Raw genomic sequence first — 288,358 nt, forward strand, 5'->3', positions numbered from 1 at the left:
CTGGGGGCAACTACAGGGGGCAACTACAGGGGGCAACTACAGGGGGCAACTACAGGGGGCTCACTACTGGGGGCAACTACAGGGGGCTCACTACTGAGGGCAACTACAGGGGGCTCACTACTGAGGGCAACTACAGGGGGCTCACTACTGAGGGCAACTACTGGGCACAACTACAGGGGGCACTACTAAAATGGGCACAACTACAGGGGGCACTACTACATGGGGCACTGCATATGAGCACAATTAGAGGGGGCCCTGCATAAGGGGCACTATTACAGGGGGCATTGCATAAGGGGCACTATTACAGGGGGTATTGCATAAGGGGCACTAGTATAGGGGGCATTGCATATGGGGCACAACTACAGGGGGCACTACTTTAATGGTCACAACTACAGGGGGTCCTGCATAATGGGCACTACAGGGGACATTGCATAAGGGGCACTATTACAGGGGGCACTGTATAAGGGGCACTAACTTGATACACACAGTTTACAGGTTATAAACTATGTTCCGAATAATCTGGTTCTACACAAACTAAAAACTGTGCAACCTGTCTTGATCTGAGGTGATAGACTGGCAGGAGCAGAGAGGAGGGTTGGTGAAGAAGATCTGTCAGGGTGGGATGTAATGTGTATTTGGCATTAATGTGTGCACAATATTAAGGGCAGTACTGTGTGGCATAATGTGTAAGGGGCATTACTGTGTGGCATAATGTGTTGTATGTGACATTACTGTGTGGCATAATGTGTTGTATGTGGCATTACAGTGTGGCATAATGTGAAATGGGGCATTACAGCATGGCATAAATTTGTTATACGGGCTTTACTGTATATGTCATTATGTGTTATATGTGGCATTATTGTGTGGCATGTGTAAGGGGCATTGCTGAGTGGCATAATGTGTTGTAAGGGGCATTCCGGTGTGGCATAATGTGTTGTAAGGGGCATTCCGGTGTGGCACACTGTGTTATAAGTGGCATTACTTAGCGTGTCATAATGTGTAAGACACGTTGCTGTATCATGTAACCACACACCTTAAACGTCGTCTTTGGGTGTGTTTGATCTTTGGACGGGGGGGGGGGGGCACCTGAAACTTTTTTGGCATGGGGGAGCAAAATTTATAGTTACGCCTCTGCCGGCAAGGATCTGAAGACAGGCATCGATATGCCGACAGGGGGGAGGGTTAGGTTTTGGGCTCCCGGGGAAGGGGGGGGAATTTAGGGTTAGGCACCCCCCTGGAAGGTTAGGGTTAGGCTAGGGGAAGGGAGGGGATAGTGTTAGGCACCCCCCCCAGGGGACTTAGGTTTAGGCGGCGGGGAAGGGGGGGTTAGGTTTAGGCACTTAGAGGGGGGATATGGGTTAGGCACTGGGGGGAAGGTTAGGCTTGGCCATTCACATCAGTCCCTGTCCCAGTGGAGCTTACAATCTATATTCCCTACCACATGCTCACACACACACACACACACACACACTAGGGTTAATTTTGTAGGGAGCCAATTAACCTACCAGTATATTTTTGGAGTGTGGGAGGGAACTGGAGCACCCGGAGGAAACCCACGCATAGCACAGGGAGAATATACAAACTCCGCACAGGTAGGGCCTTGATGGGAATCGAACCCATGACCTCAGCGCTGCGAGGCAGTAATGCTAACCACTACACAGTCTGTGCTCTCTATCCCATCTCTCTCTCTCCATCGTGCAGCAATGAAAGGGTCCTTGTACTGTAGTTATTATGACTACTGCAATACACAAATTTCACATTCCTTCTGCATGTTTCTTGTTTTCATGCATACAGTATATGATATCATGGTAATACCTCTGTACACATCCTGCTTTGCGTCCCATACCTTCAGTTTCCAATAAAATGTATTCCCAGGATAATCGGTGTCCTGTCACGGCGCCATAACTGTGTGACTTGTGCGCAGATTGATAGGGATGTGTGATAGCTGTGTCTCCAGCTTACGTTACCTGCTTCCTGATTACAGCGCTTGTCACAGTGACACGGAACAGAGGGACTCACAGTTTACATCAGGATGCAGGGGTCACAGTACACATCGCGGATCCTTCTCAGAGCTTCTCAGGACATGTGCGATTTGTACCGAACGTTAAGGATTTCGGGGATCAGTAGTGAAACAGTTATACGGCTATTAGTGTCCGGCCTGACACCCGAGTCTGTGATCTCGGAGAGTGATTGTGGGAGCAGACTCATTATTCAGGCTCTAGTCAGGTCGCTGCTGATACCTTACACAGCGGTGATGGATTTAGGCTACAAGGCTGTACTTTATCTCTTCCTTGTCCCAGCACAACTTCCCAAGCTGGTCATTAATAAAGATTTGTCTCCTGTTTCTCAGACTTTCATTTCAGTTTTTCCATGAAGAAATATAAATACATTTTCTGTTTTGTCCCAAGTCGTGACGGCAACACGTATAGAAGGAGCGTGTGTCACCATGATGAGGGAACAGGAGGTGCCAGGGTGTTTCCAGGGCAGTTATTTAGGCGAACCAGGGGTATGCAATCGGGAAGCCGACTGCCTAAATACCGGCAGCCGGCTTCCCGACTGTCATATCCCGGCAAGGGTGAAATGCCGGGCGTCTAGATGTAGACGCCCGCATTTCCCCGACGCCGGGAGATCGGCGCCCGGCATCCCGATCGTAGTGATGCCGGGCGCCGTGGGCGGACAGCCGCGGGGGGGGAGGGTTAGGTTTAGGGCTCCCGGGGGGGACTTAGGGGTTAGGCACCCCCCCCGGAGGGTTAGGGTTAGGCTAGGGGGAGGGAGGGTTAGGGTTAGGTACCCCCGGGGGGACTTAGGGTTAGGCACCCCCCCGGGGGACATAGGTTTAGGCAGCGGGGAAGGGGGTGGTTAGGGTTAGGCACTTAGAGGGGGTGGTTAGGGTTAGGCACTTGGGGGGGAAGTTAGGGTTAGGCACCCCTAAGGAGGGTTAAGGTTAGGGAGGTTAGGTTAGTAGATACTCACCTATCCACGCTCGGGATTTCCAGAGCTGTCGGGCTTCCGCTGCTTCGAACTCTGCTCATGTCGGGCTGCAGCTGACGGGAATCGAACTGCCGGCCATGCGGCCGGCTGTATTTCATACCCATTCCGGACCAGGCAGTTGCCCTGGGGCAGCTCTGGTCAAGGGCAGAACAGAAATTATTTTGGTTCATTTCACTTGATCTTGACAAGATTGTGCCAGTGTAAAAAACAAAACAAAAAAAACATTGGAATAATTTCTGGATTAGTACCAGGTGGTCGCCCTACAGCTTTGGTGAGATTACGGGCCCCAGCGTTACTTGCAGTTGCATTCAACTTGTAGTTCTAAATAACCTAAATGGGTAGAACAAGTGTAGGCGACCTGTGGCACTCCAGGTGCTGAGGAACTACAGCTCCCAACTTAGTCACAACAGAATTTAGAAGGAAATAAATCCTTCGCCAAGGCAGCGCTGCTTAATCAATATTTCATGTAATCACAAGATAAATTAAAGACACACATAAATAAATAATATAAAACATTGACACGTCAATATTCTTTGAGGATCCACAATATCAAAAATTAAAAAATTAAGCATTTTAATCCCTTTGGGAAAATGTTAAAAAAAAGACCGTCTCTATAAAAAGACTACAGTCTGTCATGCATTAGTGCTATAGAGCATAGGGCCTGATTCAGAGACGGACGCTCTAAAAGAGCGCTCGCTCTGAATCAGGGCTTTTTTTTTTTTTCTTGGTGCGGCCTCCTGGCCGTTCGCATAGCTGTGGGTGACCACCCACAGCTATTGCGAGCGGCCAGGATGATGGTCGCGATGGTCAAGACTATCGCGACCAACGGGCTTGCGACGAGACCCTTGTGGTCTCGTGGTCGCAAGCCCCAGAGAGCTTCTGGCTCTAATAGAGCCAGAAGCTCTCCCACTGACATCACTGGTGATGTCAGTGGGGCCGCCCACAAACAGCAGGCGTTCCCTAGCGAACGCATCCGTTTGTGAAGCCACCCCCCCACCACGCCTACAAAAGGGGGCAAGCTGTCGATCAACATCGACAGCCACCCCTTTTGTAGTGAGCCACGGAGCGAGTGCTTTTTGCTCTCGCTCCGGGGCTCGCTCACACCATCGACCCGCTTGCGAGTGCTATGCGCTTGCGAGCGGATCTGAATCAGGCCCCGAGTCCATAAATCCAGCTTCTGTTAGTACTATACATTCAAAGATGACCGGCAATTGTTAGTTATTTATAGTGTTAGTACTATACAGCATAGTCTGGTAACAGAAGAACCGATTAAATCCAGAGAGAGTTGTAATCAGCGAAAAAATTGTAAAAAAAAAAAAAGTCTGTTAGTAGTGATAAGGGGCCTATCAATTAGCAGATCTTCTTCAAAAGATGAAAGACAAAAGATTATCCCTTGAAAATTCCTGGGGCTGCTGTGACAGATGTCTGTCATGTACATGACAGATTTTTGCAAAGGACGAATGATATTGGATGACATCATTCAGGGAGTGGATTTTTTTTTTTTTAATGTTTCTATTCATTTTCATAAAAAATATCGTTCGTCATTTACCGCGACAGATATTTCTAATATCTGTCAGCGATAAGCGATAATTGACCAATATGTTGGAGAGACAAAAGACAAAACTTGTCGGCCATGGGAGTGCGCATTTTCATCGTTCAGAGCCTATCCATTAGCAGATAAATTGAACGACTGAACGATAAATCGTTCATCGTTCAAATTTATCTGCTAATGGATAGGCTCCTTTAGTTAGAGGACTTCCTCCAATAGGCTTGATGCACAATTGTATCATATAACATGCTCATTTAATAAAGCATCCCCGTTCAGATCCGCTTTGCATTTATAATCAGCAGCTATTTGTTGTTTAAAAGGTGCCTATAAGAAACATGTTCCTATATGTGGTGGACTTGCATCTAGGTACCGGCACCTTGTTCAGAGTTTTCAGCGTGCAGTCAGATAACCACGATAATCAGCGTGTCTATTCAGAAGCGGGGAGCGCAGGATTACGCGTTTCTCCGCCTCTAGTTTCAGTCAGCGGCTTCCTCAGATCGCTTACCCTGCCGCATTGTTGCTGTTAAGGCATGCTAAAAATGTGTCAGGGCATGCTGGGATGTGTAGTTCCTCAGTAGCTGGAGTACCACAGTTTGTCTACCCTTCGGGAAGTGGCACCCCTGCCATGAGAGAAAGTGCCCACAGATAATTTTTTTTGCCAAATAAAATAGTCACACTTGGGCACCCGTGGGTACATTTATTAGGCAGAAATGTTTGGGGAGAGTTTGTAGTCACTGCACATTGCCAGCGTTTTGCCCTCCCAATTGCTAGATTTATTATCCAATGGTTCGGAGGTTTAAACCTGAAATCACCAGCAATGGGTCATGGGCTGAACCCCTCCAGACTGCCAGGGGGTTAAAGTAAAAACTGCCATTTTTAAATACCGTTCAAACCTTTATTAACAACATGGCAAATTCTCCCTCACTGGCACTATATGCTGTAAGTGGGCCTGCTGCTTACTGTTAGTACATAGGGGCCGCAGGAGTAAGTGGTTGTAGAGAGATTAGTGATTGTGATTTGTCTTGTGTCTGTGTTTTGTCTAGTTCATTGTTTTTGCCTGTGCACAATTCATTCTTCATTGTTGCTTTACTTGTTGTCTGTGTTATTTGAGTGTGTCACAAACCAGGACTTAGGGGCAGGGGCGTATCTACCCAATGGCCAGGATGGCACTCGCCAGGGGCACCGACCAAAGGGGGGGGGGCGCCACCTGGCATTGCCACCAGTAGCCAAGGGGTGGACAAGTCCCTCGGACCTAAAAGTGTAGGGCAGACCGCAGTGAGAGCGGCCTGCCCTACACCGTTTACCCTACACCAGCGGCGGCTGTGTGTTTGTACTAGCAGCCAGCTAATGAGAGTCAGACAGATTCTCATTTGCTGCTGCGTCGTCCGCGGAGGGAGCCGGCTGGAGGTCACTAATGAGCTCCGTCTTCCGGCTCCCTCTGCAGCATGTGATGGGAGAGACGCCATGACGTATGATGTCTCTCCCATGCAGGAGAAGAGCGGGCGGGACTCAGAGCAGACAGCGGCAGTCGTGTCAGCGGGGATCAGGTAAGTTTTTTTTCTTTTCTTTGCATGTGTGTGTGTGTAGGGGGGGGCACTGAAATAGGGGGTGCCCACTACAGGGGGCTCTGTATAGGGGTGGCCACTACCCTACCCTCCAACATGACCCATTCCATTAGGTACAAAATGCTCTGCTCTGGGACTTCCCATCTAATTTATGATTGCTGTCACCTGTGTTGAACTAGGAAATTGATAAAACAGGTGTCTGCAATCATACATTAAGAGGGAAGACCAGGAGCAGAGCATTTTGTACCTAATGGAATGGGTCATGTTGGAGAGTCTGCACTACTGGGGGCACTCTATAGGGGAGGCCACTACTGGGGGCACTGAAATAAGGGGTGGCTGCTTCTGGGGGCACCTGCTACTGGGGGCTCTGTATATGGGTGGCCACTACTGGGGACAATTTAGGGGGGTGGTCACTACTGGGGGCACTCTATAGGGGTGGCCACTACTGGGGGCACTCTATAGGGATAGGGTTGGCCGCTACTGGGGCACTTTATGGGTGGGGGGTGCCTGCTACTGGGGGCTCTGTATATGGGTGGCCACTACTGGGGACAATTTAGGGGGGTGGCCTCTACTGGGGGTAATTTAGGGGGGTGGACACTACTTGTGGCACTGTATAGGGGGGACTACTACTGGGGGCACTGTATAGGGGGGGCTACTAATGGGGGCAATGCAGCATAGGGGGATTGCTACTGGGGGGTTACTACTGGGGGCATTATATAGGTGTGGCCACTACTGGGGGTAATTTAGGGGGGTGGACACTACTTGTGGCACTGTATAGGGGGGACTACTACTGGGGGCACTGTATAGGGGGGGCTACTAATGGGGGCAATGCAGCATAGGGGGATTGCTACTGGGGGGTTACTACTGGGGGCACTGCATAGGGGGGGGCGCCAGTCCATTACATTGCCAGGGGCGCTTGGATCCCTAAATACACCCCTAGTTACTAAGCAGTGCTAGGAGACAGAGTGAAAAGTGATAAGAAAGTGATAAGGTGCCAGCCAATCAGCTCCCAACTGCCATCTCACAGGCTGTGTTTGAAAAATGACAGTTGGGAGCTGATTGGCTGGCACCTTATCACTTTCTTATCACTTTTCACTCTGTCTCCTAGCACTGCTTAGTAACTAGACCCCTTAGTCATTCATAGGCAGACCTGCGGTGCATTAGTGACCACTCTGTCCCAGAGCGCTGTCACTGCACTCCCAAGGGACATGGGCGCAGCCATATTGGATGTGATCAGCTGAGCGCCAGTATCCAATCACTGCCTGTCTGCTGCGCTCACATGACTGACCCCACCTATCCTCTGCAAGAGCGCCCCATTTAAAGCTGCACCTGCCTCTAGCACTCCATGGGAACAATACTCCTCTATGTGCACACTCACAACCGTGTATCCCCAGGCTACGATCTGCTGCCTGAACCTGCGCCCCTGCCAGCTGGACCCCTGCAAGCTGCTGCCTCTGAGCCTGTCTCAGTTACTCTGCAGCATTGCCATGTTACTGGTGTCCGATGTCCACGCCTCCAGCCTGTGTTTAGGTTTCTCCTGTCTCACCTCCGGTCCCAGTCTGATACAAGCTGCATCTAGGTTCAAACCTCCGGTTCAGCTGGCTAAGCATTGCCTGTGTCTCTCATTCCGGATCCAGTCCGGCCCAGCTAGTTTGTTACATCCTTGTCCCAGCCTGTGCTGTAGTCTGAAGTATCCTGTTTATCCTAAAGACTATTATAGTGCTTCAAGTGCCAAGTCCTCAGTCTGCTGTTATCCTGACTTCAAGCCAGTCATCTGCTTACAACTTGCCTGTTTATTGTGGACTGGCCTTGTTTGTACTTCACACTGCATTACTGGTCAATGAGACTGTCAGCATCGCAGCTCCTAATCTGTCTCTGGGGCTCCATGCTCTCCATGCCATCGATATCACCATCGATGGTGGTGGTTGCGCTCAGGGTTCTCTCTCATTGGGCTCTATTTATTAACATTATTTTTACTAAAATAAAGTGAAAAAGGGTGTTTTGTGTTTTCACAACCTTTTCACATTATTTTAGTATCACCTATAGTTATTACAGGGCAATTTTAGTAGAATTCATAAATTTCTACCCCAACCCCTAAGTATCACTTATTTTTAGTAATCAGATCGCATTTCCCATAATTGTAATGAGAAATGTGATCCGACCAGAGTTACTAAAAATAAAATGTGAAAAAAATACCTAGGGAGGCCCTGTGATAATAACGCCACCTGGAGGTGGCGTTATCCAGGGTCTCCCCTGGTTACCGGGCTCCTACTCTGCTCTAACGGGGAGAGTAGAGCCGGGAGTCGGTCCCAGTAATCAGCTATGTGGTCTAAACAGACCGCAAGCTGATTACTGTAAAAAAAAAAAAGAAAAAAATTGTCAAATTTTTTTTTTTACTTACCTGACTCCAGGGACTGGTGATCGGGCCTCCGGTGATGTTCTCTCCTCCGGTCAGCTGGTCTACCATGTTGCACTGCGGCCCGGGCATCAGGTGATCGGGTCCCAGTGCAGTATGGGATATCAAACAAAAATGGCAGCTGCTCAATCAATCTAGCAGTACTAATCAGGTGCATGAAAGGGAGGGGTCAGACTAAGTAGAAAAAGGAGGGGGATTTAACCCCCTATTGTACCTCAGCACACTGAATAATACCTGCAACAATATATGAAGACTATATGGTCATAGAAATTCAGAGATATTAGTTGCATGCATTTGCAAATACATGGGAGGCTGCGGGGCCACGTCACGGCTTCTCTGTTATCAGCAGTCCCTAACACTAAGGGGTTCACGTCCGGGGCGCAGAGCACCCCAAAAAACGTCCAGCCCAGGACCCCCCCAGGGCATCACACGAAAATGGAAAAAGAGTGACAGTGCAGTGTAAAGTATAGCTGTGTGTGAGTAATCATTAAGTGTGGAATGAGAGGTTAAAATATATGTGAAAAAATACATGAATAATAAACAAACATAAAAGGTGATGTGAAAAGCAACTATGTGTATTAAGTGGTGATGCCCTGAGGAGGCCCAGCCAGACCAATCCCAGGGGCCCTACGCCCAAACGCTCACCCCAAATGTAAAATATACCAATTATAAGGCCTCATGATAAAGGCACATATATAATTTTGTCAAATGTAAGGCCTCCTCAGGGCATCACCACTTAATACACATAGTTGCTTTTCACATCACCTTTTATGTTTGTTTATTATTCATGTATTTTTTCACATATATTTTAACCTCTCATTCCACACTTAATGATTACTCACACACAGCTATACTTTACACTGCACTGTCACTCTTTTTCCATTTTCGTGTGATGCCCTGGGGGGGTCCTGGGCTGGACGTTTTTTGGGGTGCTCTGCGCCCCGGACGTGAACCCCTTAGTGTTAGGGACTGCTGATAACAGAGAAGCCGTGACGTGGCCCAGCAGCCTCCCATGTATTTGCAAATGCATGCAACTAATATCTCTGAATTTCTATGACCATATAGTCTTCATATATTGTTGCAGGTATTATTCAGTGTGCTGAGGTACAATAGGGGGTTAAATCCCCCTCCTTTTTCTACTTAGTCTGACCCCTCCCTTTCATGCACCTGATTAGTACTGCTAGATTGATTGAGCAGCTGCCATTTTTGTTTGTTTGTTATGAGTTGCATGAAGGAGCCAGCATTAGTAGGGCATGCTGGTTCTAGTAGTGCTAGTTGGAGTTCCCAGGGGTGACTCCCAGGTAAGCTGGCTCTCAATTTGGATGCATTTATGTATGTGCCTTTATCATGAGGCCTTACATTTGACAAAATTATATATGTGCCTTTATCATGAGGCCTTATAATTGGTATATTTTACATTTGGGGTGAGCGTTTGGGCGTAGGGCCCCTGGGATTGGTCTGGCTGGGCCTCCTCAGGGCATCACCACTTAATACACATAGTTGCTTTTCACATCACCTTTTATGTTTGTTTATTATTCATGTATTTTTTCACATATATTTTAACCTCTCATTCCACACTTAATGATTACTCACACACAGCTATACTTTACACTGCACTGTCACTCTTTTTCCATTTTCGTGTGATGCCCTGGGGGGGTCCTGGGCTGGACGTTTTTTGGGGTGCTCTGCGCCCCGGACGTGAACCCCTTAGTGTTAGGGACTGCTGATAACAGAGAAGCCGTGACGTGGCCCAGCAGCCTCCCATGTATTTGCAAATGCATGCAACTAATATCTCTGAATTTCTATGACCATATAGTCTTCATATATTGTTGCAGGTATTATTCAGTGTGCTGAGGTACAATAGGGGGTTAAATCCCCCTCCTTTTTCTACTCAGTATGGGATATCACCTGACCGGACGCATGGAGGACATCACCGGAGGACCGGATCATGCAGAAAGTGCTATTAAGGGAGGGGGGGGGGGGGTCGCGGGGGTCCGCGATTGTGGGGGGCGAGGTAGGGTCTCGTCTACCGCAAGCCCCAGGTAGCTTCCTGCTCTAACAGAGCAGGAAGCTTCCTACTGACATCACTGGTGATGTCAGTAGGGCCGCCTACAAACGGCAGGCGTTGCTTCAAGTTTGTCCGGCCACCCCCCTCCCCACCCCGCCTACAAAACGGGGCGAGCTGCCGATCAACATCGACAGCCGCCCCATTTGTAGCGAGCCCCGGAGCGAGTGAATTTGTCACTCGCTCCGGGGCTTGCACACGCGCACTGCGAGCGCTGCACGTGCGCAGGCCCTCACCATCGACCCGCTTGCAAGTGGGTCTGAATGAGGTTCAATGTACTAAGCGTCGGAAGGAGATAAAGTACCAACCAATCAGCTCCTGTCACTTTACAGGCTGGGTTTGAAAAATGACAGTTGGTTGGAACTTTTTCTCTCTCCACTTTCTCTTGCTCCAAACCTTAGTACATAGGAGCTGATTCAGGGCCGCTCGCAAGCGGCCCGATGTTTGCGCACTGCGCATGCACCGGGTCCGGTGTGCGCAAGCCCCGCTGAGCAACTGAAGTTCAGTCGCTACGGGGCTCGCAACAAGATGGGGCGGCTGTCGATGTTGATTGACAGCTTGCCCCGTTTTGTGGGTGGGTAGGGGGGGTGGCTGCACAAACGCAGGCGTTCCCTTAGGAACGTCTGGCGTTTGTTGGGCGGTCCAACTGACATCACTAGTGATGTCAGTAGTGGACTTCCTACTCTATTAGAGCAGGAAGTCCACTCTGCCTTACGGCAGCTAGACCTTACCCCAGGGTCTCTGCGCAAGGCCGATGGTCGCGATCATCGCAACGGTCTCCAGCCCGTTCGCACAAGCTGTGGTTGGTCACCCACAGCTTTGTGAGCGTCCGGAGACCAACATAAAAAAAAACACTCCCACGTTCAGAGCGAGCGGCCGCCAGCAGCGAGCGGCTCTGAATGAGCTCCATAGACCCTTATATTTGTAGGGGGCACATCTACATTCTCAAATAAGATGAAAGAACAATTTCAAGTGGAAATGAACCTCAGTATCAGCACTGGTTTCTCATGTAATACATTACGTGACTAGTCTTTACATAACGCGTTTTACAGGGTCATTGTTTATCTCAGGGCTGAGGACAAAGTCAGCAAAACTTTACTTTTATTTAATCTGTTTTTAGCCATCTAAATGATATGCAGTTGGTTACATTAACCAAGATCCTATTACCATCCAGACCATACATATAGGACAATTAAAGGATTATGGCACGCTAATAAACTGCGAGTCTGTATAACAAATCACTTATAGCCTTACTAGGTTTATATTGCAGGACAAGGAGGCATTGAAAAATGAAGAGGAAATTCCGCTAGATGTGCTATTAAAGACTACCAGCCCATTACACAGAGCGTCATGAGAACGTCACCTGTGAAGTCATATAGAAAGCAGAAACACAGGAGTTAATATAAGAGTAGTTTTATGCTGTATAAATAGAAGTGTAAAAATAGAATACTGCTTATGCAGACCGAGAAGCGTCTCCTGAAGAAACGCCATTTTGGCGTACAACCAGCGGAGACCACTTCACCCTACTAACTGCTAAGTAATATTGCTGAACCAGTCCAGACTTTCAGTACACACAGTTATCTATTATTATCTCACTAAGGTGCATTTTATTATCGGATCCGCAACCTGATAATTATAATTATCTTATCACCATTAATCACAGCAAGAATTAAATTCCCCCAAATCTACCCCTATTGTAATCTGCCCCTGTCTGCACTATGGCTCTGGGCCTGGTTAGTTGCCCCATCTACCCCTATTGTAATCTGCCACTACCTGCACTATGGCTCTGGTCCTGGTTAGTTGCCCCATCTACCCCTATTGTAATCTGCCCCTGTCTGCACTATGGCTCTGGGCCTGGTTAGTTGCCCCATCTACCCCTATTGTAATCTGCCTCTGTCAGCACTATGGCTCTGGGCCTGGTTAGTTGCCCCATTTGCCCCTATTGTAATCTGCTACTGTTTGCTCTATGGCTCTGGGCCTGGTTAGTTGCCCCATCTACCCCTATTGTGATCTGCCCGTTTGCTCTATGGCTCTGGGCCTGGTTAGTTGCCCCATCTACCCCTATTGTAATCTGCCCCTGTCAGCACTATGGCTCTGGGCCTGGTTAGTTGCCCCATCTACCCCTATTGTGATCTGCCCCTGTATGCTCTATGGCTCTGGGCCTGGTTAGTTGCCCCATCTACCCCTATTGTAATCTGCCCCTGTCTGCACTATGGCTCTGGGCCTGGTTAGTTGCCCCATCTACCCCTATTGTGATCTGCCCCAGTCTGCATTATGGCTCTGGGCCTGGTTAGTTGCCCCATCTACCCCTATTGTAATCTGCCCCTGTCTGCACTATGGCTCTGGGCCTGGTTAGTTGCCCCATCTACCCCTATTGTAATCTGCCCCTGTCAGCACTATGGCTCTGGGCCTGGTTAGTTGCCCCATCTACCCCTATTGTAATCTGCCCCTGTCTGCACTATGGCTCTGGGCCTGGCTAGTTACCCCATCTACCCCTATTGTAATCTGCCCGTCTGCACTATGGCTCTGGGCCTAGTTAGTTGCCCCATCTACCCCTATTGTAATCTGCCCCTGTCTGCACTATGGCTCTGGGCCTAGTTAGTTGCCCCATCTACCCCTATTGTAATCTGCCCCTGTCTGCACTATGGCTCCTCATCAGAACTGCCTGCGATAGACAACACAACGACCAGCCACCAAGTCCTAATTTCCTGCTCTCACGCAACAACCGGGTGGCTCACGAAAATGGGGTGACGCTCCCGACCGCCGGAAAAGTGAGCAAGTATCCCAGAATCTGCCATCACCCGCCCCTCGCTGTCTACTTACTGGGTGAAGTAGGCAGTCCAGGCCAGCATATAACGCGGTCAGCGGCGGCTCCTACCCTCTTAGAGGAGGGGGGCTGCCGCCACCGAGAATACTCACCCTGCTGGGGACTCACCGCGGGCGTGGCTACTGGCCGAGTCCCGGCGCCTGCAAATAACGATGCGACAGGCGCCGAGACTGGTGCATGAGCTCTAGCCCTGGGGAGCCACGCATGCGCATTTTCACCGGCTTCCAAAGGACTGCATCATCTGCAGCCCCTAGGAGCTGGGTAGGGCTGGCTGATAGACAGAGTAGCGGTTACCTCCTGGAAGCCGCTCTCTGCAGGGGGAGGAGACACCTCCCGAGACACCTCCCCCTGAGACCGCCTGTTGTATACCTGACTGGCAGATGGCGCCTCCAATAGGAAGCCACTGTCAGTCACAGTGTAGAGAGTGCAGTTACGGACTGGACCGACTACACTGAGGTGGCGGATTTTACTGGGGAGCTGCAGCCTCGCATCCACTAGGCAAAATCCGCCACTGGACGCGATTCTTGCTGCATCTCATCATTGTAGCCACGTCCCTTGCTGTACAATACTGGTAATCTATGCATGGTATTGCAAGTGGCATGGCCACGATGATGCGACCGTGCCACCCCCAGACTGCCTGCTGTCGCACCACACCCTTGTACCACCCCCCCATGCAGCCCCACGCCCCCTGTACCACCCCACCCCCCCCCCTATGCAGCCCCACGCCCCTGTACCGCCCCTTGGAAGATTCTAATTTTGGTCTTTCTAACTACATTTACGGAACAAAATAACCCTATAATGATATAATACAGTTTTTCTTTAATACAGAATGTGAGTAACAGCAGAATATATAATATCGCACAGAGACATTGCCCTTCTCTGCTTCAAAGGTTCAAGTGCTCATTTTACCAGCCGGCTGCAGAGATTCCTCTTCCCAGGGAAAGTTGTTCCATGCCGGAATCAGACCATCACCACAAAGAGGTCATAGGAAGTAAAGTAACATATTTCTTCTCTGACCAAAGTATTTCAGTTCTATCTGGTCCCCGTCTAGCTGTGGGAGACGCCGCTGTGCAAACTGTTCTTATTCTCTAGGACAGAACCGATGTGGTTCCTCGTTCTGGATCGTATCACTGATTCTTGTGTCACTGGGGCAGGTGTGAGCCCTCCATACAGCAGATTAACTGGTAACGCTAATCTAGAAGTATGATGACCATCTAATACTATACTGTACAATGACTTTAAAGGGTTTTAATTTAGTTACTTAAGGGGGAGATGTATCAATGCTTGGAGAGAAAGTAGTAAACTCTTTTCATTTTTCAAACACAACCTGTAACATGACAGGAGCTGATTGGTTGGTACTATGGGGGTCTATTTACTAAACCTTGGATGGAGATAAAGTGAACGGAGATAAACTACCATCCAATCAGCTCCTGTCATTGGCAGTTAGGAGCTGATTGGTTGGAACTTTATGTCCGTTCGCTTTATCTCCTTCCAAGGCTTAGTAAATAGACCCCTCTCTCTCTCTCCACTTTATCTCTCTCCAAGCTTTGATAAATCTCCCCTTTCTTTATAGTGACCATCTGCAGACTGCAGACTGTCGTACGGTGCTTCCTCTCGTTTCTGGACTCATTAATAGTTTGGTGCAAATCTAGATTAAGGGGTCTATTTACTAAGCAGTGTTAGGAGACAGAGTGAAAGTGATAAGGTGTCAGCCAATCAGCTCCCAACTGCCATCTCACAGGCTGTGTTTGAAAAATGACAGTTGGGAGCTGATTGGCTGGCACCTTATCACTTTTCACTCTGTCTCCTAACACTGCTTAGTAACTAGACCCCTAAAGGTGATAGCATTCCCTCTAAGCTGGTTTAGTGGGGCACAGCGCCCTGCCAGATTTCAAAAGGGCAGAATGCGCCCTGGCCCTTATGGCGGCGCCCTGTCAGCACTCCGCTAAATCAACCTACAGAGTGCCGACCCCACCGGCGAGGCTGCAGTGTCCCACGGGGAGGGGAATTGCGGTGCAGTGCTCACCGCCGGTGAATATGTGCCGCGCACATGCGCATGGCATCTATTCCCAGTAAGGTAAGAGCTTGGGGGCAGCCCAGCATGTCCAAGCACGCCCCCCAAGAGTGATGAAAAGGGGGAGCGCGTCTTAAGGACACGCCTCCTTGTCAGGCACACGTGCACAAAAGTGCCTTTTCTACGGTGCCCAAACCCGTCTTATCAGAACGACTTAGTCGGTGGGTGTGACGAAGTCGTTTTGACTAAAACATGTTTTGGACGTGTGGCACAGTGACATCATCGCGTCACGGAGAGACCAGGACTAACAGCCTGCCAGGGAGACGGAAAAGCCGAACGCCACCTGCTAGGAGACGCAGGTTCGGGCAGCCAGGTGACAGCAAACAGGCGACCTCAACATGCTGATGTTTTAATAATTTGATGTAAGTTTTTACAAACTTTTTACATTTTGCTTTAATATACCTCACTACATAGCGCTTCCCTCTTCTATCTTTGCATATATATATATATATATATATATATATATATATATATATATTCTATACTGAATGTTTCAGAACTTTCTAACTAAGACCTATGGACCAAATGACATTTTTTACTTAGAACAAACACTCCTTTGTTTTTGTTCTGTACTACGATGTCCGGTTTGATATATGATAGAGGATAAAAAAAAATTAAAATAAAAAAAACCCCATCTTGGCCACCATGCTACGATAACAAAACGCGGATTTGTAAAATGTAACCCTGCCAGCTGCACTCCGTCATCTGCAAGCGAGGAGGGAACATATAAGACATTTCATCCTGAGGCCAAAAGGCATCTCGTTTTCTAAGTATCCTCCAGCAGTCTGTAAAAAGAAACATTTATTGGCAAAGCCGGGTTTGTTGAAAGTCTATCATAAGTTGTCTCTTCCATGTACTCCCAGCCCCGCATACGATTTCCTGGCTTATTCCACAATCTCCATCTATGGTCACAGAAAATGAGCCAGGAACGGAGAGAAAAGATGATCTCTTCACACTGGGGCGATTACCGAGGATCTTCTTTGTTGTCTTGACTTGTCAGAGCTGAGAAGCGCGCACCACCGTAGGCGGACCCTCATTCTGGCCGTGGCTACGTATTTACATTGCCCAATTGGAAGCACAAAGGGACATCAAAGTAACCTACAGCACTGGGTGGGGTCTGGGTGGATCAAAACGTGGCAGGACAATGGGCTTTGAAGTCCCTGCTAAAATCTCTTTGTGAAAAGTTGATGCATAGGGAATATTGTTGCATTCGGGTGAGTTCCCTACTTCATGTGGTGGACTATAGAGGGGGCTCACGTCTGGGTAACCCAGCCTATAGTGATCCCCCCATCCATTGTCCATACAAGCATGTGCAGCGTACAACTTGGCTCTGCAATGGCGGCATGCCGGAATGCTGCGCACACAGCAGGTACTGTACATGGCTACTGTACACTCTTCGGAGACACCTCGATGTAATGGTGCCCTCATTTGTGGGTAGGCTGAAAAGTCCAACTTCCCAACACTTTAGTATATTCTTCTTTCATTGTATTAGGGTTTTACATTTTTTTTTGTTCTTTTTAAATACTGCTTGGTTCAGCCTATTACTTATTATTAAATGATTAATGAGAGTTGGGGGACCCCAAGAACGTCTCTGAAGGATATCTGACTGACCTCCAACAATTCAGAGTTGGTGCAAAAAATTGGATTCCGTCTGCAGAATGGGAAAAGAAGACGCTCTCCTAGGCATGGCAGGGATTGCACTAAAGTTACTCCCTTATTATTATTGTGCTACTGCTACAACACCTGGAGCCAACATGTTCTAAGATATGACTGTACGTTTTTAGGTCTTTGTTGATAAGGCCTTACCTGGGTCTCTAGTCCATCACCTCCACCTAAAAGTGCTTCTGGTCTATGAGGCAGCAGTAACATCGTTAGATACAACAGGTAAAAGAGCTTTTACATTGTATGTATCGAAGTAGAATTTGTAATCAATGAAAAAAGATGGCTTTCATTGGTTTATTTCTAGAGATAATGGGAATTGGTAAAATAAGACAACGAACAGCAACTAAAACTAATATGAGATCTCTCTTATCTTTTTGTTTTCTACAATTGGGATGAGTTATAACATACCAGTTGCAATACATGCCTTCCACTGTAAAATACACCCATTATTGAATTAAGTTGTCCTCCAATCTCATTTTAATATTTGTTTAATACATTTGGATAAACTGAATTTGGTGTATGTATTTATCTATCCCAGTTACAAAGTCTCCCAGCTGTGTACTAATTACTCAATACAAGTCTACATTTCGAGTCTGGATTTTAATTTATCGCTAAAGAAACCACATGCAGAAGTGGCGAAACGCGTTAAGTTTTACGATCTGACATTGTACATGAGAATTGTGTGGCAGCGAGTGGACTTAACATCACTTCCCCCCTGAGGACCGAAGACCTGAGAACCATAATCAGGAGAATATCATGACTTTGTAATCGATTGCTATTTGCTGATCCAGAGCTATTTACTAAATGGACAATGTTTCTTTTCTCACACTACCATTTAATTGAAGTATTCTCTCTGGTTACTGTAGAGTACTATACAATTAATGGGACTGATTTACAAGACTCAATGAATTGGAATTGTATATGAATGTACTATTAATTCGCCATATCTATTTATTCATATATGCACTGGTTCCCATTTTAGCCATAGTATATCAGGAGCACTGCTATTATTCACTGTTCTGAGGGCCCCATTTAAGAAGGTACCTAAATATCCTGTGCATATTTCATTTAGTATTGCAGTGATACTAATGAATGTCACTGGTGTTCAGCATTACTCACCTATCCAGCCACAATCCCCCTCCTCAGCGGCGCCTCTTCTTCTGTTGCTGTAAGTGATGGGTTTCTGTGTCATGCGCATGACACGTTCACATGGCGGGGACCTCGTAGTGCCTGGGAAACTTTGCGGCTGCCAGGTCCCCCTTCTTTGGCAATGGGGACCGCATCAGTCTCACATCGGGGGAGATGTACTAAGCTCTGAAAAGTAATAAACTGGAGAGTGATAACGACCAGCCACTCAGCTCCCAACTGTCATGTTATAGGCTGTGTTTGAAAAATGACAGTTGGGAGCTGATTGGCTGGTGGTTTATCACTTTCCAGTTTATCACTTTTCAGAGCTTAGTACATCTGGCCCATCTAAAGATGGCGAGATCGATGCAGTGACAAGCAGCGGTAATGGTAGACATAACTCCTATAGTGAGTGCTACAGGGGTTATGTATTGTTGATAAATGGGGCTCTAAGGCCTCTATTTAATAACGATATTAAACGCCAGCGCAATTTTTCCTTTAACATCAATCATTGTGATACAAATGAAAAATGTACTGGTATTTACCAATACTCAGCCCTCCGGCGAGGTCCCGCTAAGTCCTCGTCCTTGGCAAAGTCCTCTGCTGGGCTGGTGGCAGCCTAACACTGCCAGTGACAGGGCTCCGGTGTTATCCGCATGTGCGATTGTCCGTCTGCGCATGTGCATGACGCGGGGATCCGGCAGTACCTAGAAGGCTTTGCTGAAGCCGGAAAGGCACCGCTGGGTCTCCATTGTCGGCAATGGGGTCCGCATCGCTCTCCCCATCTAAAAGATGGCGAGAACGATGCTTGACAAACAGCGGTAATCTAAGATTAGCGCTGTTTGTTAAATCCAGAAAGGTGACATAACCCCTTTAGTGAGCTTTAAAAGGGTTATGCTTCATTGATAAATAGGGGCCATAATGTTTTATTACAAATGTGATGGGATTATGGGCCTGATTCGGGGCCGCTCGTTCGCTCTGAGCGATGTTCGCACAACTGCGCATGCGTATGCACAAACCAGTCATTGCGGTCGGAAATCGTGCGCTCGTAAAACAGCGAGGGGCTGCTAATTTGAGTGACAGAATGTACCGTTTGTGGGTGGTAACAGGGGAAGGTGCTTGAAAATGGGGGAGTGGAGATCAGAACGCAAGCGTGTGCATAATTAGTAAAGGAGCGTCATCGACTACGTCACTTGGTTGTCTTTTAGCCTGAACTGCTCGCAGTGATTGCGGGAAGTAATTCTTACCACAAGCGCTGCGAGCAGTTCAGATGCATTTCGATGTTCCCGATTAATCTAATAAATAACGGAGATGACATGTGATGCGAAGGGCAAAGGGGCGTCTCTACAAAATAGCGAGCGCATTTTTCGGACGTTCGCTCAGACATAGAGGCGTCAACACACCGCAAAGAGCGAGCGCTCAATTTAAATATCCGGCCCCTTTTTAAGAACAAGCGTCCGCAAATAGCGTCCGGCTCTGAATCAGGCCCTATGTTTCCAGTGTTTTATATATAGCTGTGGGCAATTTAATTGCTGTTAGAATAGGAAAGTGTCCGTCTAGTGCAGTCAAAATCCTTTTCCTGCTGAGACACAAACCAGGTCGGGGGAAAAGTCGCTGCTACATTTCTTGGAGCTCAGCACCTGTTTTGCTAAGGTGGGCACAAAAAGCACAAGTAGCTTGGGCACATGGAGACTGATGTATAGCTGAAGGGAATGTGGCCGTAATTGCTCCCGCATTGTGTAAACTGAAATAAATATATGCGCCCACAATCGCGCCATTATAAAGCACACTTTCCCGCTACACGCACCTCCGAGCCAGCTGCTATCTCCCGGAGGAGGCATCCAGAAAGTTGACAACTATGGTGTGCGAGGCCCTGGAATATTGCCGCAGCTGCTGTTGTTACTCCAGCATTGCAGTCTCCCATGCCCCCAGCATACCAGGACATTTGCAGGCACTCTCCAAGCAGGGCCGGATTAAAGGCCACATGGGCCTGGGGCTGAAAATGATCAGGGCCCTATTGTGAGAAGCGGGGGAATTGCATCATTATCATTTTACCACACATCATTTATAGCTGACCATGTGGTCCACTGGGCAGCTGGTCATCATCATGCTGACGTGATGATGGGCCTATTTTTATGTGGGGACCTGGAGCTGAAGCTCCATTTGCCCCATTGTTAATCGGGCCCTATCTCCAAGGCAGGTGTGGTATAAGAGACGGAATCGGTATGAAATACCGCCGGCGATTCGATTCCCGGCAGCGCCTGGCCGACAGATGAGCAGAGCCCGGCAGCGGAAGCCCGACAGCACTGGAAATCCCGATCGTCCCTAAGGTAAATATATACTAACCTAACCCCCTAACCCTCCTTAGGGGTGCCTAACCCTAACCTCCCCCCCAAGTGCCTAAGCCTAATCCCCCCTCTAAGTGCCTAACCCTAACCCCCCCCCTTCCCTGCAGCCTAAACCTAAGTCCCCCGGGGTGGTGCCTAACCCTAAGTCCCCCCCCGGGGGTGCCTAATCCTCCCTCCCCCTAGCCTAACCCTCCCGGGGAGGTGCCTAACCCTAAGTCCCCCCGGGAGCCCTAAACCTAACCCTCCCCACCGCGGCTGTCCGCTCGCGGCACCCGGCATCCCTTCGATCGGGATGCCGGACGCCTGTCTCCCGGTGTCGGGGAAATGTCAGGCATCTACATCTAGACTCCAGGCATTTCACCCTCGTCGGGATATGACAGTCGGGAAGCCGGCTGCTGGTATTAAGGCACCCGGTTTCCTGATTGTATGCCAGATAGACAGTAATTAGTTAGACAATGTCTACATAGACACCAGATGTTAGACAGTCAATAGTTAGACAGGGAAAAAAGTTAGACACAAACAAAAGTCAGACACACTAAAGTTAGATATGTAAACAGTTCGACAGGTACAAAAGGTCGACAGGGTCAAAAGTTCGACATGAAAATGGTCAACAATTTTTTTAATATTTTTTTTTAGCCCTAATCCTCACCCTAACCCTCCCCTTGGTGCCTAACCTTGGGGGTAAGTGCCTAACCCTAACCATCTGGGTAAGTGCCTAACCCTAAAAAACAAACAAAAAATGTGTCGACCATTTTTGTGTCGATCTTTTTCATGTGGAACTTTTGACCCTGTCGATCTTTTGTACCTGTCGAACTTTTTACATGTCTAACTTTAGTGTGTCTGACTTTTGTTTGTGTCGAACTTTTATCCCTGTCTAACTATTAACTGTCTAACATCTGGTGTCTATCTAGACATGGTCTAACTAATTACTGTCTGTCTATAGTCCAGATCCCTTCCAAGGCGGGGCCCAGTCCTGCTGCTCTCCCCCCTCACCATGCTGAACTGCCCTCCACCATTCCTGCCTCTTCCACCTCTCTGCTCCAGCACTTCCCCAATACAGAAGGGGGAGCCTCCTTTTCCTTTCCCCAGAACACTGCACGTTGGGGAATGTAGTCTCTGCCTTCTGGGCCCAGAATGCGACTCTATACCAGAAAGCATTAGAGGTTACACTAAGTGCATTCGGGTGAATGAAGGCCTATGGCAGCTCATCAGTTGCTTCTGCACTTTGCGCTGGACATTATGGGCGTGACTCAGAGGTGGACGCCGTGGTAACGATGGATGCAAGCGACCAATGTTTTCAGTCTCCACACGCACCCGAGTCGCACTGTGCTTGCCCCCTGATGGTTACCACACAGAGCCGCAGATCAAAATTACACGCAGAGTGTGGGCGTTCCTGGGCGGTAACAGAGGCGTGGCTAGCCAGGTGCGGCTGTGTCGCGGTCAGCGACTGCATCTAAAGTAGCAGCTGCACTGACCCCGGCAGCCATGTCTTAAGGGATAAATTGCACCTCACTGGGCTGGTGCAATCTCCAGTGGTGTGACTGACGGTGCGTCTTAATACGCACAGCGACGAATTAGTGGGCGTCTCATTAGCATAAAGGCGCAGTCTTGGCTGTAACAGCATCCACCCCGGCATCGGGCCCTTTTGTGTTCTGTAAATCATCCGGTGTGATCGGCATCATGATGGCAGACTGTCAGTGCAGAGCGGCATCTTCATCCCAATGTGAATACAATTCAATTTGTGGAATTTATTATGGTAATCGACAGCAAATTGCAACCACCAAGTACATATACAGATTTTTTTTCCTGTCCCTAGATATCTTTCCCCGTGTTCTCTGGCGACTCAGTTGTAGGACAGTTCTTACTTGATCTAGAGATAAAACAGGTTTCCGACAACACTGTGAATTTCCAGGGAATATTTTATCCCAGAAGATGACAGAAGTGACAGCTATAAACACAGCCGGCTTCCGCCGCTGTAGTGAGATGGAGCAGGGCCGTCCCGCTGAGAGACATGGCCACACGATTTAATGTCACTCTCCTTTGTGTTTTTTAAAGTGATACCATGGTGCAATTATTCTATAATATTGTTCAACACGAAGATTTGTATGGGGATTAATGTTGTGGTATAGACTATAAGAGTCTGGCGTCCTCTCACCAGACGGCCATATCATAATAGAATTATACGATCACCCCTTGGATGTCATATACTAACGCCTATTGAAATCAGCTGCTCCCGAAAATCCTCCTATCCCAGGTGGATCTGAGGTTTCAGTCCCAGGGTAACTGCCGGCTGAAACGGGAGCAGGAAAGCCATGGACAAGATACCGCCATTGATATCGCTGCCTGTGCATGGAGGGAAAGACTATTTCACAAGTGTTGCTCCTACAAGCTAGGGTGCAAATGAAACGCCTCCAGAAAGTGTTGAATAATCCACCTTTGGTGGGTGGGATTCATTCAATAAAAGGATTTATAAGTAGGGATCACACATTATTATAAATATTTGAATTAATTACAACTGTATATGATAAAAATCTTATTTGGGGAGTGTATTTTAAAGGTAAAATGAGTGCGCCAATCCCTAATCAGTGACTGATTTGTATTGATCAGATGCCAATCGGGATCTGGAAGAAGACATGGGGGCCTACTGTATTTATTGCTGCTTGGATGAAGGTGGTGAAAATTAGCCTTCTTAACGGCTGCATATTGCGGTGATCTGGAACGCTTTTCGGGGCCACTTACCATTGTCGACACCAAGAGACAGTCACCGATCAGACCATGCAAAGGATATAACAAAGTTATTAATAAAATTTTACTTCCAGATAAAATGGGGTTAGTAGCACAGAGTCTACTGCAGGGGCGTATTAAGATAGGAGGGGGCTCGTGTGGCGTCTCCGTCCAGGGCCCCATCCTCTCTACGTGGTGGCCGGCACTGGCAGCACACTGGGCCTGATTCAGAGCGGGCGCTCGTTCAGAGCGTCCGGCTCTGAATCAGGCCCAGTGAACGAGCGCCCGCTCTGAATCAGGGCGTGTTTTTTTTTGGTGCGTCCTCCTGGACGCTCGCATAGCTGTGGGTTACCACCCACAGCTTATGCGAGCGTCCATGATGATGGTCGTGATGGTCAAGACCATCGCGACCATCGGGCTTGCGACGAAACCCTGTGGTAGGGTCTCAGTGACCGCAAGCCCTGGAGTGATTTTGGCAGCCTCCGTTGTGCGCATGCGCATTTGGGTACCATCGACCTGCTTGCGAGCATCCTGCGCTCGCGAGCGGGTCTGAATGAGACCCACTGAGCACAGCAGTAGACTCTGGGCACAAGTCTGTGCCAGAGTCTACTGCGCATGTGCAGGTTATCGGCGCGGCAGCCATTTTCCCAGTAATTTCCCTACTGCGCATGCGCAAAACACAGTGAAAAGTCTACTGAAAATATATATATATATATATATATATAGCATCCAGAAAAAACGGCACTCAGGAGACAACAATGATGGCAAAAAATCGTGTATTCACATCTAACGTTTTCAGGGTCTCAACCCCGTCATCAGGACAATACACACATACAAACACAAAACACTTACCACACCAATATATACCCCACACGGAGCCATCAGCTGTTCTCCTGCCACTTCGGACGCTGGAGCCTCCCACCGGACCCGACTACTGACGCACTTCCGGAGCCAGCTTCAGCCGTCACTGGGGAAACCACACGCTTGCGTTCCACCAGCCGGCCATCTGCATTCCACCAGCCGGCCATCTGCATTCCAGATCAAATGCAAACAGTCTCCCGGGACCGGGGTTCACCATAGCCAGACCTGACGGCAGAACAGCTAATGGCAAAAGAATACAAAATAACATCCCAGTGAATACACAAACATATAAAAACATATACATATATAAACATCAAATATCTAACACATTATTATCAAAGTTACTGTATTCCATCTGAAAACTCTAAACAGACATAACACAAACTAGATAGAATATAGAGTAGAGACACAGAGGTATAATAGGACTTGTACATATCCCATCTAATTGTTAAATTACAAGATGACTAAAGGAGGCTGATCCAGTTAATCTTATCGTTGAGTCCACCAGGTTTGGTGGTACCCAAACGAGTAATCCATCTGGATTCTTTAAATAGTAAAGACTTAGCCCGATCCCCCCCACGCAAAGATAGCGGGACATGATCGATAATAAAATATTTAAGCGAATCCAATGGATGACCCACTTCACCAAAGTGTTTGGCCACCGGTTGTTCCACGCATTTACCGTTCAACAATAAGCGAATAGCTGAACGATGTGCAGACATACGTTCCCTGAATTTCCTTGTAGTCTGACCTACATAGTACAATCCGCACGGACATACAATAACATATACCACGTAGGCTGTCAGGCAAGTAAGCACAAATCTAATGTCAAATGAAATATTTTTATGTGGGCGTTTAAACGACCTGCAAGGTATTAAAAATTTGCAGGTCGTACACCCACTGCATTTGTAACATCCCGGTTGTTTAAAACTGACATTAAGTAAAGGTCTTTTGCTGAAATCAGAAATATCCGAGTGGACTAATCTGTCTCTCAGATTACGGCCCCTTTGAAAAGCTGCCAGAGGTCTCTTATTACTGAACATTGGTAAATCTTTGTCAGTACTGACAATAGGCCACAGCGCCTTAGTAGCCCTCCTGATAATGGGGCTAGCCACAGAAAATTCCCTGGTCCAAGGAATGATATTCCTCGAGTCCCATTTTATTGGACTCAACAGTGCGCCTCTCTGCATCTTAAGGACCTCTCTTTTCTGCTCATTGAGCAAATCAATATTGTACCCTCTTGATACAAATTTATCGATCAATAAATCTAACTCATGTTCAACCCCAGCAACATCACTGGTGATGCGGGCGACCCGCATCATTTGTGAACGTGGCAACCCTTTCTTGAGGGCCGGAGGATGATGACTAGATGCCATCAAAAACGTGTTCCTATCGGTCATCTTACGGTATAATGCTGTTTGAATCTTACCATCCACCACAGATATATTAACATCTAAAAAATTAGCACTGTAGGTACTTTAAGAGAATGTAAATTTAATGGGTGAATCTAACTGGTTGATGTTTTGCATAAGTGATTCAAAGCGTTGTTCACCTCCTGCCCAGATAAGGAACATGTCATCTATATATCTGGTGTACATCAATATGTACTGGCTGATCTCAGAATCATGGAAAAACATGCGTGCTTCTTGGTCAAACATATACACATTTGCGTACGAGGGGGCCACGGACGAACCCATGGCACACCCTCGCAGCTGAAGAAAGAAAGACCCATCAAATAAAAAATAATTGCGACGCAATGTTAATTCCAGAAGATTCAAGAACAGCTGATGGTCAAACACTGAAGTTGGTAGATTATCTGTGAGAAATTTTTGCATAGCCTCCATGCCCCCCTCGTGGGGTATACAAGTATACAAGCTGCATACATCTAAGCAGCACAATAATGCCCCCTCTGGTAATCTGTCGATGTCAATTAATTTTTTAAGAAACATCGTAGTGTCCTTCAGAAAAGTTGGCTTTTGGTATAAAAGTGGTTGCAGGATACAGTCCAAGAACTGGGACACTGGCTGTAGCATGGACCCTCGGGCAGAAATAATTGGCCTGCCTGGAGGGCAGACAGGGTCCTTATGTAATTTTGGCAAAGTATATAAAACGGGAACTTTCGGATATTGGACATCCAGAGCCTTATATACTTTAGATTTAATTAAATTGTTCTATTTAGCTATTAATAAAACTCCTGACAGCTCCTTCTGGAATTTCATAGTCGGATCCCCTTGTAATTTGGAGTAAACTGCCACATCCGCTAAATGACCACAAATCTCCTTTCTATAATCGTCAATTCCCTGAATGACGATTGCCCCGCCCTTATCGGCTGGCCTGATAATAATATCCTTGTAGGATTCAAGATCTTTCAATGCCCAGAATTCCATTTTAGAGAGATTGGGTTGTATTTTACAAGGGGTAGATACATATCTACTGACGGAGTTGTCCAGTAATCTACTAAAAGTTTTTAACGATGCATTGGATGGTATCGGATCAAAATTAGACCTAGCGGCTTTTCTCAGGAAAATATCCTGAACAGACACAGTATCTGATACATCAGTGTCACGATAATGTTCCTTCAATCTAAGTTTTCTGGAAAATTTGTGTAAATTAAATTTCCAGGTAAACTCATCATGCCTATTGGTAGGTATAAAACTCAGGCCTTTATTTAACACCCTATATTCTTCTGATGTAAGGATACGGTCTGATAGATTGGAAATAGCTATTTCTTCCTGCTGGTCACTTTTCTTCCTCCTCTTCCCTTGCCCCCCCCCGACGGGTGGGAGACCGTCTATGGGCAATTCTACAAGGAAATTCAGGGAACGTATGTCTGCACATCGTTCAGCTATTCGCTTATTGTTGAACGGTCAATGCGTGGATCAACCGGTGGCCAAACACTTTGGTGAAGTGGGTCATCCATTGGATTTGCTTAAATATTTTATTATCGATCATGTCCCGCTATCTTTGCGTGGGGGGGATCGGGCTAAGTCTTTACTATTTAAAGAATCCAGATGGATTACTCGTTTGGGTACCACCAAACCTGGTGGACTCAATGATAAGATTAACTAGAACAGCCTCCTTTAGTCATCTTGTAATTTAACAATTAGATGGGATATGTACAAGTCCTATTATACCTCTGTGTCTCTACCCTATATTCTATCTAGTTTGTGTTATGTCTGTTTAGAGTTTTCAGATGGAATACAGTAACTTTGATAATAATGTGTTAGATATTTGATGTTTATATATGTATATGTTTTTATATGTTTGTGTATTCACTGGGATATTATTTTGTATTTTTTTGCCATTAGCTGTTCTGCCGTCAGGTCTGGCTATGGTGAACCCCGGTCCCGGGAGACTGTTTGCATTTGATCTGGAATGCAGATGGCCGGCTGGTGGAACGCAAGCGTGTGGTTTCCCCAGTGATGGCTGAAGCTGGCTCCGGAAGTGCGTCAGTAGTCGGGTCCGGTGGGAGGCTCCAGCGTCCGAAGCGGCAGGAGAACAGCTGATGGCTCCGTGTGGGGTATATATTGGTGTGGTAAGTGTTTTGTGTTTGTATGTGTGTATTGTCCTGATGACGGGGCTGAGACCCTGAAAACGTTAGATGTGAATACACGATTTTTTGCCATCACTGTTGTCTCCTGAGTGCCGTTTTTTCTGGATGCTGGATGAATACGATTTATGTGCACCGGAGCAAGTTGTTCTGCTTTTATTAGAGTGCCGGCAGTATATGTATATGTATATATATATATATATATACATATATATAATATACAGCTGTTTAGTTGTAGGAGCAAGTGGCTGCACCAGTCCGTGTACAGGCATGGGTGAGATGTTCATTTAAAGCCCCCAGAATGCTCTGTGACATCCTCTACAGGTCATTCTTAAGAGTTGGAACAACCTTCCCCCGTTTTCCACCCTCTTTGGGAATACTGTACATTTCTTTATACAGTGCTCAATGATCAAAGTCAGGGAGGGAATTCCAAGGTCTCCTTTCATCTGGGGGAAAAAAAAAAAATTATATTTCAGAAATAATTTTTCTTTTTCACGGTGATTAAACAGATAACCACAAATAACTTCCTTCATTCGCTGGAAGACAAATGTTTTTGTCTTTCACATGTCAGAAAATACACCAACAGCCAAATAAAATATCCTGGAGTTTATTGATTCATTACAAAAAATAGCAACATGACAACACTGGCAGTCATGCTGAAACATTTGGACACAATGGCAGACCAGGGAATATCCTATTCCTAAACAGTTCATGATTTTCTCCTAAAACTAACCCAATGTTCCTCCCCGTAAGGCAGGAGAACCACGAGTCCCATATCTGCAGATGAGTAACATTTCATCTGGTGTCAGCGGTCTTTGAGGTATGTGCAATGCAGCGTATAAAGTGACAAGAGGCAAAATGGACAATACAGCCATTGTCCTTACACACTGGAGACAGCCATTATGTAGACCTCGCCAGTGCTGATGAGAATGCAGAGAGGGCCGTTGTGGGGTTAAGAAGCACCCCTATGCTTTTATCATTTTCTGGGTGGCTCAGGGAAGTATTTGGGGGGCCACAGTGGGGGATCGGGTGTGGGGGGCGTTATTGACCAAGGCAATTGGCCCCTGTAACACACACTTGGTCCTTCAAGTGGCCACAACCTCCCTCTCCTCTCTGGGGCTCAGTTCTTAGCTGGCTCCACCCCTGAGGGACTAGAGGGAGTTAACAGCTGCAGGAAGAATAAAGGCGGAGCCAGATGAGAGCTCTGCCCCCAGGGGGGAGACAAGGTGGAAGTACAAGATGTGTGTGTTTCCGGGAGGGGATAGTGGTGATTGTCCTGGATCTTGATCACTCTTTTTGCACCCCACAGATCACTGGGCTTGATGCTGAGGAGGCTGGGCTGTTATGGGACGTAATACAAGTGATAAAACCATGCAGAATGCCGTAGAAAGCATGTGGCTTGTCCTGAACTGCATGCTATTTACCATATTTGCCTAGTTAGTTACGTACATTGAGGGACGACTGAGCCTCACTTCTCACTTACAGTAATCCAGAATGGATTGAGAGGGGCATTCTGATTAATATGGGTTTGTCCACCAAAATGGCTGCCTTTATCGTGCTCAAACAATGCGAAGAAGACAGGAAAGTAGAGAGACAGGTAAATAATGAAAAATCAAACACCTGTAACAAAGGGCTGATAGGAGATCGCTACAGCAGTCTGCAATTTAAAATTATTTCACACTTCAATTGCCCTTAAAAGGGGAAACAAGATATTTTCCCACAAATAATAGGTCAGTGCCATCTTTACGTTACTGGCTGTGCGGCGTTCATTAGCGTCCTCACTCACCACACTGTTGCCCTTGTATTTAACATGGATAAATGTCTATGCGCACGGTATCATTATTTGTCTGGTCAGCGCTGCTTTTAACTAGGAATGGCCTTCGACAATTCATGATCATCGATGGTTTATGGACAATGTTGAATGTTTTTCCCATCGAAGGGGGAGAACAAGATGGTTTCCCTCCATCGATGGAAAAGCATAACCGAATAGTTTTTTTCTTTTACATGGTGTCGGGACAAGGAGCATAGCTCCGCCTACGGCACCCGTGAAGCCATGCCCCCTGGATCTGATTTTTCCCATGAGCCAGTCAGTCATAGAACAGGGATGACCATCGGTTGGTGAAACCCCACGCTTTGTCACTTTATCTGGGCATTAAACTTTTTGGAAATATAAATGTTTCTACGTTACAATAAGTTTCTGCTTCCATTTTCTTGTGTTACTAACAGCTGACATCAGTGTTCCCCAGTATGCTCTGCTCATATCGGGGAAATGTAGGAGTGAGTCGTGTAGTGTGCCGCTTCAGGGCGTTCCTACTCCGTTCCAACGGCAGATCTCCGTCGTCGCCGGCAAATCGCCCTGAATTGAATTGACCTCTTTATGTTCTCTTTATCCAGTTCACGTTACAGTGATTGGGGAAACTGTAGGAAGGAATGTGTATGGGAGGGTATTCAGTGCCGGGTAGTGTGTGCTAGGTAGGTAATGTGTACCGGGTAGTGTGTGCCAGGTAGGTATTGTGTACTGGGTAGTGTGTGCCAGGTAGGTAATGTGTACTGGGTAGTGTGTGCTGGGTAGGTAATGTGTACCGGGTAATGTGTGCCAGGTAGGTAATGTGTACTGGGTAGTGTGTACCAGGTAGGTATTGTGTACTGGGTATTGTGTGCCAGGTAGGTATTGTGTACTGGGTAGTGTGTGCCAGGTAGGTATTGTGTACTGGGTATTGTGTGCCAGGTAGGTATTGTGGACTGGGTATTGTATGCCAGGTAGGTATTGTGGACTGGGTAGTGTGTGCCAGGTAGGTATTGTGTACTGGGTAGTGTGTGCCAGGTAGGTATTGTGGACTGGGTATTGTATGCAAGGTAGGTATTGTGTACTGGGTATTGTGTGCCAGGTAGGTATTGTGTACTGGGTAGTGTGTGCCAGGTAGGTATTGTGTACTGGGTAGTGTGTGCCAGGTAGGTATTGTGTACTGGGTAGTGTGTGCCAGATAGGTATTGTGTACTGGGTAGTGTGTGCCAGGTAGGTATTGTGTACTGGGTATTGTGTGCCAGGTAGGTATTGTGTACTGGGTATTGTGTGCCAGGTAGGTATTGTGTACTGGGTATTGTGTGCCAGGTAGGTATTGTGTACTGGGTAGTGTGTGCCAGGTAGGTATTGTGTACTGGGTAGTGTGTGCCAGGTAGGTATTGTGTACTGGGTATTGTGTGCCAGGTAGGTATTGTGTACTGGGTATTGTGTGCCAGGTAGGTAATGTGTACTGGGTATTGTGTGCCAGGTAGGTAATGTGTACTGGGTATTGTGTGCCAGGTAGGTAATGTGTACTGGGTAGTGTGTGCCAGGTAGGTATTGTGTACTGGGTATTGTGTGCCAGGTAGGTAATGTGTACTGGGTAGTGTGTGCCAGGTAGGTATTGTGTACTGGGTAGTGTGTGCCAGGTAGGTATTGTGTACTGGGTAGTGTGTGCCAGGTAGGTATTGTGTACTGGGTATTGTGTGCCAGGTAGGTATTGTGTACTGGGTATTGTGTGCCAGGTAGGTATTGTGTACTGGGTAGTGTGTGCCAGGTAGGTATTGTGTACTGGGTATTGTGTGCCAGGTAGGTAATGTGTACTGGGTATTGTGTGCTGGGTGAAATGGATCTTGCTGGAAGGTTAGGGCGAGATGTCTATGAAACTTGGGGCACAAGAAACGTGGTGTTGCCCATAGCAAACACAATTGTTTCTAACCAGCAGTTTAGAAAATTGAGCAAACATCTGATAGGTACAGTAGCTACGAGTGTCTCTGCAATATTCGGAGTCTTCCAGTCACTGCATAGCGGGGGTAATGCCATCCATTGCGTAGTTTTGTGTTAAGCGTTTGGTGGCGCGGTGGCTTGTTGCACTTCTCCGTGATATGGGGAACATCCCTCTCATGACCTCATCCCGTCTGTCTGTACTTTCTGAGACAGGTATCGCATCACCACCGAGTGCCAGTCTATAATCTCATCCACGTGTACGGGGTTAGGAAATCGGTGGTCTCTGTGTATCCCGACTGTGTAAAAAATAAGAAGAGAATATAACGAAATATGGAACTCCATAATGTTTCCACACCCCATATACTGCCAAGCCACACCCCATCTACTGCCAAGCCACATCCCATATACTGCCAAGCCACATCCCATACACTGTCAAGCCACACCCCATACACTGCCAAACCACATCCCATACACTTCCAAGCCACACCCCATCTACTGCCAAGCCACACCCCATCTACTGCCAAGCTACATCCCATATACTGCCAAGCCACATCCCATACACTGCCAAGCCACATCCCATACACTGTCAAGCCACACCCCATACACTGCCAAACCACATCCCATACACTTCCAAGCCACACCCCATACACTGCCAAACCACATCCCATACACTTCCAAGCCACACCCCATCTACTGCCAAGCCACACCCCATATACTGCCAAGCCACATCCCATATACTGTCAAGCCACACCCCATATACTGCCAAGCCATATCCTATATACTGCCAAGCCACACCCCATATACTGTCAAACCACACCCCATACCCCACATACACTCCTAAACCACACCAGTTTTCAGTGGCAGTAGGTGTTTTTTTTCCTTTTGCTAAACATGCCCTTAAGTTGCTTAACAGTTCCCCTGACCGCAGGTTGCGGTTGCAGAGCACTGACTAGGATCAACTAGTGTCACAACCCTAGAGATCAGACCCTGACAAGTGGTAGGGGTACTGGCGCCAACTCTGGTGCCACGTGAATGTGTGGCCGATGGGATGAACGCGTTTCACCAAGCACAAGCCTCCGGTTAAGTGTTATGGGGTTGCCTGTGTTAAGATTTTATTCTGCGTGATAAAGCCTTAGCCTAGTGTTCATTCTAGCACCCTGCACCTGTCACGACCCGTGCGGTTCCTGTTTCCTGCCTGGGGTGTCGCTCTCTGCTCTGGTGTTTCTAGCACACTCAACTGATGCAACAAACTGCTGATATACAGACCAGACTGTGCTAGAAGCACCAGAGCAGTGTGACACCCCAGGCAGGAGAGAGGAACTGCACGTGCTGTCACAGGTGCAGGGTGCTAGAATGAAGACTACTTAGCCGACAGTCGGCTTATTAGATTCAATTAAACACAAACTTCTGTCACTGCCTCCTTCATAAATCAAATATAAATCCTATTTCTTGCTGCAGTCCAAATGGAAATATCAGCTCAGTAATGCGAATAGGCAGCCACGACTTCACATAATATGGCAGCCACACCGATAAATTAAGTAGTGTTGGTGGGAGGGGGTCAGGATGTAATCAGCCAATTAGAAGCTGGTAGTTACAAATGTGTCAATCGTGCCAAATAGCCCTGTGTGGCACCCATGAAAATGCGGCTAAGCCGCGCCATGTGTCTCATCGCTCAGTATTAAACTGGATTTGTGAGTTGCGATAAAAACAAGAGATATGGTAAGAACTTACCTTTGTTATCTCTGTTTCTACGAAGCCCATAGGGTCCAAAGGGTTGACCTTGGGGTATAGCTGGATCTGGATCCACGGGCACCACGCAGTTAAAGCTTTAGCTGCTCCCAGGATGCTCTTGGGTCCATCCTCCTCTATACCCCGCCCCAGAGCCACAGGCACCTCAGTTGGTAAGAAGCCCAGGCCGGAGGAGACTAAACAGAGAGAAGGAAGACTGGAACACACAAGAAACCATACTCACAGAAAAGGGAGACGGAAAACCGGTGACCAGCAACACAGCACTTTTGAAGCCAGGTGCGTCAGGGCGGGCGCCCTGTGGACCCTATGGACTTCGTAGAAACAGAGATAACAAAGGTAAGTTCTTACCATAGCTCTTGTTTTCTACTTCAGGGACCATAGGGGGTCCACAGGGTGACCTTGGGGATGTCACAAAGCAGTTCAACTAAGGGCGGGGACGCTCCTGTGCAGAAAGGAGAATCCTGCGCCCAAAGGATGCATCCTGAGAGGCAAAGGTGTCAAACGCATAAAACCTCAAAAACGTCTGAATGGAAGACCAAGTGGCTGCCTTGCACAGCTGAACAGCGGAGGCACCACGTCTAGCAGCCCAAGAAGGACCCACAGACCGAGTGGAATGAGCCCTAACAGAGGCTGGAACAGGTAAACCTTCCTGTACATAAGCCTCCCTAATAACAGAACAAAGCCAATGGGCTAAGGTTGGTTTGTTGGCAGGCCAACCCCTCTTATGAAAACCAAAGAGGACAAACAAAGAATCGGACCTTCTAACAGAAGCAGTCTGATCAACATAAATTCTGAGAGCACGGACATCGTCCAACGAAGCCTCGCCAGCTGTAAGATCTGGGGACTGAAAAGCTGGCACCACCAGTTCCTGATTAATGTGGAACTTAGACACAACTTTAGGCAAAAACTCAGGATGAGTGCGAAGCACTGCTCTGTCCTGGTGAAAAATTAAGAAGGGTGGACTACAGGAAAGTGCCCCCAACTCGGATACCCTCCTGGCCGAAGAAATTGCCAGGAGAAACACAGTTTTCAGTGTTAACCACTTGAGGTCAACCGACTCAAGAGGTTCAAAAGGAGGTCCCTGCAGGACCAGAAGAACCACCGCCAAGTCCCACGGAGCCACTGGAGGCACAAAGGGAGGCTGGATTCTAAGAACACCCTGGAAAAAGGTGTGAACGTCAGGCAGTGTAGCGATTCTACGTTGGAATCACACAGACAGAGCCGATACATGAACCTTCAGGGAAGCAAGACGTAAGCCCAGGTCAAGACCTGACTGCAGAAATGCCAAAATCCTAGAAAACCTGAACACCTGAGGATCAAAGTTTCTGGACTCACACCACTGAAAGTAAGTGTGCCACACTCTGTGGTAAATCCGTGCAGAGGCAGGTTTTATGCGCCCTCAGCATGGTACGATGACAGAGCTTGAAAAGCCCTGGGACCTTAAGACGGCTGTCTCAAGAGCCACGCCGTCAAAGACAGCCGACCCAGATCTGGGTAAAGGCAAGGCCCCTGAGACAGGAGGTCCTGATGCTGAGGCAGAAGGAACGGGGCATCTACGGACAAGCTCCTGAGATCAGAGTACCAAGGACGTCTGGGCCACAATGGAGCCACCAGCAGAAACGTGCCCCTGTCCTGTTTGATTTTTCTTAGTACCCGAGGTAGCAGGGAGATCGGAGGGAACAGGTATGCTAGGTGAAATGTCCATTTCACTGACAGCGCGTCCACCAGGCTTGCGCCTGCGTCCCTTGTCCTTGAGCCATACACAGGTAACTTGTAATTGTGACGGGAGGCCATCAGGTCCAACTCCGGCAGTCCCCATCTGTTCACGAGAAGTTGAAACACCTCTGGGTGAAGCGACCATTCCCCGGGATGCACGTCGTGACGGCTGAGGAAGTCTGCCTCCCAATTGAGGACTACCGGGATGAAGGCTGCCGAGATTGCTGGAAGGTGGCACTCCACCCAAGCCAGGATCTGAGACACCTCCGACATCGCAGCTCGACTGCGAGTTCCCCCCTGGTGATTGATGTACGTCACCATGGTGGCGTTGTCGGATTACACCTGAACTGTCCTTCCGTGAAGAGCGGTGCCTGATGAGAGCAGAGCCCTGAACACGGCCCGCAGTTCCAGCACGTTTATGGGAAGAACTGCTTCCTCCGCAGACCAACGGCCCTGAAGAGACAACGAGCGGGTCACTACCCCCCAACCCCGGAGACTGGCATCTGTTGTGAGCAGAACCCAGTCCGGGATCCAAAAGGGGCGACCCTCGATGAGATGAGCAGGCTGAAGCCACCAAACTAGAGACTGGTGCACTTCCGGGGACAAGACCAGTATCTGGGATCGGATCCGGTGAGGTAACCCGTTCCATTCCGATAGAATCTGCCCCTGCATGGGCCTGGAATGTAACTGGGCAAATTCCACCATGTCGAATGCCGACACCGTGGACCCTAGGACTCTCATGGCCAAGTGTAGCGACACCCCGGCACTGCTCAGGCAACTGTGTATCCGCAGTTGTAGGGAGGACACCTTTTCCGGAGTCAGGAAAATCCTTTGCTGACGAGAATCCAGAAGGGCTCCCAAATTAACCATCCGTTGTGATGGGATCAGAATTGACTTCTTCCAATTTATCAACCACCCGTGTGCCTGAAGACAAGCAATGGTCAGGTGGAGATGTCGAAGAAGTACCTCTGGGGAGCTCGCCAGCAGAAGAAGTTCGTCCAGATACGGGAGCAGCCGTATACCCTGGCCCCGAAGGTGGGCGGCCATAACTGCCATCACCTTGGTGAACACCCTCGGAGCCGTGGAAAGGCCAAAAGGCAATGCCCAAAACTGGTAGTGATGTTGCAGGATAGCAAACCTCATATACCGCTGGTGTGCCGGTGCTATGGGCACATGAAGATAGGCGTCCTGGATATCCAGGGAGACCATGTAATCCCCGGGTTCCATCGCCAGAATGATGGAACGGAACGTTTCCATCCTGAACTTGGGAACTCAGATATTTGTTCAGAGACTTCAAATTCAGGATAGGGAGATGAGAACCATTGGGCTTCTGTACCAGAAACAGAGATCAGAATAGTACCCCGTCCCGCATTGAAACTGCGGAACGGGAACAATGACCCCTGCTTGTAGCAAGGATTGTATAGCCACCTGAATCTGGGAAGCTTTGGTCTTGTCCAGAGAAGGACTCGTGCAAAAAAACTGGTGGGGCGGCCTGACCCGAAAAGACAGGGCGTACCCCTGAGAGACTACTTCTCGAACCCAGGCATCTGTGGTGGTATTGTGCCAACACTGGGCGAAGTGGAGAAGTCGGCCTTACACTCTGAGGTCCCCCAGAGGGAGGTCCGTCCCATCAGGCAGCAGGTTTATCCTCCAGCTTGGAAGAAGGGCGCCAAGCACTCCAGGCTTGCTTCTTGGGTTTAGAGGCGGTCTTAGCCGCCAACTGCCTCGGGAACGACTGACCTTTTGCCTTACCCTGAACCCGAAATGAACGAAAGGCCGAGCTCCGGACCTTGGCAGGCGTTGCTGCTGAAGGGAGGAAAGCTGACTTGGATTTAGCAAGGGTATTCACTATTTTGTCCAAGTCCGGACCAAATAGCAATTCTCCATTGAAAGGTAAGGCCTCCAGGCCTTTCTTTGAATCGGAGTCCGCTCTCCAGGACCTCAGCCATAAGGATCGGCGGGCAGACACTGCTGCAGCCGATACTCGAGAGGTCAGCAGACTAGCATCCAAAGAGGCTTCTCCAATGTAGGAAGCAGCGTCTCTCATCTGTCCTAACAATGCCCTCTCTGGACATCCGAAGCAACGTCCGGAAAGGTATCCTCTAATGCGTTGGCCCAACCCTCAATGGCCTTGGCCACCCAGGAGATGGCCATGGACGGTCGGACCACTGCCCATGAGAGGGAGTAAATTGACTTTAAGCAAGTCTCAACTTTTCTGTCCGTGGGATCCTTCATCGAGGATATAGACGGTAATGGCAAAGTAGTGCTCCTTATTAAACGGGTGACATGGGAATCCACCGCCGGTGGAGTTTCCCATTTTTTACAATGTGCCTCAGGAAAAGGGTAATTAGAAGCCAACCGCTTCTGTGGTAGGAATCTCTTACTGGGCGCCTGCCAAGCCACCGCCATATGATCCGTCAACTGATCAGGCAGGGGAAACACTGCAGAAGCCACCTTAGTTTTTTTTAAACTAGGATACTTCGACTTAGGAGCTGGTGCCTCATCCTCTATTAGGAGAATGGCTCGCACCGCCCTAACCAGTGCTCGCACATTAATGGACGACTTGGTATCCGCCTCCTGGACCGATGTGTCCGAGTCGGTGTCATCATGAACCTCCCCATCATCTGAGGACCCCTCGGAGTCCGATAAATGCGCCGCCTGCGCCATTAGTGTGTGTTTTGACACCCTAGAAGGCATGTCATTCTGCAACATTGACTGAAAAGCCGAAGACGTGGCCGCCAAATTTTGTACTGAGTTGGAGAGCACATCCACCCAGGGCCTGAAAGGGCACCACAGACTGCTGCATCACAGGGGAAGCCTGTACATACATAGGTAACCCCGCATAAGGACCAACAGACTGAGACCCGGGGGGCTCCGCAATAATTGCGGGACACCCAGGGAATGGGGGACGGTCGGCTGGGGCAACGCCCTAGTAGGGACAGCAGTCGGGACCGACAGACGGTCCGCAATAGACACCAGCACCTGAGAAAACATCGCCCATGGTGGTTCCTGCGTCATAGGAAGTATTGAACCACCTGGCACCATCTACACAGGCCATCCTGTGACAAATCCTCCCCTATCCACTCCTGCAGAACAGCGTCCGCAGGAGACCAACACCGGAGCCACGGAGTGCTCTATCTCCTCATCCGACATGACAAAATATATTATATAAATAAATATATCTGGCAACAGAGCCGAATCAAGCGCACTCACCAGTGTGCTGAACAACAGCCCACAATATGGTACTGTGTAGCACACAACTGTATGTGACGGACCTCACAAATAGGTGATTTATATAGGTGAGGTCTGTAGAACAGCCCCTCCCCCACACACCTGCAGGGCTTCGGAGAAGGAAAGGGATAGATATAGGCTAACAGTAAGTAGAAATAAGCACAGACAGGCAGCACTAGCAAAAGTCACATACCATGCAGAGAAGATATACTCACTGCACCTTTCCACTACAAATCAACCTCCCAGATTCAGTGTCTGGGATTCAGTATCTGGGAGGGCTATAGCGCTGTGTACACTGTCCTTGATCGGGGGAGAGGAACACAGGGGGACCGGTCCGCGTGCTCCCTGAGCAGGGGCTGGCTGGCAACTTTTAGCCTGGGGGGCAAATGCATGCAGGCGGCCCTGGCAGAGGGGTAGCGTGTAGCCAGGGTGCCCGAAGAACATGCGTGCTACGGCGCCCCCCCCTCAAGTGTTCCAGGGAGGAGGCGGGTCCATATGGGATTAATGTAAAGTAAAAATAAAGATTAGGAACAGCCCCGTCGTGGTGCCCATATGCAGTGCCCCCCTGTGCCCCAGGAGAGGTTCCCCTTATGCAGGCCTCCAGTAGTGCCCCCAGTAGTGATCCCCCCTATGCAGTGCCCCCAGTAGTGGTCCCCCCTGTGCAGTGCCCCTTGTGCCCCCAGTAGTAAGCCCCTTATATAGTGCCCCCATTAGTGGTACCCCCTATGCAGTGCTCCTTATATAGTGCCCTCAGTACCAGTCCACACCCCTGCAGTGCCCCAATAGTGGTAACCCTTATGCAGTGCCCCTAAATAGTGGCCCCAGTTGTAGTCTCCCCCCTATGCAGTACTCCCAGTATTGCCCTTTTTATAGAGCCCCCAGCAGTGGTCCCTCGATGCAGTGCCCCCAGTGGTAGTCCCCTCCCCCTTATGTAGTGCCCCTAGTAGTAGTCCCCTCCCCCCTATGCAGTGCCCCTAGTAGTTGTCCCCTCCCCTTGTAGTGCCCCTAGTAGTAGTAGTCCCCCCTTGTAATAGTAATCCCCCCCTTGTAGTGCCCCCAGTAGTAGTCCCCCCAATTATAATTCCCAGTAGTGGTCCCCCCTTGTAGTGCCCCCAGTAGTGATCTCCCCCTTGTAGTACCCCCAGTAGTGGTCTCCCTCCTGTAGTGCCCCCAGTAGTAGTTCCTCCCTCTTGTAGTGCCCCCAGTCCAGTAGTGGTTCCCCCTTTGTAGTGCCACCAGTAGTCCCTCCCCTTGTAGTGTCCCCAGTAGTAGTAGTCCCCCCTTGTAGTGCCCCCAGTAGTAGTAGTCCCCCCCTTGTATTGCCCCCATTAGTAGTAGTCCCCCCCTTGCAGTGGCTCCAGTAGTGGTTCCCCCCTTGTGGTGCCCCCAGTAGTGGTCTCCCCCTTGTAGTGCCAGCCCCCCCCCCCCCAGTAGACACACGTAGTAAAAAAAAAAAACACTTACCTGAATCCCCGCTCCCGCCGTCGCCATCCGCTCCTCCGTCTGTCCTTCCCGGGCATTATGGGAGACACGTCATATGATGTCATGACGCCTCTCCCATTGCCCACTGCGGGAGCCGGAAGATGGAGCGGCTCCTGCATTGGGCGCAGCAGCAGCTAATGAGAGTCTGACAGACTCTCATTGGCTGTTGCTTACAACAAACACACAGCTGTCGGAGCCGGCGGCTGTGTGTTTGTCACTTGTGTAGCGCTGACCGAACTCCGTCCGGTCAGCGCTACACATGCGGTGCAGTCTGTGTCACAGTGACACAGACTAAAAATATGGGTATATGAGCGCTGGTATGGATTAGAATTGGTGGACCGCACAAATAAAAATATATGAATGTAATGAATAATCAGTAATCAATAACAAAACAAAACAAACAAAAAAAAAATATATATAAAAAAAAAATAAAAAAAAATAATTAATAAAAAACAAAGATGAAAATAGAAAGAAAAACAGCAAAGGAGAGAAAAGGCATAAACAGTATTATGGGATTAATGTTTATAGTCTTTATAGACTAGTTGGGGGTGTGCCAGTTCTGCATGTACCCCACGAGGGGTCCGCTGTGCTATTGCCACCTAACTCACCCTAACTAGCTCGGCGTTGACTGCTGACTTCAGCTGCAGATTCCCATCTGAGCCGCAATCACATGTCCCGCCGGGCTGGCGCCGCTTGATGACAGAGGGCGTCGGGGGATGTTCAGTGGGCTTGTAGCAGCAGCGGCAGTTGTTCTTTTCCTGGGCACTCCTTCCAATCTCCAACGCGTTTCGGACCTTCCACGGGTCCTTTGTCAAGGATGAAGGGGGTGGGCCTTAGTATGGCTTTATTTATAGTGTGACTAATTAGTAAAAAGAGTTAAAACCCGGATATCTGGTCCCGGAATTTGCAGGAGGGTTGGAGGCAAGCACATGTTCTTTTTTCTGTGCCTGACTCCATTTTGGTTTATGCCAGAATGGTGTAGATTGAGAAAAGTTAAAGAAAGATAAGCAATGATATGAAACTAACAAAATAAGAATAAATATAGATAAATAAAGATAATAACATTTAAAATAATAAATAATAAATAAAAATAAAATTAAAATAAAGTGAAATAAAATTAAAAATAATAATAATAATTGCTAGTGAATAATGAATCTAAAAATTATTATTTTGATTTTAAAATACTTATAAAAATGCTTTTAATTCTATATCAATGTTCAGTCCATACGGTTCCAATGTGTGGAGGTTATAGATCCATTCTGTTTCTTTTTTCTTTAATGTTTTGATCAGATCCTCACCTCGCCAGTTTTGTGTTACTCTTTCAATACCCATAAACTTCAATCCTCTTGGGTCCTTATTGTGGTTATTTAAAAAATGGGCTGATACACTGTGAGTAGTGAGGCCTTTCTTGATGTTGTATATATGTTCTGATATTCGTACTTTTATTTTTATTTTTGTTTGGCCGATATATTGAATGCCACATGGGCACTCTAATAGGTATATCGCTCCTTCGGTCTCACATGAGATGGAATCCTTAACTGGATACTTTCGTCCTGTTTGGTTTGAATTGCATTCTGTTTTCTTGTTGGTGTCCTTAATCTGGTTCTTACAGCCAGTGCAACTTTTGCAAAAATGGAAGCCCTTTGAAGCTTTATTTATTTTCTCTTTGTTGTTCTGGGTCCCGTAGAAGCTTTTCGTTAGTTGTTGTTTGAGGTTTGACGCCTTCCTGTATATAATACGTGGTTGTGCTGGCAGTATCTTCTTCACTTCCTCATCTAGCCTCAATATATTCCAGTGTTTCATAAGGAGGTTTTCGATCTGTTTGTAATTGCTATTGAACTGTGTTATGAATGAGACTGGTCTTTCTTCTTCTTGTTTTGTGTTCTTGTATTGAATGAGTGTGCCTCTGTCTAAATTGCCATTTTTTTCAATTTCTTCTGATAGTCTTTTTTCTTTATAACCCTTCTTGATGAAATTTGACTTCATTTCTGTTGCCTGTACCCTAAAGGTGTCATCTTTGGTACAGTTCCTTCTTAGGCGGCGAAATTGGCCCCCTGGTATGTTGTTTTTCCATTTTGAATGATGGTTACTTTGAATAGGCAGAATGCTATTGCCACTGACATCTTTAACATGATTTCTGGTCATTATTCCACCGTCTTCTATAAATATTTCCAAATCTAGAAAAATAATCATTTGTTTGCTATAATTAGATGAGAATTCTAAATTTAGGTTGTTCTGATTCAGAGATTCCAAAATGGAGTCAGGCACAGAAAAAAGAACATGTGCTTGCCTCCAACCCTCCTGCAAATTCCGGGACCGGATATCCGGGTTTTAACTCTTTTTACTAATTAGTCACACTATAAATATAGCCATACTAAGGCCCACCCCCTTCATCCTTGACAAAGGACCCGTGGAAGGTCCGAAACGCGTTGGAGATTGGAAGGAGTGCCCAGGAAAAGAACAACTGCCGCTGCCGCTACAAGCCCACTGAACATCCCCCGACGCCCTCTGTCATCAAGCGGCGCCAGCCCGGCGGGACATGTGATCGTGGCTCAGATGGGAATCTGCAGCTGAAGTCAGCAGTCAACGCCGAGCTAGTTAGGGTGAGTTAGGTGGCAATAGCACAGCGGACCCCTCGTGGGGTACATGCAGAACTGGCACACCCCCAACTAGTCTATAAATACTATAAACATTAATCCCATAATACTGTTTATGCCTTTTCTCTCCTTTGCTGTTTTTCTTTCTATTTTCATCTTTGTTTTTTATTAATTATTATTTTTTTTAATTTTTTTTTTATATATTTTTTTTTTTTTGTTTGTTTTGTTTTATTATTGATTACTGATTATTCATTACATTCATATATTTTTATTTGTGCGGTCCACCAATTCTAATCCATACCAGCGCTCATATACCCATATTTTTAATCTGACCACTATTTATTGAGCTGCGGAAATACAAGCGCAACACACCATTTTTATTTTTTACTTCTAACTACTAGAACCTAAGTGGAGTTTGCTGCTATGCCTTATATAACACGACACAATCATAGAAGAGATAACATTGCAGAAATCTTCTCAACCACCAGAGCACCTGTAGAACCAACCAATAAAGAGGAAGGTTTTTGTAACCAATTCCTTAGACTGCAAAAAAAATATTATGTACAAGAAATAAGACAATGGTGGGAAATTACAACATTATCCAAATATTTGGAACAAGGGCTTATTCCAAAAGGCCTAAGAATGCAGAAAAATCCAACATTCGTACCCATCACAATAGACTTTTTCAAAAAATGGAACGATATATTGGATACATGTTCCAGGGAATTGATCAAACTAATCATTAAGGATAGAGAAAGCTCAATGAAAAATATAAATGAGAATATTGAACAAATTGAGAAGAAATTTGAGCCATTACAGACAATGCAAGATTATCAGAACTTGATGGACCTAACAAAGAGCAAAATGGAGAAACTAGAGGACGATATTATTTCACAAAAGAAAAAGAAATTCATAAGAGATTATGAAGAGAAAGATTTGTATTCAAAAACTACCAATGAAAAAAGGAACCACACATCAAATATAGAAACCATAAAACAAAGACAGGGATACCAGCAATATAGGAAAATTCAAAATCTACCTAGAGAGAAAAAACCTCTCCTGCAAGGATACCCACAGACAACTAGACAAAGAGAGTACAAACCCTATGATCAAAGAAACTTTTCATATCAGACGCAACAACCACGTCAACAACATAATCCATACAAATTGATCAGACAATCATACCAACAAGGAAAAGATTCAGCCAATGAATTAGAGCAAAAAAGTTTCAGAACACTCCTTGAAGATATTGAAGAGCAACAAAATGTGCCTAAAAAGAAGTTACAGAAGAGAAATTATGAAGAAGAATCAGACAGTGACGACAACTTAGGAGACTATTTTTTAGAGAACCTTTGGGGACCAGGGAGACCCCCAGATCCAATACGGTCAATGAACAAAAAAAGAAAGAACAGTCCATCATCCGGAAAAGGGGAACGAGAGGAGGAAAAAGAAAGAAGAAACAGGTAATACCAACTACAGATGAGGAAGAAGATAAAGGACTTATTTTCAATCTCAGTAAGAAAGAACTGACAACAGCTCAAAGAAACCTCCTAAAGAAAGGACTAAAATTTGCCCCCCATTCAGGTGTCAACAAATTCAACTTATACATAGACACACAAAAATTCATTAGAAAGGTATGCTTGAAGAAATATTTTGCAAAAGATCCAGTAACAAGAGTATGCATGCCACCATCGAAAGAATATATACACACCAACTTTAGAGCGGCATCAACCTTTTACCCAACACATGTCAAAGGACCACATATCACAACATTTCAACGACTAATAGAAGAAGAAATCAGACAACTCCCCGAAAAAAAGAATAATTTATATAACTTCACAAGAGAAGAAAAAGCAAGTATAAAAGAACTAAGAGAAGATAAAACCATCATAATAAAACCGGCGGATAAAGGGGGAGGAGTTGTAATAATGGATGTAGAGGAATACAGTAAGGAAGCAGAAAATCTCCTTTCCAACGCCACTACTTATCAAAATTGAATAAAGATCCTACACAAGATTTTAAAAAGATTTTGCAAGAACAACTAAATGAAGGAATAGAACTGGGTATAATTTCTAAAAAAGAATATGAATTTATTCATACAGAACATCCACGCATTCCCACATTTTACCACCTCCCCAAAATACATAAACGATTGACCAATCCACCTGGAAGACCGATAGCCTCGGGGATTGGTTCCCTCACAGCAAACCTCTCCAAATATGTAGACTTCTTCTTACAACCCCTTGTATCTAAACAACAAAGTTACCTTAAAGACACGATGCAGGTATTACAAATTTTAGATACCTTTGTCTGGAAAGAGACTTACCTCTTATGTTCAAGTGATATAAAGTCATTATATACAGTCATCAATCACGAAAAAGGATGTGACGCAACTAGACATTACCTATCACCTCAATCAACAATTCCAAATGAACAGATAAACTTCATAATGGATTCAATAGATTTCATCCTTAGGAAAAATTATTTTTGGCACAATGGCGACTTTTTTCTACAAACAAGAGGAACTGCAATGGGCACATCCTTTGCCCCTTGCTACGCAAACTTGTTTGTAGCATGGTGGGAGGATACTCATATCTGGCAGAATAACCCGTATATTGGAAACATCAAATTGTGGCGCAGGTATATTGACGATTTGCTATTTATCTGGGATGGAACAGAAGATGACCTGAAGCAATTTCTTATTTCTCTGAATCAGAACAACCTAAATTTAGAATTCTCATCTAATTATAGCAAACAAATGATTATTTTTCTAGATTTGGAAATATTTATAGAAGACGGTGGAATAATGACCAGAAATCATGTTTAAGATGTCAGTGGCAATAGCATTCTGCCTATTCAAAGTAACCATCATTCAAAATGGAAAAACAACATACCAGGGGGCCAATTTCGCCGCCTAAGAAGGAACTGTACCAAAGATGACACCTTTAGGGTACAGGCAACAGAAATGAAGTCAAATTTCATCAAGAAGGGTTATAAAGAAAAAAGACTATCAGAAGAAATTGAAAAAATTGGCAATTTAGACAGAGGCACACTCATTCAATACAAGAACACAAAACAAGAAGAAGAAAGACCAGTCTCATTCATAACACAGTTCAATAGCAATTACAAACAGATCGAAAACATCCTTATGAAACACTGGAATATATTGAGGCTAGATGAGGAAGTGAAGAAGATACTGCCAGCACAACCACGTATTATATACAGGAAGGCGTCAAACCTCAAACAACAACTAACGAAAAGCTTCTACGGGACCCAGAACAACAAAGAGAAAATAAATAAAGCTTCAAAGGGCTTCCATTTTTGCAAAAGTTGCACTGGCTGTAAGAACCAGATTAAGGACACCAACAAGGAAACAGAATTCAATTCAAACCAAACAGGACGAAAGTATCCAGTTAAGGATTCCATCTCATGTGAGACCGAAGGAGCGATATACCTATTAGAGTGCCCATGTGGCATTCAATATATCGGCCAAACAAAAATAAAAATAAAAGTACGAATATCAGAACATATATACAACATCAAGAAAGGCCTCACTACTCACAGTGTATCAGCCCATTTTTTAAATAACCACAATAAGGACCCAAGAGGATTGAAGTTTATGGGTATCGAAAGAGTAACACAAAACTGGCGAGGTGAGGATCTGATCAAAACATTAAAGAAAAAAGAAACAGAATGGATCTATAACCTCCACACATTGGAACCGTATGGACTGAACATTGATATAGAATTAAAAGCATTTTTATAAGTATTTTAAAATCAAAATAATAATTTTTAGATTCATTATTCACTAGCAATTATTATTATTATTTTTAATTTTATTTCACTTTATTTTAATTTTATTTTTATTTATTATTTATTATTTTAAATGTTATTATCTTTATTTATCTATATTTATTCTTATTTTGTTAGTTTCATATCATTGCTTATCTTTCTTTAACTTTTCTCAATCTACACCATTCTGGCATAAACCAAAATGGAGTCAGGCACAGAAAAAAGAACATGTGCTTGCCTCCAACCCTCCTGCAAATTCCGGGACCGGATATCCGGGTTTTAACTCTTTTTACTAATTAGTCACACTATAAATAAAGCCATACTAAGGCCCACCCCCTTCATCCTTGACAAAGGACCCGTGGAAGGTCCGAAATGCGTTGGAGATTGGAAGGAGTGCCCAGGAAAAGAACAACTGCCGCTGCCGCTACAAGCCCACTGAACATCCCCCGACGCCCTCTGTCATCAAGCGGCGCCAGCCCGGCGGGACATGTGATCGCGGCTCAGATGGGAATCTGCAGCTGAAGTCAGCAGTCAACGCCGAGCTAGTTAGGGTGAGTTAGGTGGCAATAGCACAGCGGACCCCTCGTGGGGTACATGCAGAACTGGCACACCCCCAACTAGTCTATAAAGACTATAAACATTAATCCCATAATACTGTTTATGCCTTTTCTCTCCTTTGCTGTTTTTCTTTCTATTTTCATCTTTGTTTTTTATTAATTATTATTTTTTTTTTATATATTTTTTTTTGTTTGTTTGTTTTGTTTTATTATTGATTACTGATTATTCATTACATTCATATATTTTTATTTGTGCGGTCCACCAATTCTAATCCATACCAGCGCTCATATACCCATATTTTTAATCTGACCACTATTTATTGAGCTGCGGAAATACTAGCGCAACACACCATTTTTATTTTTTACTTCTAACAGTGACACAGACTGCCCGTGGCCCGCATGACGCTGCGGCCCGGGGGGCACATGGCACCCTGCCCCCCGGCCCAGCCCGCCACTGTCCCTGAGAGATCTGCCCCCAGAGACCTCAGAGGAGGAGTGGCCGAGTAACTGCAGCGACGCCAGACTACGTGCTGAAAGGCGCGCTGAGCTGAGGGGAGGAGCCGCTAAACAGGGAAGGCTTCCTCCCCTGGTTAGCCATTAACCCCCGGGTTTCCGGCATCCCGCTTGCCGCTAAATAACCCTGGTGGTCTAGAGGACTGACGGGGTATTCCTCCAATGGAGGGGGAGCCCGCCGTCACCGCTAGCAGCCCCCGGTCTGTCCCCTAGAACCGGGGGCAAACGACTGCATTTAGAGTAAGACTCGCGAGCCGACGCTAATCGGCGACACGCGACTCCGGCAGCAGTCCAGGGAAGTCCCCAGAGTCCGGCTAGTACAGACGCTGGCATCCCGCCGCGATCCCCAGTGCGATACTGGTGTCGCGGCGCCAGCGGGAAGTAAGAGCGACAGCATGGGCGTCTGTACAGACAGCCCTTCACTGCCACACTGAAGAGCCCCTGTTAAAAATAAAAAAACTAACAGGCTCTTTTTTTTTTGTTTTAATTAAAAAGCTTTGGGGGCTGCTCCTGCAGACCCCCTGCGCAGGGTGACCCGACTCCGGCCAAGCACCAACTCAAACTGAGGTGCCTGTGGCTCGGGGGCGGGGTATAGAGGAGGATGGACCCAAAAGCATCCTCGGAGCAGCTAAAGCTTTAACTGCGTGGTGCCCGTGGATCCAGATCCAGCTATACCCCAAGGTCAACCCTGTGGACCCCCTATGGACCCTGAAGTAGAAAGCACAAAGTACGTGCACCCTGTACACCACTGATGGATTTGTGAGATACAGTAACGCGGCAAGAGCGGGAACCGATATGACTGAGCCGCGCCAATCATCCTGCCATGCAACATTGGGCCTGCTTCAGAGATGGATGCAAAGCCAATATTTAATCTGAAATGAGATATCCATGGCTTGGTGTCTAAACGCTAGGTGAATGAGAGCACATAAGTATAAGAGCCACCAAAATCTGCATACAGACGTTCCTAGAGCTGTACATGAGCCTCATCGTGCCTATTCCAAATGTACTGCCTGTGACGCAAAGCGCAGTGCGTCATCTCCTATAGTATTATCGGCACAGTGTGAGATGTGTATCTTACTAGTGTACATTGTCTCTAAACACATGCGTCTATTCCTAAACATAATTTATGGCTATGAAGGAGTCTCTGTCGGAGCTTCCAGGGGGTTTCTGGAGAATTTCCCATATTTGTACAGTATACCGGTTTACGTATCCGTGTAATGAAACACTAAAGGTCAGAGTAACCTGGCAGGCAGACGGCAGCTATTCATCGCCTGTTGCGCAGTGATGGCCGTCTATGAGACATATTGTCACAGCGGTCAGACGCTGCTGCACATACAGGGCGTCTTATCAATGCTCCTTTCTTCTGGATTAAACTGTTGTTTTCTGTTATGTGAGGAGCAAGAAAAAAAATGTCATTATTAGATATACAAATTACTGCGTCCGCTGTGCGAAAATACGCTAATGTCACAGGAGGCGCCTGAAGGCAGAAACAGCACGCTGTCAGCATTCGCATCCGAATCGCCATCAGCCAGTCATCGGCCATCTGGGGAAGCCTAATGACCGCCGGAACTCATCTGCTGGGGGCCAGGAAAGCTGCGTCGTGGTAGGGTCTCGTTGCCGCAAGCCCTAGAGTGCTTTCGGCTCTACCAGAGCCGAAAGCACTCCCACTGACATCACTAGTGATATCAGTGGGGCAGGCCCCAGACGGTAGGCATTCCCATGGGAACGCCTCCGTCTGGCCAGCCACGCCCCCGGCCCGCCCACCAAAGGGGGCGTGCTGTCACTCACCATCGACAGCACGCCCCCTTTGGTACGAGACCCGGAGCGATGGCTTGCCCGTCGTGCACATGCGCACTGGGCCGACATCGACCAGCTTGCGAGCGGGTCTGAATCAGGCCCTAAGACCTTGGAAACCTCCCAGATTGCTGGAATGGTGGACTACAGGCAAGTTATCTCTGTTTAATTGGTTTTTATTTCTGATCAGAATCTTATTCTGGGGTAATTGATGTAATATTGCAAATTGTATCCAACATTTATTTATCACTGAACCTTGGCATCGCTTATGAGACAATTTACTATATTCTAATGTAGAATAGTGAGTTCAATCCCACAAGGAACGCTTGTCACAGCCAATGTCGGAGCCGTCACTCCAACCAATGAATATACCAATGTGACCAAGCAGGGCCGTAACTAGGGTAGTGTGACCAGTGCCATGGCACAGGGCACCGCAGGGCATTGGGCCTGTCAATTTTCCTGTTTACTATTATCACTCTCACTTGTAGCTTCCTCTTCTTTTTTGCCCAGCATCTCCTGGCCTCCCCCATCTCTTCCCTGGCCCTTCCCCATGAGGTCAGGGCCCTTTTTCAGGTGCAGTCGCACACGCAGGGGGGGTTTCCAAGTACCTGGAAACCCCCCTGGCTCAGTGGCTGGCTTGGCCATGGGCAGGGTGCCTTGTGCAATCTGTGGAATCTGCTGAAAATGCCCTCCAAAAATGGCCACCGCCTAGGAGGAGACAGACGCTAGAGGTGCTGTTGCTACTTGACCTCTAGTGTCTGTCAGGGAACACAGCTCTGTGTTACCCGGAAGTGCCTGGAACGCTGAAGCCGCCGGAAGAAGATGCAGAAAGCTGCATCTTCTCCTGTATAACCCCTGGCAACAAGCATGAGACCCCTAACAATAAGGATGAGACCCATGGCAACGAGCATGAGACCCCTGGCAACGAGCATGTAAACCCATAGCATAAAACCCCTGGCAATGAGCATAAAGCCCCTGACAATGAGCACAAAACCCCTAGCAACGAGTGTGAAACCCCTGATAACGAGCGTGAAACCCCTGATAAAGAGCGTGAAACCCCTGATAAAGAGCGTGAAACCCCTGATAACGAGCGTGAAACCCCTGATAACGAGCGTGAAACCCCTGATAACGAGCGTGAAACCCCTGATAACGAGCATGAAACCCCTGATAAAGAGCGTGAAACCCCTGATAAAGAGCGTGAAACCCCTGATAAAGAGCGTGAAACCCCTGGCAACGAGCGTGAAACCCCTGGCAACGAGCGTGAAACCCCTGGCAACGAGCGTGAAACCCCTGGCAACGAGCGTGAAACCCCTGGCAACGAGCGTGAAACCCCTGACAACGAGCGTGAAACCCCTGGCAACGAGCGTGAAACCCCTGGCAACGAGCGTGAAACCCCTGGCAATGAGCGTGAAACCCCTGGCAACGAGCGTGAAACCCCTGACAACGAGCATGAGACCCCCGGCAAAAAGCATGTAAACCCATAGCATAAAACCCCTGGCAATGAGCAGAAAGCCCCTGACAATGAGCATAAAACCCCTGGCAACGAGCGCGAAACCCCTGGCAATGAGCGCGAAACCCCTGGCAAAGAGCGCGAAACCCCTGGCAAAGAGCGCGAAACCCCTGGCAAAGAGCGCGAAACCCCTGGCAAAGAGCATGAAACCCCTGGCAAAGAGCGTGAAACCCCTGGCAACGAGCGTGAAACCCCTGACAACGAGCATGAGACCCCCGGCAAAAAGCATGTAAACCCATAGCATAAAACCCCTGGCAATGAGCATAAAGCCCCTGACAATGAGCACAAAACCCCTAGCAACGAGCGCGAAACCCCTGGCAAAGAGCGTGAAACCCCTGGCAACGAGCGTGAAACCCCTGACAACGACGAGCGTGAAACCCCTGGCAACGAGCGTGAAACCCCTGACAACGAGCGTGAAACCCCTGACAACGAGCATGAGACCCCCGGCAAAAAGCATGTAAACCCATAGCATAAAACCCTTGGCAACGAGCATGAGAACCCTGGCAACGAGCATGAGACAGTTGGCAACGAGCATGAGACCCCTGGCAACGAGCATGAGACCCCTGGCAATGAGCATGAGACCCCTGGCAATGAGCATGAGACCCCTGGCAACGAGCATGAGACCCCTGGCAACGAGCATGAGACCCCTGGAAACTAACAGGTAATTGAAAAGTAATTTGAAGCCTTACTATGGGGCATAAAATGGTGTTAGGGGCATAACTGTATGTGGCATAATGTGTGGACATTACAGTGTGTAGCATAATGTGTACTGGGCATTACTATAAGGAGGAAAAATTATAATGTAAACTGTCTATGGGGGATGGAGGCGCATTTTTTAACTGTCCGCACTGGGAGCCAAATTGCCTAGAAACGGGCCTGCATTAGTATTAGCAAAATGCCATGGGGGGGATGGCGCCAAAAACTGGCAGGTGGCGAGCAAAATGTTAAGTGCACAGTTTCTCCATCTAAACATGACCTCTGTAGCTGCGGCTCTGAATCTGAGAGCAAAGCAGCTTTCACTGATGACCCCACCACACGCCCATAACATGCCCACAAAACACTCTTTTTGCGTTCACTTCAGGTCACCGCCCAGGAATGCCCATCACTCCACCGCTCCATTTGCAATACCATCTGATCCGATCGCAGCAGCATCATTGTGTGTACACTCAGGATAACACATTTGCCGTACTGGCTTTCTGAGGTTCTCGCACATGTGCAGCTGCGACAAATCACATTGTGCAAGTTTTATGCCCAGATGCCTTGTTATTTATATTATTTATTGTTATTTATATTATTTATTGTTATTTATATTATTTATTGTTATTTATATTAAAACACTTGAAGTACACAATAAAGTGTACATTGCAGGCTTATTCTGGTTACACTTTTTGGCTCTGTAACCAATTATTTGGAAACCCCCCTTTCAAAATTCTGCGTTTGCCACTGAGGAGCACTATCTTCTGTACCTATTTAAAAAAATGGAAAGGGGGGGATGGGCGCTCCCTCTGGCACACGGCACCAAGGCTCAGTCTGTTCCCTATCTGCCCCCCTTAGTTTAAATCCCCTCTCCGGGAATCTAGAAGCAACACAGGTGTGCATCCAGGAGCCGTATGTTGGTTAGGGAAGAGTTCCATCCCCTGGCTCTATACAAAGTTACAAGAGAGAAAGAGTGAGTTACCTTCTGGTGAGACCTGCATGGTTCTCTTGGCAGTGGGTCTAATCCACCCGAATGATGTATGGGCGAGTAGGTCAATAGAGCGGGTGTCGGAGAAGCCATCTACATCCTCTTCGGTCATTAGAGTTCTGGCGCTGGATGAGCACATTTTTCCTGCAACAAATCGAAAACATTTATTAAATACAGTAAAATAAGAACCATGGTATGGGAAGGAGTTTGGCTAAGTATTGGCATTCCCTGAGCCACCCGTAATTATCACTGAGGCAATGAGACACTGGTATCACTGAGGCAATGAGACACTGGTATCACTGAGGCAATGAGACACTGGTATCACTGAGGCAATGAGACACTGGTATCACTGAGGCAATGAGACACTGGTATCACTGAGGCAATGAGACACTGGTATCACTGAGGCAATGAGACACCGGTATCACTGAGGCAATGAGACACTGGTATCACTGAGGCAATGAGACGCTGGTATCACTGAGGCAATGAGACACCGATATCACTGAGGCAATGAGACACCGATATCACTGAGGCAATGAGACACCGGTATCACTGAGGCAATGAGACACTGGTATCACTGAGGCAATGAGACACTGATATCACAGAGGCAATGAGACACTGGTATCACTGAGGCAATGAGACACCGGTATCACTGAGGCAATGAGACACCGGTATCACTGAGGCAATGAGACACTGGTATCACTGAGGCAATGAGACACTGGTATCACTGAGGCAATGAGACACTGGTATCACTGAGGCAATGAGACGCTGGTATCACTGAGGCAATGAGACACCGATATCACTGAGGCAATGAGACACCGATATCACTGAGGCAATGAGACACCGGTATCACTGAGGCAATGAGACGCTGGTATCACTGAGGCAATGAGACGCTGGTATCACTGAGGCAATGAGACGCTGGTATCACTGAGGCAATGAGACTCCGATATCACTGAGGCAATGAGACACCGGTATCACTGAGGCAATGAGACACTAGTATCACTGAGGCAATGAGACGCTGGTATCACAGAGGTAATGAGACGCTGGTATCACAGAGGCAATGAGACGCTGGTATCACAGAGGCAATGAGACGCTGATATCACAGAGGCAATGAGACACTGGTATCACTGAGGCAATGAGACACTGGTATCACTGAGGCAATGAGACACTGGTATCACTGAGGCAATGAGACACTGGTATCACTGAGGCAATGAGACACTGGTATCACTGAGGCAATGAGACGCTAGTATCACTGAGGCAATGAGACGCTAGTATCACTGAGGCAATGAGACGCTAGTATCACTGAGGCAATGAGACGCTAGTATCACTGAGGCAATGAGACCCTAGTATCACTGAGGCAATGAGACCCTAGTATCACTGAGGCAATGAGACGCTGGTATCACTGAGGCAATGAGACACTGGTATCACTGAGGCAATGAGACGCTGGTATCACTGAGGCAATGAGACGCTGGTATCACTGAGGCAATGAGGCGCTAGTTTCACTGAGGCAATGAGACGCTGGTATCACTGAGGCAATGAGACGCTGGTATCACTGAGGCAATGAGACACTGATATCACTGAGGCAATGAGACACTGGTATCACTGAGGCAATGAGACGCTGGTATCACTGAGGCAATGAGACGCTGGTATCACTGAGGCAATGAGACGCAGGTATCACTGAGGCAATGAGACACCGGTATCACAGAGGCAATGAGACACCGGTATCACAGAGGCAATGAGACACCGGTATCACTGAGGCAATGAGACACCGGTATCACTGAGGCAATGAGACACTGGTATCACTGAGGCAATGAGACGCTGGTATCACTGAGGCAATGAGACGCTGGTATCACTGAGGCAATGAGACACCGATATCACTGAGGCAATGAGACACTGGTATCACTGAGGCAATGAGACGCTAGTAAACAGAGGATATGGTTTAATTGTGTATAAATAATGGATGCATTTTGAAAATTAAACAAATAAAAGTATCTTAAGAAGGAAAACACAGCAGTTAAGCTGCGTACACACGTAACGATTTTAGTAACCAACGATTTTCATTAACGATTTTCACCCAAAATAAATGAACTATTTTTGAAACGATTTAACGATAATCACGTTCAACGACGTTAAATCGTTCAAAAAATCGTTACGTGTGTACGCTCCTTAAGACTATGTATCAGATAGACAGCTAGCTGTGGGGGAGATGTCTCAGATAGACAGCTAGCTGTGGGGGAGATGTATCAAGCAGTGAAAAGCATGAAGAAGTGGACCAGTGGAGAAGTTGCCCATAGCAACCAATCAGCTCCTACCTATTATTTTATATACTGTACTTGATAAATGCTACTTCAAAGTTGACTGGTTGTTGTGGGTAACTTCTCCACATTTTTCACTGCTTGATACATCTACCTCACTGTATTCCTTTGAGCCTAGCATTGCACTGTGTAAATTCGTCACTGCAGAGGATTCTCAGGTGACTTGCAATGGACTTTAGTACTTGATCAGAAAGAGTGTTTCTACATAACATTTGTACTCTACACAGTGCCGGATTAAGGGGGGGGGGCGACAGGGGTGGTCATCCCTGGACCCCCACACAGGGTCACTGCCGTGCTCCGCTGTTACTGGAATTCTGACGAACCTAATAACTACAGCATTCTGAGGTTTGGGATCTAAAGAAAACCTGATGGGAATTTGAGACAGAACTAGAAAGTAAGTTTCTGTCTGATAGAAAAGTATCCATTTTTCTGCAATATATTGTATCCAGTTTGCCAATATAAAAGAAACCTTTTGAGGCAAGCAGAATAGGAATAGAATGTAAGTGTTGATACAACGGGGGATTTCCCCCCTTACCCTAGCCTGACCCTAACCCTCCCGAGGGGGGTGCCTAACCCTAAGTCCCCCCGGGAGCCCACCGCCCGGCTTACCTTCGTTCGGTATGCCAGGCGTCGGGCTCCCAGCGTAGGGATAATGATAGGCGTCGGGATTTCTACACTTATCATTAGTCCCCTGTCGGGATTGCACAGTCGGGAAGCCGGCGGTCGGCATTTTGACCGTCGGCTTCCTGACTGCATCCCGCTTAACCATGGATATCTCTAAACCCTGAACTGTTGGGGAGCCTTGAGGACCGCGTTTGGTAACCTCTGCAATACGGTATTACTGAAAGATCCTCTTGACATGGACAAAACACAATATGGCTATGACTATCAGCTTTGAAATATGGATCACATCAAGTCCAGAACATACCTTTATGCTTGCAGAGGAGTTTGATGTAGTAAAAAAGGTTTGTGAACAGGTTAAAGGGGGAAGGGGTTCCTGGCTTCCTGGTCATATCTCTGATCAACGTGGCTCTCCCAAATTTCCACTCAGTGTCTGACTGCGCCTGTATCCTTTGGTACGTGTCACTCATCATCGCAATCAGCAGGTTGATCAGGACAATTAAGGTGACGACAAGGTAAACCCCAAACACAAAGCGGATGATTATGAAGGTGAACTGTGGCGTTCTACTTAGCGACGGGAGACAATCGGGTTCCACCAGACCAAACAAGGAGAAGAACAGGAGGACCGTGATGTCAATAGGATCCTGAATATTGGACCCACTTCTATGCGCTCCGGTTCCATTATGTGTCTGATTTGCTGCGGGTTCCGGATACACAGGCTGATAGACAGCCGACAGCTGCATGGTGAAGGCAGCGTGAAACAAAGCGAGGATGACCGCAAACCTGGTCAGGTCCTTGATCAGATCTCTGATGATGATGGCCCATGGCCCAAAGAGGTGGTGGAAGGTGAGGAACTCCAAGAACTGGATGAACGAGAGTGTCATGGCGACGCCAAGGAAGATGTTCCTGGCAAAGAGGCAGTGCAGGCGATCTACTTCCGTAAACAAAAACGCCAGCAAGTGGCAGAAAAAGGCAATGCCGGAGAACCCCAAAGTGAATACACGTACCCAGGCGAGACCGGCTCGTTCCCCCTGGTGCGTGAGCTCCGAAACTAAGGTACCCAATAGCCAAGCCAGCAACAGCCACTCGTTCCAGGAAGGGATCATGCATCCTTCGTAAATCGGGCTCAGCGGAGGGTAAACAATGGTCAGGACGAAGAGCACGAGCAGGAATATGTGCGATGCCAAGTAACTCATAAACTTCATGATAGGGATCCTGTTGAACCTGTGCTTGAGAGGTAGAGAAAACACGAGCCACACCGGTGGGCACGCCAAAAAGGTAAAAAAGAGCAGCACCAGCTTCCAGGCGCTCCAGTCCAGGTTCCCGTTCCACACCTCAGTCAAGTATTTCTGGACAGCAGGGTGTGCCACCACATCTTTCTGTTCACACTCAATTAAACAGTCCAGAACTGTGGTCCCCCGGTGATCGACAGCCCGGAGGATGTACCCCGCATTTTTACTTCCAGATGCTATCGTCAGGAGTTCCGTGGCCATCGTCTCGCTGTACTTGGCGGCATTTAGCAGTTCGACCGCCCGCTCCTTCTCTTTTAAGGCAGTGACGTTGAATGCTCTAGACAGCTTCACCGCGGTGTCCAGGGGGCTGTTAGAGTTCAGGACATATTCCTCTATGATTCTGTTGTTGTTCAGCTTCCCACACACCATGAGATCGAAAACAAACTGGAAAATAAACAGTATAAAATAAAATAAACAGTATAAAAGTAAACCCAACACATTTCACTTCTGTACAGCTTGTGTCTATATGTAGTAACATGCATCTCCCTCTTGCGATCCCTTATGCTTAGAGACAAGGTTCAGGGGTACAATAAAGTAGGGACATGCCCATTTGAGATGTCTTATTTTGAGTTACACAGATCATGAAACGCGTTAGCTACGAGATATAAAAAATTTTTCACGTACATAAACCAGGTGAAAGTGTTTTAGAGTTGACGATGAGGACAGAGGCTTGTTTGCTATGGAATCTTTGGTAACCTAGATTTAAGGCTGTCCGTAGCTTAGGACAAATACGCAACTCAAAATGGAGGCATGAAACACAACTGCGCAGCTCTTTGCAAACTGAACATTTTTACCTTCAGATAAATCAGGCGCTAAAGTTAATTGTACAGATTTTTTTTGCAGCATCAAAATATTCAGCAACAATTTCTTATTGAATTTAGGGCCTGATTCAGAGCCACTCGCAATTAGCGCTCGCTCGTTCAGTAAAAGGGGGTGGCTATTCAAATGAACCGTACGCTCCTTGCGGTCTGTTGACGCCTCCATGTCTGAACGAGCGAGCAAAACATACGCTCGTTTATTTGTTAAAAACGCCCCCTGGCCGCTCGCATCATACGTCATGTCCGCTATTTATTAGATTAATCGAGTACATCGAACAGCGTATGAACTGCTCGCTATTCTTGGGGTTGGTTTTTCCTACCGCTATATTGCGAGCAGTTCTGACTATAAAACAACCAAGTGACGTGGTCAGTGATGCTGCTGTATTAATTATGCACACCCATAAAACGCCCGTATTGACCTTTAAGCACGCCTGCGTTCTGATCTCCACTCCCCGTTTTCAAGCACCTTCCCCTGTTACCACCCACATACGCCTCATTCTGTCACTCAAAATAACAGGCACTCGCTATTTAGCGAACAAACGATTTTCGGCCGCACTGACTGGTTCGCGCATGCGTACTGAAAACCGTACGCATGCGCAGATGGGCGAACATCGCTCGGAACGAGCGTACTGCCGCTAACGAGCGGCTCTGAATCAGGCCCTTAGTCATTTTAAATTGCAAAATAATCGTATCTGCGCCCTACTTATAGGTCCTTAGAGTTACCCGCAGAAAATGAATCTGCTCCGAGCTGTGCAATGCGCACGGCGGCTACAGTAAATATGGCTATTTAAAGTATTAACTCTTTAGAACCTGCCAATTTATTGTTTAGGTACCTGTGGGTCATACTTTAAACAAGAGGGAGAAGGGACATCGAGAAGATGCAAAATGCAGCTCATGGGAAGTACAGGAGGAGACACGACTGTCAGCACCTCAGAGATGTGAAAAATAGCTGTGTGCCCTCCTGACGCAGCTCCCCCATAAATGGGCTCCCCCCACTCTATTTATCGCGTTCAATTAATCTTGTGCCGCAAAACAAAATATTACTTTTTGCATAGAATTAGAGAATGCCTCGGATTTTCCCGACTCCTCCCTTTGGAGAGCGCAAATCTTTACATCCACCATTTGGCCCTCAAATTCAAGAATATTCAAAAAATGCATAAACACGTTCCTTTGCTCAAAAGTATATGCATGGTGCAAAAACATCAGTGTTTGCATTGAGCTTTTGTCATTTTGAAAATGAGACTTACAGAATGATAAATCGTATATACAGCTATATTATTCCTCTTTATGGAGAATACCTTATTGAGCGTTATATTTAAAAACAAATCTATTCATGTAGATCTCTGCAGGTATGCCCACCTTATAATAGAGTTTTATGTCCCTCATAGAGTACCACAGACACTCCAACATGATCCCTTCCACCCGGTACAAAATGCTCTGCTTCTGGACTTCCCTCTTAATTGATGATTGCAGTCACCTGTGTTGAAACACCTGTCTCATCTATTACCTAGCTCAACACAGGTGTCCGCAATCATTAATTAGGTTGGAAGTCCAGGAGCAGAGCATTATATACCGGGTGGAACGGGTCATGTTGGAGGGTAGGGTACCATAGAGTGCTAATGACAACATCAAAGGGGGTACAGTATTTCAGCGCATACAACAACTGTCCAATCAGCTTTATTTTCGGTAAATGTCTAATGCTTCCTGCCAGCTTTGGGGGGCATATCTCCTGGTGGGGAGTGGACCCTCTACATTTTTATAGGATGGGATACCCCCACTGTGCTGCTGGTTGGGAATAGCCCCCACTGTTAAATGTTGGTATGGGTAGAAAACATTCACTAAGATATTTGTTATTTTGAGATCTCGGTAATAACATCCTGTGAGGTTCCAGATTTCTTGTGTACCAAAATGGCAGCAATCTAATTACCTTCCGGTCATCGGTGAGTTTGAGGGTGTTGTGGCTTTTCCTCAGTAAAAAGCTCACCACTTCCTGATGGTTGTCCCCAGCGGCGTACTGGATTGCAGTCTTTCCATCGTTACACTCCAGGGTGGGGTTGGCACCGCATTCAACAAGGAAGCGGACGGCGTCTAGGAATCCGGACTTGGCCGCAAAGTGCAGAGGACACCAGCCATTCTGTGCGTGAGACAGACAGACATCCAGTCACGTCAACCACAGGTTCCCCCGGCCGGAATTATTTATAAAGTACCAACCGCAAACCATCCTGCATTTAATGTGCGCCTGTGATGAGGGCACCGGGCAGGAATGTGAGGGGAAAACCATGTAAGGAACAAAGAAACGTCATGTGTCTTCTTACAGCCAACCTGAGCAATTTATGCTGAAAAGCACATGTACAATTGGATCACAGGGGTGCAGCCTTAATTTACACAAGGGCAAAGATGTGGGAAATAAATGGCCGAGCCCTTGGCTTTCTGTGGACCATGCAAAAAGGTAGGGACCACAAGAGGACCTACCACCCCTTTCCTGATAACTGTCTGCCTGCTTCTATCAAACTCTAATCCGCCTACAATCATTCCTGAGTCTCCGCAGCGCATTCGCCAGACGTAGCCCACCCTTCCTATCTGTGAGTACATCATGGTTTCTGGGGCACTGAAAGAGAAGCACCTTGTCAGTAACATTGATTTCCGCGCCTTGTCCGATGAGGGTTCTCATCATCTCGTTGTGACCATTGGCAGCTGCCAGGTGGAGGCACGTCCGGCCTCTGCTGTCTTTCACGTGCAGCTGGGATGTGGATTTGCTGAGAAGGAGGCCGACCACAGCGGTGTGACCGTTCTTGGCCGCAAGGTGTATGGGGGTAGAGCCCTGTGGATACATAAGTGGATATATGGACACGGTGTGTGAGAAAACTATAAAACGGGAGTACAGAAAATAAGGTTAAAATAAATACATAAAAGACTTTTACTATCCTGCAGCATAAAAGGCTCTTAAGATGGTACAGAAATCTCACCGACACCAAGTAAAGGACGACAAACGCCTTTAAATTTGCAGTGACGCCAGTTATCACTTCCCTTTATGTGAACGCCTCAATCTGAATTCAGCATTCACTTCGTTTGGCCGGCGGTTCAAATTCCCGACAGCGGAAGCCCGGCAGTGAAGATCCCGACAGGTAAGTATTTTTTCTATTTACTAACCTAACCTCCCCCTATAACCCTAACCCTCCCTCAGGGGTGCCTGACCCTAACCTCCCCCCCCCCCCAAGTGCCCAACCATAACCCCCCTATAAGTGCCTAAATCTAACCCCCCCTTCCCCGCAGCCTAACCCTAAGGGGTCTATTTACTAAGCAATGTTAGGAGAAGTGAAAAGTGAAGAGTGAAAAGTGATAAGGTGCCAGCCAATCAGCTCCCAACTGCCATCTCACAGGCTGTGTTTGAAAAATGACAGTTGGGAGCTGATTGGCTGGTACCTTATCACTTTCTTATCACTTTTCACTCTGTCTCCTAACACTGCCTAGTAACTAGACCCCACAGACTGTAAGCTCCACTGAGGCAGGGATATGAATGTCTGAAATACTCTGTACAGCTATGCAGAACTGGTGCGCGCTAGATAAATAACTGGTAATAAATGTCTGTTGTAGATGTTGGCTAAATAAATGTGCAAGAAGCAGAAATGTATAAAGTCTGTGAAATAGTCATTATAATAATATAATGATTGACTTGTACTGTACCCCTCCGGGAAGATTGGGCTCAGCTTTCTTTGCCAGCAGAAGTCTCACGATCACTTTTCACTCTTCACTTTTCCTAACACTGCTTAGTAAATAGACCCCTGTGTCTCCCGGGGGTGCCTAACCCTAACCTCCTCCCGGGGGTGCTTCACACTAACCTCCCGGGGGGGTGCCTAACCCTAAATTCCCCCCGGGAGCCCCTAACCTAACACTCCCGCTGGTGTCGGGCTTCCGGGGTAGGTCTAATGAGAGGCGTCAGGATTTCTACGCCTGTCATTAGACACTTGCCGGGATTAGACTGTCGGCATCCCAACTGCAAACCTCATGCAGTGATTACCTTCCTTTAATATCTAAAACATTTAAAAAGAAAAAATTCAAACTAAAGCTGGGTCCACACTTGTCCAATCCACGGCAGATCAGACTGATCGTACAATCCTACTGCAGACCTGCTCGCAGATTCTACATCCAATCCTCGCTACTCACTTGTCCAATTTTTCAGCAGACCTCCAATCTGTGTCTGCCGAAAAAATACATTTGGTTGTGCAGGAAAAGGGATTAATTAAGAATTTAATTAATTATAAATAATGGTGAAGCTCTTGGAGCTGGCACTGGTTCTAAAAATATGAGGAACAAAACAAGTAGGGGTCTCCGTAGTTTCAGAACTAGCACCGGGCTCCACTAACAGCCAGGGGACATACTTGACGGGGTCCCCCGGCTAAAGCATTCATAAGAATAATAATATGAACCAAGCAGTGAGAATACTAATATAAACCAAGCATTGGGAACAATAACATGAACCAAGCAGTGGGTATGATCAAGCAGTGGGAATAATAATATAAACCAAGCAGTGAGAATACTAATGGAAACCAAGCATTGCGAATAATATCATGAACCAAGCAGTGGGTATAACAACATTAACCAAGCAGTGGGAATAATAATATAAACCAAGCAGTGGGAATAATAACATAAACCAAGCAGTGGGAATATCAACATAAACCACGTGTGGGAATAATAACTTCAACAAAGTAGTGGGAATAACAACATTAACCAAGCAGTGGGAATAACAACATTAACCAAGCAGTGGGAATAACAACATTAACCAAGCAGTGGGAATAACAACATTAACCAAGCAGTGGGAATAACAACATTAACCAAGCAGTGGGAATAACAACATTAACCAAGCAGTGGGAATAACAACATTAACCAAGCAGTGGGAATAATAACATTAACCAAGCAGTGGGAATAATAACATTAACCAAGCAGTGGGAATAATAACATAAACCAAGCAGTGGGAATAATAACATAAACCAAGCAATGGGATTAATAACATAAACCAAGCAGTGGGAATATCAACATAAACCACGTGTGGGAATAATAACTTCAACAAAGTAGTGGGAATAACAACATAAACCAAGCAGTGGGAATAACAACATTAACCAAGCAGTGGGAATAATAACATAAACCAAGGAGTGGGAATAATAATATAAACAAAGCAGTGGGAATAATAACATTAACCAAGCAGTGGGAATAATAACATAAACCAAGCAGTGGGAATAATAACATTAACCAAGCAGTGGGAATAACAACATAAACTAAGCAATGGGATTAATAACATAAACCAAGCAGTGGGAATAATAACATAAACCAAGCAGTGGGAATAATAACATAAACCAAGCAGTGGGAATAATAATATAAACCAAGCAGTGGGAATAATAACATAAACCAAGCAGTGGGAATAATAACATTAACCAAGCAGTGGGAATAATAACATAAACCAAGCAGTGGGAATAATAACATTAACCAAGCAGTGGGAATAATAACATAAACCAAGCAGTGGGAATAATAACATTAACCAAGCAGTGGGAATAATAACATTAACCAAGCAGTGGGAATAATAACATAAACCAAGCAGTGGGAATAATAACATTAACCAAGCAGTGGGAATAATAACATTAACCAAGCAGTGGGAATAACAACATAAACCAAGCAGTGGGAATAACAACATTAACCAAGCAGTGGGAATAATAACATAAACCAAGGAGTGGGAATAATAATATAAACAAAGCAGTGGGAATATCAACATTAACCAAGCAGTGGGAATAATAACATAAACCAAAGATTGGGAATAATAATATAAACAAAGCAGTGAAAATAACACTGTTTAGCCGAGTATCCACTTGCCGATTAAAAAGAGCGATTGAACACATCGTAATCGTTCAACCGCTCATTAATCGTGCATGAAAATGTTGAAAACGTGCGCTCCCGCTGGTCGTTTTCGACATCAATCATTGCTTGAACATGCCGGTCAATCTGCCGATAACGGCAGATTGGGCATGTTCGGGGATGAGGGAGGGTGCCTGCACTGAACGACATATCATTCAGTGTAGGCACTACAGGGGATGAGGAACGACTGTACGATTACGATGTTGTAATCTTACCGTCGTTACCTCATCACCTAATGGATACGCACCTCAACTTAAACCAATCAGTGGGAATAGTAACATAAACCAAGCAGTGGGAATAATAACAAACCATTAGTAACATAAACCAAGCAGTGGGAATAGTAACATAAACCAAGCAGTGGGAATAGCAACAAACTATTAGTAACATAAACCAAGCTGTGGGAATAGTAACAAACTATTAGTAACATAAACCAAGCAGTGGGAATAGTCACATAAACCAAGCAGTGTGAAAAGTAACATAAACCAAGCAGTGGGAATAATAACAAACCATTAGTAACATAAACCAAGCAGTGGGAATAATAACAAACCAAATACCGGGAATAATAACATAAACCAAGCAGTGGGAATAAAACCATAACCATTAGTAACATAAACCAAGCAGTGGGAATAGTAACATAAACCAAGTACTGGGAATAATAACATAAACCAAGCGGTGGGAATAATAACATAAACCAAGCAGTGGAATAAAACCATAACCATTAGTAACATAAACCAAGCAGTGGGAATAAAACCATAACCATTACTAACATAAACCAAGCAGTGGGAATAGTAACATAAACCAAGCAGTGGGAATAAAACCATAGCCATTAGTAACATAAACCAAGCAGTGGGAATAGTAACATAAACTAAGCAGTGAGATTAAAAACATAAACCAAGCAGTGGGAATAATAACATTAAGGCCTTTACCTGGCGACTGGTCGCAGCATCTGCCTGAACTCCGGGGTAGTTTAACAAGAGTCGTACAAGACTTTCGTGGCCGGACTGAGAAGCCAGATGCAATGGCGTGTAACCAGACTACAAGAGAGGGAAATAAAACAAGGATGCTCTATTTTGGAGGTGACATGGTAAAGAAATATTATAAAACAGAAAATAAAGAAATAAAAAATTTTTATAAAATAACTTGATTTATGTATAGAAAGCTCCTGTACACAAACATAAAGAAAGCCCCCCAAAGTGTCCCAATGTGGTGATGCAACAGCTTCAATCAGCTTTAAAATTCCCTCACAGCCTCTGGCGCTAATACTACGCATTCCATAGGGATGCAAGCAAAATACAAGCGCGGTTTTCCTCTCGCACTAACCCACACTTAACACAGAATTTAGTGGCAGAAAATAACCTATAGGTGCATCTAGTTTGTACTTTTTAGCATGTTTTTTTTGTATATTCTTGTATTAGATATAGTGGTTTCAATTGTTTGTTAGATTTAGTTGAGTAGTAACGTTTTTCAAAATCCCCTAATACAACAGCATTTCCAAATGAACATGGTGACCTGTATTTTGCAGACTAATGCTGCCCATCCACTAGGCGATTAAATTGAGAGATTGAACGATAACGATATCGTTATTGTTCATTAATCGTTTGGAAATCGTTCACTAAAATGTCTAAAACGACCAGTGATGCGCGCTCCCGTTGGTCGTTTTAGACATCTATCATCGGGCAAACACGCTGGACAACCTGACGATAACGTCAGGTTGAGCATGTTTGCAGATGATTGATGAGCCAGCACTGAACGACTGCTCAAAGACTGACAAACGACTGCACGATTACAATGTCGTAATCGTGCAGTCATTTGCCTGTCTTCTAGTGGATGGGCAGCTTCAGTGCCTGATTCTGTGAGGATCGTAATTGCAAAGCTGCACTCAGGCTATAGAAATTATGTATGCAAGCAGGCTATAGATATATGATGTATGCACTCAAGCTATATATATATATATATATATATATATATATATATATATAATGTATGCACTCAGGCTACAGATATATGAGGTATGCACTCAGGCTACAGATATATGATGTATGCACTCAGGCTACAGATATATGATGTATGCACGCAGGCTACAGATATATGATGTATGCACGCAGGCTACAGATATATGATGTATGCACGCAGGCTACAGATATATGATGTAGGCACGCAGGCTACAGATATATGATGTAGGCACGCAGGCTATAGATATATGATGTAGGCACGCTGGCTACAGATATATGATGTAGGCACGTAGGCTATAGATATATGATGTAGGCACGCAGGCTACAGATATATGATGTAGGCACGCAGGCTACAGATATATGATGTATGCACTCAGGCTACAGATATATGATGTATGCACTCAGGCTACAGATATATGATGTATGCACTCAGGCTACAGATATATGATGTATGCACGCAGGCTATAGATATATGATGTATGCACTCAGGCTACAGATATATGATGTATGCACGCAGGCTATAGATATATGATGTATGCACGCAGGCTACAGATATATGATGTAGGCACTCAGACTACAGATATATGATGTAGGCACGCAGGCTATAGATATATGATGTATGCACGCAGGCTACAGATATATGATGTAGGCACGCAGGCTATAGATATATGATGTATGCACGCAGGCTACAGATATATGATGTATGCCCGCAGGCTACAGATATATGATGTATGCCCGCAGGCTACAGATATATGATGTATGCACGCAGGCTATAGATATATGATGCATGCACGCAGGCTATAGATATATGATGTATGCACTCAGGCTATAGATATATGATGTAGGCACGCAGGCTATATATATATATATATATATATATATATATATATATATATATATATATATATATATATAGATATATGATGTATGCACTCAGGCTATAGATATATGATGTATGCACTCAGACTATAGATATATGATGTATGCAAAATGGGGGGATTTTTATTGAATCCGCACAGGAATATAGAAAATAGTAAGTATATTATTTATTCCCAGCCCATTATAAATATATTCATTGTCTAATTAAAGACACCCTAATTAATCTCCTTGTGGCTGGTGGTGCACCATGGGAAAAAGTCAATATACATATATATTGTGTGTAGAATCATACAAGAGTGATTCCAAAGCAAAGAATTTCCCTTAGAGGTGCACTCATTTTTGACAAAAAATTGTCTGAAACATAACTTTTAATAAATACATAAGATAATACATTCTATGGATTACATAATACAAACAAAGAACATACATTAATACAACACACAAATATGTACCCGCAGTCAGTTTAGAGACAATTATCCTGTTGCGGTATTTTAATATGTTAATATTAAACTCCTTCCGGTCAGAGCTACATGCGCGGTGCAGGCAGTTGTGTCACAGAGAAACACACTGCTGGCGGCCCGCATGGCGCTGCGGCACGGGGGGCACATGGCACCCTACCCCCGGCCAGCCCGCCTCTGATCACAGTGCACGTGCGTGAACTAGGCATTGCCATAGGTGGCTACGCAGGCCCATCACAGAGTGACTGACAGGAAGTGCCGTTTGTGAGTGGTGACGGGGGGGTGGTCAGGGAAACACAGGCATGCCGGTGCGTTTGAGCGCCGCTGCGGTGCCCTACGTAGCCTGAGGCATGATAGCGTGCGCTGAAGTTAGCAATTCCTGCATAAGGTCAGAGCTTGTACAAGTGTGCGTGAGGCTGCGATGGTACCGATGGTTTCTCAGTCTTGCTAAACATTACGGATGTGTGTAAGGTAAGTGGGCGTCCTTGTGTAGTGCTGCGACTGCATAGCGATGGCAATGGATTAGCATACTATTGCAGTGGAACTGCGTGCGTAATCGCAATTGCATTCGTAGTTGCATTTCGTAGTGAATCAGGCCCTGTGTCCAGAGCAGCGACACTATTGCGGCACATGCGTACTGCGGCTCCGTTAAAAAAAACTTGGGACAGCTGCGACTGGTTTAGGTGTCACGGGGGTTTTGTTAGGGTTAGGCTAGGGGAGGAGGAGGTTAGGGTTAGGTACCCTGGTGGTGGGTTAGGTTTAGGCACCAAGGGGGGGAGGGTTAGGCTTAGGCACTAATGGGGAGGGTTAGGGTTAGGATAGGGTGGGGGGAGAGTTAGGGTTAGGATGTACTAACGGAGAGTTAGGGGGAGAAGGGGGAGGGTAGGCATACTTACCCGACCCTTGTAGGGATCCTGAGCATCGGGATGTCGCTGTCGGTTTATTGACAGCAGGCATCCCGACTGCCGGGATTACATACCCATTCCACTGTAGACATATAGGGGGATGATTCAATTGTTTTTGCCGGAGGCTGGTAGTGCCAGGTACCCAACGGAGCAATTTACGTGTTGCTGCATTAGGGTGGGAATAGCTGCTGGCACCGGAAAGTCTGCTCGCCCCCTCCTGAGGAGACGAGCAACTGCTGCAACTGGGCGTCTCACTGGGGATAGAATCAACATTGGCATTTGCCTAAAGATTCAGAAGAGGCAGCGACTAGATCTGAATCAGGCCCGTAGCCTATAATTTCCCATAACATTGCCATTTATACATTACTAGCTGATGTAGCCGGTTTCAGCCGCGTAGACCTTGGATATTTGCGGTTTCCATCTCACCATTTCAGTAACACATTAATCCTTCACCTCTATAGTAATGCATCACTGCTATAGTAAGACATTCCCCTCCCTCACCTCTGTAGTAACACATTGTCCTGCCTCATCTCTGTAGTAACACATTTCCCTCCCTCACCCATGTTGTAACACATTCAACATTCCCCTCCCTCATCTGTGTAAAAATTCAATCACTCCCTCACACCAGTAGTAACACCTTACCCTCACTCACACCTGTAGTAATTATTCACCAGCCTCACCTCTGGAGTTACACATTCCCCTCCCTCACCTTTGTAGTAACACATTATGCCCGCTCACCCCTGTAGTAACACATTCCCCTCCCTCATCTCTGTAACACATTACTCCCGCTCAGCCCTTTAGCAACATATTCCCCTCCCTCACCCCTGTAGTAACACATTCCCCTCCCTTGCCCATGATGTAACACATTCCCTTCCTTCACCCTGTAGTAACACATTTCACATTCACCTCCCTCACCTGTGTAGTAACATGTTAACCTCCCTCACCTGTGTAGTAACACATTTTCCTCTCTCACCTCTGTAGTAACACATTCCCTTCCATCACTATACAAATAGGGGAGCCACACCCACTGCCAGTGATGTTTGGCAGCACTTGGGGTGACAGTTGGTGTTTGAATATTCAAATGTGCTGCAGCCACGATGAGACCGTCAGTCAGGACACTGCACAGGGGGAGGAAACATTTAAACTCTTTTCACCCCCTTAGGAGTTGAATTTCAAAATATCCCTTCTCAGTGGGCACCTACGTCATGGAAGGAATATACTCCCCAATTTTCATGTTTCTAGGTCTAGGGGTTTGGGCTGGGCATTGAGAGTCAGTCAGTGAGTCCGGATATTTGATATTACATATATAAATGAACGTATGAAATATTCAGTGATGCTGAACCAGATGAACAGTTTACTTCTTCCTTTAGATTGAATTGTCCAGTTCCTCCTGGTCTTACCTCTCTGTCATGTTCTTTCACATGTAACAGGTCAGTGCTGGATTTTGGAAGTTCGCTGTGCACTGTGACCGGGAGCTTCGTTAAAATGTCCCTGACAACATCCAGTTGGCCAAACTGCGCTGCGACGTGAAGAGCGGTGAAACCGGTCTGGGAACAGAAGTAACATTCCAGTGACGCACTATAGCGCTCTAATTACATTAACCATCACTCGCTTCCCACTAACATCCATTGCTGAGGATAGCAGCATCATATAACAAAAAAAAAGTGGTACAAAAATTAACCAATATTGCCAAATAAACCAGATATTGGAATAGCATTGTGTTTATAAAAAAAGACAACATAAAACATATAAAGGAGAGAAACCAGTAAAGGTGCATACACACGATTTTTTTGAACGATTATCGATAAACGATATTGATTATCGTTCATCGTTGAAAAAATCGTTCACTTTCTAAGTTAAAACGATGAACGATTATCGTTCATGCGCGTTCACGTTTGTAATTTGTAGTTCAGTCAGACAGACCAACCCAATGATTTTCATTAAGGGAATACGCAAAAATCGTTTGTAGTTCCAAAAAAATCGTTCATTACACTTTAAAAGATCTGACATAATCTGACAGAAAATCGTTCATAAAATCGTTGGTAACAAAATTGTTGCTAAAGAGTCCTGTGTCCAATGGTGATCACATTACATGTGTTTTACTAGCAATTTGCTGCTGTAACCTGCTCTTACTAGCATAGTAATCCGATAGTGTCAGGTATGTGTTATTTTCTCGGTCACTTGTAATGGAGAAGCCTACAGCAAGCTCCAATGCTAGTAAAAAGGCCAATAACAAACACATGCCAAACACTAATACCAAGCGAGTGGGCACTTGGCCTAATATGCCCACCCGGCAATCAATATTTAAAGAAACAGACCTTTTGCCTATTTTACTGTAAGCTGCAGCATAGTTCTTTAAAGTTGCAATTTTGAAAGAAAAAAAATTGCAACGTGATATCATGATGTTCCCAGGGCAGGACATCGTGATATCACGGGGTTAGGGGGTGGGGACGGCAAGGGTGGCATAGAGCCCTGTTACGGCACTGATTGAATGTGTGGTTTGAAGGAGGGGGTTACAGTATAACTCCAAGACAGTGGACTTGTGGGATAGAAGAGATGGTGAGGATAGTGAAATCGAGGGAGGAGAGAGGACTCGGGAGAGTGGGAAGATGATCAGCTCAGTCTATGACATGTTACATTTATGAAAGCTCTGGGTCATCCAGGAGGAAATAGCAGAGAGACAGTTGGAGATACGAGTGAGGAGAGAGGGGGAGCGGTCAGGGGAGGAGAGGTAAATCTGAGTATCATCAGCATAGAGATGATGTTGGAGGTCAAAAGATCTGATGAGCTCACCCAGGGAGGAGGTTCAAGAGAACCATGAACACAACTTTTGGGGACATCATCTGGTAGTGGAAGTGAGGGAGAGATTGAGCCATGGAAGGATACAGAGAAAGAGCAGTCAGAGAGGGACAAGGACAGCCAGGAGAGGGTCGTGTCATGTAGACCAAATGAGTGAAGAATTTTGAGGGGAATAGGGTGGTCCATGGTTCCAAAATAAGTGGACACGTCAAAGTGAAATAGCAGAGGGTATGGGCTCTTGGCAGCAAACAGGTCATTACTGGATTTAGTGAGGGCAGTTTCAGTAGAGTCGAGAGGACGAAAACCAGACTGAAATGGGTCAAGCAGTGAGTGGGAGGAAAGGAAGGTGATAAGGCAGCTGTAAAAATACATTTGAGGATCTTGGAGGAAAAGCGTGGCAAGAGAGATGGGGCATTACTTAGAGAGAGTGTTAGGGACAAGGGTGGATTATTTAAAAATGGGAGAGACAAGAGCATGCTTGAATGCAGAGGGAACAGTGTCTTATGTGAGAAAGGTTGAAGAGATGGGCAAGGAGGGAGGTGGATGCATGGAAGGACTGTGTAAGGGCCATGACCTAATCTCCAGAAACTGGGGAGAAGGAAGTCACAGTTGGCAGGAAGGCGGATAATATGGAGAGAGGCTGGAGGGGAGGTGACTGTATGGGAAGGGAGAGGCTGGGGTAAGGAGGGACTGGTGGGATGTGATGTCCTGACAGATGGATTGAATTTTGGATGTGAAGTGGGTAGCAAAGTTAGTGGTGGCAAGTGTGGAGGGAAGGCAAAGAAAGGTGGGCAGAGGAGGGAGTTGGAAGTAGCAAGAAGATAAGTGTTTTGAAACACTGTATGGAGAAGGACAGGGAGAAGTCTGCTTTTGGTGAATTAGGAACGCCAGGGTTGAGGCACAGATCTGTGAAGGTGCATAGTGACAGCTGGAGCAACAGCGTCCAGAGCAGAAATATGGCTATTATTGGTAAAGAACCTTCTGGAGATCTTACCTTGGTGCTAGTAATATGAAATGATATGCTACCCTTTAATGCGTCCAGAACGTTGCTATGCCCATTCTTAGCCGCCAGATGGATGGCGGACATCCCTTCCTGTAATACACAGAGGGGAGAAAGAAGCTACTGCGGGATATTGATAACATGGGACAGTATGACAAGTTCAAACTGAGGGCTCGATTCAGACCCGCTCGCTAGATGTGTATGCAAATTCGGCTAAGTGACAGCAAGGCAGGTGATTGTACGGCAAGCCATAAGCACGTCCACTATGTCTTGGTGTGCGATCGCCCTGTGTATGCAGACGCCCACCAGCCTGTCTCAAGACCCCCACTTGCGCACGTCATCTCCAGGAAATGTATGCAACCATCAGTACATCGGGTACGCATCGCTTGTGGTTGACTATACCCTACCGCAAGCACTACGAGCACTTCAGTGTGAAATACAACCAGGTGACGTGTACTATGACGCTGCCTGCTAATTATGCACGCCTCTGAAACGGCGTTAAGATGCTCAGGCACGCCTGCGTTCACACCTCCACTCCCCCGTTGTTAATGGCCAGCCCTTGTCACCACCCACAAATGGCTTCTCCTATCACTCACTCTGCTGGGCTGTCTATGCGCAGCGGGCAAACGCTTCCCGATCTCTTGCACTGGTTCGTCGTACGCATGCGCACAATGCGGAAATCGGCCAGCTACGAGCGTATGCCTCCTAGCGAGCGGGTCAAAATCAGGTCCTGAAACTTTTCAGTTATGAGATTCTATTTGGTAAAATGTACTGAAAATATTTAGCTGACTAAATTGAACTTAGTTACTGATAACTCTGGCAAATATGGCGGTAAGTACAGGTAGAAACTGTTGTTGAGATTGTAATTGCGTTAGTAAGGTAATTAGGGATGGGTAAGGGGGGCACTAGATAGAAGGGTAAGGATTGGTAAGGGTAACATTAGATAGAAGGGTAAGTAAGGACTGGTAAGGGGAGAATGAGAGTGTAGGGTGGTAAGTAAGCATTCGTAATGGAGGCATTGGGTAGTAGGGTAATTAGGGATGGGTAAGGGGGGCATTAGATAGAAGGGTAAGTAAGGACTGGTAAGGGGAGAATGAGAGTGTAGGGTGGTAAGTAAGCATTGGTAATGGAGGCATTGGGTTGTAGGGTAATTAGGGATGGGTAAGAGGGGCATTAGATAGAAGGGTAAGTAAGGACTGGTAAGAGGAGAATTAGAGTGTAGGGGGTAAGTAAGCATTGGTAATGGAGGCATTGGGTAGTAGGGTATTTATGGATGGGTAAGAGGGGCATTAGATAGAAGGGTAAGTAAGGACTGGTAAGGGGAGAATGAGAGTGTAGGGGGTAAGTAAGCATTGGTAATGGAGGCATTGGGTAGAATGGTAATTAAGGATGGGTAAGGGGGGCATTAGATAGAAGGGTAAGTAAGGAGAGAAAGAGTAGGGTAAGTGAGCATTGGTAGTGGAGGCATTGGGTAGTAGGGTAATTAGGGATGGGTAAGGGTAACATTAGATAGAAGGGTAAGTAAGGATTGGCAAGGGTAGCATTAGAAAGAAGTGTAAGTAAGGACTGGTAAGGGGAGAATGAGAGAGTAGGGTAAGTAAGCATTGTTAATGGAGGCATTGGGTAGTAGGGTAATTAGGGAAGGGTAAGGGGGCATTAGATAGAGGGGTAAGTAATTAGTTAGCATATGAGTCATCACTATAAACAAATCACTAACCCCTCTCACGCCAGCACCGTTCCTTACTAGTGCACTATATAAAATCACTAACCCCTCTCACACAAGCACCATTCCTTACTAGTGCACTATATACAAATCACTAACCCCTCTCACATCAGCACCATTCCTTACTAGTGCACTATATACAAATCACTAACCCCTCTCACATCAGCACCGTTCCTTACTACTGCACTATATACAAATCACTAACCCCTCTCACGCCAGCACGGTTCCTTACTAGTGCACTATATACAAATCACTAACCCCTCTCACGCCAGCACCGTTCCTTACTAGTGCACTATATACAAATCACTAACCCCTCTTATATCAGCACCATTCCTTACTAGTGCACTATATACAAATCACTAAGCCCTCTCATGCCAGCACCGTTCCTTACTAGTGCACTATATACAAATCACTAACCCCTCTCACATCAGCACCGTTCCTTACTAGTGCACTATACAAATTACTAATCCCTCTCACGCCAGCACCGTTCCTTACTAGTGCACTATATACAGATCACTAACCCCTCTCATGCCAGCACCGTTCCTTACTAGTGCACTATATACAAATCACTAACCCCTCTTATATCAGCACCATTCCTTACTAGTGCACTATATACAAATCACTAAGCCCTCTCATGCCAGCACCGTTCCTTACTAGTGCACTATATACAAATCACTAACCCCTCTCACGCCAGCACCGTTCCTTACTAGTGCTCTATATACAAATCACTAACCCCTCTCACATCAGCACCGTTCCTTACTAGTGCACTATATACAAATCACTAACCCCTCTCACGCAGCACCGTTCCTTATTAGTGCACTATATACAAATCACTAACCCCTCTCATGCCAGCATCGTTCCTTACTAGTGCACTATATACAAATCACTAACCCCTCTCACATCAGCACCGTTCCCTTACTAGTGCACTATATACAAATCACTAACCCCTCTCATGCCAGCTTCGTTCCTTACTAGTGCACTATACAAAGCACTAACCCCTCTCACATCAGCACCATTCCTTACTAGTCCACTATATACAAATCACTAACCCCTCTCATGCCAGCACCAATCCTTACTAGTGCACTATATACAAATCACTAACCCCTCTCACATCAGCACCGTTCCTTACTAGTGCACTATACAAATTACTAATCCCTCTCACGCCAGCACCGTTCCTTACTAGTGCACTATATACAAATCACTAACCCCTCTCATGCCAGCACCATTCCTTACTAGTGCACTATATACAAATCACTAAGCCCTCTCACATCAGCACCGTTCCTCACTAGTGCACTATATACAAATCACTAACCTCTCTCACAACAGCACCGTTCCTAACTAGTGCACTATATACAAATCACTAACCTCTCTCACGCCAGCACCGTTCCTTACCAGTGCACTATATACAAATCACTAACCCCTCTCACATCAGCACCGTTCCATACTAGTGCACTATATAAAATCACTAACCCCTCTCACACAAGCACCATTCCTTACTAGTGCACTATATACAAATCACTAACCCCTCTCACATCAGCACCGGTTCCTTACTAGTGCACTATATACAAATCACTAGACCCTCTCACTCCAGCACCATTCCTTACTAGTGCACTATATACAAATCACTAACCCCTCTCACATCAGCACCGTTCCTCACTAGTGGACTATATACAAATCACTAACCCCTCTCACGCCAGCACCGTTCCTTACTAGTGCACTATATACAGATCCCTAACCCCTCTTATGCCAGCACCGTTCCTTACTAGTGCACTATATACAAATCACTAACCCCTCTCACATCAGCACCGTTCCTTACTAGTGCACTATACAAATTACTAATCCCTCTCACGCCAGCACCGTTCCTTACTAGTGCACTATATACAAATCACTAACCCCTCTCATGCCAGCACCATTCCTTACTAGTGCACTATATACAAATCACTAAGCCCTCTCACATCAGCACCGTTCCTCACTAGTGCACTATATACAAATCACTAACCTCTCTCACAACAGCACCGTTCCTAACTAGTGCACTATATACAAATCACTAACCTCTCTCACGCCAGCACCGTTCCTTACCAGTGCACTATATACAAATCACTAACCCCTCTCACATCAGCACCGTTCCATACTAGTGCACTATATAAAATCACTAACCCCTCTCACACAAGCACCATTCCTTACTAGTGCACTATATACAAATCACTAACCCCTCTCACATCAGCACCGGTTCCTTACTAGTGCACTATATACAAATCACTAGACCCTTTCACTCCAGCACCATTCCTTACTAGTGCACTATATACAAATCACTAACCCCTCTCACATCAGCACCGTTCCTCACTAGTGCACTATATACAGATCCCTAACCCCTCTTATGCCAGCACCGTTCCTTACTAGTGCACTATATACAAATCACTAAGCCCTCTCACATCAGCACTGTTCCTCACTAGTGCACTATACACAAATCACTAACCTCTCTAACAACAGCACCGTTCCTAACTAGTGCACTATATACAAATCACTAACCTCTCTCACAACAGCACCGTTCCTAACTAGTGCACTATATACAAATCACTAACCTCTCTCACAACAGCACCGTTCCTTACTAGTGAACTATATACAAATCACTAACCCCTCTCACAACAGCACCGTTCCTTACTAGTGCACTATATACAAATCACTAACCCCTCTCATGCCAGCACCATTCCTTACTAGTGGACTATATACAAATCACTAACCCCTCTCACGCCAGCACCGTTCCTTACTAGTGCACTATATACAGATCACTAACCCCTCTTATGCCAGCACCGTTCCTTACTAGTGCACTATATACAAATCACTAACCCCTCTCACATCAGCACCGTTCCATACTAGTGCACTATATAAAATTACTAACCCCTCTCACACAAGCACCATTCCTTACTAGTGCACTATATACAAATCACTAACCCCTCTCACATCAGCACCGGTTCCTTACTAGTGCACTATATACAAATCACTAGACCCTCTCACTCCAGCACTGTTCCTTACTAGTGCACTATATACAAATCACTAACCCCTCTCACATCAGCACCGTTCCTCACTAGTGGACTATATACAAATCACTAACCTCTCTCACAACAGCACTGTTCCTAACTAGTGAACTATATACAAATCACTAACCTCTCTCACAACAGCACCGTTCCTAACTAGTGCACTGTATACAAATCACTAACCTCTCTCACAACCGCACCGTTCCTTACTAGTGAACTATATACAAATCACTAACCTCTCTCACAACAGCACTGTTCCTTACTAGTGCACTATATACAAATCACTAACGCCTCTCACATCAGCACCGTTCCTTACTAGTGCACTATATACAAATCACTAACCTCTCTCACAACAGCACCGTTCCTTACTAGTGCACTATATACAAATCACTAACCCCTCTCACGCCAGCACCATTCCTTACTAGTGCACTATATACAAATCACTAACCCCTCTCACGCCAGCACCGTTCCTTACTAGTGCACTATATACAAATCACTAACCCCTCTCACACAGCACCGTTAAAAAATACATTATGTTAGAACACCACAACTTTGAACTTACCCCGTCCTCATCAGAGGCGGATGCACCAGTTTCCAACAAAACCTTTACCACCTCTGCGTGTCCCCCTGCCGCGGCCAGGTGCAGGGGGGTGGAATCCGTTGTCTGAAATGGAAAGTATCACCAATAAAATATTTTGCTCTATGCTACTATTTTCAGTGTTTGGGTAATAGCGCAATAATGCCTTTTTTTCTTAATTTGCGCCTGATATAACAAATGACTAATAATATTCCTGTTTCAAGACTTTACAAAAATATGTGTAACTAAGAGGCATATTTATAAATCACATTTTGTGGGAACATATGTTTTCGGAGACACCTGTAAAATGTAAGCATCCCCTGGATGTATGTAGGTGATAGCAAACAGGGCCAGGCTTCGGAATGCGCTAACGCCATCTTAGGATGGCGTTATCCATGGTAGCCTATAGGCTACATATTGCATATTTTACGGTATTGCATTCGCCATAGGCAGCTGAAGGTCCCGCAGCACAGTAGCAGAAAGCAGCAACTTTATATAAACAAAATAAATACTACCCGCATGAATGTAGATAAGCTAGAAAATATATTAATATATGGATTTTTTTTTTGCCACACTTCATCTTGGCAGCCCCATGAGACCAGTTGTGGGCACCCGCTGAGATTTTGTTACCAGTGGGTGCCTGTCGCTGCACAGAGGGACTTATAGAAGAAGTACCAGCAGCACACAGGGATCCAGCTGACAGCCCAGATGGTCCTCACCTTGCTGCGGGCTGTGGTCACCCCGCTGCTGTTAGACTTGAGAAGCTCTTTGATCACAGCAACACTGCCCTTAGAGGCTGCAATATGGGCACAGGTCAAGCCATCCATGTTGGCGGACGTCACCAGCTCCGGTCGGTGTTTCAAGAACAACTTTACGACTTCAGAGTGGTTGTTTTTGGCAGCGACATGGAGAGGCGTTTGTCCTTCCTACGGTTAGCGAACAACATTTAACATTATACATAAGCATTATACTGTACATTTAGCATTATACAAGAGTTGTCTTCTTCGTACTAACCACGTATGTATGTCTAATGCAGCTAATGTATAGGCGTCTGATCCTACAGAAATACAACTATTAGTTCGGAGACGGCAACAAGTTGATTCTCATGTCACGTGGTTAGAATCAGTGGGCTGCAGACCTAAATTGGTAATTAGCCCACAAACATACTTTCGAGGAGTAGCATTAGTCAGGTGACAAATACATTGGGGCTAATGCAGGCGCCAGTCTGCATGATTGCCGGTACACATTTTGCCTGGGTGAAGAATATGCACCTGGATAAACCATGCGGCACTGCTATGGGAGTAAATACAGATGCCTGGGTGCAGAATATGCACCTGGATAAACCATGTGCCAGTGCTATGGGGGTAAATACAGATGCCTGGGTGCAGAATATGCACCTGGATAAACCATGCGGCACTGCTATGGGAGTAAATACAGATGCCTGGGTGCAGAATATGCACCTGGATAAACCATGCGGCAATGCTATGGGGGTAAATACAGATGCCTGGGTGCAGAACATGCACCTGGATAAACCATGCGGCAATGCTATGGGGTAAATACAGATGCCTGGGTGCAGAATATGTACCTGGATAATTTATGCAGCACTGCTATGGGGGTAAATACAGATGCCTGGGTGCAGAATATGTACCTGGATAATTTATGTGGCACTGCTATGGGGGTAAATACAGATGCCTGGCTGCAGAATATGCACCTGGATAATTTATGCGGCACTGCTATGGGGGTAAATACAGATGCCTGGGTACAAAATATGCACCTGGATAAACCATGCGGCAATGCTATGAGGTAAATACAGATGCCTGGCTGCAGAATATGTACCTGGATAATTTATGCGGCACTGCTATGGGGGTAAATACAGATGCCTGGCTGCAGAATATGCACCTGGATAATTTATGCGGCACTGCTATGGGGGTAAATACAGATGCCTGGGTACAAAATATGCACCTGGATAAACCATGCGGCAATGCTATGAGGTAAATACAGATGCCTGGCTGCAGAATATGCACCTGGATAAACCCATGCACCAGTGCTATGGGAGTAAATACAGATGCCTGGGTGCAGAATATGCACCTGGATAAACCATGCGGCACTGCTATGGGGGTAACTACAGATGACTGGGTGCAGAATATTCACCTGGAAAAACTATGCAGCACTGCTATGGGAGTAAATACAGATGCCTGGCTGCAGAATATGCACCTGGATAAACCCATGCACCAGTGCTATGGGAGTAAATACAGATGCCTGGCTGCAGAATATGCACCTGGATAAACCCATGCATCAGTGCTATGGGGGTAACTACAGATGCCTGGGTACAAAATATGCACCTGGATAAACCATGCGGCACTGCTATGGGAGTAAATACAGATGCCTGGGTGCAGAATATGCACCTGGATAAACCCATGCACCAGTGCTATGGGGGTAACTACAGATGACTGGGTGCAGAATATGCACCTGGATAAACCATGCGGCACTGCTATGGGGGTAAATACAGATGCCTGGGTACAAAATATGCACCTGGATAAACCATGCGGCAATGCTATGAGGTAAATACAGATGCCTGGCTGCAGAATATGCACCTGGATAAACCATGCACCACTGCTATGGGGGTAACTACAGATGCCTGGGTGCAGAATATTCACCTGGATAAACCATGCGGCACTGCTATGGGGGTAAATATAGATGTAATTTCCTGGTCACCATAAACTATTATAAAGCTCTACAACCCTCATGTATTACACCTCAGCAACCAGAAGTGAGTAACCTGCACACAACCCCCAACCCCCCCTCCCCCCCGCAATGACCTTCTATTGCTAAATTGTTCCCTACTATCAAATTTGACTCTGCCATATAGGACTTACACTCTTTTAAACTGAATCTCACCGCGCCCAGTTTCTCCCTGATTCTTCTACTGTGAGATCTCATGGCTGGATCCGGGCAGGCCTTACATTCCCTGCGGATTTTACCAGTCATGGTCAATGGCTATACCTAGCTGAGCTTCAACGGAACTCTTCTTCCCGGACACTCAATCCTATTTCCTGCGTTCCTTGCCTACATCTTCCATCCTTCGAGACCTTACCCCTTTTGCGAGCGCTACACATTGACCAAAGGCTTAACCCGTGGGTGCAGAACATTGTTTCTTTTCACCTGCTCCATTTACTTCTATATAATTTTCTCCTTTATTCCTGATCTGTAGTCAGAGGTTACTTACAGTACATAACCCTATCTCGTGGTCTCCCTTTCCCCTCCAACCCCCCTCTCTTACCTCCATTCCAGTTCACTTTATGTTTACTGTTAATCATTTATTTCTCTCTTAGAAAAACTGAAAATGAAAACACCGGTCATCTATTTATGTTCATTCTATATTATTGCAAATTTTTTGGTAATTGTTTACTTCAGTATTCGACCTGGTTACACTGTGGAATTCTCTTTATATTTTCTGTGTCTCTCTTTTCTCTTAGCCACAATGGGATGGGTACGGGATTCAGGTGTCGGGATAATGGCGACAGCATTCTAACTCCGTAATCCCCGCGGTCGGGATAATGACCGCATCCCGCCGCAATACTATTGATCTTAAGAATTATAAAAAAAGAAAACATTTTTCCCCAGTAATATCTGAATAGCGAAGTACAATACAGGTTGTGTCTCCCATATCCAAATATTCCGAAATACGGAATATTCCGAAATACGGAATATTTTTAGCATGACTGAGATATTGAAAACTTAGATTTTTGATGGTTCAATGCACACACACTTTGTTTAAGGCACAAAATTATTAAAACTAAAGTATAAAATGACCTATAGGCTGTGTGTATTAGGTGTATATGACACATAAATGAATTTCATGTATGTACACACACTTTGTTTGAGGCACAAAATTATTGAAAATATTGTATAAAATGACCTTCAGGCTGTGTGTATAAGGTGTATATAAATCATAAATGCATTCTGTGTTCAGATTTGGGCCCTATACCTAAGACATTTCAATATGGTATGCTATTATTCCAAAATACGGAATATTCCGATATCCAAAATACCTCTGGTCCCAAGCATTTTGGATATGGGAGACTCAACCTGTATATAGTGCAGGGCTTTCTATATAGCGCTCTAATATACACATGATTTATGAACCTTGATGCATCACGTAATATTTAAGTTGCGTTGCAATGCAGCACGCAGTTCGCTGTATATTTTGACCCTGCTGCACATCTGTAATTATGTCATTATTTGTTGTGGGAATCATAAGATTTGTGCAATTTTATATCTAGCGTATTGTTACGCCGGAACCTGAAATAAGTTATTGTCATCTACATGAACTTGCACCAAACCTATGGGATAAGCAAAAACACGCCTCCAAAAATACGCCTCTCAAAGGCAAAATCCAACGTATCTCAAAGGGATGATGTTAATTTGCGACTGTACTTTATGTGGGGGGGGGGGGGGGTTGCAAATTTCAGAGCATTGTGTTTTTGAAAATTGATATTTTTATATCCTTAAAGGAGACCTTCACCATCAGACCACTTTATGTAATACAGGAGTTTTGTTTTGCTGTCACTGAAGAGCTCTAAGAGGTCTGTGTACTAAGCCTTGGAGAGAGATAAAGTGGTTGTAGATAAAGTACCAACCAATTAGCTCCTAATTGTCATTTTTAAAAAACAGCCTGTAGAGTGACAGTTAGAAGCTGATTGGTTTATACTTTATGACCGTCCACTTTAGTGCTTTGTACATAGACCCCTAAATGTACAGAGCTGTGCAAGTCTGTCATACACAAGAGTAACTAAAAATATTTTTTTAGAGCTGTGCTAGTCTGTGTCATACCCAAGGGCAAATAAAAATAAATGTTTAGTGCGGTCCTAGTCTGTGTCATACTCAAGGGCAACTAAAAATAAATGCACAGAGTTGTGCAAGTCTGTGTCATACCCAAGGGCAACTATAAATACATTTTTAGATCTGTGCTAGTCTGTGTCATACCCAAGGGCAACTAAAAATTAATGTTTAGATCTGTGCTAGTCTGTGTCATACCCAAGGGCAACTATAAATACATTTCTAGATCTGTGCTAGTCTGTGTCATATCCAAGGGCAACTAAAAATTAATGTTTAGAGCTATGCTAGTCTGTGTCATACCTAAGGGAAACTAAAAATAAACAGTTTTGCAGATGTTAAGGCGGCACAGAGAAGGAAGTAACAGCATTGTATTTATATGTTGTAGACAGACACGGTAATAAACTAAGGAGCCTTAAATGAAGTACTGTATTGTTACACATATATATATATATATATATATATATTACCGCAACAAGTAAACGCTGAGCGTAAAGAGCAGGAAGCCGCTTGGGGACTATAAATGAAGCTAGACTGCCTGATATCCAAGTCTTCTCAATGGCTCCGCACTTGGATCATTAACACTGAGGAAATTCAGCATTCCATGCTAACATCAAGGTCGCAGCTTTGGTGTCACCAGCGGTGCAGGATAATCGCTGACAGGAAAGGGAGCAATGTCCTGCGGCCGTCTGATCTCCTGCAGAGTCAGCCGTCCAGGAAGGGATACTTAGTGTGACAGACAGACGGCTCTTTCATGTCTGAGGTGACACGTGTGGCAGAGACGCCTTCTCTGATGTCACCCAACAAACATTATGCAGCTGAAATGCGTCACAGCGCAGAACAATCACACACACAGCAAGTATCATCAGTGAGCACGGTAAACACTTGGGATTCTCCTGGTCCTCAAAGAGGAATTTAGATAGCGACAGTCACATCTTAGTTTATTCTGCTGCGTTACCGAACTGCAATGTATCTCCACGTGGCGATAACAGACAAGAAGCATGTAACAGACGCCGTACTCTTTCAATAAAGCTTATTTTTATAAGATTTTTAAATATTTTTAGATTTTTTTAAATCTATTTTTAAACCTTTGTTAATATCTTCTAGAAAATTTAACCACAGGTTTGTGACCGTCGGGATTCTGACCCAACCCCCGCAAACAGTCCAAGCTTCCAATCCTGCAATTAACTTTCCCTCGCCCTGATAATGAAGAAGAAATCCTTTAAAAACACAATGTTATTGGCAGGGGCTTCTTTAGAGAGGAGGAGGCCCGTGCGCATCCCCGTCACGGGCCCCCTCCTCTCACTCTGGTGTCCGGCAGCCGACTGACGCAGCTGGCAGGACACCGCAGAATCAATAGACTCTGGGCACTAGAGTGTGCCCAGGGTCTATTGCGCATGCGCAGATCGCCAGGGAAACGGCGCAGCCGCCATTTACCCCAGTGATTCTCGCACAGAGCATGCGCAAAACGCCGGAAAAATGGCAGCGGCGGACATTTTTTTTACCATTCTAACAGCGCTGGGAGACCCGACGTAGGACTTCGGAGAGGTATGACAAAGTATGGGTGCAGGGTGTGCGGTGCGGGCCCCCCCTGGACCTGGGAGCCCGTGTGCACCGCACACCCTGCACCCGTTATAGTAAAACCCCTGGTTATTGGGTTTTCTTCTTGTGTGAGGGGGTATGCAATCACTAGGTCACCGTTTATTGTGTTGGCATTCATAATATTGACAGCAGGAGGTCGACATTGATGTCGATATCATGTGGACACTTTAAAAATGTTGACATTTTCATAATGTGGACATTTTAATAAGGATTAGGTGAGCATTAGGGTTACGGTTAGTGTTAGAATTACGGTGAGCATTAGGGTTACGTTTAGCGTTAGAATTAGCGTTAGAATAACGGTGAGCATTAGGGTTACAGTTAGTGTTAGAATTACGGTGAGCATTAGAGTTACGGTTAGTGTTAGAATTACGGTGAGCATTAGGGTTACGGTTAGTGTTAGTATTACGGTGAGCATTAGAGTTACGCTTAGTATTACGGTGAGCATTAGGGTTACGCTTAGCGTTAGAATTAGCGTTAGAATAACGGTGAGCATTAGGGTTATGGTTAGTGTTAGAATTACGGTGAGCATTAGGGTTACGGTTAGCGTTAGAATTACGGTGAGCATTAGGGTTACGGTTAGTGTTAGAATTACGGTGAGCATTAGAGTTACGGTTAGTGTTAGAATTACGGTGAGCATTAGAGTTACGGTTAGTGTTAGAATTATGGTGAGCATTAGAGTTACGGTTAGTGTTAGAATAACGGTGAGCATTAGGGTTACGGTTAGTGTTAGAATTACAGTGAGCATTAGAGTTACGGTTAGCGTTAGAATTACGGTGAGCATTAGGGTTACACTTAGCGTTAGAATTACGGTGAGCATTAGGGTTACGGTTAGTATTACAGTGAGCATTAGGGTTATGCTTAGCGTTAGAATTACGCTGAGCATTAGAGTTACGGTTAGTATTACGGTGAGCATTAGAGTTATGCTTAGCGTTAGAATATCGGTGAGCAATGGGGTTACGGTTAGTGTTAGAATTACGGTGAGCATTAGAGTTACGGTTAGTGGTAGGGTTAGTATAAGGGTTACCATTAGGGTTAGGTACAGAATGATTAAAAAAAACAATAAAAAAAAAACCAGTATGTTGACATTTGTTCAATGTCGACATAGCATCAGTGTCGACATGTTGAATGCTGACACGGTCACTTGTTGACATCATGAACATGTCGACATTTTTATATTGACATAATGAATGTACATACTGTATATACCGAATACTTGGGAGCAAAAGAAAACAATTGGCTGCAATATGGGGGAATAATAGGTTTTCATTTGCTGTGATGTTCCGTCCCTTTGTGTCCGCTGGCCCCTCTGACCAGCAGTATAATTCTTCCCTTTAGTTATTCAAGTTCCAGACCACTAGCATTGTAAATTCACACACAGAGAAGGGGAGGGGGTACAGAGTATACTCTGCCTACTCCCTCGGGATGTCCAAGAGAAGGACAGGTGTCCTGCACTCCAAGGAGTGTAGAGCAGACTCCAAGATACCATCCACTTCCCCTGATAACGTCATTTGCATCCAGGTCCCGGCCCTGCAGCTCAACTGTATAAATTGCACCACTGAGCAGTGGGTGGCCGGTCCTCAATGTGCAATTTGCAGCACCACACGTTGGGAGACCCTTTCCAAACTCACCTGCTGGATGGGAAAAGTGAAAGGTCGGTAAACATGGCGCAGAGAACAAGGTCCTGGACCTACCTGATGACCTGGGCCAGCCAAATAGGCACAACCCTGCCCCCAACAATGTGCTGTCATCCCCCTGTTTGTACAGGGCCCAAAATTTCTCATGGTGGCCATGTTCACACAGCCCATGAAATGCCGACTGGCTCATGAGCTGTGACACTACTGCATGTAGCACATCAATCTAGATGCTGAGCAAACTGTAACTCAATAATAACGAGATTCAAAGCCCTACGTAAAAATCAAACAGCTACACTTCTTCTTACAGGCAACCAGAGTCATTTATGACTAAACAAACACATCTACTTTTTACAGAGGATTTCACCTTTAAAGCTGGGTACACACTTACCGATGTGTATACCCAGCAATGCCACGCCCGACCGAACGATATATAGGGTGATTGGTACACACTGCCTGTTGCGTTGACCATCCGCTCGATATGTCGGGCATCGGCTCCATCCATACAGGCATCGGGACCGGACGTTCCATCGGCCCTACATGCAAGCAGATGGAATGACCCCGATGGACGAACCGCGGGGGCGCGCAAAGTGGGTACACACTGGCCGATGTGGACGATATGTCAGCCCAGCTTTAGATGGCTAATTCACCTTGGGTGCTTTTTGGATATTTGGGGGATCATCCTGATGTCCCCAATGTAGACAGGAAATTGCTTTTACTCCTGGGCACAGTGGGCTGGAAGGCTATATTGCAACAATGGATTCATGACTCTGCGCCTACTATAACTATGGTGACTTCTAGACTACTTTTCCTGATCACCATGGACTGGCTGGAGGCTGCTTTAAATAAAGAATCATTAACACCTGCTTTGTTTCAATGCTGGGGTAAACACATTCAGACATTGCCTCTGTCAACCAAACTGGCGGTTCAGCGCTACTTCCAACACACATCATGGTATTCCTGCCAATTATTACATACTCAGAATCCTATTCCCCTCTAATTTTCTCTCGCTAATGCCTCCTCTCTCTTTTCTGTATGCAGATCTTATTTCACTATCCTTTACCTCGCTTCCCCCTCTTATTCTTCTTCTCCATGGATGTATCGACAACTTGTGGATTCCGGGTAGGCACTGATTGTGATTGTTCTTGCTTTATTCTTATTGATTGTTTAAGTCTGTGTCTTCTTTTTCCTGTTTGTATTGTTTAATTTTTCTATGCTATTTTGGAGTACTTGCTATCTTGTTAATCTATAGGTGGAGGTAAGTGTGTACTAACCTATTCCAATGCTATGCCTCTTGTTTGTCCACATTGTACTCTACTGAGCTTCAATAAAAATATTTTGGAAAAAGAAAGACAAAGTAATATAAGTTTGAAGGATGGTAAGCCAAACTGATTAAAGTTATCTTAAGGAGAATATTGCCTTTAAGTGTTACATAACTGTCCATGTACCTCCCACTTGCTGAAACACACTGTGAAACGTGCATTAACATAATGTAATTTATGTGAGCATGTATTTGTGTTATCCACTACAGCCTCTCCAGCAGATCTTACAATATCAGTAGCATTGACATCAGCCTTCAGGTTCAATAGACTGTTACAGACGTCCAGCTGTCCGCTCAGGGCTGCAAGGTGCAGGGGGGTGCGCTTGGTCTGCAGCAGCAAGGGGAGAGACAATTGTAGGAATTATGCAGCAGTATTAGTACTGAGCACTATACACATGAGCTAGTTCATTACAAAAGTTTCACTCACTCCGGCAAACTACACGCTCCTAGCAGAAAGGCATTTTCTATATCACCTTTATAATCCACGTTATTTCTCTAAGACCCCACCTGTCGATCTTATTTATGTGCTAAAAATCCCAAAATACAACAGCCGTGGGCCTAACGCCAGGTGGTGGCTGATGTATAAGGGGTTTAAGCAGATTCAGTCATCTCAAAATATATGTCAAAGTTTAGGACAAGGGGGTGTAAAAATAATAAGAGTTATGGTAGACTTACCTTTGTTAACTCGTTTTCTTTGAGGTCCATAGGGTCCACAGGAACTACCTTGGGGTATGTGATTGGAGTGATCCAGGCACCACACAGTCAAAAAGCTTTCAGCTCCCAGGATGCTCTGGTCCTCCTCCCTATATGCCCTGCCCCCAGCCACAGGCAATTTGTAAACAAGCCCAAAGGCAGGAGAAGGAAAGTTGAGAAGGAAGTACAATTTACACTAGAAACACTCGCACAAAGACGAGGAAATCAGTGACAAGAAGGAGCAGATCCCAACTGAGGCCAGGTGCGTCAGGGTGGGTGCCCTGTGGACCCTATGGACCTCGAAGAAAGAGTTACCAAAGGTAAGTCTACCATAACTCTTATTTTCTTCAGGTTCCATAGGGTCCACAGGAATTACCTTGGGGATGTCCTAAAGCAGTTCCCTTAAGGGTGGGGATGCTCCTGAGCAGAGAGGAGAATCCGCCGCCCAAAGGAAGCTTCCTGGTAGGCATAAGTATCAAATGCATAAAATTTGATGAAAGTGTGGACAGAAGACCAAGTGGCTGCCTTGCACAATTGTTCAGCAGAGGCACAGCGTAGAAACACCCACGATGGTCCCACAGTGCTGTCACCGTTTTTGGAACAGGGAGATCATCCTGCGTGTAAGCCTGAGAGATAGTCACGCGCAGCCATCGAGCCAGAGTTTGTTTATTAGCTGGTCAGCCTCGTTTGTGAAAACCATACAACACAAAAAGAGCGTCTGATTTTCTAAAAGTTTGTACGATCCACATAGATACGGAGAGCATGAACCACATCCAGGGAAGCTTCACTTACAAAAAGGTCTGAAGACTGGAAGGCTGGAAGTACAATCTCTTCATTCACATGAAAACAGGATACTAACTTAGGAAGGTAACCAGTATGGAGGACAGCTCTATCCTGGTGAAAAATCAAAAAGGGGGAGCGACAAGAGAGCGCTGACAAATCAGAGACTTTGCGGGCAGAGAAGAAAAAGTGTCTTCGCTGTCAACCACTTCAATCTATTGAGTCCAGAGGTTCAAATGGGGGAGCCTGTAGCCCCTTTAAAACTGAAGACAAATCCCATGGTGCCACCGGTGGGTGTCTGAACTCGGAGAACACCCTGAAAACATTTTTTTTTTAACATCCGGCAGAGAAGTGATCTTTCGCTGGAACCAAACTGACAGCACAGAAACCTGTACTCTCAGGGTGGCCAGGCAGAGACAGAGGTCTACAGCCTGGAGAAGAGCAAGTTCCAAGGAAATCCTATAAACCTTAGGGTCATACTTTCTGTGGGAACACCATTGAACAAAGGAGTGCCAAACTCTGTAATAGATGCGGGCTTTCATGCCCTAAGCATCGTCTGAATCACAGAGCTAGAGAAACCTTTGGCTCTTAAGAAGGAAGACTCAAGAGCCACGGCGTCAAAGTCAGACGAGGTAGGTCCGGATGCAAGCAGGGACCTTGTGCTAACAGATCTGGACATAGAGGAAGAGGAAACTGAGGGTCTATCGATAGATTTCGTATGTTGGTGAACCAATGGTGTCTGGGCCAAGCACGAGCTACCAGTACTACTGTGTCGCCTTCCTGCTTGAATTTCCTTAAGACCCTTGGAGGAGGGAAATTGGAGGAAAGAGGTACGCAAGCTTGAAGCGCTTCCACGAAGGCGGCTGAGGGATCTCTGGTTCTGGACCCGTACCTGGGGACCTTGTGGTTGTGACGTGAGGCCATGAGGTCCAAGTCTGGTAGGCCCCATTTGTTCATCAGGAGTTGAAAGACTCCCAGGTGGAGAGCCCACTCTCTGGCGTGTATGTCCCAATGACTTAGGAAGTCCGCTTCCCAGTTGATGACTCCAGGGACGAATATTGCCAAGATAGCCGGAAGATGACGTTCTGCCCAGATCAGAATGTTTGCCACTTCCCTCATGGCTGCCTGACTTTGCGTGCCTCCTTGATGATTGAGATAGGCTACTGTGTTCACGTTGTCAGACTTAATCTGAACCGGCCTGCCTTGGAGGAGGTCCTATGCCAGGATGTTTATGGGCAGGTGACTTTCCTGATTTGTCCATCTTCCCTGAAAGGTATGATGACCTGTCACCACCACCCATCTGAGAAGACTGGTGTCCATGGTGAGGAGCACCTAATTTGGATTCCAAAACAGGCGACCGTTGTCCAGATGAGACTTTTGGAGCCACCACGAGGGAGAGAGCCGGACCTCTGGAGTGAGAAGGATCCTCTGGGACCGTATTAGATTATACTGCCCGTTCCACTGGGAGAGAATCAATAGTTGCAGAGGCTGTAGTGGCACTGAGCATACTCCACCATGTCAAAGGTGGATACCATTGAACCCAGGACCTGCATTGCTGATAGAATGGATACCCTTTGATTTGCGCACTCGCAATAATAGGGCTGAAATCTTGTCCCCTGGAAGAAACACCCTTTGTGCCTGAGAATCCAGAAATCCCGCAGATGTAACATCCACTGTATTGGAGAAAGTGAGGGCTTCTTCCAATTGATGATCGAGCCATGCATTTGTAGTGGTCAGTTGGAGATGGTGTTGTAAAACAGCTGGAGACTATGCAAATATCTGGAGGTCATCCAAGTATGGCAGTATTCTGACTCCCTGACGCCTGAGTTGGGCAGTCATAACCGCTATTATTCTGGTGAAGACCCAAGGGGCCATTGATAGACCAAAGGGCAATGCCTGGAATTGGTAATGTTGGTGCAGGATAGCAAACCACAGAAATTGTTGGTGGGATGGCGTAATAGGCACATGCAGATACACATCCTGAATGTCCAGGGAAGCCATGAAAACCCCAGATTCCATTGCCAGAATAATTGACTGAAGAGTCTCCATACGGAATTTGGGTACACGGATAAACTTGTTGACAGCTTTCAGATTCAGAATAGGGCGATGAGACCCATTTGATTTCTGAACCAAAAACAGATTGGCATTATAGCCCTTTCCTCGTTGAACCACAGGAACCGGGATTATCACCCCTTCCCACAACAGGGAGGTGATGGGCTCCTAGACAGAATCTGATGGGGGAGTCTTACAAAAAACTTAAGGGGAGGATGCCTCTGGAAGGTGAGGGCATTCCCCTGAGAGACCACTTCTCAGACCCAGGCGTCTGTTGTTGTTTGATGCCAGGAGTCCACAAAATGAAGAAGTCGGCCTCCCAACCTGGGATCTCCCAAGACGAGGCCCACCCCATAAGGCGGAGGGTTTGTCATCCAGCATGGAAGCTGGACATCTGAGCAGCCAAGACCTATGGACCCTGAAGAAGAAAAGCTATGTTTTCATAAGTCGGTTGGTTAATTAGACCAGACCGCAGTCCCCCATGAACAAAATGGGGACTGCGGTTTGCACCTTTAATTTGCCTAATGCAGACAATTTATCTGATATACAGTATCTTGTGTTCAAGTTTTGTTAGATAAGTTAGTTAATTATTTTGGGGAAATTAGTTTAATAAATAAGACCCTTATACTGAGTTTACGCCCAACAGGTATATTGTTAGCTTTGTTGGTTGGATTACGGAGCGTGCTATTTACCAGTGACATGGCGTCAATGCTGGCATGGTGGATCTCCACAAGCAATTTAACAAGATGGTTGAAGCCATTGTGGGCGCACAGGTGAAGCGGCGTGAGACCGAGCTTGGTTTTGGTGTTTACGAAGGCTTTGTGTCTCAGAAGGATATCGGCCATCTTGTGGTGGCCATTCTCACAGGCGAGGTGTAAAGCCGCTTTGCCATGCTAAGGAGAAAACAAGAGGATTTATCACAAATGTTTATTACCAATTGTCATTTCTATAATTGTTCAGTAAAAGCTATGGACAGATATAATTGTATAGTATCCTAAAATACCACGTGGATAAGGAATAATTGTAGCTGACCAGGGGAGGTGAGGTGCCTGAAGCTATATATATATATAAAATAAGCTCTCTCTCTTATGCAAGGACAGAGTTTTAGACCAGGACTCGGTTTTTGTCTAGGTTTGAACTTTGTCAGGGCCACACGCTGTCACGCAATCTCTAAGAATGGGGACACTCATAAATTACACAGGTTCCGGGGCTGGCTCAAGTGGAAATTGAGGAGCCAAGATCTTAAAAGGCCCCTCCTAGAGGTAAACCCCCCCCCCCATACATTTGCCCCCACGCAGAGCCCATTCAGGTTATGCCACACAGTAGTATCCCTTATACACATTATGCCATGCACTAGTAGTGTCCTTTATACATTATGCCACACAGTAATGACCCTTACACATTATACCATGCAGTAATGCCCATTTCAGATTATACCACCTAGAAGTAGAGCCCCATATAATAAATTCTTCCACACAATAGCAGTACCCCTTACACATTATGCCACCCAGTAATGCCCCTTACACATTATATCACACAGTAATGCCCCTTATAACATTATGCCACACAGTAATGCCCCATACATATTCTCCCCCCCCCAGCAACTAACCTCCACATCTCCTTCCATCAGCCTCTCGCCTTCCCTTGTGTGCCATCAGCAGCCAGCTGGTGTGGATTTGGGGCCGAGCCGCCAGCTAATTACAGCTGGCAACACCAGCAGGCAGTGGCAGACATAGACAGACAATCAGGAGCCACCACAGCTGATTGGCTGCCGTTCCGTGAGCTCTGATTGCCTCGCGACCGGCGTCACTGTCTCCCCATGTCTGTCTGTTGGTGCGCCAGCTGTAATCAGCTGGCAGGCTAGCACCAAATCAACAACGCTGCCTCCCGGGTCCCCCTCAGTGGCCATGACTGGACCAGCCCACCTTGTGTGTGTGACTGGGTGCGGCGGGCCACAGAGGCAGCTCGGGCACCATAGCGACCACACCCCTTGTACCCAAGGTAGTTGGTTACACCACTGTTTGCATGCATGCTAGCAAACAGTGGGGTCCTTTTCAGGATGAATGGAATAGGGTTATAGGCGAGGACAATGTATACAAATAAAGGCTGCAAGTGTACTTCAGGGTCCAGTCATTAACCCGGGCAATGCCGGGTATCCCAGGTAGTATATTAAATAGGCACAAGAGGCACCTGCCTGGGCTGGGACTTTTGTACTTATTATTTTATCTGTCCCTTAATGATATAATTTGTATATAATGTTAAATAGGCATACCAGTGTAGTGGTGGGGATGTAATGGAGACTGTATGGTAAGCGGTATTAGGGGATGGGTGTGCTGGTGGGAAACGAGTTTCCAGGATAACAAGGAGCAGCGGTTGTACATCGGTTATTGCGGTTACCGCGCTAACTGGACACATTGATGTAAGGGTCAGTGACTGTGAGAAGAATGTGAGTGAATACAGCAGGATGCACATACTGGGAATCACTGGGTTACAGGAAGGGTCTCTGATGGGATGTACAGATCGGGGGCTGGCACATTAGCGGCAGTACGTGCATTTGTCACCTGTCCAATAGAAAGTTACAATTTTAAATATTTATTATTATTAGGAAATAATATTTTTTTCAAACAATTGTCCGATTTATCAATATTAATGAACTGGGCAATAACACTTGTCTTGTACTGTTTACTGATTACTACTCTTAGCTTCTGTGTTTGCTACTAATAGATTGAACAGTGCTTACTTATCAGTTATCAGGTACATGGAATGCTGCTCCCAAGCCCAGTTATTATTCTGTAGGGATTGTAAGTATATGTTTAATGAAGATGATTATAATTAAAACTGCATATAGTTCTTCTTCAGTGGTCACCTTGGGACTTGTGGTGCCCTCAAATCAACAAAGTAGCTCAGACCATCTACATGTAAAGGCCTTTGCCGTAAATCACCATTAGCAAAGTGCCCCACCTCCTCATTATTATTACTGCCTTGCGGGCAGGGCCAATTAACAATGGGACGGATGGGACCAGGGGCGCCGAGAGGGGGGGGGGGGAGCGGGTACAGTTTACCCTGGCCCGGGCTTCCAGAGGGGCCCAGTGCCGCCCCCCCTTCCTCCCTCCCTCGCAGCAGCCCAGCACACAGCGTGCGCTGGGATGCAGTGGGAGATTGCCCGCGCCACAGCAATCTCCTATGCCTGAGGGGGGGAGCGATCACACTGATCGCGCCCCCCCCCTGACTTTGCGCCGGGCTGAGGGGCTCACAGCACCCCCGCCCCGGCGCGAAGCGGCGCTGCAAAAGTATGTTTCCCCCCCCCAAGGTGGCCCGGCCACGCCTCTCTCGATTAGGCCACACCCCCTTCTTTACCGGGGTCCGTCGGCACTTTCTACGCCCCTGGATGAGACTACAGCAGCTTCAGGCCTCCACAGAAAAATAGGCCCATCATTATGACAGCATGATAATGACCAACTGCCAATTGGTCACACGGTTTGCCATAAATCATAAGTATTAAAATTATATTTCAAGGTTCCTCACAAAATAATGCAAGGGGGTGTACATGCCCACATTGCACTGGCCACACCCACACAGCACTGACCACACCTACAGGGCACTGGCTGCACCCACAAAGCACTGGTCACACTTACAGGTTACTGGCCACACCCACACAGCACTGGTTACACTCACAGGGTACTCGCCACACCCACACAGCACTGGTCACACTCACAGGGCACTGGCCACACTCACAAGGCACTGGCCACACCCACAAGGCACTGGCCACACCCACAGCAAACTAGTCACACTTACAGGGCACTGGCCACACCCACACGGCACTGGCCACACCCACACGGCACTGCCCACACTCACAGGGTACTGGCCACACCCACACGACACTGGCCACACCCACACGACACTGGCCACACCCACACGACACTGGCCACACGGCACTGGCCACACTCACACGGCACTGGCCACACTCACAGGGTACTGGCCACACCCACACAGCACTGGTCACACTCACAAGGTACTGGCCACACCCACACGGCACTGGTCACACCCACACTACACTAGTCACACCTACTCTGTTTCTCACAATAGGCCCTCTAACATTTTCAGCCCATGTGGCCCATAACCCGGCCCTACTTGTGGGACAATCACTTTGACAAAAAAATAAAAAAATATTTCCCAAATGGAACCACCATAACTGACTGTAGCAATGCGCGCTTGGTCATCTCTTTTATTCTATCATAATATAATGATGGTTTGGTGGTCACTTACCTCATCGAACACATCCACCCTGACGTGATGCTGTAACAGGAGTTTCACAATCCCGGTGTGGCCTTTATCCGCTGCCACGAGCAATGGTGACCATCCGTTCTAGGACCAGGAATGAACAAGCAGATGTTACCCTATAACATAACTAGGCTTCTATTTACTTTGGTGAAACAATATTGCTGCATCCCACAAAAATGCTCCACCCAATACAGCCCAGTAATAGGACCAATACTGTACCAGAGGAGTGCATGTGCTATTTGTCATTAATAGGGAAAGTGGGTGTATATCTATATACAGGGCGTAACTTGTGCTGTAATGCAGTTACCCCATGTTATGGGCTCACTTTGTGCATGGATTTATGGGGGGTAATTTACACTTACTGTGCAGATCAGTCAGCCCTGTGTCTAATATAATGTAATACTCTGTGATATCGCACATCACGTTGATTTCTGTGTTTGTACAGCAGTTTGTTAGTGCTGGTGTCATGGCTGCCGCTACCAACAGGAAAACCTAGATGGCCACCTATGGCTCCTAAACACAGTGTCTGCAATATCCCTGCTGCGCCCTTTACCAACATGGAGGGCTAGGAGCCTTGTTGAGTGCAGGGCTGTGACATCATACACCTGCGTTGTGACATCATACACCTGCTTTCCAAGAGGACAAGATGATGCCCAGCAGTTGTACAGTCACCTTTGCTTGCTTGTTCATAGACTGCTGCATCTGGTTGGGTCCTATATGTTCAATCATCTCCAGTAAGACGTCTTCATTCCCCATCCTGGCGCAGTAATGCAGCGGAGACTCGCCGGCCTTCCGTGTCATAGCATAGAATAGAGATAAAGTTTATGTCACATTATCTATCAATCTATCAGGTTGGGTATGGGATACAGGCGGCCAGAATACCGACAGCGGCATTCCGACAGTCAGAATCCCACTGCCCAAATGTAAATAGCCTAACGCTAATCCCTAACTCTCCCCCTAACCCCAAGTCACCTTTCCCGCAGCCTAACCCTAGCCTCCCCCACCCCACAGCCTAACCCTAACCCCTAACTCTCCCCCTAACCCCAAACCATCTTTCCCGCAGCCTAACCCTAAGCTCCCCCACCCCACAGCCTAACCCTAAGCTCCCCCACCCCACAGCCTAACCCTAATCCCTAACTCTCCCCCTAACCCCAACCCACCTTTCCCGCAGCCTAACCCTAACCTCCCCCACCCCACAGCCTAATCCTAACTCTCCCCCTAACCCCAACCCATCTTTCCCGCAGCCTAACCCTAACCTCCCCCACCCCACAGCCTAACCCCCCCCACCCCACAGCCTAACCCTAATCCCTAACTCTCCCCCTAATCCCAACCCACCTTTCCCGCAGCCTAACCCTAAGCTCCCCCACCCCACAGCCTAACCCGAATCCCTAACTCTCCCCCTAACCCCAACCCACCTTTCCCGCAGCCTAACCCTAACCTCCCCCACCGAACAGCCTAACCCTAACTCTCCCCCTAACCTCAACCCACCTTTCCCGCAGCCTAACCCTAACCTCCCCCACCCCACACCCTTACTCTCCCCCTAACCCCAACCCACCTTTCCCGCAGCCTAACCTCACCCACCCCACAGCCTAACCCTAACCTCCCCCACCCCACAGCCTAACCCTCACCGGTCGGGTTTCTAGCGTCGGGATTCTGACTGCTGTCAGTAGCATCCCGACAGTCAGAATCTCGATGCCCAAACGTAAATAGTCCAACACTAACCCCTAACCCTCCCCCAAACCAACCTTCCCTCCGCCTAACTCTACCCCCTCCGCCTAACCCTATCACCCCCTGTAGATTAACCCTTAAACCTAACCCTCCGCCTAATCCTAATAACTACCACCGAGATGCTGGCGGTCGAGATTCTAGCTCCGGGATTCCGACTGCTGTTGGGGTTCCGGCGCCAGTATTCTGAGCACCAGCATCCCAACCGCCAAGATGTCAACTACATCTCTATCTATCTATCTCATATTTATCCATCTATCTCTCATCTATCTATCTATCTCTCATCTATCTATCTATCTCTCATCTATCTATCTCATATCTATCTATTTATCCCATATCTATCCATCTATCTATCTATCTTTCTCATATCTATCCATCTATCTATCTCATACAGTAGCTATCTATTTATCTCATATTTATCCATCTATCTCATAACTATCTATCTCTCATCTATCTATCTATATATCTATCTATCTATCTGGACTTCATGCTTGGTTTGTGCTCTGACATGCACTGTCAAGTGTGGGACCTTCTATAGACAGGTCTATGCCTTTCAAATTCATGTCCAATCAACTGATTTTACCACAAGTGGACTCCAATTAAACTGTAGGAACATCTCAAGGATGATCAGTGGAAACAGGATGCACCTGAGCTCAATTTTGAGCTTCATGGCAAAGGCTGTGGATACTTATGTACTTGTGATTTCTTAGTTTTGTTTTTTTTTTATTTCAATTAAATTAGCAAAAATCTAAAAAAAAAAAACTTTTTACACGTTGTCATTATGGGGTATTGTGTGTAGAATTTTGAGGATAAAAATCAATTTATTCCATTTTGGAATAAGGCTGTAACAAAATGTGGAAAAAGTGAAGCCTTGTGAATTACTTTCCGGATGCACTGTATCTATCTCATATCTATCTTTCTCTCATATCTATCTATCTATCTCATACCTATCTATGCATCTGTTTATCTGTCTCATATGTATCTCTGTCTATCTCATATCTATCTCTCATATCTATCTATCTAGCTAATCTCATATCTATCTATCTATCCATCCCATATCTATCTATCTAATATCCATCTATTTAATATCTATATTTCTATCTATCTCATATCTATCTATCTATCCATCCCATATCTATCTAATATCCATTTAATATCTATATTTCTATCTATCTCATATCTATCTAATCTACAGTATCTAATCTATCTCATATCTATCTCTCTCATATCTATCTATCCATCTCATATCTATCCATCTATCTCATATCCATCTATCTCATATCTATCTATCTCATATCTATCCATCTCATATCTATCCATCTCATATCTATCCATCTCATATCTATCCATCTCATATCTATCTAATCCATATCTATCCATCTCATATCTATCCATCTCATATCTATCCATCTCATATCTATCTAATCCATCTCATATCTATCCATCTCATATCTATCTAATCTATCTCATATCTATCTATCTCATATCTATCTATCTCATATCTATCTATCTCATATCTAATCTATCTCATATCTATCTCATATCTATCTCATATCTATCCATCTCATATCTATCTATCTCATATCTATCCATCTCATATCTATCCATCTCATATCTATCTAATCCATATCTATCCATCTCATATCTATCCATCTCATATCTATCCATCTCATATCTATCTAATCCATCTCATATCTATCCATCTCATATCTATCTAATCTATCTCATATCTATCTATCTCATATCTATCTATCTCATATCTATCTATCTCATATCTAATCTATCTCATATCTATCTCATATCTATCTCATATCTATCCATCTCATATCTATCTAATCCATATCTATCCATCTCATATCTATCCATCTCATATCTATCTAATCCATCTCATATCTATCCATCTCATATCTATCTAATCTATCTCATATCTATCTATCTCATATCTATCTATCTCATATCTATCTATCTCATATCTAATCTATCTCATATCTATCTCATATCTATCTCATATCTATCCATCTCATATCTATCCATCTCATATCTATCCATCTCATATCTATCCATCTCATATCTATCTAATCCATATCTATCCATCTCATATCTATCCATCTCATATCTATCCATCTCATATCTATCTAATCCATCTCATATCTATCCATCTCATATCTATCTAATCTATCTCATATCTATCTATCTCATATCTATCTATCTCATATCTATCTATCTCATATCTAATCTATCTCATATCTATCTCATATCTATCTCATATCTATCCATCTCATATCTATCTATCTCATATCTATCCATCTCATATCTAATATATATCTATCGATCTCATATCTATCCATCTCATATCTATCTATCTAATATATATCTATCTATCTCATATCTATCCATCTCATATCTATCTAATCTATCTCATATCTATCCATCTCATATCTATCCATCTCATATCTATCCATCTCATATCTATCCATCTCATATCTATCCATCTCATATCTATCCAATCCATCTCATATCTATCCATCTCATATCTATCCATCTCATATCTATCCATCTCATATCTATCCATCTCATATCTATCCATCTCATATCTATCCATCTCATATCTATCTAATCCATCTCATATCTATCCATCTCATCTCATATCTATCTATCTCATATCTATCTATCTCATATCTAATCTATCTCATATCTATCTCATATCTATCTATCTCATATCTATCCATCTCATATCTAATATATATCTATCTATCTCATATCTATCCATCTCATATCTATCTATCTATCTAATATATATCTATCTATCTCATATCTATCCATCTCATATCTATCCATCTCATATCTATCTAATCTATCTCATATCTATCCATCTCATATCTATCTATCTCATATCTATCCATCTCATATCTATCTATCTCATATCTATCTATCTCATATCTATCCATCTCATATCTATCCATCTCATATCTATCCATCTCATATCTATCCATCTCATATCTATCCATCTCATATCTATCCATCTCATATCTATCCATCTCATATCTATCCATCTCATATCTATCTAATCTATCTCATATCTATCCATCTCATATCTATCTATCTCATATCTATCTATCTCATATCTATCTAATCTATCTCATATCTATCCATCTCATATCTAATATATATCTATCTATCTCATATCTATCCATCTCATATCTATCTATCTATCTAATATATATATCTATCTATCTCATATCTATCCATCTCATATCTATCTAATCTATCTCATATCTATCCATCTCATATCTATCCATCTCATATCTATCCATCTCATATCTATCCATCTCATATCTATCCATCTCATATCTATCTAATACATCTCATATCTATCCATCTCATATCTATCTAATCTATCTCATATCTATCTATCTCATATCTATCTATCTCATATCTAATCTATCTCATATCTATCTATCTCATATCTATCCATCTCATATCTAATATATATCTATCTATCTCATATCTATCCATCTCATATCTATCTATCTATCTAATATATATCTATCTATCTCATATCTATCCATCTCATATCTATCCATCTCATATCTATCTAATCTATCTCATATCTATCCATCTCATATCTATCCATCTCATATCTATCCATCTCATATCTATCTATCTCATATCTATCTAATCTATCTCATATCTATCCATCTCATATCTATCTATCTCATATCTATCCATCTCATATCTATCCATCTCATATCTATCCATCTCATATCTATCTATCTCATATCTATCTATCTCATATCTATCTAATCTATCTCATATCTATCTATCTCATATATATCTATCTCATATATAACTATCTATCTATCAAATCTATCTATTCTATCTATATACCTTTCTCTTTCGTCTGGGCTGGGGGACATTGGACCATGGGGCTGTAGGTGGGAAGGTGTGGAGTTGGCACTAACCTGAAATCTATAACCCCCCCCCCTCCCCCCTCTGCAACCCCTGGCTTCAGTGTAGGTTTAGTGCCTGTGGAAGGAGGGACGTTTCTTCTAGTGCTGCTGGACAGCCCTGGTTTTTAGGATAGATTTCTTTTTATTTGTAATATGTTTTACTTTTATTTTTTACTTATAGGTGCTGTGCGCTGCTGATAGCGCACAGCGGTAGGGTAGTGCAGCGGCCAGCGGTTGCTTGGCGTGGGGGGGGTAGCGCTGAGCTCTTCCCACCTGGTGAACACTCCGGTCTCTGTGAGACCACCTAGGCCCGGGAATTGCGTGCTGCTGTACCTGATAGAGGTACAGGCAGTCAGCGTGGTCCAGGGTGGCCGGCGCCATCTTGCCGGGCTTCCTGGTCGGCAGCTCCTGTGGGGAGAGCGCCAACTACAGGCCACCCGCGATAAGCGTGGGTTAAACCAAGTGTTTTCCCCACTGAGGGGAGTTACACTTGAAGGAAGGAGCAGTGTGGCTTGCCTCAGTACAGCGGGGGGAGGAGCCATGGTCTGCTGGTTCCCCCTGCTCTCCAGTGGCACAATACAGGCTCCCAGGAAGTCTGCTGACAGCTTTTTATGGAACACAAGCTTGAACAGCATGGGGGGAGGACAGAACAAGCTCCTTTCCCTCTGCAGCATGCAGCTAAGTAGTTTCAGTATCACTGTAATCTGTTTTTTGTGCCTGTTGGGAGTGTTGTATATTCATTGCTGCTTGTTATATTTTTTGTGTGATTTATTTTCTTTTCTGGGCTGACTGCCACGGCAAAGGGGGGTGCTCTAATGGCAGACAAAAAGTCCACTAAGGGCCAGAACTCCACTAAGGCTATATATTTTTACATGTGCCCAGTGTCAGGCCAAATTGCCGTGTGGACAGCTGGATGCAGGGGCTTTGTGTATAGACTGTCAGCTGGGGCCCACAAGTGCGCAACCAGCTGGGGGATCCGCACCGGTTAGGGAGGATCCGGTATGGGCTCAGGCTATGGGCCGTCCACTCCCTGAGTTGGTGACGTTGCTCCGTCGAAGAGAGGAATTAGCTCAAGCAGCGCCAGTGTTGCCCTCACCGCCCACAGTGGCAGGGGGTGGTTACCAGGGGCCTGATCCTCCTTGGGTCCGTACAATGGAGCGCTCGGCGTTAGGGGTCGAGAAAGTATCAGCCTTTATGGAACACTTTTTTGAGGAGTCTAAACTACGCTCTACTCCTAAGCGTCTTCCTCCCTCCAGTGTCTTGGTTGAGTCAGATCCCGAAGGGGGAGAAAGAAGAGGAAGAGGGGGAACTCCAAGAGGAGGTTCTGCCCGACGAGGAAGGTTCAGAGTCCACATCAGGTCAGGACGTGGAGGACCTAATTATGGCAGTACGACAGTCTTTGGACTGTCTGGACCTTGACGACGCAGCTGGGGCGGAAGGGCCATGTAAGCGAAGGTGCAAGAAGGTAATTTGTTTCCCAGCATCCCTAGATCTCTCGGATCTGGTAGAGGAAGCCTGGAAGACCCCTCATAAGAAGTATGCTACTCCCCGTAGGTTTGCAGCACTTAGCAACCTGCTCCTGTGGACAGGGACAAAGTGGGAGCTGCCTCCAATAATGGATTTGGCTGTGGCTCGTTTAGCGAAGCACATGGCTCTACCGGTCCAAGGGGCGGCCTCCTTTAAGGATCCGCTGGACAAAAATTGGAGGGATGCCTTAGGAGTATTTTTATGGGCGCCGGAGTGGTTATGCGCCCATTGTTGGCATCTGCATGGGTCTCCCGAGCCATGGAGAAGTGGGCTGACAAATTAGTGGCAGGTCTTGCCGGTGACTCAGCCAGAGAGGACTTACTGGTACTGGCAGAACAGATTCGTGTGGCAGCAGACTATGGACCTTATTCAGAGCCGGTCGCACAGAGCGTGCGGTCGGTCTGAATGAGGGGAGGACGTCTTGAATTTTCAAGACGTCCTCCTTTGCGGTGGTAAGGCTGTGGGTTAACACCCACAGCCTTACGACCGCCTAAGGTGATGGTCGCGATGGTCAAGACCATCGCGACCATCGGGGCTTACGACGAGACCCTAGGATAGGGTCTCCCTTGTCGTAAGCCCCGGAGAGCTTCTGGCTCTGTCTGAGCCGGAAGCTCTCCACTGACATCACTAGTGATGTCAGTGGGGCCACCCCCAAATGGCAGGCGTTCCCATGGGAACGCCCCCGTTTGGGCTGCCACCCCCCCGGCCCGCCTTCCAAACGGGGCGAGCTGTCAATCAACATCGACAGCTCGCCCCCTTTGGATCGAGACCCGCTACGACCGGTGCGGTCGTGCACATGCTCTGTGGGGGGCCATCGACCCGGTCCGAGCGCATCGGCGCTAACGACCGGGTCTGAATGACCCCCTATGTGTATGAGGCCGCACAAGATGGGGGGCAGGTTTCCTCTGGTCTCAGCCACGGCGTTTGCGGCACATTGAGCGCTCTGGCTCCGCACCTGGGAGGCGGACGCAGAATTTAAACGAGCATTAGAGTCTCTTCCCTTTTGTGGAGGTATCCTGTTCGGCTCCGAGCTTGATACTATCATATTGCAGGTGACAGGTGAAAAGAGCACTTTCCTGCCGGTGGTGCCCCAGAAGCAAAAGGGCTCACGTTTTTGGGTCTTTCATTCTTCCTTTCGAGGAGGGGGCCAATCAGGGGTCAGACGGCCCGGGGACGTTCTTTTCCCAGTAGGGGTTCTACCCCCCATGGTAGATTCTCCGGCACATTCAGGCGCCCGAGTGTTAGGGCATCTGAGAATCCGAGTTCCTGACAGGATCTCAGCCCATCCAGTCTCGGGGAAGGTAGGGGGCCGCCTCCTTCTTTTCCGAGACGAGTGGGTAACTTCTGGAGTAGATGCCTGGATCAGGGGCATTGTCTCCCGAGGTTATGTGATCAACCTAAGAGGGCCACCACCACAACGGTTCTTTGCTACAGCGTTACCCAGGGAGCCGGGGAAAAGACTGGCTTTGAACTAGGCTATCAGTTCCCTCAGTCCAGAAGGGATTACAGCTCCTGTTCCACAGTCTCAACTAGAACAGGGGTTTTACGCCAACCTGTTCCTAGCTCAGAAACCCAACAGCACTTATTGGCCGATTAAGAATCTGCGAGCCTTGAATGCCAACCTGTTCGTGGATCGGTTCAGTATGGAGTCGCTCCGGTCAGTAATTCAGGGTATGTTAGCAAACGAGTTTCTGGCGTCTATTGACATCAGAGACGCATATCTCCACATACCGATTTGGGCGGGGCATCAGTCTCTACTCAGGTTCACGGCAGGAAGAGCTCATTACCAGTTCCAGGCTCTGCCTTTCGGTTTGGCTTTACAAAGATCATCGTTCCTATGGCAAGCCTACTGCATTCCGATGGAATAATGGTGGTACCTTACTTGGACGATTTGCTAATAAAGGCGGATTCCACCGCCCAGCTTCAACTCCACCTAGATCACACGGTGCAGGTGTTACAGCATCATGGGTGGATACTGAATCTCGACAAGAGTCACCTCAAGCCGTGCCAACGTCTGATGTTTTTGGGGGTGATCTTCGATACAACACTGCAGAGTGTTTTTTGCCCGAGTCCAAAGCCCGGGCCCTCCAGCACTTGGTCTGGAGGGTGCTATCTGTTCCTCATCCATCCATCTGGCTGGGCATGAAGTTACTAGGTACGATGGTCTCTACCTTCGAGACCAACCAGTACTGCCGCTTCCATTCACGGATTCTCCAGTGGGAGATTCTCCGGATTTTACGGGCCGCTCGGGCGACCTTTCTTCCCAGTTGTTGGTTCTGTCAGACAGCACTCGCCAGTCACTTCGCTGGTGGCTAATTACCGATCACCTTCTTCAGGGTCGGTCCCCGGTTACTCCCAACTGGATCATTGTCACCACAGACGCAAGTCTCAGTGGTTGGGGAGTGATGACGGAGAACCTTTGTCTCCAGGGGACCTGGTCGTTATCGGAGATAGGGTTTACAATAAATATGCTGGAGCTCCGAGCCATTTATCTGGCCCTGTGTGGGGCCCAGGAACCTCCTGGCCGGACGGCCAGTGAGGATTCAATCAGACAATGCCACGGCGGTGGCATATGTAAACCAATAAGGCGGAACCAAAAGTGCACTTGCCATGGCAGAGGCAAGTCTCATTCTCTCTTGGGCAGAGACACTTGTCCCGGCAATTTCAGCGGTCTTCATACCGGGGGTAGAGAATTGGGAGGCAGACTACCTCAGCAGGACCACGTTCCTGCCAGGGGAATGGTCTCTCCACCCGGAGGTTTTCCAGCAGAGATGGGGGCTGCCGGTGGTGGACCTGATGGCGTCTTGCCACAATTGCAAGGTCCCTCGATTTTGTACGAGGTCCAGAGATCCTTGGGCACTCGCAGTGGATGCCATGACAGTTCCCTAGAACTTCTGTCTGGCCTACATTTTTCCTCCAATTCCCATGTTACCAAGAGTACTCCGTCGAGTCAGGGAGCAGCAGGTTTCAGTCATCCTAGTGGCTCCAAATTGGCTGCGCCGGTTGTGGTTCGCCACGGTCAACAGGCTGGCCGCAGGTCCGGGTTGGAGTCTTCCTCTGCAACCAGATCTTTTTCTACAGGGGCCATTCTGTCACGAGGGCCTTCAGTCATCAGGACCATGCTCAGGGCACGGAAGCAGGTTTCCGCGCAGAACTACCACAGGCTTTGGAAAACCTATATCATGTGGTGTGAGCAGCGCGGAGTGCATACGGCTCAGCTCCGGCTGCCAAGGTTTTTAGAATTTCTGGAGGGCGGATTGGAAGCTGGCCTACGGCTTCAATCTTTGAAGGTACAGATTTCGGCTATCTCCATTTACTTTCAGCAACGTCTGGCTCTCCTCCCAGAGGTACGGACTTTTTTCAGGGGGTCTTGCGAATACAGCCTCCGTTTCAACAGCCAGTAGCGCCATGGGATTTGCCCCTGGTTCTGTCGGCTCTTAAAACAGGCTCCATTTGAGCCTTTGGAATTCATGGACCTTCGGTTTGTCACGTGGAAAGTGGTTTTTCTTATGGCCATTGCCTCGGCTCAGCGGGTTTCTGAGTTGGGGGCCTTGTCCTGCAAACCAGCTTTTCTTGTTTTCCATGACGATAGGGCTGTTCTCAGGACGGTTCCTTCGTTTCAACCAAAAGTGGTTTCATTGTTCCACTTAAACCAAGAGATTGTGTTTCCTGTTTTCTCATATTCAGAGTCCTCAGGGGGTCAGGACGATCTATTACTGTTGGATGTCGTCCGGGCCCTGCGAATTTACTTAGACAGAACTTCGGATTTACGTAGGTCAGACTCTCTATTTGTCCTCTACAACGCCCGCAAACGGGGCTGGCCAGCCACAAAGCAGACCATTTAAAAATGGCTCCGCTCAGTGATCTCAAGGGCTTACTCAGAGGCAGGGCACCCAGCACCAGCTAGGGTGTTGGCTCATTCCACTAGGACCGTTGCGGCCTCCTGGATGGAGTATCACGGAGCCTCGGCTGAACAGGTTTGTCGCGCGGCTACCTGGTCCTCTGTCCACACACTTGTGTGGTTCTACAGGTTTCATGTTCTTGCCTCCAGTCAGGCAACCTGAGCGTTCCCTCCCATGGGTGCGGCTTTTGAACATCCCATGGTCCAGTGTCCCCCAGCCCAGACGAAAGAGAAAATAGGATTTTTGGGTACTTACCATTGAATCCTTTTCTCTGAGTCAGACTGGGGGACACTGCGTTCCCTCCCTCATGCTCAGCTGTACTGAGTATGAGTTATGATTTGGGTCTTATTTGACCGTTAATTTAAGTTCTAGTTTTCAGTGTGACAGTGTCACTGAGTATTGCTCCTACTTACCAGGCACTTTTGAAGTTGTACTGAAGTCAGGGGTTGCAGAGGGTGGGGGAGTTATAGATTTCAGGTTAGTGCCAACTCCACACCTTCCCACCTACAACCCCATGGTCCAGTGTCCCCCAGCCTGACTCAGAGAAAAGGATTCAACGGTAAGTACCCAAAAATCCTAACCTACCTATCTCATCTATCTCTCTTATCTCATATCTATCTATCTATCTCTCATCTATCTCTCATATCTATCTCTCATCTATCTCATATCTATCTCATATCTATCTCATATCTATCTATCTATCTCATATCTATCTATCTCATATCTATCTATCTCATGTCTATCTCTCATATCCAGCCAAATATTTATCCTAATAATAACACAAATGCTTTAAAACTTCCTCTTTGAGTTACACACTGTTGTTGTATTTTATTTTTAGCAACTTGTACAAGTAGTTCCCGATGTTCTATATAAACCTTAGGTGTGAAGGCTGGGAGAATAAGATAAGCCAGCCGGAGGAATGGGCTGGACGTAGTCATTAGAAATATGAATGTTATCCCAGATTAGAATAAATATTTCCAGGGGACCGGTAGCCAGTGATATTTAATGACTGATAATGTTCCCTGGAAGGATTTAAACATTTGTTTTGTTGAAATTAAATCTCCTGACACTCAGGACCTCATTCAGAGCCGCTCGCAAAATGCGAGCGCTCGCTCTGAATGAGGGCGGCCGCATCTAAAAAATGATCCGGCCTCCTGGCCGCTCACTAGGCTGTGGGTTACCACCCACAGCCTTAACGAGCGTCCAGGATGATGGTCGCGATGGTCAAGACCATCGCGACCATCGGGGCTTGTGACGAGACCCTTGTGGTAGGGTCTTGTCTGCCGCAAGCCCCAGAGAGATTTCGGCTCTAATAGAGCCGGAAGCTCTCCCACTGACATCACTGGTGATGTCAGTGGGGCCGCCCACAAACGGCAAGCGTTCGCTTGGGAACGACTCAGTTTGTGAAACTACCCCCCCCCCCCCCGCCACAGCTACAAAACGGGGCGAGCTGTCGAACAACATCTCTCTCGCTCCGGGGCTTGCGCACGCGCAGTGCGGCCGCTGCGGTTGCGCGCAGCCAAACATCGACCCGCTTGCGGGCGGGTCTGAATGAGACCATCAGTACATTCATTACTTTTATTCTAGTCAATATTTTGTTTATAATCGCAAACATGTATTGGGTTTGTCCCCAAACTAAACATACGTCTTAAGTAAATAGTACAAATTATATATAGATTTTTTACTTGGACCAACATGCTAGTCTTCAGCAATTCCTGCAGCCTGCACATACAAAGTCTAATCAAATGGAAACAACCATCAGATGAGCCATCACATACAAGTCTGCGAGGGTGGTAACCATCGCAACCACAGCATCGAATGGAGAAGGTAAATCCATCAAACCGAGAACATTGATGGTTGCCAACCATCGTTTTCTGATGCCCATCGCTGCCACACACCCAGACTGCCAAGGACCGGGGGGGGGGGGCGGCCGTTAGCAGCGCGGGCAGCACATCCTCATCCTGCTCTCTCTAAGCACTTACAGTTTATTTCTTTACACAATTGGTATAAACAGTGTGTGTCAGACGCAGGCCGTCCCTCGGGAGTTTCAGCTTATATGTGTTAGTAACGTCCTTGGTTAAGGAAGGGGGGGGCAGTTGTTGGAGCCAAGTCCTGAGCCGCGTTTACAACATGGAGTTTCAGTATAAACAGCGAGAAGTGCGAGACGGGGGTCTATGTACTGAGATGTTCCCTGTCTGCGGGACGTGGGCCCAGGGGGCCCGATGCTGGATGTGTAGACACAAATCTTCTAATTAGTCAACAAGTGGTCTAAACGCTGTAAACCTGCCAAGTAAATATTTCCATAATACTTAACATTGATTTAAATGCCGAACTCTTTGTGCTACCAGCCGCCTCCACTGTGATGAGGCCTCAGCCTTCTCTATTACTCATATATTTACTTAGGGATATTGTTCTATTTAAAACTTTAAAGATTTTATTGTTAAGTTAAATATAATAGTGTTATATTATTATTATCGTCAGATTTTCCCGTCACAGTTCAGCACGGATCCTTTGTATGTCAACTGAAACCCACAAACTTCCAATAGTCTAGTAAAGTAATTTAAATGAGGTGTTACTTGGGGGCCCGCACAGAGACTGCACCCCTCTCTCGCTGGCACATGTCCCGAGTAGACTCTGGAACTGTGCCGTAATCTTCTCATCGTGCGCCAATCTCTAGAAACAAGGTATTTTACCTTCTCCCGGCAGCAGCAGTGGTGTTCCAGTCATTAATCTACCCCCTATACCTAGCCCTAATCCCAGTGGTGTATCTATAATGGGTGCAAGGTGTGCGGTGCACATCGACCCTCACGCCGCACACCTGCACTCATTCCTTCTATACTCACTTCTACCTAGTCCTGCGTCGGCACAAATCTATAATGGAGCGGCGGCCATTTTCCTGGTGTGTTGCACCTGTGCAGGTAAAAAAATAAAAATTGCTGGGAGAAAATGGCCGCCGTGCTATTTTCCCTGAGACTTGCACAGTAGATTCTGGCACAGCGCCAGAGACTACTAGTGCTCACTAATGCGCTGCCGGCTAGAGAGGTTGGGGGCCTGGGCAGAGACTTCACACGTGACCCTTCCTCTCTTAAGACACACCTGCCTAATCACTACCCCTAACCCTCTCCTTAGTGCCTAAACCTAACCTCCCCCTTCCCCGCAGCCTACCTCTAACCTCCCACCACAGCCTAACATGGTGCCAGCCGACATGTTGAACCATGTCCACATTGTTGTGTCTACATTACTGTCGACCATCTGACCTTATGCCCAAATTATATGATCCAATTTCCAAGTAGCTAGCACTTTATTAGACAGGCACTTTACTAGATGAGAAAAGGAGCGTCATGGTAAAACTAAAGGTGCCTACACACTTGGCGATGTGCTCACAATCCGACATCGTGTACGATTTCCTTTGAACTCTCCCCCGGCAGCTCCCCGACAGTCCTGCACACGATTTGGTGTAAAAAGTGTCCAATGTGACAAACGATCTATAGTGCATCCTACTTTTTCCAGTGCATCGTGTCCCAGATTGGCAAATCTGCCCTACAGCACAGATTTTGGCATATTTTACACGATTTGTCGTCACAATGCGCCGGAATTAGGCAAATCATGTAAAGTATCACTAAGTGTGTAGGCACCTTTACCTTTGTTAACTCTCTCTCTTTGAAGTCCATAGGGTCCACAGGGAGACAATGGGGTGTAGGTTGGACCTTGGAGGACCATACACCAACAACAAAGCTTTTCAATCCCAGGATGCTCCGGTACTTCCCCCTATACCCCGCCCACAGCCTGAGGGCAACTCAGTTTTGTTAACAAGCCCAAGGCAGGAGCAGGATAAGAGAGAAGGAAGACTGGTTCTGTACACTGAAGAATCGCACTCTCACACAGAGAAGGAAACAAGTGACCAAGAGAAGAAACCCATAGAAGCTAGGGTGCCCTGTGGACCCTATGGACTTCGAAGAATGAGTTAAAAAAAGGTAAGTTTTACATAACTTTCCTTTTCTTCTTCAGGGTCCATAGGGCTCCACACTGAGACATTGGGGATATCCCAAAGCAGTTGTTCAAGAGTGGGAATGCTCCTGAGCTGATAGGAGAACCCTACGCCCGAAGGAAGCATCCTGAGAGGCAAATTTATCTAAGGCATAAAACCTAAGAAAGGTGTGAACAGACGACTAGGTAGCCGCCCCGAATAGCTGTTCAGCTGAGGCGCCATGCCGGGCTGCCCACGAGGGACCCACAGAGCGATTGAGAGAATGAGCAGATACTGTAGCCGGCACAGGAAGGCCAGTCTGAGTGTAAGCCTATAGTATAGTCATGCGAAGCCATCTGGCCAGAGTCTGTCTGTTAGCTGGCCAGCCCTTCTTGTGGAACCCATATAGGATGAAGAGGGAGTCTGATTTCCCGATGGAAGTAGTAAGGTCCACGTAGATCTTTAGAGCACGAACCACATCCAAAGAGGCCTCACCTGCCGAGAAGTCTGGTAATTGAAAGGCCGGAACCTTGCAGGAAGGTGTGAACAACTGGTAGAGGAGCCAGTCTGTGCTGGAACCAGATGGTAACTTTGCCTCGACTGGGGTCCAGCGGCCCTGGAAGGAGTGCTGGCCGGTCACTGTGTCCCACCCTCAGAGGCTTGCGTCCGTGGTGAGGAGAGCCCAAACTGGGATCCAAAAGGGGATCATAATGGGGGAGGTGGAATCAGGGAGATTGCTAGACTCTTCAGGGAGACAGGTAGATTGCTACTCTTTCAGGGAGTCTCCCTGACAATGAGGGAGAATGTCTGTAGCCATCAGACTAGGGACAGGCGAACCTCCGGGGGAAGGCCCATCGTCTGGGATCGAAGTAGATGGGGTATGCCGTTCCACCTGGAGAGGATCAAGTGTTGTAGGGGCCTGGAGTGAAACTGAGTGAACTCCACCATGTCGAAGGTGGACACCATTGACCCCAATGTCTGCATTGCAGTGTGAATTGACACTCGGTGATTGTGGAGCAGTCTGCGCACTCAGTGTTGCATTAAGGAGATCTTGTCTGTTGTTAGAAAGATTCTCTGAACCTGACAGTACAAGAGGGCTCCTAAATGTACCATTCTTTGAGAAGGTGTCAGGGAATGCGTTTGTAGGAAGGCAATTGTTACCTGCAGATGGCAGTGAAGAATCTCCGGGGAGCTGGCCAACAGCAAGAGGTCATCTAAGTACGGGAGTAGACTGATCTCCTGACGACGAAGGGAGGCCGCCATAACTGCCATGATTTTGGCCTGAACTTGGTAATGCTGTTGTAGGATAGCAAACCGGAGATATTGTTGATAAGGCGCTATAGGTACATGTAGGTAAGCATCCTGAATGTCCAGAGACACTATAAAATGCCCAGGCTGCATAGTCAGGATAATAGAGCAGAGTGTTTCCATACAAAACCTGGGCACCCTGATGAACTTGTTCAGAGATTTGAGGTTGAGGATAAGCTGATGAGACCCGTTGGGCTTCTGAACCAGGAAAAGGGTAGGATAATAGCCCTTGCCTCGTTGTGAGGAGGGGACTTGAATTATTACTGCTGAATTCAGTAATGACCGAATGGCTTTTTGGAGCCTTAGGAAGGATAGAGCATATCCGTGGGAGACCACTTCTCTTACCCAGGCGTCTGATGTGGTCTGACGCCAAAACTGGGTGAATTGAAGAAGTCGGCATCCCACCATGGGAGCCCTGAGGGAGAGACCCACCCTGTCAGGGTGTAGGCTTGTCCTCAGACTTGGCAGGTGGACGTCTAGTAGCCCAGGCTTGTTTGGCTCTAGGCTTGGAGGCCTTGGCTGATGCCAGCTACCGTGGAAAGGACTGACCCTTAACTTTTCCTTGAGGGCAAACGGACCGAAAGGATGACGTCCGAGGCTTTGTATTATATGTAGAGAGCAGGAATGCAGTCTTGGAAGCTGCCAAAGTAGTCACATTTTATCTAATTCTGGACCAAATAGGATATTTCCAGAATAAGGAAGGGACTTCAGAGCCCTTTTTGAACCGGAGTCTGCCTTCCAGGAACGGAGTCAAACAATACAGCGAGCCCGACGTAGCAGATATCCTGGAGGCCAGGATAGCCGTATCCATAGCTGCTTCTCCCATGTAAGAGGCTGCATCTCTAATGTAGGATAGTTGTTCCCTCGAAGCATCAGGGGGAAATGTCTCTTCTAGGTCCTCTGCCCAACTCTCAGTGGCTTTTGCCACCCAGGCCGTAGCCCTAGAAGGACGAGTAAAAGCTCCTGTAAGAGAGTACAGTATATGGATTTGTGACAAGTTTCTCTATGCCTATCAGTAGTCTCCCTCAAGGAGGTTGCAGTATGGATGAGTAAGGTGGTATTCTTAATCAGATGTGTTACATGAGAATCCAGTGCTGGGGGAGCTTCCCATTTAGTACAATCAGTAGCTGGAAGAGAGTAAAAGGCACTTAAACTTTTTGGAATTTGAAACCTTTTACCTGGCATATTCCATGCTTCACTCATGTGATCAGATAGCTGGTCAGAGTGAGGGAACACTGGTAAAACTACCTTTTGTTTTTTTAAAAAGTGCGTGTTTTGTCTTAGGAGCGGGTTCTTCCTCTTCTATTTGAAAAATAGTATTTACAGCTCTCACAAGAGCAGGTATATTTAATTTAGAGGGTGGCTCCTTGTCTCTTGAGATGGAGTCAGAGTGAGAGAGGTCTGCGTCTTCTGCCTCCCCAGATGATATATCAGAATCAGATAACTGGGTGGACTGGGAAGATAACACAGCACGTTTAGTAGGCTGAGTAGGTAAAGGCTTTTCTTTTTGCAGTATTTGCTGAAAAACTGTAGAGGTATTAGCCAAACTCTGTACTGAGGTAGAGAGTACATCTACCCATGGGGGAGGCAAAGGATTTGCAGGGAGTACCTGCCGTGGCCATCCCATAGGGGGAGCTAACACGGGGACTGCTAAATGGTCCACAATCGTTGTCAGTACCTGAGAAAAGGCAGCTCAGGGTGAGTCCTGAGGAGGAGACACCGAGGCTGAGGGGCCTGAGTCTGTGCAACAATTTGTACAAAGACCATCCTGAATGAGGTCCTCTGGGGCTAAGCCTGCTGAGCAAGACTTACAAGACACCAGAGTAGGAGCAGCAGCATCAGGCCGCTTGTTATTCTTTCCTCTGCCAGACATAGCCACAAGATAATAAAACATACAGTATGATACAGTGCAGTGAACACCCTGCATTATGTGTAATATGGCACAGTGTAGTGTGCAACCGCGCTATATAGTATGCGACTGCCCTCACAAATATATAGGAGATGTGAGGTACAATGAACCCCCTATACCTTAGTATGTCAGGTAAATTAGCATAAAGGGAAGGTATAAGCTGACTGTATAGAAAGTAGAGATCAGCACTATCACAAGCCACATACAAATGCAATTGGCGCTACAATCAACTACACATACCGCAGTGGCTGGTAAGATATAGCGCTGTATAACCTGGTCCGTGGGAGAGTTATACAGGGAGACTGGACCCAGTGTTCCCGGAGACCTGTAAAGCAGAAATGGCTGCCGAGCGTTTCTCAGGGGACGGAGGGTGAGGGAGGAACAGCTCATGGAACGGCCGGACTGCAATGGAATGGCGTCCTGAGCTGGGGGAGGGGCTGCAGGGCGAGTGCCTTCTCCCCGTGCTGACGTTAACCACCGGGTCCCCTGGCCTCTAAATATGCCTCTGCGCCAGTATATTAATGCCCCGGTGGTCTAGTGGAGTCGTGGGTGCAGCAGTGTCCACATTAGCGCCTCCGGTCTGTCTCCGGAGACCGGAGGCTAGACTGCAAAAAAGACGTGAGTCCCAGCAAGCGTGAATCCGCCTTACCTGTCCCCTGGATTCCGGGCTGCAGTCTGGGGTCCGGGAAGCTTGCTAGCTAGTCCCCCACAAGAGCCCCGCTGGGAGTACCTAGCCGGGGCTTGGTGTCACGGCGCCGCGGAGGGGTGATGGAGCGCAGACGTCCAAGGAACAGTCTTTTGCTGCTGCTCAGTTTTAACACACTAGAAATAAAAAATAAATCATAAAAATAAGCCTGGGCTGGTTGATTCAGCCCCACTGTTAAACATGGTGACCCAACTCTTGCCAGACACCAACAAAACTTTCCCTCAGTCTGTGGGCGGGGTATAGGGGGAAGGACCGGATCATCCTGGGATTGAAAAGCTTTGCTGTTAGTGTCCAGTCCTCCAAGGTCCCACCTACATCCCATTGTCTCCCAGTGGAGCCCTATGGACCCTGAAGAAGAAATCAGTGGTGCAAAAACTTTTTTCTATTTCCCCTTACCCGCCGCTCCAGGCGTAAGTAACCGCAAGTGTACAAGTAAGTTGTACTTAATGCGTCTATATAGCTCTATGCGGGGAAAGCGGACAGATTGCGTCCTCATGCTGCTCTGCAATCTCACGGCACAGTCAGACTCCTTGTGGCTTTCTGTTTTAGGGAAGTACTATTTGTTACATGGCCGGACAGGCAAGACAGATAGATCCTGATAGCACTTACCCTGGCTAATTATATATCATTTAGAGCAGTGATTCCCAACCTCGGTCCTCAAGGCATGCTAACAGTCCTGGTTTTAGTGATATCCAGGCTTGAGCACACATGGTTAAATCAAAATAACTGAGGTACTAATTATGTCACCTGTGCTCCAGTATGGCTATCCTCAAAATCTGGACTGTAAAGCTGGCCACACACTAGACCAACTTTCATCCAACTAGTTGATTGGTTGAAATGAAAATCTGGTAACGTATGGGAGTAACTGATGATCAGCAATTTGCTCCTAAATGCCAGAAAACAGATGAAAATGGTCGTCAGACAAGTTTGCTAAATGTGTGATCGAAACAATTTGTTCAAAAAACAGTTTTTAGTCCATTTTCCGGCATTTGGGAGCTAATTGCTGATTGTCATTTGCTTTCATCCCATACCAGATTCTCATTCCAATCAACTACTTGGATGTCAGTTGGTCTAGTGCACAGGTTCTCAAACTCAGGGCCTGATTCAGAGCCGGACGCTCTGACCAGAGCGCTCGCTCTGAATCAGGGCCCTCCTACCTAAAAATGGAGCGGCCTCTTGGACGCTCGCATAGCTGTGGGTTACCACCCACAGCTTATGCGAGCATCCATGATGATGGTCGCGATGGTCAAGACCATCGCGACCATCGGGCTTGCAACGAGACCCTGCAGTAGGGTCTCGCTGACGCAAGCCCAGGAGTGCTTTTGGCTCTATCAGAGCCAAAAGCACTCCCACTGACATCACTAGTGATGTCAGTGGGGCCGGCTCCAGACGGTAGGCGTTCCCATGGGAACGCCTCCGTCTGGGCAGCAACGCCCCCGGCACGCCCACCAAAGGGAGCGTGCTGTCAATCACCATCGACAGCACGCCCCCTTTGGTGCGAGACCCATAGCGACAGCTTGGCTGTCGCTATGAGGGTCTTGCACATGCGCACGACGGAGCTCCCTCCGTCGTGCGCATGCGCATTAGGGCACCATCGACTCGCTTGCGAGCATCCTGCGCTCGCGGGCGGGTCTGAATTAGGCCCTCAGTCCTCAGGACCCCAAACGGTGCATGTTTTCCATGTCTCCACACTAAATCAAGTGAAATAATTAGCTCCACCTGTGGACCTTTTAAAATGTGTCAGTGAGTAATGATTACACCTGCGCACCTGCTGGGTGACCTGCAAAACATGACCTGTGTGGGGTCCTGAGGACCGAGTTTGAGAACCACTGGTCTAGTGTGTGGCCAGCTTTAGTGTGCCTTGAAGACCGTGGTTGGGAACCCCTGATTTAGAGGCTTATTTATCAAGCCAAGATCATGTGGAAATTATTTGAGCACTTTTTAGTTCTGTATAGATGCTATTTACTATAATGTAAGATGAATCAGATATATCTCCAGCATTCAGCAGGGTAAAACAAATGATCACAGTCCCCATTATTCTCACTGGTCTGGGTCACACTAAAGGTGCATACACACGTAACGATTTTTTGAACGATTTAACTATAACGACGTCGTTATCGTTCAATCATTGAAAAAATCGTTCAGTTCCTGAGTTATAACGATGAACGATTATCGTTTATGCGCGTTCCCATTTGTAGTTCGTAGTTCATTCTAACTGACCAGCTGAACGATTTTCATTAAGGGAAGTTACAAAAATCGTTTGTAGTTCAAAAAATCGTTCATTACACTTTAAAAATCTGACAGAAAATCGTTCATAAAATCGTTGGTAACAAAATCGTTGTGTGTGTATGCAGCTTAACAAGTTACAGAACGCATCACGTTATTGGCGCTGGGGCCATTAACTAACCGTGGCGCTAATTCAGGGGTGGTTCAGGGAAGCAGCTGCACAATACTGTACAACCAATATTCCCATGAAACATTTCCAGCAAAATAACTTTGGTAAATATGCCCCCTAGTGACTACAGCCAAGTAAGACACGAGGGTAACGAGAATAAGGCAGCAATCATTTGGTTGGTAGAGATATAGGGGGTCATTCAGACCCACTCGCAAGCGGCAGTACGCTCGCAAGTGGGTCGATGTTCCCCACTGCGCATACGCACAACGGAGGGTGCTCTGTTGTGCGCATGCGCGAGACCCGGATTGCGACAGCCAAGCTGTCGCTCCGGGTCTCGCACCAAAGGGGGCGTGCTGTCGATGGTGACTGACAGCATGCCCCCTTTGGTGGGCGTTCCGGGGGCGTGCCTGCCAGACGGAGGCGTTCCTATGGGAACGCCTACCGTCTGAAGCCGGCCCCACTGACATCACTAGTGATAGTCTGATAGAGCCAAAATCACTCCTGGCCTTGTGGTTGTGAACCCGACCACAGGGTTTCACTCGCAAGTCCGATGGTCGCGATGGTCAAGACCATCGCGACCATCTTTTTGGACGCTCGTATATGCTGTGGGTGGTGACCCACAGCTATACGAGCGTCCAGGAGGACGCTCCATTTTAATGGAGGAGGGTCCTGATTCAGAGCGAGCGCTCTGGACAGAGCGTCCGGCTCTGAATCAGGCCCATAGATTTAAGAATTGATTGATTCAGTTACACTCCTATGTTTTTTATGTCCTTTTGCAATTATTCCGGCGTCTTCATTCATGGAGAACGAGTTCATTTCCATAGATACAAAAACAATAATGACCCGGGTGTTTTAATAAATATAATATTAACAGAAAAAAATTCAAAATAGAATCTATTCTACTGGTTCCAGCGACGTCTTCTGCTGTCAGCTGTCTAGATTTTGAATAGATTGGACTCCAGGACTCGTTTGTCCCGTTTTCCTGTCCTCTTCCCAACCTGCAGTTTCTCCCCCTAAACAGTTTACATCCCTGTACTTACAGTATGGGGACTGTGCAATGAATGATGAATGGGTCTGACACTTACATTATACAAAAGTAGGTGAAAATGTTTTATTTCACCTGCTTTTGTATAAATGAAGTGACGATGAATAGGCCCCTTTATATTTTTCTTCAGCATGCTCTGCGGGGTCTGATTTAGAGATGTACTCTATTGCCACCGCTGCTGTGAAACCCGTGCGCAAACTCTGAGAAAATATGTAAGTGTCGCAGCTGCCGGGATAAGTATTAAGTTGCCCGGTGGCGTCTTTGCAGGTCGCAGATCCTCTGATCGCTCAACTGCGAAAACATCGGCATAGGGTTCAACTGCGAATCATATGCCTCTGATGAAATCGTGGGAGGAGCTACAGGGAAACGCTTCAGGCACTGCCGCTTTGTGTACGAACATCAATGGAGTGATCACACTTATTGTCTCAGCCGCTTGGGTCCCTGTACATCGGCTACATCACCTGCCCCATTTGACCTAACATTGGATTGCAACACTGTCAGCCACGTCCGGAGCAGACACTGTGAGCCGCTACCCAACTCCACTGGGTATACTGTCGGCGCTGTTCCACAGAGACGCAACCACAGCAGCTGACTTGCAGCGTCCAGGATTGGAGTCTTTCAGCTTCTCTCACACCCTCAGGATTCACGCTACATGGTGAGGGCTCTCAAATAGCAATTATTCCTTACCATTCTCAGCTCCTATGGGACATTGTTGTGGCAAAACATCATTCTGTCATCCACCAGCAAAATTATCAATTGGGATTGCATCCTCTTAATAGCTAAGCTTTATAGGAGACCTTCCTAACAGTGGGCCTGATTCAGACTTGGTCGCGAGCGCTCCGGGTCGAAGTTTGCCCACTGGGCATGCGCACAATGGAGCCGGCTCCGTTGTGCGCATGCGCGAGACCCGGCTCGCGACTGGTGCTCCGGGTCTCGCGCCAAAGGGGGCAAGCTGTCGATAATGATTGACAGCTCGCCCCGTTTGGTAGGCGGGCACGGAGGGTGGCTGGCCAAACGGAGGTGTTCCCGAAGGAATGCTTGCCGTTTATGGGCGGCCCCACTGACATCACCAGTGATGTCAGTCGGAGAGCTTCCGGCTCTATTAGAGCCAGAAGCTCTCTGGGGCTTGCTGCCACGAGACCCTACCACAAGGGTCTCGTCGCAAGCCCGATGGTCGCGATGGTCTTGACCATGGCGACCGTCAACCTGGCCGCTCGCAATAGCTGTGGGTGGTCACCCACAGCTATGCGAGCGGCCAGGAGGCCGAACAAAAAATAAAAAAAAACGCCCTGATTCAGAGCGAGCGTCAGTCTCTGAATCAGGCCCAGGGGGCACAGTTACTGGACTCCAGCTTTTCAGGGCTGATTTCCCACTCTGGCTTCATAATTACAAAAGTCATTTGTTTTATTCATTGCGGCTTGCACTTAATCTCTATATACATAATTCAGAACTTGTGATGTAAAACTCTTGATTTTTCATTTTTTTTTTATATGTGCTATTATTATTGAGCTATATTACATTATTCAATAGATAACATTTGCATTGTTACAAATGTGTATGGTTCAGCGCTGTGTCCGATTCCATATTTCTGTTTAGTGTCCTTGGGATACAGTTAGGAGGACTGACAAGCTCCTTTACAGCTGCAATACTTTTAATTAATTTTTTACAGCGCCATTATCGAGGATTTCCATTTTGTTAACCAATGGGGAGGAGGTGGAGTCAATATGACACAATACCATTAGATTTGTATCATTTTGGCTCCGCCCCCTTGGAACTGACCCGTGAATCTTGGCATTTTGCCGCTAAGGGGAGGGGCCTAATTACATTGTGTCTGATACCCATCTGTTACCTGCAGCTACTGCAAGGTAAGAGAGACAGATTATGTGTGACATGTGTGTGTAAGGTATGTGTGACGTGTGTGTAAGGTATGTGTGACGTGTGTGTGTAAGGTATGTGTGACATGTGTGTGTAAGGTATGTGTGACATGTGTGTGTAAGGTATGTGTAAGGTATGTGTGATGTGTGTAAGATGTGTGACATGTGTGTAAGGTATGTGTAAGTTATGTGTTACATGTGTGTGTAAGATGTGTGTGACATATGTGTGTAAGGTATGTGTGACATATGTGTGTAAGGTATGTGTGACGTGTGTGTAAGGTATGTGTGACGTGTGTGTAAGGTATGTGTGACGTGTGTGTAAGGTATGTGTGACATATGTGTGTAAGATATGTGTAAGGTATGTGTGACGTGTGTGTAAGGTATGTGTGACATGTGTGTGTAAGGTATGTGTGACATATGTGTGTAAGGTATGTGTGACATATGTGTGTAAGGCATGTGTGACATATGTGTGTAAGGTATGTGTGACATATGTGTATTATGTATGTATGTATGTATGTATGTATGTATGTATGTATGGGGTTGGGTAAGGGATGTCGGCCATCAGGATCCCAGCGGTCAGAATCCTGATGCCGGCATTCCGACAGGGTTAGGATACCGACCTTTGTCGGTCAGTATACTAACCCTCCCCCTCTCCCTACCCCTCTACCCCCTTATGCCTTAACCTAACCTCCCCCCCTTAGTGCCTAACGCTCCCCCAGTACTTAACATCGGGATGCTGGCCCCCAGATTCTGACAGGTGTTGGGATTCCGGTGCCGACATTCTAAGTGCCAACATCCCGACCGTCAGGATTTTGACCGAATCCCGTATGTTTGTGAGTGTAAAAATCCTGCGTTTGCCCCTGGTCGTGCAGAATGGGCGCAGGACAGAGGCACCAGAGCCATATTTCTTGCATACGGGATCGCAGCACAGGATGTGACACGGTCGCGATGCACCTGCTGTGTGAGCCGCCACTCCCCGTTACCTCCCCAAACGCTCCCTGAAGCAAATAAATAGTCGATGTGAGCGACTATGGTAATGCACCTTGTTGCACGCGCAGAGCGACTCAGACGCAGGCATAGATTGATGATTATCGATAAACTGCGAAAACATCGGAATAGGGTACAACTGTGAATCAGGTACCAGGGCCCAGTAACTGTGCAGGACTTCTGGGGAAAATGTAAAGCGGTTTGGAGGAGGTGGGAGAGGAACATGGAGTAGTCACCTGTCTCTGACAGAGGGTGTGAGGCACAGTATGAGTCGCCTGTCTCTGACAGAGGGTGTGAGGCACAGTATGAGTCGCCTGTCTCTGACAGAGGGTGTGAGGCACAGTATGAGTCACCTGTCTCTGACAGAGGGTGTGAGACACAGTATGAGTCACCTGTCTCTGCCAGAGGAGTGAGGCACAGTATGAGTCACCTGTCTCTGACAGAGGGTGTGAGGCACAGTATGAGTCACCTGTCTCTGACAGAGGCGTGAGGCACAGTATGAGACACCTGTCTCTGACAGAGGCGTGAGGCACAATATGAGACACCTGTCTCTGACAGAGGAGTGAGGCACAGTATGAGTCACCTGTCTCTGACAGAGGAGTGAGGCACAGTATGAGTCACCTGTCTCTGACAGAGGGTGTGAGGCACAGTATGAGTCACCTGTCTCTGACAGAGGAGTGAGGCACAGTATGAGTCACCTGTCTCTGACAGAGGGTGTGAGGCACAGTATGAGTCACCTGTCTCTGACAGAGGGTGTGAGGCACAGTATGAGTCACCTGTCTCTGACAGAGGCGTGAGGCACAGTATGAGTCACCTGTCTCTGACAGAGGCGTGAGGCACAGTATGAGACACCTGTCTCTGACAGAGGAGTGAGGCACAGTATGAGTCACCTGTTTCTGACAGAGGCATGAGGCACAGTATGAGTCACCTGTTTCTGACAGAGGCATGAGGCACAGTATGAGTCAGCTGTCTCTGACAGAGGCATGAGGCACAGTATGAGTCACCTGTCTCTGACAGAGGCGTGAGGCACAGTATGAGACACCTGTCTCTGACAGAGGAGTGAGGCACAGTATGAGTCACCTGTCTCTGACAGAGGCGTGAGGCACAGTATGAGACACCTGTCTCTGACAGAGGCGTGAGGCACAGTATGAGACACCTGTCTCTGACAGAGGAGTGAGGCACAGTATGAGTCACCTGTCTCTGACAGAGGAGTGAGGCACAGTATGAGTCACCTGTCTCTGACAGAGGGTGTGAGGCACAGTATGAGTCACCTGTCTCTGACAGAGGAGTGAGGCACAGTATGAGTCACCTGTCTCTGACAGAGGGTGTGAGGCACAGTATGAGTCACCTGTCTCTGACAGAGGGTGTGAGGCACAGTATGAGTCACCTGTCTCTGACAGAGGCGTGAGGCACAGTATGAGTCACCTGTCTCTGACAGAGGCGTGAGGCACAGTATGAGACACCTGTCTCTGACAGAGGAGTGAGGCACAGTATGAGTCACCTGTTTCTGACAGAGGCATGAGGCACAGTATGAGTCACCTGTTTCTGACAGAGGCATGAGGCACAGTATGAGTCAGCTGTCTCTGACAGAGGCATGAGGCACAGTATGAGTCACCTGTCTCTGACAGAGGCGTGAGGCACAGTATGAGACACCTGTCTCTGACAGAGGAGTGAGGCACAGTATGAGTCACCTGTCTCTGACAGAGGCATGAGGCACAGTATGAGTCAGCTGTCTCTGACAGAGGCATGAGGCACAGTATGAGTCACCTGTCTCTGACAGAGGCATGAGGCACAGTATGAGTCACCTGTCTCTGACAGAGGCGTGAGGCACAGTATGAGACACCTGTCTCTGACAGAGGAGTGAGGCACAGTATGAGTCACCTGTCTCTGACAGAGGCATGAGGCACAGTATGAGTCAGCTGTCTCTGACAGAGGAGTGAGGCACAGTATGAGTCAACTGTCTCTGACAGAGGCGTGAGGCACTTTGAGCATTGCTTGTGATGATGCGTTTCCCCAGCGTTACCTGTGTGGTGCTGCAGGCGATATCCGCATCGTGCTCCATAAGCAGCCTGATGATTCTCACATCCTCCCCCTCATAGTGGATCATGTCTCTGGTAATGGCGGCAGAGAGGTGCAGAGGGGTCTCTCCTTCCTAAAACAAAGGCAGAACAGTTCATGTTTCCGGCTTACTGCGAAGCAATTGCTGCTGATTTACGGCCTGATTCACTACGGATCGCTATTCTGCTTATATGTGCGCAACGCAGTTGCTAATATCAGCGGCGATATGTAAATGTCTGCATTCATCGCGGCCTGACATAAGGACGCTCACTTCCCCTGACTCTCATCCGTATACTAGGGCAACATAGAGAAACAATCGGTAACATCGAGTAACATCGGACAGTTAATGAAGCCCAGAGCTGGTATCGCAGTGACTAATTTATGCACGCCCTTGTAATGCCATTGAAATGCACTGGCACGCCTGCGTTTGCCCAACACCCAAACCCCCCCCCTGTTGCCACCCATAAATGGCACTTCCTGTCAATCACTCTGCCATGGGTCTGCCTCTCCTCTGCGATCGCTGTCCCGATCACAGTGGCTAGTTTGCAACGCATGCGCCGTACGCAACATTCGACAGATTGCGTGCGTATAAGCAACTGCGTTCCTTGCTGAATCAGGCCCTTAGACTCACATTATACATGATGAGATATTACCAAGGAAATAAAACATTTGCTACTTTTATCCCTGTTTTATTTTTTGGCAAATGGGAGGAAAGAAAGTAATAATTGCCGGAACAGAGGAGGCTGGAGAACGGCGGTTTCTCAGATATTAAAAGCTTAATATAAATGCAGTTTGATCGCAGACTCCTCTGTTGTTCTGTAGGGTGCGTTGGACTTTTTCAGATCACCTTATTATATTATTTTTTTCCCCCCTTCTGTGGTTTTCAGCCACGACTGTATAGCATCTGGTTGGAGCTGTTACTTTCCTCATTGCTCTGTGATGTGACATAAAGCAGCTATTGTGTCCAATGCAGAGATCACTGGAGAGCAACGGGGATAACTCACTCTGCCTGATTATATGAAGACATGGATGAAAAGCACAAAGGGAAGCCTGATAAAGATTTGCTGTCTACGTCTAACAAGCTGGCTGGAGGCCGCCATTGCTCAGCTGCCTGATTTTATTCATCGATTGCGGCAAAAAGAGAGTTTTCCATAGCTGGGAAAGTACACGTATCGCTGCTTTGTCATACGTACAGTATACCCCTAATTGCTGACTGTAATGTTTATATTAGTATGTCCAGAAAACATATAACAACATACCTGGTTGGGCTGGTTTACATAAGATATAGCGTCAGCCTCGCTCATTTCATTCGCCAAATAGTTGAGTATAAGTTCTACGATGGGCAGATAGCAGTGGCGGACGGCGGTGTGGAGCGCATTCTCTCTCGTCTGGGGAGATAAAGGCACGATATAAATTACACTTCCACTAGTAGATCAGTAACGCAGGGGTTGATGTATCAAGAGTGGAGACGTTGCCCATAGCAACCAGCTACTACCTATCAGAACAAATGCTTGATAAATGCTTCATCAAAGATAATTGGTTGCTATGGGCAACATCTTCAACTGGTCTACTTATCCACTCTTTTCCCTGCTTGATAATATCAACCCCAAAGTCACAGATTATACTGAATTACAGATCCCAGCATGCATTGCTAGACTTCGGCAGGGCATGCTGGGTCGTACAGTTCACGACAAGTGGAGAGCCAAGGATTGCCCGATTCTGTTATATTATATACTAGCTGATGTACCCGGCGTTGCCGGGTTAAAAGTGTAGGTTAAGTTTTATTATGGGATGTCGTCCAAATCCATCCAGTGGAAGGCCCAGAACCGTCTCCCTGGGTCAAAGTTCTGAGTGGCGTACTCCGCCATAAAATTAGACCGGGACCCCAACCACTCTATTATGCACCCCAGCCACCCCTCTGTGAAGTTTTTATCCAAATCCATCCAGGGGAAGGCACAGAACAAGCTCCCCGGGTCAAAGTTCTGCCCAGCGTACACCAAAGGGAGGTCCGACCGGATCTTCATCCCCCTAGTATGTCTTCTGGATTCCAATGTTACCACTCTATGAAGTTTTCGTCCAAATTATGTGATGTGGTCCAAATCCATCCAATAGAAGGCTTAGAACAGACCCCCTGGAGCAAAGTTCTGGATGCACTCCACCGCGAGGTCCGACCAGGACCCAAACCACTCCATTAGGCATTCCAGACCAATTGCCACTCCTCTGTGAAGTTTTCATCCAATACCATCCAGTGGAAGGCTCAGAACAGGCTCCCCGGTTCAAAGTCCTGGCCAGTGTCCCCGGGTCAAAGTTCTGCCCAGTGTACACCAACGGGATGTTTGACCGAGAATACAACCCCCTAGTGTGTCTTCTGGGACCCAATGTTACCACTCTGTGAAATTTTTGTCCAAATCCATGGGGGGGGGAGGCTCAGAACAGGCTCCCTGGGCCAAGTTCTGCCCAGCGTACACCAACGGGAGGTCCTACCGGTACCCTAACTCCCCTAAAACCTGTCCAGGATCCAATTGGACCACCTCGCGTTGGTTTCATCCCGATCGATGCAGGGATGTCCAAATGCATAACCGGACAGAAAGACAAACAAAATTAATTTTATATATCAAGTTATTAAGTTTTATTATGTGATGTTGTGCAAATCCATCCAGTGGAAGACCCAGAACAACCTCCCTGGGTGAAAGTTCTGCCCGGCGCACTCCATCGTGATGTCTGACCGGGACCCCAACCACTGCATTAGGCATCCCAAACCAAATGCCACCCCTCTGTGAAGTCTTCATCCAAATCCATCCAGTGGAAGGCCCAGAGCAGGCTCCCCGGGTCAAAGTTCTACGCAGCGTACACCAATGGGAGGTCCGACCGTAACCTTAACCCCCTAGTATGTCTTCTGGGATCCAATGTTACCACTCTGTGACATTTACAGCCAAATCCATCCAGTGGAAGGCTTAGTACAGGCTCCCCTGGTCAAAGTTCTGCTCAGCGTACACCAAAGGGAGGTCCGACCGGGACCCTAACCCCCCTAAAACCTGTCCAGGAGCCAACTGAACCACCTTGTGTTGGTTTCATCCCAATCGGTGCAGGGGTGTCTGAATGCATAACCGGACAGATAAACAGACCAATGAATTTTATATATAAGATGACAAATAAAGACGTCATATTAGAGTTAAAGATAATCACATCAGGAAGCACATAACTGGTTTCCAGTAACAGAGGCCATTCACTTATCTCTCTGAGTAATACTGAATATTACAGTTATAATGATAAAAATAGACCATTGACTGTTGCCAAGTCTCGTAATAACATTTCCATCATAATAAAACACTGCGCAAATGCCATAAAATAACTTGTGGGATCCCATAGAGAAAAATGAGCACACTTATATTAGGATTCCATAGGAGAGGCCTCTTATATTAGGTTTCCATAGGAGAGGCCTCTTATATTAGGATCCCATAGGAGAGGCCTCTTATATTAGGATTCCATAGGAGAGGCCTCTTATATTAGGATTCCATAGGAGAGGCACCTTATATTAGGTTTCCATAGGACAGGCTTCTTATATTAGGATTCCATAGGAGATGCCTCTTATATTAGGTTTCCATAGGCTTCTTATATTAGGTATCCATAGGAGATGCCTCTTATATTAGGTTTCCATAGGAGAGGCCTCTTATATTAGGTTTCCATAGGAGAGGCCTCTTATATTAGGTATCCATAGGAGAGGCCTCTTATATTAGGTATCCATAGGAGAGGCCTCTTATATTAGGATTCCATAGGAGAGGCACCTTATATTAGGTTTCCATAGGACAGGCTTCTTATATTAGGATTCCATAGGAGATGCCACTTATATTAGGTTTCCATAGGAGAGGCACCTTATATTAGGTTTCCACAGGAGAGGCCTCTTATATTAGGATTCCAGAGGAGAGGCCTCTTATATTAGGATTCCACAGGAGAGGCCTCTTATATTAGGTATCCATAGGAGAGGCACCTTATATTAGGTTTCCACAGGAGAGGCCTCTTATATTAGGATTCCACAGGAGAGGCCTCTTATATTAGGATTCCACAGGAGAGGCCTCTTATATTAGGTATCCATAGGAGAGGCCTCTTATATTAGGTTTCCATAGGAGAGGCCTCTTATATTAGGATTCCATAGGAGAAGCCTCTTATATTAGGATTCCATAGGAGAAGCCTCTTATATTAGGATTCCATAGGAGAGGCCTCTTATATTAAGTTTCCACAGGAGAGGCCTCTTATATTAGAGTATCCATAGGAGAGGCCTCTTATATTAGAGTATCCATAGGAGAGGCCTCTTATATTAGGATTCCATAGGAGAGGCCTCTTATATTAGGATCCCATAGGAGAGGCCTCTTATATTAGGATTCCATAGGAGAGGCCTCTTATATTAGGATTCCATAGGAGAGGCACCTTATATTAGGTTTCCATAGGACAGGCTTCTTATATTAGGATTCCATAGGAGAGGCCTCTTATATTAGGTTTCCATAGGAGAGGCCTCTTATATTAGGATCCCATAGGAGAGGCCTCTTATATTAGGATTCCATAGGAGAGGCCTCTTATATTAGGATTCCATAGGAGAGGCACCTTATATTAGGTTTCCATAGGACAGGCTTCTTATATTAGGATTCCATAGGAGATGCCTCTTATATTAGGTTTCCATAGGAGAGGCTTCTTATATTAGGTATCCATAGGAGATGCCTCTTATATTAGGTTTCCATAGGAGAGGCCTCTTATATTAGGTTTCCATAGGAGAGGCCTCTTATATTAGGTATCCATAGGAGAGGCCTCTTATATTAGGTATCCATAGGAGAGGCCTCTTATATTAGGATTCCATAGGAGAGGCACCTTATATTAGGTTTCCATAGGACAGGCTTCTTATATTAGGATTCCATAGGAGATGCCACTTATATTAGGTTTCCATAGGAGAGGCACCTTATATTAGGTTTCCACAGGAGAGGCCTCTTATATTAGGATTCCAGAGGAGAGGCCTCTTATATTAGGATTCCACAGGAGAGGCCTCTTATATTAGGTATCCATAGGAGAGGCACCTTATATTAGGTTTCCACAGGAGAGGCCTCTTATATTAGGATTCCACAGGAGAGGCCTCTTATATTAGGATTCCACAGGAGAGGCCTCTTATATTAGGTATCCATAGGAGAGGCCTCTTATATTAGGTTTCCATAGGAGAGGCCTCTTATATTAGGATTCCATAGGAGAAGCCTCTTATATTAGGATTCCATAGGAGAAGCCTCTTATATTAGGATTCCATAGGAGAGGCCTCTTATATTAAGTTTCCACAGGAGAGGCCTCTTATATTAGAGTATCCATAGGAGAGGCCTCTTATATTAGAGTATCCATAGGAGAGGCCTCTTATATTAGGATTCCATAGGAGAGGCCTCTTATATTAGGATTCCATAGGAGAGGCCTCTTATATTAGGTATCCATAGGAGAGGCACCTTATATTAGGTTTCCATAGGAGAGGCCTCTTATATTAGGATTCCACAGGAGAGGCCTCTTATATTAGGTTTCCATTATAGGAGAGGCCTCTTATATTAGGTTTCCATAGGAGAGGCTTCTTATATTAGGTTTCCATAGGAGAGACCTCTTATATTAGGTTTCCATAGGAGAGACCTCTTATATAAGGTTTCCATAGGAGAGGCCTCTTATATAAGGTTTCCATAGGAGAGGCCTCTTATATAAGGTTTCCATAGGAGAGGCCTCTTATATTAGGTTTCCATAGGAGAGACCTCTCATATTAGGTTTCCATAGGAGAGACCTCTCATATTAGGTTTCCATAGGAGAGACCTCTCATATTAGGGTTCCATAGGAGAGGTCTCTTATTCACATACAGCATATTAAAAAAATTTGGAGGAGAGGTGTAGTTCGGTTCGCCAGAAATCCGAATTTCGTGAATCCGGATAGATCCGAGCCGCAGTTCTCATCTCCTGAGGAGATCCGGATAAATTCGGGGTCACGGCTCTGATCTTCCCGCGATTCGGAATTTGGATTTTAAATCTAAATTTTGGGTTTTGAATTGCAAAAATGACATGATTTCAGCAGTTATTAAAAACTTTTTATAAACTTTCTTTAAAAAAGTGATTTGTTAGAGAGAGAATTATTACCCTGTCATATGGGCAACAACTGTTTTATGGGGAAGATTCAGGGCCTGATTCAGAGCCGGACGCTCTGACAGAGCGCTCACTCTGAATCAGGGCCGGCCTTCTGGTTTTTTCGAACGGCCTCCTGGCCGCTCGCATAGCAATAGCGAGCGGCCATGATGATGGTCGCGATGGTCAAGACCATCGTGCTTGCGATGAGACCCTTGTGGTAGGGTCTCGTGCCGCAAGCCCCAGAGAGCTTTCGGCTCTAACAGAGCCCAAAGCTCTCCCACTGACATCACTTGTGATGTCAGTGGGGCCGGCCCCAGACGGTAGGCGTTCCCACGCCTCCGTCTGGGCAGCCACGCCCCTGGCCCGCCCACCAAAGGGGGCGTGCTGTCACTCAACATCAACAGCACGCCCCCTTTGGTACGAGACCCGGAGCGACAGTTTGCCCGTCGCTATCGGGTCTCGCGCATGCGCATGACGTGGCAGGCTCCATCGTGCGCATGCTCACTTGGCCACCATCGACCCGCTTGCGAGCGCATAGCGCTCGCGAGCGGGTCTGAATCAGGCCCTCAGTTCATCACAAAGGCGTCTCACAATCGGCAACATGGCTAACCCTCTCCTTGTGGAAGGCTGTGCTGGGATCAAGTGTTTGATCCCAGCATCAGCAGAGCTGCAGGGGCAGGCAGAGAGGATGTGTCCTCCGCGGGACACATCCGTTGCCGACGCTGGGACATTGATGTCCCCCAGCATCGGTGCAGACGCCGTGGACACCTGGTGAAGGGACCGCATGGTCCCTTTCACCAGTGCCGGCGGTACAGTGGCGTCAGCGGAGCTTGGCGACCGGCAGCCAAGAAGCGGCTGGTAGCCAGCGCTGGGACATAGTACCTGTTCCCAGCGCCGGTCAAGCATCGGGCGCGGCGCTCTGTACTTGGCTCCGGGTGCGTGCTTACTGTAGCACGCCGCCCGGCAGCCTGGTTACGGCGGCGGGTGTTTGGCTCTGGCCGCAAGCCAAACCCGGCTCGCGGGCCAGCAGCAAATAGGAGGATGACGCAATGAGCCAATCGCGGCTCGCTGCATCAGAGCTCCGCCCACTCGCGCCGTCTTGTATTAGACGGCACTGAGCGGGAAAAGAGAGTTCGGCGGCGGAGAGAAGACCTCCCGAAGAGCAGAAGATCGTTGCGTCAACAGGGGCCAGAAGACGCTGCTGTCAAGAAAGAAGACAGGCGGCACCGGCTGGAAGAAGAGAGGAAGAGGCGGTGCCGCTGGCCAGGACGGGCCAGTGGCCGAAGAATGCGGCTGAGGACCGGAGAGCACTGCGGGGGAGGGAAGTAAAAGAGCTCCACGAAGTTCCCCCCGCAGCCTCTTCCAACGGAGCAGGTAGGCCCTCCATGAGACCTACCATATACCCCCTCCCTAGACCACCAGGGCTGTCGGGCACTAGGCCCGTGGGGTATTGTCGGGCACTAGGCCGTGAGCAAATAGGCGGGCACAAGGCCCGGGGCTCAGTAGCGGGCATTAGGCCCAATAAGAGGATTTCCCCTTGATTAGGTGTAAGTGGTCTGGGTACTAGGCCCAGGCCACTATTTAATAAAGTAGGCGGGCACCAGGCCCGTGGCCATAAACCAGGCCTAGGCCTGTGCCCATACAGGAGGGCACTAGGCCTTACATAGTAAGCCCCATCATTAGGCAGGCCCATAGGCCTGAGCCACGTTTTGGAAAGGGGACTCTGGGCAGTAGGCCCAAGTCCCTCGTGTAGCCTGCAGTAGGCAGGCACAAGGCCTGTGCCGCTGGTAAGACCTTGGGCGTTAGGCCCAGGGTCAAGAGCCTATTAGAGAGCCACTGATATAGAAAGGCAGCCCCTGCGCAGATGATTAGAGGTGTGAGCAGTGGTGGAGAGCTGTCCGGCTCCCACCAATGAGGTAGCGTTTCTCCAGTCACTGAGAAGAGTAGCACCGACAGCACCGTGTTTTGCTCTTGTGTACTTATAATCTGTGATTGGTGTTCCGTGCAGGGTAAAAGTTCAGTTATTGTTATACATGTCGCACTACACACACTGTAGGTTGAGGGCGATGTCGTTTAAGTATGTGTAGTTGCGTGACATAGGTTTAGGCCCTGCACGGCTGTGGTTTATATCTCCTTACAGGGACCTGTAGGCGAGAAAGCGGACGAAGAGCAAGAGTGGACACGGTGAGAAATATCTGTGTGTACTGTCTCTCCCTGTTTGTTTGGCACTGCCTATCCTTGCTTCCTTCTGGGCGGACGGTGAACCTTGCAACCCAGTGCAAGGACGGATCTTCACCTGGTGCGTGAGTGCCGATAGGTGAAAATTCGGGATCTGAGGCCAAAAGTGCCAATGATGATCTTCACTTAAAACCTGAATTTATCCCTCGGTTCGGTAGGGCGTGTCGGTCGACGTGAGGAAGGACGGTACTCACATCGTCTCCTTCCTCCTAGGTCATCGTGTCCGTGTTCTATTTGGGAGTTCCAGGACCGCCCGTTCAACACACGGCCTGAAGGTGAGAGGGTGCGACGCAAGGTAAGGAACTGACGTACACCTGCACCCCTCTTACATCCTCGCGCCCCATAGAGGCTGTTTGGCTACCGTAGTATACGGTGATGTGCGCAGCTGAACATGGCGGTGGCACATCATGAAGAATTCAGTCTCACGCTACAGCTAAATTATGGTGCTCGGACACTGATCATTTTCCTGTGAGCCAGGCAGGTAAAATTACAGAGGTCACGGGTCCCAAAGTGCATTCGCCAAACCCTTCCGGGAGGCGCTTTATGGCCGTGGCTGAGGATTAAATCTCCCCTACAGCTCAGACAGTTTCTGCATCTAAATGTCATTTTTGTTATTAATAAATGGTCTGACTCAGATGTACGCTCTGCCGATGTTTTCGCGGTTGAGCGATAATCGTCCACCTGAACAGGCACCGTTGTACATTATCGTAGTCGTTTGCAGCGAGTATTTACTGTTAATGACAGACAGGGAGCGACTGGAGGAGGTAACGAGCAATGGAAGCAAAAACGCAGGCGTATTGCGACCGTTTCGGGGGGGTGTCATGCCTGCGTCTGCGTTCTTGTATGCAATAAATATGTCTCAGACGTTATTCTGTGATTAATAAATGTATAACAGATTGATGCGACTCATTTATCCTACAAGAGTAATATTTTTTTTATATCTAACATGACTAAGTTGGGGCAATGATTCTGAGACTACGGCGCAGATCCACCAGCTGTAGGTACATCCATTATCTGCCAGGAAGTAAGGAGACATCACCAGAGAAACTCCAGGAATATCATGCCCATGTAAGCAATACATTTGGCAGGATGCAAACCTTCTCTCTGCAGATAACGGGACAGGAAGAAGACACAAACAATTCTAGGAAAGCGTGCGCCATACAACCAGGAGCAAAATGATATTGCAGAAAGAATGAACATTTGTTGAAGTCGTTTTCTTGATACACTGTAGAAATGTAAACCGTATACTTGCAAGGAGAAATGAATGTGTTATAAAAGATCAAAAATAAAAAAGACAATCGGTCGACACCAAATGGTCGACACGCAAAAGATCAACTGAAATGTCAACAGGGTTAAAAGGTTGACAAGTTCAAATGATAGACACATTTTTTTTATTTAATCCTAATCCTCCCCCTAGTGCCTAACCCTAAAAATGTTGAAAATGCATAAAAAACACGGGTCGACCATTTTTGTGTTAACCATTTGAACATGTCGACCTTCTAACCCTGTTGACCTTTTGCACTATCGACCTTTTTCTACCGGTCATCCTTCTGTCCCTGATGACCTATTGAATGTTGTCTGTCCGTTTGGTGTCGGCCTAATAACGGTCAACCATTTTATTGTCAAACATCTATCTGGATACCAGGAGAAATTTGGACAGTCTGCTATCTTTAAAACCACTTACTTGGAATTACTAAAGCAGAAACTCCCCATTAGTTATTTAATAGAAGGAACCGGACTTGTAAAACAGAATATTTGGAAGCAAAGCCTATGTACATGCTCCTAAAGAAAGCATTATTGTGGGCTACAGCAAACATCACAAATGATGCAGAACTCTGCACCCAGACACCAGTAAGTGAACATTCATCACAAGGGGGTTGATTAGTGAACACTGTAAAAGTTATTACTCTAAAGTTACATTAAGTGACAAAACAGTTTAGCATGAGCAAGAAGCCCAACTAGTGATGGGTATTGGCAATACTGAGATTGCATTAAGCGACTATTTGAGAACAAGAAGATTCTCCTATATCTTCAGTCAGAGCATCTACAATATGGAACAGAATATTCTGTCTAAATGCTTCTCCCACAAGCTTGTCCCACATGGGCTAGACAGCGCCAATATCTGAGCAAGTACAAAAAAAAAGATGCAATAATTGGCAAGTAACTGGAAGCTCCAGATTTAGGAATATTTTTAATCCCAGGAAAGTATGCAAATATATGCAGATGGGGTGATTTTCAAAACCAACTTTGACTATGAAGGCAAAGTTCATTGTTTTCTTTTAGGGTTATGGTTAGGCACTTACCGGAGGGTTATGCTTAGGCTCTAGGAGGGACGGTTAGGGTTAGGCACCAGTAGGGAGTGTTAGGCACCAAGGGTTGGGTTAGGGTGAAGATTCGGGTTAGAGAACAAACAAAATGCGTTGACCACTTTTGTGTCAACTATTTTCTGTCGACCTTTTGACAATATCAATCTTGTTTAAAATCTTGTTTAAAATTACAGAGATTGAGATATATATATATATTTTATTTTATCTGTTTTAACATAAATCACTGGGGCACACTATAAGAAGCAGCTTGGCAATTACATTTCCCCAGACTGCTATTAATGGCAATTACAGTCACATGTGCTGAGCAGAGAGGCTTTGAAATATTCCTCTAAGCTCTGTTTTCACACTGATATCCTCTCCTCTTCCTTCACCCCCCCCCCCCAACTTTGCCTTCAAATGACAAGCAGACCGCGTGAAAGCCTGTGCAGCTTCGTTAAGAGTCTGCCCGGGTGAAGAGCGCGTGACCTAATCGTGGAAGGTGGCCACGCCCCTGTTGAGGAAAACAATTGCGCTGCGGCGTGGTGAGGGGGGGCGCGATCAGTGTGATCGCTCCCCTGCGACAGGCAGAGGAGATTGCTGTTGCTCAGAAGAAGTGAGCAGCCTCCCCCTGCAGCCCAGCACACAGCAGCATGTGCTGGGCGGCTGTGAGGTATGCCATGCCCCTGCTGGGGCCCTCCAGCAAGCAAGGGCCCAGGTAATTAGTACCCACCCCCTCCCCCCTCTCTGTGCCCCGGAGCCAGACAATGGGGCTGGTGCAGAGTTTGCTGCAGAATTACTGCACCTTGCGTGCCGGCTCATACGGTATATGCAGAGCTGCCAGCATGGTGGTGGAGCAATCTATTGGGGGCATATGGACGTACACCATGCACCGAGAGGCTCGGATTGATGGACATTAGGGCAGGGGGCCCCCACGCTGCAGATTCCCAGGTATCGTGTCACTGGCCCTGCCTGCCAAACACTGCTGGCTTATTGGGGGATTTCTCATTGGCTTAGGCTGTGTTGGTTGCAAATTGCTTCTATGGGGGCTGCAGAAATGGCGAATTGACCAGGCTGCGGAATGTGAAGCATATCCAGAGCTTGGCATCTTCAAATAGCGCAGCCATTGTAGCATACGGGATATACCCTGCAGATTGTTCCAGCAGAGGGATCCGATGGATTCCTGCTCGCACATGCGCAGCCAGCAAAACGCACATGCGACAAAACGCGTCCCGAACCAAGAAGTGATCGCATACACATCGTAGGGACGGCTGTCACAATGGTACATTCGGTTGGTGCTTAGGGCCTGATTCAGACCCGCTCGCTAGATGCGTACGTTCGCACCCAGCGTATGCAAAATCGGAACACTCTCAGCAAGGCAGGCGATCGCGCGGCAAGGCATATGCACGCCCACTATGTCTTGGCGTGCGATCGCTTTGTATATGCAGATGCCCACCAGCATGTCCGAAGACGCCCACTAGCGCACGTCATCTCCAGGAAGTGTATGCAACCATCGGTACATCGGATACCATCGGATGCATTCGCAGTGCTAATGGTTGACTATACCCTACCGCAAGCACTTCAGTGTAAACTTCAACCAGGTGACGTGTACTATGACGCTGCCTGTTAATAATATACGCCTCTGAAACAGGGGTAAGACGATCAGGCACGCCTGCGTTTGCACCTCTGCCCCCCCATTTCTAGTGGTCTGCCCCTGTTACAACCCGCAAACGCCTTCTCCTGTCACTCATTCAGCCGGGCTGTCTATGCTGGGTGCACGTACGCTTCCCGATCGCATGCGCACATTGCTAAACATCGCCAGCTCCGAGCGAACGCTGGCTAGCGAGTGAGTCTGAATCAGGCCCTTAATTCCTTATCACTACCATAAACCGCTATAAGATATTACAATTATAGAGACCAATTCCTGATAATTTATTAATATGCCCCTTAGTGGTTGGTAGAATGGGGCACATTTTCCTGCCATTGTTTGGGTGCAGTCGTTGCCCTAGAAGGAAAGGTCAAGGCGCTGCTGTTATCCATGGGTTGAACACGGGATCCCGGCGGTCAGGATGCAGACAGTCAGAATCCTGACAGAATTTGGTACGTATTATAACCCTTACCCTAACAATCCCGTCCTGCAACCTAACCCTCCCGTCCTGCAACCTAACCCTCCCGTCCTGCAACCTAACCCTAACCCTCCCGTCCCGCAGCCTAACCCTAACCCTCCCGTCCCGCAGCCTAACCCTCCCGTCCCGCAGCCTAACCCTAACCCTCCCGTCCCACAGCCTAACCTTCCCGTCCCGCAGCCTAACCCTCCCGTCCCGCAGCCTAACCCTAACCCTCCCATCCCACAGCCTAACCCTCCCGTCCCACAGCCTAATCCTCCCGTCCTGCAACCTAACCCTCCCGACCCGCAGCCTAACCCTAACCCTCCCGTCCCACAGCCTAATCCTCCCGTCCTGCAACCTAACCCTCCCATCCCGCAGCCTAACCCTAACCCTCCCGTCCCGCAGCCTAACCCTGCCATCCCGCAGCCTAACCCTAACCCTCCCATCCCGCAGCCTAACCCTCCCATCCAGCAGCCTAACCCTAACCCTCCCACAGCCTAACCCCCCCATCCCACAGCCTAACCCTAACCCCCCCATCCCACAGCCTAACCCTCCTGTCCTGCAACCTAACCCTCCCATCCCGCAGCCTAACCCTAACCCTCCCGTCCCGCAGCCTAACCCTGCCATCCCGCAGCCTAACCCTAACCCTCCCGTCCCGCAGCCTAACCCTGCCATCCCGCAGCCTAACCCTAACCCTCCCATCCCGCAGCCTAACCCTCCCGTCCAGCAGCCTAACCCTAACCCTCCCACAGCCTAACCCTCCCATCCCACAGCCTAACCCTCCCGTCCCCCAACCTAACCTAATACCTAACACTCCCTTCCGCAGTCTAACCCTAACACTTCCATCCCACAGCCTAACCATAACCCACCCGTCCCGCAGCCTAACCTAATACCTAACACTCCCTTCCGCAGTCTAACCCTAACACTTCCATCCCACAGCCTAACCCTAACCCTCCCGTCCCGCAGCCTAACCTAATACCTAACACTCCCTTCCGCAGTCTAACCCTAACACTTCCATCCCGCAGCCTAACCCTAACCCTCCCACAGCCTAAGCCTAACCCTTCCGTCCCATAGCCTAAGCCTAAACCCCCCCGTCCCGCAGCCTAACCCTCCCGCAGCCTAACCCTCCCCTCCTGCAGCCTAACCCTAACACCCCCGTCCGCCTAACCCTCCCGTCCTGCAGCCTAACCTAATACCTAACACTCCCTTCCGCAGTCTAACCCTAACTCTTCCATCCCACAGCCTAACCCGAACCCTCCCACAGCCTAAGCCTAACCCTCCCGTCCCATAGCCTAAGCCTAAAACCCCCCGTCCCACAGCCTAACCCTCCTGTCCTGCAGCCTAACTTTAACCCTCCTGTCCCGCAGCCTAACCTAATAACTAACACTCCCTTCCGCAGTCTAACCCTAACTCTTCCATCCCACAGCCTAACCCTAACCCTCCCACAGTCTAAGCCTAACCCTCCCGTCCCATAGCCTAACCCTAACCCCCCCGTCCGCCTAACCCTAACCCTCCCGTCCTGCAGCCTAACCCTCCCGTCCTGCAGCCTAACCCTAACCCCCCCCCGTCCGCCTAACCCTAACCCTCCCGTCCTGCAGCCTACTCAACCATCGGTACATCGGATACCATCGGATACATTTGCAGTGCTAATTGTTGACTATACCCTACCGCAAGCACTTCAGTGTAAACTTCAACCAGGTGACGTGTACTATGACGCTGCCTGTTAATAATATACGCCTCTGAAACGGGGGTAAGACGCTCAGGCACGCCTGCGTTCGCACCTCTGCCCCCCCATTTCTAGTGGTCTGCCCCTGTTACAACCCGCAAACGCTTTCTCCTGTCACTCATTCAGCCGGGCTGTCTTTGCTGGGTGCACGTACGCTTCCCGATCGCATGCGCACATTGCTAAACATCGCCAGCTCCGAGGGAACGCTGGCTAGCGAGTGAGTCTGAATCAGGCCCTTAATTCCTTATTACTACCATAAACCGCTATAAGATATTACAATTATAGAGACCAATTCCTGATAATTTATTAATATGCCCCTTAGTGGTTGGTAGAGTGGGGCACATTTTCCTGCCATTGTTTGGGTGCAGTCGTTGCCCTAGAAGGAAAGGTCAAGCCAAAGGTTTGTTGAAGAAGGCGCTGCTGTTATCCATGGGTTATGCAGACAGTCAGAATCCTGACAGAATTTGGTACGTATTATAACCCTTACCCTAACCCTCCCGTCCTGCAACCTAACTCTCCCGTCCTGCAACCTAACCCTAACCCTCCCGTCCCGCAGCCTAACCCTAACCCTCCCGTCCCACAGCCTAACCCTCCCGTCCCGCAGCCTAACCCTAACCCTCCCGTCCCACAGCCTAACCCTAACCTTCCCGTCCCGCAGCCTAACCCTAACCATCCCATCCCACAGCCTAACCCTAGCCCTCCCAACCCGCAGCCTAACCCTCCCATCCGGCAGCCTAACCCTCCCGTCCCACAGCCTAACCCTAACCCTCCCGTCCCGCAGCCTAACCCTAACCCTCCCATCCCACAGCCTAACCCCAACCTCCCCTCCCACAGCCTAACCCTCCCGTCCCACAGCCTAACACTAACCTCCCATCCCGCAGCCTAACCCTAACCCTCCCGTCCCGCAGCCTAACCCTAACCCTCCCGTCCCGCGGCCTAACCTTAACCCTCCAATCCCACAGCCTAACCCTCCCATCCCGCAGCCTAACCCTCCCGTCCCGCAGCCAAACCCTAACCCTCCCGTCCCGCAACCTAACCCTCCCATCCCGCAGCCTAACCTAATACCTAACACTCCCTTCCGCAGTCTAACCCTAACCCTCACCCTCCCACAGCCTAAGCCTAACCCTCCCGTCCCATAGCCTAACCCTCCCATCCTGCAGCCTAACCCTAACCCCCCTGTCCACCTAACCCTAACCCTCCCATCCCGCAGCCTAACCCTCCCGTCCCGCAGCCTAACAAAATACCTAACACTCCCTTCCGCAGCCAAACCCTAACCCTCCCGTCCCGCAACCTAACCTACTACCTAACACTCCCTTCCGCAGTCTAACCCTAACCCTCACCCTCCCACAGCCTAAGCCTAACCCTCCCATCCCATAGCCTAACCCTCCCATCCTGCAGCCTAACCCTAACCCCTCTGTCCACCTAACCCTCCCATCCCGCAGCCTAACCCTCCCGTCCCGCAGCCTAACAAAATACCTAACACTCCCTTCCGCAGCCAAACCCTAACCCTCCCGTCCCGCAACCTAACCCTCCCATCCCGCAGCCTAACCTACTACCTAACACTCCCTTCCGCAGTCTAACCCTAACCCTCACCCTCCCACAGCCTAAGCCTAACCCTCCCGTCCCATAGCCTAACCCTCCCATCCTGCAGCCTAACCCTAACCCCCCTGTCCACCTAACCCTAACTCTCCCATCCCGCAGCCTAACCCTCCCATCCCGCAGCCTAACCCTAACCCTCCCGTCCCCCAGCCTAACCCTCCCGTCCCCCAGCCTAACCCTAACCCCCCCTGTCCGCCTAACCCTCCCATCCCGCAGCCTAACCCTAACCCTCCCCTTCCGCAGTCTAACCCTCCTGTCCCCTTAATACCTAACCCTCCCCTTCCGCAGGTCAACCCTCCCCCCCACAATCTAACCCTAACCCTGCCATCCCGCAGCCTAACCCTCCCCATAATGCCTAAACCTACTCTTCTGCAGCCTAACCCAAACCCCCCCCTTAGCCTAACCCTAACCCTCCCATCCCTAAGCTTAACCCTAACCCTCCCCCAACCCTAACCCACCCCCATATACCTAACCCAAACTCTCCCCCTAATACCTAACCCACCCCTTTCACAGGTTAACCCTCCCCCCACAGTCTATATCCATATGTTATGGCTTATCGGTCTCCAGATCTGCACTCAGTCGAATACTTATAGTATATTAGGCACCTCTAGAGGGGAGGGTTAGGCACCACTGGGGGGGGGGGGGTTAGGGTTAGTCACTAAGGGGGGAGGGTTAGGTTTAGGCAGGGCCATAGCTAGGGTAGTGCGGCCGGTGCCATCGCACAGGGCACCGCAGGGCAGGGGGCGCTGTTTGGGCCTGTCAAATTTCTGTTTATTATCATTCTTGCTTGTAGCTTCCTCTTATTTCATCCCCAGCATCTCCTGGCCTCTCCCATCTCTACCCAGGCCCTTCCCCATGAAGCCATGGCCCTTTTTTGGGTGCATTATGTCCCTTTGAAAAATTAGTGGGGCGCCAATGCACTTTCTGGCACAGGGCACCAAAAAGTCTACTTACGGCTCTGGGTTTAGGCATGAAGGGGGGAGGGGAGACTAAAGCTGCCCACACACACAGCGATATTTTACCCGATCTGGCAGAATCCAACGCATTGGAACGACAGATCATGTAAAATATGGCAAAATCATCCCTGCTGGTCGCACAGCGCACTGTCAGACCTGCCGTACTGTAGGGCAGATCTGACAATCTAGGACATGATGCACTGTGAAAGTCTGGATGCAGGAGAGATCGTATGACGATTGGACACATCGTGTGGAGATCGTGTGCTGAGCTGCCGGAGAGTTTCAAGGGAAATCGTACACAAATCGAACACATCGGCTGATTGTGTGCAGATCGCCATGTGTGTGGCCACCTTTAGGTTCAGGCACTAACGGGGAGGGTTAGGTTTTGGCTACAAGAAGGGAGGGTTAGGGGGAAGGGTAAGTATACTTAGCCGACCCCTGTCAGGATACCAACCATCGGGATGCCGCTGTCGGTATTATGACAGGAGGCATCCCGGCAGCTGGCATTACATACCCATTCCCTCTATACTGTATACTGAGAACAAATAATATTTTAAAAAGGGGTATAATGTAATCTATGCTCCTATTGGCTATGCACGTTGGCACCAAGCAGATGAGACCATAAATGTACTAAAGGCTGCTCCATCTGTTTATTTCCTGTATAGCAGTCCTTCCATTTATGTTCTCAGTTTAATGTCCATGAGTTTTACAAGTGATGTTTGTTACTTTTTATCACCACTTTGTATCACTTGTAAACAGATTCTATACAAAGTTATAAAGTTCATGTCTTCTTCACTTCCAGGGTTTTGTTCAACTAGAAGAATCTGTTTCAGTAATCTACATAAACACTTGTGTGTGAGCCTGACCGTCATCAGTGCTTCCGATACAAGCAAAATACAAATCTGTATCTGTGCATGAAATATTGGCAGCGATAAGAACGACCTATTATTCAGTATTAATAAGCGTCAAGCACCTTTGATTGCCATGTGACTTCCCCTCCTTCATTAATCAGGGCTGTGACCATCTTGACGTTGCCATATTTAGCCGCCACGTGTAACGCCGTCTCGCCATTCTGGTAACGAGAAGACAAAGTTGTAACTAACAGATGTGGAATTACAATTTCATTATATTTTTTTACTGGGAATTATGTGATCGTCTGTAGATATCGCTGGTGTAACTCTATCATTTCATCCGAGTGTCTCTGTGTTTTGCTGGTTCTGTCTTCTAATATACGTAAGTGGGAGCTGCCGTACTGATCACTAAGGCAGAGCAGTGTGTAGTGTGTAATGTCAGCCATAGTAACAGAAAACATGTGACCGTCTGGGGGCGTGGCTTCTACAGTTTGCATCTAGATGTGCAGTTCTTGGGGGGGAATGCGTATATCTGCCCATACAGGTGGGTGGCGCTGGGCAGATTGCTTATGTTGCAGTTATACGGTGGATTCCACTTTTACAGGGCTGAAAAGTAAAGACAGAGGGCCTGATTCAGAGCCGGACGCAATTAGCGCTCGCTCATCCAGAAAATAGGGGTGGCTATTTAAATCAACCGTTCGCTCTTTGCGGTCTGTTCACGCCTCTATGTCTGAACGAGCGAACAAAACTTGCGGTCGTTTTTTGAAAAAATACGCCCCCTGGCCGCTCGCATCCTACGTCATGTCCGCTATTTATTAGATTAATCGAGTACATCGACCAGCGTATGAACTGCTCGCTATTCTTGTGGTTGGTTTTTCCTACCACAATCTTGCGAGCAGTTCTGACTATAAAACAACCAAGTAACGTGGTCAATGACGCTGCTGTATTAATTATGCACACCCATAAAATGCCCATTTTGACCTTTAAGCACGCCTGCGTTCTGATCTCCACTCCCCGTTTACAAGCACCTTCCCCTGTTACCACCCACATACGCCTCATTCTGTCACTCAAATTATCAGGCATTCACTATTTTGCGAGCACATGAATTTCGACCACACTGACTGGTATAACGATCCGTACGCATGCGCAGTTGGGCAAACATCGCTCGGAGCGAACGAGCGGCCGCTTACGAGCGGCTCTGAATCAGACCCAGAGGCAGGAGATTGACTATATATACTTTTGATTTTTTCATATTTTACCACCACAAAGTGCCTCGTGCCTCCGTTACGTGACTAGTTCCTAGCGAATAGATATAAGTTATTAGACCAGATACTAGGATGGTGTCATGTTGTGAGTGTAACCCTTTCCCTGGGGTCATTCTCAGCACCTTTGAAGGGCTCAGCCGCCCTCACCTCCCTACCCTATGTACATCTCTGCATTAGCGGATGTAGCCATGACAGGGGCGCTGTGGTACCTATTCACTGCTAGGCCGGATATTACTCCCAACATTTTATCAGTCCTGACTGAATCAAGACCGTCCTGTATAAATCAGGACAGCGGGGAGGCGGCCACCATGCTCTTACACTCCTCTGCAGCAAGCCGCCACAGGAGGAGCCTAGTGATTCTCTGAGCAGGCAGAGCATGGATGACAGATTTGCAGACCTTGCTGTACAGAAATGTGCTGAGTGGATTAGTTGATTCATACACAGGGGTGTGGCCAGTGATGTCACAGTAGCTCAAAGGACTGCAGTATCAACTTGTTGACCTGTGGGTGATCCCTGTAGTACACTGTCCTAAAGATGTGGAAGGCGACTGAGCCGTCTATAGGAATGGGGGGATGGTAATCAGGGTCACAATGTGTATAGAATGTATTCACCGCGCGCTCCATGTTAACGTCGGCTCCGCTCTTCAGCAGGATCTCGCCCACTTTCTCCCCGTCCTTTATCTGTGCAGCGATATGCAATGGTGTCTCCTGCATCTGAGAGATAACGACATGGTTACAATCTTATTTACTAACGTTTATTCCTATAGCACTGGCATACTGTACTCTGTAGTGCTTTACTAAGGGGAATACATACAGTGATAAAAGACAGACATGGCATTAGCAGACCTGTAAAGAGGTAGGAAGACGCAGCTCACAAGCGTACAATCAGGGCCGAACTGCGCATTACTGGGCCCATAACGATGGCGCTCCAGCCTCTGAGCACAATCCATGTATTTCATGACAAGTCCTCGTTAGGTTAGGTGGAAATTTGTCAAGATCACCTTGTTGTTGTTTTTTTATAATAACCGTTGCCCCCATAATAAGTATTTTTTTTATTTGTCCCCATCAGCAATCTAATTTCAACATAATAAATCTATAAAATAATATTGTACTATTAACTCTAATATACTCATAAAATATGATAAAATGATAATGCCCTCATGAGATAATTATTATATCTTACACAAGACACTGCAAAAACTCTAATACACGCACTCATAATTTCCCGCATTGACTATTGCAATAGTCTCCTTATTGGTCTTCCCAAAAACAGGCTATCACCATTACAATCCATTTTGAATGCAGCTGCGAGGTTGATCTTTCTCACCAAACGTTCAGTGTCTGCTGATCCACTCTGTCAGTCCCTCCATTGGCTGCCGGTCTTCTACCGTATTCAATATAAAATACACTCACGCATGAAGCTATTAACCAAACCACACCAACATACATCTCTTCACTTATCTCAAAATATCTTCCAACCCGACATCTCCGCTCTGCACAAGATTTGTGTCTCTCATCCCCGCGCATTACTTGTTCCCATGCATGGTTACAGGACTTTTTTCGGGCTGCACCCACCCTGTGGAATATCCTCCCACGCACAATAAGACTTTCCTCTAGTCTCCAAACATTCAAGCATTCTCTGAAAACTCACCTCTTTAGACAAGCTTATCAGATTCCAGGACCGCCCACCTAACCTTTTATAGCTCCCTATCTAACTCCCTTCTTATACTAAACACCTATCACATCTTCTCTTTCTTCAATACAACATCCTCCTAACCCTAGGCCAACTTTCCAGTGTGATTGGATTATACAGCTCACCAAGAACATCTGCAATCGGGCTGGACCAATTTGCAATTTGTGGCACCTCTCCTTGTGTATCAACACCTATTTCCCTATAGATTGTAAGCTTGCGAGCAGGGCCCTCTCACCCTTATTTATGTCTGTCTTTTACAACCCAGTCTTGTTCTATAATGTTGATTCAAATTGTAAAGCGCAACGGAATATGCTGCGCTATATAAGAAACTGTTAATAAATAATAAATAAATAATTGCTGTTTTGTTTCACCTTAGTCGGTAGCACTCGTGATAAATGCACTGAGCCTCTTCATCTTCTGATCGGCGGCTTTGTGGCGCTTTGGCCATGTTTAAGCGCTGCACATTGATGGCAGTTTTACAATGACCCCTCCAAACTGCGAAATAGTAAATCTGGAGGTTTGAAGGTCAAAGTGCAAGAGCTGTGCAGTGAATTCAACCTGCCGGCAAATGTTTGTCTTTAGCAAATGTACCCCCTGGACTTTAAATGGAAAGCAAAGAAAGTGCCCCCCGCCCCCCCCCCCAGGCAGTGTCTACACCATTCCACAGCACCTGTACTATTATGGAAACACCGGATATAAATGAGCCTGATGGCTGAAACACATACAGTAAGTCCTTTCTTCCACTTCCAGATAAGCAGGTGACAACTCACACTGTTCCCTGTAATATCTGTATCCTGTAACATGGTCAGTGTGTTCTGCATTAGTTATATACATTCAGGGGTGATGCAGAGGGGGGCGCATTTACAGTAGCGGCTGCAACAAGGTTCAGGGCTGCTACTGCGTCTTTATACTAAGGCCACGGCAGATGGGCTTCCTTTTGAGGCACCCATCGGCCACGACGTAAATCCACTGATGTGCGCACCACAGATCGGACATCGGCCGCACCATCTGACATTGCTCAGAATGCCCGTTGGAACATGGCTGCCTTATGCGTCATAGTCCCCGACACCGGCACAACCCTGACACGCCCGCTGCAGAATGCCTATCAAAGTTGCATAGGTCTCCATGTAATTCCGAAACTCATTCCCTGACTTCAACCATCGGGACGCATGCCCAGTACATCTCCGACACAGGCGCAAAATGTTATAATTCCGTCCATCTCAGAATCAGTGTTGAATGAGTTACAAAATATCACATTGTGGGAGTTTGTCGCCATCATGTGGTCATGTAAAGTACTCCAAGTAATCACAGCTAGAGCGGAGAGTGTCAGGTGCACTTCAGGTAGATCCGCAAGTCTAAAAAATTAATCATACACCCATTTACAGTATATGATATTACAGGTCAGTCTCCACTTCTACAGGATATTACAGGTCAGTCTCTACTACTACAGGATATTACAGGTCAGTCTCCACTACTACAGGATATTACAGGTTAGTCTCCACTTCTACAGGATATTACAGGTCACTCCACTTATACAGGATATTACTGGTCAGTCTCCACTACTACAGGATATTACAGGTCAGTCTCCACTTCTACAGGATATTACAGGTCACTCCACTTATACAGGATATTACAGGTCACTCCACTTATACAGGATATTACAGTTCAGTCTCCACTACTACAGGATATTACAGGTCAGTCTCCACTTCTACAGGATATTACAGGTCAGTCTCCACTTCTACAGGATATTACAGGTCAGTCACTACTACTACAGGATATTACAGGTTAGTCTCCACTTCTACAGGATATTACAGGTCTGTCTCCACTTCTACAGTAAATTACAAGTTAACATCCACTACTACATAATATTTCAGGTAACCTTCCACTACTACATGATATTACAGGTCATCATCCACTATTCAAGTATATTACAGGTCATCCTCTACTACTAAAGGATATTACAGGGCACCATCCATTACTACAGGATATTTCATGTCACCCTCTACTCTACTACAGCAAATTACAGGAAACTCTCCACTACTACAGCAAATTACGTCACCCTCCTTTACTACAAGATATTACAAGTCACCCCATACTACTAAAGGATATTACAGGGCATTCTCCATTACTACAGGATATTTCATGTCACCCTCTAATCTACTACAGCAAATTACAGGTCACCCTCTTTTACTACAAGATATTACAGATCACCCTCCTTTACTACAAGATATTACAGGTCTCCCTCCTTTACTACAAGATATTACAGGTCTCCCTCCTTTACTACAAGATATTACAAGTCTCCCTCCTTTACTACAAGATATTACAGATCACCCTCCTTTACTACAAGATATTACAGGTCTCCTTCCTTTACTACAAGATATTACAGGTCACCCTACTTTACTACAAGATATTACAGGTCACCCTCCTTTACTACATTATATTACCGGTCTCCTTCCTTTACTACAAGATATTACAGGTCTCCCTCCTTTACTACAAGATATTACAGGTCACCTCCACTAGTACAGGATATTACATGTCACCCTCCTTTACTACAAGATATTACAGGTCACCCTCCTTGAGTACATATTACAGGTCTCCCTCCTTTACTACAAGATATTACAGGTCACCCTCCTTGAGTACATATTACAGGTCTCCCTCCTTTACTACAAGATATTACAGGTCACCCTCCTTGAGTACATATTACAGGTCTCCCTCCTTTACTACAAGATATTACAGGTCACCCTCCTTTACTACAGGATACTATATGTCAGTTTCCAATACTACAAGATATGATTCACTACAGATCGCAATTCCGCTTATACGCACGCACCACAGTTGCTAATATCAGAGGTGCTATTTAAATGTTTGCATTCGCATTGGGATCGCAGCCAGACATAAGGTATCAGAGTAACATCGGACCCATACGCACAGAGAAGGTAGGTCAGACCTCACTCAGGAACTGCTAACTTCAGCGCACGCTATGAGGCCTCAGGAGGTGTATGGTATCGCAGTGGATAATTTATGCACACCCCTGCAATGCCGTTAAAATGCACTGGCACGCCTGCGTTCTCCCGACCCACCCCCAACACCCTGTCACCCCCACACCACCTGCAAACGGCACTTCCTGTCAATCACTCTGTCATGCATCTGTATAGCCTCTGCGTATGCAGTTCTGACTGCAGCATCTGGCTTGTGCACCGCGATGCATATGCAGTGCGAATAAATCGACCAATTGTGTGCGTATTAGCAAATGCGTTCCTTGCTGAATCAGGCCCACTGTCCACTACTACAGGAAATTACAGGTCACCCTACACAGCTACACTACAATATATACAAAGTCTGTTAGGGAGCAGTGCGCTCCGGCATGGTCTCTCTATACTATACATGCTGGGCACTAGGACCCAGTGTCAGAGAGAGGTGCAACCTCCGGCCTGATTACATCATCGCTGGACTACTGCTCATATGCAGCAGGCGCCATCTGTAGAGCGTCACAGTACTGTGCACCCACACAATACATAGCTCCTTAGGTGAGGCACCTGCAATACCGCTACTCTGCTTCCCGCTGTTACCCTGCTGTTATCAATAAACCCAGCATCCTGGGTAAGGACTCTCTGTGTGGTCTGACAGACCCTTTCCGCCTGACACCACTCCAATAGGCTATAGCAATAAATACACCCTTACGCCTGTGACTCACCTGAAGTGGAGGATCAGATACTGCATGTGTAACATCTTAGTGAGGTTATATTATAATGCTGAGCTGAGCCAGAAGCTGAGAGAACAGTTACGCACCTGCCTGCCCAGGATACAATGTGGGCTACACCTCTGGCTCTTTGCCCTGAGGGAGGAGAACATCTTCATGAACTTACTTTTCCTCCTTTCGGTTGTACTTGTGCCCCAAAGCCGAGCAGGGTCTGGACTACTTGTGGTTTGCAGGATTCCACGGCAATGTGTAGGGCAGTGTAGTCCTCCTTAGTCCTAGCGTCCACTTGTGCTCCCTTCTGCAGCAGGGCTTTCACCACCGCGGTATGCCCCCTCCTGGCTGCTGCATGTAGGCACACGGCCCCCGACTGAGGGTTCCAAGCAGACACTGGTTTTAGGTTTACTCCATAAACACAACAAACAGGACAAAACACGACATACAGGACAAAACACGACATACGGTACAAAGCACGACATACGGTACAAAGCACGACATACGGTACAAAGCACGACATACGGTACAAAACACGACAAACGGTACAAAACACGACATACAGGACAAAACACGACATACGTTACAAAACACAACATACGGTACAAAACACAACATACGGTACAAAGCACAACATACGGTACAAAGCACGACAAACAGTACAAAACATGACAAACAGTACAAAACATGACATACAGTACAAAACATGACATACAGTACAAAACACGACATGCCATGCAGTACAAGACACGACATACAGTACAAAACACGACATGCCATGCAGTACAAAACACAACATACAGTGCAAAACACAACATATAGTACAAAACACAACATACAATACAAAACACGACATACAGTACAAAACACAACATACAGTACAAAACACAACATACAGTACAAAACACAACATACAATACAAAACACAACATACAGTACAAAACACAACATACAGTACTAAACACAACATACAACACAAAACACAACATACAGTACAAAACACAACATACAGTACAAATGACACAGTACAAAACACAACAAACAATATAAAATACACGACAAACAATACAAAACACGACATACAGTACCAAATAATTTGGAGATTTTTCTGTATTCTAACAAAATCCAGGTGTTCCCATTTATCTATCGCAAATTTGAATACATTATTAGTAACTATGTCTAGAAAAGATTTTATTCTGTTAAATACATTGAAGTGCTAAAAGTCTTGGGATAGCAGCATGTAAAGGTCATGGTAGGTAGGGTCACCGTACTGTGACATCTTGGAAATGCCCAGATCTGCATCAGTTACAATCTGACATCTCGTGAGTCAGTATGAACACTGACTAGGCTGCTCATGGCAAGACGAGGTGAATTATCGGAGTTCGAATGGGGCATGACAGTGGGTGCCTGACAGATGGGACATTCCATTACCGAAGTTGTTCGGCCATTTAACAATCCTCGATCTACGGTGTCACGTGTGTACCAGGAATACCTCAAGGAAGGCATTACCACCTACCACGGATAGCGCAGTGGCCGACCACGGGTACTTAATGATCCCGACCAGCGGCATCTGGCCTAGAATTGTCCACGGTAACAGACAAGCGACACTGGCTCATAATGGCAAGGGGTGTGTTCACGTGGCATGGGGTGTGTCCACGTGGCATGGGGTGTGTCCGCTGGCACGCCTGAACACATCATTGACCGGTAACCGCTACGTTGCATTGCTTGATGACCACTTGCAGCACTTCATGGACTTCATGCAACCTTACAATGATGGAATAATCCACCAGGATAATACACTCTGGGCCTGATTCAGTGCGGATCGCTATCGCGATCGCAACTGCGATTACGCACGCAGTCTAACTGCGAAAATATGCTATTGATTGCTATCCCAATGCCATCGCAGCCTAACATAAGGACGCCCCCTTTACCTTACATCCGTAATACTTCGCAAGTCTGCAAAACCATCAGTAACATGGAGTACAATCACTGCCTCACACACACTTACACAGGCTCTGACCTTACTCAGGAATTACTAACCTCATCACAAACAGTGATTACACAAGACTGAGATACCATCAGTAACATGGAGTACCATCACAGCCTCACACACACTTAAACAGGCTCTGACCTTACTCAGGAATTACGAACCTCATCACACACAGTGATTACACAAGACTGAGACACCATCAGTAACATGGAGTACCATCCCACACTCGCACAGACTTATCCAGGCTCTGACCTTACTCAGGAATTACTAACCTCATCACACACAGTGGCTACACAGGACTGAGACACCATCAGTAACATGGAGTACCATCACAGCCTCACACAGGCTCTGACCTTACTCAGGAATTACTAACCTCATCACACGCAGTGATTACACAAGACTGAGAGACCATCAGTAACATGGAGTACCATCACATCCTCACACACACTTACACAGGCTCTGACCTTACTCAGGAATTACTAACCTCATCACACGCAGTGATTACACAAGACTGAGATACCATCAGTAACATGGAGTACCATCACAGCCTCACACACAGCCTCACACACACTTACACAGGCTCTGACCTTACTCAGGAATTACTAACCTCACCACACGCAATGATTACACAAGACTGAGAAACCATCAGTAACATGGAGTACCATCACAGCCTCACACACACTTACACAGGCTCTGACCTTACTCAGGAATTACTAACCTCATCACACACAGTGATTACACAAGACTGAGATACCATCAGTAACATGGAGTATCATCACATGCTCACACACACTTACACAGGCTCTGACCTTACTCAGGAATTACTAACCTCATCACACACAGTGATTATACAAGACAGGGAAACCATCAGTAACATGGAGTACCATCACACACTCTCACAGACTTATCCAGGCTCTGACCTTACTCAGGAATTACTAACCTCATCACACACAGTGATTACACAATACTGAGATACCATCAGTAACATGGAGTACCATCACATCCTCACACACACTTACACAGGCTCTGACCTTACTCAGGAATTACTAACCTCATCACACGCAGTGATTACACAAGACTGAGATACCATCAGTAACATGGAGTACCATCACAGCCTCACACACACTTACACAGGCTCTGACCTTACTCAGGAATTACTAACCTCATCACACGCAATGATTACACAAGACTGAGAAACCATCAGTAACATGGAGTACCATCACAGCCTCACACACACTTACACAGGCTCTGACCTTACTCAGGAATTACTAACCTCATCACACACAGTGACTACACAAGACTGAGATACCATCAGTAACATGGAGTACCATCACAGCCTCACACACACTTACACAGGCTCTGACCTTACTCAGGAATTACTAACCTCATCACACACAGTGATTACACAAGACGGAGACACCATCTGTAACATGGAGTACCATCACAGCCTCACACACACTTACACAGATTCTGACCTTACTCAGGAATTACTAACCTCATCACACACAGTGATTACACAAGACTGAGATACCAAGGGGAACATGGAGTACCATCACAGCCTCACGTACACTTACATAGGCTCTGACTTTACTCAGGAATTACTAACCTCATCACACGCAGTGATAACACAAGACTGAGAGACCATCAGTAACATGAAGTACCATCACATCCTCACACACACTTACACAGGCTCTGACCTTACTCAGGAATTACTAACCTCATCACACACAGTGATTACACAATACTGAGATACCATCAGTAACATGGAGTACCATCACATCCTCACACACACTTACACAGGCTCTGACCTTACTCAGGAATTACTAACCTCATCACACGCAGTGATTACACAAGACTGAGATACCATCAGTAACACGGAGTACCATCACAGCCTCACACACACTTACACAGGCTCTGACCTTACTCAGGAATTACTAACCTCATCACACACAGTGATTATACAAGACTGGGAAACCATCAGTAACATGGAGTACCATCACACACTCGCACAGACTTATCCAGGCTCTGACCTTACTCAGGAATTACTAACCTCATCACACACAGTGGCTACACAGGACTGAGACACCATCAGTAACATGGAGTACCATCACAGCCTCACACAGGCTCTGACCTTACTCAGGAATTACTAACCTCATCACACGCAGTGATTACACAAGACTGAGAGACCATCAGTAACATGGAGTACCATCACAGCCTCACACACACTTACACAGGCTCTGACCTTACTCAGGAATTACTAACCTCATCACACGCAGTGATTACCCAAGACTGAGAGACCATCAGTAACATGGAGTACCATCACATCCTCACACACACTTACACAGGCTCTGACCTTACTCAGGTATCACTAACCTCATCACACGCAGTGATTACACAAGACTGAGAAACCATCAGTAACATGGAGTACCATCACAGCCTCACACACACTTACACAGGCTCTGACCTTACTCAGGAATTACTAACCTCATCACACACAGTGATTACACAAGACTGAGACACCATCAGTAATATGGAGTACCATCACAGCCTCACACACACTTACACAGGCACTGACCTTACTCAGGAATTACAAACCTCATCACATGCAGTGATTACACAAGACTGAGAGACCATCAGTAACATGGAGTACCATCACATCCTCACACACACTTACACAGGCTCTGACCTTACTCAGGTATCACTAACCTCATCACACGCAGTGATTACACAAGACTGAGAAACCGTCAGTAACATGGAGTACCATCACAGACTCACACACACTTACACAGGCTCTGACCTTACTCAGGAATTACTAACCTCATCACACACAGTGATTACACAAGACTGAGAAACCATCAGTAACATGGAGTACCATCACATCCTCACACACACTTACACAGGCTCTGACCTTACTCAGGAATTACTAACCTCATCACACGCAGTGATTACACAAGACTGAGAGACCATCAGTAACATGGAGTACCATCACAGCCTCACACACACTTACACAGGCTCTGACCCTACTCAGGAATAACTAACCTCATCACACACAGTGATTACACAAGACTGAGATACCATCAGTAACATGGAGTACCATCACATCCTCACACACACTTACACAGGCTCTGACCTTACTCAGGAATTACTAACCTCATCACACGCAGTGATTACACAAGACTGAGATACCATCAGTAACATGGAGTACCATCACAGCCTCACACACAGCCTCACACACACTTACACAGGCTCTGACCTTACTCAAGAATTACTAACCTCATCACACGCAGTGATTACACAAGACTGAGAAACCATCAGTAACATGGAGTACCATCACAGCCTCACACACACTTACACAGGCTGTGACCTTACTCAGGAATTACTAACCTCATCACACACAGTGATTACACAAGACTGAGATACCATCAGTAACATGGAGTACCATCACATCCTCACACACACTTACACAGGCTCTGACCTTACTCAGGAATTACTAACCTCATCACACACAGTGATTATACAAGACTGGGAAACCATCAGTAACATGGAGTACCATCACACACTCGCACAGACTTATCCAGGCTCTGACCTTACTCAGGAATTACTAACCTCATCACACACAGTGGCTACACAGGACTGAGACACCATCAGTAACATGGAGTACCATCACAGCCTCACACACACTTACACAGGCTCTGACCTTACTCAGGAATTACTAACCTCATCACACGCAGTGATTACACAAGACTGAGAGACCATCAGTAACATGGAGTACCATCACATCCTCACACACACTTACACAGGCTCTGACCTTACTCAGGAATTACTAACCTCATCACACGCAGTGATTACACAAGACTGGGAAACCATCAGTAACATGGAGTACCATCACACACTCACACAGACTTACACAGGCTCTGACCTTACTCAGGAATTACTAACCTCATCACACACAGTGACTACACAGGACTGAGACACCATCAGTAACATGGAGTACCATCACAGCCTCACACACACTTACACAGGCTCTGACCTTACTCAGGAATTACTAACCTCATCACACACAGTGATTACACAAGACTGAGATACCATCAGTAACATGGAGTACCATCACATCCTCACACACACTTACACAGGCTCTGACCTTACTCAGGAATTACTAACCTCATCACACGCAGTGATTACACAAGACTGAGATACCATCAGTAACATGGAGTACCATCACAGCCTCACACACAGCCTCACACACACTTACACAGGCTCTGACCTTACTCAAGAATTACTAACCTCATCACACGCAGTGATTACACAAGACTGAGAAACCATCAGTAACATGGAGTACCATCACAGCCTCACACACACTTACACAGGCTGTGACCTTACTCAGGAATTACTAACCTCATCACACACAGTGATTACACAAGACTGAGATACCATCAGTAACATGGAGTACCATCACATCCTCACACACACTTACACAGGCTCTGACCTTACTCAGGAATTACTAACCTCATCACACACAGTGATTATACAAGACTGGGAAACCATCAGTAACATGGAGTACCATCACACACTCGCACAGACTTATCCAGGCTCTGACCTTACTCAGGAATTACTAACCTCATCACACACAGTGGCTACACAGGACTGAGACACCATCAGTAACATGGAGTACCATCACAGCCTCACACACACTTACACAGGCTCTGACCTTACTCAGGAATTACTAATCTCATCACACGCAGTGATTACACAAGACTGAGAGACCATCAGTAACATGGAGTACCATCACATCCTCACACACACTTACACAGGCTCTGACCTTACTCAGGAATTACTAACCTCATCACACGCAGTGATTACACAAGACTGGGAAACCATCAGTAACATGGAGTACCATCACACACTCACACAGACTTACACAGGCTCTGACCTTACTCAGGAATTACTAACCTCATCACACACAGTGACTACACAGGACTGAGACACCATCAGTAACATGGAGTACCATCACAGCCTCACACACACTTACACAGGCTCTGACCTTACTCAGGAATTACTAACCTCATCACACACAGTGATTACACAAGACTGAGATACCATCAGTAACATGGAGTACCATCACATCCTCACACACACTTACACAGGCTCTGACCTTACTCAGGAATTACTAACCTCATCACACGCAGTGATTACACAAGACTGAGATACCATCAGTAACATGGAGTACCATCACAGCCTCACACACAGCCTCACACACACTTACACAGGCTCTGACCTTACTCAAGAATTACTAACCTCATCACACGCAGTGATTACACAAGACTGAGAAACCATCAGTAACATGGAGTACCATCACAGCCTCACACACACTTACACAGGCTGTGACCTTACTCAGGAATTACTAACCTCATCACACACAGTGATTACACAAGACTGAGATACCATCAGTAACATGGAGTACCATCACATCCTCACACACACTTACACAGGCTCTGACCTTACTCAGGAATTACTAACCTCATCACACACAGTGATTATACAAGACTGGGAAACCATCAGTAACATGGAGTACCATCACACACTCGCACAGACTTATCCAGGCTCTGACCTTACTCAGGAATTACTAACCTCATCACACACAGTGGCTACACAGGACTGAGACACCATCAGTAACATGGAGTACCATCACAGCCTCACACACACTTACACAGGCTCTGACCTTACTCAGGAATTACTAACCTCATCACACGCAGTGATTACACAAGACTGAGAGACCATCAGTAACATGGAGTACCATCACATCCTCACACACACTTACACAGGCTCTGACCTTACTCAGGAATTACTAACCTCATCACACGCAGTGATTACACAAGACTGAGAGACCATCAGTAACATGGAGTACCATCACATCCTCACACACACTTACACAGGCTCTGACCTTACTCAGGAATTACTAACCTCATCACACGCAGTGATTACACAAGACTGGGAAACCATCAGTAACATGGAGTACCATCACACACTCACACAGACTTACACAGGCTCTGACCTTACTCAGGAATTACTAACCTCATCACACACAGTGACTACACAGGACTGAGACACCATCAGTAACATGGAGTACCATCACAGCCTCACACACACTTACACAGGCTCTGACCTTACTCAGGAATTACTAACCTCATCACACACAGTGATTACACAAGACTGAGATACCATCAGTAACATGGAGTACCATCACATCCTCACACACACTTGCACAGGCTCTGACCTTACTCAGGAATTACTAACCTCATCACACGCAGTGATTACACAAGACTGAGATACCATCAGTAACATGGAGTACCATCACAGCCTCACACACACTTACACAGGCACTGACCTTACTCAGGAATTACTAACCTCATCACATGCAGTGATTACACAAGACTGAGAGACCATCAGTAACATGGAGTACCATCACATCCTCACACACACTTACACAGGCTCTGACCTTACTCAGGAATTACTAACCTCATCACACGCAGTGATTACACAAGACTGAGAGACCATCAGTAACATGGAGTACCATCACATCCTCACACACACTTACACAGGCTCTGACCTTACTCAGGTATCACTAACCTCATCAGACGCAGTGATTACACAAGACTGAGAAACCATCAGTAACATGGAGTACCATCACAGCCTCACACACACTTACACAGGCTCTGACCTTACTCAGGAATTACTAACCTCATCACATACACTGATTACACAAGACTGAGAGACCATCAGTAACATGGAGTACCATCACATCCTCACACACACTTACACAGGCTCTGACCTTACTCAGGAATTACTAACCTCATCACAAACAGTGATTACACAAGACTGAGATACCATCAGTAACATGGAGTACCATCACAGCCTCAGGTACACTTACACAGGCTCTGACCTTACTCAGGAATTACTAACCTCATCACACGCAGTGATTACACAAGACTTAGAGACCATCAGTAACATGGAGTACCATCACATCCTCACACACACTTACACAGGCTCTGACCTTACTCAGGAATTACTAACCTCATCACACACAGTGATTACACAAGACTGAGAAACCATCAGTAACATGGAGTACCATCACATCCTCACACACACTTACACAGGCTGTGACCTTACTCAGGAATAACTAAGCTCATCACACACAGTGATTACACAAGACTGAGAGACCATCAGTAACATGGAGTACCATCACAGCCTCACACACACTTACACAGGCTCTGACCTTACTCAGGAATTACTAACCTCATCACATGCAGTGATTACACAAGTCTGAGAGACCATCAGTAACATGGAGTACCATCACAGCCTCACTCACACTTACACAGGCTCTGACCTTACTCAGGAATTACTAACCTCATCACACGCAGTGATTACACAAGACTGAGAGACCATCAGTAACATGGAGTACCATCACAGCCTCACACACACTTACACAGGCTCTGACCTTACTCAGGTATCACTAACCTCATCACATGCAGTGATTACACAAGACTGAGAAACCATCAGTAACATGGAGTACCATCACAGCCTCACACACACTTACACAGGCTCTGACCTTACTCAGGAATTACTAACCTCATCACACAGTGATTACACAAGACTGAGACACCATCAGTAACATGGAGTACCATCACAGCCTCACACACACTTACACAGGCTCTGACCTTAGTCAGGAATTACTAACCTCATCAAACGCAGTGATTACACAAGACTGAGATACCATCAGTAACATGCAGTACCATCACATCCTCACACACACTTACACAGGCTCAGACCTTACTCAGCAATTACTAACCTCATCACACACAGTGATTATACAAGACTGGGAAACCATCAGTAACATGGAGTACCATCACACACTCACACAGACTTACACAGGCTCTGACCTTACTCAGGAATTACTAACCTCATCACACACAGTGACTACACAGGACTGAGACACCATCAGTAACATGGAGTACCATCACAGCCTCACACACACTTACACAGGCTCTGACCTTACTCAGGAATTACTAACCTCATCACACGCAGTGATTACACAAGACTGAGAGACCACCAGTAACATGGAGTACCATCACAGCCTCACACACACTTACACAGGCTCTGACCCTACTCAGGAATAACTAACCTCATCACACACAGTGATTACACAAGACTGAGATACCATCAGTAACATGGAGTACCATCACATCCTTACACACACTTACACAGGCTCTGACCTTACTCAGGAATTACTAACCTCATCACACGCAGTGATTACACAAGACTGAGAAACCATCAGTAACATGGAGTACCATCACAGCCTCACACACACTTACACAGGCTCTGACCTTACTCAGGAATTACTAACCTCATCACACACAGTGACTACACAAGACTGAGATACCATCTGTAACATGGAGTACCATCACAGCCTCACACACACTTACACAGGCTCTGACCTTACTCAGGAATTACTAACCTCATCACACACAGTGATTAAACAAGACTGAGACACCATCAGTAACATGGAGTACCATCACAGCCTCACACACACTTACACAGGCTCTGACCTTACCCAGGAATTACTAACCTCATCACACACAGTGATTACACAAGACTGAGATACCAAGGGGAACATGGAGTACCATCACAGCCTCACGTACACTTACATAGGCTCTGACTTTACTCAGGAATTACTAACCTCATCACACGCAGTGATTACACAAGACTGAGAGACCATCAGTAACATGGAGTACCATCACATCCTCACACACACTTACACAGGCTCTGACCTTACTCAGGAATTACTAACCTCATCACACACAGTGATTACACAATACTGAGATACCATCAGTAACATGGAGTACCATCACATCCTCACACACACTTACACAGGCTGTGACCTTACTCAGGAATTACTAACCTCATCACACGCAGTGATTACACAAGACTGAGATACCATCAGTAACATGGAGTACCATCACAGCCTCACACACAGCCTCACACACACTTACACAGGCTCTGACCTTACTCAGGAATTACTAACCTCATCACACGCAATGATTACACAAGACTGAGAAACCATCAGTAACATGGAGTACCATCACAGCCTCACACACACTTACACAGGCTCTGACCTTACTCAGGAATTACTAACCTCATCACACACAGTGATTACACAAGACTGAGACACCATCAGTAACATGGAGTACCATCACAGCCTCACACACACTTACACAGGCTCTGACCTTACTCAGGAATTACTAACCTCATCACACACAGTGATTACACAAGACTGAGATACCAAGGGGAACATGGAGTACCATCACAGCCTCACGTACACTTACATAGGCTCTGACTTTACTCAGGAATTACTAACCTCATCACACGCAGTGATTACACAAGACTGAGATACCATCAGTAACATGGAGTACCATCACAGCCTCACACACAGCCTCACACACACTTACACAGGCTCTGACCTTACTCAGGAATTACTAACCTCACCACACGCAATGATTACACAAGACTGAGAAACCATCAGTAACATGGAGTACCATCACAGCCTCACACACACTTACACAGGCTCTGACCTTACTCAGGAATTACTAACCTCATCACACACAGTGATTACACAAGACTGAGATACCATCAGTAACATGGAGTACCATCACATCCTCACACACACTTACACAGGCTCTGACCTTACTCAGGAATTACTAACCTCATCACACACAGTGATTATACAAGACTGGGAAACCATCAGTAACATGGAGTACCATCACAAACTCGCACAGACTTATCCAGGCTCTGACCTTACTCAGGAATTACTAACCTCATCACACACAGTGGCTACACAGGACTGAGACACCATCAGTAACATGGAGTACCATCACAGCCTCACACACACTTACACAGGCTCTGACCTTACTGAGGAATTACTAACCTCATCACACGCAGTGATTACACAAGACTGAGAGACCATCAGTAACATGGAGTACCATCACAGCCTCACACACACTTACACAGGCTCTGACCTTACTCAGGAATTACTAACCTCATCACACGCAGTGATTACCCAAGACTGAGAGACCATCAGTAACATGGAGCACCATCACATCCTCACACACACTTACACAGGCTCTGACCTTACTCAGGTATCACTAACCTCATCACACACAGTGATTACACAATACTGAGATACCATCAGTAACATGGAGTACCATCACATCCTCACACACACTTACACAGGCTCTGACCTTACTCAGGAATTACTAACCTCATCACACGCAGTGATTACACAAGACTGAGATACCATCAGTAACATGGAGTACCATCACAGCCTCACACACAGCCTCACACACACTTACACTGGCTCTGACCTTACTCAGGAATTACTAACCTCATCACACGCAATGATTACACAAGACTGAGAAACCATCAGTAACATGGAGTACCATCACAGCCTCACACACACTTACACAGGCTCTGACCTTACTCAGGAATTACTAACCTCATCACACACAGTGACTACACAAGACTGAGATACCATCAGTAACATGGAGTACCATCACAGCCTCACACACACTTACACAGGCTCTGACCTTACTCAGGAATTACTAACCTCATCACACACAGTGATTACACAAGACTGAGACACCATCAGTAACATGGAGTACCATCACAGCCTCACACACACTTACACAGGCTCTGACCTTACTCAGGAATTACTAACCTCATCACACACAGTGATTACACAAGACTGAGATACCAAGGGGAACATGGAGTACCATCACAGCCTCACGTACACTTACATAGGCTCTGACTTTACTCAGGAATTACTAACCTCATCACACGCAGTGATAACACAAGACTGAAAGACCATCAGTAACATGGAGTACCATCACATCCTCACACACACTTACACAGGCTCTGACCTTACTCAGGAATTACTAACCTCATCACACACAGTGATTACACAATACTGAGATACCATCAGTAACATGGAGTACCATCACATCCTCACACACACTTACACAGGCTCTGACCTTACTCAGGAATTACTAACCTCATCACACGCAGTGATTACACAAGACTGAGATACCATCAGTAACATGGAGTACCATCACAGCCTCACACACACTTACACAGCCTCTGACCTTACTCAGGAATTACTAACCTCATCACACACAGTGATTATACAAGACTGGGAAACCATCAGCAACATGGAGTACCATCACACACTCGCACAGACTTATCCAGGCTCTGACCTTACTCAGGAATTACTAACCTCATCACACACAGTGGCTACACAGGACTGAGACACCATCAGTAACATGGAGTACCATCACAGCCTCACACACACTTACACAGGCTCTGACCTTACTCAGGAATTACTAACCTCATCACACGCAGTGATTACCCAAGACTGAGAGACCATCAGTAACATGGAGTACCATCACATCCTCACACACACTTACACAGGCTCTGACCTTACTCAGGTATCACTAACCTCATCACACGCAGTGATTACACAAGACTGAGAAACCATCAGTAACATGGAGTACCATCACAGCCTCACACACACTTACACAGGCTCTGACCTTACTCAGGAATTACTAACCTCATCACACGCAGTGATTACACAAGACTGAGAGACCATCAGTAACATGGAGTACCATCACAGCCTCACACACACTTACACAGGCTCTGACCCTACTCAGGAATAACTAACCTCATCACACGCAGTGATTACACAAGACTGAGAGACCATCAGTAACATGGAGTACCATCACAGCCTCACACACACTTACACAGGCTCTGACCCTACTCAGGAATAACTAACCTCATCACACAAAGTGATTACACAAGACTGAGATACCATCAGTAACATGGAGTACCATCACATCCTCACACACACTTACACAGGCTCTGACCTTACTCAGGAATTACTAACCTCATCACACACAGTGACTACACAAGACTGAGATACCATCTGTAACATGGAGTACCATCACAGCCTCACACACACTTACACAGGCTCTGACCTTACTCAGGAATTACTAACCTCATCACACACAGTGATTACACAAGACTGAGACACCATCAGTAACATGGAGTACCATCACAGCCTCACACACACTTATACAGGCTCTGACCTTACCCAGGAATTACTAACCTCATCACACACAGTGATTACACAAGACTGAGATACCAAGGGGAACATGGAGTACCATCACAGCCTCACGTACACTTACATAGGCTCTGACTTTACTCAGGAATTACTAACCTCATCATACGCAGTGATTACACAAGACTGAGAGACCATCAGTAACATGGAGTACCATCACATCCTCACACACACTTACACAGGCTCTGACCTTACTCAGGAATTACTAACCTCATCACACACAGTGATTACACAATACTGAGATACCATCAGTAACATGGAGTACCATCACATCCTCACACACACTTACACAGGCTCTGACCTTACTCAGGAATTACTAACCTCATCACACGCAGTGATTACACAAGACTGAGATACCATCAGTAACATGGAGTACCATCACAGCCTCACACACAGCCTCACACACACTTACACAGGCTCTGACCTTACTCAGGAATTACTAACCTCAACACACACAATGATTACACAAAACTGAGAAACCATCAGTAACATGGAGTACCATCACAGCCTCACACACACTTACACAGGCTCTGACCTTACTCAGGAATTACTAACCTCATCACACACAGTGATTACACAAGACTGAGATACCAAGGGGAACATGGAGTACCATCACAGCCTCACGTACACTTACATAGGCTCTGACTTTACTCAGGAATTACTAACCTCATCACACGCAGTGATTACACAAGACTGAGAGACCATCAGTAACATGGAGTACCATCACATCCTCACACACACTTACACAGGCTCTGACCTTACTCCATGTTACTGATGGTATCTCAGTATTGTGTAATCACTGTGTGTGATGAGGTTAGTAATTCCTGAGTACCATCACATCCTCACACACACTTACACAGGCTCTGACCTTACTCAGGAATTACTAACCTCATCACACGCAGTGATTACACAAGACTGAGATACCATCAGTAACATGGAGTACCATCACAGCCTCACACACAGCCTCACACACACTTACACAGGCTCTGACCTTACTCAGGAATTACTAACCTCACCACACGCAATGATTACACAAGACTGAGAAACCATCAGTAACATGGAGTACCATCACAGCCTCACACACACTTACACAGGCTCTGACCTTACTCAGGAATTACTACCCTCATCACACACAGTGATTACACAAGACTGAGATACCATCAGTAACATGGAGTACCATCACATCCTCACACACACTTACACTGGCTCTGACCTTACTCAGGAAATACTAACCTCATCACACACAGTGATTATACAAGACTGGGAAACCATCAGTAACATGGAGTACCATCACACACTCGCACAGACTTATCCAGGCTCTGACCTTACTCAGGAATTACTAACCTCATCACACACAGTGGCTACACAAGACTGAGAGACCATCAGTAACATGGAGTACCATCACAGCCTCACACACACTTACACAGGCTCTGACCTTACTCAGGAATAACTAGCCTCATCACACGCAGTGATTACACAAGACTGAGAGACCATCAGTAACATGGAGTACCATCACAGCCTCACACACACTTACACAGGCTCTGACCTTACTCAGGAATAACTAACCTCATCACACGCAGTGATTACCCAAGACTGAGAGACCATCAGTAACATGGAGTACCATCACATCCTCACACACACTTACACAGGCTCTGACCTTTCTCAGGTATCACTAACCTCATCACACGCAGTGATTACACAAGACTGAGAAACCATCAGTAACATGGAGTACCATCACAGCCTCACACACACTTACACAGGCTCTGACCTTACTCAGGAATTACTAACCTCATCACACACAGTGATTACACAAGACTGAGACACCATCAGTAATATGGAGTACCATCACAGCCTCACACACACATACACAGGCTCTGACCTTACTCAGGAATTACAAACCTCATCACACGCAGTGATTACACAAGACTGAGAGACCATCAGTAACATGGAGTACCATCACATCCTCACACAGGCTCTGACCTTACTCAGGTATCACTAACCTCATCACACACAGTGATTACACAATACTGAGATACCATCAGTAACATGGAGTACCATCACATCCACGCACATACTTACACAGGCTCTGACCTTACTCAGGAATTACTAACCTCATCACACACAGTGATTACACAAGACTGAGATACCAAGGGGAACATGGAGTACCATCACAGCCTCACGTACACTTACATAGACTCTGACTTTACTCAGGAATTACTAACCTCATCACACGCAGTGATTACACAAGACTGAGAGACCATCAGTAACATGGAGTACCATCACAGCCTCACACACACTTACACAGGCTCTGACCTTACTCAGGAATTACTAACCTCATCACACACAGTGACTACACAAGACTGAGATACCATCAGTAACATGGAGTACCATCACAGCCTCACACACACTTACACAGGCTCTGACCTTACTCAGGAATAACTAACCTCATCACACACCGTGATTACACAAGACTGAGAAACCATCAGTAACATGGAGTACCATCACATCCTCACACACACTTACACAGGCTCTGACCTTACTCAGGAATTACTAACCTCATCACACACAGTGATTACTCAAGACTGAGACACCATCAGTAACATGGAGTACCATCACATCCTCACACACACTTACACAGGCTCTGACCTTATTCAGGAATTACTAACCTCATCACACACAGTGATTACACAAGACTGAGATACCAAGGGGAACATGGAGTACCATCACAGCCTCACGTACACTTACATAGACTCTGACTTTACTCAGGAATTACTAACCTCATCACACGCAGTGATTACACAAGACTGAGAGACCATCAGTAACATGGAGTACCATCACATCCTCACACACACTTACACAGGCTCTGACCTTACTCAGGAATTACTAACCTCATCACACACAGTGATTACACAATACTGAGATACCATCAGTAACATGGAGTACCATCACAGCCTCACACACAGCCTCACACACACTTACACAGGCTCTGACCTAACTCAGGAATTACTAACCTCAACACACGCAATGATTACACAAGACTGAGAAACCATCAGTGACATGGAGTACCATCACAGCCTCACACACACTTACACAGGCTCTGACCTTACTCAGGAATTACTAACCTCATCACACACAGTGACTACACAAGACTGAGATACCATCAGTAACATGGAGTACCACCACAGCCTCACACACACTTACACAGGCTCTGACCTTACTCAGGAATTACTAACCTCATCACACACAGTGATTACACAAGACTGAGATACCAAGGGGAACATGGAGTACCATCACAGCCTCACGTACACTTACATAGACTCTGACTTTACTCAGGAATTACTAACCTCATCACACGCAGTGATAACACAAGACTGAGAGACCATCAGTAACATGGAGTACCATCACATCCTCACACACACTTACACAGGCTCTGACCTTACTCAGGAATTACTAACCTCATCACACACAGTGATTACACAATACTGAGATACCATCAGTAACATGGAGTACCATCACATCCTCACACACACTTACACAGGCTCTGACCTTACTCAGGAATTACTAACCTCATCACACGCAGTGATTACACAAGACTGAGATACCATCAGTAACATGGAGTACCATCACAGCCTCACACACAGCCTCACACACACTTACACAGGCTCTGACCTTACTCAGGAATTACTAACCTCATCACACGCAATGATTACACAAGACTGAGAAACCATCAGTAACATGGAGTACCATCACAGCCTCACACACACTTACACAGGCTCTGACCTTACTCAGGAATTACTAACCTCATCACACACAGTGATTATACAAGACTGGGAAACCATCAGTAACATGGAGTACCATCACACACTCACACAGACTTACACAGGCTCTGACCTTACTCAGGAATTACTAACCTCATCACACACAGTGACTACACAGGACTGAGACACCATCAGTAACATGGAGTACCATCACAGCATCACACACACTTACACAGGCTCTGACCTTACTCTGGAATTACTAACCTCATCACACACAGTGACTACACAAGACTGAGATACCATCAGTAACATGGAGTACCATCACATCCTCACACACACTTGCACAGGCTCTGACCTTACTCAGGAATTACTAACCTCATCACACGCAGTGATTACACAAGACTGAGATACCATCAGTAACATGGAGTACCATCGCAGCCTCACACACACTTACACAGGCTCTGACCTTACTCAGGAATTACTAACCTCATCACACGCAGTGATTACACAAGACGTAGAGACCATCAGTAACATGGAGTACCATCACAGCCTCACACACACTTACACAGGCTCTGACCTTACTCAGGAATTACTAACCTCATCACATACAGTGATTACACAAGACTGAGAGACCATCAGTAACATGGAGTACCATCACATCCTCACACACACTTACACAGGCTCTGACCTTACTCAGGAATTACTAACCTCATCACACACAGTGATTACACAAGACTGAGAAACCATCAGTAACATGGAGTACCATCACAGCCTCACGTACACTTACACAGGCACTGACCTTACTCAGGAATTACTAACCTCATCACACGCAGTGATTACACAAGACTTAGAGACCATCAGTAACATGGAGTACCATCACATCCTCACACACACTTACACAGGCTCTGACCTTACTCAGGAATTACTAAGCTCATCACACACAGTGATTACACAAGACTGAGAGACCATCAGTAACATGGAGTACCATCACAGCCTCACACACACTTACACAGGCTCTGACCTTACTCAGGAATTACTAACCTCATCACACGCAGTGATTACACAAGACTGAGATACCATCAGTAACATGGAGTACCATCACAGCCTCACACACAGCCTCACACACACTTACACAGGCTCTGACCTTACTCAGGAATTACTAACCTCATCACACACCGTGATTACACAAGACTGAGAAACCATCAGTAACATGGAGTACCATCACATCCTCACACACACTTACACAGGCTCTGACCTTACTCAGGAATTACTAACCTCATCACACGCAGTGATTACACAAGACTGAGATACCATCAGTAACATAGAGTACCATCACATCCTCACACACACTTACACAGGCTCTGACCTTACTCAGGAATTACTAACCTCATCACACACAGTGATTATACAAGACTGGGAAACCATCAGTAACATGGAGTATCATCACACACTCACACAGACTTACACAGGCTCTGACCTTACTCAGGAATTACTAACCTCATCACACACAGTGACTACACAGGACTGAGACACCATCAGTAACATGGAGTACCATCACAGCCTCACACACACTTACACAGGCTCTGACCTTACTCAGGAATTACTAACCTCATCACACACAGTGATTACACAAGACTGAGATACCAAGGGGAACATGGAGTACCATCACAGCCTCACGTACACTTACATAGGCTCTGACTTTACTCAGGAATTACTAACCTCATCACACGCAGTGATTACACAAGACTGAGAGACCATCAGTAACATGGAGTACCATCACATCCTCACACACACTTACACAGGCTCTGACCTTACTCAGGAATTACTAACCTCATCACACACAGTGATTACACAATACTGAGATACCATCAGTAACATGGAGTACCATCACATCCTCACACACACTTACACAGGCTCTGACCTTACTCAGGAATTACTAACCTCATCACACACAGTGATTACACAAGACTGAGATACCAAGGGGAACATGGAGTACCATCACAGCCTCACGTACACTTACATAGGCTCTGACTTTACTCAGGAATTACTAACCTCATCACACGCAGTGATTACACAAGACTGAGAGACCATCAGTAACATGGAGTACCATCACATCCTCACACACACTTACACAGGCTCTGACCTTACTCAGGAATTACTAACCTCATCACACACAGTGATTACACAATACTGAGATACCATCAGTAACATGGAGTACCATCACATCCTCACACACACTTACACAGGCTCTGACCTTACTCAGGAATTACTAACCTTATCACGCGCAGTGATTACACAAGACTGAGATACCATCAGTAACATAGAGTACCATCACAGCCTCACACACAGCCTCACACTCACTTACACAGGCTCTGACCTTACTCAGGAATTACTAACCTCACCACACGCAATGATTACACAAGACTGAGAAACCATCAGTAACATGGAGTACCATCACTGCCTCACACACACTTACACAGGCTCTGACCTTACTCAGGAATTACTAACCTCATCACACACAGTGATTACACAAGACTGAGATACCATCAGTAACATGGAGTACCATCACATCCTCACACACACTTACACAGGCTCTGACCTTACTCAGGAATTACTAACCTCATCACACACAGTGATTATACAAGACTGGGAAACCATCAGTAACATGGAGTACCATCACACACTCGCACAGACTTATCCAGGCTCTGACCTTACTCAGGAATTACTAACCTCATCACATACAGTGGCTACACAGGACTGAGACACCATCAGTAACATGGAGTACCATCACAGCCTCACACACACTTACACAGACTCTGACCTTACTCAGGAATTACTAACCTCATCACACGCAGTGATTACACAAGACTGAGAGACCATCAGTAACATGGAGTACCATCACAGCCTCACACACACTTACACAGGCTCTGACCTTACTCAGGAATTACTAACCTCATCACACGCAGTGATTACCCAAGACTGAGAGACCATCAGTAACATGGAGTACCATCACATCCTCACACACACTTACACAGGCTCTGACCTTACTCAGGTATCACTAACCTCATCACACGCAGTGATTACACAAGACTGAGAAACCATCAGTAACATGGAGTAACATCACAGCCTCACACACACTTACACAGGCTCTGACCTTACTCAGGAATTACTAACCTCATCACACACAGTGATTGCACAAGACTGAGACACCATCAGTAATATGGAGTACCATCACAGCCTCTCACACACTTACACAGGCTCTGACCTTACTCAGGAATTACAAACCTTATCACACGCAGTGATTACACAAGACTGAGAGACCATCAGTAACATGGAGTACCATCACATCCTCACACACACTTACACAGGCTCTGACCTTACTCAGGTATCACTAACCTCATCACACACAGTGATTACACAATACTGAGATACCATCAGTAACATGGAGTACCATCACATCCTCACACACACTTACACAGGCTCTGACCTTACTCAGGAATTACTAACCTCATCACACGCAGTGATTACACAAGACTGAGATACCATCAGTAACATGGAGTACCATCACAGCCTCACACACAGCCTCACACACACTTACACAGGCTCTGACCTTACTCAGGAATTACTAACCTCATCACACGCAATGATTACACAAGACTGAGAAACCATCAGTAACATGGAGTACCATCACAGCCTCACACACACTTACACAGGCTCTGACCTTACTCAGGAATTACTAACCTCATCACACACAGTGATTACACAAGACTGAGAAACCATCAGTAACATGGAGTACCATCACATCCTCACACACACTTACACAGGCTCTGACCTTACTCAGGAATTACTAACCTCATCACACACAGTGATTACACAAGACTGAGACACCATCAGTAACATGGAGTACCATCACAGCCTCACACACACTTACACAGGCTCTGCCCTTACTCAGGAATTACTAACCTCATCACACACAGTGATTACACTAGACTGAGATACCATCAGTAACATGGAGTACCATCACAGCCTCACACACACTTACACAGCTCTGACCTTACTCAGGAATTACTAACCTCATCACACGCAGTGACTACACAAGACTGAGATACCATCAGTAACATGGAGTACCATCACAGCCTCACACACACTTACACAGCTCTGACCTTACTCAGGAATTACTAACCTCATCACACGCAGTGACTACACAAGACTGAGATACCATCAGTAACATGGAGTACCATCACATCCTCACACACACTTACACAGGCTCTGACCTTACTCAGGAATTACTAACCTCATCACACACAGTGATTACACAATACTGAGATACCATCAGTAACATGGAGTACCATCACATCCTCACACACACTTACACAGGCTCTGACCTTACTCAGGAATTACTAACCTCATCACACACAGTGATTACACAAGACTGAGATACCAAGGGGAACATGGAGTACCATCACAGCCTCACGTACACTTACATAGGCTCTGACTTTACTCAGGAATTACTAACCTCATCACACGCAGTGATTACACAAGACTGAGAGACCATCAGTAACATGGAGTACCATCACATCCTCACACACACTTACACAGGCTCTGACCTTACTCAGGAATTACTAACCTTATCACACGCAGTGATTACACAAGACTGAGATACCATCAGTAACATAGAGTACCATCACAGCCTCACACACAGCCTCACACTCACTTACACAGGCTCTGACCTTACTCAGGAATTACTAACCTCACCACACGCAGTGATTACACAAGACTGAGAGACCATCAGTAACATGGAGTACCATCACAGCCTCACACACACTTACACAGGCTCTGACCTTACTCAGGAATTACTAACCTCATCACACGCAGTGATTACCCAAGACTGAGAGACCATCAGTAACATGGAGTACCATCACATCCTCACACACACTTACACAGGCTCTGACCTTACTCAGGTATCACTAACCTCATCACACGCAGTGATTACACAAGACTGAGAGACCATCAGTAACATGGAGTACCATCACATCCTCACACACACTTACACAGGCTCTGACCTTACTCAGGAATTACTAACCTTATCACACGCAGTGATTACACAAGACTGAGATACCATCAGTAACATAGAGTACCATCACAGCCTCACACACAGCCTCACACTCACTTACACAGGCTCTGACCTTACTCAGGAATTACTAACCTCACCACACGCAATGATTACACAAGACTGAGAAACCATCAGTAACATGGAGTACCATCACTGCCTCACACACACTTACACAGGCTCTGACCTTACTCAGGAATTACTAACCTCATCACACACAGTGATTACACAAGACTGAGATACCATCAGTAACATGGAGTACCATCACATCCTCACACACACTTACACAGGCTCTGACCTTACTCAGGAATTACTAACCTCATCACACACAGTGATTATACAAGACTGGGAAACCATCAGTAACATGGAGTACCATCACACACTCGCACAGACTTATCCAGGCTCTGACCTTACTCAGGAATTACTAACCTCATCACACACAGTGGCTACACAGGACTGAGACACCATCAGTAACATGGAGTACCATCACAGCCTCACACACACTTACACAGACTCTGACCTTACTCAGGAATTACTAACCTCATCACACGCAGTGATTACACAAGACTGAGAGACCATCAGTAACATGGAGTACCATCACAGCCTCACACACACTTACACAGGCTCTGACCTTACTCAGGAATTACTAACCTCATCACACGCAGTGATTACCCAAGACTGAGAGACCATCAGTAACATGGAGTACCATCACATCCTCACACACACTTACACAGGCTCTGACCTTACTCAGGTATCACTAACCTCATCACACGCAGTGATTACACAAGACTGAGAAACCATCAGTAACATGGAGTAACATCACAGCCTCACACACACTTACACAGGCTCTGACCTTACTCAGGAATTACTAACCTCATCACACACAGTGATTGCACAAGACTGAGACACCATCAGTAATATGGAGTACCATCACAGCCTCTCACACACTTACACAGGCTCTGACCTTACTCAGGAATTACAAACCTTATCACACGCAGTGATTACACAAGACTGAGAGACCATCAGTAACATGGAGTACCATCACATCCTCACACACACTTACACAGGCTCTGACCTTACTCAGGTATCACTAACCTCATCACACACAGTGATTACACAATACTGAGATACCATCAGTAACATGGAGTACCATCACATCCTCACACACACTTACACAGGCTCTGACCTTACTCAGGAATTACTAACCTCATCACACGCAGTGATTACACAAGACTGAGATACCATCAGTAACATGGAGTACCATCACAGCCTCACACACAGCCTCACACACACTTACACAGGCTCTGACCTTACTCAGGAATTACTAACCTCATCACACGCAATGATTACACAAGACTGAGAAACCATCAGTAACATGGAGTACCATCACAGCCTCACACACACTTACACAGGCTCTGACCTTACTCAGGAATTACTAACCTCATCACACACAGTGATTACACAAGACTGAGAAACCATCAGTAACATGGAGTACCATCACATCCTCACACACACTTACACAGGCTCTGACCTTACTCAGGAATTACTAACCTCATCACACACAGTGATTACACAAGACTGAGACACCATCAGTAACATGGAGTACCATCACAGCCTCACACACACTTACACAGGCTCTGCCCTTACTCAGGAATTACTAACCTCATCACACACAGTGATTACACTAGACTGAGATACCATCAGTAACATGGAGTACCATCACAGCCTCACACACACTTACACAGCTCTGACCTTACTCAGGAATTACTAACCTCATCACACGCAGTGACTACACAAGACTGAGATACCATCAGTAACATGGAGTACCATCACAGCCTCACACACACTTACACAGGCTCTGATCTTACTCAGGAATTACTAACCTCATCACACGCAGTGATTACACAAGACTGAGAGACCATCAGTAACATGGAGTACCATCACATCCTCACACACACTTACACAGGCTCTGACCTTACTCAGGAATTACTAACCTCATCACACGCAGTGATTACACAAGACTGAGAGACCATCAGTAACATGGAGTACCATCACATCCTCACTAACACTTACACAGGCTCTGACCTTACTCAGGAATTACTAACCTCATCACACGCAGTGATTACACAAGACTTAGAGACCATCAGTAACATGGAGTACCATCACATCCTCACACACACTTACACAGGCTCTGACCTTACTCAGGAATTACTAACCTCATCACACGCAGTGATTACACAAGACTTAGAGACCATCAGTAACATGGAGTACCATCACAGCCTCACACACGCTTACACAGGCTCTGACCTTACTCAGGAATTACTAACCTCATCACACGCAGTGATTACACAAGACTGTGATACCATCTGTAACATGGAGTACCATCACAGCCTCACACACACACTTACACAGGCTCTGACCTTACTCAGGAATTACTAACCTCATCACACACAGTGATTACACAAGACTGAGATACCATCAGTAACATGGAGTACCATCACAGCCTCACACACACTTACACAGCTCTGACCTTACTCAGGAATTACTAACCTCATCACACACAGTGACTACACAAGACTGAGATACCATCAGTAACATGGAGTACCATCACAGCCTCACACACACTTACACAGGCTCTGATCTTACTCAGGAATTACTAACCTCATCACACGCAGTGATTACACAAGACTGAGAGACCATCAGTAACATGGAGTACCATCACATCCTCACACACACTTACACAGGCTCTGACCTTACTCAGGAATTACTAACCTCATCACACGCAGTGATTACACAAGACTGAGAGACCATCAGTAACATGGAGTACCATCACATCCTCACTAACACTTACACAGGCTCTGACGTTACTCAGGAATTATTAACCTCATCACACGCAGTGATTACACAAGACTTAGAGACCATCAGTAACATGGAGTACCATCACATCATCACACACACTTACACAGGCTCTGACCTTACTCAGGAATTACTAACCTCATCACACGCAGTGATTACACAAGACTTAGAGACCATCAGTAACATGGAGTACCATCACATCCTCACACACACTTACACAGGCTCCGACCTTACTCAGGAATTACTAACCTCATCACACACAGTGATTACACAAGACTGAGACACCATCAGTAACATGGAGTACCATCACAGCCTCACACACACTTACACAGGCTCTGACCTTACTCAGGAATTACTAACCTCATCACACACAGTGATTACACAAGACTGAGATACCATCAGTAACATGGAGTACCATCACAGCCTCACACACACTTACACAGCTCTGACCTTACTCAGGAATTACTAACCTCATCACACACAGTGACTACACAAGACTGAGATAACATCAGTAACATGGAGTACCATCACAGCCTCACACACACTTACACAGGCTCTGATCTTACTCAGGAATTACTAACCTCATCACACGCAGTGATTACACAAGACTGAGAGACCATCAGTAACATGGAGTACCATCACATCCTCACACACACTTACACAGGCTCTGACCTTACTCAGGAATTACTAACCTCATCACACGCAGTGATTACAAAAGACTGAGAGACCATCAGTAACATGGAGTACCATCACATCCTCACACACACTTACACAGGCTCTGACCTTACTCAGGTATCACTAACCTCATCACACGCAGTGATTACACAAGACTGAGAAACCATCAGTAACATGGAGTAACATCACAGCCTCACACACACTTACACAGGCTCTGACCTTACTCAGGAATTACTAACCTCATCACACACAGTGATTGCACAAGACTGAGACACCATCAGTAATATGGAGTACCATCACAGCCTCTCACACACTTACACAGGCTCTGACCTTACTCAGGAATTACAAACCTTATCACACGCAGTGATTACACAAGACTGAGAGACCATCAGTAACATGGAGTACCATCACATCCTCACACACACTTACACAGGCTCTGACCTTACTCAGGTATCACTAACCTCATCACACAAAGTGATTACACAATACTGAGATACCATCAGTAACATGGAGTACCATCACATCCTCACACACACTTACACAGGCTCTGACCTTACTCAGGAATTAATAACCTCATAACACGCAGTGATTACACAAGACTGAGATACCATCAGTAACATGGAGTACCATCACAGCCTCACACACAGCCTCACACACACTTACACAGGCTCTGACCTTACTCAGGAATTACTAACCTCATCACACGCAATGATTACACAAGACTGAGAAACCATCAGTAACATGGAGTACCATCACAGCCTCACACACACTTACACAGGCTCTGACCTTACTCAGGAATTACTAACCTCATCACACACAGTGATTACACAAGACTGAGACACCATCAGTAACATGGAGTACCATCACAGCCTCACACACACTTACACAGGCTCTGCCCTTACTCAGGAATTACTAACCTCATCACACACAGTGATTACACTAGACTGAGATACCATCAGTAACATGGAGTACCATCACAGCCTCACACACACTTACACAGCTCTGACCTTACTCAGGAATTACTAACCTCATCACACACAGTGACTACACAAGACTGAGATACCATCAGTAACATGGAGTACCATCACAGCCTCACACACACTTACACAGGCTCTGATCTTACTCAGGAATTACTAACCTCATCACACGCAGTGATTACACAAGACTGAGAGACCATCAGTAACATGGAGTACCATCACATCCTCACACACACTTACACAGGCTCTGACCTTACTCAGGAATTACTAACCTCATCACACGCAGTGATTACACAAGACTGAGAGACCATCAGTAACATGGAGTACCATCACATCCTCACTAACACTTACACAGGCTCTGACGTTACTCAGGAATTATTAACCTCATCACACGCAGTGATTACACAAGACTCAGCGACCATCAGTAACATGGAGTACCATCACATCATCACACACACTTACACAGGCTCTGACCTTACTCAGGAATTACTAACCTCATCACACGCAGTGATTACACAAGACTTAGAGACCATCAGTAACATGGAGTACCATCACATCCTCACACACACTTACACAGGCTCCGACCTTACTCAGGAATTACTAACCTCATCACACACAGTGATTACACAAGACTGAGACACCATCAGTAACATGGAGTACCATCACAGCCTCACACACACTTACACAGGCTCTGACCTTACTCAGGAATTACTAACCTCATCACACACAGTGATTACACAAGACTGAGATACCATCAGTAACATGGAGTACCATCACAGCCTCACACACACTTACACAGCTCTGACCTTACTCAGGAATTACTAACCTCATCACACACAGTGACTACACAAGACTGAGATAACATCAGTAACATGGAGTACCATCACAGCCTCACACACACTTACACAGGCTCTGATCTTACTCAGGAATTACTAACCTCATCACACGCAGTGATTACACAAGACTGAGAGACCATCAGTAACATGGAGTACCATCACATCCTCACACACACTTACACAGGCTCTGACCTTACTCAGGAATTACTAACCTCATCACACGCAGTGATTACACAAGACTGAGAGACCATCAGTAACATGGAGTACCATCACATCCTCACTAACACTTACACAGGCTCTGACCTTACTCAGGAATTACTAACCTCATCACACGCAGTGATTACACAAGACTTAGAGACCATCAGTAACATGGAGTACCATCACATCCTCACACACACTTACACAGGCTCTGACCTTACTCAGGAATTACTAACCTCATCACACGCAGTGATTACACAAGACTTAGAGACCATCAGTAACATGGAGTACCATCACAGCCTCACACACGCTTACACAGGCTCTGACCTTACTCAGGAATTACTAACCTCATCACACGCAGTGATTACACAAGACTGTGATACCATCTGTAACATGGAGTACCATCACAGCCTCACACACACACTTACACAGGCTCTGACCTTACTCAGGAATTACTAACCTCATCACACACAGTGATTACACAAGACTGAGATACCATCAGTAACATGGAGTACCATCACATCCTCACTAACACTTACACAGGCTCTGACCTTACTCAGGAATTACTAACCTCATCACACGCAGTGATTACACAAGACTTAGAGACCATCAGTAACATGGAGTACCATCACAGCCTCACACACACTTACACAGGCTCTGACCTTACTCAGGAATTACTAACCTCATCACACGCAGTGATTACACAAGACTGTGATACCATCTGTAACATGGAGTACCATCACGGCCTCACACACACACTTACACAGGCTCTGACCTTACTCAGGAATTACTAACCTCATCACACACAGTGATTACACAAGACTGATATACCATCAGTAACATGGAGTACCATCACAGCCTCACACACACTTACACAGCTCTGACCTTACTCAGGAATTACTAACCTCATCACACACAGTGACTACACAAGACTGAGATACCATCAGTAACATGGAGTACCATCACAGCCTCACACACACTTACACAGGCTCTGATCTTACTCAGGAATTACTAACCTCATCACACGCAGTGATTACACAAGACTGAGAGACCATCAGTAACATGGAGTACCATCACATCCTCACACACACTTACACAGGCTCTGACCTTACTCAGGAATTACTAACCTCATCACACGCAGTGATTACACAAGACTGAGAGACGATCAGTAACATGGAGTACCATCACATCCTCACTAACACTTACACAGGCTCTGACGTTACTCAGGAATTATTAACCTCATCACACGCAGTGATTACACAAGACTTAGAGACCATCAGTAACATGGAGTACCATCACATCATCACACACACTTACACAGGCTCTGACCTTACTCAGGAATTACTAACCTCATCACACGCAGTGATTACACAAGACTTAGAGACCATCAGTAACATGGAGTACCATCACATCCTCACACACACTTACACAGGCTCCGACCTTACTCAGGAATTACTAACCTCATCACACACAGTGATTACACAAGACTGAGACACCATCAGTAACATGGAGTACCATCACAGCCTCACACACACTTACACAGGCTCTGACCTTACTCAGGAATTACTAACCTCATCACACACAGTGATTACACAAGACTGAGATACCATCAGTAACATGGAGTACCATCACAGCCTCACACACACTTACACAGCTCTGACCTTACTCAGGAATTACTAACCTCATCACACACAGTGACTACACAAGACTGAGATAACATCAGTAACATGGAGTACCATCACAGCCTCACACACACTTACACAGGCTCTGATCTTACTCAGGAATTACTAACCTCATCACACGCAGTGATTACACAAGACTGAGAGACCATCAGTAACATGGAGTACCATCACATCCTCACACACACTTACACAGGCTCTGACCTTACTCAGGAATTACTAACCTCATCACACGCAGTGATTACACAAGACTGAGAGACCATCAGTAACATGGAGTACCATCACATCCTCACTAACACTTACACAGGCTCTGACCTTACTCAGGAATTACTAACCTCATCACACGCAGTGATTACACAAGACTTAGAGACCATCAGTAACATGGAGTACCATCACATCCTCACACACACTTACACAGGCTCTGACCTTACTCAGGAATTACTAACCTCATCACACGCAGTGATTACACAAGACTTAGAGACCATCAGTAACATGGAGTACCATCACAGCCTCACACACGCTTACACAGGCTCTGACCTTACTCAGGAATTACTAACCTCATCACACGCAGTGATTACACAAGACTGTGATACCATCTGTAACATGGAGTACCATCACAGCCTCACACACACACTTACACAGGCTCTGACCTTACTCAGGAATTACTAACCTCATCACACACAGTGATTACACAAGACTGAGATACCATCAGTAACATGGAGTACCATCACAGCCTCACACACACTTACACAGCTCTGACCTTACTCAGGAATTACTAACCTCATCACACACAGTGACTACACAAGACTGAGATACCATCAGTAACATGGAGTACCATCACAGCCTCACACACACTTACACAGGCTCTGATCTTACTCAGGAATTACTAACCTCAACACACGCAGTGATTACACAAGACTGAGAGACCATCAGTAACATGGAGTACCATCACATCCTCACTAACACTTACACAGGCTCTGACGTTACTCAGGAATTATTAACCTCATCACACGCAGTGATTACACAAGACTTAGAGACCATCAGTAACATGGAGTACCATCACATCATCACACACACTTACACAGGCTCTGACCTTACTCAGGAATTACTAACCTCATCACACGCAGTGATTACACAAGACTTAGAGACCATCAGTAACATGGAGTACCATCACATCCTCACACACACTTACACAGGCTCCGACCTTACTCAGGAATTACTAACCTCATCACACACAGTGATTACACAAGACTGAGACACCATCAGTAACATGGAGTACCATCACAGCCTCACACACACTTACACAGGCTCTGACCTTACTCAGGAATTACTAACCTCATCACACACAGTGATTACACAAGACTGAGATACCATCAGTAACATGGAGTACCATCACAGCCTCACACACACTTACACAGCTCTGACCTTACTCAGGAATTACTAACCTTATCACACACAGTGACTACACAAGACTGAGATACCATCAGTAACATGGAGTACCATCACAGCCTCACACACACTTACACAGGCTCTGATCTTACTCAGGAATTACTAACCTCATCACACGCAGTGATTACACAAGACTGAGAGACCATCAGTAACATGGAGTACAATCACATCCTCACACACACTTACACAGGCTCTGACCTTACTCAGGAATTACTAACCTCATCACACGCAGTGATTACACAAGACTGAGAAACCATCAGTAACATGGAGTACCATCACAGCCTCACACACACTTACACAGGCTCTGACCTTACTCAGGAATTACTAACCTCATCACACACAGTGACTACACAAGACTGGGAAACCATCAGTAACATGGAGTACCATCACACACTCACACACACTTACACAGACTCTGACCTTACTCAGGAATTACTAACCTCATCACACGCAGTGATTACACAAGACTGAGAGACCATCAGTAACATGGAGTACCATCACAGCCTCACACACACTTACACAGGCTCTGACCTTACTCAGGAATTACTAACCTCATCACACGCAGTGATTACCCAAGACTGAGAGCCCATCAGTAACATGGAGTACCATCACATCCTCACACACACTTACACAGGCTCTGACCTTACTCAGGTATCACTAACCTCATCACACGCAGTGATTACACAAGACTGAGAAACCATCAGTAACATGGAGTAACATCACAGCCTCACACACACTTACACAGGCTCTGACCTTACTCAGGAATTACTAACCTCATCACACACAGTGATTGCACAAGACTGAGACACCATCAGTAATATGGAGTACCATCACAGCCTCACACACACTTACACAGGCTCTGACCTTACTCAGGAATTACAAACCTCATCACACGCAGTGATTACACAAGACTGAGAGACCATCAGTAACATGGAGTACCATCACATCCTCACACACACTTACACAGGCTCTGACCTTACTCAGGTATCACTAACCTCATCACACACAGTGATTACACAATACTGAGATACCATCAGTAACATGGAGTACCATCACATCCTCACACACACTTACACAGGCTCTGACCTTACTCAGGAATTAATAACCTCATCACACGCAGTGATTACACAAGACTGAGATACCATCAGTAACATGGAGTACCATCACAGCCTCACACACAGCCTCACACACACTTACACAGGCTCTGACCTTACTCAGGAATTACTAACCTCATCACACGCAATGATTACACAAGACTGAGAAACCATCAGTAACATGGAGTACCATCACAGCCTCACACACACTTACACAGGCTCTGACCTTACTCAGGAATTACTAACCTCATCACACACAGTGACTACACAAGACTGAGATACCATCAGTAACATGGAGTACCATCACAGCCTCACACACACTTACACAGGCTCTGACCTTACTCAGGAATTACTAACCTCATCACACACAGTGATTACACAAGACTGAGACACCATCAGTAACATGGAGTACCATCACAGCCTCACACACACTTACACAGCTCTGACCTTACTCAGGAATTACTAACCTTATCACACACAGTGACTACACAAGACTGAGATACCATCAGTAACATGGAGTACCATCACAGCCTCACACACACTTACACAGGCTCTGATCTTACTCAGGAATTACTAACCTCATCACACGCAGTGATTACACAAGACTGAGAGACCATCAGTAACATGGAGTACAATCACATCCTCACACACACTTACACAGGCTCTGACCTTACTCAGGAATTACTAACCTCATCACACGCAGTGATTACACAAGACTGAGAAACCATCAGTAACATGGAGTACCATCACAGCCTCACACACACTTACACAGGCTCTGACCTTACTCAGGAATTACTAACCTCATCACACACAGTGACTACACAAGACTGGGAAACCATCAGTAACATGGAGTACCATCACACACTCACACACACTTACACAGACTCTGACCTTACTCAGGAATTACTAACCTCATCACACGCAGTGATTACACAAGACTGAGAGACCATCAGTAACATGGAGTACCATCACAGCCTCACACACACTTACACAGGCTCTGACCTTACTCAGGAATTACTAACCTCATCACACGCAGTGATTACCCAAGACTGAGAGCCCATCAGTAACATGGAGTACCATCACATCCTCACACACACTTACACAGGCTCTGACCTTACTCAGGTATCACTAACCTCATCACACGCAGTGATTACACAAGACTGAGAAACCATCAGTAACATGGAGTAACATCACAGCCTCACACACACTTACACAGGCTCTGACCTTACTCAGGAATTACTAACCTCATCACACACAGTGATTGCACAAGACTGAGACACCATCAGTAATATGGAGTACCATCACAGCCTCACACACACTTACACAGGCTCTGACCTTACTCAGGAATTACAAACCTCATCACACGCAGTGATTACACAAGACTGAGAGACCATCAGTAACATGGAGTACCATCACATCCTCACACACACTTACACAGGCTCTGACCTTACTCAGGTATCACTAACCTCATCACACACAGTGATTACACAATACTGAGATACCATCAGTAACATGGAGTACCATCACATCCTCACACACACTTACACAGGCTCTGACCTTACTCAGGAATTAATAACCTCATCACACGCAGTGATTACACAAGACTGAGATACCATCAGTAACATGGAGTACCATCACAGCCTCACACACAGCCTAACACACACTTACACAGGCTCTGACCTTACTCAGGAATTACTAACCTCATCACACGCAATGATTACACAAGACTGAGAAACCATCAGTAACATGGAGTACCATCACAGCCTCACACACACTTACACAGGCTCTGACCTTACTCAGGAATTACTAACCTCATCACACACAGTGACTACACAAGACTGAGATACCATCAGTAACATGGAGTACCATCACAGCCTCACACACACTTACACAGGCTCTGACCTTACTCAGGAATTACTAACCTCATCACACACAGTGATTACACAAGACTGAGACACCATCAGTAACATGGAGTACCATCACAGCCTCACACACACTTACACAGGCTCTGACCTTACTCAGGAATTACTAACCTCATCACACACAGTGATTACACAAGACTGAGAAACCATCAGTAACATGGAGTACCATCACATCCTCACACACACTTACACAGCCTCTGACCTTACTCAGGAATTACTAAGCTCATCACACACAGTGATTACACAAGACTGAGAGACCATCAGTAACATGGAGTACCATCACAGCCTCACACACACTTACACAGGCTCTGACCTTACTCAGGAATTACTAACCTCATCACACGCAGTGATTACCCAAGACTGAGAGACCATCAGTAACATGGAGTACCATCACATCCTCACACACACTTACACAGGCTCTGACCTTACTCAGGTATCACTAACCTCATCACACACAGTGATTACACAAGACTGACAAACCATCAGTAACATGGAGTACCATCACAGCCTCACACACACTTACACAGGCTCTGACCTTACTCAGGAATTACTAACCTCATCACACACAGTGATTACACAAGACTGAGACACCATCAGTAATATGGAGTACCATCACAGCCTCACACACACTTACACAGGCTCTGACCTTACTCAGGAATTACAAACCTCATCACACGCAGTGATTACACAAGACTGAGAGACCATCAGTAACATGGAGTACCATCACATCCTCACACACACTAACACAGGCTCTGACCTTACTCAGGTATCACTATCCTCATCACACGCAGTGATTACACAAGACTGAGAAACCATCAGTAACATGGAGTACCATCACAGCCTCACACACACTTACACAGGCTCTGACCTTACTCAGGAATTACTAACCTCATCACACACAGTGATTACACAAGACTGAGAAACCATCAGTAACATGGAGTACCATCACATCCTCACACACACTTACACAGGCTCTGACCTTACTCAGGAATTACTAACCTCATCACACACAGTGATTATACAAGACTGGGAAACCATCAGTAACATGGAGTACCATCACACACTCACACAGACTTACACAGGCTCTGACCTTACTCAGGAATTACTAACCTCATCACACACAGTGACTACACAGGACTGAGACACCATCAGTAACATGGAGTACCATCACAGCCTCACACACACTTACACAGGCTCTGACCTTACTCAGGAATTACTAACCTCATCAAACGCAGTGATTACACAAGACTGAGAGACCATCAGTAACATGGAGTACCATCACAGCCTCACACACACTTACACAGGCTCTGACCTTACTCAGGAATTACTAACCTCATCACACACAGTGACTAAACAAGACTGAGATACTATCAGTAACATGGAGTACCATCACATCCTCACACACACTTACACAGGCACTGACCTTACTCAGGATTTACTAACCTCATCACACGCAGTGATTACACAAGACTGAGAAACAATCAGTAACATGGAGTACCATCACAGCCTCACACACGCTTACACAGGCTCTGACCTTACTCAGGAATTACTAACCTCATCACACGCAGTGATTACACAAGACTGAGATACCATCTGTAACATGGAGTACAATCACAGCCTCACACACACTTACACAGGCTCTGACCTTACTCAGGAATTACTAACCTCATCACACACAGTGATTACACAAGACTGAGACACCATCAGTAACATGGAGTACCATCACAGCCTCACACACACTTACACAGGCTCTGCCCTTACTCAGGAATTACTAACCTCATCACACACAGTGATTACACTAGACTGAGATACCATCAGTAACATGGAGTACCATCACAGCCTCACACACACTTACACAGCTCTGACCTTACTCAGGAATTACTAACCTCATCACACACAGTGACTACACAAGACTGAGATACCATCAGTAACATGGAGTACCATCACAGCCTCACACACACTTACACAGGCTCTGATCTTACTCAGGAATTACTAACCTCATCACACGCAGTGATTACACAAGACTGAGAGACCGTCAGTAACATGGAGTACCATCACATCCTCACACACACTTACACAGGCTCTGACCTTACTCAGGAATTACTATCCTCATCACACGCAGTGATTACACAAGACTGAGAGACCATCAGTAACATGGAGTACCATCACATCCTCACTAACACTTACACAGGCTCTGACCTTACTCAGGAATTACTAACCTCATCACACGCAGTGATTACACAAGACTTAGAGACCATCAGTAACATGGAGTACCATCACATCCTCACACACACTTACACAGGCTCTGACCTTACTCAGGAATTACTAACCTCATCACACGCAGTGATTACACAAGACTTAGAGACCATCAGTAACATGGAGTACCATCACAGCCTCACACACGCTTACACAGGCTCTGCCCTTACTCAGGAATTACTAACCTCATCACACGCAGTGATTACACAAGACTGTGATACCATCTGTAACATGGAGTACCATCACAGCCTCACACACACACTTACACAGGCTCTGACCTTACTCAGGAATTACTAACCTCATCACACACAGTGATTACACAAGACTGAGATACCATCAGTAACATTGAGTACCATCACAGCCTCACACACACTTACACAGCTCTGACCTTACTCAGGAATTACTAACCTCATCACACACAGTGACTACACAAGACTGAGATACCATCAGTAACATGGAGCACCATCACAGCCTCACACACACTTACACAGCTCTGACCTTACTCAGGAATTACTAACCTCATCACACACAGTGACTACACAAGACTGAGAAACCATCAGTAACATGGAGTACCATCACAGCCTCACACACACTTACACAGGCTCTGATCTTACTCTGGAATTACTAACCTCATCACACGCAGTGATTACACAAGACTGAGAGACCATCAGTAACATGGAGTACCATCACATCCTCACACACACTTACACAGGCTCTGACCTTACTCAGGAATTACTAACCTCATCACACGCAGTGATTACACAAGACTGAGAGACCATCAGTAACATGGAGTACCATCACATCCTCACTAACACTTACACAGGCTCTGACGTTACTCAGGAATTATTAACCTCATCACACGCAGTGATTACACAAGACTTAGAGACCATCAGTAACATGGAGTACCATCACATCATCACACACACTTACACAGGCTCTGACCTTACTCAGGAATTACTAACCTCATCACACGCAGTGATTACACAAGACTGAGACACCATCAGTAACATGGAGTACCATCACAGCCTCACACACACTTACACAGGCTCTGACCTTACTCAGGAATTACTAACCTCATCACACACAGTGATTACACAAGACTGAGATACCATCAGTAACATGGAGTACCATCACAGCCTCACACACACTTACACAGCTCTGACCTTACTCAGGAATTACTAACCTCATCACACACAGTGACTACACAAGACTGAGATACCATCAGTAACATGGAGTACCATCGCAGCCTCACACACACTTACACAGGCTCTGATCTTACTCAGGAATTACTAACCTCATCACACGCAGTGATTACACAAGACTGAGAGACCATCAGTAACATGGAGTACCATCACATCCTCACACACACTTACACAGGCTCTGACCTTACTCAGGAATTACTAACCTCATCACACGCAGTGATTACACAAGACTGAGAGACCATTAGTAACATGGAGTACCATCACATCCTCACTAACACTTACACAGGCTCTGACCTTACTCAGGAATTACTAACCTCATCACACGCAGTGATTACACAAGACTTAGAGACCATCAGTAACATGGAGTACCATCACATCCTCACACACACTTACACAGGCTCTGACCTTACTCAGGAATTACTAACCTCATCACACGCAGTGATTACACAAGACTTAGAGACCATCAGTAACATGGAGTACCATCACAGCCTCACACACGCTTACACAGGCTCTGACCTTACTCAGGAATTACTAACCTCATCACACGCAGTGATTACACAAGACTGTGATACCATCTGTAACATGGAGTACCATCACAGCCTCACACACACACTTACACAGGCTCTGACCTTACTCAGGAATTACTAACCTCATCACACACAGTGATTACACAAGACTGAGATACCATCAGTAACATGGAGTACCATCACAGCCTCACACACACTTACACAGCTCTGACCTTACTCAGGAATTACTAACCTCATCACACACAGTGACTACACAAGACTGAGATACCATCAGTAACATGGAGTACCATCACAGCCTCACACACACTTACACAGGCTCTGATCTTACTCAGGAATTACTAACCTCAACACACGCAGTGATTACACAAGACTGAGAGACCATCAGTAACATGGAGTACCATCACATCCTCACACACACTTACACAGGCTCTGACGTTACTCAGGAATTATTAACCTCATCACACGCAGTGATTACACAAGACTTAGAGACCATCAGTAACATGGAGTACCATCACATCATCACACACACTTACACAGGCTCTGACCTTACTCAGGAATTACTAACCTCATCACACGCAGTGATTACACAAGACTTAGAGACCATCAGTAACATGGAGTACCATCACATCCTCACACACACTTACACAGGCTCCGACCTTACTCAGGAATTACTAACCTCATCACACACAGTGATTACACAAGACTGAGACACCATCAGTAACATGGAGTACCATCACAGCCTCACACACACTTACACAGGCTCTGACCTTACTCAGGAATTACTAACCTCATCACACACAGTGATTACACAAGACTGAGATACCATCAGTAACATGGAGTACCATCACAGCCTCACACACACTTACACAGCTCTGACCTTACTCAGGAATTACTAACCTTATCACACACAGTGACTACACAAGACTGAGATACCATCAGTAACATGGAGTACCATCACAGCCTCACACACACTTACACAGGCTCTGATCTTACTCAGGAATTACTAACCTCATCACACGCAGTGATTACACAAGACTGAGAGACCATCAGTAACATGGAGTACAATCACATCCTCACACACACTTACACAGGCTCTGACCTTACTCAGGAATTACTAACCTCATCACACGCAGTGATTACACAAGACTGAGAAACCATCAGTAACATGGAGTACCATCACAGCCTCACACACACTTACACAGGCTCTGACCTTACTCAGGAATTACTAACATCATCACACACAGTGACTACACAAGACTGGGAAACCATCAGTAACATGGAGTACCATCACACACTCACACACACTTACACAGACTCTGACCTTACTCAGGAATTACTAACCTCATCACACGCAGTGATTACACAAGACTGAGAGACCATCAGTAACATGGAGTACCATCACAGCCTCACACACACTTACACAGGCTCTGACCTTACTCAGGAATTACTAACCTCATCACACGCAGTGATTACCCAAGACTGAGAGCCCATCAGTAACATGGAGTACCATCACATCCTCACACACACTTACACAGGCTCTGACCTTACTCAGGTATCACTAACCTCATCACACGCAGTGATTACACAAGACTGAGAAACCATCAGTAACATGGAGTAACATCACAGCCTCACACACACTTACACAGGCTCTGACCTTACTCAGGAATTACTAACCTCATCACACACAGTGATTGCACAAGACTGAGACACCATCAGTAATATGGAGTACCATCACAGCCTCACACACACTTACACAGGCTCTGACCTTACTCAGGAATTACAAACCTCATCACACGCAGTGATTACACAAGACTGAGAGACCATCAGTAACATGGAGTACCATCACATCCTCACACACACTTACACAGGCTCTGACCTTACTCAGGTATCACTAACCTCATCACACACAGTGATTACACAATACTGAGATACCATCAGTAACATGGAGTACCATCACATCCTCACACACACTTACACAGGCTCTGACCTTACTCAGGAATTAATAACCTCATCACACGCAGTGATTACACAAGACTGAGATACCATTAGTAACATGGAGTACCATCACAGCCTCACACACAGCCTCACACACACTTACACAGGCTCTGACCTTACTCAGGAATTACTAACCTCATCACACGCAATGATTACACAAGACTGAGAAACCATCAGTAACATGGAGTACCATCACAGCCTCACACACACTTACACAGGCTCTGACCTTACTCAGGAATTACTAACCTCATCACACACAGTGACTACACAAGACTGAGATACCATCAGTAACATGGAGTACCATCACAGCCTCACACACACTTACACAGGCTCTGACCTTACTCAGGAATTACTAACCTCATCACACACAGTGATTACACAAGACTGAGACACCATCAGTAACATGGAGTACCATCACAGCCTCACACACACTTACACAGGCTCTGACCTTACTCAGGAATTACTAACCTCATCACACACAGTGATTACACAAGACTGAGAAACCATCAGTAACATGGAGTACCATCACATCCTCACACACACTTACACAGCCTCTGACCTTACTCAGGAATTACTAAGCTCATCACACACAGTGATTACACAAGACTGAGAGACCATCAGTAACATGGAGTACCATCACAGCCTCACACACACTTACACAGGCTCTGACCTTACTCAGGAATTACTAACCTCATCACACGCAGTGATTACCCAAGACTGAGAGACCATCAGTAACATGGAGTACCATCACATCCTCACACACACTTACACAGGCTCTGACCTTACTCAGGTATCACTAACCTCATCACACACAGTGATTACACAAGACTGACAAACCATCAGTAACATGGAGTACCATCACAGCCTCACACACACTTACACAGGCTCTGACCTTACTCAGGAATTACTAACCTCATCACACACAGTGATTACACAAGACTGAGACACCATCAGTAATATGGAGTACCATCACAGCCTCACACACACTTACACAGGCTCTGACCTTACTCAGGAATTACAAACCTCATCACACGCAGTGATTACACAAGACTGAGAGACCATCAGTAACATGGAGTACCATCACATCCTCACACACACTAACACAGGCTCTGACCTTACTCAGGTATCACTATCCTCATCACACGCAGTGATTACACAAGACTGAGAAACCATCAGTAACATGGAGTACCATCACAGCCTCACACACACTTACACAGGCTCTGACCTTACTCAGGAATTACTAACCTCATCACACACAGTGATTACACAAGACTGAGAAACCATCAGTAACATGGAGTACCATCACATCCTCACACACACTTACACAGGCTCTGACCTTACTCAGGAATTACTAACCTCATCACACACAGTGATTATACAAGACTGGGAAATCATCAGTAACATGGAGTACCATCACACACTCACACAGACTTACACAGGCTCTGACCTTACTCAGGAATTACTAACCTCATCACACACAGTGACTACACAGGACTGAGACACCATCAGTAACATGGAGTACCATCACAGCCTCACACACACTTACACAGGCTCTGACCTTACTCAGGAATTACTAACCTCATCAAACGCAGTGATTACACAAGACTGAGAGACCATCAGTAACATGGAGTACCATCACAGCCTCACACACACTTACACAGGCTCTGACCTTACTCAGGAATTACTAACCTCATCACACACAGTGACTAAACAAGACTGAGATACTATCAGTAACATGGAGTACCATCACATCCTCACACACACTTACACAGGCACTGACCTTACTCAGGATTTACTAACCTCATCACACGCAGTGATTACACAAGACTGAGAAACAATCAGTAACATGGAGTACCATCACAGCCTCACACACGCTTACACAGGCTCTGACCTTACTCAGGAATTACTAACCTCATCACACGCAGTGATTACACAAGACTGAGATACCATCTGTAACATGGAGTACAATCACAGCCTCACACACACTTACACAGGCTCTGACCTTACTCAGGAATTACTGACCTCATCACACACAGTGATTACACAAGACTGAGACACCATCAGTAACATGGAGTACCATCACAGCCTCACACACACTTACACAGGCTCTGCCCTTACTCAGGAATTACTAACCTCATCACACACAGTGATTACACTAGACTGAGATACCATCAGTAACATGGAGTACCATCACAGCCTCACACACACTTACACAGCTCTGACCTTACTCAGGAATTACTAACCTCATCACACACAGTGACTACACAAGACTGAGATACCATCAGTAACATGGAGTACCATCACAGCCTCACACACACTTACACAGGCTCTGATCTTACTCAGGAATTACTAACCTCATCACACGCAGTGATTACACAAGACTGAGAGACCATCAGTAACATGGAGTACCATCACATCCTCACACACACTTACACAGGCTCTGATCTTACTCAGGAATTACTAACCTCATCACACGCAGTGATTACACAAGACTGAGAGACCATCAGTAACATGGAGTACAATCACATCCTCACACACACTTACACAGGCTCTGACCTTACTCAGGAATTACTAACCTCATCACACGCAGTGATTACACAAGACTGAGAAACCATCAGTAACATGGAGTACCATCACAGCCTCACACACACTTACACAGGCTCTGACCTTACTCAGGAATTACTAACCTCATCACACACAGTGACTACACAAGACTGGGAAACCATCAGTAACATGGAGTACCATCACACACTCACACACACTTACACAGACTCTGACCTTACTCAGGAATTCCTAACCTCATCACACGCAGTGATTACACAAGACTGAGAGACCATCAGTAACATGGAGTACCATCACAGCCTCACACACACTTACACAGGCTCTGACCTTACTCAGGAATTACTAACCTCATCACACGCAGTGATTACCCAAGACTGAGAGCCCATCAGTAACATGGAGTACCATCACATCCTCACACACACTTACACAGGCTCTGACCTTACTCAGGTATCACTAACCTCATCACACGCAGTGATTACACAAGACTGAGAAACCATCAGTAACATGGAGTAACATCACAGCCTCACACACACTTACACAGGCTCTGACCTTACTCAGGAATTACTAACCTCATCACACACAGTGATTGCACAAGACTGAGACACCATCAGTAATATGGAGTACCATCACAGCCTCACACACACTTACACAGGCTCTGACCTTACTCAGGAATTACAAACCTCATCACACGCAGTGATTACACAAGACTGAGAGACCATCAGTAACATGGAGTACCATCACATCCTCACACACACTTACACAGGCTCTGACCTTACTCAGGTATCACTAACCTCATCACACACAGTGATTACACAATACTGAGATACCATCAGTAACATGGAGTACCATCACATCCTCACACACACTTACACAGGCTCTGACCTTACTCAGGAATTAATAACCTCATCACACGCAGTGATTACACAAGACTGAGATACCATCAGTAACATGGAGTACCATCACAGCCTCACACACAGCCTCACACACACTTACACAGGCTCTGACCTTACTCAGGAATTACTAACCTCATCACACGCAATGATTACACAAGACTGAGAAACCATCAGTAACATGGAGTACCATCACAGCCTCACACACACTTACACAGGCTCTGACCTTACTCAGGAATTACTAACCTCATCACACACAGTGACTACACAAGACTGAGATACCATCAGTAACATGGAGTACCATCACAGCCTCACACACACTTACACAGGCTCTGACCTTACTCAGGAATTACTAACCTCATCACACACAGTGATTACACAAGACTGAGACACCATCAGTAACATGGAGTACCATCACAGCCTCACACACACTTACACAGGCTCTGACCTTACTCAGGAATTACTAACCTCATCACACACAGTGATTACACAAGACTGAGAAACCATCAGTAACATGGAGTACCATCACATCCTCACACACACTTACACAGCCTCTGACCTTACTCAGGAATTACTAAGCTCATCACACACAGTGATTACACAAGACTGAGAGACCATCAGTAACATGGAGTACCATCACAGCCTCACACACACTTACACAGGCTCTGACCTTACTCAGGAATTACTAACCTCATCACACGCAGTGATTACACAAGACTGAGAATCCATCAGTAACATGGAGTACCATCACAGCCTCACACACACTTACACAGGCTCTGACCTTACTCAGGAATTACTAACCTCATCACACACAGTGATTACACAAGACTGAGATAACATCAGTAACATGGAGTACCATCACAGCCTCACACACAGCCTCACACACACTTACACAGGCTCTGACCTTACTCAAGAATTACTAACCTCATCACACGCAATGATTACACAAGACTGAGAAACCATCAGTAACATGGAGTACCATCACAACCTCACACACACTTACACAGGCTCTGACCTTACTCAGGAATTACTAACCTCATCACACACAGTGATTACACAAGACTGAGATAACATCAGTAACATGGAGTACTATCACATCCTCACACACACTTACACAGGCTCTGACCTTACTCAGGAATTACTAACCTCATCACACACAGTGATTATACAAGACTGGGAAACCATCAGTAACATGGAGTACCATCACACACTCGCACAGACTTATCCAGGCTCTGACCTTACTCAGGAATTACTAACCTCATCACACACAGTGGCTACACAGGACTGAGACACCATCAGTAAGATGGAGTACCATCACAGCCTCACACACACTTACACAGGCTCTGACCTTACACAGGAATTACTAACCTCATCACACGCAGTGATTACACAAGACTGAGAGACCATCAGTAACATGGAGTACCATCACAGCCTCACACACACTTACACAGGCTCTGACCTTACTCAGGAATTACTAACCTCATCACACGCAGTGATTACCCAAGACTGAGAGACCATCAGTAACATGGAGTACCATCACATCCTCACACACACTTACACAGGCTCTGACCTTACTCAGGTATCACTAACCTCATCACACGCAGTGATTACACAAGACTGACAAACCATCAGTAACATGGAGTACCATCACAGCCTCACACACACTTACACAGGCTCTGACCTTACTCAGGAATTACTAACCTCATCACACACAGTGATTACACAAGACTGAGACACCATCAGTAATATGGAGTACCATCACAGCCTCACACACACTTACACAGGCTCTGACCTTACTCAGGAATTACAAACCTCATCACACGCAGTGATTACACAAGACTGAGAGACCATCAGTAACATGGAGTACCATCACATCCTCACACACACTAACACAGGCTCTGACCTTACTCAGGTATCACTATCCTCATCACACGCAGTGATTACACAAGACTGAGAAACCATCAGTAACATGGAGTACCATCACAGCCTCACACACACTTACACAGGCTCTGACCTTACTCAGGAATTACTAACCTCATCACACACAGTGACTACACAGGACTGAGACACCATCAGTAACATGGAGTACCATCACAGCCTCACACACACTTACACAGGCTCTGACCTTACTCAGGAATTACTAACCTCATCACACGCAGTGATTACACAAGACTGAGAGACCATCAGTAACATGGAGTACCATCACAGCCTCACACACACTTACACAGGCTCTGACCTTACTCAGGAATTACTAACCTCATCACACACAGTGGCTAAACAAGACTGAGATACTATCAGTAACATGGAGTACCATCACATCCTCACACACACTTACACAGGCACTGACCTTACTCAGGATTTACTAACCTCATCACACGCAGTGATTACACAAGACTGAGAAACAATCAGTAACATGGAGTACCATCACAGCCTCACACACGCTTACACAGGCTCTGACCTTACTCAGGAATTACTAACCTCATCACACGCAGTGATTACACAAGACTGAGATACCATCTGTAACATGGAGTACAATCACAGCCTCACACACACTTACACAGGCTCTGACCTTACTCAGGAATTACTAACCTCATTACACACAGTGATTACACAAGACTGAGACACCATCAGTAACATGGAGTACCATCACAGCCTCACACACACTTACACAGGCTCTGCCCTTACTCAGGAATTACTAACCTCATCACACACAGTGATTACACTAGACTGAGATACCATCAGTAACATGGAGTACCATCACAGCCTCACACACACTTACACAGCTCTGACCTTACTCAGGAATTACTAACCTCATCACACACAGTGACTACACAAGACTGAGATACCATCAGTAACATGGAGTACCATCACAGCCTCACACACACTTACACAGGCTCTGATCTTACTCAGGAATTACTAACCTCATCACACGCAGTGATTACACAAGACTGAGAGACCATCAGTAACATGGAGTACCATCACATCCTCACACACACTTACACAGGCTCTGACCTTACTCAGGAATTACTATCCTCATCACACGCAGTGATTACACAAGACTGAGAGACCATCAGTAACATGGAGTACCATCACATCCTCACTAACACTTACACAGGCTCTGACCTTACTCAGGAATTACTAACCTCATCACACGCAGTGATTACACAATACTTAGAGACCATCAGTAACATGGAGTACCATCACATCCTCACACACACTTACACAGGCTCTGACCTTACTCAGGAATTACTAACCTCATCACACGCAGTGATTACACAAGACTTAGAGACCATCAGTAACATAGAGTACCATCACAGCCTCACACACGCTTACACAGGCTCTGCCCTTACTCAGGAATTACTAACCTCATCACACGCAGTGATTACACAAGACTGAGAGACCATCAGTAACATGGAGTACAATCACATCCTCACACACACTTACACAGGCTCTGATCTTACTCAGGAATTACTAACCTCATCACACGCAGTGATTACACAAGACTGAGAGACCATCAGTAACATGGAGTACAATCACATCCTCACACACACTTACACAGGCTCTGACCGTACTCAGGAATTACTAACCTCATCACACGCAGTGATTACACAAGACTGAGAAACCATCAGTAACATGGAGTACCATCACAGCCTCACACACACTTACACAGGCTCTGACCTTACTCAGGAATTACTAACCTCATCACACACAGTGACTACACAAGACTGGGAAACCATCAGTAACATGGAGTACCATCACACACTCACACACACTTACACAGACTCTGACCTTACTCAGGAATTACTAACCTCATCACACGCAGTGATTACACAAGACTGAGAGACCATCAGTAACATGGAGTACCATCACAGCCTCACACACACTTACACAGGCTCTGACCTTACTCAGGAATTACTAACCTCATCACACGCAGTGATTACCCAAGACTGAGAGCCCATCAGTAACATGGAGTACCATCACATCCTCACACACACTTACACAGGCTCTGACCTTACTCAGGTATCACTAACCTCATCACACGCAGTGATTACACAAGACTGAGAAACCATCAGTAACATGGAGTAACATCACAGCCTCACACACACTTACACAGGCTCTGACCTTACTCAGGAATTACTAACCTCATCACACACAGTGATTGCACAAGACTGAGACACCATCAGTAATATGGAGTACCATCACAGCCTCACACACACTTACACAGGCTCTGACCTTACTCAGGAATTACAAACCTCATCACACGCAGTGATTACACAAGACTGAGAGACCATCAGTAACATGGAGTACCATCACATCCTCACACACACTTACACAGGCTCTGACCTTACTCAGGTATCACTAACCTCATCACACACAGTGATTACACAATACTGAGATACCATCAGTAACATGGAGTACCATCACATCCTCACACACACTTACACAGGCTCTGACCTTACTCAGGAATTAATAACCTCATCACACGCAGTGATTACACAAGACTGAGATACCATCAGTAACATGGAGTACCATCACAGCCTCACACACAGCCTCACACACACTTACACAGGCTCTGACCTTACTCAGGAATTACTAACCTCATCACACGCAATGATTACACAAGACTGAGAAACCATCAGTAACATGGAGTACCATCACAGCCTCACACACACTTACACAGGCTCTGACCTTACTCAGGAATTACTAACCTCATCACACACAGTGACTACACAAGACTGAGATACCATCAGTAACATGGAGTACCATCACAGCCTCACACACACTTACACAGGCTCTGACCTTACTCAGGAATTACTAACCTCATCACACACAGTGATTACACAAGACTGAGACACCATCAGTAACATGGAGTACCATCACAGCCTCACACACACTTACACAGGCTCTGACCTTACTCAGGAATTACTAACCTCATCACACACAGTGATTACACAAGACTGAGAAACCATCAGTAACATGGAGTACCATCACATCCTCACACACACTTACACAGCCTCTGACCTTACTCAGGAATTACTAAGCTCATCACACACAGTGATTACACAAGACTGAGAGACCATCAGTAACATGGAGTACCATCACAGCCTCACACACACTTACACAGGCTCTGACCTTACTCAGGAATTACTAACCTCATCACACGCAGTGATTACACAAGACTGAGAATCCATCAGTAACATGGAGTACCATCACAGCCTCACACACACTTACACAGGCTCTGACCTTACTCAGGAATTACTAACCTCATCACACACAGTGATTACACAAGACTGAGATAACATCAGTAACATGGAGTACCATCACAGCCTCACACACAGCCTCACACACACTTACACAGGCTCTGACCTTACTCAAGAATTACTAACCTCATCACACGCAATGATTACACAAGACTGAGAAACCATCAGTAACATGGAGTACCATCACAACCTCACACACACTTACACAGGCTCTGACCTTACTCAGGAATTACTAACCTCATCACACACAGTGATTACACAAGACTGAGATAACATCAGTAACATGGAGTACTATCACATCCTCACACACACTTACACAGGCTCTGACCTTACTCAGGAATTACTAACCTCATCACACACAGTGATTATACAAGACTGGGAAACCATCAGTAACATGGAGTACCATCACACACTCGCACAGACTTATCCAGGCTCTGACCTTACTCAGGAATTACTAACCTCATCACACACAGTGGCTACACAGGACTGAGACACCATCAGTAAGATGGAGTACCATCACAGCCTCACACACACTTACACAGGCTCTGACCTTACACAGGAATTACTAACCTCATCACACGCAGTGATTACACAAGACTGAGAGACCATCAGTAACATGGAGTACCATCACAGCCTCACACACACTTACACAGGCTCTGACCTTACTCAGGAATTACTAACCTCATCACACGCAGTGATTACCCAAGACTGAGAGACCATCAGTAACATGGAGTACCATCACATCCTCACACACACTTACACAGGCTCTGACCTTACTCAGGTATCACTAACCTCATCACACGCAGTGATTACACAAGACTGACAAACCATCAGTAACATGGAGTACCATCACAGCCTCACACACACTTACACAGGCTCTGACCTTACTCAGGAATTACTAACCTCATCACACACAGTGATTACACAAGACTGAGACACCATCAGTAATATGGAGTACCATCACAGCCTCACACACACTTACACAGGCTCTGACCTTACTCAGGAATTACAAACCTCATCACACGCAGTGATTACACAAGACTGAGAGACCATAAGTAACATGGAGTACCATCACATCCTCACACACACTAACACAGGCTCTGACCTTACTCAGGTATCACTATCCTCATCACACGCAGTGATTACACAAGACTGAGAAACCATCAGTAACATGGAGTACCATCACAGCCTCACACACACTTACACAGGCTCTGACCTTACTCAGGAATTACTAACCTCATCACACACAGTGATTACACAAGACTGAGAAACCATCAGTAACATGGAGTACCATCACATCCTCACACACACTTACACAGGCTCTGACCTTACTCAGGAATTACTAACCTCATCACACACAGTGATTATACAAGACTGGGAAACCATCAGTAACATGGAGTACCATCACACACTCACACAGACTTACACAGGCTCTGACCTTACTCAGGAATTACTAACCTCATCACACACAGTGACTACACAGGACTGAGACACCATCAGTAACATGGAGTACCATCACAGCCTCACACACACTTACACAGGCTCTGACCTTACTCAGGAATTACTAACCTCATCACACGCAGTGATTACACAAGACTGAGAGACCATCAGTAACATGGAGTACCATCACAGCCTCACACACACTTACACAGGCTCTGACCTTACTCAGGAATTACTAACCTCATCACACACAGTGGCTAAACAAGACTGAGATACTATCAGTAACATGGAGTACCATCACATCCTCACACACACTTACACAGGCACTGACCTTACTCAGGATTTACTAACCTCATCACACGCAGTGATTACACAAGACTGAGAAACAATCAGTAACATGGAGTACCATCACAGCCTCACACACGCTTACACAGGCTCTGACCTTACTCAGGAATTACTAACCTCATCACACGCAGTGATTACACAAGACTGAGATACCATCTGTAACATGGAGTACCATCACAGCCTCACACACACACTTACACAGGCTCTGACCTTACTCAGGAATTACTAACCTCATCACACGCAGTGATTACACAAGACTTAGAGACCATCAGTAACATGGAGTACCATCACATCCTCACACACACTTACACAGGCTCTGATCTTACTCAGGAATTACTAACCTCATCACACGCAGTGATTACACAAGACTTAGAGACCATCAGTAACATGGAGTACCATCACAGCCTCACACACGCTTACACAGGCTCTGCCCTTACTCAGGAATTACTAACCTCATCACACGCAGTGATTACACAAGACTGTGATACCATCTGTAACATGGAGTACCATCACAGCCTCACACACACACTTACACAGGCTCTGACCTTACTCAGGAATTACTAACCTCATCACACACAGTGATTACACAAGACTGAGATACCATCAGTAACATTGAGTACCATCACAGCCTCACACACACTTACACAGCTCTGACCTTACTCAGGAATTACTAACCTCATCACACACAGTGACTACACAAGACTGAGATACCATCAGTAACATGGAGTACCATCACAGCCTCACACACACTTACACAGCTCTGACCTTACTCAGGAATTACTAACCTCATCACACACAGTGACTACACAAGACTGAGAAACCATCAGTAACATGGAGTACCATCACAGCCTCACACACACTTACACAGGCTCTGATCTTACTCTGGAATTACTAACCTCATCACATGCAGTGATTACACAAGACTGAGAGACCATCAGTAACATGGAGTACCATCACATCCTCACACACACTTACACAGGCTCTGACCTTACTCAGGAATTACTAACCTCATCACACACAGTGACTACACAAGACTGAGATACCATCAGTAACATGGAGTACCATCACAGCCTCACACACACTTACACAGGCTCTGACCTTACTCAGGAATTACTAACCTCATCACACACAGTGATTACACAAGACTGAGAAACCATCAGTAACATGGAGTACCATCACATCCTCACACACACTTACACAGCCTCTGACCTTACTCAGGAATTACTAAGCTCATCACACACAGTGATTACACAAGACTGAGAGACCATCAGTAACATGGAGTACCATCACAGCCTCACACACACTTACACAGGCTCTGACCTTACTCAGGAATTACTAACCTCATCACACGCAGTGATTACACAAGACTGAGAATCCATCAGTAACATGGAGTACCATCACAGCCTCACACACACTTACACAGGCTCTGACCTTACTCAGGAATTACTAATCTCATCACACACAGTGATTACACAAGACTGAGATAACATCAGTAACATGGAGTACCATCACAGCCTCACACACAGCCTCACACACACTTACACAGGCTCTGACCTTACTCAAGAATTACTAACCTCATCACACGCAATGATTACACAAGACTGAGAAACCATCAGTAACATGGAGTACCATCACAACCTCACACACACTTACACAGGCTCTGACCTTACTCAGGAATTACTAACCTCATCACACACAGTGATTACACAAGACTGAGATAACATCAGTAACATGGAGTACTATCACATCCTCACACACACTTACACAGGCTCTGACCTTACTCAGGAATTACTAACCTCATCACACACAGTGATTATACAAGACTGGGAAACCATCAGTAACATGGAGTACCATCACACACTCGCACAGACTTATCCAGGCTCTGACCTTACTCAGGAATTACTAACCTCATCACACACAGTGGATACACAGGACTGAGACACCATCAGTAAGATGGAGTACCATCACAGCCTCACACACACTTACACAGGCTCTGACCTTACACAGGAATTACTAACCTCATCACACGCAGTGATTACACAAGACTGAGAGACCATCAGTAACATGGAGTACCATCACAGCCTCACACACACTTACACAGGCTCTGACCTTACTCAGGAATTACTAACCTCATCACACGCAGTGATTACCCAAGACTGAGAGACCATCAGTAACATGGAGTACCATCACATCCTCACACACACTTACACAGGCTCTGACCTTACTCAGGTATCACTAACCTCATCACACGCAGTGATTACACAAGACTGACAAACCATCAGTAACATGGAGTACCATCACAGCCTCACACACACTTACACAGGCTCTGACCTTACTCAGGAATTACTAACCTCATCACACACAGTGATTACACAAGACTGAGACACCATCAGTAATATGGAGTACCATCACAGCCTCACACACACTTACACAGGCTCTGACCTTACTCAGGAATTACAAACCTCATCACACGCAGTGATTACACAAGACTGAGAGACCATCAGTAACATGGAGTACCATCACATCCTCACACACACTAACACAGGCTCTGACCTTACTCAGGTATCACTATCCTCATCACACGCAGTGATTACACAAGACTGAGAAACCATCAGTAACATGGAGTACCATCACAGCCTCACACACACTTACACAGGCTCTGACCTTACTCAGGAATTACTAACCTCATCACACACAGTGATTACACAAGACTGAGAAACCATCAGTAACATGGAGTACCATCACATCCTCACACACACTTACACAGGCTCTGACCTTACTCAGGAATTACTAACCTCATCACACACAGTGATTATACAAGACTGGGAAACCATCAGTAACATGGAGTACCATCACACACTCACACAGACTTACACAGGCTCTGACCTTACTCAGGAATTACTAACCTCATCACACACAGTGACTACACAGGACTGAGACACCATCAGTAACATGGAGTACCATCACAGCCTCACACACACTTACACAGGCTCTGACCTTACTCAGGAATTACTAACCTCATCACACGCAGTGATTACACAAGACTGAGAGACCATCAGTAACATGGAGTACCATCACAGCCTCACACACACTTACACAGGCTCTGACCTTACTCAGGAATTACTAACCTCATCACACACAGTGGCTAAACAAGACTGAGATACTATCAGTAACATGGAGTACCATCACATCCTCACACACACTTACACAGGCACTGACCTTACTCAGGATTTACTAACCTCATCACACGCAGTGATTACACAAGACTGAGAAACAATCAGTAACATGGAGTACCATCACAGCCTCACACACGCTTACACAGGCTCTGCCCTTACTCAGGAATTACTAACCTCATCACACGCAGTGATTACACAAGACTGTGATACCATCTGTAACATGGAGTACCATCACAGCCTCACACACACACTTACACAGGCTCTGACCTTACTCAGGAATTACTAACCTCATCACACACAGTGATTACACAAGACTGAGATACCATCAGTAACATTGAGTACCATCACAGCCTCACACACACTTACACAGCTCTGACCTTACTCAGGAATTACTAACCTCATCACACACAGTGACTACACAAGACTGAGATACCATCAGTAACATGGAGTACCATCACAGCCTCACACACACTTACACAGGCTCTGACCTTACTCAGGAATTACTAACCTCATCACACACAGTGATTACACAAGACTGAGATACCGTCAGTAACATGGAGTACCATCACAGCCTCACACACACTTACACAGCTCTGACCTTACTCAGGAATTACTAACCTCATCACACACAGTGACTACACAAGACTGAGATACCATCAGTAATATGGAGTACCATCGCAGCCTCACACACACTTACACAGGCTCTGATCTTACTCAGGAATTACTAACCTCATCACACGCAGTGATTACACAAGACTGAGAGACCATCAGTAACATGGAGTACCATCACATCCTCACACACACTTACACAGGCTCTGACCTTACTCAGGAATTACTAACCTCATCACACGCAGTGATTACACAAGACTGAGAGACCATCAGTAACATGGAGTACCATCACATCCTCACACACACTTACACAGGCTCTGACCTTACTCAGGAATTACTAACCTCATCCCACGCAGTGATTACACAAGACTTAGAAACCATCAGTAACATGGAGTACCATCACATCCTCACACACACTTACACAGGCTCTGACCTTACTCAGGAATTACTAACCTCATCACACGCAGTGATTACACAAGACTGAGATACCATCAGTAACATGGAGTACCATCACATCCTCACACACACTTACACAGGCTCTGACCTTACTCAGCAATTACTAACCTCATCACACACAGTGATTATACAAGACTGAGATACCATCAGTAACATGGAGTACCATCACAGCCTCACACACACTTACACAGGCACTGACCTTACTCAGGAATTACTAGCCTCATCACACGCAGTGATTACACAAGACTGAGAAACAATCAGTAACATGGAGTACCATCGCAGCCTCACACACGCTTACACAGGCTCTGACCTTACTCAGGAATTACTAACCTCATCACACGCAGTGATTACACAAGACTGAGATACCTTCTGTAACATGGAGTACCATCACATCCTCACACACACATACACAGGCTCTGACCTTACTCAGCAATTACTAACCTCATCACACACAGTGATTATACAAGACTGAGATACCATCAGTAACATGGAGTACCATCACAGCCTCACACACACTTACACAGGCACTGACCTTACTCAGGAATTACTAGCCTCATCACACGCAGTGATTACACAAGACTGAGAAACAATCAGTAACATGGAGTACCATCACATCCTCACACACACTTACACAGGCTCTGACCTTACTCAGCAATTACTAACCTCATCACACACAGTGATTATACAAGACTGAGATACCATCAGTAACATGGAGTACCATCACAGCCTCACACACACTTACACAGGCACTGACCTTACTCAGGAATTACTAGCCTCATCACACGCAGTGATTACACAAGACTGAGAAACAATCAGTAACATGGAGTACCATCACAGCCTCACACACGCTTACACAGGCTCTGACCTTACTCAGGAATTACTAACCTCATCACACGCAGTGATTACACAAGACTGAGATACCATCAGTAACATGGAGTACCATCACATCCTCACACACACTTACACAGGCTCTGATCTTACTCAGGAATTACTAACCTCATCACACGCAGTGATTACACAAGACTGAGAGACCATCAGTAACATGGAGTACCATCACATCCTCACACACACATACACAGGCTCTGACCTTACTCAGGTATCACTAACCTCATCCATCAGTAACATGGAGTACCATCACAGGCTCACACACACTTACACAGGCTCTGACCTTACTCAGGAATTACTAACCTCATCACACGCAGTGATTACACAAGACTGAGAAAGCATCAGTAACATGGAGTACCATCACAGCCTCACACACACTTACACAGGCTCTGACCTTACTCAGGAATTACTAACCTCATCACACACAGTGATTACACAAGACTGAGATACCATCAGTAACATGGAGTACCATCTCAGCCTCACACACACTTCCACAGGCTCTGACCTTACTCAGGAATTACTAACCTCATCACACGCAGTGATTACACAAGACTGAGAGACCATCAGTAACATGGAGTACCATCACATCCTCACACACACTTACACAGGCTCTGACCTTACTCAGGAATTACTAACCTCATCACACGCAGTGATTACACAAGTCTGAGAGACCATCAGTAACATGGAGTACCATCACAGCCTCACACACACTTACACAGGCTCTGACCTTACTCAGGAATTACTAACCTCATCACACGCAGTGATTACACAAGACTGATACACCATCAGTAACATGGAGTACCATCACAGCCTCACACACACTTACACAGGCTCTAACCTTACTCAGGAATTACTAACCTCATCACACGCAGTGATGACACAAGACTGAGAGACCATCAGTAACATGGAGTACCATCACAGCCTCACACACACACTTACACAGGCTCTGACCTTACTCAGGAATTACTAACCTCATCACACACAGTGATTACACAAGACTGAGAGACCATCAGTAACATGGAGTACAATTACTGCCTCACACACACTTACACAGGCTCTGACCTTACTCAGGAATTACTAACCTCATCACACGCAGTGACTACACAAGACTGAGAAACCATCGGTAACATGGATTACCATCACAGCCTTACACACACTTACACAGGCTCTGACCTTACTCAGGAATTACTAACCTCATCACACGCAGTGATTGCACAAGACTGATACACCATCAGTAACATGGAGTACCATCACTGCCTCACACACACTTACACAGGCTCTGACCTTACTCAGGAATTACTAACCTCATCACACGCAGTGACTACACAAGACTGAGAAACCATCGGTAACATGGAGTACCATCACAGCCTCACACACACTTACACAGGCTCTGACCTTACTCAGGAATTACTAACCTCATCACACGCAGTGATTGCACAAGACTGATACACCATCAGTAACATGGAGTACCATCACAGCCTAACACACACTTACACAGGCTCTGACCTTACTCTGGAATTACTAACCTCATCACACGCAGTGATTGCACAAGACTGCAAAACCATCAGTAACATGGAGTACCATCACATCCTCACTAACACTTACACAGGCTCTGACCTTACTCAGGAATTACTAACCTCATCACACACAGTGATTACACAAGACTGAGAAACCATCGGTAACATGGAGTACCATCACAGCCTCACACACACTTACACAGGCTCTGGCCTTACTCAGGAATTACTAACCTCATCACACACAGTGATTACACAATACTGAGATACCATCAGTAACATGGAGTACCATCACAGCCTCACACACACTTACACAGGCTCTGACCTTACTCAGGAATTACTAACCTCATCACACACAGTGATTACACAATACTGAGAAACCATCAGTAACATGGAATACTATCACATTCTCACACACACTTCCACAGGCTCTGACCTTACTCAGGAATTACTAACCTCATCACACGCAGTGACTACACAAGACTGAGAGACCATCAGTAACATGGAGTACCATCACATCCTCACACACACTTACACAGGCTCTGACCTTACTCAGGAATTACTAACCTCATCACACGCAGTGATTACACAAGACTGAGAGACCATCAGTAACATGGAGTACCATCACAGCCTCACACACACTTCCACAGGCTCTGACCTTACTCAGGAATTACTAAGCTCATCACACGCAGTGAAAGACCAAGTTGCATAAGGCATCGCAGTGGCTAATTTATGCACGCCCATGTAACGGCGTTCAAGCGCACTGGCACGCCTGCGATATGCATTCGCATAATGCAACAATTGGCTAATTGCGTGCGTAATCGCAGTTGCGATTGGTAATGAAGCAGGCCCAAGTTATGCAGAATTGGTTTGAGAAGCATTCTGGAGAGTTCCGACAAATGGTATGGTCACCAAGTTCGCCCCCATTCGAGCATTTGTGGGACGTGGTGTAGAGGTCGTTTCACACCCAAGATCCTGCACCTGCCGATATCAGGGAGCTGTGGGAAGCTATTCAGACAGCATGGGGTCATCATCTCTCCAGAGGTCTTCCTTCCACTTGTGGACTTCAGTGTATAGTAGGAGTCTATCGACCATGTTTTCAAGATGTTCAGATTTTAAGATGAAGGGTCTGATTCTGAGCAGGATGCATCTGCGGTTCCTTTTCCATCTGTCTGTGATATCCTGCTTGCCATGTTATGCTAATGTGAGTATGCCTATCTTACCCTGCATATCTGACCTTCTTCAGACGGAAGCCTAGGGACCCATCACTGTTTCTCCATCCCCAGACATCATTATTACTACCGGGACTTACACCAACCCCATGGTGGATGCAAACGATATCTCTGAACCAGGCCTCCCCCCTCTGTCCTCACATGAGCACAAACATTCGCCTACACTCCCATGTCACTCCCCCGAGATGGATCAGTTCTGTGCGACGGTAACTGCCCAGTTGCTGCACCGTCTGTGTCCGCATGCATGGTGCGGCCAATATCCGCGGGATACGCATTTGGACTTGCGTTCAGACTAAGAATCAGGCCGATAGGTGCATACATGTAGCCAAAAATATTATTTGATAATTATATAGCAATGTTCTCATGACCACATTTTTGCAGGTACATATTGTAGCATTGCGCTATATTATGGGATAGAACATGTTTGATTGTTGAGGGGGGAGATGTATCCAGCCTTGGAGAGAGATACAGTAGAGAAGTTGCCCAAAGCAACCAATCAGCTTCTAACTGTCATCTTAATAGACTGTACTAGATAAATGACAGCTGGAAGCTGATTGGTTGCTTTAAGCAACTACTCCACTTTATCTCCCCCTTGGACTTTATGGAACTGTGGTGGACAGCGGCCTGTTGTAGCCGAGGTCCAAGGTTCAAATTCTGCTATGGGACCCGGCAATTCCTATATCCCCCTATAAGCAGACATACCTTATTAGGCATATGCAGCAGAACCCCCTTTTTCAAAAACTCCAGGGCCGTTTCCGGGTGCCCACATTGTGAGGCGATGTGCAGGAGAGTGTCACCATCCTAACGATAAGGAGACGGAGCAGATTATGAGAGGATGCATTAGGCTTATTGCGCCTAGAAAGCGACTGGAAAATGGTTTTGCACATACAGTATTTAAACCACAAGGCTGGTAGTACAATATTGTAGAATAAATAGACAATAATACTTGAATGAGGACTTTTGCCTAAAATTTCCTTTTGAAATCTCAGAAACATTCTCGTGGTGCTGGCATTGGACAGATAGTTTGTAAACACCTGAAACCTTCCGAAGAAATATATGTAACCATGATAACAAATTGTGCACCGTCTTGATTGTTTCCATAGTTACAAATGTTGCTTAGCAACGTTATATATTGATAACCTGTCTGTCAGGCGGCAGCTGTGAAATGATTATGTTCCTGAGCTATTAACAGGTGATTTCAGGCAGACGTTCTGTCGTCATTCCAGTACATTGTAAAACCAAGCGCAAAGGCTTTGAATTAGGACACATTTTCAAATGTACAGTAGGTACTGTTTAAAATATGTATTAAGTGTATACCACACCCTGTAATAAATGGGTTTAATCAGCTAATTTCTAAGTCAAATAAAATGTATTTAATTTACTAATTTTGTAATGGAAATTTTAAAAAAAACTGTCGTAACACAAACAGAATAATGGTACAGTAGGTGGTAATCCAGCTATACCCCCTATAATACCCTGCTGGAACATTATAAGGATGTGTCTAAACAGTCATCGGTGGGTTGAAAATAGAAAGTATCCGCAGGAATTATGATGCCCATTACATCCCCCTTTTTCCAAGAATAGGGAAGGTCTTTCTTTTGAAAATTCTAAAACGCTGCTCAATCTGCCTCCTCCCCCTTATTTGCATAAAGTACCACTGGCATAATTCAGATTTTGAAAAAGGGAGGAGACAGATTCATTCATGGAAAAAGTTGCAATTTTAATTCAACTTTGTGACTTTCCAATCAGTAAAGGTCATTTTATGACTGAGGCAATGTGTAATCCAGTAGCACAAATGCTGGTTTGTGACGTCACGCACCTTTCTTTTTAGCAATTGGACTTTTTAAAGCCGTCTGGTGCTCAGCCCTTTACTCCCGCTAAAGCAGATGAGGGTCCTGTACTGTTACTGGGATGCATGTCACACCTTCCAGCTGAGCTGCTGTGGAGAAGAGGATTCTATGCAGCCATGTAATCATACTTGCCTACCCTCCCGGAACAGCCAGGAGGCTCCCGAAAATCAGGTGACTCTCCTGGCCATCCAGAAAAATGGACACCACCCCTCCCCCTGTGTCCCCTTTCCTCCCATAGCCGCCCACTTGTATTACAATACAAGTGGGCAGTCTGGGGGGAGCCGAAGACGCGTTTTGCGCTGAATCACGTTATCGCGGCCCGACCCCTGCCGCACAATGTCGCTAATCTCGGCATTGTTTAACAGGGGTGTGTCTTCGATTGTGCAGTTACGCCCCCAAACATGCACCACGCCCCCTGCTGCACAATGTCGGTACTCTCTGCATTGTGTAACGGGGGTGGGGACTACGATCGTGCAGTTACATCCCCAAGCGTGCACCACGCCCCTCACCACGCCCCCTGCTGTGGAGGTCAGAGGTTATCTATAATATATACATTTCCTAAATGTGGACCATGGGCCCGATTCATCAGCGTTCACAAAGGCGACGATGTACGCAGATCGAGCGATTGTTAGCCATTGCGCACGTGTCTAAGCCGCGATCGCACTGCAACTACGAACACACAGAGGAATCCATCGCTGAGTGAGTGACAGGCTGTGAGCGTTTGGGGGTGGTGACTGGGGAGGGGTCGGGAAAACGCAGGCGTGTCTGTACGTTTGAACATCGTTGCTTGGGCGTGCATGACGCCTGTCATTATACCTACGCCGGGAGCCCGTCGCCGGCATACCGAACGAAGGTAAGCTGGGCAGTTAGCGCGGACAGCCGCGCTTTAGTTTAGGGGCTCCCCGGGGGATTTAGGGTTAGGCACCCCCTTGGGAGGGTTAGGCTAGGGGAAGGGGGGGTTAGGGTTAGGCACCCCCGGGAGACTTAGGGTTAGGCTGCGGCGACGGGGTGGTTAGGTTTAGGCACTTAGAAGGGGGGTTAGGGTTAGTCACCCCAGGGGGGAGGTTAGGGTTAGGCACCCCTGGGGGGGGGGGGTTAGGGTTAGGCACCCCTGGGGGGGGAGGTTAGGGTTAGGCACCCCCGGGAGACTTAGGGTTAGGCTGCGGCGACGGGGTGGTTAGGTTTAGGCACTTAGAAGGGGGGCTAGGGTTAGTCACCCCAGGGGGGAGGTTAGGGTTAGGCACCCCTGGGGGGGGGGGGTTAGGGTTAGGCACCCCTGGGGGGGGGGGAGGTTAGGGTTAGGCACCCCCGGGGGGGGAGGTTAGGGTTAGGCACCACCGGGGGGGTGAGGTTAGGGTTGGTCAACCCCTGGGGGGGAGGTTAGGCACTCCCCGAGAGACTTAGGTTTCGGTACTTACAGGGGGGAGGTTAGGATTAGGCACTAGGGGGAGATTAGGGTTAGGAACTAGGAGAAGAGGTTAGGGTTAGGCACTAGGGGGGAGGTTAGGGTTAGGCACTAGGGGGGAGGTTAAGGTTAGGGTTAGGCACTAGGGGGGAGGTTAAGGTTAGGGTTAGGCACTAGGGGGGGAGGTTAGGGTTAGGCACTGGGGGGGAGGTTAGGGTTAGGCACTGGGGGGGAGGTTAGGGTTAGGCACTAGGGGGGAGGTTAGGATTAGGCACTAGGGGGGGAGGTTAGGATTAGGCACTAGGGGGGGAGGTTAGGGTTCGGCCCTTGGGGGGGAGGTTAGGGTTCGGCCCTTGGGGGGGAGGTTAGGGTTAGGCACTAGGGGGGAGGTTAGGATTAGGCACTAGGGGGGGGAGGTTAGGATTAGGCACTAGGGGGGGAGGTTAGGGTTAGGCACTAGTGGGGGAGATTAGGGTTAGGCACTAGGGGGGGAGGTTAGGGTTAGGCACTAGGGGGGAGGTTAGGATTAGGCACTAGGGGGGAGGTTAGGATTAGGCACTAGGGGGGGAGGTTAGGGTTCGGCCCTTGGGGGGGAGGTTAGGGTTAGGCACTAGGGGGGGGAGGTTAGGATTAGGCACTAGGGGGGAGGTTAGGATTAGGCACTAGGGGGGGAGGTTAGGGTTAGGCACTAGGGGGGGGAGGTTAGGGTTAGGCACTAGGGGGGGGAGGTTAGGGTTAGGCACTAGGGGGGAGGTTAGGGTTAGGCACTAGGGGGGAGGTTAGGGTTAGGCACTATGGGGGGGAGGTTAGGGTTAGGCACTAGGGGGGGGAGGTTAGGGTTAGGCACTAGGGGGGAGGTTAGGGTTAGGCACTAGGGGGGGAGGTTAGGGTTAGGCACTAGGGGGGGAGGTTAGGGTTAGGCACTAGGGGGGGAGGTTAGGGTTAGGCACTAGGGGGGAGGTTAGGGTTAGACACTAGGGGAAGAGGTTAGGGTTAGGCACTAGGGGGGAGGTTAAGGTTAGGCACTAGGGGGGAGGTTAGGGTTAGGCACTAGGGGGGAGGTTAGGGTTAGGCACTAGGGGGGGAGGTTAGGGTTAGGCACTAGGGGGGGAGGTTAGGGTTAGGCACTAGGGGGGAGGTTAGGGTTAGGCACTAGGGGGGAGGTTAGGGTTAGGCACTAGGGGGGGAGGTTAGGGTTAGGCACTAGGAGGGGAGGTTAGGACTAGGCACTAGGGGGGGAGATTAGGGTTAGGCATTTAGGGGGGAGGGTTAGGCATTTAGGGGGGAGGTTAGTGTTAGGCACTAGGGGTGGAGGTTAGGGTTAGGCACTAGGGGGGAGGTTAGGGTTAGGCACTAGGGGGTGTTAGGGTTAGGCACTAGGGGGGGAGATTAGGATTAGGCACTGGGGGGGAGGTTAGGGTTAGCACTTGGGGTTGAGGTTAGGGTTAGGCACCCCTAAGGGAGGGTTGGGGGGGGTAGGGTTATACTTACCTATATCCCCTGTTGGGATTATCACTGCTGTCAGTCTGCAGCAGTCGGGATTTTAATCATATGGATTCCTTTTGCATATTTTCGCAGCTGCATTCCGTGTGAACTCGTAGTTGCGATCGCTGCTGAATCAGGCCCTGCGTCTGCCTATATTTTTCCAGTTTCCTCATTAAATAAATAAATAAATAGTGCAACTTTTTCAGTAAAAAAATAGCTAATAATGACATATGGGATCAAATATCTTCATATATTTCATTCTAACAAAGTGAATATTATTTAGCCATTATTTGGACAGAAGAGAGGTAGAATGCAGTACTGCTCCATCCTGCCCTACGGGTCACACGGAATGGGTATGAAGTCCCAACACCGGCAGCCCAAAGGGAGAAGATCCCGACAGGGCAGATAAGTACCCTATCCCTACCCCTCCATTAGTGGTGCTTAACCCTAACCTCCTCCCCTAGTGCCTAACCCTAACCTCCTCCCCTAGTGCCTAACACTAACCTCCCCCCAGGGGTGCCTAACTCTAACCCCCCTTACCGCACCCTAAACCTAACCTCCCCCCTAGGGGTGCCTAACCCTAACCTCCTCCCCTAGTGCCTAACACTAACCTCCCCCCAGGGGTGCCTAACCCTAACCCCCCCTTACCGCACCCTAAACCTTACCTCCCCCCTAGGGGTGCCTAACCCCAACCTCCCCCCCAAAACCTAACCCTAACCCCGCTACGCTCCCTAAACTTAACCCTCGCTCCCCTGCGGCTAACGCTAAGGGCGCCCTGGACTTACCTCGTTCGGGCTGACGTCCTTCAGCGCTGCGGCATTGGTATTAAGATAGGCGTGGGTATTTCGACGCCTATCTTAAATCCCTTGTTTGGATTCTGCTGTCGGTATTGAGACCGGCGGCCATAACTACATCCCAGGTCACACACCACCCTAGGAGCATCGTCCCTACAATGGTACAATGCATCGTTGGGTATGGCTGGGTAGATAACTTAGAGCATAGCTGTAGCTCAGACAATACTGACCTTCGTACGTGCCAAAACGTTGGACCGAAACTTCTCTGTGAGAATGTCCACGAGGCCGGTGTGACCCCTTTCTGCCGCTACATGGAGGGGAGATCTGTCCAGCTGCAGGAAACAAAAGTCGCTGTAGTAACTGTAGTAGCAATGGGCAGGGCTGGGATAGGAGCATGGGGGAGATTTGTCAAAAGATAGAAGGTGAAGAAGTTACTTATAGCAACCGTTAACTTCTAGCTATCATTTATCTAGTACCTTCTATTAAATTAGACGATGGTGGCCGTCCTGTTACTTATAATGGATTTGGTGCAAGGACCTTCCAGTCTGTGTATGCAGTAATATAAATTACCTACTGGCACAAAGATGCTACATAATATACACGGTACAAAGGGAGATCGGAGGGAAATGCAACAACAAGAAACACCGTATATATACGGGAATCACAGAACAGGGCATTCAGGGCTCCTAATCGCCTGTAACTAATTTCTACTTATGTACTATCGTCATGTGGTTGGAGTAGAGGATTATATGGATCTATAAATAAATATTCAACGCTAAAAATGCTTTTAAATAACAGTTGATCCAACTCAGTAATAAAAGAATCATTGGAAATATATTCCTAGATGTCCATGAGGAAAATATGCTGAATTTTAGGCTGTAAATAATACATATTTGAAATAAATTAGCAGAAACAAACAAAAATGACAGGAGGTGTCTGACAGCTCCTTGCTGCATTTGCGATCCCAGCACTGCGACCGACGTCGTTAGCAAAACATGAGGAATATGGCTGCGACGGTCATTTTTTCCGGGTGACTTGTACAGCGATTCTACCGTGGGAATCCAGATAGGTAAGTATTGAATAAATGGGTGCAGAGTATGCGGTGTGGGCCCCCTTGCACCCAGGGGCCCGTGTGCAGCGTACACCGTGCACCCATTATAGATACGCCACTGAGCCTAATACTTTTTGCTGCACTGGATATTATGGTGTAGTTGTGTCATTTGCCACTAGGAGGCGACAGTTGTAGCTCTCTCAGCGTAAAGCTCAGGTACTGTACAGCACATGTCACAATTCGCTTCTCTTAGGAAAGGTCGTTTTTTCTTGCTGGCTGGTGACTATTTGATTTAATTTTAGTGAGTTCATTTAATTTACAGACGGTGGGAGTCCCTGGACCAATCTGGTTGGCTATCCCCAGGTGATTCTTAATCTGTTTCACATTGGGTAATGAACAGTGGCGGTTCTAGGGACGGGCAAGCAGGGATATCGCCCAGGGCGCTACCAAAGTCGCCCCGCTGGTGCCTAATCTGATGGTGCCTGCCCGCTCTTGCCCGCTGCCATTATAAATAAACTGTGGTTTCGCCATTATATGCTGTAGTTCCCTGCCGCTGTCTCCCAGAAGCCAGGGTTGAGTGTGACACACCGCGCCGCATGAGGTCATCGCGCATGGCATTCTAGTAGCAGCCGCAAGAGAGAGAGAGAACAGAGGAGCAACAACAGCAGCAAGGTGGAGGGACCCGTCTTCCTTCACGAGGTAAGAATTAGGTAATTGGCGCTCTCCCTGTCCAATAGCCTCCAGCCCCTCGCAAATGGCCCTCTGTAGCGTGCTACGCGTGGCCACACCCCTGATCTGGCTACGCCCCCTGAACTCAGGGCGCCAAAGGAAACTTTCGCCCTGAGCTCCGCAAAGGCTAGAATCGGCCCTGGTAATGAATTAGGGAGACTCACGGCTTTTTTCTGAGACGGACACAAAAGCACCAGCATCTACGGTCAGCCGCACATCTGCTACTTTATGCTAATGCCGATACAAGCGCCTTCCCGGTGTAAATCAGTCTGAACAGGCGAATGTGAAATTACAGAGACGCCCACTGTCAGCATCCGTACACACTAATACCGCCTGGTGCGTCTTTAGACAACACCATCGGTTACGTCATCGAAATTTGCGCCAGCCCCAAGGCAGGTGCAGTTCCTCCATCCGTAAATGGCCTCCTATGCCTGAAGATGTGCGTCTGTGTACCCAGCCGCTGTCACTGACACGCCCACGGCGCTAACATAACACTCTCACTGAAGGGCCCATTTCTGCGATTATTACTAGCCACCGCCCCGGGACTTTTACACAACATTTCCCATAGTGTGTCTCCATCCCCTTGGTGCATCGTGTCTGTCTCCATCCCTTTGGTGCATCGTGTCTGTCTCCATCCCCTTGGTGCATCGTGTCTGTCTCCATCCCCTTGGTGCATCGTGTCTGTCTCCATCCCCTTGGTGCATCGTGTCTGTCTCCATCCCCTTGGTGCATCGTGTCTGTCTCCATCCCCTTGGTGCATCGTGTCTGTCTCCATCCCCTTGGTGCATCGTGTCTGTCTCCATCCCCTTGGTGCATCGTGTCTGTCTCCAGCACCTTGGTGCATCGTGTCTGTCTCCAGCACCTTGGTGCATCGTGTCTGTCTCCAGCACCTTGGTGCATCGTGTCTGTCTCCAGCACCTTGGTGCATCGTGTCTGTCTCCAGCACCTTGGTGCATCGTGTCTATCTCCATCACCTTGGTGCATAGTGTCTATCTCCATCACCTTGGTGCATAGTGTCTGTCTCCATCCCCTTGGTGCATAGTGTCTGTCTCCATCACCTTGGTGCATAGTGTCTGTCTCCATCACCTTGGTGCATAGTGTCTATCTCCATCACCTTGGTGCATAGTCTCTGTCTCCAGCACCTTGGTGCATAGTGTCTGTCTCCATCCCCTTGGTGCATAGTGTCTGTCTCCATCACCTTTGTGCATAGTGTCTGTCTCCATCACCTTTGTGCATAGCGTCTGTCTCCATCACCTTTGTGCTCTGTGCAACGCATGCGCCATAGGAGTTTGTAGGAATTTTCGTGCAGAAATTGCTGAGCTAAGATGGGAAGCGCGTGCGGCTGTGAATCCGGCCCTTACACTCCCCTGTATGGAATAATGAGATAAAATGGCGCACATGTTAATGAGCGACCCTGGATTTGGAGGTTACCGTGTCTGTTATGTTGGGGTTGGCCTTGCACTGATGTAAGAACTTCACAGTGACCTCTTCTCCTTCCCCAGCCGCGATGTGTAAGGGAGTCTGACCTTCACCCTATAGAACAAAACATTGTGTGACCCCCGCGGGTGACTTATAGGACAGCTGGTGAAAAGAGCTACCAATAACGGCATCAAATATAAACATTTCCATACATTGACAGAACTTGTCGTTTGATATTATAATCTCATTCCCCACTCACGCGATTGACCACCACCTCTCTTCCCCACTTCTTCATTAAATCTCGCCTCCAGCTCTTCATTTGTGCTGACCCCCAGCCCTGGAACTCTCTCCCTCTCCCTCAGTCTCTCCACCTATCTCCAGAGCTTCAAGTGGGATCTCAGAACCCATTTATTTATCAAAACCTACCAGCTCTCCCCCTCTAACCTCCCTTTTTGTCCCCATGAAATCACCCCTCTCTGTCCCCATGCCTGACTGTCCCTTTCCTATAGATTGTAAGCTCTCACGAGCAGGGCCCTCTACCCTTGTGTATTCTGTTTTTCCCTGCCAATGCCATCATCTCTTCCCCCTCTGCATTTATTTTGCAATCAATGGCTGGGAACCTGTCTGCTGCGCCCATAAACTGGGCAACCTGTCCAGCCAATGCAAATTGCCTGTAGTGACCTATTTGCGTTGAATTGTAACAATTGACTACTATGTATATATGTTATTTGCCCTGTTATGGTGTCACTGTATTGCTCTATGCAGTTATGCTCTGTTATGATTACGCTGTGCTCTTGTATGCACTCTGGGCCTAATTCAGCACGGAACGCAAGGCTGCGTTCGCACGCACCTGGACGATGTTTGCGTTCAGCGCATGCATCACGGTACGCACACAGGATCGCAGAGAGCACGCAGTCCCATCGCACAGTGATCGACAGGAAGTGACCGTTTGGGGGTGGTGATGGGTGGATGGTCGTCGGAGACGTGCCTGTGCGTCTGAACGCCGTTAGAGGGGCGTGCATAATTAAGCCCCAGCGACGGCATACGCAGCCAGAGGTCTACATGGCGACAGGAGGCTTCGCAGGTTGTAAGTCAGGTCAGGCTCAACCACAACTCTGCGTATGGGTCCGATGTTACCGATGATTTTCGGTGACTTGCGGATGTATGTAATGGAAAGTGGGCGGCTTTATACAGTGGTGGGCGTCTTGGTATAGTGCTGCAGTTGCCGTGCGATCGCATTCATTAGCATATATTCGCAGCGAGGGGGTGCGTGCGAAGGCAGCCTTGCGATCCGTGCTACATCGGGCCCTCTGTACGGTGCTGCCAGGTACTCTCTGCGTCCTATAAATAATAATAATGGTATTTACCTTAGCTGCGGAGCTGAATGCAAAGTTTTGTTCTGCGTTACCAGTCATTTCAGGCGTTCCCTACACGGGGTTACTGACATGATATCTGCTATGTGTATTAAAATATCTACCTCATAATCACAAGCTTTTCTCAAGCATGTGTTGAATCCCAAAACATACCCCCTGTAGTAACCACCATAACCTAAGTCTGCTAATGCATTGACCAGGAGGGCAGCCATGTTGGTACTCACGTTTTGGCAGTCCACGGGGGCTCCGTACTCCACCAGGAGTTTAGCTACTTCCACGTCCCGCTTTCTACAACATGCATGAAGTGCGGAGTCACCATATTTCTGTTAGTGACAGGCAGTATATATATTGAGACGTTATTAAAGCCTGGTTACATCAGTCACAGCCTGAACTATGATTATTACACTGTAGCACAAGCGTTGCATCAATGTATAAAGCTGCATACAGTACACACACAACGATTTTCTTATCAACGATTTTATGAACGATTTTATGAACGATATTAAAGTGTAATGAACGATTTTTTTGAACTACAAATGATTTTTGCATATTCCCTTCATGAAAATCATTCAGTTGGTCAGTCTGACTGAACTACAAACGTGAACTCACATGATCGATAATCGTTCATTGTTTTAACTCAGAAAGTGAACGATTTTTACAACGATTGAACGATATCGTTAACGATAATCGTTCAAAAAATCGTTGCGTGTCTCTGCAACTTAAGACATGGAAGCATCGGACGCTGGAACAAATGCTAGTACTGTACATGCTTGTATTTAGGCAGAGCGGCATTCACAAAATTGTTTATTTGGTTGCACCTCATGAAAGACAAATTAAGCCCATAGGTTCTAGAGGACATAGGCCCTCATTCAGAGCCGCTCGTTAGCGGCAGTACACTCGTTCCGAGCGATGTTTGCACATCTGCGCATGCGTACGGTTTTTAGTACGCATGCGCGAACCAGTCAGTGCGGCCGAAAATCGTTGGTACGCAATATAGCGAGTGCCTGCTATTTTGAGTGACAGAATGAGGCGTATGTGGGTGGTAACAGGGGAAGGTGCTTGAAAATGGGGAGTGGAGATCCGAACGCAGGCGTGCTTAAAGGTCAAAACGGGCGTTTTATGGGTGTGCATATTTAAAACAGCAGCGTCAGTGACCACGTCACTGGGTTATTTTATAGCCAGAACTGCTCGCAAATTTGTGGTAGCAAACACCAACCACAAGAATAGCGAGCAGTTCATACGCTGGTCGATGTACTCGATTAATCTAATAAATAGCGGACATGACGTAGGATGCGAGCGGCCAGGGGGCGTTTTTAACAAATAAACGAGCGTATGTTTTGCTCGCTCGTTCAGACTTAGAGGTGTGAACCGACTGCAATGTGCGTACGGATCATTTGAATAGCCACCCCTTGTTTTTAAACGAGCGACCACAAATAGCGAACGGCTCTGAATGAGGGCCATAGGCCCTCATTCAGAGCCGCTCGCTAGCGGCAGTACGCTCGTTCCGAGCGATGTTCGCACATCTGCGCATGCGTACAGTTTTTAGTACGCATGTGCGAACCAGTCAGTGCAGTCGAAAATCGTTTGTACGCTATATAGCGAATGCCTGCTATTTTGAGTGACAGAATGAGGCGTATGTGGGTGGTAACAGGGGAAGGTGCTTGAAAACGGGGAGTGGAAATCAGAACGCAGGCGTGCTTAAAGGTCAAAGCGGGCGTTTTATGGGTGTGCATAATTAATACAGCAGCGTCATTGACCACGTCACTTGTTTTTTTTTAACTCAGAACTGCTCGCAAAATAGCGGTTGAAAAAACCAACCACAAGAATAGCGAGCAGTTCATACGCTGTACGATGTACTCGATTAATCTAATAAATAGCGGACATGACGTATGGTGCGAGTGGCCAGGGGGCGTTTTTATCAAATAAACGAACGTATGTTTTGCTCGCTCGTTCAGACTTAGAGGTGTGAACAGACTGCAATTTGCGAACGGTTCATTTGAATAGCCACCCCTTGTTTTTGAACGAACGACCGCAAATAGCGAACGGCTCTGAATGAGGGCCATAGACTGTGTAAGAAGCACAGTAGGTGTTACCTAGAACTGGATCATCCATTATGCAACCTAGGCTTTGGTTTTTGGAGCTCATTCAGACCCGGACACTAAGCTGCGCTCTCACGCAGCTAAAAAGGGCCGAGTATGCAAATGCCGCGATCGCACTGTCTGGTGTAAGGACGCCCTCTATATCTTAAAGAGCGACAGCAGAGCGAACGCACGCCGGTATAAAGACGCCCACCTTTCTCACTTAACACACGTCATCTCCAGGAAGTGTATGAACAATCGGAACCATCGAGAGCCATCATAGCTGCACGCAGCGCTTGAGGTAGACCCTACTCCACAATGATGTACACCCATAAAACTCCGTTTTGACGGCCAGACACGTCTGCGTTCGCAGCACCTTCACCTATTGCCACCCACAAACGCGGTGTCACTCAAAATAGCGTCCAGTCTGTGTGCTATGAGAGCACGATTCCTGGCCGCAATGACTGATTTGCGCATGCGTACTTTGATACATATGCATGCGCAAACGTGCGATAATCGTCCATAGCGTGCGTTCGCGAACGGGTCTGAATAAGGCCCTTTGTTCCAAGCCAGTATCTTGCCTAGAGCCCAACGGGGTCTAATCATATTCTGTTGTCTGTTACCATTATTAAAGGTGATGTATACAGTTTTGGCTGGGTATTGCATTGGCAAAATCTAGCCTACAGTAGACAACACATTACTTAAATGTAATTATACTCTTACCAAATAAAAGTGAAGGTTGTATAAATTCTGTATTAAAGGGAAATGTCATAAAACTAAATTATGGGCATTGTGAAATTATGGCCGACTCTTTACTCACTTTGGTACAGGGATGGAAGATCTACAGTGTCTAGATAGACAGTCAATAGGTCGACACCACAAGGACGACAGGCAATACAGGTAGGTAGACAGGATCAAATGGTAGACAGTTAAAAGGTCGACGTGGACTAAGGTAAACATGGCCAAATGGTCGACACACATATGATTGACACAGAAAAGGCAATGTACCAATGTTAGAATGTAAGCTCCCACGAGCAGGGCCCTCCTTCCTCATGTGCTTTTCCTCCCTTATAGTATCATGTACTCCTAACTCCCCAATTGGCACCTAACACCTGGTTGCTGAGGCCCTGTTGCTTGTGTTATGCAGCTATGTGTATAATCCATGTCCTTGTCCTGCATTGTTTTGTATTACCAGTAACTGTTTTTTCTTGTGTGCTCATTTATGTACTGTGTAAGGCGCTGCGGAACCTTTGTGGCACCATAAATAAAGGATAATAATAATAATGCAACATAGTTGCCTACCTTGAAAGCTCTCATCCCAGGAGAAGCCCGGGTAAGAGAAGCAGGAGGGTGGCAACGGGGGCGAGGCATGATGAGTCGCTTCATTAAGCCCCGCCCCCTCACGGGTAAATTACAGCGATTGCCAATCATTTACATAGGAGGCGGGGCCAAATGACGTCATTCATGCAGAAACACATCATTAAGCCCCGTCCCCTTCACGGAGACCCGCGATCGGCGCTGGAATTCTCCTCATTCTGCCCATTTCACTAGGAAGTGGGCAGAATGCGGGAGAAATGCCTACCCTTCCGGGGGTACGGGGGATTACCCGAAAAATCGGGAGCCTGCCGCGAGAACCAGGGGGGTAGGCATGTATGTAACGCAGCTATTCATCCTGTCCTCACACTTACACATAAAAGAACCTGGAACATGCGGTAACGTAGGAGAGAACTGTAAAGAGATAGTGACAGAACAATGAGCATTTTACTCTTCTCATCATGCAAATTTCCAGCTGGACCTGCAAACCCCATTGTGTGGGCGCAGGCTGGTTCTAAAGACCTGAATGTGGCCAAAAACCTACACGATGTCGGCAATTGCAATTATGTACGTAGATCGAAAGCAATTAACCACTGCGTATGCACCAGGGACGCACTGTGGAATCCATCGCAGAGGGAGTGACAGGCTGTGAGCGGTTGGGGGTGGTGATGGGGGAGAGGTTGGAATAACGCAGGCGTGTCTGTCCGCTTGAACGCTGTTTCCTGGGCGTGCATAAATTAGCCACTGCGAGTGCAAACACAGCATGAGTACACACGGCGCGCAGCGAGACTTGCACTTTCTGTTGTTGGTCAGACCTGGTGTAAATGTTGCGTGACAGGCCGATGTGCGTCGATCGTACCGATGTTTACACAGGAGTACGAGGTTGGACGGATGTGAGAAAGCAGCAGTGGGCGTTTCTATGCCGGCTGAGCTGTGGCGAGCATTAGCATACTTTCGCAGCTGCATTCCGTGCGAATCTGCAGCTGCTTACGCAATAGCGATCCTTACTGAATCAGGCCCTGTGCGCGCAAGATAGATAATTAGGTGCATTTGGGAAAACAGCGAAGTATTGCTGCTGTGCGCACGTTCACTTATATTACCTGTATCTATCATACCTACATATTTAAATGTTATGATAGTTCTCTCCTTAGGACATGATCCAGATACTTTTAAATCCACAGATATCAATCATGTCTGGCGGATGTACAGAACAATGCTAGGGTAACCTGACTGTATTATCTGTAACTCAGATAGTGATAATAACACCTGGCGGATGTACAGAACAATGCTAGGGTAACCTGACTGTATCATCTGTAACTCAGATAGTGATAATAACACCTGGCGGATGTACAGAACAATGCTAGGGTAACCTGACTATCATCTGTAACTCAGATAGTGATAATAACACCTGGCGGATGTACAAAACAATGCTAGGGTAACCTGACTATCATCTGTAACTCAGATAGTGATAATAACACCTGGCTGATGTACAGCACAATGCTAGGGTAACCTGACTGTATCATCTGTAACTCAGATAGTGATAATAACACCTGGCGGATGTACAGAACAATGCTAGGGTAACCTGACTGTATCATCTGTAACTCACATAGTGATAATAACACCTGGCGGATGTACAGAACAATGCTAGGGTAACCTGACTGTATCATCTGTAACTCAGATAGTGATAATAACACCTGGCGGATGTACAGAACAATGCTAGGGTAACCTGACTGTATCATCTGTAACTCAGATAGTGCTAATAGCACCTGGCGGATGTACAGAACAATGCTAGGGTAACCTGACTATCATCTGTAACTCAGATAGTGATAATAACACCTGGCGGATGTACAGAACAATGCTAGGGTAACCTGACTGTATCATCTGTAACTCAGATAGTGATAATAACACCTGGCGGATTTACAGAACAATGCTAGGGTAACCTGACTGTAACATCTGTAACTCAGATAGTGATAATAACACCTGGCGGATGTACAGCACAATGCTAGGGTAACCTGACTATCATCTGTAACTCAGATAGTGATAATAACACCTGGCGGATGTACAGAACAATACTAGGGTAACCTGACTATCATCTGTAACTCAGATAGTGATAATAGCACCTGGCGGATGTACAGCACAATGCTAGGATAACCTGACTGTATCATCTGTAACTCAGATAGTGATAATAACACCTGGCGGATGTACAGAACAATACTAGGGTAACCTGACTATCATCTGTAACTCAGATAGTGATAATAACACCTGGCGGATGTACAGAACAATGCTAGGGTAACCTGACTGTATCATCTGTAACTCAGATAGTGATAATAACACCTGGCGGATGTACAGAACAATGCTAGGGTAACCTGACTATCATCTGTAACTCAGATAGTGATAATAACACCTGGCAGATGTACAGAACAATGCTAGGGTAACCTGACTGTATCATCTGTAACTCAGATAGTGATAATAACACCTGGCAGATGTACAGAACAATGCTAGGGTAACCTGACTGTATCATCTGTAACTCAGATAATGATAATAACACCTGGCGGATGTACAGAACAATGCTAGGGTAACCTGACTGTATCATCTGTAACTCACATAGTGATAATAACAACTGGCGGATGTACAGAACAATGCTAGGGTAACCTGACTGTATCATCTGTAACTCAGATAGTGATAATAACACCTGGCGGATGTACAGAACAATGCTAGGCTAACCTGACTGTATCATCTGTAACTCAGACAGTGATAATAACACCTGGCGGATGTACAGCACAATGCTAGGGTAACCTGACTATATCATCTGTAACTCAGATAGTGATAATAACACCTGGCGGATGTACAGCACAATACTAGGGTAACCTGAATGTATCATCTGTAACTCAGATAGTGATAATAACACCTGGCGGATGTGCAGCACAATGCTAGGGTAACCTGACTATCATCTGTAACTCAGATAGTGATAATAACACCTGGCGGATATACAGAACAATGCTAGGGTAACCTGACTATCATCTGTAACTCAGATAGTGATAATAACACCTGGCGGATGTACAGCACAATGCTAGGGAAACCTGACTGTATCATCTGTAACTCAGATAGTGATAATAACACCTGGCGGATGTACAGCACAATGCTAGGGTAACCTGAATGTATCATCTGTAACTCAGATAGTGATAATAACACCTGGCGGATGTACAGCACAATGCTAGGGTAACCTGACTATCATCTGTAACTCAGATAGTGATAATAACACCTGGCGGATATACAGAACAATGCTAGGGTAACCTGACTATCATCTGTAACTCAGATAGTGATAATAACACCTGGCGGATGTACAGCACAATACTAGGGTAACCTGACTGTATCATCTGTAACTCAGATAGTGATAATAACACCTGGCGGATGTACAGAACAATGCTAGGGTAACCTGACTGTATCATCTGTAACTCAGTTAGTGATAATAACACCTGGCGGATGTACAGAACAATGCTAGGGTAACCTGACTGTATCATCTGTAACTCAGATAGTGATAATAACACCTGGCGGATGTACAGAACAATGCTAGGGTAACCTGACTATCATCTGTAACTCAGATAGTGATAATAACACCTGGCGGATGTACAGCACAATGCTAGGGTAACCTGACTGTATCATCTGTAACTCAGATAGTGATAATAACACCTGGCGGATGTACAGAACAATGCTAGGGAAACCTGACTGTATCATCTGTAACTCAGATAGTGATAATAACACCTGGCGGATGTACAGCACAATGCTAGGGTAACCTGACTGTATCATCTGTAACTCAGATAATGATAATAACACCTGGCGGATGTACAGAACAATGCTAGGGTAACCTGACTGTATCATCTGTAACTCAGATAGTGATAATAACACCTGGCGGATGTACAGAACAATGCTAGGGTAACCTGACTGTATCATCTGTAACTCAGTTAGTGATAATAACACCTGGCGGATGTACAGAACAATTCTAGGATAACCTGACTATCATCTGTAACTCAGATAGTGATAATAACACCTGGCGGATGTACAGAACAATGCTAGGTTAACCTGACTGTATCATCTGTAACTCAGATAGTGATAATAACACCTGGCGGATATACAGCACAATGCTAGGGTAACCTGACTATCATCTGTAACTCAGATAGTGATAATAACACCTGGCGGATGTACAGCACAATGCTAGGGTAACCTGACTGTATCATCTGTAACTCAGATAGTGATAATAACACCTGGCGGATGTACAGAACAATGCTAGGGTGACCTGACTGTATCATATGTAACTCAGATAGTGATAATAACACCTGGCTGATGTACAGCACAATGCTAGGGTAACCTGACTGTATCATCTGTAACTCAGATACTGATAATAACACCTGGCGGATGTACAGCACAATGCTAGGGTAACCTGACTGTATCATCTGTAACTCAGATAGTGATAATAACACCTGGCGGATGTACAGAACAATTCTAGGATAACCTGACTATCATCTGTAACTCAGATAGTGATAATAACACCTGGCGGATGTACAGCACAATGCTAGGGTAACCTGACTGTATCATCTGTAACTCAGTTAGTGATAATAACACCTGGCGGATGTACAGAACAATTCTAGGATAACCTGACTATCATCTGTAACTCAGATAGTGATAATAACACCTGGCGGATGTACAGAACAATGCTAGGTTAACCTGACTGTATCATCTGTAACTCAGATAGTGATAATAACACCTGGCGGATGTACAGAACAATGCTAGGGTAACCTGACTATCATCTGTAACTCAGATAGTGATAATAACACCTGGCGGATGTACAGCACAATGCTAGGGTAACCTGACTGTATCATCTGTAACTCAGATAGTGATAATAACACCTGGCGGATGTACAGAACAATGCTAGGGTGACCTGACTGTATCATATGTAACTCAGATAGTGATAATAACACCTGGCTGATGTACAGCATAATGCTAGGGTAACCTGACTGTATCATCTGTAACTCAGATACTGATAATAACACCTGGCGGATGTACAGCACAATACTAGGGTAACCTGACTGTATCATCTGTAACTCAGATAGTGATAATAACACCTGGCGGATGTACAGAACAATGCTAGGGTGACCTGACTGTATCATATGTAACTCAGATAGTGATAATAACACCTGGCTGATGTACAGCACAATGCTAGGGTAACCTGACTGTATCATCTGTAACTCAGATACTGATAATAACACCTGGCGGATGTACAGCACAATGCTAGGGTAACCTGACTGTATCATCTGTAACTCAGATAGTGATAATAACACCTGGCGGATGTACAGAACAATTCTAGGATAACCTGACTATCATCTGTAACTCAGATAGTGATAATAACACCTGGCGGATGTACAGAACAATGCTAGGGTAACCTGACTGTATCATCTGTAACTCAGATAGTGATAATAACACCTGGCGGATGTACAGAACAATGCTAGGGTAACCTGACTGTATCATCTGTAACTCAGATAGTGATAATAACACCTGGCGGATGTACAGCACAATGCTAGGGTAACCTGACTATATAATCTGTAACTCAGATAGTGATAATAACACCTGGCGGATGTACAGCACAATGCTAGGGTAACCTGACTATCATCTGTAACTCAGATAGTGATAATAACACCTGGCGGATGTACAGCACAATACTAGGGTAACCTGACTGTATCATCTGTAACTCAGATAGTGATAATAACACCTGGCGGATGTACAGAACAATGCTAGGGTAACCTGACTGTATCATCTGTAACTCAGATAGTGATAATAACACCTGGCTGATGTACAGCACAATGCTAGGGTAACCTGACTGTATCATCTGTAACTCAGATACTGATAATAATAACACCTGGCGGATGTACAGCACAATGCTAGGGTAACCTGACTATCGTCTGTTACTCAGATAGTGATAATAACACCTGGCGGATATACAGCACAATGCTAGGGTAACCTGACTGTATCATCTGTAACTCAGATAGTGATAATTACACCTGGCGGATGTACAGCACAATGCTAGGGTAACCTGACTGTATCATCTGTAACTCAGATAGTGATAATAACACCTGGCGGATGTACAGAACAATGCTAGGGTAACCTGACTATCATCTGTAACTCAGATAGTGATAATAACACCTGGCGGATGTACAGAACAATGCTAGGGAAACCTGACTGTATCATCTGTAACTCAGATAGTGATAATAACACCTGGCGGATGTACAGAACAATGCTAGGGTAACCTGACTGTATCATCTGTAACTCAGTTAGTGATAATAACACCTGGCGGATGTACAGAACAATTCTAGGATAACCTGACTATCATCTGTAACTCAGATAGTGATAATAACACCTGGCGGATGTACAGAACAATGCTAGGGTAACCTGACTGTATCATCTGTAACTCAGATAGTGATAATAACAACTGGCGGATGTACAGAACAATGCTAGGGTAACCTGACTATCATCTGTAACTCAGATAGTGATAATAACACCTGGCGGATGTACAGAACAATCTAGGGTAACCTGACTGTATCATCTGTAACTCAGATAGTGATAATAACACCTGGCGGATGTACAGAACAATGCTAGGGTGACCTGACTGTATCATCTGTAACTCAGATAGTGATAATAACACCTGGCTGATGTACAGCACAATGCTAGGGTAACCTGACTGTATCATCTGTAACTCAGATAGTGATAATAACACCTGGCGGATGTACAGAACAATGCTAGGGTAACCTGACTGTATCATCTGTAACTCAGATAGTGATAATAACACCTGGCGGATGTACAGCACAATGCTAGGGTAACCTGACTGTATCATCTGTAACTCAGATACTGATAATAACACTTGGCGGATGTACAGCACAATGCTAGGGTAACCTGACTATCGTCTGTTACTCAGATAGTGATAATAACACCTGGCGGATGTACAGCACAATGCTAGGGTAACCTGACTGTATCATCTGTAACTCAGATAGTGATAATTACACCTGGCGGATGTACAGCACAATGCTAGGGTAACCTGACTGTAACATCTGTAACTCAGATAGTGATAATAACACCTGGCGGATGTACAGCACAATGCTAGGGTAACCTGACTGTATCATCTGTAACTCAGATAGTGATAATAACACCTGGCGGATGTACAGCACAATGCTAGGGTGACCTGACTGTATCATTTGTAACTCAGATAGTGATAATAACACCTGGCGGATGTACAGAACAATGCTAGGGTAACATGACTGTATCATCTGTAACTCAGATAGTGATAATAACACCTGGCGGATGTACAGAACAATGCTAGGGTAACCTGACTGTATCCTCTGTAACTCAGATAGTGATAATAACACCTGGCGGATGTACAGAACAATGCTAGGGTAACCTGACTATCATCTGTAACTCAGATAGTGATAATAACACCTGGCGGATGTACAGAACAATGCTAGGGTAACCTGACAATCATCTGTAACTCAGATAGTGATAATAACACCTGGCGGATGTACAGTACAATGCTAGGGTAACCTGACTGTATCATCTGTAACTCAGATAGTGATAATAACACCTGGGGGATGTACAGAACAATGCTAGGGTAACATGACTGTATCATCTGTAACTCAGATAGTGATAATAACACCTGGCGGATGTACAGAACAATGCTAGGGTAACCTGACTGTATCATCTGTAACTCAGATAGTGATAACACCTGGCGGATGTACAGAACAATGCTAGGGTAACCTGACTATCATCTGTAACTCAGATAGTGATAATAACACCTGGCGGATGTACAGAACAATGCTAGGGTAACCTGACTGTATCATCTGTAACTCAGATAGTGATAATAACACCTGGCGGATGTACAGCACAATGCTAGGGTAACCTGACTGTATCATCTGTAACTCAGATAGTGATAATAACACCTGGCGGATTTACAGCACAATGCTAGGGTAACCTGACTGTATCATCTGTAACTCAGATAGTGATAATAACACCTGGCGGATGTACAGAACAATGCTAGGGTAACCTGACTATCATCTGTAACTCAGATAGTGATAATAACACCTGGCGGATGTACAGCACAATGCTAGGGTAACCTGACTGTATCATCTGTAACTCAGATAGTGATAATAACACCTGGCGGATGTACAGCACAATGCTAGGGTAACCTGACTGTATCATCTGTAACTCAGATAGTGATAATAACACCTGGCGGATGTACAGAACAATGCTAGAGTAACCTGACTGTATCATCTGTAACTCAGATAATGATAATAACACCTGGCGGATGTACAGAACAATGCTAGGGTAACCTGACTGTATCATCTGTAACTCAGATAGTGATAATAGCACCTGGCGGATGTACAGAACAATGCTAGGGTAACCTGACTGTATACTCTGTAACTCAGATAGTGATAATAACACCTGGCGAATGTACAGTACAATGCTAGGGTAACCTGACTATCATCTGTAACTCAGATAGTGATAATAACACCTGGCGGATGTACAGAACAATGCTAGGGTAACCTGACTATCATCTGTAACTCAAATAGTGATAATAACACCTGGCTGATGTACAGCACAATACTAGGGTAACCTGACTGTATACTCTGTAACTCAGATAGTGATAATAACACCTGGCGGATGTACAGAACAATGCTAGGGTAACCTGACTGTATCATCTGTAACTCAGATAGTGATAAAAACACCTGGCGGATGTACAGCACAATGCTAGGGTAACCTGACTGTATCATCTGTAACTCAGATAGTGATAATAACACCTGGCGGATGTACAGAACAATGCTAGGGTAACCTGACTGTATACTCTGTAACTCAGATAGTGATAATAACACCTGGCGGATGTACAGAACAATGCTAGGGTAACCTGACTGTATCATCTGTAACTCAGATAGTGATAAAAACACCTGGCGGATGTACCGAACAATGCTAGGGTAACCTGACTGTATCCTCTGTAACTCAGATAGTGATAATAACACCTGGCGGATGTACAGAACAATGCTAGGGTAACCTGACTGTATCATCTGTAACTCAGATAGTGATAATAACACCTGGCGGATGTACAGCACAATGCTAGGGTAACCTGACTGTATCATCTGTAACTCAGATAGTGATAATAACACCTGGCGGATGTACAGAACAATGCTAGGGTAACCTGACTGTATCATCTGTAACTCAGATAGTGATAATAACACCTGGCGGATGTACAGCACAATGCTAGGGTAACCTGACTGTATACTCTGTAACTCAGATAGTGATAATAACACCTGGCGAATGTACAGTATAATGCTAGGGTAACCTGACTATCATCTGTAACTCAGATAGTGATAATAACACCTGGCGGATGTACAGAACAATGCTAGGGTAACCTGACTGTATCATCTGTAACTCAGATAGTGATAATAACACCTGGCTGATGTACAGCACAATACTAGGGTAACCTGACTGTATACTCTGTAACTCAGATAGTGATAATAACACCTGGCGGATGTACAGAACAATGCTAGGGTAACCTGACTGTATCATCTGTAACTCAGATAGTGATAATAACACCTGGCGGATGTACAGTACAATGCTAGAGTAACCTGACTGTATCATCTGTAACTCAGATAGTGATAATAACACCTGGCGGATGTACAGAACAATGCTAGGGTAACCTGACTATCATCTGTAACTCAGATAGTGATAATAACACCTGGCGGATGTACAGAACAATGCTAGGGTAACCTGACAATCATCTGTAACTCAGATAGTGATAATAACACCTGGCGGATGTACAGCACAATGCTAGGGTAACCTGACTGTATACTCTGTAACTCAGATAGTGATAATAACACTTGGCGGATGTACAGAACAATGCTAGGGTAACCTGACTATCATCTGTAACTCAGATAGTGATAATAACACCTGGCGGATGTACAGCACAATGCTAGGGTAACCTGACTGTATACTCTGTAACTCAGATAGTGATAATAACACCTGGCGGATGTACAGAACAATGCTAGGGTAACCTGACTGTATCATCTGTAACTCACATAGTGATAATAACACCTGGCGGATGTACAGAACAATGCTAGGGTAACCTGACTGTATCCTCTGTAACTCAGATAGTGATAATAACACCTGGCGGATGTACTGAACAATGCTAGGGTAACCTGACTATATAATCTGTAACTCAGATAGTGATAATAACACCTGGCGGATGTACAGAACAATGCTAGGGTAACCTGACTGTATCATCTGTAACTCAGATAGTGATAATAACACCTGGCGGATGTACAGAACAATGCTAGGGTAACCTGACTGTATCCTCTGTAACTCAGATAGTGATAATAACACCTGGCGGATGTACAGAACAATGCTAGGGTAACCTGACTGTATCATCTGTAACTCAGATAGTGATAATAACACCTGGCGAATGTACAGAACAATGCTAGGGTAACCTGACATTATCACTATCTGAGTTACAGAGTATACAAACACCTGGCGAATGTACAGTACAATGCTAGGGTAACCTGACTGTATCATCTGTAACTCAGATAGTGATAATAACACCTGGCGAATGTACAGAACAATGCTAGGGTAACCTGACTGTATCATCTGTAACTCAGATAGTGATAATAACACCTGGCGGATGTACAGAACAATGCTAGGGTAACCTGACTGTATCCTCTGTAACTCAGATAGTGATAATAACACCTGGCGAATGTACAGAACAATGCTAGGGTAACCTGACTGTATCATCTGTAACTCAGATAGTGATAATAACACCTGGCGAATGTACAGAACAATGCTAGGGTAACCTGACATTATCACTATCTGAGTTACAGAGTATACAAACACCTGGCGAATGTACAGTACAATGCTAGGGTAACCTGACTGTATCATCTGTAACTCAGATAGTGATAATAACACCTGGCGAATGTACAGTACAATGCTAGGGTAACCTGACTGTATCATCTGTAACTCAGATAGTGATAATAACACCTGGCGGATGTACAGAACAATGCTAGGGTAACCTGACTGTATCATCTGTAACTCAGATAGTGATAATAACACCTGGCGGATGTTCAGCACAATACTAGGGTAACCTGACTGTATCATCTGTAACTCAGATAGTGATAATAACACCTGGCGGATGTACAGAACAATGCTAGGGTAACCTGACTATCATCTGTAACTCAGATAGTGATAATAACACCTGGAGAATGTACAGCACAATGCTAGGGTAACCTGACTATCATCTGTAACTCAGATAGTGATAATAACACCTGGCGGATGTTCAGCACAATACTAGGGTAACCAGACTGTATCATCTGTAACTCAGATAGTGATAATAACACCTGGCGGATGTACAGCACAATGCTAGGGTAACCTGACTATCATCTGTAACTCAGATAGTGATAATAACACCTGGAGAATGTACAGCACAATGCTAGGGTAACCTGACTATCATCTGTAACTCAGATAGTGATAATAACACCTGGCGGATGTACAGCACAATGCTAGGGTAACCTGACTGTATCATCTGTAACTCAGATAGTGATAATAACACCTGGCGGATGTACAGAACAATGCTAGGATAACCTGACTGTATCATCTGTAACTCAGATAGTGATAATAACACCTGGCGGATGTACAGAACAATGCTAGGGTAACCTGACTGTATCATCTGTAACTCAGATAGTGATAATAACACCTGGCGGATGTACAGAACAATGCTAGGGTAACCTGACTGTATCATCTGTAACTCAGATAGTGATAATAACACCTGGCGAATGTACAGAACAATGCTAGGGTAACCTGACTGTATCATCTGTAACTCAGATAGTGATAATAACACCTGGCGGATGTACAGCACAATGCTAGGGTAACCTGACTGTATACTCTGTAACTCAGATAGTGATAATAACACCTGGCGGATGTACAGAACAATGCTAGGGTAACCTGACTATCATCTGTAACTCAGATAGTGATAATAACACCTGGAGAATGTACAGCACAATGCTAGGGTAACCTGACTATCATCTGTAACTCAGATAGTGATAATAACACCTGGCGGATGTACAGAACAATGCTAGGGTAACCTGACTATCATCTGTAACTCACATAGTGATAATAACACCTGGCTGATGTACAGCACAATACTAGGGTAACCTGACTGTATACTCTGTAACTCAGATAGTGATAATAACACCTGGCGGATGTACAGAACAATGCTAGGGTAACCTGACTGTATCATCTGTAACTCAGATAGTGATAATAACACCTGGCGGATGTACAGCACAATGCTAGGGTAACCTGACTGTATCATCTGTAACTCAGATAGTGATAATAACACCTGGCGGATGTACAGAACAATGCTAGGGTAACCTGACTGTATCATCTGTAACTCAGATAGTGATAATAACACCTGGCGGATGTACAGAACAATGCTAGGGTAACCTGACTGTATCCTCTGTAACTCAGATAGTGATAATAACACCTGGCGGATGTACAGAACAATGCTAGGGTAACCTGACTGTATCATCTGTAACTCAGATAGTGATAATAACACCTGGCGGATGTACAGCACAATGCTAGGGTAACCTGACTATCATCTGTAACTCAGATAGTGATAATAACACCTGGCGGATGTACAGCACAATGCTAGGGTAACCTGACTATCGTCTGTTACTCAGATAGTGATAATAACACCTGGCGGATGTACAGCACAATGCTAGGGTAACCTGACTGTATCATCTGTAACTCAGATAGTGATAATAACACCTGGCGGATGTACAGAACAATGCTAGGGTAACCTGACTGTATCATCTGTAACTCAGATAGTGATAATAACACCTGGCGGATGTACAGAACAATGCTAGGGTAACCTGACTGTATACTCTGTAACTCAGATAGTGATAATAACACCTGGCGAATGTACAGAACAATGCTAGGGTAACCTGACATTATCACTATCTGAGTTACAGATGATACAAACACCTGGCGAATGTACAGTACAATGCTAGGGTAACTTGACTGTATCATCTGTAACTCAGATAGTGATAATAACACCTGGCGGATGTACAGAACAATGCTAGGGTAACCTGACTATCATCTGTAACTCAGATAGTGATAACACCTGGCGCATGTACAGCACAATGCTAGGGTAACCTGACTGTATCATCTGTAACTCAGATAGTGATAATAACACCTGGCGGATGTACAGAACAATGCTAGGGTAACCTGACTGTATCATCTGTAACTCAGATAGTGATAATAACACCTGGCGGATGTACAGCACAATGCTAGGGTAACCTGACTGTATCATCTGTAACTCAGATAGTGATAATAACACCTGGCGAATGTACAGAACAATGCTAGGGTAACCTGACATTATCACTATCTGAGTTACAGATGATACAAACACCTGGCGAATGTACAGTACAATGCTAGGGTAACTTGACTGTATCATCTGTAACTCAGATAGTGATAATAACACCTGGCGGATGTACAGAACAATGCTAGGGTAACCTGACTGTATCATCTGTAACTCAGATAGTGATAATAACACCTGGCGGATGTACAGAACAATACTAGGGTAACCTGACTATCATCTGTAACTCAGATAGTGATAATAACACCTGGCGGATGTACAGCACAATGCTAGGGTAACCTGACTATCATCTGTAACTCAGATAGTGATAATAACACCAGGCTGATGTACAGCACAATGCTAAGGTAACCTGACTGTATCATCTGTAACTCAGATAGTGATAATAACACCTGGCGGATGTACAGAACAATGCTAGGGTAACCTGACTATATAATCTGTAACTCAGATAGTGATAATAACACCTGGCGGATGTACAGAACAATGCTAGGGTAACCTGACTATCATCTGTAACTCAGATAGTGATAATAACACCTGGCGGATGTACAGAACAATGCTAGGGTAACCTGACTATATAATCTGTAACTCAGATAGTGATAATAACACCTGGCGGATGTACAGAACAATGCTAGGGTAACCTGACTGTATCCTCTGTAACTCAGATAGTGATAATAACACCTGGCGGATGTACAGAACAATGCTAGGGTAACCTGACTATATCATCTGTAACTCAGATAGTGATAATAACACCTGGCGGATGTACAGAACAATGCTAGGGTAACCTGACTGTATACTCTGTAACTCAGACAGTGATAATAACACCTGGCGGATGTACAGCACAATGCTAGGGTAACCTGACTGTATCATCTGTAACTCAGATAGTGATAATAACACCTGGCGGATGTACAGCACAATGCTAGGGTAACCTGACTGTATCATCTGTAACTCAGATAGTGATAATAACACCTAGCGGATGTACAGCACAATGCTAGGGTAACCTGACTATCATCTGTAACTCAGATAGTGATAATAACACCTGGCGGATGTACAGCACAATGCTAGGGTAACCTGACTGTATCATCTGTAACTCAGATAGTGATAATAACACCTGGCGGATGTACAGCACAATGCTAGGGTAACCTGACTGTATCATCTGTAACTCAGATAGTGATAATAGCACCTGGCGGATGTACAGAACAATGCTAGGGTAACCTGACTATATAATCTGTAACTCAGATAGTGATAATAGCACCTGGCGGATGTACAGCACAATGCTAGGGTAACCTGACTGTATCATCTGTAACTCAGATAGTGATAATAACACCTGGCGAATGTACAGAACAATGCTAGGGTAACCTGACTGTATCATCTGTAACTCAGATAGTGATAATAACACCTGGCGGATGTACAGAACAATGCTAGGGTAACCTGACTGTATCATCTGTAACTCAGATAGTGATAATAACACCTGGCGGATGTACAGCACAATACTAGGGTAACCTGACTGTTTACTCTGTAACTCAGATAGTGATAATAACACCTGGCGGATGTACAGAACAATACTAGGGTAACCTGACTATCATCTGTAACTCAGATAGTGATAATAACACCTGGCGGATGTACAGAACAATGCTAGGGTAACCTGACTGTATCATCTGTAACTCAGATAGTGATAATAACACCTGGCGGATGTACAGAACAATGCTAGGGTAACCTGACTGTATCATCTGTAACTCAGATAGTGATAATAACACCTGGCGGATGTACAGCACAATGCTAGGGTAACCTGACTGTATCATCTGTAACTCAGATAGTGACAATAACACCTGGCGGATGTACAGCACAATGCTAGGGTAACCTGACTGTATCATCTGTAACTCAGATAGTGATAATAACACCTGGCTGATGTACAGCACAATGCTCGGGTAACCTGGCTATCATCTGTAACTCAGATAGTGATAATAACACCTGGCGGATGTACAGAACAATACTAGGGTAACCTGACTATATAATCTGTAACTCAGATACTGATAATAACACCTGGCGGATGTACAGAACAATGCTAGGGTAACCTGACTGTATCATCTGTAACTCAGATAGTGATAATAGCACCTGGCGGATGTACAGAACAATGCTAGGGTAACCTGACTATATAATCTGTAACTCAGATAATGATAATAACACCTGGCGGATGTACAGAACAATCCTAGGGTAACCTGACTGTATACTCTGTAACTCAGATAGTGATAATAACACCTGGCGGATGTACAGCACAATGCTAGGGTAACCTGACTGTATACTCTGTAACTCAGATAGTGATAATAACACTTGGCGGATGTACAGAACAATGCTAGGGTAACCTGACTATCATCTGTAACTCAGATAGTGATAATAACACCTGGCGGATGTACAGCACAATGCTAGGGTAACCTGACTGTATACTCTGTAACTCAGATAGTGATAATAACACCTGGCGGATGTACAGAACAATGCTAGGGTAACCTGACTATCATCTGTAACTCAGATAGTGATAATAACACCTGGCGGATGTACAGAACAATGCTAGGGTAACCTGACAATCATCTGTAACTCAGATAGTGATAATAACACCTGGCGGATGTACAGAACAATGCTAGGGTAACCTGACTGTATCATCTGTAACTCACATAGTGATAATAACACCTGGCGGATGTACAGAACAATGCTAGGGTAACCTGACTGTATCCTCTGTAACTCAGATAGTGATAATAACACCTGGCGGATGTACTGAACAATGCTAGGGTAACCTGACTATATCATCTGTAACTCAGATAGTGATAATAACACCTGGCGGATGTACAGAACAATGCTAGGGTAACCTGACTGTATACTCTGTAACTCAGACAGTGATAATAACACCTGGCGGATGTACAGCACAATGCTAGGGTAACCTGACTGTATCATCTGTAACTCAGATAGTGATAATAACACCTGGCGGATGTACAGCACAATGCTAGGGTAACCTGACTGTATCATCTGTAACTCAGATAGTGATAATAACACCTGGCGGATGTACAACACAATGCTAGGGTAACCTGACTATCATCTGTAACTCAGATAGTGATAATAACACCTGGCGGATGTACAGCACAATGCTAGGGTAACCTGACTGTATCATCTGTAACTCAGATAGTGATAATAACACCTGGCGGATGTACAGCACAATGCTAGGGTAACCTGACTGTATCATCTGTAACTCAGATAGTGATAATAGCACCTGGCGGATGTACAGAACAATGCTAGGGTAACCTGACTATATAATCTGTAACTCAGATAGTGATAATAGCACCTGGCGGATGTACAGCACAATGCTAGGGTAACCTGACTGTATCATCTGTAACTCAGATAGTGATAATAACACCTGGCGAATGTACAGAACAATGCTAGGGTAACCTGACTGTATCATCTGTAACTCAGATAGTGATAATAACACCTGGCGGATGTACAGAACAATGCTAGGGTAACCTGACTGTATCATCTGTAACTCAGATAGTGATAATAACACCTGGCGGATGTACAGCACAATACTAGGGTAACCTGACTGTTTACTCTGTAACTCAGATAGTGATAATAACACCTGGCGGATGTACAGAACAATACTAGGGTAACCTGACTATCATCTGTAACTCAGATAGTGATAATAACACCTGGCGGATGTACAGAACAATGCTAGGGTAACCTGACTGTATCATCTGTAACTCAGATAGTGATAATAACACCTGGCGGATGTACAGCACAATGCTAGGGTAACCTGACTGTATCATCTGTAACTCAGATAGTGATAATAACACCTGGCGGATGTACAGAACAATGCTAGGGTAACCTGACTGTATCATCTGTAACTCAGATAGTGATAATAACACCTGGCGCATGTACAGAACAATGCTAGGGTAACCTGACTGTATCATCTGTAACTCAGATAGTGATAATAACACCTGGCGGATGTACAGTACAATGCTAGGGTAACCTGGCTATCATCTGTAACTCAGATAGTGATAATAACACCTGGCGGATGTACAGCACAATGCTAGGGTAACCTGACTGTATCCTCTGTAACTCAGATAGTGATAATAACACCTGGCGGATGTACAGAACAATGCTAGAGTAACCTGACTGTATCATCTGTAACTCAGATAGTGATAATAACACCTGGCGGATGTACAGCACAATGCTAGGGTAACCTGACTGTATCATCTGTAACTCAGATAGTGACAATAACACCTGGCGGATGTACAGCACAATGCTAGGGTAACCTGACTGTATCATCTGTAACTCAGATAGTGATAATAACACCTGGCTGATGTACAGCACAATGCTCGGGTAACCTGGCTATCATCTGTAACTCAGATAGTGATAATAACACCTGGCGGATGTACAGCACAATGCTAGGGTAACCTGACTATATAATCTGTAACTCAGATAGTGATAATAACACCTGGCAGATGTACAGAACAATGCTAGGGTAACCTGACTGTATCATCTGTAACTCAGATAGTGATAATAACACCTGGCGGATGTATAGCACAATGCTAGGGTAACCTGACTGTATCATCTGTAACTCAGATAGTGATAATAACACCTGGCGGATGTACAGAACAATGCTAGGGTAACCTGACTGTATCATCTGTAACTCAGATAGTGACAATAACACCTGGCGGATGTACAGCACAATGCTAGGGTAACCTGACTGTATCATCTGTAACTCAGATAGTGATAATAACACCTGGCGGATGTACAGAACAATGCTAGGGTAACCTGACTGTATCCTCTGTAACTCAGATAGTGATAATAACACCTGGCGGATGTACAGCACAATGCTAGGGTAACCTGACTGTATCATCTGTAACTCAGATAGTGATAATAACACCTGGCGCATGTACAGAACAATGCTAGGGTAACCTGACTGTATCATCTGTAACTCAGATAGTGATAATAACACCTGGCGGATGTACAGCACAATGCTAGGGTAACCTGACTATCATCTGTAACTCAGATAGTGATAATAACACCTGGCGGATGTACAGAACAATGCTAGGGTAACCTGACTGTATCATCTGTAACTCAGATAGTGATAATAACACCTGGCGGATGTACAGAACAATGCTAGGGTAACCTGACTGTATCATCTGTAACTCAGATAGTGATAATAACACCTGGCGGATGTACAGAACAATGCTAGGGTAACCTGACTGTATCATCTGTAACTCAGATAGTGATAATAACACCTGGCGGATGTACAGCACAATGCTAGGGTAACCTGACTATCATCTGTAACTCAGATAGTGATAATAACACCTGGCTGATGTACAGCACAATGCTAGGGTAACCTGACTGTATCATCTGTAACTCAGATAGTGATAATAACACCTGGCGGATGTACAGAACAATGCTAGGGTAACCTGACTATATACTCTGTAACTCAGATAGTGATAATAACACCTGGCGGATGTACAGAACAATGCTAGGGTAACCTGACTGTATCATCTGTAACTCAGATAATGATAATAACACCTGGCGGATGTACAGAACAATGCTAGGGTAACCTGACTATCATCTGTAACTCACATAGTGATAATAACACCTGGCGGATGTACAGCACAATGCTAGGGTAACCTGACTGTATCATCTGTAACTCAGATAGTGATAATAACACCTGCCGGCCTTACGTTGCTTGTTGCTTTCACCTGGGCGTCAGTGTGAGAGGACAGCAGCTCCTTACATATGGCCAGATTACCAGACTCCACTGATAAAAACAGAGGGATGCAGCCGCCCTGGGAGTGGAAATCACACATTACATTAATCACTTAGTAATTAGAGAGATTACTCTGAAAATAATAAAAATGTATATATAGGGTCACCGGCTCTCTCCTAACTAGTCCTAACTAGGTGACCCTAGTCCTAACTAGGGTCACCTGCCCTCTCCTAACTAGGGTCACCTGCCCTCTCCTAACTAGGGCCACCTGCTCTCTCCTAACTAGGGCCACCTGCTCTCTCCTAACTAGGGCCACCTGCTCTCTCCTAACTAGGGCCACCTGCTCTCTCCTAACTAGGGCCACCTGCTCTCTCCTAACTAGGGCCACCTGCTCTCTCCTAACTAGGGCCACCTGCTCTCTCCTAACTAGGGCCACCTGCTCTCTCCTAACTAGGGCCACCTGCTCTCTCCTAACTAGGGCCACCTGCTCTCGCCTGACTGGAACCACATGCTTCTTCCTAACTAGGGTCACTTGAACTCTCCTAAATAGGGTCATATACACTTTCTTAACTAGGGCCACCTGCTCTCTCCTAATTAGAGTCAAACTCTCTCTCTCTCCTAACTAGGATCACCCACTCTCTCATAACTAGGGTCGCCTACTTTCTCCTAACTAGGGACAAACGCTCTCTCCTAACTAGGGTCACCTGTTCTCTCCTAATTAGGGACACCTGTTTTACTAAATAGGGTCTTGGTTTTATATATTTCTATTTATCCATCGAATATTAATGGAATTAATAATTGCTGATGTCAGAGTTTCTTATTGATGGGGATGATGGAAATAGTTAATCTTTTGAGGCGGGCTTATTTAATGATGAGGGGGTGATATTGTTTGGCAGTTGGTGATTTAGTGGTGCCTATCTATGTGTATACCTTACCTTATCCTGGGTGAGCCGGGCATCCTTGTGTGATGCCTTTAGCAGCGTCTGGATGACAGTGACAGCACCGCTGATTCGCTGGGCTGTGTAATGAAGGGGCAGCTGGTCCTTCACCTGGGGGAACAAAGACAACAGACAATGCTGGCACATATCTGTGTGTAGTCTGTACGTTCTGCTTGTGATTGCGGGTTTCCTCTGGGTGTGAAGAAATTATATTACCTAGAGAAAGAACATGAAAGCCATGTCCGAGAGGCAAGCCCGATGGTCGCGATGGTCTTGACCATCGCGACCATCATCATGGCCGCTCGCTATAGCTATGTGAGCGGCCAGGAGGCCGTTCGAAAAAAACAGAAGGCCGGCCCTGATTCAGAGAGAGCGCTCTGTCAGAGCGTCCGGCTCTGAATCAGGCCCTGAATCTCTCCCATAAAACAGTTGTTGCCCATATGAGAGGGTAATAATTCTCATTTTGGCCGCTCGCTATAGCTGTGGGTGGTCACCCACAGCTATGCGAGCGGCCACGAGGCCGCTCTTAAATTCAGAGGGACGGCCCAGGTTCAGAGCGAGCGCTCTGTCAGAGCGTCCGGCTCTGAATCAGGGCCAGAGTGAAAAGTGATAAGAAAGTGATAAGGTGCCAGTCAGTCAGCTCCCAACTGTCATTTTTCAAACACAGCCTGTGAGATGACAGTTGGGAGCTGACTGGCTGGTACCTTATCACTTTCTTATCACTTTTCACTCTGTCTCCTAACACTGCTTAGTAACTAGACCCCACAGACTGTAAGCTCCACTGAGGCAGGGATATGAATGTCTGAAATACTCTGTACAGCTATGCAGAACTGGTGCGCGCTAGATAAATAACTGGTAATAAATGTCTGTTGTAGATGTTGGCTAAATAAATGTGCAAGAAGCAGAAATGTATAAAGTCTGTGAAATAGTCATTATAATAAATAATATAATGATTGACTTGTACTGTACCCCTCCGGGAAGATTGGGCTCAGCTTTCTTTGCCAGCAGAAGTCTCACGATCTCCTCCTTAGAGTGCGCGGCGGCCACATGTAACGCTGTGCGACCATCCTGAAAATAAACACAAACAATTCGGTCACATATAATATATTTAATATATTTAATATATCTGTAAACTGGTTACTTTCCCCGACTGTGGGCCGGATTCAGAGATGGACGCGAATGCAATCTTAACCCACCCGTGAAAATAGGCTAGCGTAGCATAGCCGAGCATAGAGACACCCACTGCTGCCTTCTCCTATCCCTCCGACGTCACGCACCAGCGTGAACATCGCTAACATCGACGTAGATCGGGCAGTCACGCAGCATATGCGGCAAGTCTGACCTGTCTCAAACACAGCGTCTCCTCCTGTCACGCTGAGAGCTCTCATGCTGCGAAGGAGAACGTAATGGCTAATTTATGCACGCCTAGGAAACGGCGTTTAAGTGGTCAGGCGCGCCTTTGTTTGCCTAGCCACCCTCCAACGCTGACTACCTGTCACTCACTTTCAGTGAATCCTCTGTGTGAGCATAATCGTGAAACAATCGCTGCGCTTACACACATGGGCAATTGCAAACGATCGCTGGATCTGTATAAATATCGGCATTGCAGAAATCTCAGAATCAGACTGTGTTCAGCCTAAAGTTTAAATAACTCTGTCGCACTCACAGGAGGTGATACCGCGCCTAATTTCCCTTACGGGTGCGCAGTTTTATCCTTTGTCTCTATACTGCTTTAGCCACAATCCCCCTCTCCCCCATTACTGCAGAGATTAGTGTCTTAATGTCCCCATCCATGCACCATAACAAATTAATTCTACTAGTCATTGACCGGTCAATGAATTGATTATTATAATAATAAATGTGCCCATTATTTCTTAAATCAGAGTGTGACTTCCTCTATAACATTCTTCTCCTATATTATCAGCGCAGAGGTTATCAATAGATTTTACGTTACACCAGTCCTTGTGTGTTTTTATGTGTAACCAGAGGCACATTAGTCCTTTGCTGCTTCTTGTTTTTGCACAATTATGATGTTGACATTTTAATCATGTTGACATCATAAGTGTAGTCATTCTAGTGTCGACATTATACATTCATTGATCCCTATATGATGCTGAGCAGGAAATCCCGTTGTGCACATAAGAGAAGTGGTTACAACATGGGCACAAGTGGAGCGTGCGTACTTGTAGTTGCGGATATCTGGGGGCGCGTGACATGGAAAGTATGGAAATCCCCCAGCCTGCTGTGCACCGGCGCAGAACGACAGTCATCATTGCTGGGTGTAGTAGGTATTACCGCCGGACGCATGTCCAGCAGTTCAAATCCCAACAGCGGCAGCACGGCAATGGTGAAAATCCTGATCGCCCCTAAAATAAGTATCGCTAACCTAATTCCCCCCCCCCCCCAACCCTTACCCTCCCTTAGGGGTGCCTAACCCTAACCTCCCCCCCAAGTGCCTAAACCTAACCCCCCCTTCCCCGCCGCCTAAACCTAAGTCCCCCGTGGGGGTGCCTAACCCTTACCTCCCCCCAGGGGTGCCAAACCCTAACCCTCCCTTCCCCTAGCCTAACCCTAACCTCCCCGGAGGGTGCATAACCCTAAGTCCCCCCCCAAGAGCCCTAAACCAAACACCCCCCCCCCCCCCCAGCGGCTGTCCGCGCCCGGCGTCACTTCGATCGGGATGCTGGGCGTCGGTCTTCCGGCTTCTGGTTATTACCACGCCGGGATTAGAACGTCTGGAAGCCGGCGGTCGGGATTTAGACCGTCGGCTTCCAAACTACATCCCATCATCGCTGTATCTTCCGGTAACGGATGTAAACATTCTCCTCGCTAGGTTACCCAGAGACTGTATATGCTGAGTGATGATCTCAGCGCTGCCTTTATCATCATCATCATCAGCGATGGTAATAGGAGCTTAGACGCAGAAATAATATCATCTTACAGGGCAATCATTATTTTTATAACAACTCGTCTGTGTTTTTATACATAATAGGAGCAGGAACAATATGGCAGGTCACTGTTCACTGCTGTATAATCCAAACAGAGACACATTGTTAGTCCCTGGTACCCTAGTTACTAGCAAAGCCAGGGACATCTTAGGGTATTAAAGGGCCTCATTTATCAACGAGTTTTAAAACTCGTTGCGTATGATAAACGATGCTCCAGCCAATCAGCTCCCAACTGTCAGTTTTCAAACAGATGACAGCTGGGAGCTGATTGGCTGGAGCACCATTATCATACGCAACAAGTTTTATCACTCGTATGATTAAACTCGTTGATAAATGAGCCCCAAAGTGCGGGGGTCAACGAAACACGAGAGGCAGCTATTTATCGCCAATCCCGATACTCATTAGAATGTGGCCAGTCAGTTATTTCATGCGTGACACCGATGGACGTAAGGGGCGTGTACTAAGGTACCAAACAAAGAAACCCCCCAGGCTGCTATCAGCTCCTGTGACCTCAAGGCGACGCGTGAATAGTGCGCTCATCATCTGCTTCCAAGTTAGAGCCGGTTTTTGTCAACCAGTATGTTCATCTCACAATGGCTCGGATTGAGGGGTGGTCGCACTGCCGATGTTGGGCGTAGTAGAGCCGTTTTTTGCTAGTCCCACTGCGCATGAGTCCCGGTTGTGTCCATGCAGAGTTGCAGTTGCGATTTCAGACGCACGCAGGGAGAAGTGTATTGGGCAGTAACAGGGAGGTGTCTTAGCGCACACGTGGAGATGATCCACATGGGAAGGACTCTGTAGCGGCATTTGCATAGGGTCATAGACGGTCGGCCGCCAATACATGCAGCTGCGGAAGCTCCTTCGTCCACCTATGAATGAGGCCCAATACCTTCTTTTTTTTCAAAATGTAAACTCATGATGAACTCAGATTGACCGCATAAGTTTAAATAGGTTCCTAACACAGGGCCTGATTCAGAGCCGTTCGCTATTTGCGGTCGTTCGTTCAAAAACAAGGGGTGGCTATTCAAATGATCCGTTCGCAAATTGCAGTCTGTTCCCACCTCTAAGTCTGAACGAGCGCGCAAAACATACGCTCGTTTATTTGATCAAAACGCCCCCTGGCCGCTCGCACCATACGTCATGTCCGCTATTTATTAGATTAATCGAGTACATCGTACAGCGTATGAACTGCTCGCTATTCTTGTGGTTGGTTTTTCCTACCGCTATATTGCGAGCAGTTCTGAGCTAAAAAAAAACAAGTGACGTGGTCAATGACGCTGCTGTATTAATTATGCACACCCTTAAAACGCCCATTTTGACATTTAAGCACGCCTGCATTCCAATTCCACTCCCCCGTTTTCAAGCACCTTCCCCTGTTACCACCCACATACGCCTCATTCTGTCACTCAAAATAACAGGCACTCGCTATATAGCGTACAAACGATTTTCGGCCGCACTGACTGGTTCGCGCATGCGTACTAAAAACCGTACGCATGCGCAGATGTGCGAACATCGCTCGGAACGAGCGTACTGCCGCTAGCGAGCGGCTCTGAATGAGGGCCCCAGTTCTGACACCTATAAAGAGATTTTGGGGTGGATTTTATAGCCGTCGGAGCAAAATTCTGATCACGTGGGGGTCCCTGGTTCTCATTTCAAACTGATGGGAGCCCCACCAGCGTTACGGCTGGGAAATCCGCAGGTGCATGGGTTTTATGGGGTCGAGTCCTAAGGATGATCCCGGGGCCCAAGTTGGTCTGCATCGCTGCAAACAGTCCCAGTTTTTTGGATAGTCATGGCAAATGATATAAATTGAGGGCCTGCCTTTGCTTGTCCTGATTCCCCCCCCCCTCAGGAATGTTCGGTGGAAAGTGATATTCCTGTATACAGTATACTCAGTCCTGTACAGCTGGGGTCCAGCCACCATGCGGATTCTTAACCAGCAGGTTTTAATATATTTTGGTAACAACATAAAGACTGATTCACAAAGATTATTATATTTCTATGTGTTACTTCCGACAGCTATGCCCCATTGAGCTAAAGTGTGGTGAGTGCCCCTATGTAACCTCCCTGGGTGCACAGAGGAATGCCAATGATTTTATCCTGTGTCACTCACAGGCCGGACATTGATTTCCCATCAGGTGTTGGAACAAAGACTGAATTGTTGATATAAGGAGCTCTGGCGGTGGTGAGGATCATCCAGAATCATTAACTAGAGCACCGGGACTTGGCTGCCCACCAGGACCTGAGCGTGTAGTCGCTGATCGATGGCTTATGTCAGGCTCCATCTGACCCTTAGTGCTGGTCTGGGCTGGAGTGAGACGTGTCAAAGTGGAGATTCAGTAAAAGCCACAAGAGTCCAGTAATTGGCGTCATGCAGGCCATGGGCGCTGTATGCTCCTGTATACACTATATAACACTATATACCCCCACACACTATATAACACTATATACCCCCACATATGCTCCTGTATACACTATATAACCCCACATATGCTCCTGCATACACTATATAACACTATATGCCCCACAAATGCTCCTGCATACAATATATAACACTACTTGCTCCTGCATACACTATATAACACTATATGCCCCACAAATGCTCCTGCATACAATATATAACACTATATGCCCCACATATGCTCCTGCATACACTATATAACACTATATGCTCCACATATGCTCCTGCATACAATATATAACACTATATGCCCCACATATGCTCCTGCATACACTATATAACACTATATGCCCCACATATGCTCCTGCATACACTATATAACACTATATGCCCCACATATGCTCCGCCATACTCTATATAACACTATATGCCCCCACATATGCTCCTCTATACACTATATAACACTACATGCCCCCACATATGCTCCTGCATACACTATACAACACTATATGCCCCCACATATGCTCCTGCATACACTATATAACACTACATGCTCCTGCATACACTATATAACACTATATGCCCCACATATGCTCCTGCATACACTATATAACACTATATGCCCCTGCATACACTATATAACACTATATGCCCCACATATGCTCCTGCATACACTATATAACACTACATGCTCCTGCATACACTATATAACACTATATGCCCCACATATGCTCCTGCATACACTATATGCTCCCACATATGCTCCTGCATACAGTATATAACACTATATTCCCCCAAATAAGCTCCTGCATACAACAGTTCGAAAGGAGCAGATTGGAGAGCCCGGAGAACCAGGGACAGGGTTCAGGGAGCCACAGGGGACACGTATGGTGGTTGAACGTGGAGAACTCCCTGGAAGAAGGTCCGCACATCAGGCAGTAATGCAATCTGTCTCTGAAAGTGAACAGACAAAGCCAAAACCTGGACCTTCAATGAACAGAGACGGAGGCCCAAATCCAGACCTGTCTGTAGAAAGGAAAGTATAAGGGAGAGGCAAAGAAATTGGGGTTAAGACCCCTATTCATGCACCAAGCAAAATAGGTGCGCCAGACCCGGTGATAGATCCTCGCCGAAGAGGGCTTCCTGGCATTAAGCATAGTCAGAATCACTCTTCTGGAGAAACCCTTTGCTCTTAAGATGGATGTCTCAAGCACCACCCCGTCAAAGCGAGACGGGCCAGATACGGATGGAAGCATGGACCCTGTGTCAGAAGATCCATCTTCAGTGAGAGACGCAGTGGTGCGTCTATGGAGAGGCTCAAAAAATCAGAGTACCATACCCGCCGTGGCCAATCCGGCGCCACCATGGATCACTGTGTCTCCCTCACGCTTGAATTTGCGGAGAACCTTAAGAATCATCGAGACTGTAGGGAAAATGTATATCAGAAGGAACTCCCATGGAACCGCCATTGCGTCTACCAGTAGAGCGTCGGGATCCCTGGTGCGGGAGCAGTATCTTGGTACCTGGTGATTGTGACAAGACGCCATCATGTCTATGTCCAGTAGGCCCCAATGGCGGACCAGCAGTAGAAATATGTAGAGCGGATTCGCCTGCAAGAACGTCCCGCGGGTTAAGAAGTCGGCCTCCCAATTCTGAATCCAGGGATGAAGGCCACCGACAGAGCTGGAAGATGACACTCCACCCAATGGAGAATGTTTGCTGTGAGTGCCACCCTGGTGGATTAAGTATGTGAACGCTGTCACGTTGCCCGACTGTACTTTTACAGGACATCCCTGGAGAAGAGGCTGAGCCTGGTAAAGCGCCTTGTACATGGCCCAGAGCTCTAGGATATTGCATTCTGTTACCGTCCATTGACCCTGGAAGGTTTGATGACACATTAATGCCCCCACCCCCCGAAGACTTGCATCGGTGGTGAGTAAGACCCAATCTTGGATCCAAAAGGGATGCCCCTTGTCCAGATGTGAGCACTGGAGCCACCATAGGAGGGAGAGTCTAACTTCTAGAGGAAGAATGAGCATCTGAGCTTTGAGATTTGGGTGAGACTTGTTCCATCGCACCAGAATGACCATTTGGAGAGGACAGGGAGTGGAACTGTCCATACTCCACCATGTCGAAGGTGGAGACTAGAGACCCCATGATCTGCATACAGGCATGTATTATATCCAGTGGCTCAGAAAGGAGTGGATCCTTGACTACAGGCTCAATATCTTGTCCGCTTGGAGGAAGACTCGCTGAGTCCTGTAGTCTAACAATGCTCCTAAGTAGAGCATCTCTTAAGAAGGAGTCAAGGTGGATTTCCGCCAATTGATTATACACCCGTGTGACTGCAGCAATTCTACCTTCAGGTGGATGTGATCCCTGAGGACCTTTGGAGACTGGGCCAAGAGAAGCAGGTCGTCCAGGTAAGGCAAGATCCGGACTTCCCTGCGGCAAAGGTGCGCTGCTATTACCTTTGTGAACACACAAGGGGCCGTGGACAGACCAAAAGGTAAAGCCTGAAATTGATAATGTGTGTTTCTTACTGTAAACCTTAGGAATCATTGGTAGCTGGCTCGGATGGGAATATGTAAACAGGCATCCTGGATGTCCAATGAAGCCATAAAGTCCCCCGGTTCCAGAGAAAGAATGATGGAATGCAGGGATTCCATGCGGAATCTGAGTATGCAAAGTAATCTGTTGAGTTGCTTCGAATTGAGAATAGGTAGAAATGAGCCCTCTGGCTCCTGTACCAGGAAAAGATTGGCATAGAAACCTAACACTCTCTGAGATGGAGGGACGGGAATGATAACTTTGGAGGCCAGGAGGGAATTAATAAACTCCTCGAGAGCTTCTGCCCTTCCTGGCTGTGCGGGAAGACATGTGAAAAAAAACATGTTGTGGCCGCTTCTGAAAAGTAAGAGCATAGCCCTGTGACCTGATGCCTCTGACCCAGGTGTCTGTTGTGATCTGCATCCACATAGCCGAGAAGAGCAGAAGCCGGCCTTCCACCCGGGGTTCCCCCGGTTGGAGGCCCGCCCCATCATGGAGCAGGCTTGTCCACTGGCTTGACAGCAAGACGTCTGGTGGACCAAGGGTGCTAACCTCGCGACTTGGAGCCTTTGGAGAAAGGATCCTGGCTTCTGGAAAATGGTTGACATCTGTCTTTTCCCTGCAGACAAAAGGAACGAGAAACCGATGTCCTAGGTCTGGGCAGAGCCACTGAAGGCTAGAAAGTCGACTTAGACAAAATTGTGACTAAACTGGTGGCATCTAATTCGGGTCCAAAGAGAAGAAACCCCAAATAAGGAAGAGCTTTTAGTGCTTTTTTGGATTCTGGGTCACCCTTCAGGTGCGTAGCCAGAAAGCCCGCCTGGAAGCAACGGCCAAAGCCAACACCTTAGAGGTCAAAATGCCTGTATCTATAGCCGCCTCTGATTGGTAGGAAGCTGCCTCCCTAACATGCCCAACTAAGTACCTGAGGTAAGCCTGTCCTCTAAAGCATCCACCTAACAGCCAACCGCTTTAGCTACCCAAGCAGAAGCAAGGGTTGGACAAGCAAGAGCACCTGCATTCACATAATTGATTTTAAATACATTTTTGAGCTTCCGATCGGTAGGATCTTTAAGAGAAGCCATGTTCGGAATCAGAAGCAGAGATGACCTAATAATAGGAGTAATATGAGCATCTACTGGGGAGGAGACTCCCACTTAGTCCTATCTGCTGCCAGGAAAGGGTAAAAAGAAGCAATACGCTTGGAAACCTAAAAAACGTCTATTAGGGTGAGTCCATGCCTCCGCATGGAGGTCCTCTAACTGCGCTGAAGAAGGGAACTCAGTCACCGACTTCTTTTGACGCTTAAACACCAAAAATTTGGCTTTAGGCAGCTGCACCGAATACTCTACCAGGAGTATGGATTTAACTGCTCTGATAAGAGCCTTCACATCCACTGGGGACATAGTTTCCTCTGGGACTGTGGAAGTCTCAACCTCTGAGGTAATACAGACACTAGCCTCATCGTCCAAAGAACCTTCATGAGAAGTGCCCCCAGACAGTGGCGTAGGACTTTCAGGTGCTGCAGACCTGCGTCTGGGAGCTCTGTCCTTGTTCAGCATCTGTTGAAAAGACGCCGACACCTGAACCAGTCCTTGCACCGACTGAGAAAAGGACTGCATCCACGGTGGCTCTGCAACTGTAGTTGTGGAGCAGGGAGATTGTTAATAACAGGGAGCGCTGGGGGAGCTAGCCGGTCTACTAACTGTGACATTACCTGTGCCAGTGTAGAGGCCCAAGCCGGTTCCTGACTGGATCCCGCTGCTGAAGGCATCTCCTGCTGTGTAGCCGAAAAACAATGGATGCAAAGGCCATCATGGTCCGGATCCTGCGGAGAAATGAGAGTTACACAAGCCACCACCTCCTTGGTAGCTTTATTCCTGGAAAACATTATAGGTGATCCAAAAAGACCCCACACACAAAGGCCTAAGCAGCTAGTGTGTTATCAGAGGAACGCAAAGAGTGTCCAAATGGTAATTAAGTATATCTCAGCAAACAATTACCACCGTCCAGGGGTGTCCCAAAGGTGACCGGATCGACAGCAGGGCCCACAGACACACAATAGAGTATACAAATATACTCACATGCACCCAAGCCACTCAATGCTGAGAAAAAGTGGGCTAATAATGCTCAACTAACCAGCTAGTTTGTAGCAGGCAGGCGCTAAATACATAACCTGGCTGACGAGAGCGAGTTATTGAGGAGACAGGAGCCCAAACGTCTCTCCCTGAGCTGTGCTGAGGCGGGCAATGCATAAAATGGGCGATCATGCATTCAGAGGAGGTGGAGAGAGGAAAGGTTTCAACCTGGGTTGTGCTGTCTGCAGTGAGGAAGCACGCCCAGGGTTGAGGGAGGGGCTAACAGGAGGAGCCTTCCTCCTCTGTTTGGTGTGGACCCCAGGGTAAGTGGTGTCCCCTTCCAAAGTTAACCCTGGTGGTTTCAGTGAGCGGAGTGGAGACATTTGGTACCCTCACAACCAGCACCGGTGGTGGTCTCCTGCACCGTGGTGACAGCCGCGAGTGTGCAGCTTCCTGTTAGCAGGGAGCCGCTCTTATCAGTCAGCCCAGCTTGCGGCTCCGGGCCCTCTGGAGTCCGTGGCTGAAGTCACTGACCCAGTCAGTGGAGCAGCGGTGACAGTGACCTATAGGACGCCCTGCATCGCTTGCTCAAAAAAGTAGAGTAAAATAAATTCAATGGAAGGCCACTAAAATGCAGCCCCGCTAACAAGGTGCCCGCCCCTAGCCGGCACCAAACTACAACTGGCTGCTGGTGGCTGGGGGCGGGGTATAGAGGAGAGGAGCCTGGGCTTGTGGGAACGTTCATTTAACTGCTTGGTGCCCAGACTCTCCTCTCCAGGCTATAACCCAATGTCATCCCTGTGCCCCCTAGTGGAGGAAGAAGAAAGACTAGTATCTGCCATCTTGCAGCAGGGAATGAAGCCTCCGCGGAGGAACATAATGGAGTCTGCGCAGTAGCGTACTCACCTATCAACAGGTTCTTTCTGTGCACTTCTGTTCATTTGTTGCATTTAAATAATATTTCCAAATTAAAATTTCAGAATGTCAGCCATATCTTTTATAAAATTTAAATTTGCTCCAAAATGTGTCTGAAGATGTGATTTATGAAGCGTCAAAACATCCTATGCACAGAGCAAAATGAGCCGCGGATTCGCCGTGCGCCCAGAATTCCCAAACTGCTGCTAGACTTCTGCGATGGTGCAGGAGCAGAAATTCATGCCGGCAGCAGAAAGGCGTTCGGGTGACTGCACTGTGTTCCTCGAAGAGAAATAATACAGAGGTGCGCCCTGCCGCGTGGAGAGCTGCGCTGCCTTTCCATTCCTCAATATGAATTATTATTTATTTATTAACAGTTTCTTATATAGCGCAGCACATTCCGTTGCGCTTTACAGTTTGAATTATACTTAAATATATTACATGATTTGGGTCTCATCCTACAGTAGATCTGTAATGGCAGCCACATTGAATCGCCATGTTGGGCACATTCAGAATGTCAATATGTTCTGAATACCAACATTGAGAATGTCGCATTACGTGTTTAGGTTTAGCTTTGGGGTTAGGATTAGGCTGCGGTTAAGGCTAGGCTACGGATAGGGTTAGGCTGCAATTAGGTTTAGAGTTAGGATTAGGTTGAGGCTGCGGATAGGGATAGGATTAGGCTGCGGTTAGGGTTAGGCTTAGAGTTAGCATTAGGCTTAGAGTTAGGATTAGAGTGTGGCTGCGGATAGGGTGTAGCTGCGGTTAGGGCTACGTTGTGGTTTGGGTTAGGTTTAGAGTTAGGATTAGGTTTATGGCTAGGTTGCGGATAGGGTTAGGCTGCGGTTAGGTTTAGAGTTAGGGCTAGGCTGCGCATAGGCATAGGGTTAGGCTGCAGTTAGGGTTAGGTTTAGAGTTAGAATTAGGATTAGATTTAGGGTTAGGATGCGGATGGGCATAGCATTAGGTTGCGCATAGGCATAGGGTTAGGCTGCGCATAGGCATAGGGTTAGGCTGCGCATAGGCATAGGGTGCGCATAGGGTTAGGCTGCGCATAGGCATAGGGTTAGGCTGCAGTTAAAGTTAGAATTACGCTACGGGTAGGTTAGCATTAGACTGTGGTTTGGGTTAGATTTAGTGTTAGTATTAGGGTTAGGTTTAGGGGGGGAGGCAATCGGGAAGCCGACTGCCTAAATACCGGCAGCCGGCTTCCCGACTGTCTTATCCCGGCAAGGGTGAAATGACGGGCGTCTAGATGTAGACGCCCGCATTTCCCCGACGCCGGGAGACCGGCGCCCGGCATCACGATCGCAGTGACGCCGGGCGCGCGCGAGCGGACAGCCGCGGGGGGGTGGGTTAGGTTTAGGGCTCCCGGGGGGACTTAGGGTTAGGCACCCCCCCGAGAGGGTTAGGCTAGGGGGAGGGACGGTTAGGGTTAGGCACCACCGGGGGGGACTTAGGGTTAGGCACCCCCCCGGGGGAATTAGGTTTAGGGTTAGGGGAAGGGGGTGGTTAGGGTTAGGCACTTAGAGGGGGGATTAGGGTTAGGCACTTGGGGGGGAAGTTAGGGTTAGGCACCCCTAAGGAGGGTTAGGGGGGTTAGGTTAGGTTAGTGGATACTTACCTATCCACGATCGGGATTTCCAGCGCTGTCGGGCTTCCGCTGCGTCGCACTCTGCTTCTGTCGGGCTGCCGCTGATGGGAATCGAACCGCCGGCCATGCGGCCGACGGTATTTCATACCAATTCCGGTTTAGGGCTAGGCTGCGGATATACGGTTAGGTTTAGGGCTAGGCTGCGGATATAGGGTTGGGTTTAGGGCTAGGCTGCGGATATAGGGTTAGGCTGCGGTTAGTGTTAGATTTAGAGTTAGGATTAGGCTGTGGTTAGGGTTAGGCTACGGATAGGTATAGGCTGTGGATTGGGTTAGGTTTAAAGTTAGTATTAGGGTTAGGGCTAGGCTGCGGATACGGTTAGGCTGCAGTTAGGGTTAGGTTTAAAGTTAGGATTAGGGCAAAGGTAGGGCTCTAACAATAAACAAACATTATGGTGACATGCCGACTGTTGACATAAGGTCCATGTTGGCATTCAGAATGTCGAACATTTTGTACCACACTCGTCTTGGGAACATTTTGTGTTGCCCTCTTTGCAGCTGTTAGCTCTGTGCAGAACTGAAACACCTGCTGACGCAACTGACTACATGCAGCCAGCAGACGCATGAATGCAATGACTGATGGGAGTAGTAGTTTATAGCCATTGCACACAGTGCTGAGATGTTACTGCAGGCAGCTCTGACCCCCTGGGAGAGCATTTGGAAAACATAGAAAACCCATAAAACATCCATCCACAGGATTACTACAGAGACCAGGTATTGCTTTATCTTGCAAAGTAAAACAGGTGCCATGTTGTACTGGAAGGTGCATGCTTGGACTTGATTTATTTAAGGGAAGCCATTTATTTGAAAGTGACCCTATCCTTTAATGAAAGGCACTAGAGGGGTGCCGCACACACAGCTGGTAATAGTGCTTATGACAATCACAAAGAAGTAGTTTAATTATTCACAGTACACACAATGTTTATGGCATTCTTCGAGACAGACAAATAAAACTGTTATTAGACATCCCTATGTCTCACGTCGCCTGTATCATCGCTATGTAACACAATGCTCCGAATTGTGGCGGCTTCATTTTGTAGGTTCTGGAATTTCTACCCTGCAAATATATAGTCACCCCTTAGGAAGCTGTAGTAAAAGTTTGTTGTGTCCCAGTCTCTCGGGATCTGAGTGCAGAGTGTCCATAATCCATGAACCGGTGTCTATAAACCAGTGGGAGACCAGGAGAGGAGCTAGTAAGAGCAATAACTCAATTAAAGGTCATCACGGGGGACTGGGCCTCTCTTACACTGCACAGCTCCCTGGTTCAACAGCTATTAGAATTCCATCTGGTTGTCCCGAGAAATGGGGTGTTTGATCAGGAACGTGTCACGCTGGGGTGAGTGGAAGTACAGCGATTACAGGGGTGGGGTTGGGGGGTTAGATGGGTAACAAATCCTACCAATCACCAATCTACACTAACTGTACAGACATTCAGGGAAGGGATGTTTATGAGACGACACAGGCCAAATACAAACTAAGGAGAGAGATAGAGGGACGGGACTCTGCGTAGTTACAGCTGTCGACTCTTGAAAAAGCATTTCAGGGAGACTGCGAAAGCAGAACCTACTGTGATGATGATTATTTGGGGTCACAATTTTAGCAATAAAAAAAAATGTCACCAATAATATGTTACAGAATTGTCCACCAACAGGACAAAGCCAAGAACGGACCAATTTCATGATGTCATGTTACATCACAGACGCGCAAGTCATTTGCTGTGCAGCTCAGTGTGAGCTAATGCTCTGTGTCAGGGCCGTAACTAGGGTAGTGCGACTAGTGCCATCGCACAGGGCACCGCGGGGCAGGGGGCGCTGTTTGGGCCTATCAAGTTTCCTGTTTATCATTCTCACTTGTAGCTTCATCTTCTTTTATCCCCAGCATCTCCTGGCCTCCCCTATCTCTTCCCTGGCCCTTCCCCATGAGGCCATGGCCCTCTCTCAGGTGCACTATATTATGTCCCTATTTATCCCCAGCATCTCCTGGCCTCCCCTATCTCTTCCCTGGCCCTTCCCCATGAGGCCATGGCCCTCTCTCAGGTGCACTATATTATGTCCCTATTTATCCCCAGCATCTCCTGGCCTCCCCTATCTCTTCCCTGGCCCTTCCCCATGAGGCCATGGCCCTCTCTCAGGTACACTATATTATGTCCCTATTTATCCCCAGCATCTCCTGGCTTTCCCTATCTCTTCCCTGGCCCTTCCCCATGAGGCCATGGCCCTCTCTCAGGTGCACTATATTATGTCCCTATTTATCCCCAGCATCTCCTGGCCTCCCCTATCTCTTCCCTGGCCCTTCCCCATGAGGCCATGGCCCTCTCTCAGGTGCACTATATTATGTCTCTATTTATCCCCAGCATCTCCTGGCCTCCCCTATCTCTTCCCTGGCCCTTCCCCATGAGGCCATGGCCCTCTCTCAGGTGCACTATATTATGTCCCTATTTATCCCCAGCATCTCCTGGCCTCCCCTATCTCTTCCCTGGCCCTTCCCCATGAGGCCATGGCCCTCTCTCAGGTGCACTATATTATGTCCCTATTTATCCCCAGCATCTCCTGGCCTCCCCTATCTCTTCCCTGGCCCTTCCCCATGAGGCCATGGCCCTCTCTCACGTGCACTATATTATGTCCCTATTTATCCCCAGCATCTCCTGGCCTCCCCTATCTCTTCCCTGGCCCTTCCCCATGAGGCCATGGCCCTCTCTCAGGTGCACTATATTATGTCCCTATTTATCCCCAGCATCTCCTGGCCTCCCCTATCTCTTCCCTGGCCCTTCCCCATGAGGCCATGGCCCTCTCTCAGGGATACTATCTTATGTCCCTATTTATCCCCAGCATCTCCTGGCCTCCCCTATCTCTTCCCTGGCCCTTCCCCATGAGGCCATGGCCCTCTCTCAGGTACACTATATTATGTCCCTATTTATCCCCAGCATCTCCTGGCCTTCCCTATCTCTTCCCTGGCCCTTCCCCATGAGGCCATGGCCCTCTCTCAGGTGCACTATATTATGTCCCTATTTATCCCCAGCATCTCCTGGCCTCCCCTATCTCTTCCCTGGCCCTTCCCCATGAGGCCATGGCCCTCTCTCAGGTACACTATATTATGTCCCTATTTATCCCCAGCATCTCCTGGCCTCTCCTATCTCTTCCCTGGCCCTTCCCCCATGAGGCCATGGTCCTCTCTCAGATGCACTATATTATGTCCCTATTTATCCCCAGCATCTCCTGACCTCCCCTATCTCTTCCCTGGCCCTTCCCCATGAGGCCATGGCCCTCTCTCAGGTGCACTATATTATGTCCCTATTTATCCCCAGCATTTCCTGGCCTCCCCTATCTCTTCCCTGGTCCTTCCCCATGAGGCCATGGCCCTCTCTCAGGTGCACTTGCCCAAACTCCCAGAATGAGTCCGGGAGCCTCCCCAATCTCGCATGGTTCTCCCGGATGGCCGTAAGAATAGGCAAGTCTCCTGGAGGCCGCCCGCTGGCTGCCAATTTCCAGAGTAAAGTAGGTATTCCGGGCAACCAATGTTGCGATTCACCATGTACCCCCCCAAATTTACAATGCCGGAAATTATAGCGTTGTATAGCGGTAACGGGAACATAATGACATGCGTGCGCCATCACACCACCCCCACCTCCCCCTTGCCACCCACTTGGATGTGCCACATCCCCCACGTGAGTGGCACATCCAGAAGGGGCAGCCAGAAAGTCAGCAACTCGGCTTCATAATCACAACTTTTCTCTCAAACATTACAATATATATTTTTCAATATTATAGGAAACATTCTTTTTTTAAAAATATATAACAGAACCTGTATTTGTAGGCTGCAAGGAAACTTGTACAGAACAATGATTCAGCTTGCACGCAGGCTATAGATATATGATGTATGCGCGCAGGCTATAGATATATGATGCATGCCCGCAGGCTATAGATATATGATGCATGTACGCAGGCTATAGATATATGATGCATGTACGCAGGCTATAGGTATATGATGCATGTACGCAGGCTATAGGTATATGATGCATGCCCGCAGGCTATAGGTATATGATGCATGCCCGCAGGCTATAGATATACCTATAGCCTGCGCGCATGCATCATATATCTATAGCCTGCGGGCATGCATCATATATGATGTATGCGCGCAGGCTATAGATATATGATGTATGTACGCAGGCTATAGATATATGATGCATGCACGCAGGCTATAGGTATATGATGCATGCACACAGGCATTAGATATATGATGTATGCACGCAGGCTATAGATATATGATGTATGCACGCAGGCTATAGGTATATGATGTATGCACGCAGGCTATAGGTATATGATGTATGCATGCAGGCAGCTTTGCAAATCTGTCCTTGCTAATTTGCAAATGCAGCAGGAGGTGTATGACACCCCCTGTATGTCACCCCCTGCTGCATGTGTGATTCCAGCGATGGTGGATGACACCGGGCCGTCGGCCAGCTGAGTGAGCCTCAGATTACTCAGGCTGGCCAGCTTGCGAGGCCAGGAAACTGCGTCCATGGAAAACGGGGTGGCACATTCGCAGAATGGGTCCTGCGCACGTGCAGGTTCCCGATAATCGTCAATCTGCGTTCAGCATTGCACATACGTAATGCTGAGTCAGGCCCAATGTCCTTTGTGCCAAAAACTCTCAGATGCTGGTGTCCAAAATTAAGAAAATTAAACTGAAAATAAAAGTCTAATATAAAAAAATCTAATGTCCTTTCCTTGAGAAAACTTGAGATATTTTGAATATTGTGTTATTTTTATGTACTGCGTTGTTGAGTGCTGTTTTTTTGTTTGTTTGTTTGTTTATTAACAGTTATTTCGCTCTGTGGGCCTGATTCAGCAAGGAACGCACAGATGCAGGCGCACGCACCCGTCCACTGCGAGAATATGCTAATCAATGCATACGCAGAGACCGCAGCACAAGATACAGACCCCCTTACTAAGCCGCCCATCTCCCTTTACTCACAGCCTGATCAGCACGCAAGATGGCGTAACATCGAGAACCATCGGTCCCATTAGCATAATAGTGGATGACCTGACCTGCCGCAGGATTTTGGCCGATTCCTGTGTACAGCTTACGGTATGGCTGCGTATGCCGCCGCACTGCCTTAATTGTGCATGCCCGTATAACGGCATTATACTACCTGCGTTCGCCTGACCACCCCCCGTCACCACCCACAAACGGTACTTCCTGTCAATCAATTTTGGAAGGGTCTGTGTACACACTGCGTGTAGTCTGCGTGCCATAACCCGATCGCATTGGTTAGTTCGTGCATGCGCAGCGCAAAAACATCGGCCGAGTGCGTCCGTTCCTTTCTGAATCAGGCCCTGTGTATCCTTCAAAATCCTTAAATACACTAAGGCTGATCCACATAGGAAAATAAATTCCACCAAAATCAAAGTTTGTTCTCAAATTTGTTCCAACCCGATATCCTCCTGGAGCTGTCACATATACCTTTTAAATGTCATAAATTACATTTATCGTAGTTGTGAATAAGGACATAGGATAATAGATGAATGAGCTAGCAGGTGTCCCTGTAATACCAATCCTTCAATAGGTTCAATTTAAAGATTGAATATCAGCACTATATACAATGGGGCCTAGGTATCGAAGCTTGATGAGAGATAAAATTGTGAGAGAAAAAGTATTAACCAATCAGCTTCCGATTTACTTTTTGAAGGCTGTGTTTAAAAAATGATAGTTAGGAGCTGATTGGTTGGCGATTTATTTGTTACAATTGTATCTCTCTCCCAGCTTTGATACATAAGCCCCTAAGTCCCTGGATACGGAGGAGGTAGACCTGGACCGACCTGCGTCTTTTCATGGAGATTCACGCCAAGCTCCAGGAATCTCTCCACAATGGACAGCCGGTTCTCTCTCACAGCGATCATGAATGGATTTAAACCAGATTCCTATAAAAATTAAAAAAAAATGTATGTGAAAAATCAGACCAATTACACAAATTAAATTCAGATCTGCAAATGGATTTATCCTCGACCTCTGAGGTAGAAGAATAATATCTATTAATATGGACTCGTCCACTTTGCATAAAGCATCAACTGCTGTAACAGTTTCTGAGCGAAACTGCTAATTTAGGGGCTGATTCAGCAGCGCACGTTAGACATACCTAACTTTTGCTTCTGGGGAGGAGAAGCAGGTGGATGGTGACGTCATTAAGCCCTGCCCCCTTTCGTGACAAATTGCAGTGATTGGCTTAAAATTTAAATAGGGGCGGGGCTAATGCGATTAATTAAGAATTACATAATTAAGCCCCGCCCCTTACACGGGGATCCGCGATCGCCGCGGAAATTCTCCACACTCACTAGGAAGTGGGCAGAATGCGGTAGAAGTGCCTACCCTTGCGAGGGTGCGGGGGGTTACCCGAAAAAATCGTGAGCCTTCCGCGTAAACCGGGAGGGTAGCCATGTATGACGTTAGATGGTAGGGAATCTGCGCGATTGCTCCTGACCTGCGTCCAAGGACACAGCTCGGATCATTAATGCATGAAGAAGGCGTGATGTCTCCCTGCCGCATTAGCATAATAGCAAGAACGGAATTGCAAACCCGCTTGTGTGCAACTATGCAATTCCACCCTGTGCTGAATCAGCCCCTCAGAGCATACCCAGAGCTTGCTTACTGGAGTGATAATAGTGTAGAGTTCATGCATAAGCCGAGTGTAAGTGGCAGCTCCACATAATTCAAAGCAAAGGATAACAAGGGCACTGGGACGCAGATCTCACAGGCAGCCATTTTGTGGGATGAATCAATATTGAGGGGTCTATTCACTAAGCAGTGTTAGGAGACAGAGTTAAAAGTGATAAGGTGCCAACCAATCAGCTCCTAACTGTCATCTCACAGGCTGTGTTTGAAAATGACAGTTGGGAGCTGATTGGCTGGCACCTTATCACTTTTCACTATGTCTCCTAACACTGCTTAGTAACTAGACCCCTCAAGCTGTAAGTTCAGTAGAACCTGGAGATATCTCTGAGTTATGAACGGATAGACTGCTATTTTAGGGGACTATTTACTGGGTGTGGGTAAAAGCCGGAAACATAGTAACTGCATTGAAAAAGCCGGAAACAATGTAAAGTGTATTGAAAAAGCCGGAAATCCATAGTAAATGTATTAGAAAAGCCGGAAATCATAGCAAATGTTTAAGAAAAGCCGGAAATCATAGCAAATGTTTAAGAAAAGCCGGAAATCATAGCAAATGTATTAGAAAAGCCGGAAATCATATTACATGTATTGAAAAAGCCGGAAATCATAGAAAATGTATGAGAAAAGCCGGAAATCATAGCAAATGTATTAGAAAAGCCGGAAATCATATTACATGTATTGAAAAAGCCGGAAATCATAGAAAATGTATGAGAAAAGCCGGAAATCATAGCAAATGTATTAGAAAAGCCGCAAATCATATTACATGTATTGAAAAAGCCGGAAATCATAATAAAGTGCATTCAAAAAGCTGGAAATGATAGTAAATGCATTGAAAAAGCCCGCAATCATACATTTACTATGGATTTCCGGCTTTTCTAATACATTTACTATGATTTCCGGCTTTTCTAATACATTTACTATGGATTTCCGGCTTTTTCGATACCTGTATTAGAAAAGCCGGAAATCATATTGCAAGTATCGAAAAAGCCGGAAATCCATAGTAAATGTATTAGAAAAGCTGGAAATGATATTGCATTTACTATGGATTTCCGGCTTTTCAGTACATGTAATATGATTTCCGGCTTTTCTAATACACTTACTATGGAGTTCCGGCTTTTTCAATGCATTTACTATGTTTCCGGCTTTTACCCTCTTCCCAATTTAAGCCTTGGATGGAGATAAAGTCGATGGAGATAAGGTGCCATCCAACCAACTTATATCTGCCATTTTTCAAACACAGTCTGTGACATGGCAGTTGTGATTGGCTGGTACCTTATCTCCATTCACGGCTTAATAAATAGACCCCTTAGGAACAGTGATGCCGGTGACAAAATGGCTGCCCCCCACTGTGTGTGTGGCTGCTGGGTCTGAGGTAAATATATATATATAATATATATATAGGTTTGAGATAAAAATATAAAGCAGCGCTAACATTAAGTGTAAAGGTGCCCATCCACTAGCAGACATGAAAACGACTGCACGGTTCCGACATTGCAATCGTGCAGTCGCTTGCCAGTCTGTGATGAGCCTGCATTGAACGAGCAGTCGTTCAGTGCAGGCTCATCCATCATCTGCAAACATTGCTCAACATGATGTTATCGTTACCTGACCAGCAAGTTTGCACAATGATAGATATCTAAACGACCAGCGGGAGCACGTCCAGGTTTTTTTAGTGGAGGTGTAGCCCATGGTAACCAATCAGTTGCTATCTAGAATTTATCTTATACATGTCTCCCAATTGTCCTTATTTCAGCGGGACAGGCCCAATTCTTGGCCATTGACGAGCTGTCTCACCCACATTGGGGGGACAATCTGGCACATGCATGCGCGTGTCATCCACACATACTGTGCTGGCTTTGGGAGAGGCTGGGGGCTGTCCAGAAGCTCCCAGCTTGATGAATAAGGGGGCATGGTTAGTGGGTGTGGCATTTCCCAGATGGCCACGCCCCTAATCTAATCATCTGTCCCGACCGCCTCCACACAAATGTTGGGATGTATGCTCATATAGTCTAGGAAATGAAGCTAGTGTCTGGTTGGTTGCTATGGGAAACATCTACACTTTGCTTTTATTTTTAATTCTTGATAAATCTCCTATATCAGGTGATTTTCAGAAGATGAAATGGATGTAGGATAACAGTTGCTAATGGGCTGGTCGTCTACGTTAGGTTGAACTCCAATATGTCGACATACACTTGGGTCGGCATGGTTAAAAATGTTGATGCGCTCAGAATGTTGGCATTTAAGATGTCGGCACCAGAATGTAGAGTTTTTGTTGTTGATTTTTAGCGTTATATTTAGGGTTAGGCAAAATAAGCAAAAAACACCTGTCGACATTCTGGAGTAGATATGTTAATTGTCGACATTGTGACTATTTTAACCATCTCGACCTAAGTGTATGTCAACATACTGGTTGTCGACCTGGTTGTCAACACTCATGCTGACATTCTGACTGTCGACCTTCAGAACCTGAAGATAACTGTTTGCGTTCCTCCATTCATTGCCAGTCACCACTCATTCCAGGGTGGGCACTGTTCTGTCAGCCAATACTGATACTTGGATTGAATATGACCCGGCGGAGGCAGACTGAATCACTGCTTTAATGGGGAGGAATGAAATGACCCAGAGCAATAATACTGGCCCCAAATATGACTTTACACATCTCTCTCAGCATAAGCTTCCCTGCCGCTTTCCCAGGCTGCCACACCATTTTATTTAGGCCTCGTAGTTGCTTATCAGTCTGTAACCCAGCTGATCAGGCCAGAAGACCAGATAGACCCCGCAGGGACAAAGGCCTCTGTCCTCCACTCACTCCCCAGACCTTTATACCAACAAAGATCACACCAAGAGCAAAGCGTCTAATAGTTTACAAGGTCACAAAGGAACACAAGGCCACCTCTAAGCAAATGAAGGCCTTTCTCACATTAGCGAACGTCATACTTGCCTACATTTTTTTTTCTCCACCTCAGGAGAAGCCCGGGGAGGAGCAGCAGGTGGGTTGCGACGAGGGTGGGGCCTGACAGATTGCGTCATTAAGCCATGCCCCTTCGCCATGATTGGGCAAATTTAAATAGGGGGTGGGGCAAATGATGCGATTCATGAAGAATTGCGCCATTAAGCACCGCCCCTACACAGGGACCAGCGATCGCCACGGAAATTATCCCCATTCTGCCCACTAGGAAGTGGGCGGAATGCAAGAGAAATGCCTACTCTACCTGGGTTCGGGGGGGGGGGAGGGGGGGTCGACTTCCGGGAGAGTAGGCATGCGTGACCAGATGGCTTCCGACCTGGACTCCCGATCACAGGTTGAGGGTTGCGATCCCCACTTGACCTTGAGGTATCAGGGATTCCAGCATACCATCAGTGACCACCTGTCACTGACTCCACCCACTGCGCCGTGGGCGTAACGATGCTGCCACCACCAAACTCTACCATCGGCATTTGGAACCGCTTCTTAGTTACACTCAGGCTCCTACCGCCGGCGCCTGGAACCGCTCTGCTGCGTATGCGTCGACTAGCTGCGGCCACACCTCCTGTTTGGTGTCGGCTGTTCCTGCCTGATCCCTAGCAATGGACCAGGCTCCTGCTGGGTAGCTGGCAGGGGGCTTGAGCTTCGGAGACGCTTGGTTCATCCCATAACAGCAGGAGAACGGAATAGCGTTTGGTGCAATTCTGTTGGTCGCAGGGTACAGATGTAGTCGAATTAAAGGCAAAAGGTGTTTATTGCTCAAAGTCTTAAAAAAGACCTTCCTGTCGAAATGAAGGGGAATAATCAGCATACAAGAAATCTCATCAATCAGCAGTTCTTCTCCACAAAGGATTTTCAAAGATGTACAATATTACCAGGCACGAAGCCTTCTTTTATGCCACTCCAATACACATTTCCACAGGGGGCAAGTCCGCCGTGTGGTTTCCAACCAATTACCTTAAGTGCATTACCTGCGCATGTGCTGGCCACATGCACATTTAACATTGTCCCCTATGGACAGGGGGAGTGGTCACTCCCCTGAGCCTGAGACTACCTGGTGTTTTGGTCGCCACCCAGAAGTCGGCTAGTCTAGGGCCGGGGGAGGTTTCCCTCCAAAACCCTACTTCCAGGAATCTGCCAAGGGACTAACCTGCCATCTCTGACCGAAACTGAGCTCCAGAGGTGGGCAAGCAGGGTCCCCAGGCACGGTTTCCTGGCCATGGAAGGGAAGCTATTTTGGAGCTCCCTGAGACGGTTAGCTGGCCTCATACCACTTCCAGGCATAGGAGGACATTTTATTTCTCTGGAAGGGGCTGGGGGATCCAGCAGCCCACGGAGGACTCTGGATCCCCTGGCCGTCCAGAGAAACCACAGGTAAGTGCACTTTTTACTTTAAATTATACATTTTAACTTAACACATACATGCATCCTGCCCTGCCCTCCGCTGCCTGGCCGCAGTAAGCAGACGGCCCGGAGGGACCAGCAGCGTCCCTGCGAGCTGGGGTGTCGGGAGCCATGCTCCCAGCCCCCAGTGTGGGGCCTTCATTGCCGCGCCTTCGGAGATGATCCGTGGCTGCGGTGCCAGCATACAGCCCCCAACCCCGGGCCCAGCCCGCTGGGGGTTAACATAAATCATCGCCGCAGCCACTGGGGAAGGTCCAGGGCTGCAGCACAACAAAACATTTCATTTAAACACATACGGCGCCTAGCGCCGGCAGTACATTTATAATATGGTGACTAGCGCCGCTATTACATTTAAATATGGCGCCTAGTGCCCATTGGTCCCTTACAAAATGGCGCCGCAGCACAGGGGTCAACCCCTTCAGTGCCGCAGCAGCCATTAACCCCATGTATGGCTAGCGTTAATGTTCAGTAGTCCACCATGAGGAGGACCCTGAACAACAATGGTGTGCATGGCAGGATTGCGAGGAGAAAGCCGCTGCTCTCCAAAAAGTACATTGCTGCCCATCTGCAGGTTGCTAACGATCACATGGACAAGCCAGAAGACTATTGGAACAAAGGGCCTGATTCAGACCCGCTCGCGAGCTCTCGCAAGCGGGTCGATGGGTCCCTAAGTGCGCATGCGCACTACGGAGGGAGCTCCATCGTGCGCAGGCACGAGACCCGAATAACGATGGGGTAGCCGTCGTTATGGGTCTCGCACCAAAGGGGGCGTGCTGTCGATGGTGAGTGACAGCACGCCCCCTTTGGTGGGCGTGCTGGGGGCGTGGTTGCCAGACGGAGGCGTTCCCATGGGAACGCCTACCGTCTGGGTCCGGCCCCACTGACATCACTACTGATAGAGCCAAAATCACTCCAGGGCTTGCGGTCACCAAGACCCTACCGCAGGGTCTCGTCGCAAGCCCGATGGTCGCGATGGTCTTGACCATCGCGACCATCATCATGGACGCTCGCATAAACTGTGGGTGGTAACCCACAGCTATGCGAGCGTCCAAAAGGCAGGACGGAAAAAAAAACACGCCCTGATTCAGAGCGGGAGCTCGTTCAGAACGTCCGGCTCTGAATCAGGCCCAATGTTTTGTGGACAGATGATTCCAAAATAGAGCTTTTGGTTTAAATGGAAAGCGTTATGTTTTTGGAGTAAGGTGATCACTGCATTCCAGCATATAAACCTCCCATACCATCTGGGAAACACGGTGGTGGGGGGTGGTATCATGGTTTGGGCCTGTTTTTTGCATCTAGCCCAAATTTGCAGCAACAGATCCCAAATCTACTGGAACAAATCAGTATTGCTCTGATGTCAGGACAGCTGCTCCAAAAAGCCGCTGTCCATCCCCATTATCTACATTACTAATTACAGGCGAGAGTTCACGCTGCTGGGTTTGTCCCTGTGTTACTGCGCGTAGGTCAGAGGAAGTGCAGGGATTCCAATGGGTCGCTCTTTGCAATCCGAAACAAACTCCTTCCAACAGGGAGCTGGGCTCCGCAGGTTACTGTCATCTGAAGATAGGGGTAGTACAGTACCCTCAGTGAAACTTTGTAGGTTTCAAAGCTTGATGAATAGTCGTCCCCATACTAGTCTATGGGGGCGTCACACAACATCTGGACTGTAGTGTACGCAGGAGACCTCTGTAATATATCTCCTGAGTTACAAAAATGTAAAAAAAAAAACATGTGGAAACCGCTGTACGGTGACCTAATGTTTATCAAAAGCATTCAGACTGACGAATAGGCCCCTTAGTGCGAGAGCCTCTCTGCTGACTAAGGAAAGACGTTGCAGAGAGAGCGACACATTACAGTGCACTAAATACGTACGTGGGAAAACTGGCTGAACTCCAAGCATTTAAATACATTTTATTTTGGGTCCAATTACAAATTGCTCAATCAGCCGGTTTTTCTTTTTCAGCCGTCTCGTCGCCGCACAATGACGGTCTGTTCCATGAGTGTCTGGCTGGCGCATTGTACCTCTACAATTCACATTGTGTCTCGTGTGAGACGTCAGTCACCAGGGGTGTGAGGAGCTGGCCAGGGGGGCTTCCACTACACAATGCCACGATCTGATCCGCTCTCGGTGAGGTAATACCAACAGACATACTAAGTCATACAGTACTTGTTCTGACAAGCTTGTATAATGAATTAGGTGCTATGAGATTAATACTAGTAACAATTAGAAAGGAAAGGAGTCTCGATAACCCCCTAAGGCTATTCTGTCCCTCTAAACAGCTCAAAATTTACATTATTCAACTAAAATACGAAACAAACATGTGACACCCCCCCCCCTACCAAGCCAAAATGGCTGCATGACGGGATCATATAGCCCTAATAATCACTTTCTCCCATTGCAACCTGGCTCTGACCAATATAATTCCTCCAAATAATTTATACATGCAAAATTGGAACAGAATAAGCCCTGTCTGATCTGCCCAAAGCACGCCCCCGATTTTCCCTTCTGTCCCTTTACAGGCTGTGGGCCTGATTCAGACCCATTCGCTATCTGCCTACGTTCGCTAGATGTGTATGCAAATATGTCAAAGTGAAGCCACGGGAAGCGAACACTCGCCAAGGCATTAGCACGCCCACCATGTCTTAGCGAGCGGCCACTTTGTCTGAGTGTACACCCAATCGCACAGGCAAAGCCGCCCACCAGCACCACGTCCTCTCCAGGAAGTGTATTAAAACATTGGTACATTGAGCACCATCGGATGCTAACGCAGTGCTTGTGGTTGCATTACCCTACCGCAAGCATTGCGAAGAAGTCAGTTTAAACAAAAAGGCAAGTGACGTGTACTATGACGCTGCCTGTAAATTATGCACGCCTCTAAAATGGCGTTGAAACACTCAGGCACGCCTGCGTTCGCATCTCTAATCCCCCGTTATTAGTGTCCTGCCCCTGTTACCACCCACAAACGGCCTCTCCTGTCACTCATTACCCTGGGCTGCCTTTGCTGGGCGAGCGAGAGGGATGCGATCGCAGTGTGTAGTTCACGCACGCGCAGAACGAAGCATGCGCGCACACAGAACATCGGCCCGCTTGCGAACGCACAGCGCGAGCGGCTCTGAATCAGGCCCTGTGTTTGAAAAATTACTGTTAGTGCAGAAGCTGATTGGTTGGTTCTTTATCTCTCTCCAAAAACATCTCCCCCTATGTGGCACTGCACATATGGCATCAAACTCTTATTTTCCTATAGAGTAAGATTTCTAACAGCGCCCTCTTACCGCTTTGTCTATCTGGTATTACCCAGTCTTGTTTTGGTACTATATTTGTTTCCGATTGTAGAGCTCATAAATAAATGGTATTAATAACTACAATGATAATAAATAATATTAAACCTAACTACAATAATAATAACAGAAGATACCTGCTGTTATGTTCATGTTTGCAGCTTTATGGGGTTTTTTTTTGTTATAGATCAGTTATTCAACTTATTTATGAAGATTTATATAATGTATATATGATCCCTTTTCTCCCCGCCTAAGGCTGTCACTGCTGCGCCGGAGAGGGAACAAACCAGCAAGGAAGAATACTGCGCTGACACTGGAGGTAAGTATTACAGGGGGGCGATGGGTGACGGGGTCCATTTAACTGGTTTATTACTATACATATTCTGTTGCGCTTTGCATTTGGGAACACAGTAATGAAGCAATGTTGGATGGTAACAGACAGGCACAAGGTAAGAGGGCCCTGCTCGCAAACTTATAATGTATAGGGAAATAAGAATTTGGTACGCGACGAGACTAAGTGCGCCACATAGAGAGTGCATTGTGGGCTGTATGATCCGGGCACACAGCAGTGTTGGGAGTAGTTTGGCCTGGGGTCAGAGGGTAGTTTACATGTAGAAATAACACAGGTAGATTTTGTTTGAATAAATGGTGTCAGACCCACACCGTGGGCCTCATTCAGAGGCGGTCGGAGGATGCAAGCGGTCGCTCAGAAACTGGGCGGCCGCTTGCATCCTGACCGCCCGCCTCTGTTTCGGTCGTTAGGCTGTGGGTTTACACCCACAGCTCTAACGACCGCTAGGGTGATGGTCGCGATGGTCAGAGACCATCGCGGCTTACGACGAGACCCTAGGGTAGGGTCTCCCTTGTCGTAAGCCCCGGAGAGCTTCTGGCTCTGTCAGAGCCGGAAGCTCTCCACTGACATCACTAGTGATGTCAGTGGGGCCTCCCCCAAACGGCAGGCGTTCCCATGGGAACGCCTACGTTTGGGCTGCCACCCTCCCGGCCCGCCTTCCAAACGGGGCGAGCTGTCAATCAACATCGACAGCTCGCCCCCTTTGGAAAGAGACCTGCTACGAGCGGCGCAGTCGGTCGTAGCGGGTCTCACGTATGCGCACGAAGGAGCCGGCTCCCTCGTGCGCATGCGCACTTGACAAACATCGAGGCGGCCATGCGGTCGTAGACCGTACGGCCGCCTCTGAATGAAGGCCCGTGTCCCCTATGCAAGGTATTTATAGGCAAACTAATTCCATTTTGAAAGGTTTCCCATAAGGTTTGTTTAATGGCGTTATAAAGAATTACAATGCTTTCAACTAAATTCTGTGACGGTGCCGCTACAGACAGCAGATATAAAGCTTATTAGAACCAGCACCTTTATTCATGTAGCCTTTGTAGATGAAACTTCCTGTGTGCTGAACTTCTAAACACTATGTTGGGACAGGAATTCTACATAATGGGATCCATATATGTGTTATATATATATCATACTTGCCAACTTTTGAGCTGCCCCAGATCAGCACAGAGGAGGAGGGGGGAGTGGCTTCATAGAAGTGGGCGTGCTAGGGATGATGTGATGCAATCGGGTCATCATGGCCCCACCCCTCAATAGACAATCCCGCTATTATCAGCATTGTGAAGTAGGGGGTGGGGCCACGATGGAGCAATTCATCACTGCGTGGGGCAGGAGAGATCCGCGTGGGGCAGGAGAGATCCGCACCACACTACAGAAGAAAAGGAGGAATACACCTAGAGGCGCGGCCCTTTGCACAGAGCCCAGGTGAGGCTGGAGCATGCATGACTACCCTCCCGGTTTTCGCGGGAGGCTCACGATTTTTCGGGTAAACCCCTGCACGGGTAGAAATTTCTCCCACATTCTGCCCACTTCCTAGTGAAGTGGGCAGAATGGGGAGAATTTCCGCGGCGATCGCAGGTCCCCATGTAGGGGGCGGGGCTTAATGACGCAAATTCTCCATGAAGCGCGTCATTTAGCCCCAGCCCCTATTTAAATTTAAGCCAATCGCAGCAATTTGCCATGAAGGGTCCCCATCACAGCCCACCTGCTTGTCCTCCCCAGGCTTCTCCCGGGCAGGACAAGCAAAAGGTAGGTAAGTATGGGCTGGAGCAGTCAGGGGGAATATTTACAAAGGTTCGATTTTGTTTTCTGTTCGATTTTGGTTCGATTTTCTTAGAGGGGATTTACTAAAGCCCAAATCAAATGTCAAACCGAACAGAAAAATTAATTTCATTCAAACTGTAATTTCTGAAAAACAATGTTTTCCCATAGAAGAATATAGGATCCCTCTATTTACTAACATTCAATTTGCAAATCGAATGAAAAATGAACACAGAATCGAACTGCAAATCCCCAAGTGAATAGAAGAGCTTCATGCTTTGGATTTCAGCATGAGCAGTTGTATATGACACAGATGCATGCATACATCAGTGAGATGCATGCATGTATCTTAGTGTAAAAAGCTTGTGTTAATTATTATTATTTTTTTAAATGACGTGGGGTCCTCCCCTTAAAGCACAACCAGCCCCGGAGAGATGCCAATAAACGCTCAGCCACGGCACTTCAAAGGGAAATGCCGTGGCTGAGCCCGTCATTCGGGAGGTACCTTTGAGGATGGTACAGAGTACGTGGGTCGGTATTTTTAGTTTTTTTTATTTTCAGTAAGACCGAGGATGACTACATGGAGAAGTGGACTTGTCCAGGTATTGTAGGTGAGTATGTATGTGTGTATTAAACGTATACTGTCACGGTGTGTGTGTGTGTGTGTGTGTGTGTCTTTCTTTTGACATTTCTTTACAGGTGAACTACAGGTACCAGCAGGCCCTTAATGCCCCGCATGCTGGTACTTGCGGTTCTCCAAGTACCAGCATGCAGGGGAGGCTTGCTGGGACCTGCAGTTCTACTGGTAAAGACAAGGTTTACACTTCTATTTTTACACTGCACTTTTACACTATCAACCCGCCACCCACCGCCCACGGGTGCCGGGGATAGCCTCGGGCTATTAGCCTAGGCCTGGAGCGCCCTGGAGAGGGGGACCACTTTATTGGAGGGGTCCCCAACTCCCCAGGGATTCCCGGCCTGGGCTGACTAGTGGTCAGGGGTAATGTTTCAGCCGGTAATAGGGTTTCCCTGGCTGTGGCATTACTCCCCCTGCTAGAAAGGGTCCGGTGCTGGTTATGGAAATTACAGGGGAACCCTACGCTTTTTCCCCCCCCCTGTAATTCCAGAACCAGGGCCGACTCAAGAGCCTGGTGCTAGCTGCGCTAAGTACAGGGGAACCCTACGCAACTTTTCCCCTGTACTTACACAACCAGGACTGGCTATGCAAAGTCCTGGGCTGGTTGTGCTTTTAGGAGGGGACCCCACGTCATTTTCTTTTTCTTAAATTAACACAAACTTTTTACAATAAGATACATGCATGCATCTCACTGATGTATGCATGCATCTGTGTCAAATAGAACTGCTCATGCCGAAAATTGAAGCATGAAGCAGTTCTATTAATTTGGGGTTTTGAAGTTTGTTTTAGAGTTGGATTTGGTGTTCGATTTGTACATGAACATGCAAAATTGAACATCAAATCCCTTCTTAAAGTGAAACCAGATCGAATTCGATTTGAAAAGCGAATGCAAAATAGAATCTTAGTAAATTTCAGGAGATTTAAGAGATTCATAAAAATGAATCTCAAATCAAACTTTAGTAAATTTACCCCCAGGTGGGATTGTGGAAGCCAGACAGAGCTCATTGAGCTAGCAAGCCATTGAGGGCCTGGAGGCCTGAGATAGGGAAGGCCATCAAACTCTGGGGGGGTAAATTTACTAAAGTGAAAGATTTTAGACGTGAGTTTTAGAAGAGATGTTGCCCATAGCAATCAATCAGATTCTAGCAATTATCTTTATAGAAGGTGCTAGTTAAATGTTAAGTAGAATCTGATTGGTTGCTATGGGCAACATCTCTTCTAAAACTCACTTCTAAAAACTCTCACTTTGGTAAATTTGCCCCTGGGACTGAGCTATGTGAATGTGAGTAGGCCTGAGCCTATGTTACCTGCAAGGAAGCAGGCCAGATTGTGAGGCTGTACATGTGAGCAGCTGTGGGTGCCAAAGCCAATCCAGGAGCCTGTGCTATACAGTACCTTTATGTTTGCAGATTAGCTGCCCAAGTATAGTCTGATGGTATATAGGAGAAGTCTGATGGGCATGTGGGGCAGTCTTGCCTACCCTCCCGATTTGCCTACCCTCCCGATTTGGTCGGGAGCCTCCCGGCTGCCGCCTGCCCTCCCAGACAACTACTGGAAACCCCCGCAGCGGGGGGCCAGATGACGCGATTCGCGCTGAATTGAGACATCGTGACTCTGCCCCCTGCTTCATGTTGCCTTTTTTCGGCATTGTGAAGAGGGGGCGGGGCCACGATGACGCGATCATGCGGTCACGCCCCCAAAACTGCATCATAGCGCGGCCACGCCCCTGCTGTATGCAGGCATTCAGCTCCCTCCCGGAAGGAGGGAGCTGAATGTCGGCAAGTATGATGTGGGGAGATCTGATGGGCATGTGGGGAGATCAGAGAGGTGTGTTGGTCATTTACAACTTTTTTTTTCATAGTTCAAAAGTTACCTCCACAGTGATTGTGAATGTGGTAGCAGCATGAGTGAATATGAAGGGTCAGTGAATATATGAGTATTTGGACACAGCAGTGAGGTGAGAGATAAACTGATTTTTGTAAATATTGTGCTGTGCGATGAGACCTAAAAGGGAGGTCTGTCAGGCATGTTTAGTCTTTCATATACACTTTAAGAGCAAACATACGTGTGTGTATTTATCTATGACGGGTGCAGGGTGTGTGGTGCACACGGGCCCTCGAGTCCAGGGGGGGCCTGTACCGTACACCCCGCACCCATATTATCTAAAACTTACCTCTCCGAGGTCCTGCATCAGGTCTCTCAGCACTGCTCAAAACGCCTGAAAATGGCCACCGCGGCCATTTTTCCGGCGTTTTTCGCATGCGCTGTATGGAAATTGTCTGGAAAATGGTGACCGCGCCATTTCCCTGGCAATATGCGCTTGCGCAGTACACTCTGGGCACTGATTCTGCGACGGCCGGCCAGCCGGCTGAGAGGAGGGGGACCATCACCGGGGATGCACACGGGTCCAGGGAAAAAGCCTTTGTTCAGGCTTTGCCTATTCCAGCCCTGGCAATAAGGTGATTGCATGGAACTCATGTTGTACAATGCACATCAGGCAGCAGGAGGAAATGCTTCCATGTCAGACAGTGCCAGGGGTCAGGGAGGAAGAGGCTGAAGAAAATGTGGGTCCCAGCACAAAACTCAACTGCGCTGGCTATGCCACAGTATGTATCTACCTGAGGAGAGAACCTAACCCCAGACTAAGGAGTCTGTCTCCTAACACTGCTTAGTAACTAGAGTGAAAAGTGATAAGAAAGTGATAAGGTGCCAGACAATCAGCTCCCAACTGTCATCTCACAGGCTGTGTTTGAAAAATGACAGTTGGGAGCCGATTGGCTGGTACCTTATCACAGACTTATCACGTTTCACTCTGTCTAATAACACTGCTTAGTAACTAGACCCCTAAATAACTTTTTGGGGGGTTTTTGCTCCCACCTCAGAATCAGCCGTAAAGTGCTGAGAATCTTATTCTGCATTATATCAGGTTATTGGGTTGGTCCTGGTTTGGTCATTGAGATGTTGTGTGAAGAAATGTCAGCAATGCATTACCATTGGCTAATTAAAAATGCCCTGGGCCATGGACAGTGCTCATGCAAGGGGCCCCTTACCCGCTCACCCACTGACACTGATAACAGACTCATGATCCGCTCCTGATCACAGGAATATAAACCACAAGTCTCACACTACAAATAATGACAATAATCAACAAGAACATCTCCACATGGCATTATTGGTTGCACTGACAGCCGATGGCACTCCTAGCCCAAACACGCTGTAATAATCTACCCCTGATAGCACCCCCAGCCCAAACACGCTATAATAATCTACCCCTGATGGCACCCCCAGCCCAAACACACTATAATAATCTACCCCTGATGGCACCCCCAGCCCAAACACACTGTAATAATCTACCCCTGATGGCACCCCTAGCCCAAACACGCTGCAATAATCTACCCCTGATGGCACCCCTAGCCCAAACACTCTGTAATAATCTACCCCTGATGGCACCCCTAGCCCAAACACGCTGCAATAATCTACCCTTGATGGCACCCCTAGCCCAAACACGCTGTAATAATCTACCCCTGATGGCACCCCCAGCCCAAACACGCTATAATAATCTACCCCTGATGGCACCCCCAGCCCAAACACGCTGTAATAATCTACCCCTGATGGCACCCCTAGCCCAAACACGCTGCAATAATCTACCCCTGATGGCACCCCTAGCCCAAACACGCTGTAATAATCTACCCCTGATGGCACCCCTAGCCCAAACACGCTGCAATAATCTACCCTTGATGGCACCCCTAGCCCAAACACGCTGTAATAATCTACCCCAGATGGCACTCCTAGCCCAAACACGCTGTAATAATCTACCCCTGATGGCACCCCTAGCCCAAACACACTGTAATAATCTACCCCTGATGGCACCCCTAGCCCAAACACAGTATAATAATCTACCCCTGATGGCACCCCTAGCCCAAACATGCTGTAATAATCTACCCCTGATGGCACGCCTAGCCCAAACACGCTGTAATAATCTACCCCTGATGGCACCCCTAGCCCAAACACGCTGTAATAATCTACCCCTGATGGCACCCCCAGCCCAAACACGCTGTAATAATCTACCCCTGATGGCACTCCTAGCCCAAATACGCTGTAATAATCTACCCCTGATGGCACCCCTAGCCCAAACACGCTGTAATAATCTACCCCTGATGGCACCCCTAGCCCAAACACGCTGTAATAATCTACCCCTGATGGCAACCCTAGCCCAAACACGCTGTAATAATCCACCCCTGATGGCACCCCTAGCCCAAACACGCTAATAATCTACCCCTGATGGCACCCCTAGCCCAAACACAGCATAATAATCTACCCCTGATGGCACCCCTAGCCCAAACACCCTGTAATAATCTACCCGATGGCACCCCTAGCCCAAACACAGTATAATAATCTACCCGATGGCACCCCTAGCCCAAACACACTGTAATAATCTACCCGATGGCACCCCTAGCCCAAACACAGTATAATAATCTACTCCTGATGGCACCCCTAGCCCAAACACGCTGTAATAATCTACCCCTGATGGCACCCCCAGCCCAAACACGCTATAATAATCTACCCCTGATGGCACCCCTAGCCCAAACACGCTGTAATAATCTACCCCTGATGGCACCCCTAGCCCAAACACGCTGTAATAATCCACCCCTGTACACCTCAGATTATTCAGCCCCGTATAACATTGCAGCACATCCAACATGTGCCCTGAATGCCAAACATATCCTGAGAGTGTCTGTGTCCTGGAAGCAGCACATCAGATAGCTGAGGCTCGACCAGCTGTTTGGGAACTGAAAGCCTGGCTGTACATCCTGGGACTTGTAGTTCCACACAAGCTGAAGAGACAGAAGTTGGCTAAGCCTGCAGTATGTTATAGCAGCAGAAAATACATTAACAGCACTTTGCATTATGTTGGTCCAGGGGGAGGGGGGGGCGCTTTATCAGAGGAGGGGGCCCGTATTCTGGGCCTGATTCAGGGATGGTTGGTAGTGCAGACGCTCTCGCGCTATCGGCAATAGCGGGAATAAGCCTATGCTCATCTCAGCTTTCCCTTTGTGCGGGACAGTGTGATGGGGTGTACGAGCGGTGAGCCGCCCACTGTCAGGCAACGTGGTCTGTGCATTTGTGACGGAGATTGCGAACACTCCAACTTCGACGCAACATCGGTCGAGCCATCAACATGGTCTACTCTAATCCAACCAAACGTGGCCTCTGAAGCAGTGGATTTGCGATTAGTAATGCAGCAGCGTTCCCAGTCACACGCCCATGACACCTCCTTTTTTGCGGTCACGCTAGGTCACCTCCCGGTCTCCAAACCGATACGCCCAGGGTTCAGACACCCCTTCTCCAGTGTCAGCGATGCCATCTGCAATTGTGAATGGCATCGCTCACATTTGTGCGAGCACGCAGTTTTTGAGACTTCTCTCAGATGCGAAGTAGCAAAACATTGCTGCGTAAATAGCGGCACTGCGCCCGTCTCTAAATCAGGCCCTCTGTGCAGACCCCCCCCCCTGCCTCAGTCTTCTCAGCGCATGCATCTGCGAGAGGCAATGGCAGAGTCTACCGCACATGTGCATATCTCAGGGAAAATAGCGCCACAGGCATCTTCCTGGTGATTCAGCTGATGCCAGCGCCATTTTACAGGCGGCAGCTACAAGATAGGTATATTCAGTGTGTGAGGGGGGTTCTGTGGGCACCCCATGACTCAGGAGCCCGTGCCCACACCCTGCACCCATTATAGATGCACGACTGCGTTGGAGTCCTATATACGAGAATTATAACAGCAGGATCGTTACAGGAATCTGGTACGAGATCACCCACCGGGTCTGTTTCGGAGACTCCCAGATCCCCTTTGTCGATCCCCTTCAGGGTCTGCTCCAGTGTGATCCACTCCCCTCTGCTGGCCAGCTGCAAGATTCTACTGGCACAGTCCACTCCGCTACTGGGACCTCTCCCCACATCTGACATCTTCTGCTCTGTGCAGGATGCTCTCAGGCTGCTGACATGGGAAGGAGACACATATTGGGCAGAGGTCTCAGACTGCTCCTCCTGTCTCTGTCTCTCCTCCGTCCGTGGGGCTGAGGGCAGTTGCTGAGTCTTTAGCAGGAGGTAGAGGAAAACCTTCCTCCCCATCTCACACTATTTATACAGACTTCCAATCAGACAGGACTCCCCTGTACTCGGCTCTAACTCCTCCTGTGTATCCCGGTTACCTTGGTAGTAGATTCTTTAAACGGGGGTGGAGGAAATTTGGCATTTTCTACCAGAATGAAAGAATGTAGCAGCAGAATGAAAAGGTTACCGGCTACTGTTACAGAATACAAACCGCTTTGGGAACACATTTGGCACTTTATATAAAATAATGGAGATCTATAAAGCAGGACAGCCGGGAAGAAAACTTTTTTTTTTCAACTGACGTTAATGAATATATAGGGCCTGATTCACAGATGTGCGCTATGCCGATGATTTCGCAGTTCAGCGATAATCGGCAATCTGTGCATGCATCAAGGTGCATGACCGTAGTCGGTCGCAACAACTATTTGCTCGCAGCGTGATTGACAGTCAGGAAGCATTTGGGGGAGGTAAAAGGGAGTAGTGGCAAAGAACGCAGGGGCCGCGATCGTTTCAAGGTGCGTCACACCCTGGGACTGCGATCCCGTACACAAGAAATATGGCTCCAGCGTCTCCGATCCCGTGGCCATTCTGCGGGACCGTAGGCTCACTCAGGACGGCGACAATCAAATGACCTGCGATCGATGCTGCGACATTTCAGAGGATTGCAGAGCTGCAGGTGGGCATCTCAATACATCTCCCAGCGGCTGAGACATTTGCATAATTTCGCATTGCAGCTGCGTACATTGGTGGCCGCATTGGCGTACAACTCTAAATCAGACCATAGTTGCTGGGATTTTACAGAAAGTTTTCTGCTGAGCGGGTGAATCTAAGCGCTGATGTTACTGCCGGGTTCGGACCCACTCAGGCAACCGCTATTCATGTGCATGTGCGCAATGCGTAAAAATGTGCAACCGACATCGTGAACAACTCTAGCCCACCAGAGGACAACGTAATGATCTCTCTCCGGCACCGCTGAAAGTAACGTGGTAACGACATCTGAAGAAGGCATTAGCCCACACATACAAGATGCAGAAAGCTACGCTTTGCGGTTCTTATATACACACACAGCCCAGTACAGAGAGTACTACACCATGTCATATATACACACACAGCCCAGTACAGACAGTACTACACCATGTCATATATACACACACAGCCCAGTACAGACACTACTACACCATGTCATATATACACACACAGCCCAGTACAGACACTACTACACCATGTCATATATACACACACAGCCCAGTACAGACACTACTACACCATGCCATATATACACACACAGCCAAGTACAGAGTACTACACCATGTCATATATACACACACAGCCCAGTACAGAGAGTACTACACCATGTCATATATACACACACAGCCCAGTACAGACACTACTACACCATGTCATATATACACACACAGCCCAGTACAGACACTACTACACCATGCCATATATACACACACAGCCCAGTACAGAGAGTACTACACCATGCCATATGTATATATACACACACAGCCCAGTACAGAGAGTACTACACCATGCCATATATATATACACACACACAGCCCAGTACAGAGAGTACTACACCATGTCATATATACATACACAGCCCAGTACAGACACTACTACCCCTAATCTTATATACACACACAGCCCAGTACAGACAATACTACCCCTAATCTTATATATACACACAGCCCAGTACAGAGAGTACTACACCATGTTATATATACACACACAGCCCAGTACAAACACTACTACCCCTAATCTTATATACACACACATCCCAGTACAGACACTACTACCCCTAATCTTATATACACACACACAGCCCAGTACAGAGAGTACTACACCATGTCATATACACACACAGCCCAGTACAGACACTACTACCCCTAATCTTATATAGACACACATCCCAGTACAGACACTACTACCCCTAATCTTATATACACACACATCCCAGTACAGACACTACTACCCCTAATCTTATATACACACACAGCCCAGTACAGAGAGTACTACACCATTTCATATAAACACACACAGCCCAGTACATACACTACTACACCATGTCATATACACACAGCCCAGTACATACACTACTACACCATGTCATATACACACACAGCCCAGTACAGACACTACTACCCCTAATCTTACATACACACACAGCCCAGTACATACACTACTACACCATGTCATATACACACACAGCCCAGTACAGACACTACTGCACCATGTCACATATACACACACACAGCCCAGTACAGACACTACTACACCATGTCATATATACACACACAGCCCAGTACATACACTACTAACACCATGTCATATATACACACACAGCCCAGTACATACACTACTACACCATGTCATATATACACACACTACTAACACCATGTCATATACACACACAGCCCAGTACAGACACTACTACACCATGTCATATAAACACACACAGCCCAGTACAGACACTACTACCCCTAATCTTACATACACACCCAGCCCAATACAGACACTACTACACCTAATCTTATATACACACACAGCCCAGTACACACACTACTACCCCTAATCTTATATACACACACAGCCCAGTACAGAGAGTACTACACCTAATCTTACATACACACACAGCCCAGTAGAAACACTACTACCCCTAATCTTACATACACACACAGCCCAGTACAGATACTACTACCCCTAATCTTATATATACACACACAGCCCAGTACAGACACTACTACACCATGTCATATATACACACACAGCCCAGTACATACACTACTACACCATGTCATATACACACACAGCCCAGTACAGACACTACTACACCATGTCATATATACACACACAGCCCAGTACAGACACTACTACCCCTAATCTTACATACACACACAGCCCAGTACATAAACTACTACACCATGTCATATACACACACACAGCCCAGTACAGACACTACTACACCATGTCATATATACACACACAGCCCAGTACATACACTACTAACACCATGTCATATATACACACACAGCCCAGTACATACACTACTAACACCATGTCATATACACACACAGCCCAGTACAGACACTACTACACCATGTCATATAAACACACACAGCCCAGTACAGACACTACTACCCCTAATCTTACATTCACACCCAGCCCAATACAGACACTACTACACCTAATTTTATATACACACACAGCCCAGTACACACTACTACACCATGTCACATATACACACACACAGCCCAGTACAGACACTACTACACCATGTCATATATACACACACACAGCCCAGAACACACACTACACCATGTCATACACACACACAGCCCAGTACAGACACTACTACACCATGTCATATATACACACAGCAAAGTACAGACACTACACCATGTCATATATACACACAGCAAAGTACATACACTACTACACCTAATCTTATATACACACACAGCCCAGTACACACACTACTACACCATGTCATATATACACACACAGCCCAGTACAGACACTACTACACCATGTCATATATACACACACAGCCCAGTACAGACACTACTATCCCTAATCTTATATACACACACAGCCCAGTACAGACACTACTACACCTAATCTTATATATACACACACAGCCCAGTACAGACACTACTATCCCTAATCTTATATACACACACAGCCCAGTACAGACACTACTACCCCTAATCTTATATGCACACACAGCCCAGTACAGACACTACTACCCCCAATCTTATATACACACAGCCCAGTACAGACACTACTACCCCTAATCTTATATACACACACAGCCCAGTACATACACTACTACCCCAAATCTTATATACACACACAGCCCAGTACAGACACTACTACCCCTAATCTTATATACACACACAGCCCAGTACAGACACTACTACCCCTAATCTTATATACACACACAGCCCAGTACACACACTACTACACCATGTCATATATACACACACAGCCCAGAACATACACTACTAACACCATGTCATATACACACACAGCCCAGTACAGACACTACTACACCATGTCATATACACACACAGCCCAGTACAGACACTACTACACCATGTCACATATACACACACACAGCCCAGTACAGACACTACTACACCATGTCATATATACACACAGCAAAGTACAGACACTACTACACCATGTCATATATACACACAGCAAAGTACATACACTACTACACCTAATCTTATATACACACACAGCCCAGTACACACACTACTACACCATGTCATATACACACACAGCCCAGTACAGACACTACTACCCCTAATCTTATATACACACACATCCCAGTACAGACACTACTACCCCTAATCTTATATACACACACAGCCCAGTACAGAGAGTACTACACCTAATCTTACATACACACACAGCCCAGTACAGACACTACTACACCATGTCATATAAACACACAGCCCAGTACAGACACTACTACACCATGTCATATACACACACAGCCCAGTACAGACACTACTACCCCTAATCTTACATACACACACAGCCCAGTACATACACTACTACACCATGTCATATACACACACAGCCCAGTACAGACACTACTGCACCATGTCATATATACACACACACAGCCCAGTACATACACTACTAACACCTAATCTTATATACACACACTACTAACACCATGTCATATACACACACAGCCCAGTACAGACACTACTACCCCTAATCTTACATACACACCCAGCCCAATACAGACACTACTACCCCTAATCTTATATACACACACAGCCCAGTACAGAGAGTACTACACCTAATCTTACATACACACACAGCCCAGTACAGACACTACTACACCATGTCATATAAACACACAGCCCAATACAGACACTACTACCCCTAATCTTACATACACACACAGCCCAGTACAGATACTACTACCCCTAATCTTATATATACACACACAGCCCAGTACAGACACTACTACACCATGTCATATATACACACACAGCCCAGTACATACACTACTACACCATGTCATATACACACACAGCCCAGTACAGACACTACTACACCATGTCATATATACACACACAGCCCAGTACAGACACTACTACCCCTAATCTTACATACACACCCAGCCCAATACAGACACTTCTACACCTAATCTTATATACACACACATCCCAGTACAGACACTACTACCCCTAATCTTACATACACACACAGCCCAGTACAGACACTACTACACCATGTCATATAAACACACACAGCCCAATACAGACACTACTACCCCTAATCTTACATACACACAGAGCCCAGTACAGACACTACTACCCCTAATATTATATATACACACACAGCCCAGTACAGACACTACTACACCATGTCATATATACACACACAGCCCAGTACAGACACTACTACCCCTAATCTTACATACACACACAGCCCAGTACATACACTACTACACCATGTCATATACACACACACAGCCCAGTACAGACACTACTACACCATGTCATATATACACACACAGCCCAGTACATACACTACTAACACCATGTCATATATACACACACAGCCCAGTACATAAACTACTACACCATGTCATATATGCACACACAGCCCAGTACATACACTACTAACACCATGTCATATATACACACAGCCCAGTACAGACACTACTACCCCTAATCTTACATACATACCCAGTCCAATACAGACACTACTACACCTAATCTTATATACACAACAGCCCAGTACACACACTACTACCCCTAATCTTACATACACACACAGCCCAGTATAGACACTACTACACCATGTCACATATACACACACACAGCCCAGTACAGACACTACTACACCATGTCACATATACACACACACAGCCCAGTACACACACTACTACACCATGTCACATATACACACACACAGCCCAGAACACACACTACACCATGTCATATACACACACAGCCCAGTACAGACACTACTACACCATGTCACATATACACACACACAGCCCAGTACATACACTACTACACTATGTCACATATACACACACACAGCCCAGTACACACACTACTACACCACGTCACATATACACACACACAGCCCAGAACACACACTACACCATGTCATATACACACACAGCCCAGTACAGACACTACTACACCATGTCATATATACACACAGCAAAGTACAGACACTACACCATGTCATATATACACACAGCAAAGTACATACACTACTACACCTAATCTTATATACACACAAAGCCCAGTACACACACTACTACACCATGTCATATATACACACACAGCCCAGTACACACACTACTACACCATGTCATATATACACACACAGCCCAGTACAGACACTACTACACCATGTCATATATACACACACAGCCCAGTACAGACACTACTATCCCTAATCTTATATACACACACAGCCCAGTACAGACACTACTACACCTAATCTTATATATACACACACAGCCCAGTACAGACACTACTATCCCTAATCTTATATACACACACAGCCCAGTACAGACATTACTACCCCTAATCTTATATACACACACAGCCCAGTACAGACACTACTACCCCCAATCTTATATACACAGCCCAGTACAGACACTACTACCCCTAATCTTATATACACACACAGCCCAGTACATACACTACTACCCCTAATCTTATATACACACACAGCCCAGTACAGACACTACTACCCCTAATCTTATATACACACACAGCCCAGTACAGACACTACTACCCCTAATCTTATATATACACACAGCCCAGTACACACACTACTACACCATGTCATATATACACACACAGCCCAGTACATACACTACTAACACCATGTCATATACACACACAGCCCAGTACAGACACTACTACACCATGTCACATATACACACACACAGCCCAGTACAGACACTACTAACACCATGTCATATACACACACCGCCCAGTACAAACACTACTACACCATGTCATATAAACACACACAGCCCAGTACAGACACTACTACCCCTAATCTTACATACACACCCAGCCCAATACAGACACTACTACACCTAATCTTATATACACACACAGCCCAGTACACACACTACTACCCCTAATCTTACATACACACACAGCCCAGTACAGACACTACTACCCCTAATCTTATACACACACAGCCCAGTACAGACACTACTATCCCTAATCTTATATACACACACAGCCCAGTACAGACACTACTACCCCTAATCTTATATACACACACAGCCCAGTACAGACACTACTACCCCCAATCTTATATACACAGCCCAGTACAGACACTACTAACCCTAATCTTATATACACACACAGCCCAGTACATACACTACTACCCCTAATCTTATATACACACACAGCCCAGTACAGACACTACTACCCCTAATCTTATATACACACACAGCCCAGTACAGACACTACTACCCCTAATCTTATATATACACACAGCCCAGTACACACACTACTACACCATGTCATATATACACACACAGCCCAGTACATACACTACTAACACCATGTCATATACACACACAGCCCAGTACAGACACTACTACACCATGTCACATATACACACACACAGCCCAGTACAGACACTACTAACACCATGTCATATACACCAACGCCCAGTACAAACACTACTACACCATGTCACATATACACAATATACACACACACAGCCCAGTACACACACTACTACACCATGTCACATATACACAATATACACACACACAGCCCAGTACACACACTACTACACCATGTCACATATACACACACACAGCCCAGAACACAACTAGTACACCATGTCATATACACACACAGCCCAGTACAGACACTACTACACCATGTCATATATACACACAGCAAAGTACATACACTACTACACCTAATCTTATATACACACACAGCCCAGTACACACACTACTACACCATGTCATATATACACACACAGCCCAGTACAGACACTACTACACCATGTCACATATACACACACACAGCCCAGAACACAACCAGTACACCATGTCATATATACACACAGCAAAGTACAGACACTACTACACCATGTCATATATACACACAGCAAAGTACATACACTACTACACCTAATCTTATATACACACACAGCCCAGTACACACACTACTACACCATGTCATATATACACACACAGCCCAGTACAGACACTACTACACCATGTCATATATACACACACAGCCCAGTACAGACACTACTACACCATGTCATATATACACACACAGCCCAGTACAGACACTACTATCCCTAATCTTATATACACACACAGCCCAGTACAGACACTACTACCCCTAATCTTATATACACACACAGCCCAGTACAGACACTACTACCCCCAATCTTATATACACATAGCCCAGTACAGACACTACTACCCCTAATCTTATATACACACACAGCCCAGTACATACACTACTACCCCTAATCTTATATACACACACAGCCCAGTACAGACACTACCCCTAATTTTATATACACACACAACCCAGTACAGACACTACTACCCCTAATCTTATATACACACACAGCCCAGTAGAGAGAGTACTACACCATGCCATATAAACACACACAGCCCAGTACAGACACTACTACCCCTAATCTTATATACACACACAGCCCAGTACAGACACTACTACCCCTAATCTTATATATACACACACAGCCCAGTACAGACACTACTACCCCTAATCTTATATATACACACACAGCCCAGTACAGAGAATACTACACCATGCCATATATATATATACACACACACAGCCCATTACAGAGAGTACTACACCATGCCATATATATATATACACATATACACACACACACACACAGCCGAGTACAGAGAGTACTACACCATGCCATATATATATATATATATATACACACACACACAGCCCAGTACAGAGAGTACTACACCATGTCATATATACATACACAGCCCAGTACAGACACTACTACCCCTAATCTTATATATACACACACAGCTCAGTACAGACACTACTACCCCTAATCTTATATATACACACACAGCCCAGTACAGAGAGTACTACACCATGCCATATATATATATATATATATATATATATATATACACACACAGCCCATTACAGAGAGTACTACACCATGCCATATATATATATATACATATATACACATATACACACACACACACATACATACACACAGCCAAGTACAGAGCACTACACCATGCCATATATATATATATATATATATATATATATATATATATATACACACACACAGCCCAGTACAGAGAGTATTATACCATGTCATATAAACACACACAGCCCAATACAGACACTACTACCCCTAATCTTATATACACACACAGCCCAGTACAGAGAGTACTACACCATGCCATATATACACACACAGCCCAGTACAGAGAGTACTACACCATGTCATATATACACACACAGCCCAGTACAGACACTACTACACCATGCCATATATACACACACAGCCAAGTACAGAGTACTACACCATGTCATATATACACACACAGCCCAGTACAGAGAGTACTACACCATGTCATATATACACACACAGCCCAGTACAGACACTACTACACCATGCCATATATACACACACAGCCCAGTACAGAGAGTACTACACCATGCCATATGTATATATACACACACAGCCCAGTACAGAGAGTACTACACCATGCCATATATATATATATATATATATATATATATACACACACACAGCCCAGTACAGAGAGTACTACACCATGTCATATATACATACACAGCCCAGTACAGACACTACTACCCCTAATCTTATATACACAAACAGCCCAGTACAGACACTACTACCCCTAATCTTATATATACACACAGCCCAGTACAGAGAGTACTACACCATGTTATATATACACACACAGCCCAGTACAGACACTACTACCCCTAATCTTATATACACACACACAGCCCAGTACAGAGAGTACTACACCATGTCATATACACACACAGCCCAGTACAGACACTACTACCCCTAATCTTATATACACACACATCCCAGTACAGACACTACTACCCCTAATCTTATATACACACACATCCCAGTACAGACACTACTACCCCTAATCTTATATACACACACAGCCCAGTACAGAGAGTACTACACCTAATCTTACATACACACACAGTCCAGTACAGACACTACTACACCATTTCATATAAACACACACAGCCCAGTACATACACTACTACCCCTAATCTTACATACACACACAGCCCAGTACATACACTACTACACCATGTCATATACACACACAGCCCAGTACAGACACTACTACCCCTAATCTTACATACACACACAGCCCAGTACATACACTACTACACCATGTCATATACACACACAGCCCAGTACAGACACTACTGCACCATGTCACATATACACACACACAGCCCAGTACAGACACTACTACACCATGTCATATATACACACACACAGCCCAGTACATACACTACTACACCATGTCATATATACACACACACAGCCCAGTACATACACTACTACACCATGTCATATATACACACACAGCCCAGTACATACACTACTAACACCATGTCATATATATACACACACAGCCCAGTACATACACTACTACACCATGTCATATATACACACACTACTAACACCATGTCATATACACACACAGCCCAGTACAGACACTACTACACCATGTCATATAAACACACACAGCCCAGTACAGACACTACTACCCCTAATCTTACATACACACCCAGCCCAATACAGACACTACTACACCTAATCTTATATACACACACAGCCCAGTACACACACTACTACCCCTAATCTTATATACACACACAGCCCAGTACAGAGAGTACTACACCTAATCTTACATACACACACAGCCCAGTAGAGACACTACTACCCCTAATCTTACATACACACACAGCCCAGTACAGATACTACTACCCCTAATCTTATATATACACACACAGCCCAGTACAGACACTACTACACCATGTCATATATACACACACAGCCCAGTACATACACTACTACACCATGTCATATACACACAGAGCCCAGTACAGACACTACTACACCATGTCATATATACACACACAGCCCAGTACAGACACTACTACCCCTAATCTTACATACACACACAGCCCAGTACATAAACTACTGCACCATGTCATATACACACACACAGCCCAGTACAGACACTACTACACCATGTCATATATACGCACACAGCCCAGTACATACACTACTAACACCATGTCATATATACACACACAGCCCAGTACATACACTACTACACCATGTCATATATACACACACAGACCAGTACATACACTACTAACACCATGTCATATACACACACAGCCCAGTACAGACACTACTACACCATGTCATATAAACACACACAGCCCAGTACAGACACTACTACCCCTAATCTTACATTCACACCCAGCCCAATACAGACACTACTACACCTAATTTTATATACACACACAGCCCAGTACACACACTACTACCCCTAATCTTACATACACACACAGCCCAGTACAGACACTACTACACCATGTCACATATACACACACACAGCCCAGTACACACACTACTACACCATGTCACATATACACACACACAGCCCAGAACACAACTACTACACCATGTCATATACACACACAGCCCAGTACAGACACTACTACACCATGTCATATATACACACAGCAAAGTACATACACTACTACACCTAATCTTATATACACACACAGCCCAGTACACACACTACTACCCCTAATCTTACATACACACACATCCCAGTACAGACACTACTACCCCTAATCTTATATACACAGACATCCCAGTACAGACACTACTACCCCTAATCTTATATACACACACAGCCCAGTACAGACACTACTACACCATGTCACATATACACACACACAGCCCAGAACACAACCAGTACACCATGTCATATATACACACAGCAAAGTACAGACACTACTACACCATGTCATATATACACACAGCAAAGTACATACACTACTACACCTAATCTTATATACACACACAGCCCAGTACACACACTACTACACCATGTCATATATACACACACAGCCCAGTACAGACACTACTACACCATGTCATATATACACACACAGCCCAGTACAGACACTACTACACCATGTCATATATACACACACAGCCCAGTACAGACACTACTATCCCTAATCTTATATACACACACAGCCCAGTACAGACACTACTACCCCTAATCTTATATACACACACAGCCCAGTACAGACACTACTACCCCCAATCTTATATACACATAGCCCAGTACAGACACTACCACCCCTAATCTTATATACACACACAGCCCAGTACATACACTACTACCCCTAATCTTATATACACACACAGCCCAGTACAGACACTACCCCTAATTTTATATACACACACAACCCAGTACAGACACTACTACCCCTAATCTTATATACACACACAGCCCAGTAGAGAGAGTACTACACCATGCCATATAAACACACACAGCCCAGTACAGACACTACTACCCCTAATCTTATATACACACACAGCCCAGTACAGACACTACTACCCCTAATCTTATATATACACACACAGCCCAGTACAGACACTACTACCCCTAATCTTATATATACACACACAGCCCAGTACAGAGAATACTACACCATGCCATATATATATATACACACACACAGCCCATTACAGAGAGTACTACACCATGCCATATATATATATACACATATACACACACACACACACAGCCCAGTACAGAGAGTACTACACCATGCCATATATATATATATATACACACACACACAGCCCAGTACAGAGAGTACTACACCATGTCATATATACATACACAGCCCAGTACAGACACTACTACCCCTAATCTTATATATACACACACAGCTCAGTACAGACACTACTACCCCTAATCTTATATATACACACACAGCCCAGTACAGAGAGTACTACACCATGCCATATATATATATATATATATATATATATACACACACAGCCCATTACAGAGAGTACTACACCATGCCATATATATATATATACATATATACACATATACACACACACACACACATACATACACACAGCCAAGTACAGAGCACTACACCATGCCATATATATATATATATATATATATATATACACACACACAGCCCAGTACAGAGAGTATTATACCATGTCATATAAACACACACAGCCCAGTACAGACACTACTACCCCTAATCTTATATACACACACAGCCCAGTACAGAGAGTACTACACCATGCCATATATACACACACAGCCCAGTACAGAGAGTACTACACCATGTCATATATACACACACAGCCCAGTACAGACACTACTACACCATGCCATATATACACACACAGCCAAGTACAGAGTACTACACCATGTCATATATACACACACAGCCCAGTACAGAGAGTACTACACCATGTCATATATACACACACAGCCCAGTACAGACACTACTACACCATGCCATATATACACACACAGCCCAGTACAGAGAGTACTACACCATGCCATATGTATATATACACACACAGCCCAGTACAGAGAGTACTACACCATGCCATATATATATATATATATATATATATATACACACACACAGCCCAGTACAGAGAGTACTACACCATGTAATATATACATACACAGCCCAGTACAGACACTACTACCCCTAATCTTATATACACAAACAGCCCAGTACAGACACTACTACCCCTAATCTTATATATACACACAGCCCAGTACAGAGAGTACTACACCATGTTATATATACACACACAGCCCAGTACAAACACTGCTACCCCTAATCTTATATACACACACATCCCAGTACAGACACTACTACCCCTAATCTTATATACACACACACAGCCCAGTACAGAGAGTACTACACCATGTCATATACACACACAGCCCAGTACAGACACTACTACCCCTAATCTTATATACACACACATCCCAGTACAGACACTACTACCCCTAATCTTATATACACACACATCCCAGTACAGACACTACTACCCCTAATCTTATATACACACACAGCCCAGTACAGAGAGTACTACACCTAATCTTACATACACACACAGTCCAGTACAGACACTACTACACCATTTCATATAAACACACACAGCCCAGTACATACACTACTACCCCTAATCTTACATACACACACAGCCCAGTACATACACTACTACACCATGTCATATACACACAC

General features: G+C 46.3%; 1 protein-coding gene across 1 annotated transcript; it reads right to left on the bottom strand.

Annotated features, from left to right (window-relative positions):
• Window positions 1-31,390: 31,390 nt before the first annotated feature.
• LOC148521400 (uncharacterized) lies at window positions 31,391-238,371 on the bottom strand. Its single transcript, XM_088475227.1, is given in 26 exon segments — window positions 31,391-31,669; window positions 31,671-31,783; window positions 52,107-52,256; window positions 55,353-56,721; window positions 59,083-59,289; window positions 59,779-59,976; window positions 63,986-64,093; window positions 68,654-68,800; window positions 71,047-71,145; window positions 76,373-76,474; window positions 77,107-77,313; window positions 86,007-86,105; window positions 89,995-90,195; window positions 93,569-93,667; window positions 94,256-94,372; window positions 120,902-121,030; window positions 122,196-122,324; window positions 138,965-139,063; window positions 140,719-140,820; window positions 145,666-145,866; window positions 205,310-205,408; window positions 210,372-210,473; window positions 213,353-213,454; window positions 214,938-215,036; window positions 237,261-237,365; window positions 238,222-238,371. Coding segments are annotated over 26 exon segments (4,680 nt in total). The 3' UTR covers window positions 31,391-31,522.
• Window positions 238,372-288,358: the final 49,987 nt, after the last annotated feature.

This window comes from Taudactylus pleione, unplaced genomic scaffold, assembly GCF_031769625.1.
Source record: "Taudactylus pleione unplaced genomic scaffold, aTauple2 ptg000168l, whole genome shotgun sequence".
NCBI lineage: Eukaryota > Metazoa > Chordata > Amphibia > Anura > Myobatrachidae > Taudactylus > Taudactylus pleione.